Raw genomic sequence first — 288,358 nt, 5'->3', positions numbered from 1 at the left:
GCATCCCGTGATAGGAGCACCAAAAACTGCCACTCGCGGCATCGCTCCACCGATGGGAATGGCTGGGCCGAGTGTGGACCATGCCACGACGGGGGTCGCTCCGGCCGAACTGTTGATGGGCCGTCAACTGCGAACACATTTAAGTTTAGTCCTCCATTGACATTGGCGGGAAAGTCTGCCGGTGCCAGGATCGAGTTGAGACTTGCACTGGATGGCATTCACCCTTACCCGCCTTCATAGTGGGAGACTCAGTGTACATCTGGAATTTTGGAGAAGGGGCCTCGTGTACACCAGGCATTATGTTGGCCCAGACGCACCAGTTTCATATCGAGTGCGGGCACATGGATGCGAACTGGCATCTGGACCACCTCCGAGGTCGGATCCAAGAGACGCCAGATCCCATTCCGGAGATTTCGGACCAGAACCGCCCCCATCTTGAACCGAACCTCCATCCCAATCGCCGCCATTAGTTCCGGATGCATCTACCATAGAGAAGCCAGTCTTGAATGTAGAGGACGCCAAAATTCCGAAAGAGTACCCACTGAACACTGATCCTGAGGCCAACATGGACATATTGCCACCACCCAAGCCAGCAGTGTCTATCACGCTGGCTGCCGCAGTGCCTACATCCCCTGAGATGTTCCACGCAAAGGTGACGCTCCCCAGTCCAGTACACGCCACCGGCTGGTTCTCAATCGATTCTCGACGGCCGTTCCCGGGTTAGGACTCCTAAATAGCCAGTATTCCCAGTCACAGACATGGACATATCTCCAGACTTGGGAAGTGATGTTATAACCCTCAGGGAGGTCACAAGATAAAGACAATTAGATTCCAGCTGACCTCCTCTGAATATGAGTTCCTTGGTAATGAGGGGCGGGGATTCCCCCTTAACTGAGAGTTCAGCTCTCTAGTGTAAAATCCCCGGCCCGGGAGCAGGTTGGGAAGGAGGCCCTTCAGGGAGTAGAGAGTGTGACATTGTGAATGACTAGAACCTTTGTTTTCTACCTGGCTGATCCATGTGTGCTGCTTCAGTGGATTCTACACCAGCAAGGACAGCATTTAATGCCTATTCTTAGTTACTCTTGGGAACGTGATGATGGGCTTCCTATTGAATTGCTGCAGTCCAAGTTGCGAAGGTACTCCCACAGTAGTAGGTGGGAAGTAGCTGGATCTTGACCCAGTGATGATGAAGGAAAATGTAGCCTCAATGATGATCGATAGAAAGTTAGAATCACTCTTTTTGATATAGAACCATGGACGTAAATTGATTCATATCAGACAAATCTCGGATTTGGATGTACATTCCCATAATTTATCTTTGGTGTGTGGTCTATTTACTTCCTACGTACTATTTATTTACTACTTACCTAGTCTATATTGCCAGTTTGGTCTAATTACCATTCTGCTAAAACAAACTGAGGCTGTTGTCCCCTAACATTGATTCCAGAATCTTCTGACAAACTTTAAATGTGTTTACTTCAGCTTTATTTGCGTATTCAATGTTCTTTGGAAGGGCATGCTAAGATGCAGGATACAAATGGCTCAGCAATCAAATAATGCAAAGAATACTTCCCATTTCTTTCCCAAAAAAACAGCACAAGGATCACTACTTCTGTGCACAGAGACCTGAATCATCTAACCATTCCTAAAATCTAATGGCGTTTGTTCAGCATATTGTGGTACAGTAGGAGGCATGTTTTTGAAGTGAAAGTGCAAGCGATTTTACATTAAAAATCCATTTACCATGAAGGTTGTACTCCCACTTAATGGCCTCCATTTGAAATGTCTTCAAATGATTGAAAATGTATTCTAGTTGTGGCTCATGGAATACATCATAATGAGAGCTTCTCAAAATTGTTCTTCATGTTCACTGAAAATCTGAATATTTATTGTATATTTTGCATATGATCCCAGTACCCTCAGGCAAATCTTATGATGTATAGGGTGGCAATCAGAAATGCAATCTCATCACTTCTCCGAAGAGCGGATGTCATTTTTAATGGAGCAATTTCCACTCTGCATTTTTATTGAAGATAGTTTTGTTTAGATGAATGCATAATTAAAAGGTGAACATCTATTTTGAATACATGGCGGCACATTTTGCTCTATTCACTAATTGCAGGAAAAGGATGTGAAACGCTGCTTTGTTCACAAGTCTTCTTAAAAAAATAAAATTACTGAATAGGGGCACGCAAACCTTGCTGGGATGGATAACTTAGGATCCATGAATAAAGTTCAAAAACGGTTTAATAAGTTTATGTGTTTCTCAAGCTGCTGATGCTGACTAATCTTGATCCCCGATTTAGGATTTATGCACCAGTAGGGCAACAGGATTAAGAACCGGCTTTTAAAATTTAACTGACAAATTTGAAACGGGATAAACCAATGAATGAAAGAAAGAAATAAAGGTATAAGTTAAAAACCTTGGCCATATACAGCATACAGGCTGTACTTTAGGTTCTCATGTTTCCAATTATTAGAAAGTTGTCACATATGTTGTTCATCTATAGTGCGTCTTATATTAACTGGTTCCATACTAAGAATACTTTTGGGCCTCTATTTAATTATAACATTGAAGCTAATTAGGAATCATGGCAGTGATTTACAATTCTGATGGGATTCATATTTGGGGTTGCAGTGAACACTCTCAAATGTTGTTCAACACTGAAGCTTTAGATGAAACTATGACAGTAGAGTAAAAGTAACCAAACCCACTCAGATTCAAACACAAGTCCTGATGTGCTGTTATGTCACAATACTAAAGAGACAAAGTCAGGAACAACAGTTGCCAATGCCAGCCCATGAAAGTTTCACAGAATGCTGTTTCAGCAGAGGTTCCAATCTATTTCAGTTAACAAATTAGCACCTACATTACATCACAGAAACTGCCCATTTAGCACAAGCAGTAACAATAGTTGATCCATGGGAAGTCATTCCATGAAACAAAGGGTCTGAGCAGGTTCTGTGGCTGCTACCAAAATAGAGGGCTTTCAACATGATGATCCCACACCAACTGCACAGTGACAGAATAAAAGTCCATTACATTTGGGAAAGCACACTACATTGATATAGGGGATGCCCTCAGATTCATACACATAGTCAATGGTACCTACCCCAATGGAATCCCACTATCCTGTCAAAGCCACATGCTCTGTCATCCTGCTTATCCCTGCTGTGGGAGGAAATTATGTATTCAGCCCTCCTGACACAGATGGCCTCCAGGCCTCACGGTGCCGACGTCCCAGGTTCGATCCCGGCTCTGGGTCACTGTCCGTGTGGAGTTTGCACATTCTCCCCGTGTTTGCGTGGGTTTCGTCCCCACAACCCAAAGATGAGCAGGGTAGGTGGATTGGCCATGCTAAATTGCCCCTTAATTGAAAAAAAAAAATTAAGGTGCATCAATGGTCACTTGCATGGGAGATGTTGAAAATGTTCCATGTCCCTGCCCAGAAAGATCTGGACACAGAAATGGCCAACACCAATGTGATCTTTATGCCCATTGGCAAAGCCATCCATGACCAGGCGAGAGTGTCCAGTGCAGGTTGAAGAAGGTGTGACCACCTTCTTGTTAAACCTGTCGGCTCCGGCATTACTCTTGGGTGAGGTGGAAGTAGAAGTGCTATCTGAAAACCCAGTGCTGGTTAGGACCTTCTGTGGAGAGCTTCCCTTCCCCTTCTCGGCTCTCTGAAGCCTTCATTCAATTTGCTAGTTAGTTTTGTAGATTGAGAGACATAACAGCAGTCTGCAGACCTGGCATAGATTGGGACACCAAACTGTATTGCCTCCTTGAATGCTTGCAGTAACTCTACAAAGGAACTCCAAACACAATCCTAAGTGCTTCAACAAATTTTATCTAAACAGAAGTTGGTTGCTGGTCCTCAAAGTCAGGTTACTGCTTTGTGCTGATTTTTTAATAAATCAGTAACAGGATGCGGGTGTCAATGGCTAGGCCAACATTTATTGCCCATCCCTAATTGCCATTGAGATAGTGGTGGTAAGTTACCTTCTTGAACCACTGGAGTCCACCTGGTGGAGGTAAACCCACAGTAAGGAGTTTCTGGATTTTGACCCAGCGACAGTGAAGGAATGATGATATAGTTCCAAGTCAGGGTAATGTGTGGCTTGTAGGGGAAGTTCCAGATGGTGTGTTCCCTTGTATCTGCTGTTCTAGTCTACCTTTGCTGTGGAGGTCCTGGTTTTGGTAGGTGCTTGGTGAGTTGCTGCAATGCATATTGTAGATGGTAATCACTCCTACCACTATGTCAGTGGTGGAGGGAGAAATTCACATGAAAAGACCGAGATGAATCATCACCTGCCACTTTGCCTTGTTTCTTTGCTGTGATGTGCTGGGATTTCTATCTTTGAGGATGGAGATATTTGTGGAGCTTCCTTCTCCTGTTCACCTTGGCCATCTCCTGAAGTCCCCATTATCACAGGTACGAGTTTTCAGCCAATATGATTCACTCTAAATGATATCAGGGAACAGCTGAAGACACTGGATACTGCAAAGTCTATGGGCCCTGACAACATTCCGACAATAGTACTGACGACCTGTGCTCCAGAATTAGTCACAGGCCTCGCCAAGTGTACAGCTACAACACTGGAAATGTGGAAAATTTACAAGATATGTCCTGTTCACAAAACCAGGACAAATGCAACTTGGTCAAATACTACCCTGTTAACCTACTCTTGATCTTCAGCAAAGTGATGGAAGGTGTCATCTGTCATTTTTTCTTAATGATATAAAGGCATCAAAAACTCATAAGGGATTATATAAACATGGTGTGGGTTTATTTATTAAGACTAGGCACATGGGAACATCACACAAAGATAAAACACCTGAAGATAGCAACACAGCTGTGTACGCTGTGCTCTGCTCAAAAGCCAAAGTCAAACTGAGGCTAGATCACATGACACATTTCCTTTCCAGTGATGGCATGCTCCTATCCCTGAAAGCACATTAAAACATTGTCAACAATGCTATCAAGCGGCATTTATTCAGCGATAACCTGTACTCAGTCGGGTTCTGCAAGGGTCATTTAACACCTAACCTCATCTGTATAAATGATCTGCCAGCAGGCATAGAGTATAACATAGCAAAATTTGGGGATTATACTAAAATAGGTGGGGAAACAGGCAGTGAAGAGGAGATACAGATTTTACAGATGGATATAGTTAGGCTAGGAGAATGGGCCAAAATTTGGCAGATAGAGTTTAATATGGATAAGTGTGAGGTTATCCATTTTGGCTGAAAAATAGAAAGCAAATTATTATCTAAATGGGAAGCAGATTCAAAATGCGTATGAGCAAAGGGATCTGATGTCTTTGTTCGTGAATTGCAGAAAATTGTTGTGTAGCTACAAAATGTAATAAAAAAGGCAAATGGAATTTTAGTGTTTATTTCATAAGGGCTGGAGTATAAAAGTAGATAAGTGTTGTTGCAATTATATAGGGTGCTGGTGAGACCACATCTGGAGTATTGAGTCTGGTTTTGGTCTCCTTATTCGAGGAAGAATGTAATGGCATTGAAGACAGTTCAGAGGATGTTCACCCGACTAATTCCAGGAATGAAAGGGTGGATGCAGGAGGAGAGATTAAACAGTTTGGGCTTATAATCATTTGGGGTTTAGAAGAATGAGAGGGATCTGATCAAATATATAAAATACTAAAAGGGACTGATAAAGTAGGCCAAATGTTCCCTCTTGTGGGTCAATCTAGAATGAGAGGTCACAGATATAGGTTGAGAGGTGGTAGATTTAGAACTGAGAGGAGGAGAAACTACTTCTCGCAGAGTGGTGAATTTGTGGAACTCGCTGCCCCACAGTGCGGTGGAGTCTGAATCATTAAATGGTTTAAAGAAGGAGACAGATATATTCCTGATTTTAAAAAAGGTTAAAGGGATACGGGGAATAGATAGGGAGATGGTTTTATGACGAGGAAGAGATCAGCCATGATATGAGTAAATGGCGAAGCCGGTTCGAAGGGCTAAATTGCCTACTCTGCTCCTAATTCCTATGTTCTTATGTTGATCATTACAGCCTGGTGCAAACATGGACAAAAGAGCTGAACTCTAGATAAGAGGTGAGAGTAACTACTCTTGACATCAAGGCAGCATTTGACGGAGCGTGGCATCAAGTAAACCTAGCAAAGCTGAAGTTAATGAGAAACTGGAAGAAAACTTTCAATCAGTTGGATAAAGGAAAATAGCTGTGGTTGTTGGCAGTCAATCATCTCAGTTCCAGGACTTTTCTTCAGGAGATCCATAAGGTAGTGTCTTATGCCCAAAGATCTTTGGCTGCTTTATCAATGTCTTTCCTTTTGTCATGAGGCCTGAAGCAGTCTATGTCCATATGCAACAAGACGTGGACAATATCCAGGCTTGGGGTGAAAAGTGGCAAGTTGCATTTGCACCATAGAAATGCCAGGCAATGAGCATCTTCAACAAGAGAGAGAATTTAACCACCACCCCTTGACAATGGCATTACCATCACTTAATCCACTTGTATTAACAACCTGGGGATTACCATTGAACAGAAGCTGAATGGACCAGCTATATACATATTGTGCCAGTAAGAGCAGATTAGAGGCTCGGAATTCTATTTTTCAACACGTGTTAGCTGTACGCAAGGTCTATCATCAATGTGAGATCACAATTAACGCTCATGCACTTTCAGGTTCTGTTAATAGCTCCTTGCTTATTGAAGATGATCAGCATGCGTATTCTAACCCTAAAAGTCTTACCTGCTCTTAACTCTGTAATTCGAGCATGTTTATATACACAAGAAAATGATGATTTGTGAGCATTGCCCGTACATTTTAACCTCAAGCCTTTTATATTCTTATTCTGATATGAAATAATGTTGAATGTTAAGAAAGTTTTACACATGTGATGAGCTGTTTTAGCAAATTTTATATTCTGACAGTGAAATATGGGAAGATTAATGGAGCTCCCAGCAGTACATCTGGCGATGATCACAAATGATTGAATTCTATTATCTATATTCAGCTTTTATCCACCAACTTAGTCAAACATTACAAAGGACAAAAGTTCTGCCTGATTACAGGAGATACGATCCATTTATTTGCTGTGAATTATCATAGAAAGGAAAACAAGGGACAGTATGCTTTACTTCTGATTTTCTAATCCATAACTGCGACCATCTTGGCCCCGATCCAGCAGCAGCATCCTGAAAGATTACCCTTAATGCCTCATCTACCTCAAATTAATTGATACATTGGTCCACATTTTGTTCCAAAGATAATAGCACATTTAATTACACCTGTCATAATCATAAGTAAATTATCCAGAAACTGGTGGTGAGTGTTAGATACCCAGTGAACCTAGGCGATTTGCTTTGCTCCAATGCTAGGGAGGCACGGTAGCACAGTAACGCAGTAGCACTGTTGCTTCACAGCGGCAGGGTTCCGGATTTGATTCCCGGCTCGGGTCACTGTCTGTGCAGAGTCTGCACATTTTACCAGTGTCTGCGTGGGTTTCCTCCAAGGTGCTCCAGTTTCCCACCACAAGTACCGAAAGACGTGCTTGTTTGGAGAATTGGACATTCTGAATTCTCCCTCAGTGTACCCGAACAGAAGCCAGAGTGTGACGACGAGGGGATTTTCACAGTAATTTCATTGCAGTGGCAATAATAAAGATTATTATTATTAGCCTCATGAACAAAATGAACCTCCCTTCGAGTTCCTTAGAAAGTTGGGGCTGCTATTTAACAGGGAAAGGAGCTTTAAAATGGCTGGATTTACACCACTGTGACGTTACCCAACAGCTCCAGCACATCAAGTGAACAATTGAAACAATGCAGTCTCATTGCAAATTCTTCCGGTTTTTTAAAAATCAAACATTTTAATTTTTTTCCCCTCATTTTCCACCCTGTCCCTATTTTTCTCTTTCTTGATTTTACCTTTATTCCCCTCTCTTCTGTTTCTCTTCCTGCACTTGAACTGACTCGAATTCCCCCAGTTTCTTGTTGGCCATTCCCTTGTTCCTTTTTTAACCCTCAACCCCATTCTTTAAGGGGATAGTGTGCTGCCAGTGACCCACCGGGATACTCTGGTGCATCTGCTCACGTTTCCAGCAATCTGCAGTGCAAATCATTTTTGAACAGACGCACAACGGGAAAGGATTAACCAATGGGGTCTGGGGTGACACACTAGACACATCCGGGTCACTATTTAGCGAAAATAAAAGCAAATGCATTGCACAAAATCTGTGGAGGAAAACAGAGCGGAATGTTTCCGACGGCAGAGGTGGCTCATCATTGGCCACCGGCGGAATCTTCAGGTTCCTCCGACGTCTATGGTGTTTCATGTAGCTCGCTCATCCTGTTGTGTTATATTACAACTCCTGGTGGCATTTTATATTACTTGAAGTAATATGTGTTACTCATTTTTTTATGCCAAGATGTTCTTAACTTTGATGATGATGAATATTCAAAGTCGTCCAGTGATAACAAATAATTCATTGAGTAACTATCAATTAACTTGTGAGTTTGATTTTCAATACTTTTACTGGTAGTTAAATTAAACAAGATAGAATTAGATTAACTATGAGTATTATACTTGCACTGTGAGCTAACTATACACTTCTGTTCTCTAGCCACAACACATCCGAAGATAGTGGGAAAACAGATTGAGCTTGTATTTATACCCCTGTTAGTGTTGCCCTCTAGTGATCCTCTGACTGTACTAACTACACATTAACCCATTATGTATATGCATATACAGGAATCACTACACATTCCCACCGCCAGGGAACCCACCATGGGTTCAGCAGGACCTGGAGTTCCCGCCAGTTGGAAGAACCGGAAAATCCTGCCCAGGGTTAACATTTCAGGTCCATAAGACCATAAGACCATAAGGCATAGGAGTGGAAGTAAGGCCATTCGGCCGATCGAGTCCACTCCACCATCCAATCATGGCTGATTTCAACTCCATTTTACCCGCTCTCTCTCCATAGCCCTTAATTCCTCGAGAAATCAAGAATTTATCAACTTTTGACTTAAAGACACAACGATCCGGCCTCCACTGCCCTCTGTGGCAAAGAATTCCACAGACCCACCACTCTCTGGCTGAAGAAATTTCTCCTCATCTCTGTTCGAAAGTGACTCCCTTTTATTCTAAGGCTATGCCCCCGGGTCCTAGTCTCCCCTGCTAATGGAAACAACTTCCCTACGTCCACCCTATCTAGGCCATTCATTATCTTGTAAGTTTCTATTAGATCTCCCCTCAACCTCCTAAACTCCAATGAACATAATCCCAGGATCCTCAGATGTTCATCGTATGTTAGGCCTACCATTCCTGAGATCATCCGTGTGAATCTCCGCTGGACCCGCTCCAGTGCCAGTATGTCCTTCCTGAGGTGTGGGGCCCAAAATTGCTCACAGTATTCTAAATGGGGCCTAACTAGTGCTTTATAAAGCTTCAGAAGTACATCCCTGCTTTTATATTCCAAGCCTCTTGAGATAAATGACAACATTGCATTTGCTTTCTTAATTACGACCAATGATGTATCATTGGAGTTCTGCAAAAAGATTATTGAAAAATGACTGACATGAAATTTTGACTCTGTTTTTCTCTCTCTTCAGATGCTGCCTGCTCTGCGAAGTATTTCTCGAATTCTCTGTTTTTATTTCAGATTCCCAGTATCCATGGTGTTCGATTTTTCATTATTTAGCTTTCTGTCTATTATAGATTACTTATTTTGAATTCTACCTATGTGGTAGTATGTATTGGGGGTCATGTGGGACTGGAAGCCCTAATGTCATTGGCTGACAGATCCCGGGTCCTGGTTGGCCATTGACCTCTAGCTCCGCCCTGAAGGCGGAGTATAAGAAGCCGGAGTCCTCCCCCGCAGGCCATTCTACTATCGAGCTGCGGGGGAACAGATACGCTTAATAAAGCCTCATCGACTTCACTCTATTCGTCTCACGGAGTCTTTATGCGCTACAATTTATTAAGAGTGCCTAAAAAGGACTATGGAGCTCAGGATCATTCCGGAATGCCTGAGGATCACCCCCCACGCAGTGAACGCGGCAGCAGCCTTCGAGCACTGGCAGACTTGTTTCGAGGCCTACCTCAGAACGGCCACCGGCCGGGTCACAGAAGACCAAAAACTACAGGTCCTGCACTCGAGGGTGAGCACGGAGATTTTCTCCCTCATCGAAGACGCGGAGGATTTCCAGACGGCGTTCGCAGCACTGAAAAGTCTCTATGTCCGCCCAGTTAACCAAATCTACGCTCGTTACCAGCTCGTGACGAGACAGCAAGGTCCAGGAGAATCGATGGACGAATTCTACGCCGCGCTGCTGATTTTGGGACGAGCCTGCAGCTGCCCTTCGGTGAACGCAAATGAACACACGGACATGTTAATGCGCGATGCTTTTGTGGCAGGTATGAATTCCTCCCAAATCCGCCAAAGACTTCTAGAAAGAGAGTCGCTAGGACTCTCAGAGGCCCGGGCCCTAGCAGCCTCCCTAGACGTGGCCGCGCGTAATACCCGCGCCTACGGCCCCGACCGCGCGGCAGCCCATTGGGCTCCGTACGTACCCGTCGCGACAAACCCCCCCCCCCCCCCCCCCCCCCCGGACACCCCACAGGCTTGCAGGGTTTGTGCGCTACAACCTATTTTTGCCCATCAAAAATAATAGACAATAACAATTCGAATTTTAATATCACTTTTAACAAAGAAAAACATCTTAGCCAGAATGCTCCAGCTGTTGGGATTCTCTTTTCCCACCGGCAGCGAAACCCCACCCATGAGACTTTCCTTCTCCTTGGCGATCCCGGAGGCCTGGGTGGCTTCAATGGGAAATTTCATTGACAAGAAGCAGGAGTAGAGAATTGGGCTGCCAGCAAACGGCGCGCCGGGAGAAACACTTGTCTGGAGGGCCGGAGAATCCAGCCCGTTACCTTACTTCATGGACACCTAATAGAAATATCAATGCAAAGTCGGAGAAGTGTCTCCTGGGAGTGGCCAAAAACTTGATGAAGAGATATATTTTAAGAGGTTCTTCAAGGAGGAGACATGTGCTCATACTTTTTTGTAATAACCTTTGATGTGGCACCTCATCAAATACCTTCTGGAAATCAAAGTATGCCACACTCATCAGTTCTCCTTTATCGATAGGGCAAACATAAATGCACAATGTAAATACATAGACACAGGCATCGGGTGAAGGATGAATGGGTTTCCTCCGGGTGCTCCGATTTCCTCCCGCAGTCCAAAGGTGTGCAGGTTAGGTGGATCGGCCATGATAAAATTGACCTGTAAGTTACGTGAGGTTACAGGGATACGGTGGGAGAATGGGCCTAGGTAGAGTGCTCTTTTAGAGGGCCGGTAAAGACCTGATGGGCCGAATGGCCTCCTTCTGCACTGTAGGTATTATTTCGTTCTGTGGTTAACTTGGATTTAGCAGCTCCCATGTATTTTTAGCTGCCAGGTTTCTTGAACCCACAACCATTAAATCAAAATGACTGCTAAAATCTGAGGTACTCAGCCTCAATATCATATTAATTAGGTATATTTGTGGTGGGTTGGGTCAGTTTTCCCATTTTTAACATTTTAAATCTCCCACCCCTTTCCCACCTTAGGGTTTAAATTTCTGCCCTCATATTTCCTGAGGCAAAATGAACATTTCCAATCTGAGAACCAAGGCAGAAAGTGATTAATGACTTTACTTCCAGGCCTGACATAGAGAGGCTCTTGTGCACGATAGAGGTAATCCTTATCCAGCCTTGTTCTGCATTCATATGTAACTCATCAACATGAGCATGTGATGCTCTCCCTTGATAATACCAGAATAGCACGAGAGAATTACTTAATTAATGGTGTTTATTTAACTCCAATGTGCACTGCCTATGTGATATGAATGTCACTGTCCTTTGAACAGATTGTATGTGGAGAACTGTGATGTGTGAAAAATCACACTTGTGAGAAAATGTATTTGTAATCAAAACAAAATGATATTTGTATAACTATATTTAAACACACCCAGAGCTACTTCTCAAAACTATCAAGCTGTGAGGTATGGTCCCTTTAGGTGCATTAAAACCCAGTAGGAATTTCACTTCTGAGTCCTCACAAGGTTGTAAGGACAAATCACTTATGAATTTGAGCAAATAAGCGACAGTCAATATTGCTGTAACATGCCGTGGGAATGCTTCCCTGACAGAGGAGCCATCCTTCAAATGGGATGGTAATATGTTATGTAGAGATGGATGTTGAAGGCCTTATGCTCCTCTTTCAAAAAGGACAAGGAAAATCTTTAGTGATGCTCAGGGCTGGAGTCCTAATTTCACAGTTCCCTTTCCCCTTTCTGTTCCTTTTTTCCTGAGACTGCTTCCCAAGTTTATTGGGTAGGAAGATGTTCTCTCCTTCTCCTTCAACACCGTCATTCCATTCTGGGACTTTCCTTCTCCACTTGATCCAGGCAATTCCTCCTAATACCCCATTTCATGTCCGTGCTCATACTGGACTTGCCCACTACCCTCATTTGAACCTGGCATTTGTCCTCTCGAACCCAGTTCTCTTTATCCGTCTTCTTGAGTGACTATCCTTTCCTATTTCCATTCCAACAAGCATCCACCTGCCCCGCCACTACTGCTCCACCCAATTGAAACTAGATTTCTCTCCCCCTCCCCCCCCCTCCTCCCTTGCTTGCTTTAACCAGCTCTTCTACATATCCTCTGCAGTCATGACCGGTGCATGGTGGCACAGTGTTAGCACTACTGCCTCACAGCCTCAGGGACCCAGGTTCAATTCCATCCTTGGGTGACTGTCTGTGTGGAGTTTGTACATTCTCCCAGTGTCTGTGTGGGTTTCCTCCACATGTTCCGGTTTCCTCCCACAGTACAAAGATGTGCTGGTTAGGTGAATTGACCATGCTGAATTGTCCCTTAGCATCCAGGGACGTGCAGGTTAGGTTACGGGGATAGGGCAGGGTGGGTGGGGAGTGGACATGCGTCAGGCACTCTTTCAGAGAGTCGGTGCAGACTCGATGGGCCGAATGGCCTCCTTCTGCACTGTAGAGTCATCGAGTCAAAGAGGTCTACAGCATAGGAAAGACTCTTCAGCCCATCATGTCTTCATCAGTCTAAAACTACACCTCACTATTCTAATCCCATTTCTAACACTTGGCCCACAGCCTTGTATGCCTTAGCATCACAAGTGCACATCTAAATGTGTCTTAAATATTATGAGGGTCTCTGCCTCCCCCAGCCTTTCAGGCAGTGAGTTCCAGACTCCCACCACCCTCTGGGTAAAAATGTTTTCCTCACAGCCCCTCTGAACTTCCTGCCGCTTACCTCTATGGCCCCTGGACATTGATCCCTCTACCAAGGGGAAAAGTTTCTTCCTCATAATTTTATACATCCCAATCATGTCCCCCCTCAGTCTCCTCGGCTCCAAGGAAAACAATCCAAGTTTATCCTATCCAATCTCGCTTCATAACTAAAACTCTCCAGCATGTGCAACATCCTGGTAAACCTCCTCTGCACCCTTTCCATTTAAGTTTATCGGCAGGAAGTCCAATTCACTCTACTCTTGGGATGCTCCAACAACCCCCCCCCCCCTTCCTCCCGCCTCCCTCCTCACCTCAGCCCGGGATCATGCTGGTGTGAATTGGTGCAAGTCCTGACAACCAGGGACCTGGTGCCTTGCACTCCCGGGGGCGGTGGTAAGTGAGTGGATAAACTTGCCACACTTGCCTCCAGGGGGCCGAGAGAGGTCCTTCAGGGGAGTTGAGGGTTAGGGGAGCTTCAGCTGGGCTGGAGGAGCTCAGGCCTGGGTTCTTTACCCAGGTGGGATATGTTTGGCTGGTCTTCTCATTTGTAGCTTGAAAATTATTAAATTGCTTTTCAGCATGTCAAGTTTCAGTTTCAAGTCTTCTCTCTGGTGTGTTGGAATCACCCAATATCAATTGTCTGTAAGAAGAAAGTGGCCTGGAGAAAATGGAAGTTACACAGTGGTTAGCACTGCTGCCTCATAGTGCAGGGCCGGCCTTGGTGTGACTGTGTGGAGTTTGTATGTCTCAGAGTGTCTGCGTGGATTTCCTCCCACAGTCTAAGGATATGCAGAGTAGGTGGATTGACCATGCTAAGTTGCCCCTGAGTGTCCAGTGTTTTAGAGGTTATGTTCTGGGGAGTCGGCCTCGGTAGACCCTCTTTCAGAATGTCAGTGAAGATCAATGGTTTCTTTCTGCACTAAGGAATTCTATGGTTATATTCTATGGTTCAAGGAAGCCCATGCAGACATGGGGAGAATACGCAAACACCACACAGTTGCCTAAGGTCCTGGCATTGTAAAGCAGCAGTGCAAACTAGTGTGCCAATGAGTTACCTGTTTCTGTCTTGTTTACTTCAATTATCTTATTAATTTATAATTATCTCATAATTAAATGTTATGTTCTGAGGCAGTCACACCCCATAGATTAAGTACTTCAAATTCTGCAAATTGTCAGGGACAGCAGGGTATGACTCCAAGTGAGGCAGGTAGAGGGATCCTGAATTCAGAAATAGAGGAGCCTCAGCTCTTGACCTTGTCCAACAAGTATGAAGAACTTGCTCACTGTGTGGATGAGGAAAAGGGCGAGAGGGAGGATGATAGCCGACTACTGCACTGTGGTACAGAAGGCCATTCAAGCAGGGGGGAGCAAAAAGACAAGTGGTAGATGTAGCGGATTCTATAATCAGCGGGATTCATAGCATCCTTTGTAAGCAGGATCAAGAGTACCACATGGTATGTTACCTGGCCGGTGCTAGGCTGAGGGACATCTCTGACCAGTTGGAAAGGATATTGGAGTGGGAGGGGCCGGATCCAGTTGTTGTGGTCCACGGCAGGACAAACAACATAGGCAAGACTAGGAAAGAGGAGCTGTTGGGGGATTATCAGGCACTAGAAAAGGAATTAAAGAACAGGTCCTATAGGGTTATAATCTCTGGATTACTGCCCAAACCAAGTGCGAATTGGCATGGGGGGGGGGGGGGGGGGGGGGGGGCGGCTATGGGAAGGGTAAAACTATGGGAAGTGTAATGGTTACCAGGGAGCAAAGCAGCAGGTTAGCACGTGGAACTGTGGGTTCTACGTGGAAAATTATGAATAATGTTAAAGGGAAGAAGAGCTCAGGAGATGTTATTAATGAAGATGTTAAGATTCACAAAAAGGTACAAAAACTAGCATGAGGGCACTGTACCTGAATACTAGTAGCATTCAAAACAAGGTAAATGAGTTGACGGCACAAATCATAGTGAATGAGTATGATTTAGTGGCCATTACAGAGACATGGTTATAGGGTGGTCATGACTGGGAGTTAAATATCCAAGGGTACCAGACTATTTGGAAGGACAGGCAGGAAGGTAAGGGTGGTGGTGTAGCTGTGATATTTAAGGATGCAATCAGGTGGTAGTGAGAGGTGATACAGGTTCTATGGACAAAAAGGTTGAATCCATTTGGGTGGAAATTAGAAATAGTAAGGAGAAAAGGTCACTGATAGGCGTTGTCTGCAGGCCACCAAATAATAACATCACGGTCAGGCGGGCAATAAACAAAGAAATAACTGATGCATGTAAAAATGGTATGGCAATTATCATGGAGGATTTTAATCTACTTGTTGATTGGTCAAACCTGTTCGGTCAAGGCAGCCTTGAGAAGGAGTTCATAGAATGTATCCGCGATAGTTTCCTCGAACAGTATTTTAATGGAACCTACGAGGGAACAAGCTATCGTAGATCTTGTCCTGCATAATGAGATAGGAATAATTAATGATCTCCTAGTCAGGGATCCTCTCGGAAGGAGCGATCACAGTATGGTTGAATTTAAAATACAGATGGAGGGTGAGAAGGGAAAATCCAATACCAGTGTCCTGTGTTTACACAAAGGAGACTACAATGGGATGAGGGAGGAGCTAGCTAAGATAGACTGGGAGCAAAGACTTTATGGTGGGACAGTTAGAACATAGAACATAGAACGATACAGCGCAGTACAGGCCCTTCGGCCCACGATATTGCACCAAAACAAAAGCCATCTAACCTACACTATGCCATTATCATCCATATGCTTATCCAATAAACTTTTAAATGCCCTCAATGTTGGCGAGTTCACTACTGTTGCAGGTAGGGCATTCCACGGCCTCACCACTCTTTGCATAAAGAACCTACCTCTGACCTCTGTCCTATATCTATTACCCCTCAGTTTAAAGCTATGTCCCCTCGTGCCAGCCATTTCCATCCGCGAGAGAAGGCTCTCACTGTCCTCCCTATCTAACCCCCTGATCATTTTGTATGCCTCTATTAAGTCTCCTCTTAACCTTCTTCTCTCCAACGAAAACAACCTCAAGTCCATCAGCCTTTCCTCATAGGATTTTCCCTCCATACCAGGCAACATCCTGGTAAATCTCCTCTGCACCCGCTCCAAAGCCTCCACGTCCTTCCTATAATGCGGTGACCAGAACTGTACGCAATACTCCAAATGCGGCCGTACCAGAGTTTTGTACAGCTGCAACATGACCTCCTGACTCCGGAACTCAATCCCTCTACCAATAAAGGCCAACACTCCATAGGCCTTCTTCACAACCCTATCAACCTGGGTGGCAACTTTCAGGGATCTATGTACATGGACACCTAGATCCCTCTGCTCATCCACACTGCCAAGAACTTTACCATTAGCCAAATATTCCGCATTCCTGTTATTCCTTCCAAAGTGAATCACCTCACACTTCTCTACATTAAACTCCATTTGCCACCTCTCAGCCCAGCTCTGCAGCTTATCTATGTCCCTCTGTAACCTGCTACATCCTTCCACACTGTTGAAAACACCACCGACTTTAGTGTCGTCTGCAAATTTACTCACCCACCCTTCTGCGCCCTCCTCTAGGTCATTGATAAAAATGACAAACAGCAACGGCCCCAGAACAGACCCTTGTGGTACGCCACTTGTAACTGAACTCCATTCTGAACATTTCCCATCAACCACCACCCTCTGTCTTCTTTCAGCTAGCCAATTTCTGATCCACATCTCTAAATCACCCTCAATCCCCAGCCTCCGTATTTTCTGCAATGGCCTACCGTGGGGAACCTTATCAAATGCTTTACTGAAATCCATATACACCACATCAACTGCTCTACCCTCGGCTACCTGTTCAGTCACCTTCTCAAAGAACTCGATAAGGTTTGTGAGGCATGGCCTACCCTTCACAAAGCCATGCTGACTATCCCTGATCATATTATTCCTATCTAGATGATTATAAATCTTGTCTCTTATAATCCCCTCCAAGACTTTACCCACTACAGACGTGAGGCTCACCGGTCTATAGTTGCCGGGGTTGTCTCTACTCCCCTTTTTGAACAAAGGGACCACATTTGCTATCCTCCAGTCCTCTGGCACTATTCCTGTAGCCAATGATGGCATAAAAATCAAAGCCAAAGGTCCAGCAATCTCTTCCCTGGCCTCCCAGAGAATCCTAGGATAAATCCCATCAGGTCCCGGGGACTTATCTATTTTAAGCCTGTCCAGAATTGCCAACAGCTCTTCCCTACGTACCTCAATGCCATCTATTCTAATAGCCTGGGTCTCAGCATTCTCCTCCACAACATTATCTTTTTCCTGAGTGAATACTGATGAAAAATATTCATTTAGTATCTCGCCTATCTCTTCAGACTCCACACACAACTTCCCATCCCTGTCCTTGACTGGCCCTACTCTTACCCTAGTCATTCGCTTATTCCTGACATACCTATAGAAAGCTTTTGGGTTTTCCTTGATCCTACCTGCCAAATACTTCTCATGTCCCCTCCTTGCTCATCTTAGCTCTCTCTTTAGATCCTTCCTCGCTACCTTGTAACTATCCATCGCCCCAACTGAAACTTCACACCTCATCTTCACATAGGCCTCCTTCTTCCTCTTAACAAGAGATTCCACTTCTTTGGTAAACCACGGTTCCCTCGCTCTACGCCTTCCTCCCTGCCTGACCGGTACGTACTTATCAAGAACACGCAGTAGCTGTTCCTTGAACAAGCTCCACTTATCCAGTGTGCCCAACACTTGCAGCCTACTTCTCCAACCTATCCCCCCAAGTCATGTCTAATGGCATCATAATTGCCCTTCCCCCAGCTATAAGTCTTGCCCTGCGGCGTATACTTATCCCTTTCCACCATTAACGTAAACGTCACCGAATTGTGGTCACTGTCCCCAAAGTGCTCTCCTACCTCCAAATCTAACACCTGGCCTGGTTCATTACCCAAAACCAAATCCAACGTGGCCTCGCCTCTTGTTGGCCTGTCAACATATTGTGTCAGGAAACCCTCCTGCACACATTGTACAAAAAATGACCCATCTAATGTACTCGAACTATATCTTTTCCAGTCAATATTTGGAAAGTTAAAGTCTCCCATAATAACAGTAGAGGACTTTGAAAGAGATTTTTCACAGTGCTGAGCAAAAATATGTACCAGTGAATAGGAAGGACAGTCGGAAAAAGGATAACCCGCCATGGATATCTAAAGAAATAAAGGAGGGTATCAAGTTGAAAGGAAATGTATACAAAGTGTGGAACTAGAGGATTGGGAAATCTTTAAAAGTCAACAGAAAACCTCGAAAAAGCTACAAGGAAAAGTAAGGTAGATTATGAGAGTAAACTAGCACAGAATACAAAAACAGATAGAAAATGTTTCTACAAATATATTAAATGAGAAAGGGTGGTTAAGGTCAACTTTGGTTGTTTAGGAGATGAGAAGGGGGATTTAATAATGGGAAATGAGGAAATGGCTGAGGCATTGAACAGGTATTTTGTGTCGGTTTTCACAGTAGAAGACACAAACATGCTAATAATTGATGGCAAGGAAGCTATGGCAGGCGAGGACCCGGAAATAATAATTATCACTAAGGAGGTAGTGCTGGGCAACCTAATGAGGCTAAAGGTAGACAAGTCTCCTGGCCCTGATGGAATGCACCCCAGGGTCTAAAAGAAATGGCAGGGAAATAGCAAATGCGTTTGTGGTAATTTATCAAAATTTGCTGGATCTGGGGCGGTTCCGGCAGATATGAAAACTGGAAATGTGACGCCACTGTTTAAAAAAAGAGGTAGGCAAAAGGTGTGTAACTATAGGCCAGTTAGCCTAACATCTGTAGCGGGGGAAATGCTTGGATCCATCATCAAGGAAGAAATAGTGAAATATCTGGATAGAAATTGTCCCATTGGGCAGATGCAGCATGGGTTCATGAAAGGCAGGTCCTGTTTAACTAATTTACTGGCATTCTTTGAGGACATTACAGACGCGGTGGACAATCGGGAACAGTGGATGTGGTGTATCTGGATTTCGATAAGGCATTTGAGTTGGGGACCAATCATAACGTGTCAAAGTTCACAGATGACACTAAGATGAGTGGTGGAGCAAAGTGTGCAGCAGACACTGAAAGTCTGCAGAGGGATAAAGATAATTTAAGTGAGTGGGCCAGGGTTTGGCAGATGGAGTACAATGTTGGTAAATGACAGGTCATCTGTTTTGGTAGGAAAAACAGCAAAATTAACTGTTATTTAAATGGTGCAAAATTGCCGCATGCTGCTGTGCAGAGAGACCTGGGTGTCCTTGTGCATGAATTGCAAAAAATTGGTTTGCAGGTGTAACAGATAATTAAGAAGGCAAATGGAATGTTGTCCTTCATTGGTACAGGGATGGAGTTTAAAAAAAGGGAGGTTATGTTGCAGCTGTATAGGGTGCGTGTAAGGCCATGCCTGGAGTACTGTGTACACAGGTTTGGTCTCCTTACTTGAGAAAGGATGAACTGGCACTGGAGGGGTGCAGAGGAGATTCATTTGGTTGATCGCGGAGTTGAGAGGATTGACTTATGAGGAGACACTGAGTAGACTGGGACTAATATACTCATTGGAATTCAGAAGAATGAGCGGGATCTTATAGAAACTAAAATTATGAAGGGAATAGATAAGATAGAAGCAGGGAGGCTGTTTCCACCGGTGGGCGAAACAAGAACTAGGGGGCATAGCCTCAAAATAAGGGGAAGCAGATTTATGACTGAGTTGAGGAGGAACTTCTTCACCCAAAGGGTTGTGAATTTGTGGAATTCCCTGCCCAGTGAAGCAGTTGAGGCTGACTCTTTGAATGTTTTGAAGGCAAAGATAGATAGATTTTTGAACAGTAAAGGAATTAAGGATTATGGTGAGTGGGCGGATAATTGGAGCTGAGTGTATAAAACAATCAGCAATGATCTTATTGAATGGCGAAGTAGGCTCGAGGGGCCAGATGGCCTATTCCTGCTCCTAGTTTTTATGAACATCAAGTCCCGTGAAGAGGCTCAAACCCGAAGCTTCTGGCTCAGAGGCAGGGATGCTAGCCACTGTGCTCAAGACCTCCTACATCTATTATCCAAGTGCAGTATGTAAGTGGAGTCGCAATGACAGGAGAAATACCCGAGTGGGTTAAGCTTTATTTCTAGAACATGCAGCTAGGAATAAGATAATCCTTTCTGTTATGATTAAAGAGGGAGTCAATAGAAAATGTAAATGTCTCCAGAGCAATTTATTGAGAAAAATTACATTCCATGGGTCCATTGGCTGGTGGTCCTAATTCAAATTTTATCTGGTAATATTTTGAAGCAGTTATTATAAATGTCCAAACACAAAACTTATAATTATGCAAAATCATATAAAAATCTGTAACTTAAATTAAAATCCTTCTAACTCAATTAAATATGGACATTGAAACTTTCCAGGCAAACTATTTAATTCTGACGACCTTTCATGTTACATGATTTTTTTTTACCTTACTTGCACATTCCTCCTTTGAAGATAAAATGTGCAGTAACAGATATGATAACACTAGAAGTATCATTACATACTGTACTTTTGCTTTATTTTATTAATTTCACACATGGTTATCTTCCAGCTATATTCTGGTGGCTGCACAGTTTTAGATTATGGAAATACCAGATTGTATATGTGCCCTGATTAGAGGAGACATGATGACTGACTATGCAAACTCTTTTGGCACAGTATCAGTACATTTAAAAGGGTACATTCACCCAATTTGTATGACAAACATCTTTTCAAACTATGCTGCAGCCTGTCCACGATGAAGAGTTCAATCGCAAATATTCACCTGACTCTATCATTTAAAGAGTCATCTGTGTGCACTTTCAGTGCTTTCTGGGTTTAATTCATTTTTCCAACATTCACCACATACACTTCATTTATGGACATTTAACTCTCATAACATAAATGTCATCCAGCATTTTAAGTGTACATGTGCAGCTTCCATCCATGTTGGCACACTCCTTTCCTCAATAAAGTGACACTGACTTTCAGTGACCTACGTTCATGTCATCTGAACTGAAGTGTATTCTAATCTATTCTATTTATTAAGTTCAATTTTATTCATTCAGATTTTCTTACATAAATCACTTCTGAAAGATTAATTTTGAATAATTGACATGATATGTTCTAATGAAATAGCATAAACGTTACTGTTATTGGCAACTAATCTCAGTAATGGAGGTATCCAATAATCTCCCTCATGCTTTACTTAAAGCGGGTGAACCCCGCTGTACTAAATATTTAAGATGCTGAAGAAATAAAGAAGCAGTCAAGATTGGATCTGAAACTGAAAAGCTATTCTGGCCCATGATTAGCACAAGATACCAAACTGTGGAAGGAGTTGGAGTCAGCAGAAGAAATGGTTACCTTTTTGAACAAACTAATTGAAACTAGAAATGCTTGCTATCATGTGGGGAGCACGGTAGCACAGTGGCTAGCACATTTGCTTCACAGCTCCAGGGTCCCAGGTTCGATTCCCGGCTTGGGTCACTGTCTGTGCGGAGTCTGCACGTTCTCCCCGTGTGTGCGCCAGTTTCCTCCGGGTGCTCCAGTCTCCTCCCACAGTCCAAAGATGTGCAGGGGTAGGTGGATTGGCTATGCTAAATTGCCCTTAGTGTCCAAAAAAGGTAAGCTAAGGTGGGGTTACGGGGATAGGGTGGAAGTGTGGGGATAGGGTGGAGGTGTGGGCTTAGGTAGGGTGGTCTTTCCAAGGGCTGGTGCACTTGATGGGCCGAATGGCCTCCTTCTGCTCTGTAAATTCTGTGATTTTTAAAAGTTGTATAAACGCCTGGCACTTTATCTGATGCCTTCACCCAACAGTATGCAGCTGCCTGTCAGTAAACGCAGTATCGATGTTGATTTCAAGCACAGATCACCACTTAAAGGCATGTTTCCCATTTCATGGTTATTACTAATGGAGCTGTGAGGAGGATCTCTGAAACGCATTTGGAACACACGAGAGACCATTTATTCAAGAAAATCTCTGAACTCTTCGCATAAAAGTGTAAGTTCTGTGCCACTCCATATTACAGAATTTTTGATCTGGACAAGGTCATTTAAGGCCTGGCAGAGCAGAATCATCTGCTGTTGCAGGAGAGAGACAGAGAGATAGAAAGGTCAAAAGTGGGAGGTGGCATCTATTCCGGCTGCAGGTACTGAACACCCCTTCTCTTTTTGACCACCTTCACTATTCAGTGCCATATGTAAGAACCTGTGCAGTAATCCCGCTGTTCCTGAACCATCCTGCAATCTGCTGCTGTGTGCCATGCGAAAGCATTCCACAGGCCCAGGGAAGTGGGTGTGAGATCTTGCCTCCAATGCTCCGCAAAGTTGTGTCCAATCAGCATTTGAGTGCTAAACCTGCAGGTGTCTGTTCAGCATATCCAGTAAAGTTAACTCTATGGTAATCAGTAATTAGAGCTGAAATTGTGTGCAAAATGCAGACTTTAGAACACAAGTGTCTTATTGGCACTATAATATTTAGCACCTGTTATCGCCCTTTAGCAAAAATAATTCCCTGGCCACCTCCTCATCCAAACCCCTGAGCAACATTTCCAGAAGGTTATTACCCCAGAACAAAGAAAAATTGCTCCAGATGTTCTAATTTCAATAACTTCCCCCTAGTCATTTCCAAGACTGGTTGATGTGTTTGACCTTGCTGCCAAACACCACTTTGTGTGTGAATTTATTTAGCTCTGCAGAGTAACTGGCATATTGTTGCACCAAATGTACTTGCATCTGGTCTTTGTGTTATAGTAATGACAGCCATTGTGATTATGGGCGTTTTATGACTTAGTTTCATCTCACAAGACTTTCATCTTTCAGTCTCGATACTATTTACAACGTGACTCAAGATGAGGTTAATCTACAGAGGCCCATAATTTGTGAGGCGCTGAATGAATTCAAGCAAACATTATGGCAAATTAAATAGGAATGAAAGTTAGAAAAGAGATGAAGAACCATGAAGAATAAATGTGGTCAACTAACACATTGACATTGGAAAAGTCAAGCAATTTTATATTTATATATTTTGTCTTTAGTATTACACTATTGTAACCCCGAGACTCTGAGGTCATAGAATAATGTGTGAACTATAAAATGCATAACCGAAAGATAACGAAAGGAGTTACATGGCAACTGCCTGTAGCACACCCAATTGATGTCAGACAGAAACAGAAAACCCAAATTAGAGAAGCATATTTATGTTTCTTTGACAAAGTGGAAGAGACTAATATCCAAAATACCAAAATGGCCTTTCAGTTTACCAAGTTTTGTTGCATTTATTGGTTGATATGATTATTAATTATTGAGTTGTGGAAAATTTTGTGCACTTTTTCTAGTTATTCTACAAATGTGAATAACTCAAGATATGTAAAGTTTCAGATTATTCTGTTAAATAAATCAATACCCTAAAAATGGCTTGTTGTTGCACCAGTTTTCAGGACTAACATCACAGTGCTATGCCCAGTGTCTCAAAAATGCCTGACAAAAGTTCAATACTTTCAGACTTTGGATGATTGTTAAGCATCCAGGGCAGCCATCTAAAGCTTGTGCCTGTGAAAAAGAAACATCCCCATTAATTTTTACAACATTACATTTAAGAGCATGTATTTTACATTTTTTTTTCTCTATTTATTACCAGTTTTATACATGATTATCTAAAATATATAAAAAATCTTATCATTTCGATGTACTCTGGTGATTATTCTTTTTGTCTACTATGTATGTATCGTGTATGTCCCCTTGGCCGCAGAAAAATACTTTTCACTGTACTTCGGTACATGTGACGATAAATCAAATCAAATTAAATCAAATCGAGTCAACTTTTCCCATTATAAATTCTTATAAATTCTTATATTCAATTCTTATATTCAAACCATAATGGAGATTGCCTATTTAAATTCATCATGCAGTAATTATATCTTCTTGATAGAGGTGATACAGTGATGCCTTTGAACTCTGGAACCCAAGTTCATAACCAGCCCAGACTGAGTAAACACTGCTATCCAGCAATCCCATTGAGGTAACTTAGAGGATGGTTTTTGTGAGAAATACCAATGGGTGTCCTTTTGAGGTTGATCCTAAGGTACATTGTAAAGATAAATAAAGTGAGAAAACCCTGGTTTTGACTGACATTTGGCTTGTATGGTAACATGGGCTCTGGTCTGACCTTCTTTATCTGTGTTTTGACCTTACCTCTGTCCTACCTTATCCACCCTAAACACATTAAAGAAGCCATTCCCTATGGACAAGCTCTCCGTATACACAAGATCTGCTCAGACGAGGAGGAGTGTAACAGACATCTACAGACGTTGAAAGATTCCCTCGTATGAACGGGATATGGCGCTTGTCTCATCGATCGACAGTTCCAACGCGCCACAGAAACAAAACGCACCGACCTCCTCAGAAGACAAACATGGGACACAACCGACAGAATACCCTTTGTCGTCCAGTACTTTCCCGGAGCGGAGAAAATACAGCATCTTCTTCACAGCCTTCAACACGTCATCGATGAAGATGAACATCTTGCCAAGGTCATCCCCACCCCCCCACACTACTTGCCTTCAAACAACCGCGCAACCTCAAACAAACCATTGTTTGCAGCAAACTACCCAGCCTTCAGAACAGTGACCACAACACCACACAACCCTGCCATGGCAATCTCTGCAAGACGTGAGAGATCATTGACATGGATACCACCATTATACGTGAGAACACCACCCATCAGGTACGCGGTACATACTCGTGCGACTCGGCCAACGTTGTCTACCTCATACGCTGCAGGAAAGGATGTCCCAAAACGTGGTACATTGGCGAGACCATGCAGACGCTGCGACAACGAATGAATGGACATCGCGCGACAATCACCAGGCAGGAATGTTCCCTTCCAGTCGGGGAACACTTCAGCAGTCAAGGGCATTCAGCCTCTGATCTCCGGGTAAGTATTCTCCAAGGCGGCCTTCAGGACGCGCGACAACGCAGAATCGCCGAACAGAAGCTTATAGCCAAGTTCCGCACTCATGAGTGCGGCCTCAACCGGGACCTGGGATTCATGTGGCTTTACATTCATCCGCCACCATCTGGCCTGCGAAGTTCTACCAACTGTCCTGGCTTCACACAATTCACACCTCTTTAACCTGGGGTTACCCCATCTCTGGATCTGTAAAGATTTAATCACCTGCTAATGCTCGCATTCCAAGCATTGTCTGGCATCTTTGAATCTGTCTATATATATGTTTCTGGAACATACCTCTTCATTCACCTGAGGAAGGAGCAGCGCTCCGAAAGCTAGTGACATCGAAACAAACCTGTTGGACTTTAACCTGGTGTTGTAAGACTCCTTGCTGTGCTCACCCCAGTCCAACGCCGGCATCTCCACATCATGGCTACCTTTCTAAAGGACCGTTGCTGTTATGTACTGTGATGAGTTTTTTCTGGGAAACGTATTAGCTGTCTGGGTTTAAATAAGGATGTATGGTGTGTAAAGTTAGGCTGAAAGAAGAGCTAGCTGTTTATTTCCTTTCTCTTCTGTTCTGCTGAGTATTTGAAGATCTTCCAATAAATGTTCCTTTTCTTGTTTTTGGACAACCATGTGAGCTATTGAACTGCATTAACTCCACCCTGCCTATAACATCACACCAGTTTCAACATCCTTACTACATTTTGTCAAAATATGCACCCATGCACATCATGAGGTAAAAACAGGCAGTGACACACACCCAGGTTAGCCAATCAACATACAGGACAGAACACAACTAATCACCAGACAGACCACAAGAGGTGGGCTTCCAACTATAAAACACACAAGGCATCAGCACTCCACCTCTTTCCACTGGTGACAACTGTAGTGACAGTCAGGGTGTATATATCAATCAGCACCTTCTACACGTGGATCAGAGGTAGCCTGGTCTAGTAAGCTACAATTAGTACACTTACAGTAGCAGAGTGTCAACCCACAGCCAGCTGTGTGTATTGTTACAGAAGTTCAGTAAATCGCATTGAACCAACGCCTACGTTTGGTGTATGTTTTACAGTTCATCTGCATCCTGTTGCAGTCCGTGTTACCCCATGGTGAATAACACAACATGGTACCAGGAGTCTAATTCATCTGAGTAATTTACCTTGTATAATTCAGTGACGACCAGCAAGTACCTTCCAGCGGCATGGAGAAGATCCAGGCCCCTTCACAGCTCCGGATCTCCGGAAATCTCGGCGCCAACTGGCGGGTCTTCAAGCAGAAATTCAGTCGATTCATTGAGGCCTCGGGCCTCGAGGGTGCGTCCGATGCCAGAAAAATCATGCTGCTCCTATCAACTGCGGGGGACCAGGCCATCCAAATCTTCAATTCGCTCACTTTTGCTGACGGCGAGGACAACACCAAGTTCCAGACCGTGATAGCCAAATTCGACAGTCACTGTGAAGTCGAAACGAACGAGAGCTTTGAGCGCTATGTCGTCCAGCAAAGCCTTCAGGGTAAGGATGAGCCTTTCCAATCCTTTCTTTTTTTTTAATGAACAATTTTATTGAGGTATTTTTTGGCATTGTAAACAGTTACAGATTACAGAAATATGCAAACATCAACATAAAACCAACATTTCAACCAACCCATAATGCACATACCCGCTCCTCTCCCACCTACACGCCCCGCCTGTTTATCCCTCCTACTCTACCCTAATCTGCACCCCCCCCGTCCCGCTAATGCTCACTCTCCCGCGAAGAAGTTGATGAATAGTTGCCACCAATACAGATCCCCTCAAGGCGAACTTGGTTTTTCCATACCCAGAAAACTTGACACGTCTGAAAGCCATAGTCCGGTCTTCGTGGGTTTTGAGTCCCTCCATGCCAGCAGTATTCGCCGCCGGGCTATCAGGGAAGCAAAGGCCAGAACATCGGCCTCTTTCTCCCCCTGGATTCCCGGGTCCACCGAAACCCCGAACATTGCCACCTCTGGACTCATCACCACCCTTGTTCTCAGCACCCGGGACATGACATCCGCAAATCCCTCCCAGTACCCCCTAAGCTTAGGGCATGCCCAAAACATGTGGACGTGGTTCGCTGGTCCTCCCGCACATCTAGCGCACTTGTCTTCTACCCCAAAGAATTTGCTCATCCGAGCCACCATCATGTGGGCCCGGTGAATGACCTTAAACTGAATCAGGCCGAGCCTGGCACACGTTGCGGTTGAGTTTACCGTACTCAGGGCTTCCGCCCATACCCCATCCTCCATCTCCCCGCCGAGTTCCTCCTCCCATTTGAGTTTCAGCTCCTCTGTCTGTGACTCTTCCCCCTTCATGAGCACCTTGTAAATATCCGAGACTCTACCCTCTCTACCCTTATCACAAATTGGAGCCCAGACCGACACCCCCACCTCCCCTGCATGCTTTCTCCACTGGCCCCAAATCCGCAGGGCTGCCCCCACTACCGGGCTGGTGGAGTACCTGGCCGGCACAAGCAGTAGGGGAACCGTGACCAGGGCTGCCAAACTGGTGCCCCTGCACGAAGTTGCCTCCACCCACTCCCAGATAGACCCCGTACCCACCATCCACTTCCTTATCATGGCGATGTTAGCCGCCCAGTAGTAGTTGATCAGGCTTGAGGGGGTCGCTGCGGCTCCTTTCAAGCATTGCCTTCCTCACCCGCGGGGATTTTCCCGCCCAGACAAAGCTCATGATGATTTTGCCGGTTCTTTTGAAGAAAGATCGTGGGATAAAGATCGGGAGGCACTGGAAGATGAACAGGGATCGAGGGAGGATTGTTATCTTTACCGTCTGCACCCTCCCCCAAGTGACAGTGGGAGTGCATCCCATCTCCGAAACTCCCTCTTCATTTGTTCCACCACTCTAGTCAAATTTAACTTATGTAACCTGCCCCAGTCTCGTGCCACCTGTATCCCCAAGTACCGAAAACTTTCCCCAACCAGCCTAAATGGTAGCTCCTTCAGTTTATTCTCCTGGCCCCTTGCCTGCACTACAAACATCTCACTCTTGGCCATATTTAATTTGTACCCTGAGAACTGGCCGAACTTCCTCAATATTTCCAGTATATTTTCCATCCCGGCCAGTGTGTCTGACACATACAGGAGCAGGTCATCCGCATAGAGAGAGACCCTGTGCTCCACCAACCCTCCCCCCCCCTACTCATTCCCTCCCACCCCTTTGCAGCTCTCAGCGCAATCGCTAACGGTTCTATGGCCAGCGCGAACAGCAACGGGGAGAGTGGGCATCATTGTCTGGTCCCGTGATGTAGCCTGAAATAATCTGACATTCTCCTGTTCGTCCTTACACTAGCTTTTGGGGCCTGGTACATCCCCCCAACCGGTAACTCTCGGACTCTAGCTTGCGTCCGTGGGTCCTTTTTTCGGAACCAGCCCCTGATCCCTCGCGAAGTCCATCGCTTCTTCGGGCTCGGAGAAGTAGTGGTGTTGATGCGTGACCCAAAGACGAGCCGGGAAGAGCAGACCAAACTTCACGTGCTTTTTAAATAGCACCTCCTTAACTTGTTTAAAGGCTGCTCGACGCCTGGCCACCTCCTGGCTTAGGTCCTGATAAATGCGAAGAACACTGTTATTCCACGTGCTGCTGTTAGCACTCTTTGCCCACTGCAGCACCCGTTCCTTCTCCACAAACTTGTGGAACCTGAACGACGACCCCGGATGCATCTGCCTCGCCTGTACTCTATGTGCCTCGCCTGTACTCTATGTGCCTCGCCTGTACTCTATGTGCCCCCTCCAGCTCCGGCGGTGGCGGAAAGGCGTCAGCCCCCATCAGCTGCATCAACAGGTCAGCCACAAACGCTGTGACATCTGCTCCCTCAGCCCCCTCCGGGAGGCCAATGATCCTCAGATTTTGTCTGCGGGCTCTATTTTCCAGCTCCTCCACTCTGTCCAGCAGTCTTCACTGTCTCTCCTTCAGCCCATCGACTTCTAGCGCAGCAATCGTCTGCCTGCTCCTCCACCGCCTCTCCCAGCTCCTTAACTTTTTCGTCCTGGGCATCCCATCTCTGGTTCAACTGATCCACTGCCTTCTGAAGTGGGTCCAAGTTATCCTGCTTCAACAACTCAAAACTGCTTTTTATCACCTGCAGCATGTTTTCCAGTGCTTGCTGGATCGCCGGGTCCGAGGTCCGTAGGTCCGCCATCTTTGCTCCCGGGTCAGCTTCCCCTGCACCTTGCCTTTGTCCCTTCCTCTCCCGTTTTCACTGCTTTCTGCTCTCCCCGCGGTTCCATGCAGCTCTGCCCGTTCCTCAGCACCTCCGTGGCCATCTTTCCAGCGCTCCGCAGTCCCGCAAAACTGGGGAACCAGGTCCTCAAATCCCGCTGGAGTGAGAGCCACCGAATGTGTGGCTCACTCACTCATTGCCGCCACCGGACGTCCTCCTTTCCAATCCTTTCTAACTCATCTCCGCATATTAGCGCAATCCTGTAACTACGGTGACACCGCTGATTCCCTCATCAGGGATCAGATCGTGTTTGGGGTCCACACCGACGCCCTGCGGGAGCAGCTCCTAAAAATAAAAAACATGACCCTGCCAGTGGCCATTGAGACGTGTAAAGTGCATGAACAGGCGAAAAGTCACTACTCCCGCCTTAAATCGGCAGAACAGGACCAACTTGCCTCCCACGAGGCAGAGAGTGTACAGGCCATTGCCAGAATGCGGCGCCTTAGCATCAATGAAGGCGGCCATTTTGCGCACTTTTCCCGGGGTCCCACGCATGCGCACCACGGATGGGAGAACGAAGCGGCCGAAGACCACACTGCGCAGGTGCGAGCGGCAGCTGACCGCACTGCGCATGTGCGACGATGCACGGCGCATTATGACGTCAACTTCATGATGTGCCCGAACTGCGGCACCGTCCACTTAAAGTGGCAATGCCCTGCAAGAGGCAGGCGACGTTTAAATTGTGGGAAGCATGGCCATTATGCAGCCTTGTGCAGGTCTGCACCTCCGATTGTGGGCCAGCGATCCCAGTTCCAACGCAAATGCGTTCTAAGTGTGCAGCAAGGGCCCTGGATTCAGAACCTGGTAACACCACGGATCCAGAGGACAACTGTTCCAGCCATTCATTTGCCTGACCTGGATCACCTCCCAGTGCTGTAAAAGGTGCAGCAACTCAGAAACCGGCAAAAGCTGACATACGATGCTCGTGCTACTGATTTGCCTGTGTTCTCTCCGAAGGATGCTGTTCTCGTCAAGTTGCCTGGTGGAGGCTGGTCAGCTCCAGCTGTTGTTCGACAGGCTACTCCCAGGTCGTTCGTGGTTCGCATGGCTGATGGATCCATTGTCAGGCGCAACAGAAGGAACTTACGCAAACTTGCCTGCCCACCACTGGGTCTCACGTTCCCAGCTGTCGTTATGCCTTTTCTGGACACCTCGCTCCACGAGGCCACCAATCTGGCTGCAATCCCGCCTGTCAAGGCGCCGTCGGCCCCACCTCCACCCCTCAGGTGGTCGACAAGGATCCGACACCAGCCCCAGAGATTGGACTTATAAATATTTTGTTTGTACATATTGTTCTTTATCCGCACGCTAGACATCTTACATATATATATGCATTCACTCGCCCTTTGCTGTAAATAGTTATATCTGTAAATATGTTGTACATGCTCCAAGCAACCGACAATTTTTTTTTTAAATTGGGGGGATGTCATAATATGCACCCATGCACATCATGAGGTAAAAACAGGCAGTGACAGACACCCAGGTTAGCCAATCAACATACAGGAAAGAACACAACCAATCACCAGACAGAACACGAGAGGGGGCCTTCCAAAACACACGAGGCATCAGCACTCCGCCTCTTTCCACTGGTGACAACTGTAGTGACAGTCAGGGTGTATATATCAGTCAGCACCTTCTACACGTGGATCAGAGCTAACCTGGTCTAGTAAGTTAGAGTTAGTACACTTAGAGTAGTAGAGTGTCAACCCATTGCCAGCTGTGTGCATTGTTACACAAGTTCAAGAAATCATTTTGAACCAACGCCTACGATTGGTGTAAGCTTTACAGTTCATCTGCATCCTGTTGCAGTCCGTGTTACCCCAGGGTGAATAACACAAAACATTTTACTCAGTCCTGGCAGCTTCAGCTTTTCATAGTAATCCGGCAACTCATTTGCCCTGCCTGCTTCCACGTCCTCACTTCCTCCTACATTCTGTCTGCTAAGGATGAACCTAAACTGGTGCAGACACCTTCCTGATTTGTTTAAAGTATCTGACCCTCTCCTCAATCCAGAATTGAACTAAGATGAGGATCTCTTCACATGAAATTGCCTCAATGTTCCTGCTGAACCACAACCTGAGATCAGGTTAACAGTATTCACAGGCAATTATAAGTGTAAGATTGTGCATATTTATCAGCAACTTTCATTTCTATAGAATCATTGGACACACCAGCCAGCAGCATTTCATACTGAAATGGGGTGCAGGCAGGCTACGACCATGAGAAATAGGAACAGGAGTGGGCTATTCAACCCTTCGAGTCGTATCCGCCACTCACAAAATCCACTTTCCTCCCTTCTCTCTGTAACCCTGCTGGTTAAAAACCTATCGATCTCAGCCTTCAAAATATTCAAGGACTCGGCCTCGAGAATCTCCTGGGGTAAAGAATTCCAAAGCTCACCACTCTTCGAAAGAAGAAATTCTTCCTCAACTCCATCGTAAATGACTATACCCACTGATCCTACACTCTCCCATGAGTGGAAACATCCTCCCAACATTTACCCTGTCTAATCCTTAAGAGTTTCAAACAGATCACCTATCATTCTTCTAAACCAAGGAGTATAGACCCAACCTGTCCAATCTTTCCTCATATGGCAGTGCAGTCCCTCCATACCCGGGATCATCCTAGTAAACCTCCTCTGCACTGCCCCCAATGATAATATATCCTTAAATAAGGGGACCAAAACTGCACTTGCTGTGGAGATAGAAAGAGGCTATCTTGGTGATGGATATCTTGTGCTTTTTCATGGTCTGCTTCAGCCTGGGAACGCAGCACTGGACAGTCTGTGGCAAAGGAGTGGATCTTATGGCGGGAATAGAAAATGGTGGCTTTGTGCTTTTTGATATTTGACTGGAGGCAGTTTTGATTCATATATGACTGACAGCAACAGAGGTAATCTTGCAGTTTAGAGCAGTTGCCTGGGCCGATGTGACCAGTGTACAAGGGAATGCTATTCAAAAGAGAAAAGCACTATTGCACCCTTGCAACATAATTTATAAAATAATCAAACAGAAACAAGTGTTTATCCAACAATTGATGATTAACCACAACAAGTTGTGTTTTAAGAATCTGAGAACAAGAACCATTCAAAAGACATATAAAATCAGATAAGGAAAACAGACGAGATCAACACTTCCTTGCAGATGAAGATTCTTGGCAAACGATATCCTCTTCTCATTGATGAAACAAATAGTGAGATAACGATAATCAGCTGAAAAAAAATGCTGGAAGAAAAAGCAAGTTAAATTAAAAACAAGGTAGCATTTAGAGATATTTTAAAAATCCCCATATTGCGAGGTGTCTTTAACAGAGCCATATCGTTCCCAGATGTAGAAAAAATGGTAATAAAAACAGAACATGCTGGAAAAAGCCCAAGAGGACTGGCAGCATCTGTGGAGAGAGAAACGGGGGTGGGGGGGAATGCAATTTAGCATGGCCAATCCATCTAACCAGCACATCTTTGGATTGTGGGGGTGAAACCCACGCAGACACAGGGAGAATGTGCAAACTTGCAAACTCCACACGGACAGTTACCCAGGGCCGGGATTCGAACCCGGGTCCTCAGCGCTGTAGTCCCAGTGCTAACCACTGTGCCACCATGCTGCCCTGACGCAGTGTGTTTCTTGGCGGCCCAGCATTGGCCAGCCGCGGAAACTTCTTGTCCCACCGCTGTCAATGGGATTTCCCATTGAATCCATCCCCAATTCTGGTGAACCCCCGCTGCTGAGAAATCCAAGGGACCAAAAGGTCCTGCTGGTGAGAATGGCCTGAACCCCCCCCCCCCCCCCCCCCCCACCAGAGTTAACCCTTCAAGTCCATATAACCCTTCTTCTGAAAAATGATTCTATCCTGCTCAACATCATGTCAGGCACCCTTCACTCTTTGAGCAAAGAAGAAGACTTGGAGCTGAGGTGAAGTAAGACAAATAATTTTACATTCCTCTTTTCCATTGGGTCTGCTGAGAAAGTGGGAACGCTCATTTGGAAGCCAGTCTCCTCTTGATGAGTTTGTTTTAAAGTATATTTTCGAAGCGTTTTTCAGATGCCTATTTAATAAGTCTAATTTTGGAACCGGCGAAGGTATTCAGACAACAGTAATGCTGATCAATATGTTGAAAATTTGATTGCACTTCTTTTATCTTTTTTTGTTACAGGGCTATTTATAATAATACACTGCAACATACTGATCATTAATCTACCTTCTTCATTAAAATACATTCTCTATCTAAAATTGCTAACGGCAAATCGATTTATCTTTTTCAAAGCTTATGTATTCCAGTTCCCAGAATTCCACCCTCGATCACAAATGTCTCAGGTTATTCAAAGGAACAGGTAGGATTAACCAATAATATTATGAACTGGTCAGACTGAACATTTGATTTTTTTTGTCTTTGCAGAACTATGTTGCAGGGTATCATTTACCAATTGCCTTTGGTTGTCGCTGCTTTTGTATTATAAGAGTTACAGTGAATTCCATGATTTGCAAACAAAAAATGCATCAAAATATATTCAGCTTGCATCTCCAAAGACGCCCAGCTTGTCTCAGTGGAAACATTTACCAGTTCTCATCATCTGCACACCTGCAAGACAGTATTCTTTGAGGTTTCCCCAAGCATCTGCCTTCTCATCAGGCAGGTATGAATTTTCTCCTGAAATCTCGGAATCGGAATTATTTTATTCCAATTCCTTTGTGAAAGAAGAACACTACTGTAGATGCCAACCTAATCTGCTATATATTCCCGTGTTTTCCAATTTATTGAATATTGAATGCCATGGCTGGAATTCTCCGTCGGCGGGATGCTCCGCTTCGTCGACAGTGCACTCACACTCACAAATTTCCCGATGGCCCAATGGAAACCCCATTGGCCGACTGCCGAGACAGAGGATTCCGCAGCCGGCGGGGGCGCACCATGCCAGAAAGCGGATCTGGCGGGACGAAGAATCCCTCCCCATATATTTTTCAAGAGTGGTCTGATGTATCAATGAACCATCAATTTAAAGATTCACGGGCATGAATCCTTGATAAACTGCTGTGAGGTCAAAAAGTGACAAGTTTTTCACAGTTTCTCATTCATTTACCAGGCTGAAATGTTAGTGTTGAAATCATAAAGATGCTTTCATGAGGCCAAATCATGTATACAGGAACCAGACTGATGCAAGTGTAGAGTTTATGGAATAGCGACATTAATAATCTTATCACCTTGAGCTGAATAGAAACCTATCATTAAATCAAATGCAAGTCACTAATTGATTGGCAGCTGATGTTTCAATGTGATGGATAGTTCTCCCAGTAGTTACAGCACTGCAGAAAATGCAAGGATTATGAGATTTGTGATGCTGCATAACTAATCAAATGCTACAGACATTTAGGTATTGCTTCTGTAATTTATCTTATGCAAAATAATATGTTTTACTGAACTTGCAGGACTCTTGATATTCAATCCTCTTCACTTGGATGGAAGAAGACACTGTTATGATCAGGTGAGGAGGGGTGAATTGGCTCCCTTCTTGTCTAACTCCTCGATGGACAGTATCAGGGTTTTTTGTGAAAGGATATACTTGCCAATTCAGTAAGTGTTTAATTGTTCATGCACTGATCATTAAAGAAACAATCAGACAGGTTTTCTCGAGTTTAATAAAGTTTCAGATTAGTTTTATTGTGCTGAACCCTGTTTGAATAACATTGTGCACAATACATACACACACTCTCCTTTATCAGGTGTAAAACAATAGTTTTAATTTGAACTCATAGCACGTGATTCTTCCAAAAGGGAACAATGTCTCCTCGTGGGCGCGTTTAGCCACGTGTTTCCCGGCGCTCTCACTGCCGAGAAGCATATGGCTATTCAACACGACTCGAGTTGAATAAGAGGCCGGAATAGGGAATGCGCAGCCGAGGCCGCACATAACCCAACTTTACCCAGTGGGGAGCTCCGCTCGGCGGATCTCTGAGGCCCACCGTACAATCCCCAACTTCCCTCCCACCCCCCAGGCTGAATGCAGGATAGGCGGGTCCCCACGTCCCTGCACCGTCCCAACACCCACGCTGGGAAACCTCAGCCCGATCCCGTGCGTGCACAAAATGCCAGCTTAGCATCTTGGTACTGCCAACCTAGCACCCTGGCATTGCCCCTTTCAGCTAGAAGTGCCACCTGTGAATCTTGAAAGTGCCAGGTTGACACCTAGGTGGCACTGCCAGGGTACTAGGCTGGTACTGCCATGATGCCATCTGGTACTACCATGGTGCCTTGGTGGCATCAGCACTGCCAGAGTACCAACTGCCCAAAGGGCCTGCAGTTGGTGGCCTCCGATTCCCTGGGAGACCACCACGAGTGCGATTCCATCTGGTCCTGTTTGTGGGTGCCAGTGCTGAATGGCGCTCGCACGAGGTCTCTGAGGCAAAGGAGTTGAAAACCAAAAACTTCAGGTACCAAAGGAATCTGCACATTAGAATGAGGCTTACTGCCTCGCTCTACTATGCAGATTTGCTACAAAGTGGTCACACCTATTGGGACGGGATTCACATTGTAACGTTTCGCGAGATTGCGTTGAATCTTGTGAGGCTTTGTGAGTTGGCTGGATCCCAGGAGCGGGATCTCCCAGCTTTCAACAGCCACACCATGCCACAGTGAGCTGCTTTTCTGGCGCAGCATGGCCATTGGATCACGCCCATAGTATCTTTAACATATTTCTGTGGATAGGTAAAGGGAGGTGGAAATATGTGTTCTGGGTTTGGACCAGAACTCCAATTTTGTTAAGATCTCGAAATAGAACCCAACTATTTGCATTTGGTAAAACTGTGTGTAAATGTTACTGCACCAGAGGAATGATACCACTGACCAGTAGACAGCTTTTATATTAAAACAAACTTTAATTTGAATACAAATATAAGCACATTTGCAACAAAGAAATAGCCTTACAGTTAATTGGTACAGCATCTTAACTTGCTTCCTGAAACCTGCCTCTACATTCCAATTAAACAACCCATATATTTCAAATACCCTGTATGTACAAAGTTAACAACCAGAGTTTTACTTGCTTATCTTGGTGCAGTGTCCTTGGAGAGAGAAACCTATTTTTTAGGACCAAGCTGAAAACCAGCTCAGCCTGAAGCCCTGGAAGCAACTCTTTTGTCCAGACAGACTTGGCCCCACCCAGACAGACTTGGCTACACTAGCCGCACTCAAAGCAGACAGCATGCCTTTGTCTCTTGTTACAAGATATGCCTTAATTTGTTTAGCCAGGCTCTAAATGTTAGAACATTATGTTAGCTGTCTATCTGCAAACAGATAAAATGGCATTTAATATCTATTAGCAAAGCACTTTCTCTGTAAAATAACTGATTACCTCACTTTTATTCATGGCTCTAGCTGACATGCTGGCTGTATGCATTCTAATCTAGGTTTAATGATATTACTGAAAAAATACAAACCATGAAGTATGACAATTTTCTTATATTCACCATATATGTCATTGTGCGCTGCTAGTATTGCTTAAAGTGAAATCCCGTAACTTGACTAACAATTCATTGATAACTTATTTAGATGAATTTACTGACAAATTCTAGGTTCAAGGTTCCAGGCAATGGCAGGAGGTGCCTGGGAAGTGCCAAGGATTGGCCAGGCAGTGCCTTGGTGTGTCTGGGCAGTGAATGAGCAGTAGCTGGGCATGTTCTTCTCCCCCTGAGCGCTAAACTCATCTAAGCGCCCCGGGAGTTCTGTTCGTCTCATGAATACCTTCGGAGAGCAGTTAGGCTTCATGCCGTGGATGGACTTTTTAAGGGCGGGGATGATTCTGGTGTACAGGCTTGATAATTACACGTTAATATATTCAAACGAGGTTGCCGACCTTGAACATTGGGAAATGCGCCCATGACTGAAGGAGGTTGGGGGTGGGGTGGGGGGGGGGGGGGGGGGGAGGAGTCAATCCTGCATTCATTTACGCAGACATAAAATGCGATTTTGCACTTCCCAGCCATGATTTTTCAATTTTAAATTGGCTGAAAATTTTGCAATTTGAGCTGGGATACAGGGTGGAGATTTGCAGCCCCTCCCACTGCTGCGATCTTTCGTCCCACTAAAGTCAATGGACTTTTAAACAGCTCACCACATTTTACAGCCCTGCCCCTGCTGTAAATGGGGCATAATATTACACCCAGAGAAAATGGCTTAAATATCCAAGGCCACATGCAAAGGTGAAGAACAATAACAAACAAACACGCCCTTCAGCCTTCCAAGCCTACGGTGAACACATGTCCTATCTAGACCAACCGTCTGTATCCTTCTATATCCCGTCTGTTCATGTGCCTATCCAGATAAGTCTTAAAGGTTGCTAACGTATCTGGCTCAATCACCTCACTTGACAATGCATTCCAGGCCACCACCACCCTCTGCGTAAAAAACTTCCCCTGCACATCTCCACTCAACCTGTCCCCCCTCACCTTGAACTTGTGCCCCTTGTAATTTTCATTTCTGCCCTGGGAAAAAGCCTCCAACTGTTCACCCTATCTATACCCCTAATAATATTATAAACTTCTATCAGGCCACCCTTCAGCCTTCGTCTCTCTAGGGAGAACAATCCCAGTTTATTCAATCTCTCCTCATAGCTAATACCCTCCATACCAGGCAACATTCTGGTAAACCTTTTCTGTACTCTCTCCAAAGCCTCCACGTCCTTCTGGTAGTGTGGTGACCAGAATTGGACATAGTGGGCGAGATTCTCCAACCCCCCGCCGGGTCGGAGAATCGCCGGGGGCTGGCGTGAATCCCGCCCCCGCCAGTTGCCGAGGTCTCCGGCACCGGATATTCGGCGGGGGCGGAAATCGCGCCGCGCCGGTTGGCGGGCCCCCCGCGCGATTCTCCGGCCCGGATGGGCCGAAGTCCCGCCGCTAAAATGCCTGTCCCGCCGGCGTAAATTAAACCACCTACCTTACCGGCGGGACAAGGCGGCGTGGGCGGGCTCCGGGGTCCTGGGGGGGGCGCGGGGCGATCTGGCCCCGGGGGGTGCCCCCACGGTGGCCTGGCCCGCGATCGGGGCCCACCGATCCGCGGGCGGGCCTGTGCCGTGGGGGCACTCTTTCCCTTCCGCCTTTGCCACGGTCTCCACCATGGCGGAGGCGAAAGAGACTCCTTCCACTGCGCATGCGCGGGGATGCTGTCAGCGGCCGCTGACGCTCCCGCGCATGCGCCGCCCGGAGATGTCATTTCCGCGCCAGCTGGCGGGGCACCAAAGGCCTTTTCTGCCAGCTGGCGGGGCGGAAATTCGTCCGGCGCCGACCTAGCCCCTCAATGTTGGGGCTCGGCCCCCAAAGATGCGGACCATTCCGCACCTTTGGGGCGGCACGATGCCCCTCTGATTTGCGCCGTCTTGGGCGCCAGTCGGTGGACATGTCGCCGTTTCCGGAGAATTTCGCCCAGTATTCCAAATGTGGCCTAACCAACGTTCTATATAATTATAACATAATTTTCGAGTTCTTTTACTCGATACCGTGTCCTATGAAGGCAAGCATGCCATATGCTTCCTTTATCACCATTTCCACCTATGCTGCCACTTTTAAGGATCTACACCTCGAGAACAATCAAAGGACATTTTGCCATGGATTCTTTCATTGGACTCCAACTATCCTTATTTCTGATGCAGATACGTTTGTACATATATATGTGTGCACATGTGTGAGTGTGAAAGTGTGTTTGTTTGCATGATGGCCAAATGTTTGACATTTAGTTTTTATAATTTCTAACATTTCATTGTTAATTGTAAAAGAGGCAACAAAATTATGAGAAGGTTCAGGGACAGAATTATTGACTTGAAGAAGATTCTGCGTAAAGTTGGAGGATTCTTACTTCATTATCGCTTTCACACAGGTCATTGCTGCTCCGAAGCCCACTGTCTTGTTGAGAATGAGAAGTTGTCTGTGTTGGCATGGAAGACTGAACACATCACACAGAACAATGAAGATAGAATTTCACAATAAGTAGCAAATACGAACAGAGGGAAATCATACAGATTGTTTAAATGTCCCTGGTGCATTCACCTTAAATAACATTAAAAACCGGACCACACCTTTTTCGATGCAGATAAAAATGAATGTCTGTGACAAAACTCTAATCAGCAGTTTCGCAGGTAGTACATGAGATGGGAAAACCACAGGATAACTAACCGCCAAAAAAAACTCAGAAGGTTGATGAAACAGTTACTTTCTCTTTTTTGTCAGCAGCTTCATTTCTGTTCTCGGAACAATGCCTTAAACCCCACATCAACTCCGGCGTCAAATAAATAGAACTGACATGGCCTGAATTGTACTATTTTCAGTTTAGTTGTGAATGGTTAACAGAGCCCAGTTCAAGCCACTGAATATTTAGATGTGTCAGGAGCTCAGAAATGCCTCTCATGCACAATTTGTGGATGCAAGGCACCATTCCATTGTTGAGCACTCGTTCAATGTCATTAAATGTGCATGCTGGACCGTCAACTCTTAATGGAGTCAAAGCAACAAAAGCAGGGTGACTTTTCTTCATTTAGACTTAGTAGTTTAGTGAAGCTTCTATATGGGAGATATATATGATTATTAATGGTGTAGGCTCATCACCATTTTTATCTGTATCCAGGATGGACTAAGCCACATGAACACCCACATTTCAAGATTTTAGAAATCTGCTTTTGGCAGAAAGAAACTCTGGCTTATGATAAAGTGTTGCTAGCAGCAAACTCACATGTTCACTCCCAGGACAGTTTTGGAGGGCTGCCTCCTCCTTTACATCATGGTAACACTGGCCTGCATGGGTTTTACATTGCTGGCTGTGTGACTTTCTCGGCCACAATATTAATTTGAGGAGTCCTCAATCATTCTTGCCAATAGCTAGCATTATTCAATGACAGAATTACTCCAATTATCTACAAAAAGCTAATGCAAACTTTGGAAATAATTTAAATGTTGTAAGATGTTGTAAGCAGGTTTATGTTAACAGACATTCTCACTTTTGGTCAGTGAATATTCTGCAAGGACCAATATCTCTCCAGCAATTTAAATATAATGTTCAGAAACACAAACTACGGGCCACTGGGTATGCTTGAAATTTTGACAATTTTGTCTTAAAATGGAAAGCAATTTCTCAACACTCAGAGATCTGGATACTTATATATTTTTTAAATACTTGAATAAACATCCTATTAAAAATAGTTAAAAGCAACTATAGAACTGACTGGAGTAACAAAATATTATGGGCTGAGTCTCTTTAATTTTAAAAACTGAAGTCTGATAGGTGACCTAATAGAGGTCCTCAGAGTTCTGAGAGGGTTTGATAGAATTGACCAACTGAGAATATTTCTCCTTGTGGGGAAGGGAAAAACTAGAGGCCATGGCTAGATAGTCAACAGTGAATCAAATAAGAAATTCAGAAGTAGCTTTACCCTGAGAGAGGTAAGAGTGTTAATCTCGCTACCAGAGAGAGTGGTTGAGATGAATACGATAGCTGCATTTAAGCAGAAATCAGATAAAACTATGAGCGAGAAGTCAATTGAGGAACATTAATGGTGTCATATACTGGCTGGGCCAAATTATCTTTCTTTCTGCTGCATATTCTACGTAATCCAGGCAGAATCGTGCACAATATGGTAGCGTAAAGAAAATATCGGCCAGGGTTTTTCAGATGATGGAGTTTTCCTTCCTGCCATCCAAGGAGTTGGCAATGAACATATTTCTGCTGATACTCGCTGCCCCTCCAGTTGTTTATTGCATTGCAAGCATCTCAATGCTGCTATGGAAACTCAGATGGAAGACCCATACTTGCTGCCGTGCTGGCTCAGGCTGCTGCCACCATTGCTGCAGATCCCAGTGTTCAAGTTCTCACAGCAGTCCAGCAACCTGTGCTCTAGTGGCAGATTACCAGGATTGCTGCAGTTCCACCCCAGGGAGGTGGCAATGACATTCTGGAGCACAAAACCTCTGTCCTCTCTCAAAGTCCTTGCTATTGTCTCTCAACCAGCTAGCCAATCATGCTGCCACCCATGCTGATATGGGCACAATCTGAAATTAGTTTCTCAAAGCCCAGGGCTGTTTGAAGGATTTCCGCAAGGATAACTGCAATCTCCCTTGTGAAAATCAACAGTGAAAATCAACAGCCTTCCCACTGCAGCTACTGGAGCAGCACTGCATAAGAGCACCAAGACAGGCAAGGGAACTCACAGGACAGACACTATGGGAATGCACAAGGGTGAATCATTCATTTTTACTTGTATCATTGGCTTTGTTGTTTAATGAATAAGAATTCTGCCGGTGACTTTTATTGAAGGATTCTGGTCAAGGGGACGCTGTGATGGAATATTACCAATAAATAGGAAGGTAAATTATGGTGGTGAAAGGGAGCTTTCCAAAGAGAACCAGAGTCTGAATAAGCATTCACGGTTGTCCATCTGTAGTGAACCATTCCAAATGCCTCCACTCTATCTCCTGTTCCCTTGTACAGATCGTCCTCTCTTTGTAGCACCTACTCCTTCTCCTTGTTGTTCTGCAGACCCGGAAGCACTGTAACTTCAGCCTTGTGCCTAGTGCAGGCTTTGCAAGGACAGATCATCTAAGCCTCCGCTCCTTTGAGGATGCAGGCACGCACCTTGTCAAATCCAGTGAGACCACTAAAAACACTTCACAGCACTTCCACAAATGTTGCAATAACTGAGGTTAGTATAAATCACCTTATCTGCAAGTTGAATGGCTGGCCCTTTAAATAACATTACATGGTGAGAAAGGTCCAGGGGAGGGGGGTAAGGGGGAGGGAGGTTGCCCCAATTCCAGCTGATTTTGTGTTCTATGCTGAGTGAAAAGTGAATGCATTCAGTGGACCTATGGAGCCCAGGCTGGGAAGGTGCGAGCCAAGTCAGCCATTACTAATGTTTGACATCACAACCTGGCCTTTTAGGAAGCTTCCAGCAGATCTTCAGCATGTCTACTCGAGTGATCATTCCAGCATTGTGTATCACAGGAGTCATAGGTATTGATATTGGTCCTGAACCCAAGCCCATGCGACTTCAGCTGAAACAGCTGCTCACCTAAATGTTCTTCCTCCTAGCCTTGAGGCAACACACAAAATTCAGAGAGGCATGACTAACTCTTCTTTATTTATACAGCTTTATACAGCCCTGGTAATACATCTATTTTTGATCCAATGTTCAAACCCTGCAGATTTTCTCTTCATGGCACAGAGGCTTTGGCTTTGTTTGCTTGAAGACTATCTATTCATCAAGACAAGAGGAACATTTATTGAATGGCTGTGATAGATGCTTGATGACAGTGAGGATATTTGGTTCAAATGCCACCACCCCCAGGAGATATTCCCCAATGGCCATAAAGTTGTCGGCTCCTCACCCTCTTAGACTTTCCAACTTCCATTGACCCAGAAATAACTGCAGTTGAGATAATGGTTGAAGCTTGAAGTTAAGTCTAGAAGCTCAGCACAGGAAACTGTGAGAATGAACAAACCTTTTCTGGTATGTTTTATTTTTAATCTACATTTGAAACAGAGTTAACCTTCAACCAGTTGTTTATTTATCTGGAGCTTGCAGTTTTAAAATGATTCAAATCACGTGTCCGAGGGAACCATAACTTTAATTTCTTTATAGGCTACGATTTTATTATCCTCAAGAAATTGCTTGCTAAATGTTGCTGTTAATATTTATGCAATATATTTTTCTAGCCAAATATTGGCAAGATTTTGGCTCCTTGCAAGATTAAAATGTAAACAGCCCCTGATCTTTCTCTCCCTACCCCCTCATGCTTTCTCCATCGAATGTTAATGCGACCCACCTTCCGTTCCGTTGACTGCCATTCTCGCTATGTAGCCTGCATACTAGCTGAGATTTGGTTCCTCAGGTTTTGTATCCGTCGTAAGCATATTGACCATGATCATTTCTCTCATCCTTAAAAAAGTACACCTTTGACTCCTCTGTCCTTGTGCATTGCACTCCATCTCCAGCCTTCTTTACTTTCCAGTTTCCCTGTTCATAATGACACCTCCCAAATCTGTACCCATCAATCCTGAAGCTTCCTCGTTTGAATCTCTCCTGCTCCTCCAAAGTCTGCATTCAGGTAGCTTTAAAGGATGACATGTTAGGCAAACTGTAGGTAGGCCTAGTTTTCCTGAATGCAGGCACTGATTGCTTTAGGACAAACTAATAACTCAGAGGACACCCCTACCAGGCATTTGAAAAGGTTCCTTACTTTTCATCTGAAAATGCCAGTTTGGAGCATGTGCCTGGGCGTATCACTATTTTTAAACCTCTACTAATATGGAGGGCAATAAACCTCTAGCTATTAATGGAGGATGCACTTCCTGCTTGCCATATTAGAGGCTAAGATGCCCATTTAATAAACATAAGAAATAAAGGGTGGAATTATCTGTCCCCGGACACCCGGATTGTGTTCCACGATGAGATGGAGACTCGAGCGTCGGGGCAAAATTGGGGTCGCGCCGGGTGCCAACCCAATCGCGATGCTCCGCCACCCTGCTGGTGGTGGGAATCTGGGGCGAAATTCTCCGTTATCAGCGGAAAGTCCGCCGATCGGCGCAAAAAACGGCGCAAATCCGACTTGCGTCACGTCGGAAAAATGGGTCGAATGTCTCCGGCCCGAAATGGGCTAGCAGCGACGTAACGGGATCCGCGCTTGCACAGTGGTTCACGCCGTGCAGCGTCATATGCGCCGCACGGCGTGACGGCTCATAAGGCCGCGCTGCTCCCCCCCACCCGACCGGAACACCCGACCGCAACACCCGACTGGATGGCTGGCCGCCGCTCAGCCCCGAGGTTCGAGTCACGGGATGTGGAGGCGCTCCTGGACGCGGTGGAGCAGAGGAGGGACACCCAGTATCCCGGGCACGGCCGCAGAGTTGCCCCACGCCACAGCCGGTGTCTGTGGAGGGAAGTGGCAGAGGCTGTCACCGCTGCGGCCCTGACACCACGGACAGGCACCCAGTGCCACAAGAAGGTGAACAACCTCGTCAGAGCATGCAGGGTGAGCCTCCCCCATATCCCCCCCATCCCCATATCCCCCATATCCCCATCCCCCATATCCCCCTCCCCCATATCCCCCCATATCCCCCATAATCCCCCACCCATATCCCCCCCATATTCCCCATAATCCCCCCTCCCTCATATCCCCCATATCCCCCCTCCCCCATATCCCCCTCCCCCATATCCCCCTCCCCCATATCCCCCTCCCCATATCCCCCCATAGCCCCCTTCTCCCATATCCCCCCTCCCCATATCCCCCATAATCCCCCCTCCCCCATATCCCCCCTCCCCATATCCCCCTCCCCCATATACCCCCTCCCCCATATACCCCCTCCCCATATACCCCCTCCCTCATATCCCCCATATCCCCCCTCCCCCATATCCCCCTCCCCCATATCCCCCTCCCCCATATCCCCCTCCCCCATATCCCCCCATAGCCCCCTTCTCACATATCCCCCCTCCCCCATATCCCCCATAATCCCCCCTCCCCCATATCCCCCCTCCCCATATCCCCCTCCCCCATATACCCCCTCCCCCATATACCCCCTCCCCATATACCCCCTCCCCCATATCCCCCATATCCCCCCTCCCCCATATCCCCCCTCCCCCATATCCCCCCTCCCCATATCCCCCCTCCCCATATCCCCCTCCCCCATATCCCCCTACCCCATATCCCCCCTCCCCCATATCCCCTCCCCATATCCCCCCTCCCCATATCCCCCATATCCCCCCATATCCCCCATAATCCCCCCTCCCCATATCTCCCATATCCCCCCATCCCAATATCCCCCCTCCACCATATCCCCCCTCCCCCATATCCCCCCTCCCCCGTATCCCCCATATCCCCCCTCCCCCATAATCCCCCCCTCCCCCATATCCCCCATATCCCCCCACCCCCATATCCCCCTCCCCCATATCCCCCCTCCCCATATTCCCCCCTCCCCCATATCCCCCGTATCCCCCCTCCCCATATGCCCCCTCCCCCATATCCCCCTCCCCCATATCCCCCCATATCCCCCATAATACCCCACCCATATCCGCCCATATCCCCCATAATCCCCCCTCCCTCATATCCCCCATATCCCCCCTCCCCCATATCCCCCTCCCCCATATCCCCCCTCCACCATATCCCCCTCCCCCATATCCCCCCCATAGCCCCCCTCTCCCATATCCCCCCTCCCCCATATCCCCCATAATCCCCCTCCCCCATATCCCCTCCCCATATCCCCCTCCCCCATATACCCCCTCCCCCATATACCCCCTCCCCATATACCCCCTCCCCCATATCCCCCTCCCCCATATCCCCCCTCCCCCATATCCCCCTCCCCATATCCCCCCTCCCCATATCCCCCTCCCCCATATCCCCATATCCCCCCTCCCCCATATCCCCTCCCCATATCCCCCATATCCCCCATAATCCCCCCTCCCCCATATCTCCCATATCCCCCATCCCAATATCCCCCCTCCACCATATCCCCCCTCCCCATATCCCCCCTCCCCCATATCCCCCCTCCCCCGTATCCCCCATATCCCCCTCCCCATAATCTCCCCTCCCCCATATCCCCCATATCCCCCCTCCCCCATATCCCCCTCCCCCATATCCCCCCTCCCCATATCCCCCCTCCCCCATATCCCCCATATCCCCCTCCCCCATATCCCCCTCCCCATATCCCCCTCCCCCATATCCCACTCCCCCATATCCCCCCTCCCCATATACCCCATATCCCCACTCCCCCATATCCCCCCTCCCCCATATCCCCCCTCCCCCATATCCCCCCTCCCCATATCCCCCCTCCCCTATATCCCCCATATCCCCCCTCCCCCATATCCCCCCTCCCCCATATCCCCCCATATCCCCCCTCCCCCATATCCCCCATATCCCCAAGTGAATCCAGGCCTAACCTTAACCTCAGCAATGCACGCGCAACCGATGGCGTGCATTCATATACCTGCCTAACAGTGTTGCCTTTTACCCCTGCCACCCCCCCCCCACAGGATAAGCGCGCACACAACAATAGGGAGCATGTGAGGACTGGAGGAGGCCCCGCTGATGAGAGGCCACTGACCGAACACGAGGAAAGGGCCCTGGAACTGGCTGGCGGACCTGACGACCGGGAGGTTGCTGATGCAGAGGTCGGGGGCAGACTAGCAAGTGAGCCACCAACAGCCTGTCCCCATATCCCCCCTCCCCTATATCCCCCTCCCCCATATCAACTGATCACTGCCTGATGTCTAACCATGCATGCTTCATTGTGTATCGCAGGACCAAACGTCCAGGCACCCATCCCCGCAGATGGAGACCGCCCGCAGGATGCCCCTCGGAGGCCATGGGAGACGGAGAGACCCGGATCCTCCAGCATGCGACGCCCGCAGGATGCCCCTCGGAGGCCACGGGAGACGGAGAGACCGCACCCTCCAGCATGCGACGCCCGCAGGATGCCCCTCGCACACCACGGGAGACGGAGAGACCGCACCCTCCAGCATGCGACGCCCGCAGGATGCCCCTCGCACACCACGGGAGACGGAGAGACCCGCACCCTCCAGCATGCGACGCCCGCAGGATGCCCCTCGCACACCACGGGAGACGGAGAGACCTGGAGCAACAGGGAGACGACACCCCCGTCACGTGCGGGAGCGACCACCCAGCAGCGAGGGGGGCAGCCACAGGCCCCCGTCACATCCGAGCCAGGACACCACTACCCAGGACACCACTACCCAGGACACCACTACCCAGGACACCACTACCCGGGACACCACTACCCGGGACAGCACTGCCCAGGACACCCCTACCCGGGACACCACTACCCGGGACACCACTACCCGGGACAGCACTGCCCAGGACACCCCTACCCGGGACACCACTACCCGGGACACCACTACCCGGGACAGCACTGCCCAGGACACCCCTACCCGGGACACCACTACCCAGGAAGACGAAATACCGGACAGTGACTCAGAGTGGATGTGTGGAGACGATCCCCCACCCCAAAGTGCCATGGACTCAGAGTGGGACGAAGAGCACGACACAACGCCACTGCTGTCACCAACACCCTCCACCATCGCAGAAACACTCACCTCGGTTGGGCACTTTAGTGATGAGGCGTCTGGTACACTCACTGGTGCGCACAACACAGCCGTCCCGGTACAGCAGGTGGAGGTAGGAGCAGCAGAGGGGCCGGGCGGTCGGAGGGCAGCCCAGCCCAAGCGAACATCTGCCGCCCAGATGGATCCCGGGTTCCTGGAGTTACCACACCCACACATAGATCCGATGCAACCACCGACCCGGAGACGAGCGAAGAGGGTGACGGGCGGCTTGCGGCAGCTGCAGTCGCAGGTGGAGGAGTCCACCCGCGTCCAGGAGCTGGGAGTGGTGCCGGTCATGCGTGCCACCCAAGCTGACACCGCACGGGTGGCGTCCGCGGTGGAGGCAATGGGTGCGACGGTGTCAGACATGGGGAACGGTTTGCGAGGCCTGGGGATTTCCGTGCAGGCGGCGTCTGTGGCCCAGAAAATGGCTGCCCTCTCACAGGAGGCGATGAGCCAGTGCCAGCGCCAGATGGCAGAGGCGCTCAACGCCATAGCCCAGTCTCTGCAGGCCATGGCCCAGTCTCAGCAGGCCATGGCCCAGCCTCAGAAGGCCATGGCCCAGTCTCTGCAGGCCATTGCTGAGGGCATCGGCGCCAGTGGCCATGTGCGAGCCGGCGTCGCACTGTCACAGACAGGGTTTGCCAACCCCCTGGGCTCCATGTCTGCTAACCTGCAGACCCCTGTCGATACCAGCACGGGCCTCCGAAGCAGCGCCAGATGTCGGGGGGGCGTCGGATGGCCAGTCCGTCCGCATCCGCCACCCATGTAGAGGCCTGGGGGCCATCGGGCACCCCGAGGGAGGAGGAGGTGGTGTGGTCCCTCCCGGGTCCCCCTGTAGGGGAGGTCCCGGAACACCGCGACACCTCGGACTCCCCCCCTTCCGTCCCAGGTGCATCGGGTGGGAAACGGGCAGGACAGGCTGTCAGCTCGCCATCCCAGTCGCCCGGGCCGCAGCCTGGCCCATCTAGGCAAGGACGCCCCAGGAAACGGCCGCCAAAGGGATCCAGTGTCAGAGGGCAGGAATCACAGGAGTCCACCTCCAGTTCTGCTGTACCGTCTGGGGAACCAGGTAGACGTCGTCAAAGGGCCCGTAAGGCCAAACAATTAGACACTGAGTAAGTTGGCACGGGTGAAGGGCACAGATGAGTTTTAGGGGCTAGGGCACGTGCATGAACTCGTTTGGTTATTAAAATCAATGTTACACCTACAGAAGCTGCCTTTGTGCTCTGTCCAAAGCGTGCGGGGGTGTCATGTAGGTTGAGCGCAAGTGTGTGTGTGAGGGGTGGTCTTACCTCAGCCCCAGGTGAGTCTACCCCCTTCCCCCTGGGCCGCCATCAACATCCCCCGGGCAGAGGACGGGACCGTGCGCTGCAGTGTCACAGCCGCATGCAGGGATGGTCCGGGTGGATGGTGGTACTGTGGCCATGGGTCAGACATAGTCCAACGATGTAGAGCCAGGAGCTCACCGCAGGGCGGGTTGTCATCATCCTCCATGGCCTGCAATAGACACGCGTCCACCCGCAACTGTGTGAGCCCGGCCCATTGTGCTGCAGGTGGATCGGCAATGGGGGGGTGTGGTGTGCATGCGGGTGGGGTGGGTGGGGTTGGGGAGGGGGGATGAGGGTGCTGGGTGGGTTGATGGGTGGGGGTTGTGGGTGGTCGGCTGTTGCCATGGTGTGCGGTCTGTGGCCATACTACCCGATTCCCACGCCCATCTAGTTAGTGAAGCGGGCGGCTATCAGTCTGTCCCGTGCCCGCTGGGCCAGCCGGTAACGGTGGACAGCCACCCGCCTGTGTCTACCCCGTCTGCCCTGAACATTACCCCCATCCCCCTCATCTGGGGAGGACTGCGCCTCTTCCTGCTGCTCCTCCATTCCGCCCTCCTCTGCCTGCGGCACATCGCCCCTCTGCTGGGCTATGTTGTGCAGGACGCAGCACACCACAATGATGCGGCCGACCCTATCTGACCGATACTGGAGGGCGCCCCCAGAGAGGTCCAGGCACCTGAAATGCATCTTCAGCACGCCAAAGCACCTCTCTATCACTCCCCTTGTCGCTACATGGGCATCATTGCAGCGGTTCTCCGCCTCATTGCGTGGCCTCTGTATAGGCGTCATCAGCCACGATCGCAATGGGTAGCCCCTGTCGCCCAGCAACCAGCCCCTCAGCCGGGGATGCGTCCCTCGTACATGCCGGGGATGGATGACCGCGACAACACGTATGAGTCATGCAGGATCATCATGCGGTGGTCGCAGACCACCTGTATGTTCATCGAATAGGTCCCCTTCCTATTGGTGAACACGGCCCTGTTATCTGCAGGTGGCCGCACGGCGACGTGCATCCCATCGATCGCGCCCTGGACCATGGGGAACCGGCCACGGCAGAGAAGCCCACGGCCCGGGCATCTTGGCTGGCCCGGTCCACGGGGAAGCGGATGTGGCGGTGCGCCATGGCATATAGGGCATCTGTCACTGCCCGGATGCACCGATGCACCGATGTCTGCGATATGCCGGACAGGTCCCCACTCGGTGCCTGGAATGACCCCGTTGCATAAAGGTTCAGGGCCACCGTAACCTTGACGGACACGGGGAGAGGGTGTCCCCCGCCAGTGCCACGCGGTGACAGGTGTGCCAGCAGGTGGCAGATGTGTGCCACGGTGTCCCGCCTCATCCGGAGTCTCCTCCTGCATTCCCGGTCCGTGAGGTCCTGGTATGACTGCCGGGGCCGGTACACACGGGGCGCCCTCGGGTGCCTCCATTGCCATGGGGCCGCGACGTCCTCCTCCCCCTCCTCGTCCTGTCGGTCAGGTGTCCCTCCAGCCTGGGCGGCTGCCACCTGTCCCTCTGCGGCAGCCTGCGCCGCCTCTCTGGCACGCTCCTCCTCCTCCTCCTCCTCATCCAGGGCAACATAGACATGAGCGGCTGCCGCCACGGCGGCCAACATCGCTGGATGATCGGAAAACATGACGGCCTGGTGGGGGGGAGGGAAACGACGACATGTCATCATTGCCCATATCCCCTCCTCCCCCCAGCCAGGTGGCATGGACCGCATGGGTCCAACTGTTGGAGGCTGGCACCTGGCCAGGTGGACCAACACACTTGCCCTCGCATCCCCCTCCCCAGCACGGACCCCCCCCCCCCAACCTCCACCCCGGCACGGAACCTCCCCCCAACCTCCACCCCGGCACGGACCTATCCCCCCAACCTCCACCCCGGCACGGACCCCCCCCCAACCTCCACCCCGGCACGGACCCCCCCCCCCAACCTCCACCCCGGCACGGACCCCCTGCCCAACCTCCACCCCGGCACGGACCCACCCCCCCATCTCCACCCCGGCACGGACCCCACCCCAACCTCCACCCCGGCACGGACCCCCCCCCAACCTCCACCCCGGCACGGACCCCCCCCCAACCTCCACCCCGGCACGGACCCCCCATCCCCCTCCCCGGCACGGACCCCCCCCTCCATCTCCACCCCGGCACGGACCCCCCCCCCAACCTCCACCCCGGCACGGCCCCCCCCCCCCAACCTCCACCCCGGCACGGACCCCCCATCCCCCTCCCCGGCACGGACCCCCCCCCCATCCCCCACCCCAGCATGGACCCCCTCCCGGCACTCCCCCGGAGCCCAGCCTACTCTAACCAGCCCCCCCCCCCCCCGCCGCACACACACACACAGAACCCGAGACACACCTCTCCTCCCGCATTCAGACTGCGGCCACGCCATCGCCTGCCCAGAGCCAACCCCCCAGGCCGTGACTCACCTCCACGCTGGTCGGCGTGAACCTGGAGCACAGGGTCACGCAGATGAAAAGGAGGTTTAATTTACGTCGACGTGAACGGTCATCACGTCGGCGGGACTTCGGCTTGTGGTTTCTACCGGTGTGGCCCAGATGTGAGGACCGGGCGTGTAGACAGTTCCATCCTTGGCTGTATCCTAGATCTGCATCAGTTTCGGGACAACCTGGTCCAGGGACTCGGCATCTAAATGATCTCCGACTGATGTCTCCCCTCTGCCTGAAGAGCATCAGCAACTGTGTGGTGCTCACCAGATTGTGCCCCAGAAGCTTGTCCACTACTTTCACCCACCGAGGTTTGTGTCTCTGCGCTGATGGAGGGTGGGATGACAGCTATGCTGCCTCAATGGTGGCATTCTCGGAGCTCTCCTCTGAGGTGTTCTCTTGGGTAGCAGGTGAATGCCCACCCCTGGATGGGCAGGCACCATCGGATGGAGATCCTGCGGGAGAATGGATATGTGGTTAGTGGGAGGGAAGGGTCATTATGTCCGACATGAACAACACACATGTAACAGGTTATCTGAGTGGAGGTGGTGGATACTCACCTCTGTGGTGCTGGCCAAGCTTGGCATCGCCTGTGTAGCGAGTGAGGTCTCTGATAGCGTCATAGAATCCCCACAGTACAGGAGGAGGCAATTCGGCCCATCGATTCTGATGTGTTGGGTGTTCTGGATCTGTGGAACACATAGAGGACACCAACACTTGAAATAGTGCAACACTATTTTATTGAATCATTAACTGTTTAACATACTCAGACAGTGGGTTTACACGATACTAGCTTTAACTAAAGACCTTTGCCTTGTCCTAACCAGTCGATGCACTCAGCACATGGTGAATGTCTGTGTTACAGGCTGTAAGCTCTATCCTCCTAGCTAGCTGCAACTCGAATGAGTGGGAACTCTGATGCCCCCGTATACCGGGTCTTTATACAAACCACGTAAATGATTAAACGGAAGAACAGAACAAATCAGAAAGTCCATAAGTCCACAAAGTTCACAAATTAAGTCTCTGAGGTGGGCAACGAATTCTGGTTGACCGTCAGGATGGCACACCACTCATCGTCTGGATCGATGCTGTATACCGACAGCGGCTGTTGTCTTTGCTTCGGGGACAGCCTGTTTTGTCACGACACCAACTAAAAAAGGACCAATCGGGTCCTCTGTGTCACTGCTGTGCGGGAGGTCCGCATCGGACTCGGTGACCGTGGGTTGAATTGCCCAGACATTCCTGCGAGGCTGACTGAAGCGATATGAATTGGCAGGCTGAGCTGCTCGGCAGACGGCAGCATAGTGGCCAAGTCTGCCACATCGTAGGCATTGTCGAGATCTGGCAGGGCATTGCTGTTTTAAATGGGCGGAGCCACAGTTGCCGCACGTCGTAGCGTCAGCACGTTCCCTGCGCCACCGCGCATGCGCAGTGCGATCGTGCGTGGTGCGCGCCTGTGCATTGCGTTCTTCGATGTCGCCGTCCCCTCGTTTGGTGTGCACGAGCGCAGGAGTCCACGAAAAGCGCGCAAAATGGCTGCCCTCATCCAGGCTGAGGCCCTGGAGGTGCTCAATCACTTGGTCGCCAACACTTGAAATAGTGCAAAACTATTTTATTGAATCATTAACTGTTTAACATACTCAGACTGTGGGTTTACACGATACTAGCTTTAACTAAAGACCTTTGCCTTGTCCTAACCAGTCGATGCACTCAGCACATGGTGAATGTCTGTGTTACAGGCTGTGAGCTCTGCCCTCCTAGCTAGCTGCAACTCGAATGAGTGGGAACTCTGATGCTCCCGTATACCGGGTCTTTATTATGTGTGTGGTCTAACTGGTGATTGGCTGCGGTGTTGTGTGTGTTGATTGGTCCCACTGTGTGTCGATCAGTGTGTGTCTGCACTGTGTATATTATGACAGAGTATATTATCAGTGTGTATATTATGACAGAGTCTGCACTGACTCTTGGAAAGAGCAACCTACCTAGTCCCACACCCCCATCCTATCCTCATAATCCAGTAACCACACCTAACCCGTTGGACAATAAGGGCCAATTCAGCATGGCCAATCCACCTAACCTGCATATCTTTGGATTGTGTGAGGGAACTGGAGCACCCGGAAGAAATCCATGCAGACACGGGAAGAAAGTGCAAATTTCACACCGACAATCACCCGAGGCCAGAATTGAACCTGGAGCTGTGAGGCAACAGTGCTAACCATTGTGCCACCGTGCCGCCCGTCTGGACCCTTTCCTGTCTATTACATAGAAAGATACATAGAAAATAGAAGCAGGAGGAGGCAATTCTGTCCTTTGAATCTGCACTGCCATTTATCATGCTCCTGGATTATCATCAAGTTCAATACCCTGATCCAGTCTTCCCTTGATCCCTTTAGCCCCAAGAGCTATACCAAATTCCTTCTTGAAATTATGTAATGTTTTGCCCTCAACTACTTTCTGAAGTAGTGAATTCCAGAGATTCACCACTCTCTGGGTGAAGACACTCAGCCCATCTAGTCCACGCCAGCCCGAGGACACTCAGGTGTCCTTTCTAGTCCCACCTTCCTGCACACAGTCCATAGCCGTGTAGCTTAGAGCACTTAAGGTGCAGATCCAGGTATCTTTTAAAAGAGTTCAGGGTCTCTGCCTCCACCGTCAGCTCGGACAGCAAATTTCAGGCTCCCACCACCCTCTGCGTCAAAAGTTATTTCTCATGTCCCCTTCTGCCACTTCTCTTAAATCTACATCCCCTGGTTCTAAAATACCAGGTCGTTTAGCTTCTTATGGCACTGGGTGGCGGTCCTCCTGATTACACTCCCCGAGGTGACGGCCTCTGCCACTGCCTCCCAGGCTGCACTGGGGACCCTGTGACTGACCTCCTACCTCCTCGGGGGAATAGGGTATCCCGTCTGGATTCCACCGCAGCCAACAGTCAGGCCAGGTCGGCATCACCAAAACGTAGGGCTGGTCTGGGGTTTACTCTGCGGGATCGGTTTAAGTGCTGCTCCCCCTCGATAGTGGGGAACTGCTGAGTGCCGTCCAGACGAATCAGCTGGCAGGACAGTCATTTCAGGCGTGAAGCCAATGGGACATCATTAAGCACCCGAATCAACTTTAGATCCCACTGCTGGCCTCGCCGGGTCAGCCATCGGGAAATACCCAGCAGTTCCCACATGCTACCACACTTGGAAACTTTGCCATTAGATCGTGCCCTATATATATTGTTTGTTGTTGTTTCACTTCCCACACCTAATAGTGTACAAGCCAGACTTAAGTTTGTTTCTATAACAAATTGTCCCTGGAACAGGTCACTAGCCTGTCGCCAGAGGCTTACTGCTCGAGGGACACCACTCTGCATCAAGCATGATTGACCAGGAATCTCTCTCACTCTTATCACCTGGCATTGGTGTGTTAGAATGATGGCCCCGTTACGAACACATGTCCCTTGGTCATCATGTCCTGGGGTGGGACTCAAACCCAGGGCTACTGGCTCAGAGGCAGGGAAGCTACTAACTCCACCACAAGACCTCCTACTATATATATATAGTTAGAAACTATGGGTGGGATTCTCCGGCCTCCCTGTCACGTGTATTTCGGCAGGAGGTGGTGTGCCGTTCACTGGCAGTGGGATTCTCTGCTCCCACTGTTGTCAATGGGAATTCCCATTGAAGCCACCCCAAAACTGCCGGGAAACCCGAGGGAGGGCGTGCACTGCCGACAGGGCCAGAGAACCTTGCAGGTGTGAATAGTTGGAGAATTCCAGCCCATATGGAGATTTCGATAGGTATGTATGTAGACAATACACAAAATAGGAAAAATATGGACACGACAATATAATCGTCTGAAAATATATGCATCTAGTATATAGTATGGATATCTGGAGACAATTAACATGCTTAAAAATTCCTGCTTATGCAGTTTATTTTGACCTTTATGAATGGCATAGTTAATAAGAGCAGAATTTTCAGTAATATTTCAAGCTTGTTAGCATTGTGGTTTCATTTATTTTTTTGATGAGGGTTATGTAAAAATGACATGAGATACTGGTGCACATCCACTGGTTATGTTCTGCCAGATTTCCTCAGATTTTCTCACATCGACTGTTTCCAGCTGACAGGATACTCTTACGAGATGGGTGATGTTTAATAAGCTTGCTCAAAAAATAAATCTCGATTACAAAATAAATTCCTAATTTCTTGGTTGCTCTTAAATTTTCACAATGAAGAGAAGGTAAAATATTGGTCTGTAGATAGAATTGGTTATGAATGACAAAGTGCCTTTTGTAAAACAATGGCTTACTTCCTGTCAAAGTTGTAACTGGCTATTTTGTAAATCTATGCCAGAATGGGCAGAAATCGCCCAGACAATGGTTTACATGGATCGAAGAAGTCAAATTCTGGGATTTTAACTGATGTTTTGGAAACAGGGCGACATTCTCCGACCCCCCGCCGGGTTGGAGAATCGCCGGGGGCTGGCGTGAATCCCGCCCCCGCCGGTTGCCGAAGTCTCCGGCACCGGAGATTGGGCGGGGGCGGGAATCGCGCCGCAACGGTTGGCGGGCCCCCCCGCTCGATTCCCCGGCCCGGATGGGCCGAAGTCCCGCCGATAAATTGCCTGTCCCGCCGGCGTAAATTAAATCACCTACCTTACCGGCGGGAAAACTGGCGCGGGCGGGCTCCAGGGTCCTGGGGGGGGGCGGGGCAATCTGGCCCCAGGGGGTGCCCCCACGGTGGCCTGGCCCGCGATCGGGGCCCACCGATCCGCGGGCAGGCCTGTGCCGTGTGGGCACTCTTTCCCTTCCGCCTCCGCCACGGTCTCCACCATGGCGGAGGTGGAAGAGACTCCCTCCACTGCGCATGCGTGGGAAGCTGTCAGCGGCCGCTGACACTCCCGCGCATGCGCCGCCCCGAGATGTCATTTCCGCGTCAGCTGGCGGGGCACCAAAGGCCGTTTCCACCAGCTGGCGGGGTGGGAATTCCTCCAGCGTCGCCTAGCCCCTCAATGTTGGGGCTCGGCCCCCAAAGATGCGGAGCATTCCGCACCTTTGGGGCGGCGCGATGCCCGTCTGATTGGCGCCGTTTTGGGCGCCAGTCGGCGGACATCGCGCCGTTTCCGGGGAATTTCGCCCAGGTTTTGTGATTCCATCCATTTTTTCTGTAAAAAGCACAAATCAATGACCTTGCTTATAATTTAAATTAAAGTTACCATGATAACTAGAGTATTAACTGTAAATTGGAACCACAGCCTTGCAAAACTCTAATTCTATAATAATGAGAATCGGCTGCAAAGATGCCATGAGAAATTCACTTGAAAAAGTGAATACACATACACGTCATTATATTTTCAGAAATATCCCAAAGTACTTTCTACGGTCCATTCTGCATAAATTGAAATGTAGTCACTGTTTTGCAGATACCAAAGTCACAGGATTAACAGAAAAATGAGCGATCTGTTAAATAATTCTTGGCATCTTTAATCGTTGGATTATAGGATAGTTACAGCACAGAAGGAGGCCATTTGTTCCACCATATCTATGCTGGCTTTCTGCGGGACCATTTAAAAAAAATTCCTTTACAGGATGTGGGGATCGCAGGTTAGGCCAGCATTTATTGCTCCTCCCTAGTTGCCCTTTAAAAAGTGGTGGTGAGTTGCCTTCTTGAACCGCTGAAGTCCCTGAGGTATAGGTACACCCTCTGTGGTGTTAAGCAGGGAGTTCCAGGATTTTGACCCAGCGACAGTGAAGGAACGGCGATATATTTCCAAGTCAGGTGGTGAGTGCCTTGGAGGGGAACCTCCAGGTGGTGGTGTTCCCAGGTATCTGCTGCTTTTGTCCTTCTAGATGGTAGTGGTCGTGAGTTTGTCTAAGGAACCTGGGCGAGTTACTGCAGTGCATCTTGTAGATGGTACACACATCTAGCACTGTTCGTCGGTGCTGGAGGGTTTGAATATTTATGGAAGGGGGTACAATCAAGCAGGTTGCTTTGTCCTGGAACGTGTTGAGCTTCTGGAGTGTTGTTGGAGCTGCACTTGTCCAGGAGGTGGAGAGTATTCCATTACGCCTGACTTGTGCCTTGTATATAGTGAACAGGCTTTGGGGGTTCAGGAGGTGAGTTACTCAGCACAGGATTCCTAGCCTTTGACCTGCCCTGGTAGCAGTATTAATAATTTTTAAAAATAATCTTTATTGTCACAAGTAGGCTTACATTAACATTGCAATGAAGTTACTGTGACAAGCCCCTAGTCACCACATTCTGGCACCTGTTCGGGTACACAGAGGGAGAATTCAGAATGTCCAATTCACCTAAAAACACATCTTTCAGAACTTGTGGGCGGAAACCAGAGCACCCGGAAGAAACCCACGGAGACACAGGGGGAACGGGCAGACTCTGCACAGACAATGACCCTAGCTGGGAATCAAACCTGCTAACCACTGTGCTACCGTGCCGCCTGGACTATGGCTATTCCAGTCAGTTTCTGATCAAAGGTAACCTCCAGGATGTTGATTGTGGGGGTTGCAGCAATGGTAATGCCATTGAATGTCAAAGAGCAATGGTTAGATCCTCTCTTGTAGGAGATGGTTATTGCCTGCCACTTGTGTGGCGCTAATGTAATTTGCCACTTGTCAGCCCAAGCCTGGATGTTGTCTGGTTCTTGCTGAATTTTGACATGGACTGCTTCATTATCTGAATAGTCATGAATGGTGTGGCTACCAGAGCAGGTCTAAGCAGTGTTCTGGAGTGAGTAACTCACTTCCTGACTCCCCAAAGCCTGTGCACAATCTGCAAGGCACAAGTCAGAAGTGTGATGGAATATTCTCCACTTAGATTAGTGCATCTCCAACAACATTCAAGAATCTTGATACCATCCAGGACAAAGCAGCCCGTTTGATTGGCACCTTAGCCACCATCTTCAACATTCACTCCCTCCACCAACATTGCACAGTGGGAATAGTGTGCACCTTTCACAAGATGCACTGCAGCAACTCACCTTCGACGGTAACCTCCAAACCCACAACCTCTGCCACCAAAAGGAACAAGGGCAGCAGATGTATGTGAACAACACCAAATGCATATTGTACCCCAAGTCACACCACCCTAAGTTGGAACTATATCGTCGTTCCTTCATTGTGGCTGGATCAAAATCCTGGAGCTCCAATCCTAACAGCCCTGTGGGTGTACCTAAACCATATGAATTGCAGCAGTTCAAGAAGGCAGCTCACTACCTCAGTCTCAAGGTGATTAGGCATGGGTGGTCAATGCTGGCCTAGCCAGTGTGCCCACATACTGTGAGCGAATAAAATCAAAAATTCACCTACAGCCATTCCCAAACCTTCTCTCAGTTACACTGCATATTGTTCCTTTTCAGAACATTTCCCATTGAATGCTTTCATTGACTCTATTGATCAAAAAAACTCATTGCCTAAAAAGATTTTTCCAAATGTTGCTATTGCTTCTTTTGCCAATTACATTAAATCTGTGCCCTCTAGTTCTTGCTCCTATTAGGTACAGTTTCTCTCTATTTACTCTGTCCAATCCCCTTGTGATTTTGAAACTTCAATCAAATCTCTTTTCCACCTTCTCTACTCTGAGGAGAACAGCCCCAACTTCACCAATCTATCTTGTTCTTTATCCCTGGAATCTTTTCTGCAGCCTCTCGAATATTTCATCAAGTGTGGTGTACATAACTGTATGCAATACTCCAGTTGTTGCTGAACCAGTGTTTTATGAAGGTTTAATGTACATCTTAGAACCAAGAACAGGCAGAAGACGGCTGGATCCTCCGTTTCGCCTGCAGCGCACTCACCCCGCGGATTTCCCGATGGCGTGGGGGTGCCCACAACGGGAAACCCGTTTGTCCGGCTGCCGGGTTGGAGAATCCCGCTGTCGGTGGGGGCGTGCCACACCAGAAAACCGGAGCACTGGGATGGAGGACATTGCCCCCACAGTTTCAGCTCAGCGATGATTTTAAAGCAAATAATAATTTTTTGGTCATGTCTGAAATCAATCATATGAGTGACATTTTATGTAAGTAAGTGAAATAGTTTCCAACCTTTCAATAGTTATTTAGCAAAGTATCTGTTCCGTAATATAACTGCTGAGGAATTGCTATTTAAAAAAAAACTTTTGACACAATAATTAATGGTACATGAGATTGCAGCCAAAAGGGTGACTTTTTGAAGCCCCCTCCAATGAAGGTGGGAACGGAGGTAGCGGGTTTCCGAAAATACTGTGCTAGTTGATGTGTCAACTTCAAACGCCTATATGGGTAACAGTAATCATCACCAGGGTGGGGGAAGGACAGGACAGGAATCACACTCCCCTCCCAATTGAGGCCAGTTAATGCTGAATTGAGAGCTAGTCAAGGATTGAAGTTTATTTTTTAAAGGGGTGAACAGGTCACCCTCACCTTCTGAGTCTCACCATCTGAAGGGAGGTTGCTAAAGAATACTGAGCTAATCATGGCTGCCTCAGGCTATCACCTTGGCACCCTAAGGGGGTTAGAGGGGAATCGGGGACTCAGCATTTTCAAAGAAGGTGTTCTCGACACAGCATAGCAGGCAGGGGGAGTGGGTATTTGTGCTCATGGTTTGAATAGGGGCAGCAACCTCCTAACATTGTGGCAGAAGAGCAAGAATTAAAGTTTCCAAGGAAAATCGGGCAACCGCCTGCGCAGAAGCAAGGCTCCAGCTGGCAATTGAGCATGCCTGTCAGGTTCTGAGCCCAGGGACAACACTTACTGCAGGAACCCCAGGCATTAGGAGGGTATGGGAGAGGGGGAAAGGGCAGCAAAGCAAAAGATGTCAAACTCTCAACACAGGATCGATAGCAAAAAGACAGAGTTATCTGGAGATGACCATGACTGAATGCCCAGGAGACTCCAAGCAGATGGTCACAGAGGTCTGTGCCCTTATCACTGAAGAATTCTCACCTCACAACACTGGTCATTAAGCTCTGCCAATGGTTGTCAAAGACACTGTGGCCTTGAACCTCTTCAATTCTGGCTCCTTCCGAGAATCAGTTGCAGGTCTTAGTGGCATCTCAGGAATAACTGCACACCATTATTAGAATACTTAAGTGGATACTTGTGACCAGCACAGATGTAATGGGCTGAAGGACCTTTTCTGTGCAGTGGAACTATATGACTCGATGACCACTGCATCATGCTGGTCACTGATGCCCTATTTGACAGAGATAAACTGCAAATGCATTTAGTGAAAGACACAGCCTCAATGGGACAGAGGGCATTTGGCTTCATCCATCCTTGGGTTTCCCCATAAGCAAGGCATCATTGATTGCACCTGTGTCATAGAATCACCCAGTGACCTGTCAGTGAGTTCCATCAATGGGAAGGGCCTCCACTCCCTCAACTGGTCTGTGACCACAAAAAAGTGCATCCATCATATGTGTGTTCAATTTCCTGGAACCTACCATGATTCTTTCAGCCTCCACCAGTCCAAGCTGCTTCAGATCTTCACTCCAACCTCCAATGTTTGTGGATAGATACTTGGGGATGAGGAATTAACCTTTATGGGATGGTCACTGAATCATCTCGGGGACCCCCTGACAGAGGCATAGAGGAGATAAAACTAATTTTAGTGGGCAGCATAGTGGTTAGTGCAATTGCTTCACAGCTCCAGGGTCCAGGTTTGATTCCTGGCTTGGGTCACTGTCTGTGCGGAGTCTAACATTCTCCCCATGTCTGTGAGGTTTCCTCCGGGTGCTCCGGAAGTCCAAAGATTTCTTTTAAAATAAATAAATTTTAGAGTACCCAAATCATTTTCTCCATTTAAGAGTCAATTGAGCATGGACAATCTACCGAGCCTGCACATCTTTGAGTTGTGGGAACGAAACCCACGCAAGCACGGGGAGAATGTGCAAACTCCACACGGACAGTGACGCAGAGCCAGGAACAAACCTGGGACTTCGGCGCCGCGAAGCAGCAATGCTAACCACTGCACCACCGTGCTGCCCCCCACAGTCTAAAGATGTGCAGGTTAGGTGGATTGGCCATGATAAATTGCCCTTAGTGTCCAAAAAGGTGAGGTGGGGTTATGGGATAGGGTGGAGGCGTGAACTTAAGTGGGACGCTCATTCCAAGAGCCAATGCAGATTCGATGGGCCGAGTTGCCTCCTTCTGCACTGCAAATTCTATGAGAAAATAATTTCACCAACTCATTCATTTGAACAGGACATTGGGATTCTGAAGGTGTGATTCCAGTGCCTGGACCAGTTGGTTGGTACTCTCCAATACTCTCCTGCAAGGGTGTCAATCATTGCGATGGTCTGCTGCATCCTATACCACAGTCCTCCAGAGATGTGTGTACATCAAATACAATGAGGATCGGGAAGGAACCAACGGGAGGAACAGGAGAAGGTGGTGAGCCTGTCAGAGAAAGAGGATACAGCAGGAGATGATACTGAACAGAGAGGTGCCTCTGCTGCAAGAAAAGGTGGCTTCCTTCTACCACACTCTGAGAAAAAGATCTCCCGCATCTACCTCATGATCTCCAGTATTAAAATCAAGTTAGTAATGTCCCGACAACGGATCATAGTCCCAAATAACTTATGAACATATTGAACTTTTAATTGAGACATGTGCACTTACAAGCAAACCTGTCATGGACAAGCTAAAGACTGATTTGTATATCTAATTTAACTTTGATTTTTGGATTCACTTCTTATTTCTAAGCTGTGCGTGTGTGTTGCGTGTTTTTCTTCTGTTTTAGTAACTAATAAATTCAGTCTAACTCAAGAAAGCGTGGTTAAATTTGTTTAGTTTAAAACATAAATACATTTGGACTGGGAAAAGGTATCCACGAGGGCATGGATCCTTTTTAAATTGATCTTAATGTGACCAACCAAGGACTTTGAATAAAGAAGAGGAGCTAGTTTATCCCTCCTCACCCGGGAGCATAACAATTTGGGAGTATCCCGTCCGGAACCATACCAATTTGCAGGACCTGGGGACCAGTGGTAACAGTAAAAAGGAAGAATGGGGCTGCCTGTCCAGCCCACATGCCAGATATCGATTTACCCTGTGCCATTTCACTTCCCTCTGGTGCAGTGCAAGGTTTCAGCACAACCAGCAGTCTCAGTGATGGCTGCAGTGGGAGTCGTTCACTTTATCTGATCCACTTCTGGGGCGTCATTCTCCGCCGGCGGGAGTCTCCGTTTTGCCGGCGCCCGGGGGTTTCCCGACGGCGTGGGGCTGCCCCACAATGGGAAACCCCATTGACCGGCCGGTGTTACGGAGACTCCCGCCGGCCGGTCGGGGCAGAAATGTGGTGGGGCGGGTAGGAGAATTTCGCCCCTGTTCTCCCCCTTCTGGCTTGCCTCAAGTAGACAGGCAATGGGTGGGATTCTCCGACCCCCCGCCAGTTCGGAGAATCCCCGGGGGAGGCGCGAATCCTGCCCCGCCGCCGGCTGCCGTATTCTCCGGCGCCGTTTTACTGGCGGGGGCGGGAACGCTGCCACGCCGGTTGGGGGCCGTTGACAGCGCCCCCCCCCCCCCCGGCGATTCTCCAGGCCCCGAAGGGCCGAGTGGCTGTCAATTTTTGGCCAGTCCCACCGGCATAGGTTACGTATGATCTCACGCGGCAGGACCTGGCAGGTAAGTCGGCGGGGGTGGTCCTCAGGGGTGAGAGGGGGATCCGACCCTAGAGGGGGCCCCATGGTGGCCTGGCCCGCGAACGGAGCCCACCGATCTGCGGGTGGGCTTGTTCCGTGGGGGCAATTCTTCCTTCCACGGGGGCCGGCGCGGAGAAGAGAACCCCCCATGCATGCGTGAGAATACGCCGGCCGGTCCGCGCATGCGTGGAATCACGCCGGTGTTTCCACGCATGCGCGAACTTGAGGCGGCCCTTAGCCGCCGGCTTGAGCGGTGCCAACCCCACTGACATGCACCTGTCCCCCTAGAAAAGTGAGAATTCCTCACCTTGGGGGGCCGTTGACACCGCAGTCGTTGCCGCCGGTTTTCCGCCGGCGTGGGGACTTAGTCCTCAGAAGGGAGGATTCCGGCCAATGTGTCTCAATACCAATAACGGGCTTGTTTACCGGCGTGGCATGCCCAAGCCGGCAGTGGGATCCTCCGTTCCAGCAGCTGGGAAATGGAATTTCCCATTGTGGCCATCGCACGCTGTCGGGAACCCCACGAGTGTGGGTGCGCTGCTGGCGAAGCAGAGGATCCTGCCGGCGGAGAGTCCCGCTGCTTAACCTTTATCACTTTCTCACCAAAGGTGATTTTCTGACCTGAAAAAACTCCCAGCTCATTTTTCTGTCTCCGTGGCAGAATGTCAGCCCATCGTCACAAACAGAAGAATCACAAATTTGTTATTGAGCAGTTATTGCTTTAAAGCAGCGTCGAGAGACTTACAGCCTGTCTCTTTGCAGGTTATCATTTTAATATTTGGTTGGTTTTGATTCTTTTTTGAAAGATAAACTGGCTTTGTGTCACATCTAGCAGTGAATTTGAATGTCTAATGTACAGGAAAGCAAGGAAATCTCCATTTCAATATGGGTTTAATGAACAGTGTTTATTGCAATGTTTTGGAATCCAGACATTAGTATTCCATTTACAGTAGCAAGATTGTAATTCTCTAGTTAATAAAGCACAGGAGTAAATAAACAATGGGCTATAATTTGCTGACTCTGGGAATTTAACAGCATACGTTGGTGAGTCTCGCCTTGTGCATTCACCTTGTTTGTACGCCAAGTGGGAATTGATACAGGCACAGAAAGGGAAACAGGGCATCAGGGGCCTGAGTGAGCAAGTTAACAGATCAGGGTCAAGAAATAAAACAATAAGGGCGGCACGGTGGCGCAGTAGTTAGCACAGCTGCCTCACAGCGCCGAGGACCCGGGTTCGATCCCAGCCCTGGGTCACTGTCCATGTGGAGTTTGCACATTCTCCCTGTGTCTGAGTGGGTCTCACCCACACAACTCAAAAGGAAGCGCAGTGGCGATGAATTGGCCAAGCTAAATTGCCCCTTAATTAGAAAAATAAAGAATTGGGGACTCTAAATTTTTTTTTTTTAAAGAAATAAAACAATTATTGCAAGGGTTGAGAATGAAATGCGAATTAGAATGCTGCAATACATGTCAACTCAGGGACAGAGAAGAAAAGTAAGGAAAGGGAGATAAAACTTGGATTAAGAGATAGTAGATGAAGACAGAAATGAAAAGTTTTTTTTACATTTATAATTTTGCGTTTTATAACCTCCAAGAAGAATTGAGTGGGAGGCCACGTGCAATTGAGCATTTGCAGTGCTGGAGAAAGTGATCGACAGTTATTCACATTTAATACATTGTACATGGTGAAAATGGTATTTAAGATTGAATTGGACATGACTTGATTTTCTGTGGTGAGTTCAGTCATATCTAAATAGCAAGTAGAGGAACATCACAGCGCTAAATGCTTTTCCATGCGAGTGGCTGTTTTTGTGAAGCTATGGGTGGAGCAGTGCACCTTGGACAGAAACTTTGGGATTTCCATGTTGAAGTGCACATCTGGGACGAAATTCTCCGTTATCGGCGGAAAGTCCGCCGATCGGCGCAAACAATGGCGAAATCCGACTTGCGTCACGTCGCAATAATGGGTCGATAGTCTCCGGCCCGAAATGGGCTAGCAGCGACGTAACGGGATCCGCGCTTGCGCAGTGGTTCACGCCGTGCAGCGTCATACGCGCCGCACGGCGTGGCGGCTCATAAGGCCGCGCTGCTCCCCCCCACCACACCGGAACACCCGACCGCAACACCCGACTGGATGGCTGGCCGCCGCTCAGCCCCGAGGTTCGAGTCACGCGATGTGGAGGCGCTCCTGGACGCGGTGGAGCAGAGGAGGGACGCCCTGTATCCCGGGCACGGCCGCAGAGTTGCCCCACGCCACAGCCGGCATCTGTGGAGGGAAGTGGCAGAGGCCGTCACCGCTGTGGCCCTGACACCACGGACAGGCACCCAGTGCCACAAGAAGGTGAACGACCTCGTCAGAGCAGGCAGGGTGAGCCTCCCCATATCCCCCCCCCCATATCCCCCCCTCCCCCATATCCCCCTCCCCATATCCCTCCCTCCCCCATATCCCCCCTCCCCCATATCCCCCCTCCCCCATATCCCCCTCCCCCATATCCCCATATCCCCCCTCCCCATATCCCCCCTCCCCCATATCCCCCCTCCCCATATCGCCCCCTCCCCATATCCTCCCCTCCCCATATCCTCCCCTCCCCATATCCCCCCTCCCCATATCCCCCCTCCCCCATATCCCCCTTCCCCCATACCCCCCTCCCCATATCCCCCCTACCCCATATCCCCCCTCCCCCATCCCCCCTCCCCCATATCCCCCCTCCCCATATCCCCCATATCCCCCCTCCCCATGTCCCCCCCTCCCCATATCCCCCCTCCCCCATATCCCCCCTCCCCCATATCCCCCCTCCCCCATATCCCCCCTCCCCCATATCCCCCCTCCCCCATATCCCCCCTCCCCCATATCCTCATGTGAATCCAGCACTAACCTTAACCTCTGCAATGCACGCGCAACCGATGGCGTGCATTCATATACCTGCCTAACAGTGTTGCCTTTTACCCCTGCCACCGCCCCCCCCCCCCCACAGGAGAAGCGCGCACACAACAATAGGGAGCATGTGAGGACTGGAGGAGGCCCCGCTGATGAGAGGCCACTGACCGAACACCAGGAAAGGGACCTGGAACTGGCTGGTGGACCTGAGGACCGGGAGGTTGCTGATGCAGAGGTCGGGGGCGTAGTAGCATGTGAGCCACCGACAGCCCGTCCCCATATACCCCCTCCCCTATATCCCCCTCCCCCGTATCACCTGATCACTGCCTGATGTCTAACCATGCATGCTTCATTGTGTATCGCAGGACCAAACGTCCAGGCACCCATCCCCGCAGATGCAGACCGCCCGCAGGATGCCCATCGGAGGCCACGGGAGACGGAGGGACCCGGACCCTCCGGCATGCGACGCCCGCAGGATGCCCCTCGGAGACCACGGGAGACGGAGAGACCCGCACCCTCCAGCATGCGACGCCCGCAGGATGCCGCTCGGAGACCACGGGAGACGGAGAGACCCGCACCCTCCAGCATGCGACGCCCGCAGGATGCCCCTCGCACACCACGGGAGACGGAGAGACCTGGAGCAACAGGGAGACGACACCCCCGTCACGTGCGGGAGCGACCACCCAGCGATGAGGGGGGCAGCCACAGGCCCCCGTCACATCCGAGCCAGGACACCACTACCCAGGACACCACTATCCAGGACACCCCTACCCGGTTCACCACTACCCGGGACACCACTACCCAGGACACCCCTACCCGGGACACCACTACCCGGGACACCACTACCTGGGACAGCAGTACCCGGGACAGCACTACCCAGGAAGACGAAAGTGACTCAGAGTGGATGGGTGGAGACGAACCCCCACCCAAAGTGCCATGGACTCAGAGTGGGACGAAGAGCACGACACAACGCCACTGCTGTCACCAACACCCTCCACCATCGCAGAAACACTCACCTCGGTTGGGCACTTTAGTGATGAGGCGTCTGCTACACTCACTGGTGCGCACAACACAGCTGTCCCGGTACAGCAGGTGGAGGTAGGAGCAGCAGAGGGGCCGGGCGGTCGGAGGGCAGCCCAGCCCAAGCGAACATCTGGGGATGGATCCCGGGTTCCTGGAGTTACCACACCCACACATAGATCCGATGCAACCACCGACCCGGAGACGAGCGAAGAGGGTGACGGGCGGCTTGCAGCGGCTGCGGTCGCAGGTGGAGGAGTCCACCTGCGTCCAGGAGCTGGGAGTGGTGCCGGTCATGCGTGCCACCCAGGCCGACACCGCACGGGTGGCGTCCGCGGTGGAGGCAATGGGTGCGACGGTGTCAGACATGGGGAACGGTTTGCGAGGCCTGGGGCTTTCCGTGCAGGCGGCGTCTGTGGCCCAGGAAATGGCCGCCCTCTCACAGGAGGCCATGAGCCAGTGCCAGCGCCAGATGGCAGAGGTGCTCAACGCCATAGCCCAGTCTCAGCAGGCCATGGCCCAGTCTCTGCAGGCCATGGCCCAGTCTCAGCAGGCCATCGCTGAGGGCATCGGCGCCATTGGCCATGTGCGAGCCGGCGTCGCACAGTCACAGACAGGGTTTGCCAACTCCCGGAGCTCCATGGCTGCAAACCTGCAGACCCCTGTCGATACCAGCACGGGCCTCCAGGACTGGCAGCGCCAGATGTCGGGGGGGCATCGGATGGCCAGTCTGTTCGCATCCCCCACCCAAGTAGAGGCCTGGGGGCTATCGGGCACCCCGAGGGAGGAGGAGGTGGTGTGGTCCGTCCCGGCACCCTCTGTAGGGGAGGTCCCGGAACACCGCGACACCTCGGACTCCCCCCCTTCCGTCTCAGGTGCATCGGGTGGGCAACGGGCAGGACAGGCTGGCAGCTCACCATCCCAGTCGCCCAGGCCGCAGCCTGGCCCATCTAGGCCAGGACGCCCCAGGAAACGGCCGCCAAAGGGATCCAGTGTCAGAGGGCAGGAATCACAGGAGTCCACCTCCAGTTCTGCTGTACCGTCTGGGGAACCAGGTAGACGTAGTTACACAATTAGACACTGAGTAAGTTGGCACGGTTGCAGGGCACAGTTGAGTTTTAGGGGCTAGGGCACGTGCATGAACTCCTTTGGTTATTAAAGTCAATGTTACACCTACAGAAGCTGCCTTTGTGCTCTGTCCAAAGTGTGCGGGGGTGTCATGTACGTTGAGCGCAAGTGTGTGTGTGAGGGGTGGTCTTACTTCAGCCCCAGGTGAGTCTGCCCCCTTCCCCCTGGGCCGCCATCAACATCCCCCGGGCAGAGGACGGGACCGTGCGCTGCAGTGTCACAGCCGCATGCAGGGATGGTCCGGGTGGATGGTGGTACTGTGGCCATGGGTCAGACATAGTCCAACGATGTAGAGCCTGGAGCTCGCCGAAGGGCGGGTTGTCATCATCCTCCATGGCCTGCGATAGACACGCGTACACCCGCAACTGTGTGAGCCCGGCCCGTTGTGCCGCAGGTGGATCGGCAATGGGGGGGGGTGGTGTGCATGCGGGTGGGGTGGGTGGGGTTGGGGAGGGCGGTGAGGGTGCTGGGTGGGTGGATGGGTGGGGGGTGTGGGTGGTCGGCTGTTGCCATGGTGTGCGGTCTGTGGCCATACTACCCGATTCCCACGCCCACCTAGTCAGTGAAGCGGGCGCCTATCAGTCTGTCCCGTGCCCGCTGGGCCAGCCGGTAACGGTGGACAGCCACACGCCTGTGTCTACCCCGTCTGCCCTGACCATTACCTCCATCCCCCTCATCTGGGGAGGACTGCGCCTCTTCCTGCTGCTCCTCCACCCCGCCCTCCTCTGCCTGCGGCACATCGCCCCTCTGCTGGGCTATGTTGTGCAGGACGCAGCACACCACAATGATGCGGCCGACCCTATCTGACCGATACTGGAGGGCGCCCCCAGAGAGGTCCAGGCACCTGAAACGCATCTTCAGCACGCCAAAGCACCTCTCTATCACTCCCCTTGTCGCTACATGGGCATCATTGTAGCGGTTCTCCGCCTCATTGCGTGGCCTCCGTATAGGCGTCCTCAGCCACGATCGCAATGGGTAGCCCCTGTCGCACAGCAACCAGCCCCTCAGCCGGAGATGGCGTCCCTCGTACATGCCGGGGATGGATGACCGCGACAACACGAATGAGTCGTGTACACTGCCTGGGTGACGGGCGCAGACGTGCAGGATCATCATCCGGTGGTCGCAGACCACCTGTACGTTCATTGAATAGGTCCCCTTCCTATTAGTGAACACGGCCCTGTTATCTGCAGGTGGCCGCACGGCGACGTGCATCCCATCGATCATGCCCTGGACCATGGGGAACCCGGCCACGGCAGAGAAGCCCACGGCCCGGGCATCTTGGCTGGCCCGGTCCACGGGGAAGCAGATGTAGCGGTGCGCCATGGCATATAGGGCACCTGTCACTGCCCGGATGCACCGGTGCACCGATGTCTGCGATATGCTGGACAAGTCCCCACTCGGTGCCTGGAATGACCCCGTTGCATAAAAGTTCAGGGCCACCGTAACCTTGACGGACACGGGAAGCGGGTGTCCCCCGTCAGTGCCACGCGGTGACAGGTGTGCCAGCAGGTGGCAGATGTGTGTCACGGTGTCCCGGCTCATCCGAAGTCTCCTCCTGCATTCCCGGTCCGTGAGGTCCTCGTATGACTGCCTGGGCCGGTACACACGGGGCGCTCTCGGGTGCCTCCGTTGCCGTGGGGCCGCGACGTCCTCCTCCCCCTCCTCGCCCTGTCGGTCGGGTGTCCCTCCAGCCTGGGCGGCTGCCGCCTGCCCCTTTGCAGCAGCCTGCACCGCCTCTCTGGCACACTCCTCCTCCTCCTCCTCCTCCTCCTCATCCAGGGCAACATAGACATGAGCGGCTACCGCCACGGCGGCCAACATCGCTGGATGATCTGAAAACATGACGGCCTGGTGGGAGATGGGGAACGACGACATGTCATCATTGCCCATATCCCCTCCTCCCCCCAGCAAGGTGGCATGGACCGCATGGGTCCAACTGTTGGAGGCTGGCACCTGGCCAGGTGGACCAACTCACTTGCCCTCCCATCCCCCACCCCAGCAGGGACCCCCCCCCCCCCCCCCCCGGCACGGACCCTCCACCCCGGCACGGACCCCCCAACCTCTACCCCGGCACGGACCCCCCATCCCCCTCCTCCACCACAGCACGGACCCCCCCATCCCCCTCCCGGCACGGACCCCCCATCCCCCTCCTCCACCCCGGCACGGACCCCCCCATCCCCCTCCCCGGCACGGACCCCCCCAACCTCCACCCCAGCACGAACCCCCCCATCCCCCTCCCCGGCACGGACCCTCCCATCCCCCTCCCCGGCACGGAACCCACCCCGGCACGGACCCCCCCATCCCCCTCCCCGGCACGGACCCCCCCATCCCCCTCCCCGGCACGGACCCCCCCCAACCTCCACCCCGGCACGGACCCCCCCCAACCTCCACCCCGTCACGGACCCCCCCATCCCCCTCCCCGGCACGGACCCCCCACCCAACCTCCACCCCGGCATGGACCCCCCCATCCCGCTCCCCGGCACGGACCCCCCCATCCCCCTCCCCGGCACGGACCCCCCCCCCAAACCTCCACCCCGGCACGGACCCCCCCATCCCTCTCCCCGGCACGGACCCCCCCATCCCCCTCCCCGGCACGGACCCCCCCCCCAACCTCCACCCCGGCACGGACCCCCCATCCCCCTCCTCCACCCCGGCACGGACCCCCCCCCCAACCTCCACCCCGGCACGGACCCCCCAATCTCCACCCCGGCATGGACCCCCCATCCCCCTCCTCCACCCCGGCACGGACCCCCCCCATTCCCCTCCCCGGCACGAACCCCCCCCCCATCCCCCTCCCCGGCACGGACCCCCTCCCGGCACTCCCCCGGAGCCCAGCCTACTCTAACCACCCCCCCACACCCCCGCCGCACACACACACACACAACCCGAGACACACCTCTCCTCACGCATTCAGACTGCGGCCACGCCATCGCCTGCCCAGAGCCAACCCCCCAGGCCGTCACTCACCTCCACGCTGGTCGGCGTGAGCCTGGAGCACAGGGTCACGCCGATGAAAAGGAGGTTTAATTTACGTCGACGTGAACGGTCATCACGTCGACGGGACTTTGGCCCATCCGGAAGGGAGAATATTGGCAGGCCGAAAATCGGCTGCCGTGCGCAGACCCGTGCCATTCTCTGCGGCAGCGGCGACATGAACGCCCCGCCGACTTTTCTCCCTTCGGAGACTTCGGCAACCGGCGGGAGCGGGATTCACGGCGGCCAACGGCCATTCTCCGACCCCCTGGGGGGTCGGAGAATGACGCCCCTGCTCTCTCATGAAGTTTGCTGCAGCATTTGTGCATAAATAATAAGTGAGTGCTATTACCATTACTGTTATTTTGTCAGCTAATGTTGGGAGACTGATCCTCTTAAATGGAATTTCTGTCTATGTGAATATGGATGCCAGTCCTGGCTCAATGGTATTAACCAGTCTCATTCTGCAGGCTTGAGCACATAATTTAAACTGATACTTCACTGCTATACTGAGAAACTGCTGCACTGCCAGTGGTGTCAAAAATTTGAATGTGACATTAAATTGAGGCACTGCCTGCTTTCCCAGGCCGATATAAAAGATCCTATGGCTCTATTTAAGGGGCAGGTCAGTTCCCCCCTGTGTCCTGGCTAACATTTATCCCTAAAACAAAGCCTAAAACAGATTATCTGATATTTTATTTCATTGGGGAGGTGGTGGCATAGTGGAATTGTTGCTGGACTAGTAATCTAGGAAAATGATCTGGGGACCTGGGTTCGACTCCCACCACGGCAGATGATGGCATTTAAACTCAATAAAATATCTGGAATTAGGGCAGCACAGTGGCACAGTGATTAGTAGCACTGCTGTCTCACGGCACCGAGGTCCCAGGTTCGATTGCGGCTCTGGGTCACTGTCTGTGTGGAGTTTGCACATTCTCTCCGTGGGTTTGCGTGGGTTTCGCCTCCACAACACAAAGATGTGCAGGCTAGGTGAATTGGCCACGCTAAATTGACCCTTAATTGGAAAAAATGAATTGGGTACTCTAAAATTTATATAAATAAAATAAAATATCTGGAATTAAAGGTTTAATTATGACCATGAAACCATTGTCATAAAAACTCATCTGGGGAGGAAATCTGCCATCCTTACCTGGTCTGGCCTACATGTGACTCCAGACCCACAGCCATGTGGTTGACTCTTAACTGCCCCCTCAACGGCAATTAGGAATGGTCAATAAATGCTGGCACATGTCCCATGAACGAATAAAAACAAAATTGCTATTTGTGGGGTAGTGCTAAGCACCAATCAGCTGCTGTCTTTTCAATGTTCCAACAGTGGTATACTTCCAAGCTACACTTCCAAACTGTATTGCAATGTCCTGAGATAAAGGGCGTGATCTACCGGCTGCTCACACCGGCGAGATATTCTGGTCCTACGCCGGTGCATGGGTTTCCGGGCGACGAGGGGTGCAATCACCGAGATATCCCATTGACAACGGCTGGCTGGGTAACTCCTGCTGGTGGGCCTCCTCCGTTGCCGAAAAACATGCGGTGGGTTGGTTTGTAAATCCAATCCAGTGAAATGTATTGTATGAATGCAAGTCTTATAGTTTCTATTTTTAATAGTCTTTTAATAATCAGACTAAACAGCTTTGATCTTCCCCATCTCTGGACGGTCAGATACCAGGCATATCCCAGAATATGCATTACAAGACCCCTCACAAATCCCAATGTAAGGACTCCATGGGAATTGCTCGGGAAGATTGAACTTCCACTGGGCAATTCCCCAGATTCCCAGGACCCTCCGATAACATCTTGAACTGAGCTAGAGTCGGATTCTTTGGACAGTACTGACTTACGTACCTATATATTTACCCAAGATATGTTAGAAAAATAATCTAGTCTAGACTTCTGAATAACTATATGACTGATCTTCCTGACTCCCCTGACTAGCAACACCAACCCCTGACACCCTGACTTCCTTCCGACATAACCTAGCTAGCCCCGACTCGAGAAGCCCACACCACTCAACTACCATCCTGATCCAACTTGACCATGCACTACTACTCGACTGCCCCCCATCTCCCCTGATTGCGCTACCTGGCTAGGTTCACCCCCCCCCCCCCCCCACAGCCCATCCTAACCCCCCAACTCCCCCTGGCCCTGACCTGACTAGCCCACAAAACACAACTACGGCCCCTCCCTCCCCAGCACCTACCAATCCCTCTGACCCAACGTCGTTTAGCCCACAGCACAAAACTCCACCACCATACCCCCACGCCAACCTAACCTCACCCGACCCCACCACCCTACTCCCTCACTGACCTCATCCAAGCTGACATAACTAGCCCCCAAACCGATCAGACAAGCCTACAACCCATTTTCCACTTCTGGTCAACCCTGACTAGCCCCTGACCTGACAGTCCCTCCTGAAACAACCACCTCCGAAATTGGAAATACAAGTTTCAACTCTGAACAGAAGATTCAGTATTATCTGTTATGTTCTGTGTTGTGGCCATGGTAAAGATGCACATAGAACATCTAGTTCTTTGACTAGTAAGACAGTTTATTAATAAAATGAAGACATGGAAAGATAACTAATGAACTATAATACAAACGGTAACAAATAATCGAATTTTCCTGGAACAACTGCGAATGCGACTGTCCTTTAGTACAACCTACTACCAACTGCTGGTTTGTGGAGTCACATGATGGATCTCTGCCCCACCTGCTGGCCAGAGGTCATACATCCAACTATATACATTGCTACACATATGCATATCACCACATTATGTGTTTTAAAAATCAGTGAAGGCTAACATTTCTTATTGATCAGCAAGAATAGTTTTGTTAAGTTTCATTTTGCCAAGGCTTTCTGCTCTGTGAGTTTTCTCACTGGGGGCATGCAGAGTATCAACGCAATCCTGTAACTTATGTGTACTTTTCTGGAATGCGGCCACTCTGGTGTGAACGAGGCTGAATAACAGCATCCTTTCCTCTGTATCAGAAGAGGTTGTGGGCTTAAGTATCCTTCAAGCACTTGAACAGAAGATTAATGCTGACACTCCAGTGCAATACTGAGAGTGTACTACACTGTCAAAGGTGCCACCTTTTGAATGAGATGTTAAAGTAAGGTTCAGGCTGCTCACTTAGGTGGACGTTAAAGTTCCGACAGCACTATTCAAAAGAAGGCTGGATTCTCCGTGGTGTCCAGGCAAACATTTATCCCTCAACCAAAGTCACTAGAATCAGATTATTTGGTCATTATCATATTGCTGTTTGTGGCAGCTTGCTGTGCGTTAATTGGCACTTCAAAAAGTACTTCAAAAGCTGTCAATTGTTTTGGAATGTGCTGAGGTTGGGAAAGGTGCTCTATAAAGTACAGTACTTTCTTACTTTCTCCTTGTTGGTCAGTCTTGTCAAGTTACAGCCACAGGACCAAATCAAACGTTTTTTTAGAACTATATTGTGGCATACTCTCAAAATGACTACAGAGGAGAACACCATTCAGCCCATCTTAACGTATCCATCTATAGAGAGCCTATCCTCCCACATTATGCCATCCATTTGTCCCTGAAATGATTGGAGACATTGATCACAGCTTTGAATGAAGATGATTATTTCCCAAAAAGAAAGAACGCTGAATTTACATTTTTACTCATTTAACTCCATTTATTGCCAGGTACACCTGCAAAGAATCAGACAGTCTCAGACACCTGGAAAGGCCAAATGCACTACTATAGGACTCTTCTGGGGAATATTTATTTTGTACACAAATGTAAGTTATGAATTCAATTTCACTTCTGTTCCGCAAACTCCGTGGAAGGATTTGTATATTGTATGCTCGCTGTTTATTCCTGGGGGAAAAAAAATAAAGGAACTTGCTTAATTAGTCAAAAAGGTGTAACATGGTTACTAAGTACAAAAGTTCAATTCCGAATCACAGAATTCTCAGCAGATAACTGGAATGAGCCAGTGACCATTGCTGTCACGGAATAATGCAGCAATAAGATACTCAACATTTAGATCTGCACACAATTCCGCAAATGTTGGTTATGAACAGTCTGTTTCTCCAGGAATAATTAACTATGGCTTTGACTGGCAGCATCTGCTATGCTTGTGCATGTTCTCAATGCATCTCTGGTCTAGGCTGCCCCACCTCCTGCACTTGTAAGCAGTGAAACATGGCTTGAGCTCATTTTGGTGTTCATTTTGTACTGCTGTGCAGTAAAATCAACCTTCGACCAGCATCATTTACTTAAGTAATTTGTTGCTATGAAAAAGGAAGATCTAATGACTGAAACACGTCAGTCTCATCCTTTATTGTTGCATCTGGAAGTAAAAATTGAACTCAATGCAGAAATATTTTCCTTTGATCGAGTCAAAAATAGAAAATAAAGCACAGCTTTGAATCTTGTGCGAACCAGATTTGCAGCCGTAAATTTATACAAGATAAGGATTGGCTCGTATAAAATGATTTTCTGCTTTTGTTGCAAAAGCAAAAACAAAAATCCCTTGGTATTCTAGTTTTTTGTTGTTGTAGAAATTGAATATGAAAATTACAAATAGAGTAAATGAATAATGTGACTCTGTTTTCAAAATTCCAGGCACTACTAAGCTTAAGATATTTTTTATGCTTACTTACTGACTATGCAGCAGTCTGCAGTACGAAGAACAACATTCAGCTGCTTGCATTGGTAAATCTTTTCAGGTTGCTTACAGGGAGGGAACAGATTAACCCTGTGATCACTATAACCAGAGTTGGGGGTAATTTGCAACATGCTGTTCATATGAAGAAAAGCTTTAATAGGACAAAGTATCGTGTAAGTTGTGAAGGCACTAATTAAGCTTGTTTTTAAACTGTATTACCTGTATAGTCTCTTGACTCGTACCGCAAGAAGAGCGTTTTTTTCATTAAAATGGCCGGAATTGGTCTTTAAGAATTTAGCGTGATCCCTGTTAATGGCTGTACATCAATTTGAATGCTGACGCTAAATTTTCCTGAACCAATTCTTGATAGTTGAAGTTGGCCGGTTTAGCTCAGTTGGCTGGACAGCTGGTTTGTGATGCAGAGCACTGCAAACAGCGTGGGCTCAAGTCCCGTACTGGTTCAGGTTATTCATGAAGGCCCTGCCTTCTCAACCTTGCCCCTCGCCTAAGGTGTGGTGATCTTCAGGTTAAATCAACACCAGTCACCTCTCCTCATCAAAGGGGAAGGCAGCCTGTGATCATCTGGGTTTATGTTGACTTTACTTTAATCGAAGGAAATTCAGGAGACTGGAATTTTTCAGGTTTTGTATGCTGCACCTTGAAAGAGAACAAACCTGGGCAACTAACCTCAGTTTGTAATCTGGTCAACATTAAAACGAACTGTTCCTGGTGAACCCAGGAGATGTGGAGATGCTCCTGGTCTCACTGAGACTACTGAAAAAGCAATTATACTAAAAACAAAGCTTGAGTAAAAATGGTGCAGAGGAAACTTATTTTCCAGTTGCGAATAAATTTGGTTTCCACTAGACAAAAATTAGAGTTTTGCCAGAATGGTCCTCATACAAAAAACTTATTTACTCAAACCAGGGGGACGATTTTGAGTCCACATGAGCCGTCAGTGAGGAATGCGGCATGGGCTGAAAATCTGAAGAGAATCGAAAAATGCAATTCTCTCTGGCGTGATTGGGATTTGTGATTTTCACCCCTACCCTCCTTACCAGTGGAGTCGTGCGAATCACGCAGCAGGAACCTGGGATCTTTATTTTAATACATTAGCATGTCATTAGCGAGCACTCACTCCAGGCCTTCCCCCCCCTCACTGAATATTCAGCAAGCGCCAGTGTGACATAATAATAATAATCTTTATTAGTGTCACAAGTAGGCTTACAATTAACATTGCAATAAAGTTACTGTGAAAATCCACCAGTCGCTATACTCCAGTGCCTGTTCAGATACACTGAGGGAGAATTAAAAATGTCCAATTCACCTAACACGCAGGTCTTTCGGGAGGAAACCAGAGCAGCCAGAGGACACCCACGCAGACACGGGGAGAACGTGCAGACATTGACTCAAGCTGGGAATCGAACCCGGGTCCCTGGCTCTGTGAAGCAATAGTGCTAACCACTGTGTGACATCACGCCAGCGCCATTTACAGCAGGTTTATATAAACTTCAGCTGGTGGCCTAACCTCTGAGGGAAACATCAGAGGTGAGCGCTCAGGCAGCCATGAATATTCAGGGTTTCTTTTTTTAAAAATATATTTTATTCAAATTTTTCGGCCAAACTAAACAATACAAAGGTTTTCCCTTTTTACAACAATAAAACAATATAAATAACAGTGACCGTTTTAACAAGTAAATAAATAATATATAAACTAAATGGCAACTATAACAAAAATAATAACTCTGCAGATAATAAAATCAATCCAATATACAGAACCAAGTACAAATATCTATACAAAAACCACCCCTGAGGACCCACCCGAGCCCCCCCCTCCCCTGGGTTGCTGCTGTCACCTTCCCATTTCCTTTATCGTTCTGCGAGGTAGTCAATGAACGGTTGCCACCGCCCGGTGAACCCTTGAGCCGAACCCCGTAGCGCGAACTTTATCCGTTCTAGTTTTATAAACCCTGCCATGTCATTTATCCAGGTCTCCACGCCCGGGGGTTTGGCTTCCTTCCACATAAGCAATATCCTTCGCCGGGCTACTAGGGACGCAAAGGCCAAAACATCTGCCTCTCTCGCCTCCTGCACTCCCGGCTCTTCTGCAACCCTAAATACAGCCTGGCTCGACCCGGACCCCCACCACCTTCGAAAGCACCTTTGCCACCCCCACCCAGAACCCCTGCAGTGCCGGGCATGACCAAAACATGTGGGTGTGGTTTGCTGGGCTTCTCGAGCATCTCCCACACCTATCCTCTACCCCGAAAAACTTACTGAGCCTTGCTCCAGTCATATGTGCCCTGTGCAAAACCTTGAATTGTATCAGGCTTAGCCTGGTGCACGAGGACGACGAGTTTACCCTATGTAGGGCATCAGCCCACAGCCCCTCCTCAATCTCTTCCCCTAGCTCTTCTTCCCATTTTCCCTTCAGCCCATCCACCATGATCTCCCCCTCGTCCCTCATTTCCCTGTATATATCCGACACCCTACCATCCCCCACCCATGTCCCTGAGATCACTCTATCTTGAATCTCCTGCGTCGGGAGCTGCGGGAATTCCCTCACCTTTTGCCTCGCAAAAGCCCTCAGTTGCAGGTACCGAAATGCATTCCCTTGGGGCAACCCATATTTTTCCTTCAGCGCTCCCAGACTCGCAAACGTCCCGTCTATGAACAGATCCCTCAGTTGCACAACCCCAGCTCTCTGCCATGCTCCAAATCCCCCATCCATTCTCCCCGGGACAAACCTATGATTATTTCTTATCGGGGACCGCATCGAGGCTCCCATCCTTCCCCTATGCCGTCTCCACTTCCCCCAAATTTTCAGTGTTGCCACCACCACTGGACTTGTGGTGTATTTCTTTGGGGAGAACGGCAACGGCGCCGTCGCCAGTGCTTGTAGGCTGGTTCCTTTGCAGGACGCCATCTCCAATCTCTTCCACGCCGCTCCCTCCCCTTCTCCCATCCACTTAAACACCATTGAGATATTGGCGGCCCAGTAGTATTCCCCCCCTATCCCTGCTACGCTGAAAGAACCCCCTCCTCACTCTCGGGGTCTTCCCAGCCCACACAAAACTCATGACACTTTTCTCGATTTTCTTGTAAAAAGCCTTCGTGACCATCACCGGAAGGCACTGAAACACAAAAAGGAATCTCGGGAGGACTACCATTTTGACCGCCTGCACCCTACCCACCAGTGACAGGGGCACCATGTCCCATCTCTTAAAATCCTCCTCCATCTGTTCCACCAATCATGTTAAATTAAGCCTATGTAAGATTCCCCAACTCCTGGCTATCTGAATCCCTAAGTACCGGAAATCTCTTGTTACCTTCCTCAGCGGTAAATCATCTATTCCCCTGCTCTGCTCCCCCGGATGCACCACAAACAACTCACTCTTCCCCATATTTAACTTGTACCCCGAGAATTCCCCAAACTCCCTGAGTGTCTGCATTATCTCAGGCACCCCCTCCACTGGGTCCGCAACATACAGCAATAAATCGTCTGCATACAATGATACCCGGTGTTCTTCTCCTCCCCTGAGTACTCCCCTCCACTTCCTGGAGCCCCTCAGTGCTATGGCCAGGGGCTCAATCGCCAATGCAAACAGTAGCGGAGACAGGGGACACCCCTGCCTCGTCCCTCTATAAAGACGGAAGTAGTCAGACCTCTGCCTGTTCGTGACCACACTCGCCACCGGGGCCCTATACAGCAGCTGTACCCATCCAATAAACCCTTCTCCAAACCAAATCTCCTCAGCACTTCCCACAGATAGTCCCACTCCACTCTGTCGAATGCTTTCTCGGCATCCATCGCCACCACTATCTCCGCCTCCCCCTCTGGTGGGGGCATTATCATCATCCCTAGCAGCCTCCGTATGTTCGTGTTCAGCTGTCTCCCCTTAACGAACCCAGTTTGATCCTCGTGGACCACACCCGGGACACAGTCCTCTATCCTCGTCGCCATCACCTTGGCCAGGAGCTTAGCATCTACGTTTAAAAGGGAAATGGGCCTGTAGGACCCACACTGCAGTGGGTCTTTTTCCTTCTTCAAAAGGAGCGATATCGTCGCCTCCGACATAGTCGGGGGCAACCTCCCCCTTTCCCTGGCCTCATTAAAGGTTCTCGTCAAAAGCGGGGCCAGTAGGTCCATATATTTCCTATAAAATTCCACTGGGAATCCGTCCGGTTCCGGGGCCTTCCCCGCCTGCATGCTCCCAATCCCTTTTACCACCTCCTCCATCTCAATCTGTGCTCCCAGTCCCGCTCTCTCCTGCTCCTCCACCTTCGGGAATTCCAACTGATCCAGGAAACACATCATTCCCTCCTTCCCTTCCGAGGGCTGAGCCTTATATAACCTCTCATAGAATGCCTTGAACACCCCGTTCACTCTCTCCGCTCCCCATTCCATCTCTCCCTCCTCATCTCTCACCCCACCTATCTCCCTCGCTGCTCCCCTCTTCCTCAATTGGTGGGCCAATAGCCGACTCGCCTTCTCTCCATACTCATACTGTACAGCCTGTGCCCTCCTCCACTGTGCCTCTGCCTTACCCGTGGTCAGCAGGTCAAATTCCACATGTAACCTTTGTCTTTCCCTGTACAGTCCCTCCTCCGGTGCCTCTGCATATTGCCTGTCCACCCTCAGAAGTTCTTTCAACAATCGCTCCCTTTTTTTACCCTCTTGCTTCCCTTTATGTGCCCTTATGGATATCAGTTCCCCTCTGACCACCGCCTTCAACGCCTCCCAGACCACTCCCACCTGAACCTCTCCATTGTCATTAAGCTCCAAGTACCTTTCGATACACCCCCTCACCCTTAGACATACCCCCTCATCCGCCAATAAGCCCATATCCATTCTCCAGAGTGGGTGCTGTTCTTTTTCCTCTCCTACCTCCAGGTCTACCCAATGTGGAGCGTGGTCCGAAATGGCTATGGCCGTATACTCCGTCCCTGTCACCTTCGGAATCAGTGCCCTTCCCAAGACAAAAAAGTCTATCCGTGAGTATACTTTGTGAACATGGGAGAAAAATGAGAACTCCTTACTCCTAGGCCGACTAAATCTCCAGGGATCTACTCCTCCCATCTGCTCCATAAAGTCCTTGAGCACCCTGGCCGCTGCCGGCCTGCTCCCGGTCCTGGACCTCGACCGGTCCAGCCCTGGATCAAGCACCGTATTAAAGTCTCCCCCCATTACCAACTTTCCCGCCTTCAGGTCCGGGATACGTCCCACCATACGCCTCATAAAATTTGCATCATCCCAGTTCGGGGCGTATATCGACGCCAGATGCCAGACTTAAGGGGCGTCATTCTCCGATCCCCCGCCGGGTCGGAGAATGGCCGTTGGCCGCCGTGAATCCCGCCCCCGCCGAAGTTTCCGGTATCGGAGATTGGGCGGGGGTGGGAATCGGGCCGCGCTGGTTGGCGGGACCCCCCGCTCAATTCTCCGGCCCGGACGGGCTGAAGTCCCGCCCAGAAATTGCCTTTCCCGCCGGCGTAATTCAAAGCTGGTATTTACCGGCGGGACCAGGCGGCGTGGGCGGGCTCCGGGGTCGTGGGGGGGGCGCGGGGCGATCTGGCCCCGGGGGGTGCCCCCACGGTGGCCTGGCCCGCGATCAGGGCCCACCGATCCGCGGGCGGGCCTGTGCCGTGGGGGCACTCTTTCCCTTCTGCCTCCGCCACGGCCTCCACCATGGTGGAGGCGGAAGAGACTCTCCCCACTGCACATGCGCGGGAAACTGTCGGGGGGCCGCTGACGCTCCCGTGTATGCGCGCATTTCCGCGCCAGCTGGCGGGGCAACAAACGCCATCTCCGCCAGCTGGCGGGGCAACAAACGCCATTTCCGCCAGCTGGCGGGGCGGAAATCCCTCCGCCGCCGGCCTAGCCCCTCAATGTTGGGGCTCGGCCCCCAAAGATGCGGAGCATTCCGCACCTTTGGGCGGCGCGATGCCCGTCTGGCGCCGTTTTTGCCGCCAGTCGGCGGACATCGCGCCGTTGGGGGAGAATTTCGCCCCTGGTCTGTATTTCCCCATTTTCTGTCTATCTCCCTTTTTTAAATAGTGGAGTTACATTAGCTACCCTCCATTCTGTAGAAATTCCAGAGTCTATAGAATCCTGGAAGATGACCACCAATGCATCCATTATTTCTAGGGCCACTTCCTTAAGTACTCCGGGATGTAGATTATCAGGCCCTGGAGATTTATCAGCCTTCATTTCCCCAAAACGATTTCTCTACTAATATTGATCTCCTTCAGTTCCTCCCTCTCACTAAACCCTGCATTCCCCAACATTTCTGGTAACTGATTTGTGTCCTCATTTGTGAAGACAGAACCAAAGCATGTATTCGATTGCTCAGCATTTCTTTGTCCTGATTATAAATTCCCCAGTTTCTGATTGTAAGGTTTGTCTTCACCAATCTATTTTTCTTCATGTACCTATCAGACGATAAGGCATAGGAGCAGAATTAGGCCACTCGGCCCATCGAGTCTGCTCCGCCATTCAATCATGGCTTTTACAGTCAGTTTTTATGTTCCCTGCAAGTTTACTCTTGTACTCTATTTTTCCCTTCTTAATCAATCCCTTGGTCCACCTTTGCTGAATTCTAAACTGCTCCCAATACTCAGACCTGTTGTTTCTCTTGGCCAATTTGTATGCTTCTTTCTTGGATCGAATACTCAATCTCAAATTTCCCTTGTGAGCCATGGATTGGCCACCTTTCCTATTTTACTTATGCGCCAGACAGGAATAAACAATTCTTGCAGTTCCTCCATACGCTCCTTGAATGTTTGCCATTGCTTATCCACTGACTTCCCTTTAAGTAAACTTTCCGAATTGATGGTAGCCAACTTGCGCTTCATATCATCGTAGTTTCCTTTATTAAAATTCAGGACCCTTGTCTCAGAATCAATTACTTCACTCTCCATTTTGATGACAAATTCTACCATATTATGGTCGCTGATCCCCAAGGGGTCTCGCACAACTAGATTGCCAAATATTCCATTCTCATTACACAGTACCCAGTCTGGAATGGTCGGTTCTCTGGTTGGTTCCTCAATGTATTGGTCCAGAAAACTATCCCGTATACACTCCAGGAATTCTTAAACCAAAAGAGAAAATACTGGAAAATCTCAGCATCTGTAAGGAGATAAAAGATAAAACGGCAACTGGCTGCTGCCCAGAAGAAATCTACCCAGATCCAGGCGTGTTATCGCTGTACAAAAACAAGCCATTAACAAGCAGATTGCTGGAGCAAGGACAGCCAGTGGAAACATCGTGGCAAAATTGTCCACACAACAAAAGCTTGCTGGAGTAAAATAACTTCTCCAGAGAAGAATGCTCAAAGGAAAACACAAAGCCCATTTAAAGGAAGAAACAAAACAAATTCAACTAAGAAAATCCACAATGTGGAAGAAAAGAACAACACAGTGAAACGGAAGCAGTTCATTCTGATGAAAAATTTATGTTGAGTGTGCTCTCAGTCCAGGTGACTCACACCATTTTTAGGTTGTGCCAAAACTGAATGGACAACCTATTAAAATGGAGATCAGCATGGGGGCTGCCCTCTCCCTAATTCATGAGGCTATCTATGACCTGAAACTTAATCACCTGTCTTTGAAACCAGCAGATGTGATCTTGAGGACCTATACTGATAGTGCCACTGAGAGGCTATATCACAGTAAAGGTTGAGCTGAGTGAACAAACCGCTGAGTTACCACTCCAGGTGGTGCGAGAACATTCTCCAGTTCTCTTGGGCTGTTCTTGGCTGGAGAGGATTAAACTGAATTAGAGCACAGTCAACAGCTTAGTTGATTCAATGTCGGACATACAGATCATCATGGAAAAATACAGCAGTCTTTTTGTGGAGCCCATGAACGGTGTACAAGTTGTCCCTGAAGATGAAGTGAAGTAGCCAGCCAAAATGTCTCTAGACTGGAGCCTTACCCTATGCTGTGTGTTCTAAAGTCAAAGCGAAACTACCGAGACTTGTGGAAACAGGAGCCTTAGAACCTATCACTAACAGTGACTGAGCAACCCCTATTGTTCCTGTCATGAAACAGGATGGTATAGTTTGTATATGGTGAGATTGTAAGACAACAATCAATCCAGTTCTATATGCAGATCAATATCCTTTACCTTTGATTACAAAGTTGTTCTCAGGCCTAACAGGAGGACAGAAGTTCATCAAGATTGACCGATTGCAGGTCTCCCTGTAAATGAGTGTGGCAGCTGAATCTCAACACCTGCTCATGACTCACAAAGGCCTATTCCACGACAAGAGGTTTTCTTTTGGAGTAATGTCAACAGCAGCTTTATTACAACGCGCAATCGGCCAGATTATTAGTGGCTTACAAGGAGTGTTACCTCGATGATATATTGATAACTGGCACAATTGAGGTAGAACATTTGCAAAACTTAGAAGCTACACTGAAATGACTTTAAATGCATGAGCTTTGTGTCAGGAAAGATAAATGCAATTTCTTCCTCACATCCATACAACATCTTGAACATGTAATTGAAAGTAAGGATCTACATATAGCACCGGGAAAAAAGGAAGCCATTATGGAGGGTACATGACCAATGAATGTCACTCAATTTCGGTCATTCCGAGGGTTAGCCAACTACCATAGAAAATTCATCCTGAATCTGGCAACCCGAATGAAACCACCACATGCAAAACAGGCTTGGCAATGGACACCAGAATGTGAAAAAGCATATCAATCAGCAAAAGATTTACTGAAAAAGTCAGGAGTGTTGGTTCATTTCAACCCAAAGTTACTATTTCAACTTGCCTGTGATGCTTCACCATACGGTGTTGGAGCAGTGGTGTCACATATATTACCTTCGGAGGAAGAAGGACCAATAACTTTTGCATGCCGTACATTAACAGGTGCAGAATCTAACTATGCTCAGTTGGAGAAAGAGGCACTGAATATTATATTTGGTGTATGGAAATTTCACCAATACTTGTATTTCTGGACCACACAGGTTGGCTGCAAGTAGGCTCCAACATTAATCATTAATACTATTTGCACATTCCTACAAGATCAAATACCATCAATCCGAAAATCATACAAATGTAGATGCATTATCACACTTACATTTAGGAGCTGGTCAAATAGCACCGAGCCATGATAATATATTTTTTCCTGTTCACAAATTGAGAATGTTTCAATGACTGCACTCACGGCCAAAAACATACCACAAACGATCCTGTGATGTGGAAAGTACTAGAAATGGTATTAAAGGGGAGGATAGCAGGAAAACATCCTGAATGAAACCGTACATTTCCAAGAGACTCAAATTAACAGCAAAGAGCAGGGGCGAAATTCTCCCCCAACGGCGGGATGCCCGCCGACTGGCGCCAAAGCCGGTGCAAATCAGACGGGCATCGCGCCGGCAAAAAGGTGCGGAAGTCTCCACATCTTTGGCGGCCTAGCCCCAACATTGAGGGGCTAGGCCGACGCCGGAGGGATTTCCGCCCCGCCAGCTGGCGGAAATGGCGTTTGTTGCCCCGCCAGCTGGCGCGGAAATGCGGCGCATGCGCGGGAGCGTCAGCGGCCGCTGTCAGTTTCCCAGCGCATGCGCGGGAGCGTCAGCGGCCGCTGTCAGTTTCCCGCGCATGCGCAGTGGGGATAGTCACTTCCGCCTCCGCCATGGTGGAGACCGTGGCGGAGGCGGAAGGGAAAGTGTGCCCCCACGGCACAGGCCCGCCCGCGGATCGGTGGGCCCCGATCGCGGGCCAGGCCACCGTGGGGGCACCCCCCGAGGTCAGATCGCCCCGCGCCCCCCCCCAGGACCCCGGAGCCCGCCCACGCCGCCTGGTCCCGCCGGTAAATACCAGGTTTGATTTACGTCGGCGGGACAGGCAATTCCTGGGCGGGACTTCGGCCCATCCGGGCCGGAGAATCCAGCGGGGGGTCCCGCCAACTGGCGCGGCCGGATTCCCGCCCCCGCCCAATCTCCGGGAGCGGAGACTTCGGCGGGGGCGGGATTCACGGCGGCCAACGGCCATTCTCCGACCCGGCGGGGGGTCGGAGAATGACGCCCCAGTTGTCTGTTATGGGGATGAGAGGAATTATTCCACTAAATTTACGTCAAATAGTTTTGGAGCAGTTACACCCTGCATTGTCAAACACGGGAGCGCGACCCATGGGTGGGTCGCGGGCGGGTGTCGGGAGGAACGCGGAGCAGTCCTTCGCGGCGCTCCCGATCGCGCAAATTGGCGTGAAACAGCCCCAGCAGCCGGCTGTTAATAACGCCGGCTGCAAGCGGCCTCCAAAATGGCTGTGAACATGTAAAACAATATGTGGCCACACTGAGCATGCGTGCCAGATCATTGGTGCGTGATAGTAATCAGCTATTTTCTGATAGGTAAAAAGGCAATTTTAATGTAAATATTAAAGCCCGGTTTTAATACCCATTTTAAAATAAGGATTTCAGTACTCATAACCTCAGGCCATGACAGAACACATAACTTCAAAAGAAGCACAAAAGCCTGACACTTGCATAAACTAATTGTAGATTAAAACAACATTTTAGAACAAGCTATTGTTCTAATAAACAGATTTTCAAAGTCAGTTTGACATTAAGAAATAAGCTGTACCAGTAATCAAGATCAAGGTCGAAGTACGCACCATAGTAATATGAAGGCACCATTGTCCAGAATATGGATAAAGCAAAGTCAGCAGAAAACCAGTGAAAACCAGTTTTGATAATAGCACAAAATCGCATTCCATAGCATACACAAATATTCAAACATGAAACATTCAGAACTTATGTTGCACATTGAGGATTGACAGTTAACCATCAAATCAAATGTATTTGATTCTCACCTAAACTAATTAGGACAACATAGAGGTGTAGACAGACGGCTTCATACTGATAAAATTCCCTTTAAACATGAAGGTCCTCACAGCCATTTTTATTCCGGAATCACTCTATACCTAGACCTAACTATTCGCTATCTCTATTTTCATATTTTCACTTTTCCAATCTAACTTTTGAAGTTCATGCAAGCTGGTTTGCCGTAAACAAGAAACCATTTCTGTATTATTTTGAAAGTTAATTTGTTTTATAAATTACTTCTCTTTAAGTCCTTTGCTAGCCGGACTTTATTGAGAATAGATTTAAGTTTCTCTCAATTGTAATCAAGTCGCGGCAATAAAAGATTCTTATTTGCATCCGAGAAGTTTTACTCAAATTTCTACTGAGTTTTAGTGTTGCGAGACGTCACTAGTTCTGCATGGTAGATCTCTACAATTGGCGCAGTTGGCAAAAGGGGAGGAGTGCAGAGTCGGAGGAAAGCGGAAGACCGAAGAAAGACCAAAAGGACGGAAGACCCAAAGACATCTATCCGAAAAACGGCTAAGACTGGGGTAAGAAGATATCTATTTCACCCATTAAAAGTCTTAAAGTTGCATTAAATAGTGCTTCGACCCCTCAGAAAGGACCTTTTTCAGAAGGTGCTATTCAATCGGGTGCCGGTCGTAGAAACTAAAATAAAACAGGACTGAAATCAAAGATTGCACAAAAACATAGTTGACAACCATAAAATTGGACGTACGGCTGAGTTTATGGTGGACATGAATCCTAAATAGACTCAGAACCTTCAAAAGGTAGAGAACAACTTCCAGTACGGTAGCATAGTGGTTAGTACAATTACTTCACAGCTCCAGGTCCCCGGTTCGATTCCCGGCTTGGGTCACTGTCTGTGCGGAGTCTGCACGTTCTCCCCGTGTGTGCATGGATTTCCTCTGGGTGCTCCGGTTTCCTCCCACAGTCCAAAGATGTGCAGGTTAGGTGAATTGGCAATGATAAATTGCCCTTAATGTCCAAAATTGCCCTTAATGTTGGGTGGGGTTACTGGGTTAGGGGGATAGGGTGGAGGTGTGGGCTAGGATAGGGTGTTGTTTCCAAGAGCCGGTGCAGACACGATGGGCCAAATGGCCTCCTTCTGCACTGTAAATTCTATGATTCTAACTTCAAGGGGAGGTCGCTCTGTACCAGATGTCTCTGTTGACGATATATTGGGAGATCTTAGATCTTTGATTTATAGACATTTTGGACTGTCTAAAGTATCTACAAAAATTGAATCAAAATATGACACCCCTAAAGGACAGTGGTCCCTTGGCAACATCAAAACAGTTTTGGAAAAAACCACATGATTGACCAAAGATAAACCTATGAAATGGTCTTTTGCAGTAATGGCAGAACTCCATAAGCAGCAAGAAACAGTCACAAACAAAAAACACAATTGTGAACTTAAAACTGCCAAAGAAAAATTAGTGGCAGTCATTGACCAATTGCGAGCTGGAAAATGTAAGCTCAAGAAATCTGATCAAACTGAAACACTATTGGCAGACTCAAAATGCATCAAATGATGATCTTAAAAGTCAAAATTGCCAGTTACTTGAGGAAAAATGTATTTTGGAAAGTGACATGGACACCATGAAATGTCATAACAAATTACTGACAGACAAATTAACAGCGCCACCAACGGGAAGAGTTGAAATGATTTTAACTAAGGCCCAAGATGTACCAGCGGTAACTAGATCAGATCCTGCATTATTGAAAGCTGCTACTGACATGAAAACAATGAATACACTGATCGAAGTTCCACGGGGGAGTCTGGCCGAATGGACTATCTGTCTGTTCTGGGTTCAAGGACCCTTTTATCCCAGAACAAACCGGTATCTTACTCTGAAACCAACCAAGAAATGCTGCTGGCCCCGATCCAAATGCCTCTCATGGCAGCTTTAATAGACTGTGAGATTTTTAAACAAGAAAAGCCTATTCGGTTAAGCAACGAGCCAAGTGGCAAACGAAGTGTAGTACAGCTTGGCCCATTGAGCACCAAACAGCTTGGAGTTGAAGTGATGGAGACAACAGCCTGGGTTTTAAACCATTTAAAAGATCTATCACCTAAAATCCATTTTGTCACTGGTTTAAGACCAGAACTGTCTGCAGCTTTAAACTTGATCCTATCCAGACCTCAGTCCCAGTCCGAAACAGCAACTGCTAAAAATCATAGATCATAGAATTTACAGTGCAGAAAGAGGCCATTTGGCCCATCGAGTCTGCACCGGCTCTTGGAAAGAGCACCCTACCCAAGGTCAACACCTACACCCTATCCCCATAACCCAGTAACCCCACCCAACACTAAGGGCAATTTTGGACACTAAGAGCAATTTATCATGGCCAATCCACCTAACATGCACATCTTTGGACTGTGGGAGGAAACCGGAGCACCCGGAGGAAACCCATGCACACGGGGGGGAGGATGTGCAGACTCCGCACAGACAGTGACCCAAGCCGGAATCGAACCTGGGACCCTGGAGCTGTGAAGCAATTGTGCTATCCACGATGCTACCATGCACATAATAGCACATCAATCATTGTTTCTCCTCCTCCGTTAACGACAAATCGACCCCTGTATTCACTTCGAAAAAGAATTCCAGAAAAGATATGAAATTCCTTTCTCGTGTTGAAGACGGCCATTTTGCGAATTTCAGATTTCATGATTACAAACTGGACTCCTACGATGAAGGCCTGCCTTCTGGCTACAGGGATACGCCCCAAGTCATGTATCGCCAAAAAGTTGCCAAGAACTGTTAACTTGAGAAAACTGTCATTATTTTGAATGTTGCTTCATTAATTTTAAGAAATTAACAAATCTTGTTAGCTGTGCTTTCTTTAACAGAGCCGACAAAATCATCTACAGGAAACCAACTTTATTCAGCACAAGATTGGTTCAGTCATATATTCAATAAGTTATTGTGTTTGATATTTTAAAATAAATGTTTAAAATAAGCTTAGAAATTAAAACATCAGACAATGTGTAAGCTGTCTTTAAGAGAAAAGAAACTCTGAGTAAAAGCAAGAACACACCGTGATAAGCAGTAATTTAGCAATAATCCAACTTTTACTCCCAGCCCATTTGAGTGACATATATATAAAAAGAAGTTTGAGAAAGATGCGAATGGCATCATTCCAAGCTGTACGCCCCTTTTTGTTTCTGCAGGGAAATTAACTCTTTCAACAGGCTTTTGTGTATAATCCAGAAGATGTCAAAGGCTTGGAAATTCACATCCAATACAAAGTGAAAAAAAAACATGACCAACCCTTTGATTACACTCTTTGGGGTTGGCTTTCCAATTGATTGGATGGCACAGGAATTAACATCATTCAGGGACTTTTCCTATTTTGCATATTTGGACTTATCATTTACGTACTAATATTGCTGATCAGATACTTTGGCTAATGCATGCCTACCCATAGTGCCCCACCAATCCACATGGTTCATATTAATTCATATGCACCACTAACCAATAACATCAAAATGGAAAGTTTCTGTTCAACTATTATTTACTGCATTATTATTCATTTATTAGTGAATTATTATTAATAATTTTATTACTGAATTCCATAATCAATTTTGATAATCATTTTACCAATTATTACTAAATCATATACTCAACTTCAGTTATTTTGCTGTATAATCATTTTATTTGTATACATGGAATTATTATTATTAATTGTTTTTTACTGAATTATGTAATCATGATATCAATTTTTAATCAGTATATCAATGTTTTAAGCAATACTAAGGAAAGAAAAGTTGGATCCACACATCACATGTGAAGCGGGCGTATAAGTATTAAGATCTGTAAAAATATTTGCTGTAATATTCATTTTCAGTTATATAATTGGCCTTGTAAATGTTGTCCCAGTACTGAATGAGAACACATTCCTTTACACATCTAAGACATATGCCTAAAATTTCAACATTTCCAATTGTTCGGTATGCATTGCAACCCCTACTAACTCAGGAGAAGGTATTCCCTTCTTAACTATCCCCTTTAATGATTCAGAAACAGCAGAATGGTACATCTATCAGAGTGTCTCTCGCTCTGTAGTGGTCCGTTCTGGAGCATATTCATGTGAAAAAGGAAGGTACAAGATTTATCTAAAGAAATTTATTAACTTATGGAAATCTGCAGGCTATCCACTAAACACCTTTTCAGAATGGCACCAACTTAAATATAACCCTAACAAAAATCCTAAATATATTAGCCTTCCAAGTACTATTAACCAAGAAAGATCAATATGCCTCACTAGTAATCACTCTAAAGGGATGAAAATGGGCAATAGTGTTTGTACTAATTATTTGAATGTTAATATAGCTTATAAATGTACGCAAAATGTACTACAAAGAACTGAACGGTCCTCAACAATAACAGGCATACATACCATCACAAATAATAAAATATTCTCAGATCATTTGTACTTAAATATTTCTTTATTCTCCTCTTTCGCATTTTCTCCCAAATTTATACCCACCAACAATAAACAATAATCAGAAATAAACAATGATCAGTAACAAATATGTCAATCCCCATATCGATAACAACGATCCCACCCTCCCACCAAACCCAAAACATTCGCCCACATGTTCACATCAACAACTGACAAAAAGGAATCAGGAATCACCCATGGCCACCATTAACAACCATCGCCCCCCCCCCCCCCCCCCACCAACCCTCCCACCCACCCACCCCCAACTAATGTCCGATGTTATCCAGTTCTTGAAAGTGCATAATGAATAATGCCCATGAATTGTAGAACCCCTCCATCCTTCCCCTCAGTTCAAACTTATCCTTCTCAAGAGTCAAGAATTCCAACAGGTCCCCCCCGCCACGCCAGGGCACAGGGTGGAGAGATTGCCCTCCATCCCAGCAGGATCCGCCTTCGGGCGATCAATGAGGCGAAGGCTACAACATCTGCCTCCGCACTCGGTTCCAACCCTGGCTGGTCCGACACCCCGAATATGGCCTCCCGGGGGCTCGGGTCCAGTTTCACGTGCACCACTTTAGAAATTATCCTAAAAACTTCCCTCCAGTAATCCTCTAGCACATCTTCTACTCCTTCAAAGAATTGGCTCATCCTCGCGCTAATGAGGTGTGCTCTGTATACCACCTTCAGCTGTATCAGCCCCAACCTCGCGCACGAGGTGGAGGCATTCACTCTCCGGAGCACCTCACACCAGAACCCCTCCTTCATATCCTCTCCCAACTCTTCCTCCCAATTTGCTTTGATCCCTTCCAGTGGTGCCTTCTCCTCTTCCAAAATAGCTCCGTAGACCACGACACTACCCCCTTCTCCAGTCCCCCTGTCGTCAGCACCTCCTCCAGCAATGTGGAGGCCGGCTCCTCCGGGAAGTTCTGTATCTCCTTTCTAGCAAAATCTCGAACCTGCATGTATCTAAACATTTCTCCTTGCTCCAGCCCATACTTCACTTCCAGCTCCTTCAGTCCTGCAAATCGACCCCTAAGAAACAAATCTTTTAGTGTCTTAATCCCCTTCTCCTCCCATTTCCGAAAATTTCCATCCCACCTCCCTGGCTCAAATCTGTGGTTCCCCCCAATCGGCATATCCTTTGACCCTGCCCCCAACCCGGTGTTGCCGAAACTGTCTCCAAATTCTCAATGAAGCTATTATTACCGGACTCCCTGAGTACTTCCCCGGGGCTATCGGGAGCGGCGCTGTTGCTAGTGCTTTCAATCCCGAACCCCTGCACAAACTCTCCTCCATTGTGACCCACTGGGAATCAACCCCTCTTACCCAGCTCCGCACCTTCGCCACATTCGCCACCCAGTAGTAATACATCAGGTTTGGAAGACCCAAACCCCCTGCCTGCCTTCCTCTCTATAGTAGCACCTTTCTAACCCTGGCTGCCTTCCCTCCCCATATGAACGACGTAATCCTTCCCTTATTCTCTCTGAAAAACGTCTTTGGCAGGAAAATCGGCAGGCATTGAAAAATAAACAGAAATCGTGGCAATACGTTCATTCCAATCGCCTGTACCCAACCCGCCAATGACTGAGGGAGACCATCCCACCTTGCCAGAACAGCTTTCACTCTCCCCACCAAACTAGAAATTTTGTACTTGCGAAGCCCCTCCCCCCCCACTCCCGGGCAACCTGCACCCCCAAGTACCTAAAGTGAGCCCCTGCCCTACGGAATGGCAGCCCCCCCCCCACCCCTGCCCCCACACCCGGCCGAGATACCACAAAATATTGACTCTTGTCATGATTCAGCTTGTACCCCGAGAAAGACCCAAACACTCGAAGCAGCTCCAGTATTCCCCCTATCGACACACTCGGTTCCGACACGTACAGCAGCAAGTCCTCGGCATATAAGGACACGCTATGCTCTATCAGCCCCCCGCACTATTCCTTTCCATACCCCCAAACTTCTTAATGCGATGGCCAACGGCTCAATTGCGAGTGCAAACAGCAGGGGGGACATAGGACATCCCTGCCTAGTCCCACGGTGGAGAGAACAGTATCTCGAGCTGATGTTGTTTGTGCGGACACTCGCCCTCGGCTCCTTATATAGTAGCTTTACCCAATTCACAAATCTTGGTCCAATTCCAACCCACTCCAGCACTGCCATCAAGTACCTCCATTCTACCCGGTCAAACGCCTTCTCAGCGTCCAAGCCACAACCACCTGTTTCAGTCCCCTCTGCCGGTGCCATAACGACGTTCGATACCCTTCTAATGTTTGAAAAGAGCTGCCTCCCTCTCACGAACCCCGTCTGAACTTCACCTATCACCTTCGGGAGGCACTCCTCCAGCCTACCCGCCAGTACCTTCACCAATACTTTTGCGTCCACATTCAGAAGTGATATGGGCCTACACGACCCACACTCCGTCGGATCCTTATCTTTATTTAAGCAACAGGGAAATCGATGCCTGCCCCAAGGTTTGTGGCAACATCCCCTTCCCTATCGCCTCTTCAAACATCCCTGTGGTGATATACATCACTGTAAGTAAACAAAGGGTTAATGTACATACACTACACCTAGCTAAACACTAGAGGGAACACCAGAGACATGACACACAGGCAGTCAACCAATAGGTCAGTAAGATAGGACATGACCAATGGGTAGTCACGATACACACAGAGGTGACACTACCACAGGAGGGCATTATACCAACCCATATAAAAGGACACATCACACATGCTCAGTCTCTTTCCAGTGGAGACTCTCAGTGAGTACAGACACAGGGTTGATTGAACATCACTCCCACCACGTGGATTGTAGCAGACTGGTTCGTCAGTCTGAGTAGCTATAGCAGGATTAACAGTAGCGTTGAATCCAAGAAGGAGAATTGTTAATAGTTTAATAAACGTGTTGAAGCTATCTCTCCAAGTCTGAACCTTCCTTTGTCAGAGTGCACATCAAGGAAGCAGCTTATGCTACGTCAAGAGCATAACAAAACAATCCCCACCATCAGGGGTGCCAGCTTATCCTTGAATTTTTTATAATATTCCACCGGAAACCCATTTGGCACTGCTACCTTCCCCGACTGCATCCTCCCAATCGCATCCTTTATCTCCTGCTCCACTATCGCTCCTTCTAATGTAGCCCTGTCCCACTCCCCTAACCTCGGGTACTCCAACCCATCTAGAAATTCCTGCATCTCACGATCTCCCCCGGGTGGCTCTGCCCTGTACAACCTCTCATAAAATTCCTCAAAAACCTTGTTAATCAGATCCGGCGCCACCACCAACTTCTCTGCCCTATCCCTCACCTGCACAATTTCCCTTGCCGCTGATTCCCTCCTGAGCTGACCTGCTAACAAACGCCCCACCTTATCTCGTAAACTGCCCCCCTTGCTCGTCTCAGTTGGCGCACCGCCTCCCTGGTAGATAGTCGGTCAAAGCTCGCCTGTAGTTCCTTCCTCTTTTCCAGCTTTGCCGGGTCCCCATCCTCTGCATAACTCCTGTCTATCTCCAACATCTCATCTATTACACACTGCCACTCCAACCTCTCATCTTTGTTCACCCTGGCCTTAAATGAGATCATTCCCCCCTCACCACCGCCTTTAGAGTCTCCCAGATGACTGCCTTCACCTCACCTGTACAGTTGAAACCTACATATTCCTTAATTACCTTTTCAATTTTGTCACTGAACATTTGGTCCCCCAAAAGTCCCACATCTAACTTCCACCTACCCCCTTCTCCAGCACCATATACACCCAATGCGTAGCATGGTCTGACACTGCAATTGGCGAGTATTCCAACCCCTTAACCCCAGCCAACAAAGCCTTCCCCACCACAAAAAAGTCAATCCTCGAATATACCTTATGGACTGCTGAGAAAAACGAGTACTCCCACTCCCTCGGACGCAGAAACCTCCAAGGGTCCACCCCCCCATTTCCACCATTAGCCTAGCTAACGCCTCCGCCCCCCCCCCCCCCCCTGTTGGGACCAGTGAGCGCGGCTGTGACCTGTCCCACCTTGGCTCCTGCACCAAGTTCTAGTCTCCCCCCACTATCAGTTCGTGTGTGTCCAAGTCGGGAATGGCCCCAAACACCTTCTTTGCGAATCCCACATCGCCCCGATTGGGCCCATATACACTTAACAGCGCCACTAACCTCCCTTCTAGCGCCCCTGTCACAATCACATATCTACCCCCCTGATCCGCCACCACCTTCTCCATCTAGAAGCGTACTCTTTTGCTGACCATTACCGCTACCCCTCGAGCCCTTCCGTCAAGTCCAGAGTGTAACACCTGACTAACCCAGCCCTTTTTAAGTCTCACCTGGTCCTTCATCCTCAAGTAAGTCTCCTGCAGCATTGCTACATCTGCTTTCAAGATTTTAAGATGCACAAGCACCCTTGACCTCTTGACCGGACCTCCTAACCCCCTCACGTTCCAAGTGACTATCCTAACTAGGGGTCTCCATACCAAATTGCACCCCCTTCTTGTACAGTGCCGCCTTCACTCGCCCAAACGCCGCTCGTCTTTTTGCGAACTCCACCATCAAGTCCTGGCAGATCCGAACTCCGGCACCATCCCACTGCACCTCGCGCTTCTGCTTCGCCCAGCTTAACACCTTCTCCTTCGTGCAGTACTTATGGAAACAGATGATTACTGCTCTTGGCAGCTCATTCACTTTGGGCTTCGGCCTTAACGACCGATGAGCTCGGTCCAGTTCCTACTGAGAGGGGTTCTCACCCTCCCCCATCAGCTCCACCAACCTCTTAGCGAAGTACTCTGCTGGCCTTGGACCCTCTATCCCTTCGGGCAAGCCCGCAATTCTTAGATTGTGCCGCCTCGAGCGTTTCTCCAAGTCCTCAAGCTTTGCTCGGAGCCCTCTGTTGACCTCCACCGCTCTCCGCAGCTCGTCCCCCATCGAGGTGAGCTGTTTGCTGTGTTGCGACGCGGCCTCCTCCACTTCCTTCATCTTGTTGCCCAGCTCTCTCACCTCGGCCGATGTCTTTGCCACAGCTACTCTCACCGGGGCGATTGCCTCCTCCACCAATCACTTCAATGTGACCGGCATCTCCTTCCTCAAAGCCTCCATGTGCCTCGCACACTGCTTTTCTAGCACCACCGCCATCACCTCGGTCATCTTCTCCACTGTAAGTAGTGCGGCCCCACCATGCGGTCCGGCCTCCGCCATCTTGTCAGCCCTTTTGCTCGTCTTCTCATTCAATGGCGAGCCCGCGTTTCCTCCCTTCCTCGACGCTGCTTTTCGCATACTTTAACGGCTTATTATTTTTCCTTTTTCTCACTCTTCCTTCCTTCTTCAATCTCAAATTTCTTTAAAACTTCTTTCGCTTCTTTTTTTTTTGTATATCTCCAGAATTTCCCTGGGACCGGGCTCCAGTCTTCTTACCACATTCTAGGTGTGAGTCATCCGATGTGGGACATCTCACCTACATCTACATCGCGCCCTGGCTTCGGGCCTGCCGCCTCGGCCTCCGCTTGGCTCCGCCCCCGCCGCTTCCTTCAGGTTTTCAGGGGAGAGTAAAAACAGAAAGAAATCTTTCTCTTTTCTACTCGTGGTCTTTGAGGCCTTCGGCTTTCAGGATTCTCCTTGGGGAATAAGTCGTGATCCCCGCTCCTCCTCCACGTGCAGCTGCCCCGCCGAACCCACCGGGACCAGTCTCCCCCCTCCCGCCCTCTCAACTCTCCCGCTCCATGAAACGGAGCTTTGATCCTATCACCGGGCGAGGGAGGCAGGGCCGACCCCGGAGAGGTTTATTCTTTGCCAAAAGATTTGCGGGGAACCCCTGAAAAAGACTGTGATATCGCGGACCGGCGGGAGCTTCTTCTGAGTGCGGCCGCTCCGCTCGCAGACGCCACCAGATGTCCGATCATCGGTACCGAGAAGATATTTACTTATACTCTGCTTATAATGGGACTTATTTTATTTGTAAGCATATGCCTAGCTCCCAAAATACTGGTCAGGATCTTGCTATTTAGGATACATAGTACCTGCCATCCGTCATCTCCTTGATCTCCCTTATGTTTAAGGACCAACCACCCGAATAAATAAACGTACTAAAACCTTACGAGGCGCAATTTATGCTAAACTTATTCCTTTTTATTGGGAGACAAGGGTTGCCAATGAATTAAATAAAATAACAACCATCATACAAAACGTAGCTGATTACACCGCCACTGCCCTAGATAAAATTTCTGACGACATGCGAGCAATTCGAACCGTGGCATTACAAAGTCAAATGGCACTTGACTTATGTACGAGCCGAAAAAGGTGGCACCTGTGCCCAGATTGGTGCGGAGGATGCACTTTTATTCCAGATAACTCAAAGGAAGTTAAAGATCTGGCAGCACGCCTTCAAAAGGAAGTCAAGATCTCTGCAGTGCGCATGCGCAAAACTATGCGCATGCGCACCGATGATCGGGCACGCATGCGCAGTGCTGCTGCTGTTTTTGTAAACAGTCGCAGCTTTTTTTTTTACAAGTTCAAGGGGGTTTTATTCAGTTTATTTTATTCATTTTATTTTTATTTTTTTCATTTATTTTATTCATTTTTTTTTGCAAGTTCAGGGGGGGTTTTATTTGTTAAAACTTTACTGAAAAAAAATGCAGAACTTTAGACAGATTGAGACTCCATACTTTCCGACACTGGGAGGCTACACCTTCATCCAACTGGTTCCATCAGAGGAGCGTGTACGAGGGCCAAAGGACCTCAAAACCATTTCATCCAGCAGCAAACAAGGTAAGAGAAAATGGTGGGTCGCGCAGGTCAGCCGACATAGGCCGCGAAGGTTGGCTGGCATGGGTCGCAAAGGTGGGCCGGCGTGAGTCGTGAAGGCCGGCCTTCGTGGGTCGCAAAGGTCGGTCGGCGTAGGTCGCGAAGGTCGGCCGGGTTCGGTCCTGAAGGTTAGCCGGTTGGTAAAAATGGGTCCCCGGAAAAAAAGTTTAAAAAACACTGGGTTACACGATGGACACACGGGTATAGTTTGAATGAAGGAATTTGCAAGACATTACTTTTGGAGGCCAGGAATTAATTCCCAAATAGAAGAATAAGCAGGATTGTGCTTGCCATGTGCGCAGGTAAGGAACCCAGGAACCCACCACTGTTCTCCCTACTGCACCCATGGGAGTGGTCTAAAATGTCGTGGCAACATCTGCACGTTAACTTTGATCACAAGTTCATGGTCATTGCAGACGTACACGCAAAGTGGTCGAAGGTGATCTTAATGAAGAACAACCATTGAGAAACTCATCAAGATCTTTGCGATATTCGGGAAACCAGAATAGAATAGATCATGAGCGTCAATGGGCCGCTGTTTACAGAATTTGAAGACTACTTAAAGATGTGTGGCGTTCAACATATTAAGCGAGCACCTTTGCATCCATCCACGAATAGTTTAGCCAAAATGTTAGTCCAGTCCTTGAAGCATACACTGAAAGCCTCTAAGGACCAAGGTTCACTTCATCACAGTGTGAACAAGTTCTTAGCAACATAGCGAAATATAACACATGCAACTACACAAAGTTCACCAGCTTTGCTATTGATGAAAAGGAAGCTGAGGACTACCTATGACTTACTCTTACCAGAGGAGACATCTGACATAATAGAGTGAAACCAACAGTCACTGATCTTGAGATGAGAAAGTGATTTAAGGAAACAGTTGGTTCAACAAAGAGAACAAATTTTAGCGTGCAGCTACACCACGTGTAAGAAATGGCACCCTGCAACGGTATTGACTCAGATGTGTTCAATATCCTACATGGTCCAAACGACAGATGAACTCATGTGAAGACACTATGTGTATCAATTATTGTCAACACGTGTGTGTATGTACCTGTGCCAGAACTACCTTAAGAGGTAATGGTCTCCATTCCGTCTGTCTGTGTAAGTTCTCATTCATCTACAGAAGAAGAGATTGTGTATCTGCTACAACTAGTTTTCACTCAGAAAAAGACTGTAATGACTTCTAGGGTAGAGATATCAACTGGAGAAACTGAAAATACATCTAAGGTCGAGAATGGCAAAGTTCTGGAAGTGCGCAGGCAACCAGCAAGAAATAGACACCAGCTGATAGTCTATCTTATTGACAGTGTTATTTTGCTGTAATAATAAGATGCAAATGACTATTTTAAAATGCTAGTTATTAGTTGCATTGGAAGTAACAGGGGAGGGATGTTATATATGTGGCTTATTGTAGTTGTGTGCAATGCCTCTTTAAGAACCGAGTCACATGGGGGGGCAGGGTGCCACAGTGGTTAGCATTGCTGTCTCATGGCGCCAAGGACCCGGGTTCGATCCCAGCCCCGAGTCACGTCCATGTGGAGTTTGCGCATTCTCCCTGTGTCTGTGTGGGTCTCACATCCACAACCCGAAGATGTGCAGGGTAGGTGGATTGACCATGCTAAATTGCCCATTAATTGGAAAAAAATTTGAAAAAGAACCGAGTCACGTGACATGTGTGACATCATCAGCTACTTTGCGGTCTTTTGGGGAGTCTCGTGCCAAACATTCTGCAATGAAGACCTATTCACTAAACTTCTGTTGATCTTGCATTAAACTGACCTGTTTCAGCAATTTATTTATTTTGTACTGTTGGTCTAAAGATACAACAATGAGGAGGAATTTTGTCTCTGAGATGGTGGTGTATCTATGGCATTCTTTACTGAAGAGGCTGGGTCATGTTCAAGGCTGAGACGGACAGATTCTTAATCAGTAAGGGAATCAAGGGTTACAGGGATAAGACGGGAAAGTGGAGTTGAGGATTATATCAGAATGAATGGTGGAGAAGACTCGATGGGGCGAATGGCCTACTTCTGCTCCTACAAGGTCTTATGATCTAATAAGTGGTAGAACAAACATTTATTCGATAGTTCTTGGCATGAGAGGGTTGTCCTGTGAAGCGATGCTGAGTAAATTGGACCTATATACTCTCTGAAGTTTAATAAAATGAGAAGTAAACATAGAAGATTCTGATTGTCCTTGATAGGGTAGACAGAGAGATTTGTTCCCCTTTCTGTGGAACCTAGTTTATAGAGACAGAGTCTCAGTACAGGGGGTTGATCATTTAGGCCCAAGATTAAGATAAAATTCTTCACCCAAAGGATTATGAATCCTTAAAACTCTCTACTCAAGATGATTGTGGATGCTCCATCGTTGAGTATATTTAAGGCTCAGAAATCAACGGATATATAAAAACATGCTCCTCATCATCTCTCTGCTTCTTTTGTCAATTGCCTTAAATATATGTCGTTCTGGTTACCAATCTTTCTGCCAAAGGAAAGAGTTTTCCATTATTAGCCTATGAAAACCCTATATAATTTTATTAGTAATTGCTTTAATCTTCTCTTCCCTAAGGAAAAATATCCCAGTTTCTCTAATCCACATCACAAAATCCCTCAAATCCTGGTATAATTCAATAATATTCAATACTCCTTCAATACTGTTTGGATGCCCTGTCAAAGGAAGCTGTCTTGCTGTCAAATCATTTAAAAGTCCTGCCCTTTTACTCTTTGAAAAAACTGTCTAGCATGTTCAACAAAATGATAGTTTACTCTTTCACTCCATCTGTTGACAGAAGCCTTCGGGCTACCATTTTTCTGGATCAATGCTGCATGCATCATCTGACAAGCTCCAAGCCATCATCGACTCCTTCATCGAGGCATACAAGAGCATGGGTCTTACACTAAACACCTGTCAGACAAAGGTCCTCTGCCAACCTGCCCCTGCCACACAGCATGCTCCCCGGTTATCAAAATCCACAATGAGGCCTTGGACAACATGAATCTCTTTCCATACCTTGGAATCCTGCTGTCAACAAAGACAGGCATTGAGGCCTTCAGTATGTTAGCACAGTCTTTCATCACCTGAGAAAGAGAATGTTTGAAGACCAGCACCTCAGACACAGCATCAAGCTCAGGTAGTAATGGTACCTCAAAACCCAGAAGAAGTACCACCAGTGCTGCCTCTGAAAGATCCTGAAAATCCATTGACAGAATCAGGCCATGCAGGGAGGGGGTGGTGTAGTGGTATTGTCACTGGACTAGTAAACCACAGACCCAGAGTAACGCTCTGGGGTCCAGGTTCAAATCCCACCACTGCCTGTGGTGAAATTTGTATTCAAGAAAAATCTGGAATTAAAGGTCTAATGATAACCATGAAACCATGTTGATTGTCATAGAAAACCACCTGGTTCACGAATGGGAAAGGAAGGGAAATTTGCTGTCCTTACTTGGTCTGGCCTACATGTGACTCCAGACCCACAGCAATTTTAACTTCCCCATCAAGGGTAATTTGGGGTGGGTAATAAATGCCGGTGCAACACTCATGTCTCGTGAACAAATTTTAAAAAACATTCCCAGCATCAAAGAATTGACCACACTAGATTAGCTCCACTGGGCGAGCCACATCGTCCACATTCCTGACAAGAGACTTGCAAAACCAGCACTCTACTCGGAGTCCCATGAGGGTGGAGAAGGTGCTTCAAGGACGCCCTCAAAGCCTCCTTGAAAATGTGCAACATCGCCACTGACATCTGGGACTCCCTGGTCCAAAGTGAAGAAAAAGCATCTGGGAAGGAGTTGAATACGTCAAGTTTCATCACCAAGACCAAGCTGAAGCCAAGTATCGATAAAAGGAGAATGTGGCAACCTGGGCATCCCAGCCACTCGCTCCTCCAGCCACCATCTGACCCACTTGTGACAGACGTCATGCTTTGGAGTCTTCAGTCACCTAAGATCTCATTTTTAGTGTGGAAATAAGTCATCCCCAAATCTGAAGAAGAGTGCTGTGTGATTGATTTCACAACTGTTCATTATCACGGTGGGGTGCTTACCATTTCACAGTTTGCTTGTCACCTCCAAGTGTTTATGGGCTCTTTGAAATGGGACTATGAATTCCAATGTCTGTTGTAATAAGGGATATTGCGACTGAATAAAATATTTGTTGCCATAAGGAATAATGTAGATTTGCCATATGGAATAATGTTAGTGCAAAGGGTGGTGGGTAGACGGCATGTATTGCCACTCAATTTGCACGGGGACTTATAAAGGGTCATGGGATTTCACAGAACATATATTGGCATGGAGGGTATGGGATCATGGGGATGGGAAGGAGGCATGAGGAAGCGTGGTTAACATGGTTGTGGCATAGAGTTTGTGTGGGATGTAGGGCTATTTTTTATCCTTTTATTTATATCTTAATAATTTGATACAGAGCTGGTCCAGCAAGGCAGGCCTTCCATCCACACTTCACCCTTATTTCAGGTTTTCCCAAGGAATCCTACCACCTCAGAACGCAAATCCAACCTTATGTGGCACTTTTGCCTGGGTCGGGGTTTGCGGAACCAGGACCAGGTGATGTGTCTTTGCTGTCCTGACCAGGGAAGGAAAATCCCGGAGACTCTCTCACTCCACACAAAACGCTTTCATTTTTAACACGACCATGTCTCTGACACTACAGCATACGCCAAATGAAGTTGTGAAAAATCCATATCGTGTGTATCAAATCACAAAATTATATAACTGTGGGTAACATTTCGGACTGCTAAAGCAAAGATTGAGATGTTTTGATCGTTCTGTGCTGCACATTGATCCCTTGCTGCACAACCACATTAAATACTTGTGCAACATTTATCCAGGCAGTCTAATCATCAACTTCCGAGCACAGAGAAGAAAGTGTGCTCAAAATATTTCACACACTGTTCTGGGAATATTTACAGAGCAGGATCGTAAACCCGGACACAGGAGGCAGCGACCATTGTCCATTATTTTAACTTGCGAATTAAATCCCGTGGAACTGGTGTCTCCAGTGACTGATGGTTAGACACCTTCATCACAGCTTCTCGTTTGTATTGGCAGCTGAGACTCGGAATTTTACTAATTGGGAAAAAAATAATTTTAATGATTGTTTCTCATTCATTACTAACGGAGGCCTGAGAAGCAAGCCAGCTGATAGTTAATTTTTTAAAAATAAACTGCTTCTAATTTGGCAGCAATTGTAAATCTCATTCAGAGAGACCGCCTTTTGTTGGAAATTGACAACTTACTTTGGTACAGTGGTATATGCTCCTTTGATCCATCATTAAGGCATTTTATTAATCCAGCTTCAATCTGAATCTAATACAGAAATACTGGACCTGAGAATACTCATACTGGATGCAATATGAAAGTGTCTCGTTGACACCACTGGCATCCTTATCCCCACCCCACCTCCAGAAAAGAAACCATGAAAGCAAAATGAAAACAGAAAATGCTGGAAATACTCAGCAGGTCTGGCAGGCGTGAGCTTCAAGGCGCTTGGCCCAGCGAGGCTGGCAATGCAATTCAACGTTAATTGGCCCACTTAACGAGGCCTCACGGGCTTCTTGTTGCAAATGAAGGCTCGCCTGCCCCCTGTGAACAAGGTCAAGCAGCACTTAAGCTGCACTTGCTCAGCCAACCCCAGCCAGCACGCAACAATGGCGCCGAGGAGACTCGCCCCACGATTCGGCGGTGCTGAGCTGGGGAGGCTGCTAAATGCTGTGGAGGCCAGGAGGGATGTCCTGTTCCCCAGAGGTTCCAGGAGGGTGAGCCACAAGGCAGCCAGTGCCACCTGGGGCGAGGTGGCGGTGGCAGTGAGCTCGGGGAGTGTGACCAGGAGGACTAGCCTCCAGTGCAGGAAGAAGTTTGATGACCTACACAGGGCAGCATGAATGAGTAGACACCAATGCCTTCACCTCCCCCGGAAAAGTTTTTGCCCCATGGGAGCATCCACCCCCCAACTCTACATGCAACCCCAAACGTCCCTCCACACCCTTTCCCCTTTCAACACTTCCTTCACCCCCTCCCCTGTCAACCCCCACCAACCCTCCCTTCACACCCCTCCTCCCACCACTGTGGACTATGCATGTGGCTAATGATGCCCTCTCTGTGTCTCGTCAGAAAAGCTCTCCCACAATCACCAGGAGAGGGTCCAGACTGGCGGAGGCATGTCAGATATCAGAATCCTCCCACCTTAGAAGACCGTGCCCTGGAGGTGACCGGTGTGGCCAAGAACAGGCAGTCACCACGCAGAGGCTGGCGGACGCCGCAGAGGGGAGGAATCACTGGGCTCCACCTGAAGGACCTGTCAAACATGGGCTGTTATTACTTACTGATTGACCCATCCCTCCCACTGGCCACATGTCGATTCTCCCGCAGATCCTCCAGCCGACAGTGCAGGTCCATCCTGGATGGCACCCTCTCCAGCCTCCCAGGAGACTACCTTGGAGGAGAGCTCTGAGGATGCCACCGTAATAGTTGCATCACAGCTGTTATCTCCACCCTCCACTAGCGCAGATAGAGAAATGTTAGTGGTCAGGCTTCTGGGGCACAACCTGGTGAGCACCACACGGCTGATGATGCACATCAGGTGGAGGCAGGAACTCCTGCAGGTGAGACAGCAGTTGATGGTCTACTGGATCCCAGGACCGAACTGGGTTCCAGCCTGATGCTCAGCCTGTGGAAGAGGTTTTCCCGGAGCTCATGGAAACGTTATGGAGCGGCCGGAACATTAAGAGGGAGATGTCAGCAACAATCCAACAGATCCATAGCCGCTTGGAGGGGTCCCAGAGGCTACGGGTGCTGGAGATGTCGTCAGCAATGCGTGGCACTGAGGCCAACAGAGCTAGGATGGCGACCGCAGTGGAGAGTCTGGGGCACAATGTCAGCTTCATTAGAGAAGGTATCCAAGGCATCGCTGTCATGTGAGAGTAGCTTTAGGAAATGGGTGTTTATAAATGGGTGTGTATATAAATATCTGTAGTGAGAGTAACTTTAAGAAATGGGTGTTTACTACTGCAGTGATGTCAGAGAGTGGGTGGAGCTGGGCTGTCTGTCAGCTTTTTACTTTCATTTTTGAGCAGGCTGCAGGGTGTGTTTTAGTTTTGTTTTCAGTGTTGGAGCTGAAGCCAGACAGAGCGGGTGTACTGTTGATCTCTTTGCCGTCAAAAGACTGTCTCTTGATCATTTGGTGAATTCAGAATCATAAATGTTTTCAGTAGTGACTTTAACCTGATGTGCTTCCGATAAAGGTTTTGTTTTTAAGTCGTATGGATGTTAAAAAGGAAAGCTTAAAGGTTTACTTAGTGTTGTAGTCTTTGGGGGTTGTATTTGAATTAATGATTGCTAAGATGTTCACTGTATGTTTTTAAAAGGTTAACTTGAGTTCATAGAATAAACATTGTTTTGCTTTAAAAATTACTTTTCCATTTCTGCTGTACCACACCTGTAGAGTGGGCCGTGTGCTCCCCATACCACATTCTATTAAAAGTTGTGGGTCAGGTGAACTCCATGATACACTTTGGGGTTCGCTAAACCCTGGCCCATAACATCGCACAGTCAGTGACGGCCATGGCTGAGGGTCTGTGACCCAGTACCAGGCTGACCTTCATGAGGTTCTGCGGGACATGTTCTACTCTCAGTTAGGCATGGCTGAGACACTGCAGAGCATGTCCCAGTCACTGAGGAGCATCACCGAAGGTGTCGACACGATGGTGCGGACCATGGGAAACCTCCAGGGCTGGCAGAGACAGATGATGCAGGGGGAGCTGGGCTCAAACTTGTTGCCCCTCCATCCCAAGGTGAAGCCCAGGGTCATATGGGCACTGACTGGGAGGAAGGGGCGCTGGGTGCCAAGCGGGACCCATCCCATGGAATGGGGATTGTGGCCATCAGCTCCCCCATGTTCCGCCCCTCCGAAGGCTACGTCTGGTAGCCAGCACACGGGACAGGTCAGCATGACTGTTCGTGTGACGTCGACAAGTGAGCTGCAGCCCTCTGGCTCCAGAGACCGCAGAAGACCTCCGCCAGGCATAGATTGAGGAATACCTCCGCTCAGCTCTCTGCGGGTTATCATCACCCACCTGTCCTCAACAGTGACCCGCTGATTGTGCCAACAAAGTCCAGCACCCTGGAGTGATGTGACACATATCCTGGGAGGGTGGGAAATGGGAATGCGGGGCGCCGGACCAGGCCACATCCTGGTTGAATCGGATAAGTATGAAGGCCTCCCTGGACCTCCAGGCTTGCTAGAATCTCCGACTGCTGCTTTTCCTGCAGCCTACGGCTGGTCCTCAGTGTAATGTTCTTGTCGGATGGCCTGATTTATATTACAAGAACACTTGTAGCAAAAGCTATAAATAATTTATTAATACTAACTGTGGGTCAACTATTTACAATTCAACAGATGAATAACAGTATGATCATGCACAAGCAACCTCTCTCTTCCAGCTATCCAGTCAGTCTGAGGTCCCCTAACATTCACTTATATACTAATAAGACAACTAGTGGTCAGTCAACACAACCATGATATCGCTATATCCCCATTCCTTTGAAGGAATAAATTAATACATTATCATCAGTATATTTACCTGTGATATCATTAGCCTGTGAGTCTAACAATATTAATTTTTTCTTAAAAAATTTTAAACCAATTTCACAAATATATAGACAAGAACAACAAGCATAGTATGTACAAATAGTCCAAATTTCCTCTGACTCTGGTTGATCTTCTGAAAGTTTGACCTTGCTGCTCAGAACTGGTAGATTCAATCTTTTCCATGACATACTCATACTTAGAAACTGCGAAACTATCTAACACTGCAGCTGATGTTGATTCTGATGTAGATTCATCATCCATCACGTTATTGAGAAAGTCTTCTCTGCTTTACTAGAGTGCACAACGATTTCTTCTTAAAACCAACCCATCCTCTGTCTGTACATTGTAGGAACGAGGTGCTACTTCTTCAAGTACAATGGCTTTTCTCAACCAATTGCCTACATCTTCTACTCTCACAATGTCATCACTACTCAGAGATGGTAAAATCCTAGACTCTATCATAGAACTGCTTTTGGTTTGCTTTAATGTTTTGTATTTCCTGCAGTACCACTGCATTTTCCTCCTTCTTTGCCACGTTGAAGTGTGGGGCGTCATTCTCCGACCCCTCGGCGGGGCGTTAATGGCGCCGCAGACGTCGGAGAATGTCACGGGTGTGCGCAAGGCAGCCGATTTTGGGCCTGCCGATATTCTCCCTTCCGGATGGGCCGAAGTCCCGGCGACGTGATGACGGGTCACGTCGACGTAAATTAAACCTCCTTTTCATCGGCGTGAACCTGTGCTCCAGGTTCACGCCGACCAGCGTGGAGGTGAGTGACGGCCTGGGGGGTTGGCCGCTGGGCAGGCGATGGCGTGGCCGCAGTCTGAATGTGTGGGGAGAGGTGTGTCTCGGGTTGCGTGTGTGTGTGTGTGCGGCGGGGGGGGTGGTTAGAGAGGGCTGGGCTCCGGAGGAGTGCCGGGAGGGGAGGTCAGTGCCGGGGAGGGCCGGGGAGGAGGATGGGGGGTCCGTGCCGGGGAGGAGGATGGGGGGTCCGTGCCGGGGAGCAGGATGGGGGGTCCGTGCCGGGGAGGGGGATGGGGGGTCCGTGCCGGGGAGGGGGGTGGGGGATCCGTGCCGGGGAGGGGGATGGGGGGTCCGTGCCGGGGAGGGGGATGGAGGGTCCATGCCGGGGAGGGGGATGGGGGGTCCGTGCCGGGGAGGGGGATGGGGGGTCTGTGCCGGGGAGGAGGATGGGGGGTCCGTGCCGGGGAGGAGGATGGGGGGGGGGGGGTCCGTGCCGGGGAGGGGGATGGGGGGTCCGTGCCGGGGAGGGGGATGGGGGGGCAAGTGAGTTGGTCCACCTGGCCAGGTGCCAGCCTCCAAGAGTTGGACCCATGCGGTCCATGCCACCTGGCTGGGGGGAGGAGGGGATATGGGCAATGATGACATGTCGTCGTTCCCACCCCCCCCCCCCCCCCCACCAGGCCGTCATGTTTTCAGATCAGCCAGCGATGTTGGCCGCCGTGGCGGCAGCCGCTAATGTCTATGTTGCCCTGGATGAGGAGGAGGAGGAGGAGCGTGTCAGAGAGGCGGCGCAGGCTGCTGCAGAGCGGCAGGCGGCAGCCGCCCAGGCTGGAGGGACACCTGACCGACAAGACGAGGAGGAGGAGGAGGATGTCGCCGCCCCACGGCAACGGAGGCACCCGAGGGCGCCCCGCGTGTACCGGCCCCGGCAGTCATACCAGGACCTCACGGACCGAGAATGCAGGAGGAGACTCCGGATGAGACGGGAAACCGTGGCACACATCTGCCACCTGCTGGCACACCTGTCACCGCGTGGCACTGGCGGGGGACACCCTCTCCCCGTGTCCGTCAAGGTTACGGTGGCCCTGAACTTTTATGCAACGGGGTCATTCCAGGCACCGAGTGGGGACCTGTCCGGCATTTCGCAGACATCGGTGCATCGGTGCATCCGGGCAGTGACAGATGCCCTATATGCCATGGCGCACCGCTACATCCGCTTCCCTGTGGACCGGGCCAGCCAAGATGCCTGGGCCGTGTCCTTCTCTGCCGTGGCCGGGTTCCCCTTGGTCCAGGGTGCGATTGATGGGATGCACGTCGCCGTGCGGCCACCTGCAGATAACAGGGCCGTGTTCACCAATAGGAAGGGGACCTATTCAATGAACATATAGGTGGTCTGCGACCACCGCATGATGATCCTGCACGTCTGCGCCCGTTACCCAGGCAGTGTACACGACTCATACGTGTTGTCGCGGTCATCCATCCCCGGCATGTACGAGGGACGCCATCCCTGGCTGAGAGGCTGGTTGCTGGGCGGCAGGGGCTACCCATTGCGATCGTGGCTGATGACGCCTATACGGAGGCCACGCAATGAGGCGGAGAACCGCTACAATGATGCCCATGTAGCGACAAGGGGAGTGATAGAGAGGTGCTTTGGCGTGCTGAAGATGCGTTTCAGGTGCCTGGACCTCTCTGGGGGGCGCCCTCCAGTATCGGTCAGATAGGGTCGGCCGCATCATTGTGGTGTGCTGCGTCCTGCACAACATAGCCCAGCAGAGGGGCGATGTGCCGCAGGCAGAGGAGGGCGGAGTGGAGGAGCAGCAGGAAGAGGCCCAGTCCTCCCCAGATGAGGGGGATGGGGGTAATGGTCAGGGCAGACGGGCTAGACACAGGCGGGTGGCTGTCCACCATTACCGGCTGGCCCAGCGGGCACGGGACAGGCTGATAGCCGCCCGTTTCACTGACGAGATGGGCGTGGGAATCGGGTAGTATGGCCACAGACTGCACACCATGGCAACAGCCGACCACCCACACCCCCCCACCCATCCACCCACCCAGCACCCTCAACCCCCTCCCCAACCCCACCCACCCCACCCGCATGCACACCACACCCCCCATTGCCGATCCACCTGCGGCACAACGGCCGGGCTCACACAGTTGCGGGTGGACGCGTGTCTATTGCAGGCCATGGAGGATGATGACAACCCGCCCTGCGGTGAGCTCCTGGCTCCACATCGTTGGACTATGTCTGACCCATGGCCACAGTACCACCATCCACCCGGACCATCCCTGCATGCGGCTGTGACACTGCAGCGCACGGTCCCGTCCTCTGCCCGGGAGGATGTTGCTGGCGGCCCAGGGGGAAGGGGGCAGACTCACCTGGGGCTGAGGTAAGACCACCCCTCACACACACACTTGCGCTCAACGTACATGACACCCCAGCACGCTTTGGACAGAGCACAAAGGCAGCTTCTGTAGGTGTAACATTGACTTTAATAACCAAAGGAGTTCATGCACGTGCCCTAGCCCCTAAAACTCATCTATGCCCTGCACCCGTGCCAACTTACTCAGTGTCTCATTGTTTGGCCTTCCGGACCCTTTGACTACGTCTACGTGGTTCCCCAGACGGTACAGCAGAACTGGAGGTGGACTCCTGTGATTCCTGCCCTCTGACACTGGATCCCTTTGGCGGCCGTTTCCTGGGGCGTCCTGGCCTAGATGGGCCAGGCTGCGGCCCGGGCGACTGGGATGGCGAGCTGCCAGCCTGTCCTGCCCGTTGCCCACCCGATGCACCTGGGACGGAAGGGGGGGGAATCCGAGGTGTCACGGTGTTCCCGGACCTCCCCTACAGGGGGACCCGGGACGGACCACACCACCTCCTCCTCCCTCGGGGTGCCCGATGGCCCCCAGGCCTCTACATGGGTGGGGGATGCGAACGGACTGGCCATCTGATGCCACCCCGACATCTGGCGCTGCCAGTCCTGGAGGCCCGTGCTGGTATCGACAGGGGTCTGCAGGTTTGCAGCCATGGAGCCCAGGGGGTTGGCAAACCCTGTCTGTGACAGTGCGACGCCGGCTCGCACATGGCCACTGGCGCCGATGCTCTCAGCGATGGCCTGCAGAGACTGGGCCATGGTCTGCTGAGACTGGGCTATGGCCTGCTGAGACTGGGCTATGGCCTGCAGAGACTGGGCCATGGCCTGCAGAGACTGGGCTATGGCCTGCAGAGACTGGGCTATGGCCTGCTGAGACTGGGCTATGGCGTTGAGCGCCTCTGCCATCTGGCGCTGTCACTGGCTCATGGCCTCCTGTGAGAGGGCAGCCATGTCCTGGGCCACAGACGCCGCCTGCACGGAAAGCCCCAGGCCTCACAAACTGTTCGCCATGTCTGACACCGTCGCACCCATTGCCTCCATCGCGGACGCCACCCATGCGGTGTCGGCCTGGGTGGCACGCATGACCGGCACTACTCCCAGCTCCTGGACACGGGTGGACTCCTCCACCTGCAACTGCAGCCGCCGCAAGCCGGCCGTCACCCTCTTCGCTCGTCTCTGGGTCGGTGGTTGCATCGGATCTATGGGTGGGTGTGGTAACTCCAGGAACCCGGGATCCATCTGGGCGGCAGATGTTCGCTTGGGCTGGGCTGCCCTCCGACCGCCCGGCCCCTCTGCTGCTCCTACCTCCACCTGCTGTACCGGGACGGCTGTGTTGTGCGCACCAGTGAGTGTACCAGACGGCTCATCACTAAAGTGCCCAACCGAGGTGAGTGTTTCTGTGATGGTGGAGGGTGTTGGTGACAGCAGTGGCGCTGTGTCGTGCTCTTCGTCCCACTCTGAGTTTGGGGTGGGGGTTCTTCTCCACCCATCCACTCTGAGTCACTGTCCGGTATTTTGTCTTCCTGGGTAGTGCTGTCCCGGGTAGAGGTGTCCTGGGTAGTGGTGTCCTGGGTAGTGGTGTCCTGGGTAGTGGTGTCCTGGGTAGTGGTGACCTGGGTAGTGGTGTCCTGGCTCGGCTGTGACGGGGCCTGTGGTTGCCCCCCTCGTCACTGGGTGGCACACGCCTGCGTCGTCGCACCAGCACGTTACGGGGGCGTCGTCTCCCTGTTGCTCCAGATCTCTCCGTCTCCCGTGGTCTCCAAGGGACATCCTGTGGGCGTCGCATGCCGGAGGGTCCGGGTCTCTCCGTCTCCCGTGGTGTGCGAGGGGCACCCTGCGGGGCCTCCTCCAGTCCTCACATGGTCCCTATTGTTGTGTGCGCGCTTCTCCTGTGGCGGGCGTGGTGGGGGTGGTGGCAGGGGTAAAAGGCAACAGTGTTAGGCAGGTATATGAATGCACGCCATCGGTTGCGCGCGTCTTGCAGAGGTTAAGGTTAGGGCTGGGTTCACTTGGGGATATGGGGGATATGGGGGAGGGGGGATATGGGGGATGGGGGATATGGGGGATATGGGGGATGGGGGATATGGGGGATGGGGGATATGGGGGAGGGGGATATGGGGAGGGGGGATATGGGGGAGGGGGGTATGGGGGATATGGGGGAGGGGGCATATGGGGGAGGGGGGATCACCCTGCCTGCTCTGACGAGGTCGTTCACCTTCTTGTGGCACTGGGTGCCTGTCCGTGGTGTCAGGGCCGCAGCGGTGACTGCCTCTGCCACCTCCCTCCACAGACGCCGGCTGTGGCGTGGGGCAACTCTGCGACCATGCCCGGGATACAGGGCCTCCCTCCTCTGCTCCACTGCGTCCAGGAGCGCCTCCACATCCCGTGACTGGAACCTCGGTGCTGAGCGGCGGCCAGCCATCCAGTCGGGTGTTCCGGTCGGGTGGGGGGAGCAGCGTGTCCTTATGAGCCGTCACGCCGTGCGGCGTGTATGACGCCGCACGGCGTGAACCACGTGCGCAAGCGCGGATCCCGTCACGTCGCTGCTAGCCCATTTCGGGCCGGAGACTTTTGAACCATTTTTCCGGCCTGACGCAAGTCAGATTTGCGCCGATTTTTGCGCCGATCGGTGGACTTTGCGCCGATAACGGAGAATTTCGCCCGTGGTATCTTCTATTCATGAGTAACACTGCTGGCGATCTACCATGTGACAATTGTGACTCTCTGTAGATCATATTGGCTAACCATTGCCTTATTCAACAATTGCTTGACAATATGTACACCGTTCTTGGCTTTTCCATTGGCTTCTGGTACAATGGACTTGACATGACATGATTTAAATCATACGTGACTGCAAAGACGTAACTTTACAGCTAAAACATGAACCGTTGTCACTCACGACGACTTGAGGAATTCCGTGTCTAGCAAAAATTGACTTGGATGCAGTATTACACTGCTTACCATTATACTTGACAGTGGAACAATTTCAGGATAGTTTGAAAAATTGTTTATGATAATTAAATAATCGTTCACTCGTAGATGAAAGAAATCCATAGCTACTTTCTGCCATGTTGCCACAGGTAAATCAGATATTTGCAGAGGTTCCCTTGTTTGCTTGCAACGATGCATCTGGCATGTGTCACAACAACTGACCATCATGTCAATATCCTGGTTTATATCTGGCCAGTAAACAGAGTCATGAGTTCCCGTTTACACTTCTCAATCCCGAGATGTCCTTCATGTATCCTCATAAGTACATACTTGCGAAGAGATTGAGGTATAACTATAGTGTTAAAATGAAATACCACTTCATTAATGATACTGAGTTCAGATCTTATATTGTCAAACTCCATACATTGACCTCTGGGCCAGTACGAGTTGATGTTCCTCATCACCTCTTGAAGCGTTTTATCCTTCCTGGTCTCTTCTTGGATCTCACATAGTTTTGTATCTGATACTGGGAGTATTGTGGAAATCAGATTGACATGCAGATCTATTTCTTCAGCAATGTCACTAATAATATTTTGTATCAGCACCCTCGATGATGCATCTGCTAAGAACAAATATTTGCCTGACATGTAGATGAGATTGAATTCATAGCACTGCAGCTCATCATCAACCTCGGAAACATTTGGTTGAGATTGTTCTTGATGATGTTAACAAAAGGATGATGATCGATCTCAACTGTGAAAGTTGGAAGTCCATACGCGTTGCCATGGAATTTCTCCAAGCCTACAACTAAACCCAGGAATTCTTTATCGATTTGAGCTCTGTTGTCATCATGAATTGTGATGCATATCCGACTGCAGAAGAACTGCTCCAAGACCATCTTTCAACACATCTGTTAACACTTTAATCTGCTTAGATGGGTCAAAAAATGTGAGAACTGGCCTGGTGGTTCGTGAAGTCTTGAGCTTCTTCCACTCTTGCTCATGTTGCTCAGTCCAAGTGAAATCCGTTGTCTTGTTTAGGAGATGGCGTAGATGTGTTGTTTTTGCTGACAGGTTTGGAAAGAATTTCCCTATAAAATTGATCATATCCATCACTCTTAAGATGGCTTTCTTGTTGCGTGGTTTTGGCATGTTGAGAATTGCTTGGATTTTGTCCTTGTCAGGTTCAGTGCCATGCGATGAGAGCTTGTCACCTCGGGATGTGACCTCAGTTACTCCAAATTGGCACTTTTGCTTGGTGAGCTTCAGCCCATTTCTCCTGATGCTCGTTAGAACTTTAAGCAACCTTGTATTGTGCTCTTCTATGGTGGAGCCCCAAATGTTGATATCATCCACGTACACACATACACCTTTGATGCCTTCGATTATGTGCTCCATGGCACAGTGAAAAATCTCTGGTGCCGAAATTATGCCAAACATCATTCTCAGAAAGCAATACAGTCCAAATGGCATATTAAAAGTGAAGTACTTTGTTCCTCTAGCTTTAGCTGTCAGAAACCTTGAGATGTATCAGGTTTTGTAAAGAATTGTGCACCAGCTATCTCAGATGTGATTTCCCCACACTTTGCTATTTGGTAATGTTCTCTTTTGATATTCTTATTAAGATCTTTGGGATCCATGCATATGCGAATATCGCCATTCTTTTTCTTCACACACCATGGAATTTACTTAGGTTCTTCTATCTTTTTGATTTCTTTTAATTTTGTCATTCTGTTGAACTCCTTTTTGAGGCAATCCCGAAGAGGTGCAGGTACTCTTCTGGGTGCCTGTATCACAGGTTTTGCATCCCCTTTGAGTTGTATCTTGTAGGTGAATGGTAGTGCACCAAAATCTGTGAACCGATCGCTGAGTTTGCTAATAATGTTCTCAGAATCATTGGAGTGTTGATCCGATCCTTTGTAGATGCTATATACCAACTGCACTTGACCTAATTCTTCACAGGACTGATCACCTAATAATGAATCCAAGCCCTTGGATACAATGCAGAATGGGAACTGTGCTATTCGCCAACATACTCAGGTCACAAGCACCATAATATGTAATGCTTGAACCATTATAATCCCTCAGAGATATTTTATGATTTCTTCTAATGGGCTGAATTTTTAGATATTTTCTATCAGTCACGCTGATTAAATTGGCTTTGGCACCAGAATCTAACTTTAATTGGGCCACTGTACCATTCACTTCAAGTGGTAGCAACCATTTGACCTCATCAGCTGCATTTATATTAAATGGACCATCTGTTTGCGTTTTCTAAGTGCTGGAGAATTTTTTGATGTCTCCAAAAAAATATTCTTCTCTGTTATTACTCCTGGGCAGCACGGTAGCACAAGTGGATAGCACTGTGGCTTCACAGCGCCAGGGTCCCAGGTTTGATTCCCCGCGGGGTCACTGTCTGTGCGGAGTCTGCACGTTCTCCCCGTGTCTGCGTGGATTTCCTCCGGGTGCTCCGATTTCCTCCCACAGTCCAAAGACGTGTAGGTTAGGTGGATTGGCCATGATAAATTGCCCTTAGTGAGCAAAAAGGTTAGGAGGGGTTATTGGGTTACGGGGGATGGGGTGGAAGTGAGGGCTTAAGTGGGTCGGTGCAGACTCAATGGGCCGAATGGCCTCCTTCTGCACTGTATGTTCTATGTTCTATAATGTTTCATCACTGGAAACTGTGTCTTCCATTGTGCTGACTGATCTGGGGTTGAGCTTTGGTAACAATTCTGAGCAAGTGATTTTTTTTTTCCTTTGCATCTGCAACAAAACTTGCCAAACGCTGGACACTGCCTTAATTTGTGCCTTTGATTACATCTTTTACACAGAAATATTTGATTTTCATCTTTAACCTGTTTGATGATGTGCGAGGAGCTGCAGGCACTTTCCCGTCTTTTTTTGGAAATTTCTCGCCTTTTTGGAAAAAGGGCGGCAACCAGAGTGTTTTCCTCCAAGAAGACGCGGCCATTACGAAGAAACATTTTAGAATGCTGTGCTGCTAGCTCGTGAGCCTGACAAATCTTAACTGCTTGTTCGAAAGACAGCTCTGATTCCCTCAGCAACAATTCCCTTAGCTTATTTTCATTCACACCAAACACAATTTTGTCCCGAATCATGGAAGATTCTACCACAGAAAAATTACATGTTTTGGCCTTTAGCTTTAAATCAGTGATGAAATGATCTAAGGACTCTTCTGTCTTCTGTAAACATTTTTTTTAAAATTAAGAGTACTGAATTATTTGAATTTTTTTCCAATTAAGGCGCAATTTAGCGTGGCCAATCCACCTAACACCCACACATCTTTTGGGTTGTGGGGGTGAAACCCACGCAGACATGGGGAGAATGTGCAAACTCCACATGGACAGTGACCCAGGGCCGGGATTTGAGCTCGGGTCCGCGGCGCCGCTGTCCCAGTGCTAACTACTGCGCCACATGCTGCCCTTGTCTTCTGTAAACATGATCTAAATACATAGCGCTCATAAATGTCATTCTTTCTGGGGGTGCAATGTGTATCAAATCTTCAAATTACTTTGTTAACATTTTTACTATCTTCATAGTTTGCCAACTTAAATGTATTAAATGCCACTCTTAGGAGCATTGCTACGTTATTCAAATCTGATTGATCTCCGAAATTTACTGCAGTAAGAAACAGATTAAATTGCTGTTTAAACACATGGCAGTTGCTGTTCACATTACCATGAAATCTGAGACTCAATGGTGGCTTCAACGACTCCATGTTGTTAATTCTGGCAGTCTGCAAAATCTTCAAATCTCTGTGGACCTCGTGGCAGGCTTGTTTTTTTTTCTCACTGTTTAATACCATCCAGCCATGGTGCCATGTAATGTTCTTGTCGGATGGCCTGATTTATATTACAAGAACACTTGTAGCTAAAGCTATATATGATTTATTAACATTAACTGTGGGTCAACTATATACTAAACAACAGACGAATAACATTATGAACAAGCACGAGCACCCTCTCTCTTCCAACTCTCCAGTCAGTCTAAGGTCACCTGACTTGAACATTCACTTATACTAATGAGATTCCGAGTGGTCAATCGGTGAATTACAACACAACCATGATATCACGACACTCAGGTTTCTTCCCAGTCTCGTCCTGCAGCCCCTGCTGGTCTGGCACCACCTCATCATCCTCATCTTCGTACTCCTCCTCCTCGGAGATGGCCCCATGTTCCTCATCACCAACGTCCAGCTCGTCTCCTTGCTGCTGTGCGAAGTTGTGGAGGAAACAGCACTCCTCCATTAAGTGGGCGACCTTCCGGGCGGTGTAAAGGAGTGCATCACTGGAGCGGTCGAGGTGTCGGAACCACATCTTGAGGAGTCCAATGCATTGCTCAATCACAGCCCGGGTGGCTTCATGGGCCTCGTTGTATTGGGTCTCTGCTTCAATCACTGACCTCTGTACTGGCCTCATTAGCCAAGTCCTCAGCGGGTACCCATTATCCCCCAAGAGCCAGCCATCCATCCTGTGGTGCACCTCGAAGAAGCCAGGGATGACCGACTGCCCCAGGTTGTACCTGTCATGGACACACCCTGGGAGACGTGCCTACATGTGAATTATCTTCATCTGGTGGTCGCACATGACCTGCATGTTCAAATTGGGCACCCCAGAATGTCCAGCGAGCTCAGGGCGACATTCGTGGCATCTATTACCCCCTGGACCTGATGCATCCCGGTGATGGCGGAGAAACCTGTTACCCCGGCATGTTGCTGGGCTTGGTCCATATCAAATGTGATGTAGTGTTCCACCCGGGCATACATGGCATCCATGACCTATTGGATGCACCAGTGCGCTGTGGTCTCTGAGATACCACACGGGTTCCCGCTTGAACTCTGGAATGATCTCGAGGCGTAAAATTTCAAAGCTGCAGTGACCTTGACGGCCATCATCTGGTGGCAAGTCCACGAGGACATGGCACGGGCGTCGCATTGTCTCCTTGTTGAGGCGGAGCCTCGTGCAGCACGCGCTGTCCGTCATCTGTTCAAATGACCTGCGACACCTGTACACCCTGGGCCTTTGTGGGACTCCCCCTCTGGGTCCCTCCCAGGCCTGATGGATAGCTGGGTCCTCAGGGTGTGGGGCAGGATCCGGCAGATAGGCCGCTGCCTCGAGCATCTGCAGACGCTGCTGCCGCCTTCTCCGGCATCTGTCCGTCCGCATTACCAGCAGCACCACTAGGGCAAGCTCTGCATCCAATATCCCTGCCATAGCTTTCAAAACCTTAAACGAATTGGGAGAGGGTGTTAGATTGACAAACAGTGGTGGATCCCACCCCGGGACCCTACATTCCCCACTGATACCCCACCACCATCCTACCAGGAATGCCTTGCCCACAGACGTCAGGCCACAGCAGGCCTCCCTCACTGGACCCTGTACCCGGCACCCGCTCACAATGTCACCTGAACTTGGCACTGGTCCCCTCACCGTGGCACTCGCCCATCCTCCGGATGTGGACATGTCCCCGGAGCTGTACTCCATCCCCTAGGTGTTCGGATGTTGGTTGCTGCATGTGTGGTGTTGGCTCCCGCAGTGTTCAGGCACAGTGTACAGGCTTTGCAGTCTGATTGGGATGCTAAGCAATACCCCCCACATGCTCCATGGCCTGCCCATCCACGGGAATCCACTTGGGTTGTTTGAAGTTCTCACTTAACTATGATTGCAATAGCCAGAAGCCTCGGTAGTCGGTAAGGGTTATGGATGGTCAGTGGGCCAGACGGGCAGGATCAAGAGTTGCCCCGGAATGGGAAAACACAATCCAGGGGTTGGCATGCTGGTGCAGTGAGCGGTTGCCCCCCCAGCGCCTCCCCACTTCCCATGGCGGCCCATTCCTGCGGATGGTCCCCCATCCCCCGCCGGGCACTAGGGTGGCAAGCCCCGCTCCCGGGCTCTTTGCCTGTGAGCCTCCTCGGCTCCCCACAGAAGCCCTTCCACTTGGTTCACGTTTTTCAAAAGTAATATACACCAGTATATTATGGTGCAGACACACACTGATGGACATGCAGTGGGACCAATCAGCATACACAACACCGCAGCCAATCACCAGTGAGAGCACACGCACTACAAAGACAGGGGACAGGAGAGTTCTCGCTCATTCTAGTATCAGCCAGCTCGGAGCACAGAGCTCACAGCCTGCAACACAGACATTCATCATGTGCTGAGTGCATCACCTGGTTAGGACTAGGCAAGGGTCAACAGTTAAAGCTGGTATTGCATTTACCCACAGTTCAAGTATGTTAATATAGTTAACCTTATAATAAAATAGAGTTGCACCACTTCCAGTGTTGGTTACCTGTTTGTGATCCAGAACACCCAACACATCAGGAGTACTAATTGGCGTCAGCGTGACCACTTGCTGGGGAGGCTGCTAAATGACGGGAGGCTGTGAGATAAGGGGTGGCTCTCATTAATTGTATGGAAATAGGGCTTAAGTGGTGGTAATTGGTTTCTCACCACGCTACGGCGAGATCTCGATTTCACCCACAGAAGCGGACCAGTTGCATCTCAAATTGTTTGGCACCTGGTGCGGTTCTCGTTTTCTGCCTCTCCTGCTATTCACCAGTTTCATTTCACTCACCTGGCCCGCTGTTTCACTTTCTACAGGTGCTGCCAAATCCGCTCAGAATTTCCAGTAGTTTTTATTTTAAATTTTTATTGGATATTATATTCAGTTAAAGTTCCTGGGTTTCATGATAAAAGACCACAGAAGTTAATATGGTCTACATTAATAGGCCATGCTGAGGTAAACAACTTCAATCTTACTCCAAACATAGCAGCATCTAATTAAATTTAACTCTGGTATCTGATTTGTAAAGTCAACATAGCTCTATCAGTAAAGTTGAGTCAAGTTAATATTTTGGCATGATAATATGCTGCAAAACACAGAATAAACAGTAATTCTAATAATAGATTAGCTATAAACTACGATTTATTGAAAAATCAAGTTTTGAAGTGAATCACTCATAAAATCCGGGCAGGTCTGTGGCTCAGGAAGTACTTAATTGAAGCACCACATTATTCCACTCACACACTGTATCCCCAGGCCTATTCCACTCACACGCTGTATACCCAGATCTATTCCACTCACACACTGAAGATCCAGGCTTTTTCGACTCACACATTATATAACAAGGCCTATTCCACTCACACACTGTATAACCAGGCCTATTCCACTCACACTGTATGCCCAGGCCTATTCCACTCTACACTGTATGCCGAGGCCTATTCCACTCACACACTGTATAACCAGGCCTATTCCACTCACACTGTATGCCCAGGCCTCTTCCACTCACACACTGTATCCCCAGGCCTATTCCACTCACACACTGTATACCCAAGCCTCTTCCACTCACACACTGTATCCCCAGGCCTATTCCACTCACACACTGTATACGCAGGCCTATTCCACTCACACACTGTATACCCAGGCCTATTCCACTCAAACACTGTATCCACAGGCCAATTCCACTCACACATTGTATACCCAGGCCTATTACACTCGCACATTATATTCCCAGGCCTATTCCACTCACACACTGTATACCCAGGCCTATTCCAGTCACACACTGTATACCCAGGCCAATTCCACTCACACATTATATAACCAGGCCTATTCCACTCACACACTGTATACCCAGGCCTATTCCGCTCACACACTGTATACCCAGGCCTATTCCACTCACACACAGTATCCCTAGGCCTATTCCACTCTCACACTGTATACTCAGGCCTATTCCACTCACACACTGTATACCCAGGCCTATTACACTCACACATTATATTCCCAGGCTTATTCCACTCACACACTGTATACCCAGGCCTATTCCACTCACACTGTATACCCAGGCCTATTCTACTCACACACTGTATTCCCGGGCCTATTCCACTCACACACTATATACCCAGACCTATTCCACTCACACACTGTATACCCAGGCCCATTCCACTCACATACTGTATAACCAGGCCTATTCCACTCTCACACTGAAGATCCAGGCCTATTCCACTCACACACTGTATAACCAGGCCTATTCCACTCCCACTTTATGCCCAGGCCTATTCCACTCACACACTATATACCCAGACATATTTCACTCACATACTGTATGCCCAGGCATATTCCACTCACACACTGTATACCTAGGCCAATTCCACTCGCACACTATATACCCAAACCTATTCCGCTCACACAGTGTATATCCAGGCCTATTCCACTCACACACTATATACGCAGACCTATTCCACTCACACACTGTATCCCTAGGCCTATTCCACTCACACACTGTATACTCAGGCCTATTCCACTCACACACTGTATACCCAGGCCTATTCTACTCACACACTGTATACCCGGGCCTATTCCACTCACACACTATATACCCAGACCTATTCCACTCACACACTGTATAACCAAGCCTATTCCACTCACACTGTATGCCCAGGCCTATTCCACTCACACACTGTATATCCAGGCCTATTCCACTCACACGCTGTATACCCAGGTCTATTCCACTCACACACTGAAGTTCCAGGCTTATTCCACTCACACACTATATAACCAGGCCTATTCCACTCACTCACTGTTTAACCTGGCTTATTCCACTCACACTGTATGCCCAGGCCTATTCCACTCACACACTGTATACCCAGGCCTATTCCACTCACACACTTGATACCCAGACCTATTCCGCTCACACACTGTATATCCAGGCCTATTCCACTCACACACTGAATGCCCAGGCCTATTCCACTCACACACTGGACCCAGGCCTATTCCACTCACACACTGTATACCCAGGCCTATTCCACTCACACACTATATACCCAGGCCTTTCCACTCACACACTGTATACCCAGGCCTATTCCACTCACACACTGTATACGCAGACCGATTCCACTTACACACTGTATACCTAGGCCTATTCCACTCAAACACTGTATCCCCAGGCCTATTCCACTCACACACTGTATACCCAGGCCTATTCCACTGACACACTGTATGCCCAGGCCTATTCCGCTCATACACTGTATGCCCAGGTCTATTCCACTCACACACTGTATCCCCAGACCTATTCCACTCACACACTATATACCCAGGTCTATTCCACTCACACACTGTATCCCCAGTCCCATTCCACTCACACACTGTATGCCCAGGCCTATTCCACTCATACACTGAAGATCCAGGCATATTCCACTCACACACTTTATAACCAGGCCTATTCCACGCACACACTGTATACCCAGGCATATTCCACTGACACACTGTATGCCCAGGCCTATTCCGCTCATACACTGTATCCCCAGGCCTATTCCACTCACACACTGTATGCCCAGGCCTATTCCACTCACACACTGTATACCCAGGCCTCTTCCACTCACGCAGTGTATACCCAGGCCTATTCCACTCACACACTGTATACGCAGGCCGATTCCACTCACACACTGTATACCCAGGCCTATTCTACTCACACACTGTATACCCAGGTCTATTCCACTCAAACACTGTATCCCCAGGCCTATTCCACTCACACACTGTATACCCAGGCCTATGCCACTCACACATTGTATACCCAGGCCAATTACACTCGCACATTATATTCCCAGGCCAATTCCACTCACACACTGTATACCCAGGCCTATTCCACTCACACTGGATACCCAGGCCTATACTACTCACACACTGTATACCCAGTCCTATTCCACTCACACACTATATACCCAGACCTATTCCACTCACACACTGTATACCCAGGCTCATTCCACTCACACACTATATAACCAGGCCTATTCCACTCACACACTGTATAACCAAGCCTATTCCACTCACACTGTATGCCCAGGCCTATTCCACTCACACTGTATGCCGAGGCCTATTCCACTCACACACTGTATACCCAGGTCTATTCCACTCTCACACTGAAGTTCCAGGCTTATTCCACTCACACACTATATAATCAGGCCTATTCCACTCACACACTGTATAACCAAGCCTATTCCACTCACACTGTATGCCCAGGCCTATTCCACTCACATACTGTATACCCAGGCCTATTCCACTCACACACTATATACCCAGACCTATTCCACTCACACACTGTATATACAGGCCTATTCCACTCACACACTATATACCTAGGCTTATTCCACTCACACACTGGACCCAGGCCTATTCCACTCACACACTATATACCCAGGCCTTTCCACTCACACACTGTATACCCAGGCCTATTCCACTCACACATTATATACAAAGACCTATTCCACTCACACACTGTATACCCAGGCCTATTCTACTCACACACTGTATCCCCAGTCCTATTCCACTCACAGACTGTATACCCAGGCCTATTCCACTCACACACTATATACCCAGACTTATTCCACTCACACACTGTATACCCAGGCCTATTCCACTCACACACTATATACCCAGACGTATTCCACTCACACACTGTATACCCAGGCCTATTCCACTCACACACAATATACCCAGACCTATTCCACTCACACACTGTATACCCAGGCCTATTCCAATCACACACTGTATACCCAGACCTATTCCACTCACACTGTATCCCCAGGCCTATTCCACTCACACGCTATATACCCAGAACTATTCCACTCACACACTGTATGCCCAGGCCAATTCCACTCATACACTGTACACCCAGGCATATTCCACTCACACACTGTATCCCCTGGCCTATTCCACTGACACACTGTATGCCCAGGCCTATTCCGCTCATACACTGTATACCCAGGTCTATTCCACTCACACACTGTATCCCCAGGCCTATTCCACTCACACTCTGTATGCCCAGGCCTATTCCACACATTCACTGAAGATCCAGGCTTAATCCACTCACACACTATATAGCCAGGCCTATTCCACTCACACACTGTATACACAGGCCTATTCCACTCACACACTGTATAACCAGGCCTATTCCACTCACACTGTATGCCCAGGCCTCTTCCACTCACACACTGTATACCCAGGCCTATTCCACTCACACACTGTATACCCAAGCCTCTTCCACTCACACACTGTATCCCCAGGCCTATTCCACTCACACACTGTATACGCAGGCCTATTCCACTCACACACTGTATACCCAGGCCTATTCCACTCAAACACTGTATCCACAGGCCAATTCCACTCACACATTGTATACCCAGGCCTATTACACTCGCACATTATATTCCCAGGCCTATTCCACTCACACACTGTATACCCAGGCCTATTCCAGTCACACACTGTATACCCAGGCCAATTCCACTCACACATTATATAACCAGGCCTATTCCACTCACACACTGTATACCCAGGCCTATTCCGCTCACACACTGTATACCCAGGCCTATTCCACTCACACACAGTATCCCTAGGCCTATTCCACTCTCACACTGTATACTCAGGCCTATTCCACTCACACACTGTATACCCAGGCCTATTACACTCACACATTATATTCCCAGGCTTATTCCACTCACACACTGTATACCCAGGCCTATTCCACTCACACTGTATACCCAGGCCTATTCTACTCACACACTGTATTCCCGGGCCTATTCCACTCACACACTATATACCCAGACCTATTCCACTCACACACTGTATACCCAGGCCCATTCCACTCACATACTGTATAACCAGGCCTATTCCACTCTCACACTGAAGATCCAGGCCTATTCCACTCACACACTGTATAACCAGGCCTATTCCACTCCCACTTTATGCCCAGGCCTATTCCACTCACACACTATATACCCAGACATATTTCACTCACATACTGTATGCCCAGGCATATTCCACTCACACACTGTATACCTAGGCCAATTCCACTCGCACACTATATACCCAAACCTATTCCGCTCACACAGTGTATATCCAGGCCTATTCCACTCACACACTATATACGCAGACCTATTCCACTCACACACTGTATCCCTAGGCCTATTCCACTCACACACTGTATACTCAGGCCTATTCCACTCACACACTGTATACCCAGGCCTATTCTACTCACACACTGTATACCCGGGCCTATTCCACTCACACACTATATACCCAGACCTATTCCACTCACACACTGTATAACCAAGCCTATTCCACTCACACTGTATGCCCAGGCCTATTCCACTCACACACTGTATATCCAGGCCTATTCCACTCACACGCTGTATACCCAGGTCTATTCCACTCACACACTGAAGTTCCAGGCTTATTCCACTCACACACTATATAACCAGGCCTATTCCACTCACACACTGTTTAACCAGGCTTATTCCACTCACACTGTATGCCCAGGCCTATTCCACTCACACACTGTATACCCAGGCCTATTCCACTCACACACTTGATACCCAGACCTATTCCGCTCACACACTGTATATCCAGGCCTATTCCACTCACACACTGAATGCCCAGGCCTATTCCACTCACACACTGGACCCAGGCCTATTCCACTCACACACTGTATACCCAGGCCTATTCCACTCACACACTATATACCCAGGCCTTTCCACTCACACACTGTATACCCAGGCCTATTCCACTCACACACTGTATACGCAGACCGATTCCACTTACACACTGTATACCTAGGCCTATTCCACTCAAACACTGTATCCCCAGGCCTATTCCACTCACACACTGTATACCCAGGCCTATTCCACTGACACACTGTATGCCCAGGCCTATTCCGCTCATACACTGTATGCCCAGGTCTATTCCACTCACACACTGTATCCCCAGACCTATTCCACTCACACACTATATACCCAGGTCTATTCCACTCACACACTGTATCCCCAGTCCCATTCCACTCACACACTGTATGCCCAGGCCTATTCCACTCATACACTGAAGATCCAGGCATATTCCACTCACACACTTTATAACCAGGCCTATTCCACGCACACACTGTATACCCAGGCATATTCCACTGACACACTGTATGCCCAGGCCTATTCCGCTCATACACTGTATCCCCAGGCCTATTCCACTCACACACTGTATGCCCAGGCCTATTCCACTCACACACTGTATACCCAGGCCTCTTCCACTCACGCAGTGTATACCCAGGCCTATTCCACTCACACACTGTATACGCAGGCCGATTCCACTCACACACTGTATACCCAGGCCTATTCTACTCACACACTGTATACCCAGGTCTATTCCACTCAAACACTGTATCCCCAGGCCTATTCCACTCACACACTATATACCCAGGCCTATGCCACTCACACACTGTATCCCCAGTCCCATTCCACTCACACACTGTATGCCCAGGCCTATTCCACTCATACACTGAAGATCCAGGCATATTCCACTCACACACTTTATAACCAGGCCTATTCCACGCACACACTGTATCCCCAGTCCCATTCCACTCACACACTGTATGCCCAGGCCTATTCCACTCATACACTGAAGATCCAGGCATATTCCACTCACACACTTTATAACCAGGCCTATTCCACGCACACACTGTATACCCAGGCATATTCCACTGACACACTGTATACCCAGGCCTATTCCACTCACACTGGATACCCAGGCCTATACTACTCACACACTGTATACCCAGTCCTATTCCACTCACACACTATATACCCAGACCTATTCCACTCACACACTGTATACCCAGGCTCATTCCACTCACACACTATATAACCAGGCCTATTCCACTCACACACTGTATAACCAAGCCTATTCCACTCACACTGTATGCCCAGGCCTATTCCACTCACACTGTATGCCGAGGCCTATTCCACTCACACACTGTATACCCAGGTCTATTCCACTCACACACTGAAGTTCCAGGCTTATTCCACTCACACACTATATAACCAGGCCTATTCCACTCACACACTGTATAACCAAGCCTATTCCACTCACACTGTATGCCCAGGCCTATTCCACTCACATACTGTATACCCAGGCCTATTCCACTCACACACTATATACCCAGACCTATTCCACTCACACACTGTATATACAGGCCTATTCCACTCACACACTATATACCTAGGCTTATTCCACTCACACACTGGACCCAGGCCTATTCCACTCACACACTATATACCCAGGCCTTTCCACTCACACACTGTATACCCAGGCCTATTCCACTCACACATTATATACAAAGACCTATTCCACTCACACACTGTATACCCAGGCCTATTCTACTCACACACTGTATCCCCAGTCCTATTCCACTCACAGACTGTATACCCAGGCCTATTCCACTCACACACTATATACCCAGACTTATTCCACTCACACACTGTATACCCAGGCCTATTCCACTCACACACTATATACCCAGACGTATTCCACTCACACACTGTATACCCAGGCCTATTCCACTCACACACAATATACCCAGACCTATTCCACTCACACACTGTATACCCAGGCCTATTCCAATCACACACTGTATACCCAGACCTATTCCACTCACACTGTATCCCCAGGCCTATTCCACTCACACGCTATATACCCAGAACTATTCCACTCACACACTGTATGCCCAGGCCAATTCCACTCATACACTGTACACCCAGGCATATTCCACTCACACACTGTATCCCCTGGCCTATTCCACTGACACACTGTATGCCCAGGCCTATTCCGCTCATACACTGTATACCCAGGTCTATTCCACTCACACACTGTATCCCCAGGCCTATTCCACTCACACTCTGTATGCCCAGGCCTATTCCACACATTCACTGAAGATCCAGGCTTAATCCACTCACACACTATATAGCCAGGCCTATTCCACTCACACACTGTATACACAGGCCTATTCCACTCACACACTGTATACCCAGGGCTCTTCCACTCACACACTGTATCCCCAGGCATATTCCACTCACACACTGTATCCCCTGGCCTATTCCACTGACACACTGTATGCCCAGGCCTATTCCGCTCATACACTGTATCCCCAGGCCTATTCCACTCACACTCTGTATGCCCAGGCCTATTCCACACATTCACTGAAGATCCAGGCTTATTCCACTCACACACTATATAGCCAGGCCTATTCCACTCACACACTGTATACACAGGCCTATTCCACTCACACACTGTATACCCAGGGCTCTTCCACTCACACACTGTATCCCCAGGCCTATTCCACTCACACACTGTATCCCCAGGCCTATTCCACTCACACACTGTATACCCAGGCCTCTTCCACTCACACACTGTATCCCCAGGCCTATTCCACTCACACACTGTATACCCAGGCCTCTTCCACTCACACATTGTATACGCAGGCCGATTCCACTCACACACTGTATACCCAGGCCTATTCCACTCAAATACTGTATCCCCAGGCCTATTGGGGCAGCACGGTAGCATAGTGGTTAGCATAATTGCTTCACAGCTCCATGGTCCCAGGTTCGATTCCCGGCTTGGATCACTGTCTGTGCGGAGTCTGCACGTTCTCCCCGTGTGTGCGTGGATTTCCTCCGGGTGTTGCGGTTTCCTCCCACAGTCCAAAGATGTGCAGGTTAGGTGGATTGGCCATGTTAAATTGCCCTTAGTATCCAAAATTGGCCTTAGGGTTGGTAGAATGGGGTTACTGGGTTATGGGGATTGGGTGGTGTGGGCCTCAGTAGGGTGCTCTTTCCAATAGCTGGTGCAGACTTGATGGGCCGAATGGCCTCCTTCTGCACTGTAAATTCTATGAAATTCCACTCACACACTGTATACCCAGGCCTATTCCACTCACAGACTGTATACCCAGGCCTATTACACTCGCACATTATATTCCCAGGCCTATTCCACTCACACACTGTATACCCAGGCCTTTTCCACTCACACACTATATACCCAGACCTATTCCACTCACACACTGTATATCCAGGCCTATTCCACTCACACACTATATACCCAGACCTATTCCACTCACACACTGTATATCCAGGCCTATTCCACTCACACACTGTATGCCCAGGCCTATTCCACTCAACCACTGTATACCTAGACCTATTCCACTCACACACTGTATACCCAGGCCTATTCCACTCACACACTATATTCCCAAACCTATTCCACTCACTCACTGTATACCCAGGCCTATTCCACTCACACTGTATAGCCAGGCCTATTCCACTCACACTGTATACCCAGGCCTATTCCACTCACACACTGTATACCCAGAGTTATTCCACTCACTCACTGTATACCCAGGCCTATTACACTCGCACATTATATACCCAGGCCTAATCTACTCACACACTGCATTCCCAGGCCTATTCCACTCACACAATGTATACTCAGGCCTAATTTTGCAAAGAGATTATTTCAATGGTTAAAAAAGGCAGGGGGAATTGTTTGCTCTTTCATTCTGTTAAATCTATCTCTCCTTTAATTTTAATGTTCTCTGATGCATTCAGTCTCTCCCTGTGCATCATGCATTTACACTTCGCTGATCAAAGATTGAACCTCATTTCAAAAGGCAGAGTATTGTGGATGCTGGCAATCTGAAATATTGAGATCATGGCCTGGATTTTCACTGAATCGAGATGACTCAGAAGCTCTTTAGAAATGGCAGGCAGGTCCCAATTCTGGAATTCCTGACCCCATTCCTGGGATGTCTGATTTTCGGGGGTGACTTTAAAGGGTGGGACTGTCTCCTGTCAAAAAGCCCACATCTGGCAGTCCTGACTTGGCTGGTTCCATTCTGCAAATAGGCATGCCCTGCCCCATTGCAATTGTCATGGTCTCGGACTAGGCTTTTAAAAGTTCTGGTTCATGGCCCCTCACAGGAATTGTGAACTCGAGCCTGCATGAGGGAAGGGAAGTTCGAAAGGCCCTGCTCAAGTTCCTCCATGCCAAATTATACCTTTTCACCCACTCCATATGGCTCCATATGCCTCCATGACTGTGAATGATTTAGGATTTCTGACCTGGATGATTAATCTTAACAGTCTGTTTAGGACTAAGCCACCGAAAGACAGAAAGCTATCTTCCCAGAGGGAAAAATGAGCAGCTCACATGATGGGGAGATAACCTTCAGAGCCCCGAATCGTCAAACAACGATCAGTTACATTCTAATGGGGATTTTCCAGGTAAGTTGCTCAAACTGGATTGTTACTTTTTCAGGGTGAGTCCTTGCCTCATCTAGGAACTTAAGCTTACTCAATGTATCGCATACACAATTACATTTTTACTGGGGTTTTATTATAAACATTTTAAAGTATAAAACAGATTTACAGAATTTACAGAATGTAAGTCTGTCAGCAGATTGTCATTATTAAAAGTGAAATATACTGATCATGGATATCCAAAGGCTATCAACAAAGCCGTAAAATAATAAGAAAGCCATCGAAGACCAATTGACTTGTTTGATGAACAGGGAGAAACAGAAACTTTGACTTTTCTCTCTCACTTGCTCTCTCTCTCTTGAACGGTTTGAATGCCAAAATGTTTTAATGTATGGTCGAACAGATGGTTACTTGTAAAGTGGTTATAAACTGTTATCTTTGTAACCTTATAATTTTGCTGCTGAAGTTTCTTAATTCAAAGTTATTTATGTTTATCAATCCAAGTTCCTATAATTTCTTCCCTTCATATTACATTGATTATCTGAGGCAGTTTAACTTATCTAAGTCTGATTTATAATTTATGTTTGGTACTTTTTTTTTCAATGTGTGTTATGGATCCTGAATGACAAATGTATGATATTGGTTTTACTTGTACTGTTCAGCTATCTGGAAACTGCCGATGTGAGTGTCCTAATGCATGGTTACACATGCTGTGCGCCGGTTTCAACTCTTGGCCATGAGTTTGATTCTTACAAAAGCTTTTACTTCATCTGATTCTATGGTCAGTATGATATTCATCACATGGCATTTTAGGAATTCACGCACCCGTCATGGCCCTCATGCTCCCTATACCAAGCTCTGACATTGCAGCCACCTCCTTATGTCCCCCTATTGCCAAGTTATGGCATTCCTTACTCATGACTCATTATATACTGTCTAGAAACCAATCAATCCTTCAGAAGCTGTAGAAACCCATTCACAGTGTGTCAACAAACATTGTGAAATTGACAGCAAAAATCAGAGAGCCTGAGTTGTTAATCACACAATGTTTTTTTCTGAGGCACAGCTGTTTAAACAAGCAGAATGGTTGTCTAGATTCTTAGCCAAACTTTAATATGTGTGAGGTGCATTCAGGTGATAAGTGGAGAAAACTGGAAAGAGAAATCAAGGTGCTTAGAAATGACATGTTCACTGGCCTGGCCTCAAGGCAGGTAGGATGAGTGAGGAAAATCAACCTTGGGGAAACTTCATTGCAGTGTTAATGTAAGTCTACTTGTGACACTAATAAAGATTATTGTTATTAAGTATCCGCAGAGGCAGGTTCTTCCTTTCCAATGAGTGGGTGTGGGCTGGAGTTGGGCCAGCCAACCCGGGAAAAGGTTTTGAGGCAGCCACAGGGGATGTTGGTTGCAGAGCCAGACTGTTTAAAAGCTCCGCCTCATTGCTCTGGGGCAAAAAACACAGTGACCCTTCATCCTTCAACCCTCACAGCCCCTCACCATGCAAACACTCCCCATTTCCCATCCATACCATCTTATGCCGCGTTGCATTCCGAACACCTGACCATAGACCCTCAACACCCCCCCCTCCCCCGCACTGTCAAGCTCTGACCTTCTATCTACCCCCTATGGCTCCTCATGGCTGGGGTATTGTTCCACAAGGTAGCTACTTCCTTAGTAACAGAACCTATGGCCGGAATTTTCCGACCATTCCCACTGGCGAGATCTTCTGGTCTCACCAATACTGAACCTTTGTCGTTGGTTCATCAGCAGTGGGGGGTGCATTCAAGAAGATCATGCCATAGGCCGCTGTGAAACATGCTGCAAGGGGTGGGTGGGGTGGAAAATCCTGCCCATTATTTTGGTGTGAGGCCATTAGTTATTCAGTACAGCGCCATGCTGGTCAGGTCCAATCTCTCAGTCAATAACCTCAGTTTGCTAAGATTGGTAAAACTGGACTATGTTCACCTGTTGTCCTGCTGGTAATATTAGATAAGACTCAAACACAATGGACAGAATTTCGTAATCTCTCACCGGCTGGTTTGTCAGCAGAGAGGCTGGTACATTTGTTCATTGGGAGGAATTGGTACTTGGGGAGGAGAGGTGGAAGCAAGGCAGGAAACCAGCTTGGGCAGCAGGGAGAATTATGATCCTCTTTTCCTCTGGCAGGGCTGGAATGTGGGTGGGAAGGATCAGTAGCCCAACCTTCAGAATGCTTAGCTCATCTTATGACAGACCAAGATTGTTTTAATGGGAAAGCTGGGCTCGGAGCGGTAATGGTGGTGGATGAAGAACATGGAACAGTACCAGCAGGGACTTCCAACGTGGATCCTCCAGTTGGGGAGTTGGTTCACAGTCACCTCTGTTCATAGGCCTGAGTAGCACGGGTCGGGCATCAGATCAGGGCAAGTGATTAGTGAGCTAGATTGTTGATTGGAAAGCAAATTCCTGATCCAAAATTCGAATAAACTGTTTCTCCGTCAGATTCAACTGGATTTCAATTTTTTCACATTTGATCAGAAAACCAGGAAAAGACTAAATGACAGCAAAGGTTTAGTCATGCTGGAGGTGGATTGGTGCAAGGCTCCTGCTGGCCTCAGTGCCTTTATGTAGAAAATTAATGCAGAATAAAATCATTATTGCCTGTATGTGTTATTTTGAAAGTGGTTGCATTACATTACGTTCTCCATTGAAAATCCCCCTCCTAGTACATAAACAAGTATTGCATCAAATTTGGTAACATAATTGTGCATTTCAATCCAAAATTGGTTGATTCCATTGCAAACATGGAATCATGGCCAAGTGCAGCATTCGGATTGAACAAGATTATATTTAGGGTGACCTAGCCAAGGGGGAATGCAAGCAGCGAGTGATGTTGGAGGATCTTGCAATGTAGTTGGATTGAGATGAGCTGGTCGATTAAATGTGTGCCTTTCGTCGTGGCCAAGCATGTTGTTTGCCAAACCGGTTTCCCTTGTGCAAACTACATCACGAGGGAGGTTGCTGCTCTTTAGTCCTAATAAGTCCAATTGGTAGCGTTAAAAGATACTCTTAATTTTAAGGCACCTTTCTTGTTCAATAAATCAATTTGAAGTCAGCACAGTGGTTACCACTGTTGCTTCACAGCCCAAGGTCCCAGGTTTGGGTCACTGTCTGTGTGGACTCTGCACGTTCTTCCCGTGTCTGCATGGTTTTCCTCCGGGTGCTCCGGTTTCCTCCCACAAGTCCCGAAAGACGTGCTTGTTAGGTGAAGTGGACATTCTGAATTTGCCCTAAGTGTATCCGAACAGGTGCCGTAGTGTGGCGAAGAGGGGATTTTCACATTAACTTAATTGCAGTGTTAAGTAAGCCTACTTGTGACAAGAATAAAGGTTATTATTATTATTATGTCCCCAGGTGGCTTTGCTGTCATCCTCTTGCCCTGCCAGCAATTTTATTGGGGTGCAGGTGAGGCCTAGGGCAGGTTTGCCCCAATTGAAGCCCCTAAGTGGTCAAGGGCAGGAAACCCCATCATCCCAATAATCCTGTCCAATGACTTCAGTCCTATCAATGTTCAATGAAGAAAATACTTGCTCATTCAGGACATCTCTGGCAAGATACCACATTCCCAGAGTAGCGGAAGTTAGGGAGTGAATTCCAGAGTATAATGTTTCGCCAATTAGTCAATTGAAGTAATGGAGATCAATGGTGGGGCAAAAAGCTGAGGGGATGTATAAGAGACCATAGAGTTGCAAAGAGTTTTCAATGTTTATATATCTGGACGAAATTACAGAGATAGGAAGAAGAGCACAATCTTAGGATCTAAGGATCACAAAATGGTACAACACAGATCATTCATCTGAATAAATCTGCACTGGTTCTTTAGAAGAGCAATCCCAGTTATAATGAAATGAAATGAAAATCGCTTATTGTCACGAGTAGGCTCCAATGAAGTTACTGTGAAAATCCCCTAATCGCCACATTCCGGCGCCTGTTCATGGAGGCTGGTACGGGAATTGAACCGTGCTGCTGACCTGCCTTGGTCTGCTTTAAAAGCCAGCGATTTAGCCCCTAGTCCAACTCTCTGGCTTTTTGTCCAGATCCCTGCAGTTTCTTTCTCCTTTGTGTATTTATCCAGTTCTTCATTGAAAGCTTCGACTGACTCTGCTTCCACCACCCAATCATATAGTGGGCCCCAGATACTCACCGCTTGGCACATTTAAAAAAAGATTGTCATTCACAGTTTATGGATTTTAAATTTGAGATGTTGGGGGAATGCGAGTCAAGGCACCTCAGCAAGCGGAGGGGCAATTGGTGAATGGGACTGGGTGCAAGACAGGATACATATAGAGCTGCTTGGAATCATTTAGTACAGCAGTTATTGCATCAGCAATGAGGTTTTCTATCAGCTTGAAACTTTTGTTAATGAAATAGTGAAAAAGACATGTCTCATTAACAGTTAGAATGGTTGTCAGGTGCATTATAAAGCACATTCCTGCAGATGAGAAAATACATTGGGATTTATATCTATTTCCTATTTAACTTTAACATGTAATGCTATGATCCTGAGTGGTTTCCACACTGAAAACATGGCTGACCATCTTGCAGTTGTTTTGCATTTTACTGTACTGTGCCGTTTTGAAAGTTTAAGTGCATAACCAGTGAAAAGATTAATCTAAAACACAAGGGTAGAAATCTGAGATAATTAATAATACTGATATAATAATCAGTGGAGGTAATTTTGACTGTTTTATCATGCAAAATTAGCCTTTCGTGAATCGGCAACCAGCTTTATATCTGTCAATTTTTCTTTCCATTGAAATCAATGGAAGTACAAACCAGGAGAGACATAAAACAGGCCGCTGATTCGCAATCACTCGTTTTACAGTACCCTTTACACAGCAGCAATTCATGTGAAAGAGACCGATGCTTAAACTTTACAAAAGAAAAATCAGCTCGCAAAGATTTAGTAAATCAAAAAAACCTCCCATCACATAAAATGACAAAATAGGACAGGAAAATAGTTATTAACTGTTCCACAGCACTAGGTAGGGAATAATGGGATTAAATCAGTGCTCCCAAAAGAGTAGTAGTGATGGTGACTGATTTGAAAGAATAATTGAATTGTGGATCTTATAGGAGGCATTGTGAAAAGGACAATTACCAAAAGGTCAGCTTCTCACATTATTTGAGTTGGCCTGTGATTTTAATCGCCACTCGCAGTAGAAGAATATTGCAAACAAACTGATTAAAAGGAGCACCATGTTTTTCTGGTATCTGGTTCAAAATATTAGTAGCTGTAGCACTGAAATTCCACTGGAAATTTGTAATGCTGGCAGAAGTCTGATGGAACTGCAAACGGATAGCCATTTTTGCTGTTTCTCTCGGGGTTTCTGCTGACTTCCCTGGAGAATCTAAGAGCCAATAACCTGGGATGGGTTCTCCGCAGTCCAATGCCGGAATCATGTTCGGCGATCAGGCGGAATATGGATTTTCGCGCTGAAATCGAGGCCGGCACTGGTTTGACGTGGGTCCACCATACTCCGCTCCCTCCAAACTGGCATCATCATGACACGAGCCGTTTCAATAGCGTTGGCGAGTCATCGGCCGGTCCACCGACGATGCTCTGCCCCCTATGGGCCGAGTTCCTGATGGCGCGGGTCACGTGTGGGCCCCAGCTGTCGGGAACCTGGCGTGATGGCTGTGGACTGTGTCCAGCGGCGCCACACTCCGCCGGGATCCAAGCCGCTGGGCGGGAGGCTTCCACTAGGGCTGGGGGGACTGGTGGGGGTGGCAAGGGGGTGGGTTGCGGGATCGCGGATGGCAGGTTGGGTTCACGCGCAGCCGTGCCATGATGTACAACTCGACCGCTGTAGGTCATCCGCCGTGCGCATGCATGGCCTGGAACCCGGCCATTCTCCATCCATTTTTGAGGCGGGAGTTTCAGTCGGCACCGGTGCTAGCCCCTCACTGGTACTGGAATCGGTGAGGGTTCCACGCCAAAATTCTGGCCGTAAAGACCACACATGCTCCGCTGGCATCAGCCCTTAGTCTCCCAAACAGAGAATCCAGCCCTGAAGTTTTAGCTTGGTGGGAAGTAAAATGTTGCTACGGTCCCAGAGGCTGCCTTCCTCGCTTTGAAAGAGAGCTGACTGGTGGTGATTTAACCTGATTATTACCACAACTAATCAAGGGGCGGGATTGAGAAGGCAGGGCCTTCATGAATAATCTCAGCCAGTAGGGCAATTGAACCAACACCTTTGGCATTTCTCCACATCATAAGCCAACTCTCTAGCCAACTGAGATCACCTAACATCTGAGTCCAGGGCTATGCAGTTAATTAGGTTATATAGAACAGACATCAGAGAAACAGGCCATTTGCTTCAACCAGTCTGTGCTAGTGTTAGCAAAATCTACAAAAGTCTCGATCCATTCCAGCTACCTATTCTCCTTTCCCTTGTGCACTATTCTAGCTTTCACTTGAAGCTCCCACTTCTTTGAGTATCCTCATTTTGACCCTACAGGAGAAGAAATTAAACACATTTTATAACGCATCTGCAAATTGCAAGACAACAACAAAAATATGAATTAATAGAGTACTTTTAATGAAATAAAACATCCCAACCTGTTTCACAGGAGTATTATCAAATAGAATTTGACAACAAAGCACATAAAGTGATGTTAGGACAGAAAGGCTGTGTCAAAGAGATAGCTTTTAAAGGATGAGAGAAAAGCAGAGAGGTGGAGATGTTTAGGGAGGGAATTCCAGAGTTCAGGCCAGCTGGGCAGCTGAAGGCACAGGCATCAATGATGGAGAAATTAAACTAGTGGGTGCGCAAAAAGCTGGAATTGGGAGAGCACAGGTATCGTGGAGAGTTGTAGAGCTGGAGATGGTTAACAAGATGAGGCCATGAAAGCTATTTGAAAAGAAGGATGGGAATTTTTGAAATTGAGGTATTGCTCGATCAGAATCCAATGTAGGATCAGCAAAACAGGGGCAATCGATGAGTACTGGAGGAGCCCAAGTTTATAGAGAGTAGACATCAACAAGAAGAGTATTGTAATTGTCAAGACTGGAGGTAAGATCGTTCAGTAAATTAGTAACAATGATCCTGTTGCTTCCAAAGTAGAATGCCAATATCCTCGAACTGGAGGAAGTAGAGACCTTTTGATAGACAATGGCACAGTTACGGCAAAATTGGCATTGCCCTCTACGGATTCTGCTCGTATAGAGTGAGTGCCATCTCATCAAAGGTTTTGGCGATAAAGGTTCTTTTCTTAATCTCTCTCAATAGTTTTAGGTAGCTGTGATCCATAAGCAGAGCTGAAATAACTCCCCATCCTAATCCTGGTGGTTAAAATATATCTATTCTGTGGTATTTTGTGAACTATTTTCTTCCCTTGACCGATCATGAGTTTTGCTATCTTTTGGAGGATGCAGTTTATGGACACGTTGGCATCATGCCTTGTATAAGGAACAGTAGGAATGCCTGCAAAGCTGCTTATACTACATTATCCTTTACACTTTTGATGCCACTGAGCTTCTACCTCACCTGTTCCCAGATTCTTTGAATTGGAACAACTGTACTAAATTATTCCATGTTGTTGGTGTTGTCTTATCTCGCACACTTTCCTTGGGGGATAATGAAAGGGTGTAGTCTGACAGGCAGCCACAACAATCTTTGTACCAGCCTTTAAGATAGCTAGTCTTGTGTAGCTGGAAAGTTTCATGGGCTCGCACAACCCAGAAGATGGTGGGGGTGGGCAGCCCAGTCGACACGCCCTGATTCTCAACCTAGACGCTACGACATCCTCTCACCAGGCCTGTGCTGAGCAGGCCTTAATCAGTTACTATCTGACCAAGATTGCTATCAATCAGTCGAAGATTATATGAAATCCTCCCAGGAAGAGAGTGATAGTGATATCATGATTGTGTTGTGACTCACCATCTGACCACTGGGAGTCTCACGAGTTTATGAGTGAATATCAGGGTCAGGTGACCTCAGACTGGCTGGAGGAAGCTGGAGAGAGGTTGCTTGTGCCTGATCTTACTGTTATTCATCTATTGTTTTGTTTTTAGTTTACCCACAGTTAATGTTAATAAATCATTTATAGCTTTAGCTACAAGTGTTCTTGTAATATAATTCAGGCCATCCGACAAGAACATGGCAGTGTGGGCCTCAGATTTCAGAATGGGAATAATCTTCAGCTCAAAATAGGGTCACCATCTTTTGTAATAACTCCTGCAAGATATCCGAGACCTGGAATCTTCCCGAGACCATGCAGACTCCTCTACTTTGTTTTAAACGGGAGCCCCGGCCCTTTAAGAGCAGCAGGTTGGTTCAATTTTCAATCAACCAGCTTCAAGATCAGACTCCTGTCCATTCAGATTAAGGGGAGGTGCCCAGGCCTGTTGCACCCCCGAGCCAGGCCACAACTGTAATAAGCTCAACAACTTTCACCAGGATACAGAAAAATAAGACTTATAGTCAAACCAGTTTGAATACTTTCTCTCTAAGTGTCAAAACTGAGAAGTAATTCATTTTTCCATCAGTCTTGAGTTTTTCAAATCTTTAATTCAGGCATATTTTGCTGGTTTATATTTCAAAATAAGGTGGATGATTTTGTATTATAGCCTTGTGTTCGTCATTTTCACTTTCTGGAATCTGCCACACAAGCTTCTGCTACATATCCTCGGATTTTTTCAATACATTTAAGGAGACAGTGGTTCACCTGGTGTCAATTAATTTCCTTTAAATAATTGGACTGTGTGAAATCTGGAAAAAATATCAGACTGCAATTGTTCTTTTAAATCAAGTACACCATTTAGTCAAAGACAAATTGTAATTTTAAGATCAGCCATTCATTAAAGTAAGTCTAATGCATTAGATATTGCATTCTTGTGAAAGATAATGAAGCTTTATAATTGAATGGCTCAGAGCAGATTCACATTTAAAGTGAAAATAATATGCTCAAGCTAACAAAGAGAATGTCTTCAATCAGGATTAGGATGTAGTTAAACCTTTGCAGTTCACATTCAACTAAGACTTTTCAAGTGAGACCACATTTGACCACAGGAAAGATCATTTAATAGACTAGCTGCTGTTCACCTCAAGAGTGCTTTGTTGTGTTAATTTCGGAGTCACTGTGCTCTATCTGTGTCACAATGCTCCAGGCCAAGAAAACAAATGTTTACATCTTGACTATGGCCGGCAAAATGCTGGGAAAACTCAGCAGGTCTGGCAGCATCTGAGGAGAGAGAACGTAGAGTTAACTTTTCGAGTCTGTGTGACTCTTCTTCAGAGTTAAAGAGAGGAAGAATAATGATGTAATATATACTGCTTAAGATGGGGTGGAGCAACTGGAGTAGAGTGGAAGGTCAGTGATTGGTAGGAGCTAGGAGAGATTGCAACAAAGGTGTATAGGCCACAAGACAGAGGGAGCGTTAATGGCGGGAGAAGGTGCCAGCAGTTGCATAAAGGTAAGGGGCGGGATTCTCCGACCCCCCGCCGGGTCGGAGAATCGCCGGGGGCTGGTGTGAATCCCGCCCCCGCCGGTTGCAGAATTCTCCGGCACCGGATATTCGGCGGGGGCGGGAATCGCGCCGGTCGGCGAGCCCCCCCGGTGATTCTCCAGCCCACGATGGGCCGAAGTCCCGCTGCTGGAATGCCTGTCCCGCCGGCGAGGATAAAACCACCTCTCTTCCCGGCGGGACTAGGCGGCGCGGGTGGGCTCCGGGGTCTTGGGGGGGCGCGGGGCGATCTGGCCCTGGGGGGTGTCCCCACGGTGGCCTGGCCCGCGGTCAGTGCCCACCGATCCGCGGGGGGGCCTGTGCCGTGGGGGCACTCTTTTACTGCGTGTCGGCCGTGTAGGTCTCCGCGATGGGCGACGCATAGGTGACCCACCCCTGCGCATGCGCGGGGATGACGTCAGCAGCCACTGACGTTCCTGCACACGAGCAGATTTTTGCCGCCCGGCGAAGTCCTTTCGGCCCTGACTGGCGTGGCGCCGTAGGCCTTTCCCGCCGGTCGGTGGCGCGCAAACCACACTGGCGTGGGGCTAGCCCCTCAAGGTGAGGGCTTGGCCCCTAAAGGTGCGGAGAAATCCACATCTTAGGGGTGGCCCGACGCCAGAGTGGTTCACCCCACTCCACCCCACCGAGACCCCCCGCCCCGCCGGGTAGGGGAGAATTCCGGGAAAGATATCAGAATGTTTTAATGGGAGAACAGAGATCAGTGCTCAGTGAAAGCAAAACTTAAGAACATGTGACAGATGGGGGGGGGGGGGGAAGGTTTGCAGTGGGACAAAAAACGTTTTGGAGATTAAAAATGAAGGTTTGAGATGGAGCAGAAAGGTCGCAGCCTGAAGCTTTCCTTGAATGTGTTTACTGTTTCTGAAGCACTCTAAACATATATTTATGTACCAAGAAAAGTGACCCAGTGTTCATAACCTGCTGAGGGAAGAGAGTTCCAGGTTTCCACAGCCCTCCATTTGAGAAATTGCTTCCTCCTCACATTCCTAAATGGCTCAGCTCTCAGAGTAAGATCATGAAGTTTTTTTCTGGGTTTATCCACCAAAGGATTTCTGTACATCTTACAGTAGTTTTAAAGATAGGAAAATGGAAAAGGTAAATTCAGAATACTGCTTTAAGCTAAACAGCGAGTAGGACATAAAGCTGTCAGACCTGCTCAGATTGCCCAGTATTTTCTGTTTTTGTCTCAGATTCCAGCATCCGCAGTACTTTGCTTTAATCAGTATGTTTACAATCCCTGGTCGGGCTCTCATGAATAAATGTCCATCTCTTGGGTCAGATACCAAACGAAAGCCACCATGTGAAACTGTGTCTCAGCAAGAATCACTGCCCTCAGGTGAATTGTACTAAAATGAGAAAGATGCGAGGGAAATTTTGAAAAACATTGCTGTGGCATGGGAACATTGGAATGTGCAGGACTGGAAAAGACCACTATGGTCCACCTGGCTGGTCCCTGTGTCTAGGAAATGTCATATTCCTCGATACTCCTCAAACATATCTTCCTTCAAATGTTTGTCCAAGTACTTCCAGATCTTCATTCAGTCAGAGCATCTAGGTAAATGGAGCTAAGGTACTGATCAACCTTGATCTGATTGACAGCAGAGCTGGCTTCGCCAGCTCGATTTCTGCTCCTATCTTTATTTTGAATTCACAGATTGCAGGCCGCTCCCAGTGCCAGCCTTGACATTCTATTCCACATATTCATCAGCTTCTGCATAGGTTAATTTAATCAAAATCTTTTTTCGCTCTCCCTCTTTTACATCTGAGGGCACGGCCTCCTCTAGTTTTATGTAAATTTTATGAATTAAGCAAAACTTCTGACTCGGCTTTGAAAGTACAGGATCATTACGCATCATATAATTCCCAAAACTATGAACCTGTCGTAACTTAAGAGTCGCTCATGGATTTTGAAGAGAGATTTTTTGAACTTGGATGTCAGTGTAAATACATAAAGTTCCTAAAAAATATCCATTGTCTTTGTTCTGGCTTTGATTAGTAATTTTGAGTTGACCTTAATAGCTGCCTTGAATGCAGTGTGAAACAGATTGTTACATATATAGAGACTCCCGTAATGGCAAGAATTTGAGTTGCCCAGGGAATGAGTAATTCAAGCTATAGAGAGACGATTCCACAGTTCATAATGTATATTCATAATTAAATGTTTTAAAAAATAATTTTCTTGGCATTTATAAAGCTATGATGCATGTCAAACCTGACATCACGTTACATTTTGATGGAGCTCTTATATGCATATAAGAACCTCGGATCTCCAAGGTGGCATTTTAATGAATCATTGTTGATAGGCCATCAAATTATTAAAAGACTGAGAAGAATTACTCATTGTTAATGATACAGCTGTATCTCTGTCTACTCTTGGTAAATTATTAAAGCTTACTTTAAGTTGAAGATTAATCCGCTATTCAGTAAAAAATAGGGCACATGAAATACCTTTCTAAATGGAAAGAAATAGACTGGCAACAAAAGCAAAATTACTGGATGTACTGGTTGCAATCTTTGAGATTTCCCTAGATTCTTGAAAGGTCCCAGCAGACTGGAAAATTGCAAATCTAACTTCTATTTAGGAACGGAGGGAAGCAGAAAGTAAGGGAACAATAGACCAGTTAACCTAACGCCTGTCTTTGCCCAAATGCTGGATGCACTATTAAGGACATTGTAGTAGGTTACAGGATCTGCACGTGTTGTTTTATTTCCCTCTCAGCTTCTCATAGGCATAGAGTTTCAAAGCATAGAGCGAGGCCCTTCGGCCCATCATGTCTTCGCCGGCCATCAAACACCTATCTATTCTAATCCCATTTTCCAGCACTTGGCCCATAGCCTTGTATTCAATGGCATTTCAAGTGCTCCTCTAAATGCTTCTTAAGTGGTGTGAGGGTTCCTGAGCCTACCACCTTTTCAGACAATGAGTTCCAGATTCCCACCAGCATCTGGGTGAAAACGTTTATTCTCAAATCCCCTTCAAATGACCTGCTCCTGAACTTAAATCGGTGCCCCCTGGTTGTTGACCCGTCTGTTAAGGGGAAAAGTTTCTTCATTTCTACCCTATCTATATCGTTCATAATTTTGTACACCTTGATGTGGTCCCCCCTCAGCCTTCTCTGCTCTAAGGAGATTAAACCATGCCTATCCAGCCTCTTTTCACAGCTGAAACACCCACCACAGGTAACATCCTCTGCACACAGTACTCTAGATGTGGCCTAACTCGCATTTTGCACAGCTCCATCATAACCTCCCTGCTCTTATATTCTGTTCCTCAGCTAATAAAGACATGTATCTCATATGCCTTCTTGACCACTTTATCTACCTGTTTTGCTGCCTTTGCGGACCTATGAACATTTAGCCCAAAGTCCTTCCAATCCTTTGCACTTTCTAGTGTCCCATCGTGCGTTGTGTATTCCCTTGCCTTGTTAGTCCCCCAAAAGGCATCACCTCACACTTTTCAGGGTTAAATTCCATTTGCCACAGTTCTACCCATCTGACCAGCTGTCTATATTCTCTTGTAATCTAAGGTTTTCCTCCTTGCTATTTACCACATCACCAACTTTTGTGTCATCTGCAAACTTACTGATCATACTCTTCGAATTCACATCTAGATCTTAATGTACACTGCAAACAGCAAGAGGTCCAGTACCAATCCCTGTCGCACACAACTGGACACGGGCTTCCAGTCACAAAAATAACCTTCGACCATTACCCTCTTCTCCCTGCCACTCAGCTCATTTTGGATCCAATTTGCCAAATTGCCTGGATGCCATGTGCTCTTGCTTTCTAGATCAGTCTCCCATATGAGACCTTGACAAAAATCTTGCTGAAATCCATGTAGATTACATCAACTGCACTGCCCTCATCGACACACCTGGAGCAAGATTGTGCGGCTGTTCACTCTGGTGGGAACTTCCAGTTCCACCAACGGCGCACACAGCCATGGGTTTCCCGGTAGCGTGGGGTGGATTCAATGGAAAATCCCATTGACAGCAGCAGGACCAGAGATCCGACCATTGGCTAACGGCAGGCCATCTCCTGCTGGCGAGAAACAGTTTGCGAGGAGACAAGATAATCTCACCCCTAGCCACCTCTTGAAAAATTCAATGAAAATTGTTAGACAAGATCGCCCTCTGACAAAGCCATGCTGACTATCCTTGATTAATCCTTGCCTCTCCAAGTGACAATTAATTCTGTCCTCAGATATATTTCAAATAATTTCCTTACCACTAATGTTAGGTTCACCGGCCTGTAATTACCTGTTTTTTTCCTACTTCCCTGCTTGAATAATGGCACCACATTAGCTATCCCCTGGTACCTCACCTGTGACCAATGAGGATTCACTCCCGCAGCAGCCGAGGCTACATCTCATCTGGGCCTGGGGGTTTATTCATCTTTAATCTCGCTAAAACCAATAACATCCCCTCCCATTTAATGCAAATCTGCTCAATTATATCACAGTCCCCCTCCCTGCTTCCAGTACCTACATTGTCCTTCACTATTGTGAACACAGAAGCATAATACTCATTTAATACCTCACAGTGGCACAGTAGTTAGCACTGATGCCTCACAGCTCCAGAGTCCCGGGTTCAATTCCGGCTCGGGTGACTGCCTGGGTTTCCTCCAGGCACTCTGGTTTCCTCCCACAGTCCAAAGATGTGCAGGTTAGATGGATTGGTCATGCTAAATTGCCCCTTAGTGCCCAAAAGGTTAGGTGGGGGTCACTGGGTTACGGAGATGGGGTGGAGGTATGGGCTTAAGTGGGGTGCTCTTTCCAAGGGCTGATGCAGATTTGATGGGCCGAATGGCCTCCTTCTGCACTGTAAATTCTATGATTCTATGATTCTACATCATGGGCAGGATTCTCTGATCCCCGGGAGGGAGGCGCGGATCCCGCCCTGACACCTGCTGCCGTGTTCACCGGCGTCTTTTTTTAGGCAGCAACGGGATTCCCGCCACGCTGGACGTGGGCCATTGACAGCGCCGCCCCCCTCTGCCCCGATGAGCCAAGTGGCCGTCCAGTTTTGGCCAGTCACCTCACACACGGCGGGACCTGGCAGATGAATATGGGGGGTGGTTCTCGGGGGCGCGCGGGTGGATCCGACCCAGGGGGGGTCCCCCACGCTGGCCAGGCCCACAATCGGGGCCCACCGATCTGCGGACGGGTGTGTTCCGTGGGGGCACTTCTTTCTTCTGCGCCGGGGCCCTGTAGGGCTCCGGAGAAGAGAACCCACCGCACATGCGCGAAAATATGCCGGCCGGTCTGCACATGCGCGGAATCATGCCGGCCGTTCCGCGCATGTGTGAACTCGCGTCGGCCCATTGGCGCCGGCTGGAGCGGCGCCAACCCCTCCGGCGTCCACCTCGCCCCCGAAAATGCAGAGAATTCCGCACTTTCAGGGGCTGCTGACACCGGGGTGGTTGGCGCCAGTTTTCCCATCGGCGTGGGGACTTAGTCCCCAGAAGGAAGAATCCCGGCCATTTAGTGTCCTCACACAGGTTGCCACTTTGGTTCCTATTGGGCCCTACTCTTTCCCTGGTTATTCTTGTGCCAGTAATGTACTTATAAAGGACCTTGGGTTTTCATTTATTTTGCTTGCCAATGGTTTTTTCATGTTCACCTAATTTAATTTTTATTTACTCCTCTGCAGTTTTTATTCTCCTCAAGGGCATCCACTGTTTGAACCCCCTGTATCTACCATTAACCTCCCTTTTTGCCCTTATCCATGTATCCCTTGACATCCAGGGTTCTCTGGACTTGTTGGTCCACCATTTTCATTTATGGGAAAATTCCGGCATTGTACTCTCTCTATTTCCTTTCTGAATGACTCCCACTGCTCTGATGGGATCTTCCTGCAAGTATCTGCTGCCTGTCCACTTTGGCCAAATTTTGTCTCATCCTATTAAATTCAGCCTTCCGCAATTCAGAAACCTTGACCGGGAGGTGAGAATCCCACCCTATTCTCCTGCGCCGTTTTTCGGGGGCCGGCGGGATTCCCGTCAGGCCGTTCGGGGGACGCTGACAGCAAACCCCCCCCCCCCCCCACCCCCGGTTATTCTCCAGGCCCTGATGGTCTGAGTGGCCATCCAGTTTTGCCCAATCCTGCCGGCGTGAATTACTCACCTCACGCACGGCGGGACCTGGCAGGTAAGTCCTGGGGGGGGGGGGGAGAGCGGGGGAATCCGACCCCGGGGGGGGGGGCTCCCACGGTGGCCTGGCCCGCGATCGGGCCCTACCGATCTGCGGGCAGGCTGGTTCCATAGGGGGGGGGGGCTTCTTTCCTCCGCGCCGGGCCCCTGCAGAGCTCCACCATATTGCCCAGGGGCCGGCGCGGAGAAGGGAACCCCCGCGCATGCGCGGCAATATGCCAGCCGGTCTGCAACTGGGCGGAAATACGCCCGCCAGTCCGCGCATGAGCGAGCTCACGCTGGCTGTTCCGCGCATGAGCAAACCTGTGCAGACCCTTCGGCACCAACGACTCCGCCGTCAACCTAGCCCCCAAGAAATTGGAGAATTCCTGACTTTCAGGGGCTGTTGACGCCGGAGTGGTTGGCGACAGTTTTCCTGCCGGCATGGGGACATAGTCGCATTTTCAGAGAATGCCGCCCCTTATTTCCAGCACATCTTTGTTCTTTTCCATTGCTGAGTTGTGGTCACTATCACCAAAATGGTACCCCACTAATATCCCTAATACATGCTCATCTTAATTCGCTAAAATTAGGTCATGGTGGCACAGCAGTAAGCACTGGTGCCACACAGCATCAGAGACTCAGGTTTGATTGAAAAGGGAGGGAGGCAAAATGTTGGAAATTACAGGCCAGTTAATTTAACATCTGTGTTGGGAAATTGTTGGAATCAATTATCAAGGAAGTGATATCAGGACATTTGGAAAGTCAAAACGCTGTCCATCAGAGTCAGCATGGTTTTACGAAGGGCTAATCATGGTTGACTAATTTGCTAAAGTTCTTCGAAGATGTAACAAGCAAAATGGATAAGGGTATTCTGTAGATGTAGTATATCTGGACTTCCAGAAGGCGTTTGATAAGGTGCCGCACAGAAGGTTAGAACACATGGGATTAGGGGTAATTTATTAGCTTGGATAGAAGACTGGCGATGGACAGGAGACAGAGTCGGTACAAATGGGTCTTTCTCTAGATGGCAAAATGTAACTAGTGGGGTGCCACAGGGTTCGGTCCTTGGGCCCTAACTATTTACAATCTATATTAACGACTTTGATACAGGGATAAAAGGTTCAAGAGCAAAATTTGCATGCAACACAAAAAAAAGGTGGGACAGTAAGTTACAATGAGGAAATAAGAACCTTACAAATGGATATAGATAGTTAGGAGAGTGGGCCAAAATGTGGGAGATGGAGTTTAACATGGATAAGTGTAAGGTCGAAAAACTGGAAAGGCAACTTATTATCTAAATGGGGAGAGACTTCAGGGAGCTCTGATGCAGAGTGTCCTCGTGCTTGAGTCACAGAAAGCGAGCATGCAGGTGCAGCAGATAATAAAGACAGTGAATGGAATGTTGGCATTTATAGCTAAAGGAATTGAATATAAAGGTAAGGAAGTGTTGTTGCAACTATATAAGGAGACCGCACCTGGAGTATTTTGCACAGTTTTGGTCCGCTTATTTGAGGCAAGGTGTAGTGGCATTGGAGGCAGTCCAGAGGAGGTACACTAGGTTGATTCCAGAGATGAGGGTTTTGTCGTACAAAGAGAGATTGAACAGTTTAGGCCTATACCAGAGTTTAGAAGAACGAGGGGAGATCAAATTGAGGTATACAAGATGGTAAAAGGTATCGATAAAGTAGACATGGAGTGGATGCTTCCTCTTGTGGTGCATTCTCGAATTATCTCAGAGTCTTAGCATTAGAGGTAACAAATTTAAAACAGAGATGAGGAGAAACTACTTCTCTCAAAGGGTTGTGAATCTGTGGAAATTGCTCGCCCAGAGTGCGGTGGATGCAAGAACAGTGAGTAAATTTAAGGAGGCGTTAGACAGATTTTGAATTGGTAATGGGTTGAAGGGTTAAGGAGAACGGTCAGGGCGGTGGCGTGAAGGCCAGGATGAGTTCAGCCACGATCAAATGGCGAAGCAGATTCATTGGGTCAAATGGCCTAATTCTGCTCCTATACCTGATGAACTTAGGAACTTGGGTGTCTGTGTGGAGTCTGCATGTTCTCCCGCTGTCTGCGTGGGCTTCCTTCGGGTACTCTCCCACAGTCCAAAGATGTGCAGATTAGGTGCATTGGCGATACATTGGTCTCACCAATACCTTACATAGTTGCAGCACAATAGCACAGTGCGTAGCACTGTAGCTTCACAGCTCCAGGGTCCCAGCCCAGGTTCGATTCCAGGCTTGGGTCACTGTCTGTGTGGAGTAGGCATGTTCTCCCCGTGTCTGCGTGTGTTTCCTCCGGGTGCACCGGTTACCTCCCACAAGTCCCGAAAGACGTGCTTGTTACGTGAATTGGACATTCTGAATTCTCCTCTGTGTACTCAAACAGGTGCCGGCATGTGGCGACGAGGGGATTTTCACAGTAACTTCATTGCAGTGTTAATGTAAGCCTACTTGGGACAAGAATAAAGATTATTATTATTATCTATTATTATTAATAATAATAGCCGTGGACACCAGTGTTGGCCTGGGTAGCACACATGGTTGGCACTACCTCCTGAAGTCCTCCAACTGCACCTGGTTGCTGACACCCCCTCATGTAGTCCCTGGCTCTCTGTCTGCATCACCAGCATCGATTAGATCGCCCTTTCCAGAAGCTGAGACCCGTCTGGCCAGCAGCTAGTCCCGGGGGTCAGGCCGCCCTCCAACTATCCGCCCCCTCAGGGGTTCTTACCTCCACCTGATGTACTGCTGCACATGAGTGATGTGCACCAGATAGTGCCCCAGGAGCCTCTTCATTATAATGACCCAACCAAGGTGAGTGTCTCTGGAATGGTGGAAGGTGTTGGAGACAGCTGTGATGGAGAGTCGATCTCGTCCCTGGACTGTTGCTCTGGGTGTCGATGGCTGGCATTGGGGGCTTGCGTCGCTGTCCTGTCCAGCCTTGTCAGTCGATGTGTCCTGGGGTTGCGTGGGGGGGGGGCAGAAGAAGGGCCTGCCTTGTTGCCAGGTGATCCTGCAAGACACAAAGATATGACACATGGCTGGATCACAAGTGGAGATGGTGGTGATGATGGAGTGCTGGTGCAGGAAGGTGGAGGGGTGGTGGGATCCTGGGGGGGGTAATGTAGGGGTGCTGGGGTGGGGGGGTAAGTGGTATGGGGTATGCAGTGGTGTGGGGCTGGTACCACGCTTGCCATAGGGACACCACAACTCAGCAGGGGCTCACTTGGTTCCCCGATGCCAATCTCCGCCTTGATGATTGCACGTTCTCCGGGCCCACCGACCAGGTTCCATGATGACGGTCCACGGCGGTGAGGGGCCATAGGTCCATCGGGCCCCTCCAGTCTGCTCTTTCTCCCTGCAGTTATGCGCCACCTTCTCCTTGAGGGGGGGGGGGAAAGGGGGGGGGAGTGTCAAAAAATGCACGGTGTGAGGCAGAGCATCCGGCCATGGTGGGTGATATGGGTGTTGGCATGTGATGCAGTGTGGGATGTGAGCAGAGTGCCGGTGGGTGGGGTTCGGTCACCCTCTGGGTTGGGGCGTAGCCAATTAATGGATCGTGAATTGCTCCGAGACCGGCGCCGGTTTCGGGGTCGTAAAACACCACCGATTCAGTCCCGGCGTCAGCACTTAGGGCGGGATTCTCTGATTGCCGATGCCAAAATCGTGCTCGGTGATCGGCCGGAGAATCCATTTTTACGCTGGAATCGGGGGCGACGCCCTTTTCCCGATGCTCCGCCCCCTAAAAAATGGCGTACTCAAGGCGTACACCGCACGCCGTCTCTGAAACAGAGAATCCGGCCCATTGTGTCTGGACAACTGTGAGTTGTTGAACTGAGAGAACTCCACCCCACTTATCGCAATTCCTGACGACATCACACTTATAAGATTTGGAGCTTGACAGGATGGATGCTGAGAGGATATTTCCGCACATGGCAGAATCTTGAACATGGGGGCACGGTTTGAAAATAGGTGGTCTTCCATTTATGACTGAGATAAGGAGCAGGAATAACTTCTGTCAGATGGTCATTAATCTTTGGAATTCCCTGCTCCAGGTGGAAGTGCAGGCTGGATCAGTGAATATATGCAAGGCTTAGTTGACAGCTTTTTGGTCCTCAAGGGTTAAGGGGGGAAACAACCAGATGAGCCATGATTTTACTGAACGGTGAAGCAGGCACGGGGATCCAACTCCCATCCCTATTTATTACATTCTTATATTTAGAACTTAAAGAACTGGAGAAAAAATAACAACACCAAGAGCAAAATTTATAACTGGTCACGCCAAATTATTTTAAATGCAGTGAAAACTTTGGACACGTTATTGATACGCATAATTATACAAGATGGATCAGCTGCCGTGACAACTTCTAACTGCAAAGTTCAATAAAATATCACATTTGACCCCAAGATATTAAATATACTTTTAAAAGCCTGAGAAGAAAATCTGTACAGTTAAAAATGATCCCTCCCATGCAAACCTACCTGAAATTTCATTTCATAAACTAACTTTAGCACGTTTTCTGAAGGAGAAAAGAACACCATTGTGCATCCTATTATAATTAAAGAGATAAAAAATCTCTCCTTTCACAAAATGCCTTATTCATCAAATTTATACAAAATATTCTGCAATAAGCTTCCAGCTTTATTGTTATAGATGTACAATAAAGCCCTTATGGCTTGGAATGTACATTGGAACACTCTGCCTGGATTAATTTCATATATTTAAGAGTACAGTCAGGTTCATTTCCAAAATAAGCCTGGAGTGTAAAATCTTACCTCGATTTTAGTGATTAGATTTGAAAGAAATCTTTCATTATTAACTGGCATCAAGTGGGAATGATCTATCATTGAAATTCTTAAAACATTATTTAATACCCGTTCTGCTCACATAGATTCTGAAGTTGCTATCTGCTGTGATGCAGAGAAAGCATTTAAAATTGATAAGTGACCCTATTTATTCTTTAATACTTGAGTACCTTTGAGTTGAGAGGCTCGACTTCATTATCCTCAGGCAAATATGAAGCTTTCGTTATCTTTTAATGGAATAGAAGTTACTCACAAATAACAAATCCCCACGCTCCCATCTGTGATCTCTTGCACCTTCCGAATCTAAGTTGGGTAGATGTAGGGCTAAAACCTCTAAAAAGACGATTGGGAGGGTGGAGGAGGGGGGGGGGGGGGTGGCAGGGGGGTGACGCAGGGGAGGAGGGGTGGGGGGGTCAAAGTGATGCATGCAAACTTTCTGCTGTCTGCTCACCAAAATGATTCTGGAGTGCAGCTCAGTGCTAACCCTGCTGCTGACTGACTCAGCAATGGGTCCAGCATGTAAGCCCAGCATGAATGACTGCTAGCCTGCACTTTATAAAAGGTAACCTTGAGCTCTTAAAGGGGATGAACATTCACGCTGCCACAGCATCTGACACCATCTCTATAAGCGTTTCAGGAAAGGAATCGAAATATCAATGGAGCATTTGGCTGGACAAAGGGCTGTCAGGTTCTCTGAAGTAAGCACAGTGCCAATATCTGAGCAGGTGGTGGCACTGCAGGCCTTGGCCCAGGTGGTGGAAAGCAGGGGAGAGCTTATGTTTCCACAGGGGGAGCACAAGGCTCTCCAGGCAGACACTGTGAAGCGAATGGTAGCCACGGAGATCAATACATTGAGCTGCAGAGATGGAAGAAGTTCTGTCACCTCACATAATTGATCGAGGGTAAGGAATGCAGTTTGAAACGCCATCTCCAGCCCACTTCACAAGCACCAACCTCACATACTGCTCAATGCACAAAAGCCCCCACTCCCCCATCAGTAATCTCTACCAATCAAAACTCAAGTCTATTAATCAGATGCGCCACATCTCCCTCACATACTTATGACTGCTACAAGCCTCACACTCCCAACTAAAAACTTACACGTACACCCACTGTTGACAAGCACATAACGCAAGCACCTTGCAACACACCCTTCCCTCTCTATTGCCGGGCAGGTTAGCCTATAACAGGAGACAGCTGTACAGAAGTGGCAGGAGACAGATATGCCTGTAACTCCTGTACTCTTTGGAATAGGTGATTCAGGAAATTATTGGACCAGCAGCCACTGAGTACCTTGTCACCAGTACCGTTATAACCATCAAAGATAACTCCAGTGCGTTCCTGCCTTATGACCCTTCTCAAATCTAATTCCACAAACATCCTACCATTTGGCATAAAGTACAAACTGCAGCTAGAGTAGGCAAGGATCCCGTTCTCTCCACCCACCCCCTTCTCACACCCCAGCCCCACCATCCCCTGCTCCCCCATCTTTCCACTTTCAGATACCCACAAAAGTGAGAAGTCGGTCAAACAAGTCCAAAGACCCCTGGATGACAAGAGATAGAGATTAAGATGAAGAAAGTGTACTTATGACAGATGGAAAATACAATGGAGAACTAGACTGAATATAAAAGCTTGTGAGAGGAAATGAAAAAGTAAATAAGAGAGAGTACAAAAAGAGACTTGCACCTAACATAAACAGGAATCCTCAAATCCTCTATCGCCGTATAGTGGGAGAGCAACGGAGGTTCACCAGACTAATCTCTGAGTTTGCAGGATACCGTGACACCTCCGCCCCCCCTCCCCCCTACCAACCTCAGCAGGTGAATCAATACTCCTCCATGTTGAATATCACCTGGAGGAAGCACTGAGGGCGGCAAAGGTGCATAATGTAGTCTGGGTGGGGAATTCAATGTCCATCACCAAGATTGGCTGTGTCCGAAAGAATATAGCTGCTAGACTGGTTCTGTGGTAGTTGGTGAAGGAACCAACATCCTCACGAACTCCCTGCCGCAGATGCATCTGTCTGTGACAGTAATAGTAAGATTAAACACCACACAGTTCTTGTAAAGCCGAAGTTCTGTTTTCACATTGAGGATACCCTCCCACCATGTTCTGTGCCATAACTAGCTTGCTAAATGGGATAGATTTTGAACATATCTAGCAACTCAGGACTGGGAAACCATGGGTATTCCGGAACAGCAGCATTTCTCTCATTCTACCACTACCACCGTACTAGGGGATCAACCCTGATTCAATGAAGAGGGCAGGAGGCAGTACCAGGTGTCCGAGCAGCAGCAGGCATACATAAAAAGGTGTCAACCTGATTAAACCACAACACAGAACTACTTGCATGCCAAACAGCATAAGCAGCAAGTGATAGAGCTGAGCAATTCCACAGTCAATTGACCAGAACTAGACTTTGCTATCATGCTACAACCAGCGTGAATGGTTTTGGACAATTAATCAACTCACTGCAGGAGGAGGCTCCACAATAATCCCCATCCTCAATGATGGAAGATCCCAGCGCGTTAGTGCAAAAGGCCTCCTCTGGATGTCCCCAACATCACAGAGGCCAGTCTTCAGCCAATTCGAGTCACTCCATGTGATATCAAGAGACAACTGTAGGCACTGAATACGGCAAAGGCTATGGCTCTGATAATATTCCTGCAATTGTCCTGAAACCCTGTGTTCCAGAGCTTGCCACGCCCCCAACTACATTGTTCCAGTACAATTGCAACACTGGCATCTATCCAGCAATGTGGAAAATTACCCAGGTCTGCCCTGGACAAAAACAGCAGGGCAAATCCAACTTAGCCAATTATTGCCACATCAGTCTACTCTCAATCATCAATAAAGTGATGGAAGGGATCATCAATAGTGCTATCAAGAAGCACTTACTCAGCAATACCCTGCTCACTGATACTCAGTTTGAGTTCTGCCAGGGTCACTCAGTTCCTGACCTCACTACAGGCTTGGTTCAAACATGGGTAAAAGAGCTGAACTCCAGAGTTGATGTTTAAGTCTCTGCCCTCCATTGACAACAAGGCAGTATTCGCCAGAGTGTGGCATCAAGGAGCCCTTGCAAAACTGAATTTGATGAGAATCAGTGGAAAAATCTCCACGAGATGGAGCTGTACCTAGCACAATGGTCGATGGCTGTGATTGTTGGAGGTCAATCATCTCTGTTCCAGGCCATCACTTCACGAGTTCCTCAGGAGAATGCCCTGAGCCATGCGACTTTTAGCTGCTTCATCAATCACCTCCCTTCCATCATAAGGTCAGAATTAACAATGTGCAATGAACAATGATCAGCATCATTCACAACTCCTCAGATACTGAAGACGCCCATGTCCAAATACGGCAAGACAAGGATAATATCCAGGCTTGAGGCTGCACTGTGGTGCGGTGGTTAGCACTGCAGCCTCATGGTGCTGAGGACTCAGGTTCGATCCCGGCTCTGGGTCACTGTCCGTATGGAGTTTGCACATTCTCCCCGTGTCTGCGTGGGTATCACCCCCACAGCCCAAAGATGTGCAAGGTAGGTAGATTGGCCAAGCTAAATTGCCCCTTAATCGGAAAAAAAAAGAATTGGGCACCTTAAATCTAAAAAAAAAATCAGGGCTTGTGCTGGCAAGTGACGAGTAACATTTGTGTCATGCCAAGCGCCAGGCAATGGCCACCTCCAACAAGATAGAATCTAACCATTACCCCTTCGCATTTAATGGCATTACCATCACTGAATCCCCCACTATCAATATCCTGGGGGTTACCATTGCTCCAAAACTGAACTGGACTAGCCATATTAATACTGTGGCTACCAGGGAAGGTCAAACTTTAGGAATCCTAAGGCGAGTAACTCACTTCCCAACTCGCCAAAGCCTGTCCACCATCTGAAAGGCACAAGTCAGGAGTGTGATGGAATACTCTCCACTTGCCTGGATGAGTGCAGCTCCAACAAGAGGCTTGACACCAGCCAAGATAAAGCAGTCTGCTTAACTGGCATCCCATCCTCATTCACCCCCTCCACTGCCAACACACAGTGGCAACAGTGTGTAACCATCCACAAGATGCACTACAGGAACTCACCAAGCCTAGTTTAGACAGCACCTTCCAAACCCAAACCACTTCCACCTAGAAGGACAAGAGCAACAGACACATGGGAACAATCACAACCTGAAGGTTCCCCACCAAGTCAGTCACCATCCTGACTTGGAAATAAAACACCGTTCCTTCACTGTCATTGGGTCAAAATCCTGGGAGTTCCTCCCTGACAGCACTGTGGATGTACTTACACTGCATGGACTACAATGATGTGGAGATGCCGGCGTTGGACTGGGGTGAGCACAGTAAGAGGTCTTACAACACCAGGTTAACACAAGGTACGCCCAGCTTTTGTCGCGACACGACGGACTTCCTACAGAAACTTAGCACCCATGGACCAGTTGAACCAGGAACATTCCTCGTCACAATGGACGTCACGGCACTCTACACCAGCATCCCCTGTGACGACGACATTGCTGCAACAGCCTCAGTACTCAACACCAACAACTGCCAATCTCCAGATGCAATTCTGGATCACAACGTCTTCACCTTCGACAACAAGTTCTTCATCCAGACGCACGGAACAGCCATGGGGACCAAATTCGCACCCCAATACGCCAACATCTTCATGCACAAGTTTGAACAAGACCTATTCACCGCACAGGACCTTCAACCGACGTTATACACCAGATACATCGATGACATTTTATTCCTTTGGACCCACGGCGAAGAATCACTGAAACGACTACACGATGACATCAATAAGTTCCATCCAACCATCAGACTCACCATGGACTACTCTCCAAAATCAGTTGCATTCTTGGACACACTCGTCTCCATCAAGATGGTCACCTCAGCATTTTGCTTTACCGCAAACCCACGGATAACCTCACGATGCTCCACTTCTCCAGCTTCCACCCTAAACACATTAAAGAAGCCATCCCCTATGGACAAGCTCTCCGTATACACAGGATCTGCTCAGACGAGGAGGAGCGTAACAGACATCTACAGACATTGAAGGATGCCCTCGGATGAACGGGATATGGCGCTCGACTCATCGATTGACAGTTCCAACGCGCCACAGCAAAAAACCGCACCGGCCTCAGAAGACAAACATGGGACACAACAGAATACCCTTCATCGTCCAGTACTTTCCCGGAGCGGAGAAACTACGACATCTTCCTCACAGCCTTCAACACGTCATCGATGAAGATGAACATCTTGCCAAGGTCATCCCCATACCCCCACTACTTGCCTTCAAACAACCGCGCAACCTCAAACAAACCATTGTTTGCAGCAAACTACCCAGCTTTCGGAACAGTGACCACGACACCACACAACCCTGTCATGGAAATCTCTGCAAGACGTGCCAGATCATTGACATGGATACCACCATTACACATGAGAACACCACCCACCAGGTACGCGGTACATACTCGTGCGACTCGGCCAACGTTGTCTACCTCATACGCTGCAGAAAAGGATGTCCTGAAGCGTGGTACATTGGCGAGACCATGCAGACGCAGCGACAACGAATGAACGGACATCGCGCGACAATCACCAGGCAGGAATGTTCCCTTCCAGTCGGGGAACACTTCAGCAGTCAAGGGCATTCAGCCTCTGATCTACGGGTAAGCGTTCTCCAAGGTGGCCTTCAGGACGCGCGACAATGCAGAATCGCCGAGCAGAAACTTCTAGCCAAGTTCCGCACACATGAGTGCGGCCTCAACCGGGACCTGGGATTCATGTCGCATTACATTCATCCCCCAGACCAGCGGCCTGCGAAATCCTACCAACTGTCCTGGCTTGACACAATTCACACCTCTTTAACCTGGGGTTACCCCATCTCTGGATCTGTAAAGATTTAATCACCTGCTAATGGTCGCATTCCAAGCATTGTCTGGCATCTTTGAATCTGTCGATATGTATGTTTCTGGAACATACCTCTTCATTCACCTGAGGAAGGAGCAGCGCTCCGAAAGCTACTGACATCGAAAATAATTATGAGGAGTGATTGGGGAAACTGGGCCTGTATCCGCTAAATTTTAAATAATGAGAGGTTTTCCAATTGAACCGAACAAAATTCTTACAGGGTGTGACAGGAGATATGTCGATAGGCCACAGAATCCTCCGTCGGCGGGATTCTCCGGTCCGCCGGCAGTGCACCCATGCTCCCGTATTTCCCAACGGCGTGAGGTATCCACAATGGGAAACCCCATTGGTCGGCTGCAGAAACGGAGAATCCCACTGCCAGCGGGGATGTGCCGTGTTGGAAAATGCAGTTGCCATACCGGAGAATCCCGCCCAGTATGTTTCCCCTGGCTGGTGAGTCTAGAACCAGGAGACACAGTCTCAGATTAAGGGGCTAGCCATTTAATAGTGAGGTGAGAGGAATTTCTTCATTCTCAAGAGCAGTGAATCTTTGGAATTCTCTATCCCAGAGGGTTGTGGAAGCTCAATCAATAGAAATGGATAGATAATGACATCAAGGGATATGGGGAAAATAAATGGCACGGAGGTAAATGAGCATCCAGGATCTGTTTAAATGGTGGAGCTGTCTCGATGGGCCAAATGGCATACTCCTGCTCCTAAGTTCCTATATTTTGTATGTTTCTAAAAGGGTGGAAAAAGGAGTCGTGGCGTGGTTGCGGCGATATTCCGGCCCGGCGTGGGGCTCGGATAATCGCCCCCCCATGTTTAACTAACTTGCTGGAATTTGTTGAAGAGATGACAGAAAGGTCACACCTGAGGTCTGTTGCAAAGGACTCAGATGAACAGTCTGAAAAGGCAAGGTATGCTGTTGGGCATGAATACACAGACATATTTGGTGCACTGATACACTCCCACAGAGCCTCTTTTCACAGTTAAGGAGCATAAGCAGTGCATAACAGAAAGGGATAGAGTGCATAAACCTAAGTTTGCACCAGAAAATAAGGCTAGAGGTTACATAAGCAGTACAAAGACTAAAGGCTCAGTATCATAATGCACGGATCATTCCTAACAAATAAACAGCACAAATAGAAATAAATATGTATGATCTGATTGCAATTACAGAGACATGGCTGCAAGATGACAAAGACTGGTACCTGAATATTCAAGGATACCTCTGTTAATTAAGGATGACATTGGTACAATAGAGAGAGATGGCCTTAGTTCTAGAGATCAAAATGTAGAGTCAATTTGGGTAGAGATGAAAAATAGTAAAGGTAAGATGTAATTTGTGGCAGTGGTTTATAGGTCCCATAACAGTACCCGCACTGTAGGATGGGATATACAGGAAAAAACAATGGGGGCTTCTGAGAAAGTTGATAATCATAGGCATTTTCAATTTACATATAGATTAGGCAAATTAAATTAGCAAAGGTTAGCTGCACAATGAGTTCATAGAGTGTTTTCAGGCCAGCTTCTTAGGGCAGCATATTTTAGCACCAACCAGAGGAAGGGCTATGCTAAAATTAGTATTGCGCAATGAGACAGATTTAATTAATGTCGTCATGCTGAAGGCACCCCAATGTAGCAGTGATAATTATATGATTGAATGTCACATTCAGTTTGAGTGAGAGAGGAGTGGATTTAAAACTAGTATTTTAAATGTAAATAAGGACAATTATGAGGGCATGAAGACAGTTGGCTAAAAGGTGAATTGGGAAATAAGGTTAAGAGATAGGTCAATAGAGATTCATTGGCAGACATTTAAGGAGATGTTTCAGAATACTCAGATAAGATACATTCCAGTGAGAAAGAATGACAATAAGGCAGTGTTTTTCAAACTTTCTTTCCTGGGACCCACTTTTACAAAAAGGCTAACCTTCAGGACCGATACCAGCTGACCTTCATGACTGATGCTGGCCGTTCTTTGCAACCCACACCGGCCTATCTTCATGACCCACGCCGGCCGACCTCCACGACGCACCATTTTCGCTTACCTTTAATGCGACAGGTGAGCTTGCTTGGTTCTAACAATCTCACTTGCTTTCTCATTCAACGTTACATTTCTGCTGAGGACGAGCTGAATATTTAAGACCCCAATAAAGACCCCCTAACTAAAAGGACCTTACACAGGGACCCAACTTAAGGGAACCCCAAAATGATCCCCTGACTTAAGGGACAACCCCAAAAGAACTCCCCTCCATATACAGACCCTCCAGCCCCAAGAAAAGAGAAACCTGCCTGGAAGCTAGAGAGCAGTCCAGACCGGGGCAGTAACACTTACCTGGAAGCTCCATGTGTCCATCCCCGATGGAGAACAGTTGTGATCTATGTTTCAACCCCTCAGCTCCATTAGCTGCAAGCTATTCATTGCTTTCTAGTCGTGGGCTAGGAATGACAGCTGCCAAAAACAGCTGCAGCCTTGGTTCATTCATCTCCCTTCTTGGATGAGTGACAAATCCCCAATGTTTACAAACATCAACCACATCAAAGAGTGGTAAGTGCATTCCAATCACGAAAGGCATTCCAAGCACTCAAGAATGTCCAGTGTTTCTTTTTATTCTGGAGAAACTGGGTGGGCTTCTCCGTCCCGCCACACCCGTTTTCTGATGCGGCCGCCACCGCCAGCAGCGGGATCCTCCGATCTGGCAGCTGGCCAATGGGATTTCGCAAACGCCGTCAGGAAATCCGTGGGCGTGAGCGCACTGCCAGCGAAGCGGAGGATCCTGCTGACAGAGAATCCAGCTCCCTGTCTTTAATTCACTCAGCAACAACTTGTAAGAATTTAATATTCTGAGGGAGTCTGGTTGTCAAAATATCTTGGGGATCCTGAAGTGTTTGTGAGCAAGGAAGAGTTTGTGTTGATAATGATCTAAAGACACTTGCACCCAAAATGAATGCAAAATTACTGAACATAGTTTAAAACAGATACACATCAGGGCGGATTCTCCAATATTGAAACATTTCAGGTCGAGATGACCTCTTATCGGAATGGGTGGAAAGGTCATCTCAAGCTGAAACATTTGGCAAGATTCTCCGGTCCGCCGGCCACGTGTCTCTCGGACGGGCGACATTCTCTGATGATGGATTCTATCTTCTTGCCGATTGGCAATGGGATTTCCCATTATAACCACCTCGTGCAGCAGCAAAATCTGCTGGCGGGGCTGAGCTGCCAGCGGGAAAACTGAAACGCAATGACCTAAGAATTGTGGCCATTACCTCTGTTTCTCTCCAGAGATATGCCTGACCTACTGAAGATTTTCGTTTTTTTATTTCAGATTTCCAGTGAGTGTTTTGTTTTTAAACTAGTTTATCTAATATCGCGTTGGAACAAGGATCAGAAGTCTCATTAACAATTGTAACTCTCAAGATAGATTTTGATACAGCTGTGTGGAGCGTGAGTGAAACGTCCTGCCATCCTTGGAAAGAAATGTATAACAATAATTATAAAGAGTGATTTGGGGCTCTCGCTGGACTATTTGGTCAGTTGCTCAAGAATATAATCGGCAAGAGGCTGACTGCTCACTGGAGATCAAGTTAACAGGGGTCTCAGACTTTGTTCCACTCCTGAGTTGGTTATAACAGAGTTTGGATTCAAAAAGGAGGTGAAAATGCCAATTATTCAGATAGATATAATCAACTCTTTACCTGTTCACTTAAGCAATCAAACTGGCTTATTTCTTGCTAGTGTATTATTTAACATGTATAGCTTGGTGCAAGAAATAAGCCAGTCAGGTTCTTGAACAAGAGCTAGTTTTATTGCTCGAACTCACTCAGAAAAGGAAGCAGCAATTATCAACAAAAGCGGCGGTGCGTTTGGCACGGCGTTGGTCGCCGATTCTCCGGCCCTAATGGGCCGAGCGGCCGCTCCGATACGACAGAGTCCCGCCGGCGCCGTTCACCCCTGGTCGCTGCCAGTGGGAACTCTGCAGGAACGGTCGGGGGGGGGGGGCGGCCTGTGGGACGGGGAGGGGGCGTCATTCACCGGGAGCTGGGGGGAGCTCCGATGGTGTCTGGCCCGCGATCGGGGCCCACCAATCAGCGGGCCGGCCTCTCCCCCCCGGGCCTACTTCCTGAACACCGACCCCAGGTTGATCGGGGCCGGCGTGCAAAAAAAGTGCGGCCCAACTGCGCATGCGCGAGTTGGCGTGGAACCCATTTGGCACCGCGTAAGGAGGCTGCAGTGCCGGGTGCTCTACGCTGTCGGCATGCTAGCCCCCAGCCAAACGGAGAATCGGTGGCTGTTTTACGCCATTCCATTCCCATGCCGGCGTGGGGACATAGCCCCAGAATCGGGGAATCCAATCTTCTGGGATTTCTTTTCCAAATCCCAGTAGGGAAATAGAGTTAAGACCAGTATTCTTATTTCCCCATTTTGCTGTTTTTTCCTTCTGAGATTGCAGAAAGCTCAGCTTTGATCAGAAGAGAGATGGGTAAGGCTATTGCCCAGCCTTTTTCTGACTATATCCAAAATTCTGTGTGTTACATCCACGGGCTGGATCACGTGACCTCTCCCCAGGAGCTCCCACGTCTCGGTATATCCATAAAGACAGCTTGTGCCCTTTGAAAATGCAACATTGTAGCCACTGCAAGACAGTGTCCTTTGCCCAGGAAAAGTGTAATTTTCAATAAATTTCAAAATGTATGTCCAGCCGATGACATTCTAGATTAATATTTTAGTGCCACATCGCAAACAAATGAAGAGAATACTTCCTCGAAATCATTTCTTCAGTTTCAGCAAAAGGTCAAGAGCAGAATTTTCTGTTAACTGACACCGAAATCGGGAAACGCGATTGGACGGAGAATACGTTCCGATGCCAAAATCGCAGCGGGAGCCGATTTGACACCAAATCGCAATTCTCCGTCATCTCAACAGCGGCGTCAATGCGTTCCGGAACGCACGTACAGCAGGCACCATTTGTACATTATTAGCAGGCTTGACCCGGTATTCTTCAGGGCCTCTGCGATTCTCCCCTTCCAGTGGGTCGAGTTCCTGATGGCGCGCAGTTCACTTGTGCTTTTAAAAATCGTGTCACCGGTGTCGTGACTGATGAGGGAGAGAGAGGAGGTAAGACACAGAGAGGCTGCTGGGCCAGACAGTGGCCGGGCTGGCTAGGGCGGGGAGGGCCTGCCAGGTCCGGGGCGGAGGGGGGGGGGGGGGAACGGGCCGAGTGGCTAGGGTGACTCCCCACGGGACTGGGACGGTGTCCAATCATAGACTGCCATTGCTGCGGCCTTCAAGGCAGCCATCTTGCTGCACACCCCACTGACCACTCACCTTGGCCCCTAGTACTGCAGAGTGACACCGGCCGAATGGGTGCTCCCAACTCCCGTTGCTAACTTTTGCCTTAGTTTAATTGCTCTGTTTTATCACCTTTGCTCTTGAGTCGCCAGGTATCTTTATGATACCGCCACGTGGTTCAAGTCCGAGTAATGATGAATAATCCAATACACCGCTTAGTAAGATTTAAATCAAAGCACATCTATTATACACAGTAATCACTACTCATGTACAAATTCTACGTCGAAGCTACTTCTACAACTAACAGGCCAATACTTAACTTGGAACTGGCCCACCAGGTCAGGGAAACGAATGGCCTTTCGTTCGGGTTCTGAGCCTGCGGGATTCGAAGTTGGTACAGATTGGTAGCTAGGAGCGCCTATCTCGTAGCGAGCATTGAAGTAAGACTTACTAGATATCAGTGGTGGCTGGACCGGTCACTGTCAAGTGTTGGTTCGCGTTGCTGAGTGACCCGGTCAAGAAGAGAAGAGAAGGGCGATTTGAACTTGGGCTTGATTCTTATAGTCCCCAGGGGCTTCCCGCCTTTTGGGGCGGACCCTGTACCTGGTTCCAAGTGATTGGACTTTGTCCCAATCACTTGGTTCGATTTTCTCCAATGCTAGAGTGGTTCCCTGATCGATAGGCAGTCTTGAGGTGGTCGTTCACCTCCCATTGTGTAGGCGTCTGCTGGCGCCAAAGAGTCTGGTTTTGCTTTATGTGCTAAATGTTGCTTATTGCTCCTGGAGATTGCTCATTAATATGCAGATGGCTGGTGTTTTGTTATGCTGATGGTTGCCGGTATCGATCTTGTCTGGCCTTTCCAGAGGTAAATACACACTCAACCTGCAGCTGCTCGTTAGTGCCCTGTTGGCTGACTTTCCCATCAGCCTTTCCCGTTCGCCATTTTAAATCTGGAGTTAGCCATTTTAAATCGGGAGTTAGCCGTTTTACCTGGCTACACCCCCTACCCCCGTGATGCGACCATCAATTCACACGAGACAGAGAGTTGAAGTGAGCAATGGCTTTAATCAACGAGAACAGTGCCTGCCTGCGACTGCTCTGCACTGAGAGCCGCCTACAGGGCAGCTGCGTAATATACCTCCCCTCAAGGGGCCGGATCCAAGGGCGGAGCCCACAAGGACACCAACATGATACAAGCAGTGTAATACAATACAATGGTCCATAGGTGGCGCCCACAAGGGCAACAACATAGTACAATGCAATACAGTGGTGAATGGTTGCCATAATACGTTCACCACATTCACCCCCTGTTAAAAAATTGAAGTCCAGCGAGGGTGAAGGGCTCACAAGTTGAGTCTGTCCGGCGCCCTGATCGTGCGCTGCGATCGCCTGAGCTCTAGTTTCACAGCGGGCACGGGTGTTAAACTCGCCGGTGCGGGCATGGGTGTTGAACTCGTCGATGAGGGAATGGGTGTGGACCCCGGGAGCGTGTCTTCTGAAGCTTCATCCCTGTAGGCCGGCAATGGGGGGAGGGGGTATAGGAGGGTGTGTGGAGGCCATGTAGGGGCAGGGGCGCTGTTCGTTGTAGGTTGGTGGGGGTAGGGGATGGTCTTAGGGGATCCTGTGGGTGCCAGGTCCCAGAGGGAGACAGTATTTTGTCGGCCGTCGGGGTGCGCCACGTATGTATATTAGGGGTTGGCGTGAAGGAGCTGGACCCTCTCGACCAGGGGGTCGGACTTATGGCTCCTCACGTGTTTCCGGAGGAGTACGGGCCCTGGTGTCTTCAGCCAGGCTGGAAGCGAGACCCCGGAGGTGGATTTCCTGGGGAAAACAAATAGGCGGGCATGAGGGGTCTCGTTCGTGGCTGTGCAAAGGAGTGACCTAATGGAGTGGAGCGCGTCGGGGAGGACCTCCTGCCAGTGGGGAACTGGGTGATTCCTAGACCGCAGGGCCAGGATGACGGCCTTCCATACCGTCGCGTTCTCCCTCTCCACCTGTCCGTTTCCCCGGGGGTTGTAACTGGTAGTCCTGCTTGAGGCGATGCCCTTACCGAGCAGATACTGACATAGTTCGTCGCTCATATACGAGGAGCCCCTGTGGACGTAAGTGGGGAAACCGAACAAGATGAAGACACTACGTAGGGTGTTATGGGTCAGAGGTTAGAGAATCCTAAAGTAGCAAGGAGTTCAACTGACCCACAACCTTTAATAGATTGTGGTGTGGGGAGCACACGGCGCACTCTACAGGTATGGTACAGCATAAACGGACAAGTGTTTTTTAAAACAAAACAATGTTTATTTTGTCAACTCAAGTTAACCTTTTTAAAACAACCATTGAATATCTTAACACCCATTAATTCAAAGATAACCCCCAAAGACTAAGTAATCTTTTCAGCTGTCCTTTTAACATCCAAAAGACTTAACCAACCTTCAAAGAGGAGCACGTTAGGCTACATTCAATATATATAGTGAGAAAAGGTTCAACCGTGCTGCTGCTTTTGGTTACTTCTGCTACAGTCTCTTTGTTTTCTTCATGCAGCTCACTGGAAACACACAGATACACCCAAGCTCCTCTCTCAAACTGAAACTCAAAAAGCAGAAGTGAGCTCAGCTCCCCCCACCCTCTGACATCACTTCAGTAATATGATCCGCTCCATTTCTTAAAGGTACATTGCTGAAACATCCATTTGTTAAAGTTACTCTCACATGACATCTCCTCCCCCCCCCCCCCCAAAAAAAAAACCCATCAACTTCAAGATTTTCACCTTTGCACCATCAATTAAGAAATGCACACATAAAAATACTTTATCGGTTCAAAAAAAGCAATACACACAAACAGGTATGATAATATAGTTTTTTTTCCATTCTTCTTCCTCCAACGGAAATCCTTCTCGATTGACAGTCTCTTTGAACAAGGAAGTCTCTGCACAATCCATCCATTCCTCTACGCCTCGGCACTTCTCTTTAAAGTTAGATAATTCAGTTCAATCTGATCACAGAGTCTCTTGCAATTCTCCAATACAGGAGCATCGGTTACCACAGCTTTCAGGCAGTCAAATGCCTGTTGAAAGTCCGCTGTCCATTGAAATTTTTGACATTTCATCAGCAAGTCCATCAGTGGAGCAACCACGCACCAAATCTTTTGCACAAAGGTTCGATCAAATCCATTCATGCCAAGAAATCGCATTATTTCCCTTCATCTTGAGGATATCGGAAACTCCTCAAGGAAAGTGATTTGGGCTTTCACAAATTCACTTCTGGCTAGGTTTATCACCAAACCCACCTCCTGAAGTCGATCGAATAACTCCATCAGATGTTGTAAATATTCCTTCCATGTCTGGCTGAAAATTACCAGATCGTCGATGTATACCGCACAATTGGGTAATCCTGAAATGACTGTATTAGTTACCCGCTGAAATGTGGCTGGGGCGTATTCCATGCCAAATGGCATAACTTTGAATTGGTATATGCCATCTGGAGTCACAAAAGCTGAAATCTCTTTCGCCCTTTTGGATAAAGGTACCTGCCAGTAACCTTTAAGCAAATCCAATTTGGAAATAAAAGCAGATTGTCCCACTTTATCAATGCAATCCTCCAAATGTGGGATAGGATAAGAGTCCATTCTTGAAACTGCATTAATCTTTCTATAGTCCACACACCACTGTTGGGTACTGTCTGGTTTAGGTACCATCACTCTGGGTGAGCTCCATTGGCTGCAACCCACTTCAATTATGCCATTTTTAAGCATACTCTCAATCTCTTTGTTAACCTGTGCCAATTTTAAAGGATCAAGTCGATATGGATGTTTTTTGATAGGAACAGCATTTCCCACATCTACATCATGTATAGCCATTTTAGTACTTCCCAATTTATCTCTACAAACTTGCCCATGTGATATCAATAACTCTTTCAGGTCAGTTTGCTTTTCCTCTGGAAGGTAACTTAACAATTTATCCCAATTTTTAAGAACATCCTCATTTTCCAATTTCATTTGAGGTATGTCAAATTCACAGTCATCTGGATTTGGTTTGTCACTTTGAGTTAGAATCATTAAAACCTCCTTTTTCTCTCCTTCCCTTTCAAAGTACCTTTTAAGCATATTCGCATGACACACTCAGTGAGTCTTCCTTCTATCTGGTGTTTTTACCACATAATTCACCTCACTTAATTTCCTTTCAATCTGATACGGTCCACAAAACCTAGCTTTTAAAGGCTCACCTACCACTGGTAACAACACTAAAACTTTATCTCCACTGGCAAAACTACGAACTTTGGAAGATCTTGTCCGCTACCGGTTTCATCACATTTTGTGCAACTTTCAAATGTCCAATTCACCTACTCTATTTAATCGTTCCCTAAAATTTGACACGTAATCCAATAATGTAATTTACGATTTCTCACCCACCAATTTTTCCTGAATCAATTTAAGTGGTCCTCTTACCTTATGACCAAAAATTAGTTCAAAAGTTCTAAATTTGGTTGATTCATTAGGTGCATCCCTAATTGCAAACAGTACGAATGGAATTCCTTTATCCCAATCCTCTGGATAATCTTGACAATAAGCCCTTAACATTGTCTTTAATGTCTGATGCCACCTTTCTAATGCTCCCTGCGATTCTGGATGGTACGCAGTTGATTTAAATTGTTTTATTCCTAAGCTATTCATAACTTCTTTGAAGAACTTTGAGGTAAAATTTGATCCTTGATCCGATTGTATTTCTGTTGGTAATCCATACCGAGTAAAGGAATTAAGTAAGTCCTCCACAATCTTTTTAGCTGTAATATCACGTACTGGAATGGTCTCTGGAAACCTAGTAGACACATCCATTATAGTCAAAAGATATTGATTCCCACTTTTTGTTTTAGGAAGCGGTCCTACACAATCAATTAGGACCCTTGTAAAAGGTTCCTCAAATGCTGGAATGGGTATTAAGGGCGCTGGTTTTATCACTGCTTGAGGTTTCCCTATCACTTGACATGATTGACAAAATTTAACTACATCTTTATGTAGTCCAGGCCAACAAAAATGTTTCTGGATTTTAGCTTGTGTTTTCCTTATATCCAAATGACCTCCCACTGGTACCTCATGTGCAACTCGCAACACCTCTTTTCTATACCCTATTGGCAATACTACTTGATGAACTTCTGCCCACTTTTCATCCGCCTGCATATGTACAGGTCTCTGTTTTCTCATCAAGACATCACTTTTACGGTAATAACACTCTGGTATACACTCAGATTCCTCTTCCGTATATGCTTTCTGATACATCCGTTTTATTTCTACATCTTTCTGTTGTAACTCCGCCAATTTTCCTGAACTAAAATTATCCACCTCAAATTCCACCTGTTCTTGTTCTTTTTCAACCGTCTGATCAAAAATCGTTTCTGATAATTGCACTTCAACTTCATCTTTACTCTTTGATTTCTCCTCTTGTCTTAACCTGTGACTTTGCGACCTTGTTACTACACAATCCAGAAAAATCCCAGGATATTCGTCCTTCAACACTTCAGTTGTCTGATTTTCCACTGGTTTATCAACCACAGGAGGCATCACTCCCACTTGCAATCCAGCTATATCATTACCCAAGATAAACTGTATTCCTGGACAAGATAGTTTCTCTATTACTCCTACTACCACTTCACCACTCTTCACTGGACTTTCCAACCTCACCTTATATAATGGAACACTGCTCCTCTCACCCTGAATTCCACATATTACCACCTTTTCTGGCAACATTCTTCCCAAACTACATAATTCCTCATCTCTTACCATTAAAGATTGACTAGCTCCCGTATCTCTTAAAATTGTGACTTATTTACCAGCTCCTCCTGATACACGAGTAAACTTTACCCACACAAGTAAATTCTTTAAAGAGATCTGGCACCTTCTTATCAATCACCTCTTAATCAGGCTGTACAATCTTTTACACCTCCTTCGCTTCCCAGTGAACAGTGGCTTTAATCAACCAGAACAGTGCCTGCCTGCGACTGCTCTGCAATGAGAGACGCCTACAGGGCAGCTGCGTAATATACCTCGCCTCAAGGGGGCGGAGCCAGGGGCAGAGCCCACAAGGGCACCAACATGATACAAGCGGTGTAATACAATACAATGGTCCATAGGTGGAGCCCACAAGGGCAACAACATAGTACAATGCAATACAGTGGTGAATGGTTGCCATAATACGTTCACCACACCCCGCACTCCACCCTCCGCCTTATCCCCCCTCCCAGCTGCTACCCATCACATGGGCACCAGGCGGCCCACCTAGGGCAACATCTACTATAGCCCCTAAAAGGGGGCCGGGCAGGGGCCGCAGAGCAAAGTCTGGCAAGAGCAGTGCCAGTCAATGGTGCCCGTTCCTGCTGCCAGGTTACATGTGGGGGCAGAGCCGCAGTTCCAACCGGGGCCACCATGTAGCTCGTTGGACCTGGTTGGGCATGGGGTACGCACCACACTAACATGTTGGCTATTCATCCCCTGCAGACAATGGATATTGGAATTCAACCAGCAATGGTGGTCTTCCTGCTGGTCGCCACAGCCCTGGGGTATGCCCTGCGGCTGTACGTGCTGGCAGTGGAGTAGGTAGCAGCAGAGCCTACCCAGAGAAACAGGAGGCAGCCACCCAGGATGGAGAGCTGGCCACTCGACAGGCCGAGGAGGAGGAGGTGCCAAGGTGGTACCGCATGGTACCAAGGTGTACCGGCACCGCCTGTCATTCGAAGACCTGCCGGACCTAGCATGCCGTCAAAGACTCCAGCTGAGCAGGAAAACTGTGCAACATATCTACCAAATCATGGCACACCTGGTACCACTGGGGTAATGGTGAGGACACCAGTTCCCGGGGGCCGTCAAGGATCCTTCCATGCATCGAGTGGGGACCTGTCTAAAATCTCACAGACCTCAGTGCACAGGTGCATCCATGCCTTTACAGACACCCTATGTGCCCACTCGGCACAATACATCCACCCCAATGTGGGCCGAGCTCACCAAGATGGCTGGGCAGCGGGGTTGGCCGACATGCCCCGGATCCAGGGGGTGATCAACGGGATGCATGTCCCCTACGGCCAGCTGCAGTTGATAGGCCGCTCTACACCTAGCAAAAGGGGTTCCACTTGATGAATGTGTTGATATGTGACCATCAGATGCGCATCATGCACATCTGCGCTCAATACCCGGGCAGTGTGCATGACTCCTTCATCCTGGCACACACGATAATTCCTGACATGTTTGAAATGCTCCCTCGGCTGGTGGGTTGGCTCTTGGGTGACAGGGGTTATCCACTGCGGTCGTGGCTGATGATGCCTATCCGAAGGCCACAGACCCGCTACAACGATGCCCATGCAGCAACCAGGAGATCGATCGAGCAGTGCTTCGGCATCCTGAAGATGCGGTTCAAGTGCCTGGACCGCTCTGGGGTGAGCCCTCAGTATGATGCTGAGGGGGCTGCCCGCATTGTGGCGGTCTGCTGCATCCTCCACAACATCGCGCAGCAGAGGGGCGACGTGCTGGAGGAGGAGAATGAAGCCTCGGAAGAGGATGATGCGGGGGAGGGGGAAGATGAGCAGGACATGGGGAGATCTGATACATATCTGTCGCACTACAGGGTGCGGGCCCTGGGTTGGCAGTAACAGTGGGTCTGGTCAATGGGATGGAGGATGATGACAACCCGCTCTGCGATGAGCTCTGGTGCTCTGCGTTATTTGACAATGTCTGACTCCTGCCCACAGTAGCACTTTCCATCGACCACCTTGTCGATCCATGCATGCAAGCTGGCTATTCCATTACCCAGTCGCATAGAATTGCTGGGGTGACGGTGGTGGGGACAGTCGGGGGGTGCGGCAAGGTTGGGAGTCCAGCCCACCCACAATGACTGCCCATTTCCCCCACGTATCCATCTCTGGCTAGCCTAGACCAGCCCACCCCTCACACCTATCTGACAGAACACCGAGGCAGGTTGTAACAGCGTGTACAGGTATTTAATGTCACAAAGTATATACAGCTTTGTGCCCTGGCCCCGATCACATAACTGTGTCTTGCACCTCTGCCAACTTAACTGGTGTCTAACTTTCTGGCTTTACGGACCCTGATGCCACATCTGGGTGGATCCCCAGATGGTACAGCAGGAGTGGAGGTGGCCTGCTGTGATCCCTGCCCTGCGACCTGGGTCCCGGTTGGCGCGCGTCATCGGGGATGACTAGGCCTGGAGGGGCCCGGCTGCTGCTCGGGTGTCCCAGGAGGCGTGGTGCCACCCTGTTACGCCGGCAGCCCAAAAGATGCGCTCGGGCCAGGAGGGAGAGGGAGTCCGAGGTGCCGCCGTGTTCCGGGACCTCCCCTGTGGGAGTCACCGTCATAGGTCCCATAACCTCCTCCTCCCTTGTGGTTCCCTGTGGCCTCTGGGCTACTCTATGGGACGGGAATGCTAGTGGAGCTAAACGCTGAGGCTTCTCCGCCACCTGGTGCTGCCTGTCCTGGAGGACCCTCTCGACCAGGGTCTGCATGCTTGCAGCCATGGAGCACAGGGGGTGGACCATCTCTGTCTGGGACTGCACCACATCACCCATTGACTTTTGCATCACCTTGTGGGTCTGTGTCCCATCAGCCAGTGATTGTGCCATCTCTCTCTGGGACTGGGCCACCTCTCTCTCTGTCTGTGACACGTCGGCCAGTGCCTTGGTAATGCCGCCGGTGTTCCCAGCCATGGCCTGCTGTGACTGGGCCACTCTCAGAAGTGCCGCTGCAATGCCTATCTGGCTCTGGCACAACATTGCCTGTGAGGTGGCTACCCTCACAGTGGCAGAGGAAGCAGCACCTGTCAATTACTGGAAAGAGGAAAGGTCAGCTGGGTTTAAAACCCCTTAGACCCTTGATCTGCAATCCTATCATTCATACCACTGTGAAATTGCTTTTACTGGGCTGTGATTGATACTTCCACACACACACACACACACACAACTGCCTGCATTGTTTAAATCATCTCCCTTCCCACTTGAGTGGCTTTCAAGTACCTAGCTGTGAAATTAACAATGTTTATAAACATATATCTATGATTGACAGTTCCAGGATCACATCAAAGACAGTTAAGTGTTTTCTGCAGAGAAAAAGAGGAAGTGAGAGCACTTAAAACACCCAACTGGTTAGTTTCACAGCTCACTATTTGATAGTCACTCAAGCATGAGCTGAATTAAAGAGGCTCTCTAGCCTCCAGGCAGGGGTCTCTCTTATGGGGGCTCTCTCGTGCGGGTCTCTAATTGAGGATCTCAGTGGGGGTCTCTGTAATGGTGGTCTCTGGTGGGAGAATCTGTAATTGGGGGCTTTCAGAAATGGGGGTCGCTTGTGAGGTCTCTATAATTGGGGGGTCTCTGGTGGGGTGGGTAGATCTTGTATTGTGGGAAAGGAGGGAGAGTGGCCCTCTGATGGACTTTGGAGCAACTCCCTTTAGGAGTTACCTCCTTGGCCCAACGAGCGGTCTACCACATTAGGGCCACGTTTGTAAATACCGGCATCCATTCTTGCCCAAGTGAGGATTGTAAAATTCCACGGACTTGGAGAATTTGATGTCCGACCTATTAATAGGATGCAAATGGGTCTTAACTACCCATTTGCATCTTCTCACTGATGGGTGCAACCTCAATGCCACTACCAGCGGGGGACCAGAGCACCGAAACACCACCGATCCCGTTTTTTGCCTGACGTTGGATTCTCCGCCTGACCGGAAATCGCCCTTCCAGCATTGTGATACGGAGAATCCAACCCATTGACTCTCCATGGTCTCCCTCTCAAAATGCATCACCTCACTCACTTCTGCAATGAACTTCATAGAATCATGGAATCCCTACAGTGCAAAAGGAGGCATTCGGCCCATCGAGTCTGCACCGGCCTTTGGAAAGAGAACCCTACTTAGGCCCACGTCTCCACCCAGTAACCCTAACTAACCTTTGGACACTAAGGGGCAATTTAGCATGGTCAATCCACCTAACCTCCACATCTTTGGACCGTGGGAGGAAACTGGAGAACCCAGAGGAAATCCACACAGACACGGGGAGAAAGTGTAAACTCCACACAATCTCCCGAGGTCGGAATTGAATCCAGGTCCCTTGAGCTGTGAGGCAGCAGTGTTAAGTACTGTGCCACCGTGCCGCCCATTCATCTTCATTGAGCTTCATCAGTCCACTCCAACACCTTGTTTACGTCCTTTTAAAAGTCTTACATTGTCCTCTTCATAATTTATAATACTTCCAAGTTTTGTATCATCTGCAAACTTTGAAATTGTCCCCTATACACCAAGATCTAAATCACTAATACGGATACGAAAAAGCAAGGGTCCCAATACCAACCACTGGATAGAAACAAATTACTGCGGATGCTGGAATCTGAAACCAAAAGTAAAATGCTGGAAAATCTCAGCAGGTCTGGCAGCATCTGTAGGGAGAGAAAAGAGCTAAAGTTTTGAGTCCAGGTGACCATTTGTCAAAACTTTGGATGGGTATAATAATAATCTTTATTGTCACAAGTAGGCTTACATTAACACTGCAATGAAGTTACTGTGAAAAGCCCCTAGTTGCCACACTCTGGCACCTGTTCGGGTACACAGAGGGAGAATTCAGAATGTCCACTTCACCTAACAGCACGTCTTTCGGGACTTATGGGAGGAAACCGGAGCACCCGGAGGAAACCCACACAGACACGGGGAGAACATGCAGACTCCACAGAGACAGTGACCCAAGCCAGGAATCGAACCTGGACCCTGGCGCTGTGAAGCAACTGTGCTAACCACTGTGCTACCGGACTAGTGCTTTCATCATATGGATGAATAAAAAGAATCTCCTATAAGAGAGGATCCCACTATCGGCAATTGACATTTAATGGCATTACCATCACTGAATCCCCCCCAATCAACATCCTGGGGGTTACCATTGATCAGAAACTGAACTGGACTAGCATATTAATACTGTGGCTACCAGGGCAGGTCAAAGGCTAGGAATCCTATGGTGAGTAACTCACCTCTTGAGCCCAAAGCCTGTCCACCATCTACAAGGCACAAGAATACTCTCCACTTGCCTGGATGAGTGCAGCTCCAACAACACTCAAGAAGCTCGACACCATCCAGAATAAAGCAACCTGTTTGATTGCTCCCCCTTCCACAAACATTCAATCCCTCCACCACCTACGAACAATGGCAGCCATGTATACCATTTACAAGATGCACTGGTAACTCACCAAGGTTCCAAACCCCTGACCACTACCATCTAGAAGGACAAATACCTGGAAACCCCAACACCTGGAGGTTCCCCTCCACGTCACTCACCAACCCAAAATATATCGCCGTTCCTTCACTGTCGCTGGGTCAAAATCCTGGAACTCCCTCCCTAACAGCACAGTGGGTGTACGTACACCGCAGGGACTGCAGCGGTTCAAGAAGGCAACTCGCCACCATCTTCTGAAGGGCAACTAGGGGTGGGCAATAAATGTTGGCCCAACCAGCGACACTGTAAATTAATTTTTAAAAATATGAATAGTAACCTTGATTTAGACGCCATTACTTTCTCCCTTACTCCGACTTCACCTATTAACTTACTATTCTCTATTCTAGTACTTTCTGCCTCTCCCAATATTTTGTGTATCCTGGTATTCCTCTCTAATATTTCCTTGTGGTTCCCACAACCCTGCTAAGTTAGTTTTGAACCCTCCCAACAGCACTAGCAAAATGCCCCACAAGGAACACAATCCCAGTTCTGTTTAGGTACAACCCATCTGGCTTGGACAGGTGTCATCTCCCCTGAGCCAGTCCCAATGTCCCAGGAAGCCTCCCAACCTGCACCAGCTTTCCAACCATTATTCATCTGCCTTATCCTCCTATTTCTGTACTTGCTTCATGTGGCACAGAGACCAATCCAGAGATTACTACAGCATCAGTTATTCAAGGATCCCCAAGGCTCCTGAGGCTTGAAAGGATCATTGAACATAGAACATACAGTGCAGAAGGAGGCCATTCGGCCCATCGAGTCTGCACCGACCCGCTTAAGCCTTCATTCACTTCCACCCGATCCCCATAACCCAATAACCCCTCCTCACCTTCTTGTACACTAAGGGCAATTTATCATGGCCAATCCACATAACCTGCACGTCTTTGGACTGTGGGAGGAAACAGGAGCACCCAGAGGAAACCCACGCAGACACGGGGAGAACGTGCAGACTCCGCACAGACAGTGACCCAGCGGGGAATCGAACTTGGGACCCTTGTGCTGTGAAGCCACAGTGCTAACCACGGAAGAGAGGAAAAAGGAAAATAGCACGGATCAATAACCAGAAAACAAGAAACGGAAATGGAGAGAATCAGACGGAAGAGAATAAAAGAGGGACAGATTCTGTGCTCAATTTCTGAAATACATTGAACCCATTAGCACCTAATTCAGAGGCAAGAGTGTTATCACCGAAGCAAGCGAGCAGCATAAAGTACAATCCTGTCATAAACACTCTGTATGAATCGTGTTCAATGTGTCTAATTTCAGAGATTGTGTATTTCAGCAGAATATTAATTGGAAAGTTGCACATGACCATTATTCTTTGAAAGCCTGAATTCTTAAAGTGATTCATTTACACATTTTGTTTATTTATTAGCCAGCCCGATAACGAGGAACAGACAGGCAGCACATTATTCAGCATGAAATTGATCCAAATTAATGCTACGATGGAATCACTGTTCTGGTTATTATGTGCAGTGAAATCATAATTATGTTCTTTTTGAGTGCATTTATGATGTTGATATAGTAACCAGAGGAAATGTTATCCCTGACGCACAGAGATGATCCTGTGCCATTGACACAACGCAATTGAATTTTGTGGGGTAACAATCATTCCAAATCGTAAGAATAGTAGTACTAATCAGGCCTATGAAACGGAGCAGTGTCAGCCTCGTTCATTCCCATTGCACTTTAAATGTTAAATGGGCACAAGGCTGGGCACACCAATGTTTTCCTTCCCACATGCCTGGCATATAACATGCACAGGAGTGAAAGTTCAGCAAAGTTAAATAGTTATTAAGTAATTGAGATGCCATAAACCAGGAACATCCAAGGACAACTGTAATTTTATCGGTCAGAGATGTTTTCTCAACCAAACTGAATAGATATTTCAGTTCTGTTTCACCCTCTCGGTCAGCGGAGGTGGTTGAAATCTTATCCTGAATGGTTGCAGGAGGCCATTCTTTTTTACATCTCAATTAATGCTGCTGCCAATGGTGGACATTATGCAACATTGGGAATACCAGAAATAATGTGATCACAGCAGGCAGTCTGGGCACCAAATCTTCATCCAAGAACATTGGCCTATGTTACTTTGAATGGCTAGTGTACCTGCTTCCAACTGACATTCCTGAGTACAGCAATGGAGTTGTAAACTCGTTGAACCTAGTTTTCAGTAAGCCATCCTGTCCAAACAAACCTGAAACAAGTGAAAGGCTGAGGGTGACAAGATACTGGTTGTGGCTCAGCGGGAACATTTCTAAGTGTCATTTTGGGCGGGTTTGGCAGGGTGTTTTGCGACGGCTGCATTGGCGAGATGTGGCCAGTATTCAACCGCACTTAGTCCCAAAAATGAGCTCCCACGTGAATTTTGACTGGCTTCCTTCGTACCTGATCCGCCCGACTCGCACCTCAGCTGCTCACTGCTAACAAGGGGGAGCTGCTTTTAAACGTTCCCTCATCACTCACTACCAGTCAACACATGAGGATGGCAGCGTGCAGACCTGCTCCTCGCTTTGCAATGCAGACCTGGCCAGGCTTCTCGGCGCCATCTGAGAGGCATCCCTCGAGGGGCAGGGTCAGCAATGCCGCCTGGGGAGCAGTGGCAGAGGCTGTTAGTGCGGGCAGCATGACCAAAAGAACCTCCGCCCAATGTCGAAGAAGGCAAACAGCCTCCAACGAGCTGCAAGGGTAAGCTGCCACCACTCTTCTCCTGGCATCAGTTCCGCCTGCCACCCTTCAATTTCCCTTGTCCCCCCTTCCTCCACCCCCCAATCCACTGGCTGACACCTTGCACCCTCCCAACATCCGATCTTCAAGCTTGTTTCTCAGAGCCCCCTGTCAGCCACCACGGCAACCCCTTCATGTCCAGGTGCGGTGCCCACGCATGCCACTTGCTATAGACCCCCTGACCCATCAATTATGCTGTTCACAATGGCCTCTCTTTGTCCCCTCAGGAGAAAATAGCCCATAATCAGAGGGATAGGGTGAAGATGGATGGAGGACACCCAGAGAACCGAGTCCTCACCCCCTATGAGGAACAGGCCATGTAGATCATGGTTCCCCGAGGAGAGAGCAGTGACCAACAGTATGGTTGGCCTGCACCAGAGAGGTGAGGATTCACTGCCCCTTCACCCAGATGACCTGTCCAGTGAGATGTTAATGTCTCACAAAATTGTAGGATCACCATCTGATGAGGCCGGGCCATCTGGAGTTGTGCCGTCCCTGCCAAGCAAGAGACCTTCTCAGAGGAGAGCTCTCAGGAGAACACCGGCAACGCGTCCCAGCTATATCTCCCACTTTCCACCAGTGCAGAGGCACACACATCGGTGGGTAACATGAGCGGGCAGGCTTCCGGGGCACTATCAGGTGAGCACCTCGCAGTTACTAATGCACATCAGGTGGAGGTCGGAATATCCGAGGGAGTTAGCAGTCGAAGATCTGCTGGATCCCAGGACACAGCTGGGCCCCATCCAGATGCCAAGCCTCTGGAAAGGTTCTCCTAGAGCTGTTGCAGATTCAAGGGGGGCGGGGGGCATCAGCAACATTCCAGCAACAGCAAGGTTGTTTGGAGGAGTCCCAAAGCCTTTAGTTGCAGCAGATGGTGCCGGCGTAAAATGTCACCCAGGCCAACCCTGCTAGGATGGCGACTGCAGTGGAAAACCTGGAGCACGACATCCCCGCCCCCTTGAGTGGTGGTGTCCAAGGCACGGCTCAGTCTGTGTCGATCATGCCCGAGAGCCTCGGCATCATGTCCCCGTCAATGAGGGTCCACACAGGTGGGCATTTTCAAGGCACTGCAGAATGTGGCCCAGTCACTGAGGAGCATCGCTGAGGGCGTTGACACCATGGTGGAGACAATGGGGAGCCTCCAGGACTGGCAGAGCCAGATGTGTCAGAGGCTGCTGGAGCTCATCAGACATCCTCAGGGAGGAGGAAGCGCCGGGCCCCAACCCGTGACCTGCCACCAAATAGACTACGGCTGTCTCGAGTTCTGCCACTGCCCTTCCTGATACTGGTGCATTTCAAGGGCAGTGGGCAGAACCGGGTGGCATGGCTGTGACACCTGACACTGCTAATTCGGCCGGGACAATCTGGTGCCAGGCTCTCCAGTGGATGTCTGCCAAGTGCATCAAAGGCCACTGGCATGGAAAGCAGAAGGCTGCCTTTACCTCTGATGTGCATCTAGGGCCACACCTAAATATAGCAGTAGACCACAGAAGATAAAGAAGAGTGAGGAGCACTGAGTGGGCACAGTTAAGGTCACTGTCATTAGCTAGGTGGAATGGAAATCTGTCACATCAAAATGGTTATCATTAAAATATTTCACATCCGATTCATGTGAAGCTTCTCTCACTATTAATCTTCACAGCAGGCCTGCCTGCACCCCCACTCCCTGTTCACCCCACCCCCACTCCAGGCACAGTGGTCTAAGGTCAGAAGCCCCAATTGCAGACTGATCATAGGGATGGGTGTGAGCGTGCTGTCAGCGGAAAGACATGAGTCAGACTTTATCAGACCCTGAGGAGCACCAGAACGTTCCTCACAGCGAGTGGTCATCTCTCTCCTGCCTTGTAGAGTGAGCGGCTGGCAGTGCCAGCACAGGCCCATCGCCCTGCAGTGATGTTACACAGACCTTTGGAGGGGGAACAAGGTGCTGGGGGAGGGGGTGGTGTGATTGGGTGGGAGGGGTTTAGGGGGGAATGGGAGGGGAATGGGGTGGGGAAATGGGAGGAATGTGAGTAGAAATAAGGGGGGAATGGGGAAGGAATGCGAATGAGGATGTGTTGAGCTGATGGACACAGCCTTGTCTGAGGATTATTTGGATATCATGAGGGCCTTCCTGGTCCTCCTGGAATGTCAGACCTTCTCTGCAGCCTATCCTCTGGCTCCTCCATGGGCTCCTCCTTCAGCACTTCCTAGTCCGCCTCCTTCTCCTCCTCCTCCTCCAGAATGTCGACCCTCTGCTGTGCCTGATTGTGGAGGGAGGCACAGCGGGAGACACTCTGTGATGCGTACCATAGGGCACAGCAAGAGTGGTCCAGGCATCAGAACAGCATTTTTCGCAGTCCATTGCACCTCTCGATGACAGCACGGCTGGCCACATGGGCTTCATTGTATCAGGTCTCCCCTTCAGTCTCAGGCCTCCGCACCATGTCCTCAGCAGGTATCACTTGTCCCCTACGAGCCAACCCATCATCCTGACGTAGTCCTTGAATACACTGGTGATTTCCAAGTCCCCAGGATGTAGCTGCCATGCACGCTCCCAGGTTGCAGGCACAGATGAGCACGATCCGGTGGTGGTGGTTGCACAGATCTGGACATTCAGTGAGTGCAACTCCTTCCTGTTAATATAGGGCACTCCCTGAAGCCCTGATGCTCACAGGGAAACATGCATGCCATCGATCATCCCCTGGACCTGGGGCATCCTGTCAATGGCAGCAAATCCTGCAGCCCAGGCATCTTGGTGGGGCTGGTTCAGGTCGAAGGTGAAATAGTCAGATACCTGGGCATACAGAGCATTCGCCACCTCTTGGATACACCTGTGGGCAGAAGATTGGGATGTGCCACATTGGTCTCCACTCAAGGCCTGGAATGACCCAGTGGCATTGACGTTTAAAACCTCAATGACATTCAAGGCTAACAGGAACAGGTGTCCTCCTCTACAGGGTGTCATGTCGGTGAAGACATGGTACAGGCACCGCAGTGTTTCTTTGCTGATATGGAGCCTCCTGCAGCATATGCTGTCCATAAGCTAATGGAAGGACCAACGACGCTTGTACATATTGGGCTGTCGCTGGCCTCTCCTTCTGGCTACCTCCTCAGCCTAATGGGTGGCTGGACCTACAGGGTGTGCCACGGCCCCCTGTACATGATGTGCCGCTTCCAGCCTACATTAGCGTTGCTCCTATCTTCGTCGTTGGGCATGGTCGACACAGACTGAGCTTAACTGCCACAAGCAAAGTGGGGGCAGCCTCTGTGGGATACACACCAGCACACATTTGTGTTCCTGGAAGGAATTGGAGAAGGAGAGAGAGAGACTGACAATAAGTTAGAGCTTCCATCCTGAGACCCTCAAATCCCCCAGGCCTCCCCACCCTTACTGTTACTGTACCGCCTTGTCTCAGAGTGCCAACCAGCGAGCCCCCGCTCCGCCCATCCACAAACGTACCCTTTGGCCGCAGGAGGATCCTCAGTGGTGTTTGATTGTTGGTAGTTGCCTCTGTGGTGCTGACGCTCCTGGAGTTCAGGCACACAGTTCAAAGCTTGCTGGATATGCAGTGCATGAATCATCTGCTGAGATGTGGCATCTATGCCTTTGAGGAGTCACATGAAAGTTTAGGAGCATGAAATTCTATCACAACTCACAATGTTAATTCCTTATTTGTAATTTCTTTCAGCTACGAAGCTGGAGGCTGCTCACAGTCAAAGGGGGTGAAATTGACTTTCTTCAGATAAGCCTCGGCAGGGTTCTTTGCTGGAAGAGTTTGGTAGGACAGAGAGGCTGCAACTGCGGTTGCCTCTGCTTTAGGTCACCACACTATTTACAGATGGCTTGAAGGCCTCACAGGTGCAAAGCCCCTCACCCCCACCCCACTCGGTAGCCATTGCACCAGCTTCAGGTTTTAGCCCTGCGTGGCTTCTCGCTGGGGTGTTGGGTAACTCCTGGGAGGCCGCTGCATGTGACTTCAATTTCACTCGCCAGTCGATTTGCGATCCAACAGGCCCACTCCTGTTGGCAGCTTTTGGTTCCTGCCTGGACATGGCAAGGAATCAATTATCACCAATTAAGGGCAATCTCCATCTCATTAACGAGGTGGATGCCCTATCTAATCACAGGATCTAACCGGCTCCCCAGCGGGAGGTCATGCGGGCACCCTTTAGCACACCTATTTGGAAACAGGAAGCTAGCACAGTGGTTGCTATGGGAATTGGAGGAGGTTAGCAGCCATTTTCAATATCAGGCATGCAGCCCAGTGATCAGGGGGTGAGCCTTATCAGGGGATGGGTGTCATAGGTCAGGGGTCGACCCTGGATTAGGGGGGAGGGGCTCAGCACCTGCGGGTCCTACACCCCCAGGATTGTGTGTACCCATAACAGGGGCAACTACAGTTGCTGCCTATCTGTCCCACCAAACATCTCCAGGACAGAGCCCTGTTCATAGTAATCGGGTGAAGGTCACTTTAAATCCCTGTGACTGTGAGTAGCCTCTGGCTGCACAGCTGAAGGTTATTGCTAATAAGGAATTGGAATTGTTAGTTATGTAAGCACTTCACAGCTCTCAAGTAGTGCTGTAGGTTGTATTCTCCCTGCTTCTGGCTGCAATGCCTGAAGGACTAGTGTTTGTTTGCTGCTGCATCATCTGCTTCAGTGGCCTGGGATAAGGCACAGGGAGAATGTAAGTAGTGTACTACCAGTTTGAAGAGGGTGAAGGGGTGCTCTTTCACTCTTCTGCTGTGCTCTATGTTAGTGTGACTTTCTGGTATGATTACTCCTGCCTTTGAGAGCTGGCTGCTGGTAGTTGCCAGAGGTGGAGTGACCCGAATGCTGTTGCAGCTGCCTGGAGGTGTGTTTGCTTGCTGCTGCCTCTTTTACTTCTGTGCCCTGGAGCAAGGAAAGGGAGGAAGTCAGATGACCTGCTGCTGAAGGAGGGGAAGGGTGATGGCCCCATTCAACTGAACAGCTTGCTGAAAGTCTTGAAGAAATGCTTTTGCTTATTGCTGGTGACTTTTAAAGCAGACCAAGGCAGGCCAGCAGCACGGTTCAATTCCCGTACCAGCCTCCCTGAACAGGCGCCGGAATATGGCGACGACGGACTTTTCACAGTAACTTCATTTGAAGCCTTTTTGTCACAAAGCGATTTTCATTTCATTTCATTTTTTTTATTGTAACATAGAACATAGAAAAATACAGCACAGAACAGGCCCTTCGGCCCACGATGTTGTGCCGAACCTTTGTCCTAGATTAATCATAGATTATCATAGAATTTACAGTACAGAAGGAGGCCATTCAGCCCATTGAGTCTGCACCGGCTCTTGGAAAGAGCACCCCACCCAAGGTCAACACCTCCACCCAACACTAAGGGCAATTTTGGACTCTAAGGGCAATTTATCATGGCCAATCCACCTAACCTGCACATCTTTGGACTGTGGGAGAAAACCGGAGCACCCGGAGGAAACCCACGCAGACACGGGGAGGATGTGCAGACTCCGCACAGACAGTGACCCAAGCCGGAATCAAACCTGGGACCCTGGAACTGTGAAGCAATTGTGCCACCTCGGGAAAAGGTCTTTGACTGTCTATTCTATCTATTCCCCTAATCCACTTATAAATCTCTATCAAGTCGACCCTCATCCTTCTCCGTTCTAATGAGAAAAGGCCTAGCACCCTCAACCTTTCCTCGTAAGACCTACTCTCCATTCCAGGCAACATCCTGGTAAATCTCCTTTGCACCTTTTCCAAAACTTCCACATCCTTCCTAAAATGTGCCGACCAGAACTGTACACAGTACTCCAAATGTGGCCTTACCAAAGTTTTGTACAGCTGCATCATCACCTCACGGCTCTTAAATTCAATCCCTCTGTTAATGAACGCTAGCACACCATAGGCCTTCTTCACAGCTCTATCCACTTGAGTGGCAACTTTCAAAGATGTATGAACATAGACCCCAAGATCTCTCTGCTCCTCCACATTGCCAAGAACTCTACCGTTAACCCTGTATTCCGCATTCATATTTGTCCTTCCAAAATGGACAACCTCACACTTTTCAGGGTTAAACTCCATCTGCCACTTCTCAGCCCAGCTCTGCATCCTATCTATGCCTCTTTGCAGCTGACAACAGCCCTCCTCATTATCCACAACTCCACCAATCTTCGTATCGTCTGCAAATTTACTGACCCACCCTTCAACTCCCTCATCCAAGTAATTAATGAAAATCACAAACAGCAGAGGACCCAGAACTGACCCCTGCGGTACACCACTGGTAACTGGGCTCCAGGCTGAATATTTGCCATCCACCACCACTCTCTGACTTCTATCGGTTAGCCAGTTCATTATCCAACTGGCCAAATTTCCCACTATCCCATGCCTCCTTACTTTCTGCATAAGCCTACAATGGGGAACCTTATCAAATGCCTTTCTAAAATCCATGTACACTACATCCACTGCTTTACCTTCATCCACATCCTTGGTCACCTCCTCAAAGAATTCAATAAGACTTGTAAGGCAAGACCTACCCCTCACAAATCCGTGCTGACTATCCCTAATCAAGCAGTGTCTTTCCAGATGCTCAGAAATCCTATCCTTCAGTACCCTTTCCATTACTTTGCCTACCACCGAAGTAAGACTAACTGGCCTGTAATTCCCAGGGTTATCCCTAGTCCCTTTTTTGAACAGGGGCACGACATTTGCCACTCTCCAATCCCCTGGTACCACCCCTGTTGACAGTGAGGACGAAAAGATCATTGCCAACGGCTCTGCAATTTCATCTCTTGCTTCCCATAGAATCCTTGGTTATATCCCGTCAGGCCCGGGGACTTGTCTATCCTCAAGTTTTTCAAAATGCCCAACATATCTTCCTTCCTAACAAGTATTTCCTCGAGCTTACCAGTCTGTTTCACACTGTCCTCTCCAACAATATGGCCCCTCTCATTTTGTAAATACAGAAGAAAAGTACTCATTCAAGACCTCTCCTCTCTCTTCAGACTGTTCCCAAATTATGCACTTCAATTCTTGTGTGACAACATCGTATTTACCCTTTCCCCCAATTGTAAACCTTGCCCTGTTGCAAACACCTATCCCTCTCCATTACTAAAGTGAAAGTCACAGAATTGTGGTCACTATCTCCAAAATGCTCCCCCACTAACAAATCTATCACTTGCCCTGGTTCATTACCAAATCCATTATTGCCTCCCCTCTGGTCGGACAATCTACATACTGTGTTAGAAAAGCTTCCTGGACACACTGCACAAACATCACCCCATCCAAACTATTTGATCTAAAGAGTTTCCACTCAATGTTTGGGAAGTTGAAGTCACCCATGTCTACTACCCTGTGACTTCTGCACCTTTCCAAAATCTGTTTCCCAATCTGTTCCTCCACATCTCTGCTACTATTGGGGGGCCTGTAGAAAACTCCTAACAAGGTGACTGCTCCTTTCCTATTTCTGACTTCAACCCATACTACCTCAGTAGGCAGATACTCCTCAAACTGCCTTTCTGCAGCTATTATACTATCTCTAATTAACAATGACACCCCCCACCTCTTTTACCACCCTCCCTAATCTTATTGAAACATGTATAACCAGGGACCTCCAACAACCGTTTCTGCCCCTCTTCTATCCAAGTTTCCGTGATGGCCACCACATCGTAGTCCCAAGTACCGATCCATGCCTTTAGGTTCACCCACCTTATTCCTGATGCTTCTTGCGTTGAAGTATACACACTTCAACCCATCTCCGTGCCTGCAAGTACTCTCCTTTGTCAGTGTTCCCTTCCCCACTGCCTCACTACATGCTTTGGCGTCCTGAATATCGGCTACCTTAGTTGCTGGACTACAAATCCGGTTCCCATTCCCCTGCCAAATTAGTTTAAACCCTCCCTAAGAGTACTAGAAAACATTCCTCCCAGGATATTGGTGCCCCGCTGGTTCAGATGCAACCCGTCCTGCTTGTACAGGTCCCACCTTCCCCAGAATGCGCTCCAATTATCCAAATACCTGAAGCCCTCCCTCCTACACCATTCCTGCAGCCACGTGTTCAGCTGCATTCTCTCCCTATTCCTAGCCTCGCTATCACGTGGCACCGGCAACAAACCAGAGATGACAACTCCATCTGTCCTGGCTTTTAACTTCCAGCCTAACTCCCTAAACTTGTTTATTACCTCCACACCCCTTTTCCTACCTACGTCGTTGGTACCAATGTGCACCTCTGCTTCTGGCTGCTCCCCCTCCCCCTTAAGGATCCTGAAGACACCATCCGAGACATCCCTGGCCCTGGCATCCGGGAAGCAACATACCTTCCGGGATTCTCGCTCGCGACCACAGAATCTCCTAAATATTCCCCTAACCATTGAATCTCCTACTATTGCTTTTCTATTCTCCCCCCTTCCCTTCTGAGTCCTAGAGCCAGACTCAGTGCCAGAGACCTGGCCGCTAGAGCCTTCCCCCGGTAGGTCAATCCCCCCCCCCACCCCCCCCCCCCCCCCCAACAGCATCCAAAATGGTATACTTGTTTTGAAGGGGAACGGCCACGAGGGATCCCTGCCCTGTCTGCCTGTTTGTTTTCTTTCCCCTGACTGTAACCCAGCTACTCTTGTCCAGTACCTTGGGTGTGGTTACCTCCCTGTAACTCTTCTCTATCACCCCCTCTGTCTCCCGGATGATCCGAAGTTCATCCAGCTTCAGCTCCAGTTCCCTAGCACGGTCTTTGAGGAGCTGGAGTTGGGTGCACTTCCCGCAGGTATAGTCACCGGTGGTATCCCTCACCACCCACATCCAACAGGAGGAGCATGCAACTGGCCTAGCCTCCATCCCCTCTTACCTTACAGAATATAGCTGCCCTGTGGACCAACTGGACCTCCGCCCTCCGACTCTGCACCCAGTCAGCTGCACTCTCTGTAAACTCCTGGCTCCCTTCTTGCTCTTTGCGGAAATGTAGGAAACAAAATGAAAGGAGCGCCTTACTCCCTCCTCACCTAACTCCCTCAGTCACCAAACTCTCACTATAGCATTCAAATGCACCAAATTCAGCACTCCCTCAGTCACCAAACTCTCACTATCGCACTCAAATGCACCAAATTCAGCACTCCCTCAGTCACCAAACTCTCACTATTGCATTCAAATGCACCAAATTCAGCACTCCCTCAGTCATCAAACTCTCACTATAGCACTAAAATGCACCAAATTCAGCACTCAGTGCAAACAAAGTCTGCACTGTAGGGGATCACTTTTATACTGTGAATCTAGCCTCTGAAAACTGGCCTAATCCAATTAACTAATGAACCAGCTCCAACTGCAAGTACCTACAAGTAGATCCTTTGTTTAAAGCTGATTGAAAATTCACCTTCTTCTAAACCAAACAGCAACTTTTAAGTTAATGAACTAAATAAAAGAAAGACTAGACTTTAGATAACAATGAAGCCTTATACTCCCTCATTCACCAAACTCTCACTATAGCACTCAAATGCACCAAATTCAGCACTCAGTGCAAAACAAACCGTTTACTGGTTAAAGGCTGAATGCTGTGCAGATTACTGTTTATTTTATTGTACTGTTGACTGTTTGTGGTTAAATGTGCAGAAGCCATGTGTTTTCCATTACATTGTTACTGTTTAATGTCTGGAAGCCATTTTTGCATGGGTTGCCTCCGGATGCTGCGGTTTCCTCCCACAGTCCAAAGATGTGCAGTTAGGTGCATTGGTCATGCTAAATTGACCTTTAGTGTCCAAAAAGGTAGGGTGGGTTACTGGGTTACGGGGACGTATAGGCTTGGGTATGGTGCTCTTTCCAAGGGCCGATGCAGACTCGATGGGCCAAATGGCCTCCTTCTGCACTGTAAATTCTATGAAAAAAATGTAATTTGGTTTTCTTTGTATTAATACGCTGTTGCAGCTTTGTGTTTGTACTGATACTCTGTAGAGAAAAGGTGCCTGTGTGCTGCCCCCGAGCACTTCTCACTGATGTGAGTCTACTGCTGGGAGCTACGGGAGGGAGAGAGTTATTGTATTGTTGATTGTTTAATGCTTGAAGGCCATGTGTTTGTCTGCTGTAGCCCCTTTTGCTTCTCTGCCCTGGAGAAAGGAACCTACTGCCAGTGTTGGAGAGGAAGAAGGAGTGCTCTTTCGCTCTTCTGCTATGCTCTGCATTGGTGTGACTTTCCGGTGTATTGTTACACTACCCCCGAGTGACTTTCCACTGATGTGAGTCTACTGCTGGGAACTATGGGAGGGGGAGAGAGTGGCTGGTTCAGTCAGGTGTCGGTGTGTCGGTGACTTCATTGCACTGCTGTTCGTTTAATGTTTAATGTGCACTTGGTTTACTTTGCATAAATGCACTGTTGTAGTTTGTGTTTGCACCGATATTCTGTAGCAAAACGATACTTGTCTGTGTATAGCATGGTGCTTTTTCTTTGTTGGCTAATGCTCAATGTGATATATGGATTGTTAAGTGGTTTGTTTTTATCTTCATGTATAAAGTTATTGGATTTTTTAATAAATTGAGTACCCAATTCATTTTTTCCAATTAAGGGGCAATTTAGCGAAGCCAATCCACCTACCCTGCACATCTTTGGGTTGTGGGGGCGAAACCCACGCAGACACGGGGAGAATTTGCAAACCCCATACGGACAGTGACCCAGGGCCGGGATTCAAACCCGGCTCCTCAGCGCCGTAGGCAGCAGTGCTAACCACTGTGCCACATGCCGCTCTGTATAAAGATATTGTTGACTGTTTAACAAAGAAAACATTCTCGTGGGTACACGTGCCACGTCTCAGATGAGTTTTATTGCCTAGCATTCCAATCAAACGGTGAGGCATGGACATTTTCATAGAATTTACAGTGCAGAAGGAGGCCATTCGGCCCATCGAGTCTGCACCGGCTCTTGGAAAGAGAACCCTACCCAAGGTCAACACTTACACCCTATCCCCATAACCCAGTAACCCCACCCAACACTAAGGGCAATTTTGGACACTAAGGGCAATTTATCATGGCCAATCCACCTAACCTGCACATCTTTGGACTGTGGGAGGAAACCGGAGCACCCGGAGGAAACCCACGCACACACGGGGAGGATGTGCAGACTCCGCACAGACAGTGACCCAAGCCGGAATCGAACCTGGGACCCTGGAGCTGTGAAGCAATTGTGCTATCCACAATGCTACTGTGCTGCCCCTGTCATCACCGCAGAGGCAACAGCCAACAATCATACGCTCTAGTCCTGGTTTTCAGCATTCGAGTACCCTTGCGACCAGAGGGTGAGTGTGTGGAGCAGAGGAAGGTACCTCAGCTCGGTTCCCCCTGATGTTCCCAACAGGGATCTGGGGTCTAGGGGCCCCTGCTGTGGCCGGGGGTGCATGTGCTGGGTGGGGCCTCCCAGCACAAGAGGCTCGCCGGATGGCACACTGAGAGAAGACGGGACAGGTAAGGGTGGGGAGGCTTGGGGGATTTGACGGTCCCAGGGTGGAAGCCATCTCTCCAATTCCTTACAGATATAACAATATGGATGGAGTTGGCGACCCCGCAGAAGCTGCCCTCACGGTGCTGGTGGCAGCCCAGGCAGCCAGACGCTGGAGGAGGCGGCAGCAGCAGCATCAATGCAGGCTCAAGGCGGCACACCCTGAAGACCCGGCCACCCAGCAGGCTGTGGAGAGACCCAACAGGGGAGGCCAGCAACAGCCCAAGGTGTACATGCGTGCCACCCTATTCTGCCAGCTAACATCGAGACGCACCGAGGTAAGAAGGGATAGACTCGGAAGAACTGGAGACCGATGTTGCCGAAATGCTCCGGGTCGGCCTCTGGCACTCCTGAGGGGGGCGGGGGGGGTCCTGGGTGACTCCATGGTGACTCCATGGGAGCGAGTTCCAGAGGCCCCTGCACCTTCCGGCTCTGCTGGCTCCCCATTGTCTGCACCATGGTGTTGTGCCCTAAGCAATGCTGCTCAGTGACGGGGTGACGCTCTGCAGCGTCCCGCCAATATCCAACTGTGACATGCTCTGCAATGCCTCAGAAATGTCAACCTGCATCTGGGTCACATCCCCCATGACTGGTACATGCTGCCAAGGCCCTCAGCCATGCTCGGCACTGACTGATTCACACCTTGGACACCGCCACTCATGGCACTGACATCGTGCTCCAGGCTCTCCCCGCGGTCACCACCGTAGCAGTGTTGGCCTCGATGCCACGCATTGTTGGAGCCATCTCCTGTGCCCATAGCCTTTGGACTCCTCCAATTGGCTGTGCACTCGCCGGAGTGTCGCTGATATCCTTCCTGAATCTCAGGGCTGTGTCCGAGCATCTCCATCAGCTCGGTGATAACCTTGTCCAGAGGCTCGGCATCTGACCAGGACTCAGCCGAGTCTTGGGATCCAGCAGACCTCCGATTGCTGACTCACTTCCTGCCTCCACCTGATGTGCTTCAGCAACTGTGTGGCACTCACCAGATTGTACCCCTGAAGCCTGTCCACTAATTTTGCCCACCAAGGTGTACATCTCGACACTGGTAGAGAGTGGGGGGTGACAGCTGTGATGCATCGATGGTGGCATCCTCTGAGCTCTCCTCCAAGGTGTTCTCTTGGAAGGCAGGGGTGGGGGCGACCCCAGACGGCACGGACCCATCGATGGAGATCCCGCGAGAGAATGGACATGTGATCAGTGAGAGGGAAGGATCATTTTTGTCTGACATGAACTTGAGACTGGGTAAAGGGGCAATGGATCCTCACCTCTGCATTGCAGGCCAACCTCGCTGTTGGTGACTGCTCTATCCTTGGTCAGCCCCGCGATCTCCAGGGCCCGTTCCCTATAGGGAGTGAGGACTCTGATGTCCGGCACCCTGCTGCCTATCTGGGCCCTTTCCCGTCTATTATGTGCTAACTTCTCCTGCGGGAACAAAGAGAGGGCATTGTGAGCAGCATGCTTGATGCATCGGAGGAGAGTCTATGACAGGTGAACATGTGTGGGCATCACTGCTGGGCATGGGTGGATTGTCCTGGTGGGTGCCAGGGTGTGCTGGTGCACAGGTGTGGCTGTAGTCTTTGGGGGGGGGGGGGAGCGTGATGTGAGGTGCCAACTATTGACTCATTGGGTGGAGCGGTAGGGGATGTTAGGGGGTGGCAGTCTGAACCGATGCCAGGGAGCCAGTTTCAACCTTCCCGTGCAGCCAGGTGGAGGTCATTGGTCTTTTTCCTGAGGTCCTCCTGGTCACACTGCCCGAACTGACGGCCACTGGCAGCCTCCCAGGCGGCATTGGTGGCTCTGCGGCTGATCCTCCAACTCCCTTTGTGAACAGGGTGTCCACTCTCATCTCCATGGTGTCCAGCAGCCTGGCCAGATCAGCATCCCCGAACTGTGGAGCAGGTCTCACCTGTGTGCTGTCTGGAGTTTGCTCGGAGGGAGTTTATAAGCTGCTCTCCCTTGTTAGCAAGGAGCTGCCAGGCACAGTCCAGGCACTTCCACCGTGAAGCACACGGGGCACCATTTCTGGCACTAATTGCCGTTAGATACCGGCCGCAGTCTTGCCGGGTTAGCCTTCGGGAATCACCCAGGAAGTCTCACCTGCTGCGGTAATTAGTGCTTCTCCCATTAGACCAATGTTTTTCAAACTTTTTTGCCTGCGACCCATTTTTAACCAACTGATCATCCTTCGTGACCCACGCTGACCAAACTTTGCGACTCATTTTTTTGCTTACCTTGAATGCGACAGGTGAGCCTGCTTGGTTCACACAATCTCAGGGCTTCAGATGATTATTTAATTTCCCACTGAATCCTTTGAAAAAATTAAGAGGTTTGTCCTCGAACTCGCTATGTTTAGTCTTCAAATGCTTTTCCAGTTTTGAGGGTTTAATCTTTCATTTGCCAGTACTTCCCTGCACATAACATGGGCTTTGCATTCTGATTTGCATTGCCACAAGTAATAAAGCCATACCTGAAGAAATCCTCTTTATACTGCTTTGTTTCCGATTTCAGCTTCTCAATGGGTTGTTCATCAGAGGCCCTGGACCTCGCGCACCAGCACTGCTTGGTCCTGCCGTGGAGTCTCCTGCGAAGCTCTCGCCAGAAGATTCAGTTGTCAAATTCTAGCCTCTTTGGGTTTCTGGCCCTCTCTTCCTTATTACAAACTGACCCATCTTCGGCCCTTCACACACTCCTGATGCTTGCTAACACCTACAAAGTGGAGGAATCTCTCCTTCAGGATTTTGCGGCCAAAGCACGGATTGCATGACATCACTGTTCATGCCAGGCGAGTGGCCTGCTCTTTCTCACCACTTCAGGTGCAAAGACGCTGCCGTTTTTAATAAGAAATTTGGTCCTGGCACAGAACGCTGACATCAGGAGGAGGCGGTACTGGGACAGTGCGCTGACATTAGGACGAGATGGTACTGAGATAGTTTGCTGATGTCAGGAGGTGACATTCTGGGCACCGGGCTGATGTACTGCCAGATCTGCCTTTGTGGGCATGCATGTGGCTGGTATTCTTGTTTTTAATCAACATATGGTGCCCCATGAGCTGTATTTCTGAAGACTGATAACTTATAAGACCCCATTATAGTGACACAATTGCAGAGGTTACAAACATTCACACAGATTTAACATGCTGGTGCTTAAATTCCACTTGCCCTGCCCCAGAGGCAAACTACACATAATTTATTTTCCGTGATTGCTGCTGGTGCCTTCTTCTGCTAGACCGATTACTGCTAGACAGATTCAATATTACTTTATTACTAGTTCTCAGTCAGTAGTGTGTGCGAGCTTCATTTAATTAATCATTATCCAATAAATTAGTTTTGATTCAATCTAAAGATTGGTAGTTTCTTTGTCATCAACTCATCGGACCATTCGGGATCAAAAGGCAAAGAACAATGACATGTTACCACCAAGGGTAATAGTTGCGGTAACTGACAGTCCCTTTAAAATTAACCCCCAGTTTCTGTCTTTAACTACAAAGAAAGTTCAACCCTCTGTAATGAGACTCCTTGGGAAGATCTACATGGAACATTCCAATTCCCATTACGCCTCTATCTGTAAAAGCCTTCTCTTCAGTTTCCTTTGTTGTATTGCTCACTTCATCTTTCTTCCCATTCCTCATCCAAAAGCCCTGTGGCTCTTGAAATCAGGACAGAAGCCAGCCTATCAGACCTAACCTGAGACTATCTATTCTGTTCACATTGATCAGGGCTGGTCTGAATGCGACACATTGTCCGAGTAAATTTTCTTCCAATCCTATTTGGAATATGCAGCATGTTCTAAACTAAGTTAGGTACCACCCTCACCACACCAACTAAATGGACTCAGTACGTGCTTTTCATTTGGTAACATGAACCACTTAGCAATGTGCTAAATCAACACCCAAAGTTTGCCAACTCATAACAATACTACTCAAACTACTCTAGTGTTAAGCTGCTAAATGGTAAAATTATTGATAGTCCAAAATGAGTTTGAAGGTAACCTTTTAGAAGTGATTGTGATTACTATCGGGAGACGAGGTTAATGAAAAAGTCAGGGGCAGAAATTGTTTCCCCAGGAAATTGGCAACTGCTCTTGGAATAAAATGAGGGATCGAAGCAAACTACTGTGGCTCAGTAAAGCATGTAATTATCTTTTCAACAAGTAGATTATGATAAACAACATAAGTAGCAAACTTCCTCTAATATTGTTGTAGTTTCTTATGAAAGTGTAACAAATTGCTACCAGCACGCTGCTGTATCCAGATAAATCTATTTTATGAATCTCAGGAGATTGTAACAAAATGCAAGTGCCAAGAAAGTATTTAGAGTTTTTCAGATATGCAATACCTGACAGCAGCTAAATAAGTGAGTAGCAAGGGCTTTGTTAATTTGAAATGCAGGCGAAGCAACTACTGTAATTATATGGCTATATGGCAGTGTATGAGAGTGATTAGAGAAGAATTTGTAGTATGCAAATGCTAGGGGAAAATCTTTTCCAGAAAAGAAATGAAATATCCGTGATTGCATCATTTTTGCAAATTCAGAATGCAGAACACTGGAGGAAATATTACACAGAAACGTAAACTTGAAAAATCACGGGAGGGATTCTCCTTTGGCTGACGGCGGAATCGGGAAATGCAGAGAATCGGTTCCGATGCCGAAATCATGGTGGGCGTGGTTCCACACCAAATTGCAATTCCCAGTCGCCTTGACAGTGGCATCAATGCATTCCACTCCACAGATACAGTAAACGCCATTGGGATATCATTAGCGGGCCTGACCTGGTATAGGGGCCGCACGCTAGCACAGTGGTTAGCACAATTGCTTCACAGCTCCAGGATCCCAGGTTCGATTCCCGGCTGTCTGTGCGGAGTCTGCACGTTCTCCCCGTGTCTGCGTGGGTTTCCTCCGCATGCTCCGGTTTCCTCCCACAGTCCAAAGATGTGCAGGTTAGGTGGATTGGCCATGCTAAATTGCCCTTAGTGTTAAAAAAAAAACGGTTAGCTGGGGCCACTGGGTTACGGGGATAGGGTCTAGTGTGGGCACCATAACAACACCACCACAGCCTGCACCCCATACCCTGCCAACCAGCCATCACCCACCGATGGCGCATTAGACAGGCCACCCAATGACCACTGTAGCCCCTACAGGGGAGGCTCCAGATTTGGGCCGCAGAGCATAACATTGGCACGGTACCCCTGGCAGTGGGAAAGTGCCAGGGCCAGAGGCCCCCACGGTTCCGACCTCCAACGGGGTCAGGGGTGCGGGGTTGGGGGGAGGGGTTATGTGGGAGCAGGGTCACATGTGAATGGAGGGCACCATGTAGCCCGTTGGACCTGGCTGTCATTCGTAGACCACTAGACCAGGCATACCGTCGAAGACTCCAGCTGAGCAGGGGAATAGTGAGACATATCTGCCAGATCAAAGCGCACCTGGCACCGACGGGGGTATGGGGGAGGATATCCACTCCTGGTGGCTGTCAAAGTGACAGTCAATCTCAACTTCAACTGGGCTCTTCCAGGTGCTGAGTGGGGACCTGTCCGGGATCTCACAGAGCTTGGTGCACAGGTGCATCCGCGTCGCCATGGAAGCCCTGTATGCTCAGTTGGCACAATACATCCATTTCAATGTGGATCAAGCCCAGCAGGATTCCCGGGCAGCTGATATGTAACCATCAGCTCCACATCATTCACCTCTGCGCCAGATATCCAGGCAGTGTGTATGAAGCCTTCATCCTGACACACTCGACAATTCCTTATGCCCACTCCGGCTGGTGGGTTTGCTCCTGGTTGATAGAGGCTACCCACTGTGGTCCTGGCTGATGCCACCTATCCAGAGACCAGAGACTGACGTTAGTGACGCCCGTGCAGTGACCAGGTGCGTGATCGAGTGGTGCTTTGGCATCCTGAAGATACGTTGCAGGTGCCTAGACCACTCTGGAGGGCACCTCTAGAATGGCGCTGAGAGCTGCCCGCATCGTGGTGGCCTGCTGCGTCCACCTCAACATTGCGCAGCAGAGGGGTGAAGTGCTGAAGGAGGAGGACCAACAACAGTCCTCCTCCTCTGAGGATGTGGGGGAGGACGCAGATGGGCAGAACATGGGGTCCGGGCAGGCAAAGGAGGCCACACGATATGTGCGCCAAGGCCAACCCACACGCGACGCTCTGATCGCCTCCAGTTTCACCGACTAGGGGAGAGAACTGGCCAGAAGTACGGAAATCGCAAACCACCCCCACAACCTCCCACCCACCTGCAACCTCCTTCGTGATACATACCTGCCACACTACGGGATGTGGGCCCTGGGTTAGCAGTAGCAGCGGGTCTGGTCCATGGGTTGGAGGATGATGATGACAACCCGCCCTGCGATGAGCTCTGGTGCTCCCCATCCTTTGAAAATGACTGACTCCTTCCCATAGTAGCACTTTCCACCGTCCACCTGGATGATCCTTGCATGCAAGCTGGCCATTCCATCACACCGTCCGAATGGATCCCTGGGCTGGCGGAGGTGTGTGTGTATGGGGGGGGAACCTGGGTCCCCATTGGCGACCCGGCCTGGATGCTTCTCGGGTGTCCAAGGTGGCGCGGTGCTGCCCTGTTCTGTCTGCACCCCAACAGATATGCCAGGGTCAGGAGTGGGAGGGCAGGGGAGGGGGGTCCGAGGTGTTGCGGCGTTTCATCACCTCCCTTGCAGGAGTCACCAGCATGGGCCCCATCACCACCTCCTCCCTCGGGGTGGGCGATGACCCCAGGCTACTCCAAAGGATGGTAATGCGAGCGGAACTATCCCCTGAGGCTCCACCTCCACCTGGCACTGCCAGTCCTGGATGCCCACTCTAGTCTCATCCAGGGTCTGCACGCTCGCGGCCATGGAGCACAGGGAGAGGACCATCTCTCTCTGGGTTTGGCCACCTCCTTCTGCATTTGCACCTGGGCAATGCCGCCGACATTCCCACCCATGGCCCGCTGTGACTGGGCCACGCTCAGGAGCATCACTGAAATATCCACGTGGCTCTGGTACATGGCTGTCTGTGAAAGGGCAGACCTGTCCTGGGCCTCAGCCAGCAACTGCACAGCAGACTCCAGGCCTCGGACATGTTGACCCACAGGCAAAATCCACACCCCCAAGGCTTCCACCGTGGACGCCACCAATGCGATGTTGGCCGAGGTGGCATGCATGGTCAACACCACCTCCTGCTCCTGCACATGGTTGGACTCCTCCAACTGCACCTGCAGCTGCTGGATGTTCGCCGACAGCCCCTCATGCCATCCCTGGCTCTGCGACTGCATCTCCACAATCGATGGGACTGTCCGTTCCAGAAGCCCAAAACCCATCTGGACGGCAGCTCGTCCCTGGGGTCAGCCTACCTTCCGACCGTCTGCCCCCTCGGAGGTTGCTACCTCCACCTGATGTACCGGAGCAGCTGTATGGTGGGACCTGAGAGTATCCCAGGAGCCTCCTCACTAAAGTTCCCAAGCGAGGTGAGTGTCTCTGGGATGGTGGAGGGTGTTGGAGACAGCTGTGACGGGAAATCAGTGTCATGCTCGGCCTCGAGCTCCGGAGTGTCCTGGGTGTCAGGAATATGGCTCCCCTCCGTGTCAGTGTCAGCATTGCTGCTCAGCACACGGCGAGGGGCTCATTTTGTGGCACTGGCTGTGGCTAGGGACGGGGGACATCAGTTGAAGCCGACCCATCACCAACTCCTGCAAGACACCAGACCGGATTCATGATTAGACCGCACGCCGGGGGAGAGTGGGGGTGAGTGTGGTGTGTGGGTGGTGTGAGTATAGTGTACGTGCGGGGGTGGAAGTGATGGTGGGTGTGTGGGGGTGAGGGTGGTGTGTGGGTGGTATGAGTATAGTGTACGTGTGGGGGTGGAAGTGATGGTGGGTGTGTGGGGGTGAGGGTGGTGTTGGAGGGGGGGGGCCGGGGAAGTGTGGGCGTGAGGGTGGTGTTGGAGGGGGGGGGCCGGGGAAGTGTGGGGGTGAGGGTGGTGTTGGGGTGGTGTTGGAGGGGGGGGGGGGGGCGGGGAAGTGTGGGGGTGAGGGTGGTGTTGGGGTGGGTGTTGACGCACGTGTCACGGGGAACCGCATCTAAGTGGGGTCTCACTTCCTCCCGCGGCCGATCTCCACCCCGCCAACTTCCCTATCCTTAGAACCGCCAACTACGTCTAGTGCCCACTGCTCTGCCACTGTGATGTTCCCCTCCAGGTTTCTCCTGTTCCGGTTGTTATGGGTGGCCTTCTCACATTTGGGGGAGATGGGGGTGGGCGGGACAGAAAACGATAGTGTTCAATAATCCTACTCGTGCAGCCCGCGGGTGGGTGTCCTCAGTGGCCAGGGCACCCGGCCATGGCGGCCTGTATGGGTGCCGACATGTGATGCTGGCAGGGTTCGGTTGCCCACCGGGTGGAGGGAGGGGTAGAGTTTTACGTGTGTGGGATAGGGGTTGGTGCTAGGGGCACAGTTCTGCCTACTCATCCTGGCCGGCCTGAGGAGGACATGTAGTTTTTTACAGCACTGCTGGCTGGTCTGGACGGATTTACTGTTGGTGCTCACCGCCTCTGCCAGCTGCGGCAGCTGGTAGCCTCCTTCCCGGGCTGGGGTCGAGGGTGGGTGGCCTCTCCTCCATGGCGTCCAGGAGGTCCCGAGCTCGAGTCCGATGGGCTGCGCATCTTGCTGCCATCTTGTTGGCTGGGACGGTGTGTGTGGGGAGTGAAGTGTGTATGTGCAGTTGCATCTTGTCAGCCTCCTGAGTGTCAATCGCAAAACCGGCGAATCCAGCACCGTTACTCATTGGAATTGATTGTGTTCCATGTGGTGCCAGTGGTAGCCCCTTGCCAGTCACTGAATTGGTCCAGGTGCGGTGCCAGTTTTGCTGTTGTGGAACTCCACAAATCCTGCCCCAGCGTCAACACTTAAGTCACAGGAACGGAGAATCCGGCCGATTGCTTTTCGAAAGACTGCTGGATTCTGACAGTGAAGTGATTTGTCTCACACCCAACATCGGACTTTGCTTGCTTTCTTCCCTCCAATTTTAACCACGCATAGCTTACTCTATACTCTTCCACATCAACTTAAACTTTCAAATGAAAATGAGTCAGGTTCACACTGATACTGCTAATGGTGTTAGATTTTACTCTGTCCTGAATATGGGTTGGAATCATCGAAATGAAGGAGGTCATTCAGCCTGTCATGTCAGTGTTGGCTCTTAAAGAAGAGCATTACTACTCTTTTTGTCCTTAACCCTGCAATTTTCGCAGCCTGAATGACCTGTCCAACCCTCTTTTAAAAGCATCGGTGGAATCATCTTCCACTTCCAGCTTGAGGTGGAGCATTCCAGATCCAACCCACTGAATAAAATAAAATGTTTCTTATCTCTATCTAGATCTTTTGCCAATGACTCTCTATGACCTCTGCTTATTGACTCACTCTTTCTAGATGGAAATTTTTTACTTCTATTTACTTTATCAAAACCTCTCTTCATTTTGAAAACCTCTCTTCGGTCACCTTTTCGCCTTATCTGTTCCAAGCAGAACAGTTTGACCTTTTCCAACTTCTCATAACTGAACTGCCTTCTTCCTGACAACATCCTGGAAAACCTCCTCTGTACCCATTCTAAGGAATCGATGGTCTATAACTTCTGGCTGGCGGGGGGAAGCCACAGGTTGCCGATTCTAAAAGGGAAAAATGCACACTTACCTGCGCTCAGATATCGCGATGAACCTTCCTTTCCATTCCGCAGCCTGGGGCCTTCAGTGGGACTGTCTGTGCAGGCTCCAACACGGCGTAGGAGGAGTGCAACGCCACCCCCTTATGATGGGGCTAGGTTCAGGGCCGGCATTTAAACTGTAGACTTGTATTGAAAACAACTTTTTAACAAGTGTTTTAAATGTATGTAGAAGTTTTTCAACAGTTTTTTTTACTCATTCTTTCAGACAGGCATTGATGTTGTTATTGGTTCTTTTCATGTAATTTTAAAAAAATTGTGATTAAAGGTGATTATTTATAAGTCAATATAGGTCTGGTTCTATGTTTTAAATCTGTGAAACTATTTAAATCTGCACTATATTTATTATATAACTTTACATGTGGCATACTTAAAAGTGTTTGTATGTTTTAGTTTAGATTATGGTCATAAGATTTTAAAAGTGCCCCAGGGCTACTTGCTGTCCTTGTAACATCTGATTTTGTGTTTACAGAATCACAGAATCACTGCAATGCAGAAGAAAGTCATTCGGCCCATAGAGTCTGCAGCGACTCTCCAAAGGAGCACCCTACCCAGGCCCATGTCTGATGTGTTATATGAATTGGTTTAACACTGACTGTAACTGGATGCAGTAAGACGAGAAACAGGCTTCTGACACAGGAGATGGTTCAACACTGTTTTATTGAACCTGTTGATTGCTGTACATAATCTGCTGTGGGTTGACACTCTAATAATGTAAACTGATAACCTCTGTTTGGCTTGACCAGACTGGCCCTCTGTCACACGGAGACGGTGCTCACTGCACTGTGCACCCTGACTATCTCTGTAGCTGTATCCAGTGAGAAGAGGCAGAGTCTTGATGCCTCGTGTGTTTTATAGTGGTGGTGTCCCCTGCAGTGTCCTGTCTGGTGATCGGTTGTTCTGTGTGTTTATTGGTTATTCTGTGTGTCAGTCACTGCCTGTCTGTATCTTATTATATACATGAGTGGATATTATGACAATGCCCTCTCACTACTCCGTAACCCCACACAACCTTTGCACACTAAGGGATAATTTAGCATGGCCAATCCACCTAACTTACATATCTTTGGACTGTGGAGGGAAACCAAAGCACCCAGAGGAATGAGCACTGGCATGGTGGCACAGTGGGTAGAACTGCTGCCTCAAAGTGCCAGGGACCCGGGTTCAATTCCGGCCTTGGGTGACTTGGTACGTTCTCCCCCCTGTCTGCGTGGGTTTCCTTCGGGTGCTCTGGTTTCCTTCCACAGTCCAAAGATGTGCAGGTTAGGTGGATTGGCCATGCTAAGCTGCTCCTGAGTGTCTCGGGATGTACAGGTTAGGCTCCGGGGGTAGGGTGGGGGAGTGGGTTGAGGTAGGGTGCTCTTTCAGAAGGTCAGTGCAGACTCGGTGGGCCGAATGGCCTCCTTCTGCACTATAGGAATTCTATGGTTCTAGGAAACCCATGCAGATACGGGGAGAATGTGCAAACACCACACAGTCAGCCAAGGTCCGAAGTGAACATGGGTCCCTGGTGTTGTGAGTCAGCAATGCAAACTAGTGTCCTACTGTGTTACCTGTGTTATTATGTTTCTGCCATGTTTACTTCAAGTAACTTATTCATTTATAATTATCTCCTAATTAAATGTTGTATTCTCATGTTTCAGTGAGATATTTGTAGAAGCTTGGAAAGTTTAATGGAAAACATTTATTAACAAAAATAATTTTATGAATACAAAACTTTGAAACAAGTTAACATTAAATGTTATCAGCTGTACAATGACAGAAAATTACCTCAACTTTGACATATTTCTTGCATTAACATATATTTTATCACTTAAACACAGCAATCAATAAAATGTATTCTTCCACAAACACAACAGTTCTGTCTATTTGTAAAGGGGAAGGAAGTGATGGGAGAGGGAAGGGAAGTTCGTTGTCGCAGCGTCTGCATGGTCTCGCCAATGTACCACGCTTCGGGACATCCTTTCCTGCAGCGTACGAGGTAGACAACGTTGGCCGAGTCGCACGAGTACCTGGTGGGTGGTGTTCTCATGTGTAATAGTGGTATCCATGTCGATGATCTGGCACGTCTTGCAGAGATTGCCATGGCAGGGTTGTGTGGCGTCGTGGTCACTGTTCTGAAGACTGGGTAGTTTGCTGCAAACAATGGTTTGTTTGAGGTTGCGCGGTTGTTTGAAGGCAAGTAGTGGGGGTGTGGGGATGACCTTGGCAAGATGTTCATCGTCATCAATGACGTGTTGAAGGCTGTGAACTAGATGACGTAGTTTCTCCGCTCCGGGGAAGTACTGGATGACGAAGGGTATTCCGTCGGTTGCGTCCCATGTTTGTCTTCTGAGGAGGTCGGTGCGGTTTTTCGCTGTGGCGCGTTGGAACTGTCGATCGATGAGTCGAGTGCCATATCCCGTTCGTACGAGGGCATCTTTCAACGTCTGTAGATGTCTGTTACGCTCCTCCTCATCTGAGCAGATCCTGTGTATACGGAGAGCTTGTCCATAGGGGATGGCTTCTTTAATGTGTTTAGGGTGGAAGCTGGAGAAGTGGAGCATCATGAGGCATCCATGGCGGAGGCGGAAGAGACTCTCCCCACTGCGCATGCGCGGGAAACTGACAGCGGCCGCTGACGCTCCCGCGCATGCGCCGCATTTCCGCGCCAGCTGGCGGGGCAACAAACGCCATTTCCGCCAGCTGGCGGGGCAGAAATCCCTCCGGCGTCGGCCTAGCCCCTCAATGTTGGGGCTAGGCCGCCAAAGATGCGGAGACTTCCGCACCTTTGGGCCGGCGCGATGCCCGTCTGATTGGCGCCGGCTTTGGCGCCAGTCGGCGGGCATCCCGCCGTTGGGGGAGAATTTCGCCCCTTATCTCGAAATGGAACATAGTCATCAATGCTCAGAAGAGACCTACTTGGAGGAATCTCCTGATACTGCACTAACTTGGTCACAATTCTTCCAGAGCTTCCAACGGCAGAATGGGGCTTGGAAAGGAGCCTGAGAAAGGAATATGTGTAACCTAGATTCCAAGGACCGATCCCACCTTTTGGAAACTCCTGCCAAGTGAGTGATTGAAGAGGCGGCTCTAGGATCTGAAGAGGCGACTCTAGGATCGGGCTCATCAGCCACGCAAGGACCCACAGAACCCGTGACCAGTAACATGGAGTACCTTCGGTGGACAATCAGACCCGTCAGACCCGTTAGAGAGTGTTTACTCTATTCTATCCATTATAGTTCCTTTAATGGAATAGCATCCTCTTGATAAATCAAAGTTCAAGATCATTCATTTGCTTTCTGTGACACGAAACTCACTTTATACATTAAAGTACCCTTTTAATGGAATTAACAGCCTCATGACAATTCAAAATTAAAAAATTTTTTATCTTCCTTTAACATCGGGACAAATCGACCAAGTTAGTGCAGTACCTGGATTTTTCATTCAGCAGGTCCAGCTCGGGAATTACAGCTTTCCAGGAGTTTGAACACTGCACGTTTTCAGCGAGCATGCCCATGCACCCAAACGTTCGGATCGTCTCACCGCGGCTATGCGGTGGTCCATTGTTAAGTTGTGAAATGTACAGGAAGTTACAGACCTATATCTTTCCTGATAAGTGCAGTGGCCAGATCTGTCCACAATACTCCAGCTCAGGCTGAATTTCTTTGCTTTTTATACTTGATTCCTCTACTTTAGACCCATCCAAATGGTTTCATTTAACCACCTTAGCAACTTGCCCTGCTGCCTTTAAGGAATTTTGTGTGCAGACACCAAGATCTCCGCTCATTTACATGATTCGAATTGTGCCATTTTTACAATGTTTCTCGAAACATATTGTCCGCAAGTTAACACATTTAGCAATCTATAAACAATTCAGAGTAGGTTTAATTTATACAAATCAGGTTGCCATTTTCCAATCCCTCCAAAATTTTTTTTTTAATTTGTCATTTCCTGAAATCAGATAATTTGTCAGTTGCAACATCACTGGAGTATCACATGTTAAGTTGGTGTCCTGGCTGGGTAAATAAATTAAACGTTAATTTTTAATTGGAGAAAGGCAGCATTAATTGGCACTCCTACTCGCAAAGAACGCTAGCTGGGGTGGAAAATGTAATAAAAGCACCAAAGGGTGCTCTTTGACATTGGGGCTTCACCTAATAATGCTGCATTTAAAACTGGGTTGATTTGATGCTGACACTGGAAGATTAAAAGGCGTGCTTTATTTTGCAGCATTAACATCACTTAGCTTTCAGCTAATGAAAGAAAAATAAATTTCAATATTTTCCAAGCAGACATGTTGTTCATGATTTGCAGAAACCCCCCGCTGTAGTATAGAACCATGTTTCACCACATACCTTTAATTTTGTTAAAATTACATTGTAATATCCCAGCTTGTGGGTAACACAATGCTAGATATTATAGATTCTTGTGCACAATAACTGAATTATTACCAGCAATAGCAAACCATTAAGAAACTGGAGTTATTCCAAATGTGTGTCCTCAATCAATAAGAGTCAATTCAATTATTTATCCGAATAGGCTTAGGATAGAAGTGAAGACTGTTGACTCAGAATTTGGAAAACAATTCCAAAAATTGAAAGTTGTTTGGTACAACATCAGTGCCATTAACACCAGAGGGGTGAATAGAGATGTTGAAATCCCATGGGCAAAAGCAAATATGTTTTCCAAAATGTCTCGAACACGACCAAACTGAGTGAAAGAAATAAAGAGCTGGCAGTGTGGAATGCAATAAACAAAAAACATTCAGCACATTGCAAATGACCTGAGCTGTTGAAAATAATTTTACCAAGGCTGAATACATGAATGCCAAGCTGCTAGTCAACACCACAAGAAAGAAAGTAACCTCCCCAGACTCCCAGCACTCTGATAAGCATAGAACATACATTGTTCATTAAAAAAAATCCCCTCTATCATTCAAATATTTTGAAAGCCGCATTCAATCAAAAGCACTGTGACAATATGTTTTGATATTTAATTTATCTGTAATATTTTACTAGTCCTTAATGTGGAAGGAGTTTTATTATAACATTTCTGCCTCTAGTATCTTCCAATTCCTTTCATATGTAGATAGCAATCCTTCTGCATGCTGCCCATTCATTCTCTGGAGTGTAAGTACAACAGTATCTGGAATCTTCAGGCACACCAATCAGTCTTTTATTCTTTCGGCTGTTTCATGTAGATGGTGCTTAGAATTTTGCCAGTCGCAGTGGAGAAATTACTTCAACATTCAGACGTTGCATTGGCATCCAATGTCCAATGGATAGATGTATTCATAAGATAAACCAATTTAATGCCTTATATGCACACATACACTGAAATGCCAGTGTATGTGGAAGCCATCAGTATTAGCTAATGATGAATAATATTTTAGAATAGAATAAGCCATTGTTTTAACCAGCACATGCTGGAAATATTCTTTTTAATGAATAATAAAATTGATGAAGGCACAGTCCTACCGTGTAATTTTGACTTTGTGATAGTATAAAATGAGTGCTAACAAATTGGTTCTTGAAGTCAATGGAAATAAAAAGTGGAAGAGATGTAAAAAAGATTGCAATTTACTATCACTCATGTTACGCTATCACACAAAAAATTACCTCCCCCCCCCCCCCCCCCCCCCCGCCCCGCCCGCCCCACAAGTGTGACTCATAAATCTACCAGACAATTTGCAAAATTACAGATGTTAATTGGATCCATTTGCCATGTTCTCCGTCACCCAATAATTTACTAAATGGACAATTTTAATCCTTAGCATAAAAGATTTAATACCACATTAAGTCTATTTGTCATCTAATTTAAATACCACTGCCATTCATTCACTCAAACTTTTGTATAGTTAAATCAAGAGGGAAATTTTAACTCCCAAGAATGGGTACAGGTAGGATATTAAAAATGCAAAATTTCTTAAACATGATCCACTTATGATTTTAACGGGGGTGGGTCAGAATAGTGGGAGGAGGAGGAGGGAAGGAAGGGCAACCAACCTGGTGACAAAGGATCACTGCGTTATTTGAAAGAGGCCTCTAAATTGACTGATTTTTAAATTTGTAAGCACACAAGAGGTGGGATTCCGAGTCGTGAGGATTAGTACAAAAAAAAGCAGGAATGGCTGAATCAATAGGTAAATGACTTTACTGCACTGTTTGCAGATCAGGAAGAGCAAGAGTGCTTCCCCAGGACCTGGAATTTCATCACCATATAAAATGTAACTCCATAATTAGCCAAGACTTCATGATATCTATCTCTCCAGTGATGTACAATGCCTTCCCACGAGGACCAACCCTACTACATCCTCTCCCAGCCAGAGTGATATCCAACTCTCCCATCCGGGAACTTCTAATCCCACCTCCAGAATGTTTGAACTTCCAGGAATTCCAGAATTCTCCCACAATATCTGGTCCCTCAGTTATGTCTGACACCCACACGCCGACAATGTCATATCCTCCCAGTGACATCTGGGGCATCATTCTCCGACCCCCCAGCGGGTCGGAGAATGGCCGATGGCCGCCGTGAATCCCGCCCCTGCCGGTTGCCGAAGTCTCCGAAGGGAGAAAAGTCGGCGGGGCGTTAATGGCGCCGCTGACGTCGGAGAATGGCACGGGTGGGCGCAAGGCAGCCAATTTTGGGCCTGCCGATATTCTCCCGTCCGGATGGGCCGAAGTCCCGTCGACGTGATGACGGGTCATGTCGACTTAAATCAAACCTCCTTTTAATCGGCGTCAACCTGTGCTCCAGGTTTACGCCGACCAGCGTGGAGGTGGGTGACGGCCTGGGGGGTGGTTAGAGTGGGCAGGGCTCCGGGGGAGTGCGGGGAGGAAGGGTCCGTGCCGGGGAGGAGGATGGGGGGGTCCGTGCCGGGGAGAGGGATGGGGGGGGTCCGTGCCGGGGAGGGGGATGGGGGGGGGGGGGGGGGTCCATGCCGGGGAGGAGGATGGGGGGGGTCCGTGGCGGGGAGGGGGATGGGGGGGGGTTCCGTGGCGATGAGGGGGATGGGGGGGATGGGGGGGGGTTCCGTGCCGGGGAGGAGGATGAGGGGGTCCGTGCCGGGGAGGAGGATGGGGGGCCCGTGCCGGGGAGGAGGATGGGGGCGGTCCGTGCCGGGGAGGAGGATGGGGGGCCCGTGCCGGGGAGGAGGATGGGGTCTGTGCCGGGGAGGAGGATGGGGGGCCCGTGCCGCGGAGGAGGATGGGGGGGTCCGTGCCGGGGAGGGCCGGGGAGGACGATGGGGGGCGGTCCGTGCTGGGGAGGAGGATGGGGGTGTCCGTGCCGGGGAGGGCCGGGGAGGAGAATGGGGGTGTTCGTGCCGGGGAGGGGGGATGGGGGTGTCCGTGCCGGGGATGGGGGGGTCCGTGTCGGGGAGGGGGGGTGCAAGGGCAAGTGAGTTGGTCCACCTGGCCAGGTGCCAGCCTCCAACAGTTGGACCCATGCGGTCCATGCCACCTGGATGGGGGGAGGAGGGGGTATGGGCAATGATGACATGTCGTCGTTTCCCCCCACCCCCCCACCCCCCCAACCAGGCTGTCATGTTTTCCGATCATCCAGCGATGTTGGCCGCCGTGGCGGCAGCTGCTAATGTCTATGTTGCCCTGGATGAGGAGGAGGAGCGTGCCAGAGAGGCGGCGCAGGCTGCCGCAGAGGGGCAGGCGGCAGCCGCCCAGGCTGGAGGGACACCTGACCGACAGGACGAGGAGGGGGAGGAGGACGTCGCGGCCCCACGGCAACGGAGGCACCCGAGGGCGCCCCGTGTGTACCGGCCCCGGCAGTCATACCAGGACCTCACGGACCGGGAATGCAGGAGGAGACTCCGGATGAGGCGGGAAACCGTGGCACAAATCTGCCATCTGCTGGCACACCTGTCACCACGTGGCACTGGCGGGGGACACCCTCTCCCCTTGTCCGTCAAGGTTACGGTGGCCCTGAACTTTTATGCAACGGGGTCATTCCAGGCACCGAGTGGGGACCTGTCAGGCATATCGCAGACATCGGTGCACCGGTGCATCCGGGCAGTGACAGATGCCCTATATGCCATGGCGCACCGCTACATCCGCTTCCCTGTGGACCGGGCCAGCCAAGATGCCCGGGCCGTGGGCTTCTCTGCCGTGGCCGGGTTCCCCATGGTCCAGGGCGCGATTGATGGGATGCACGTCGCCGTGCGGCCACCTGCAGATAACAGGGCCGTGTTCACCAATAGGAAGGGGACCTATTCGATGAACACACAGGTGGTCTGCGACCACCGCATGAGAATCCTGCACGTCTGCGCCCGTAACCCGGGCAGTGTACATGACTCATACGTGTTGTCGCGGTCATCCATCACCGGCATGTACGAGGGACGCCATCACCGGCTGAGGGGCTGGTTGCTGGGCGACAGGGGCTACCCATTGCGATCGTGGCTGATGACACCTATACGGAGGCCACGCAATGAGGCGGAGAACCGCTACAATGATGCCCATGTAACGACGAGGGGAGTGATAGAGAGGTGCTTTGGCGTGCTGAAGATGCGTTTCAGGTGCCTGGACCTCTCTGGGGGCGCCCTCCAGTATCGGTCAGATAGGGTCGGCCGCATCATTGTGGTGTGCTGCGTCCTGCACAACATAGCCCAGCAGAGGGGTGATGTGCCGCAGGCAGAGGAGGGCGGAGTGGAGGAGCAGCAGGAAGAGGCGCAGTCCTCCCCAGATGAGGGGGATGGGGGCAATGGTCAGGGCAGACGGGCTAGACACAGGTGGGTGGCTGTCCACCGTTACCGGCTGGCCCAGCGGGCACGGGACAGGCTGATAGCCGCCCGCTTCACTGACTAGATGGGCGTGGGAATCGGGTAGTACGGCCACAGACCGCACACCATGGCAAAGCCGACCACCCACACCCCCCACCCACCCACCCCACCCGCATGCAAACCACCACCCCCATTGCCGATCCACCTGCGGCACAACGGCCGGGCTCACACAGTTGCGGGTGGACGCGTGTCTATTGCAGGCCATGGAGGATGATGACAACCCGCCCTGCGATGAGCTCCTGGCTCCACATCGTTGGACTATGTCTGACCCATGGCCACAGTACCACCATCCACCCGGACCATCCCTGCATGCGGCTGTGACACTGCAGCACAAGGTCCCGTCCTCTGCCCGGGGGGATGTTGATGGCGGCCCAGGGGGAAGGGGCAGATTCACCTGGGGCTGAGGTAAGACCACCCCTCACACACACACACTTGCGCTCAACGTACATAACACCCCCGCATGCTTTGGACAGAGCACAAAGGCAGCTTCTGTAGGTGTAACATTGACTTTAATAACCAAAGGAGTTCATGCATGTGCCCTAGCCCCTAAAACTCATCTGTGCTCTGCACCCATGCCAACTTACTCAGTGTCTAATTGTTTGGCCTTACGGGCCCTTTGACTACGTCTACGTGGTTCCCCAGACGGTACAGCAGAACTGGTGGTGGACTCCTTTGATTCCTGCCCTCTGACACGGGATCCCTTTGGCGGCCGTTTCCTGGGGTGTCCTGGCCTAGATGGGCCAGGCTGTGGCCCGGGCGACTGGGATGGCGAGCTGCCAGCCTGTCCTGCCCGTTGACCACCTGATGCACCTGGGACGGAAGGGGGAGTCTGAGGTGTCGCGGTGTTCCGGGACCTCCCCTACAGGGGGACCCGGGACGGACCACACCTCCTCCTCCCTCGGGGTGCCCGATGGCCCCCAGGCCTCTACATGGGTGGGGGATGCGAACGGACAGGCCAACCGACGCCCCCCGACATCTGGCGCTGCCAGTCCTGGAGGCCCGTGCTGGTATCGACAGGGGTCTGCAGGTTTGCAGCCATGGAGCTCAGGGGATTGGCAATCCCTGTCTGTGACTGTGCGACGCCGGCTCGCACATGGCCAATGGCGCCGATGCCCTCAGCGATGGCCTGCAGAGACTGGGCTATGGCCTGCAGAGACTGGGCTATGGCCTGCTGAGACTGGGCTATGGCCTGCTGAGACTGGGCTATGGCCTGCTGAGTCTGGGCCATGGCCTGCAGAGACTGGGCTATGGCCTGCTGAGACTGGGCCATGGCCTGCAGAGACTGGGCCATGGCGTTGAGCGCCTCTGCCATCTGGCGCTGGCACTGGCTCATGGCCTCCTGTGAGAGGGCAGCCATGTCCTGGGCCACAGACGCCGCCTGCACGGAAGGCCCCAGGCCTCGCAAACCGTTCCCCATGTCTGACACTGTCGCACCCATTGCTTCCACCGCGGACGCCACCCGTGCGGTGTCGGCCTGGGTGGCACGTATGACCAGCACCACTCCCAGCTCCTGGACGCGGGTGGACTCCTCCACTTGCGACTGCAGCCGCCGCAAGCCGGCTGTCACCCTCTTCGCTCGTCTCCGGGTCGGTGGTTGCATCGGATCTATGGGTGGTTGTGGTAACTCCAGGAACCCGGGATCATCTGGGCGGCAGATGTTCGCTTGGGCTGGGCTGCCCTCAGACCGCCCGGCCCCTCTGCTGCTCCTACCTCCACCTGCTGTACCGGGACGGCTGTGTTGTGCGCACCAGTGAGTGTACCAGACGCCTCATCACTAAAGTGCCCAACCGAGGTGAGTGTTTCTGCGATGGTGGAGGGTGTTGGTGACAGCAGTGGCGTTGTGTCGTGCTCTTCGTCGCACTCTGAGTCCATGGCACATTGGGGTGGGGGTTCGTCTCCACCCATCCACTCTGTGTCACTGTCCGGTATTTTGTCTTCCTGGTAGTGCTGTCCCGGGTAGGGGTGTCCCGGGTAGGGGTGTCCTGGGTAGTGGTGTCCTGGGTAGTGGTGTCCTGGCTCGGCTGTGACGGGGGCCTGTGGCTGCCCCTCACGTCGTTGGGTGGCACACGCCTGCGTCGTTGCACCCGCACGTGACGGGGGCGTCGTCTCCCTGTTGCTCCAGGTCTCTCTGTCTCCCGTGGTCTCCAAGGGACATCCTGCTGGCGTCGCATGCCGGAGGGTCCGGGTCTCTCCGTCTCCCGTGGTGTGCGAGGGGCATCCTGCGGGCGTCGCATGCCGGAGGGTCCGGATCTCTCCGTCTCCCGTGGTATGCGAGTGGCATCCTGCGGGCGTCGCATGCCTGAGGGTCCGGGTCTCTCCGTCACCCGTGGCCTCCGAGGGGCATCCTGCGGGTGGTCTGCATCTGCGGGTATGGGTGCCTCGACGTTTGCTCCTGCGATACACAATGAAGCATGCATGGTTAGACACGCAGGCAGTGATCAGGTGATATGGGGGAGGGGGATATGGGGGAGGGGGGATATGGGGACGGGCTGTCGGTGACTCACTTGCTAGTACGCCCTCTACCTCTGCATCAGCAACCTCCCGGTCCTCAGGTCCGCCAGCCAGTTCCAGGGCCCTTTCCTCGATTTCGGTCAGTGGCCTCTCATCAGCGGGGCCTCCTCCAGTCCTCACATGCTCCCTATTTTTGTGTGGGTGCTTCTCCTGTGGGGGGTGGTGGCAGGGGTAAAAGGCAACAGTGTTAGACAGGTATATGAATGCACGCCATCGGTTGCGCGTGTATTGCAGAGGTTAAGGTTAGGGCTGGATTCACTTGAGGATATGGGGAAGGGGGGATATGGGGAAATATGGGGGGATATGGGGATTATGGGGGAGGGGGGGATATGGGGGAGGGGGGGATATGGGGGATATGGGGAGGGGGGAGGGGGGATATGGGGGATATGGGGGCGGGGGGATATGGGGGAGGGGGGATATGGTGGAGGGGGAAATGGGGGATATGGGGGAGGGGGATATGGGGGAGCGGGGGATATGGGGGATATGGATATCAGGCGGGGGGGGGAGGCTCACCCTGCCTGCTCTGACGAGGTCGTTCACCTTCTTGTGGCACTGGGTGCCTGTCCGTGGTGTCAGGGCCGCAGCGGTGACGGCCTCTGCCACTTCCCTCCACAGACCCCGGCTGTGGTGTGGGGCAACTCTGCAGCCGTGCCCGGGATACAGGGCCTCCCTCCCCTGCTCCACTGCATCCAGGAGCGCCTCCACATCGCGTGACTCGAACCTTGGGGCTGAGCGGCGGCCAGCCATCCAGTCGGGTGTTCCGGTCGGGTGGGGGGGAGCAGAGCGTCCTTATGAGCTGTCACGCCGTGCGGCGTGTATGACACTGCACGGCGTGAACCACGTGAGCAAGCGCGGATCCCGTCACGTCGCTGCTAGCCCATTTTGGGCTGGAGACTTCGCGACGATTTTTGCGGCGTGACGCAAGTCGGATTTGCGCCGTTTTTTGTGCCGATCGGCGGACTTTGCACCGATAACGGAGAATTTCACCCCTGGGATTCCCTCCATTTGACCTCTCCCAAGAAGCCCAACTACCCATCAATGTCAGACGTTCCTTATATCCTCTCCCCAGCTGCTTTCTCACCAAAACACACTCATGGGGCGTGATTCTCCCAGCCCCGCGCCGGGCCGGAGAATCGGCGCCGCCACGCTGCCCCGAAGCTGGCACGCAATTCTCCAAGGTGCGGAGAATCGGCGCCATTTGCGCCGGCGGGTTTGGCGCAGCGCCCGTCGTGGGCCACTGGATGAGGCCGGGCCGCTGATTCTCTGGCCTGGATGGGCTGAGCGGCCGCGCGGCAAAAGGAGATTCCCGCCGGCACCATTCACACCTGGTTGCTGCCGGCGGGAACTCTGCGCGAAGGGTCGGGGGGGGGGGAGGGGGGCTCCGTCCCCAGGGGGGGCCTCCGATGGGGTCTGTCCCGCGATCTGGCCCACCAATCGGTGGGCTGGCCTCTTCACCCCCCCCCCAAGGCCTACTGTGTTGCGCGGTCGGCCCCAGAACCCCCGTGCCATGTTGCGCGGGGCCAGCGCGTTCCGTATAGCCACCGCACATGCGCGGGTTGGCGCCGCATCCTGGCGCCAAGAAGTGAGGCTGGAGCAGCGTGAACCACTCCAGTGCCGTGCTGGCCCCTTGTGGGGGACAGCATTACTAGTGCCCGCGCCCGTTTCGCGCCGTCGTGAAATGCAACGGCGTACACGACGGTGCGTACACTCTGTCCCGCGATCGGAGAATCGCGCCTGTCTTTTCTCTCGGGCAAGGGTTCCAAAACTGGAATCCGTGGAATTTCAGGTTCCAAGACCGACTCCGAATTGTTCCCTGGGAGGCCTGGCAGATCTTTGCAGTTTGAGTTTCGTTCTGCTTTCAACTCATCCAATCAGCACGGTAGCACAAGTGGATAGCATTGTGGCTTCACAGCGCCAGGGTCCCAGGTTTGATTCCCCACTGGGTCACTGTCTGTGCGGAGTCTGCACGTTCTCCCCGAGTCTGCGTGGGTTTCTTCCGGGGGCTCCGGTTTCCTCCCATGGTCCAAATATGTGCAGGTTAGTTGGATTGGCCATGATAAATTGCTCTTAGTGAACAAAAAGGTTTGGAGGGGTTATTGGGTTACGGGGATAGGGTGGTAGTGAGGGCTTAAGTGGGTTGGTGCAGACTCGATGGGCCGAATGGCCTCCTTCTGCACTGTATGTTCTGTGTAATCAGAAGCTGGATTTTCCAATTTCCAGCCTCTGGATTGGACAAGCTGAAAACAGCCCAAAACTCAAATTGTACAGATCAGAGCTAGCAGGGACAGCGGATCAGGGAAGAGCGGTCAGGCCCAGGGAAGGGGAAGAGCGCTCCGATCCCGGGAAGGGGAAGAGCGCTCAGATCCCAGGAAGGGGAAAAGCGCTCAGATCCCGGGAAGGGGAACAGCGGTCAGATCCCGGGAAGGGTAAGAGCGGTCAGATCCCGGGAAGCGGAAGAGCGGTCAGATCCCAGGAATGGGAAGAGCACTCAGATCCCGGGAAGGGCAAGAGCGCTCAGATCCTGGGAATGTCAAGACTGCTCAGATCCCGGGAAGGGGAAGAGCGGTCAGATCCCGGGAAGCGGAAGAGCGCTCAGATCCCGGCAAGGGGAAGAGCGGTCAGATCCCTGGAATGGGAAGAGTGCTCAGTTCCTGGGAAGGGCAAGAGCGCTCAGATCCCGGGAAGGGGAAGAGCGGTCAGATCCCGGGTAGGGGAAAAGCGCTCAGATCCCGGGAAGGGGAAGAGCGCTCAGATCCCAGGAAGGGGAAGAGCGGTCAGTATCCGGGAAAAAAAAGCAAGCTCAAATCCCGGGAAGGGGAAGAGCGGTCAGATCCCGGGAAGGGCAAGAGCGCTCAGATCCCGGGAAGGGCAAGTGCGCTCAGTTCCCAGGCCAGGAACGAAGCGGTCGGGCTTCCGAGAGAGGTGAGGAGGAGAGGAGAGACTGAGAGAGGAGAGACTGAGAGAGGAGAGACTGCGAGAGGAGAGACTGCGAGAGGAGAGACTGCCAGAATGTGAGATGACAGTTTGTGTGAGCGCATGTGCAATGGGAAAGTGTGTGAGAGAGATGGATGTCTGTGTGTGGATGTGCGTGTTCGTTCATGCGTGCGCGTGTGTGCGTATGAGAGACTGAGGGCTGGATTCTCTGATTTTGAGACTAAGTGCCAACATGGAATCCGTGGCGTTTTACAACAGAAAAAACGGCGCAACAGCAGCACCGATTCAGCTGCTTTAAATGGGCTCCGTCGCCACGTGGGACATAACCAATTCCATGAAAAATGGTGCCGGATTCGTTGGGTCCGTGATTGGCCCTCATGAGGCTCACATCCGCAGCCTCACTTAAACGGTCCTTCCCCCCACACACCGTCTCAGCCAACAAGATGGCTGGAAGGAGAGCAACGCCATGATTCAGGGACGATGAATTGGACATCTTCCTGGACGCCATGGATGAGAGAAGGATGATCCTGTACCCCAGCCCGGGAGGCAGGCTGCCAGGCGCCACTGTTTGCCATACCTGGACGCAGGTGGCAGAGATGGTCAGCGCCATGGACAACATCGTCCGGATTGGCATGCAGTGCCGGGAGAAACGCAACAACCTCCACAGGGCGGCCACGGTGAATTGGCTGCTCCATGCACCTGGCACTAATCAGGCCCCCCCCCTCTCCAGGTGATGGCCGAACATCCTGCCTCACATGCCAGCACCCATGCCATCTGCCATGGCCGGGTACCCTGACACCACCATCTACTCAACCCCTGGGCTGTATGCGTCGGAACATCTAACGCTGTCATTGCGGGAGAAGAACGGAGGGGGCCCACCAGATCTGCGGCCCCTCACCGTGCCCGAGCAGAGGGCACTGGATGTGGTCAGCGGCACAGAGGAAAGTGAGGTCACCGAAGAGAGTTCGGCGGCGGGCAAGGAAGTGAGACCTTGCTTAGTTGCGGATCCCCATGACACATGTGTGGGCACCCAACACCCCTCTCACCACACCCCCATACCCCCATACCTCCATCCCTCTCCCTCTTGCACCCCTTATCCCCCCCCCCCCAACCCCCCACCGAAGCACCCCCAATGTCGTCTCGTGTCTTACAGGACCTGTCGGAGATGGAGCTGGTCCATCCAGAGCCCCCCCCCCCCGTCCCAAGCCAGTGCCAGAGCCGGTGCCCCCCAGACAGCCGAGCACTGACAGCCGAGCACTGACTGGAAGAGCAGCCCGAGCACCAGCCCTCCGCCCGAGCCTCTTGACACGCCAGAGGATGACACTGACTTTCCGTTACAGATGTCTCCTGCAACCTCCACCATCCCAGAGATTATCACCTCGGTTGGACACAACTTGTTTCTGGGACACTATCTGGTGTACACCACGCCGCCTCTGGTACAGCAGGTGGAGATAGGAGCAGCCAAGGGGCCGGACGGTCGGAGGGCAGGCTGGCCCCATGAATCAGCTGTCGCTGAGATGGGTCCCGGGCTTCTGAAACACCCAGTGCCACCCACGGTGCAGATGCAGTCAGAGAACCAGAGACCACAAGAGGAGATGACAGAGAGCATCTAACACCTTCAGGCGCAGGTGGAGGAGTCCTTCCGCGTGCTGGTACAGGGGGTGGTGCCGGTCAAGCGTGCCACCCAGCCGACACCACATGGGTGGCGTCCACGGTTGAGGCATTGGGGGTGATGGTTTCGGCTATGGGTCAGCGTGTCTCAGGCCTGGGGCATTCAGTGTAGCGAGGCCCAGGACAGGGCTGCCCTTTCCACCTGGACATTGCAGTGGCGCTCCTCAGCATGGCCCAGTCACAGCAGGCCATGAGAAGTCTAGACATCATGCCAGTAGTAGCACCAGTAGACAATATAGTGAAGATCTAATGAAGAATACTCTGTCCATTGTATGTTTCACAAAAGAAGTAGTATACTAAAGACAGACCCAAACAATTCTACAGCCAATGTATTAGATGCCAATCATCAGCCAATTCAGTTTATTCCACATGTCATCAATAGATGGCTGAGAGCACTGAGCACAGCAAAGGCTACAGGGACTGATAGCATCATGGTTGTTGAGCTGAATCTCTGCACTTTGTAAGAAACTTGATAAATCGTTGTCTGTCCCGTGTTTTTTTTTATCCTGCAACATTACACATTGCACATTTTGCTTTAAACTGCAGACTATCGTCGAACTAAAAAATACCTGATTTAATGTACTGGCCCAGATCTCCCCTTGATGCTCTGTGGAATCACCCGTGATGTCATTTTGATGGACTTGGCAAACAACTAATAGATACCTCTGAAATTGTGAGACACCTTCTGTTCTTGTTTGGGATTGGTCAAGCTTGTCAGAGAGCTGGTGTAAGGTTCTGTAGACCAGGCCAGTTCCATTTTGTTCTCAGCTGGGTGCAGACTTGGAAAGCTGCACACAGCAAGACACTCTCTCTCTATCTATCAGCTTTCGGCCTGGAAATTTGGATGCTTCCAGCCAGCCTGGGAAAGTCACTTGTGTTGGAAATTTCTCCAACCACGTTTAGTGAAAGTGTAAAACTTTGTTTGAAAGGCCTGGCTATTTAACCACTTCCAGCCAGTCTGTGAAAGTGACCTATGAGAGGAGTTGTAGGCAAGTAGACATTTCTATCCTTATTAAGAACTGTGAAGTCAGTGCTCCAAATTCTTTCTTCCCTGTTGGATTTTTCCTGAGGGTTCAGAGCAATGAGAGGGTCGGTCTAAAAGCCCACTTCAAACCCTCATGCTGAGAGAACTGTAGTTTCACTCAGTGCGGCTGATAGTCCATCTGGTGGATGCAAGATAGAATTGCACAGACCTCAGAGGGGGAATTGCCAGTGTGAAGAACCCAATTGTTATAAGTTAAAGTGACTTACCAGCGAGAGCATTCTACAGCCTGCAGGTTTGTGTTGACGACCACCGTTAGAAGATCGTTGGCCACAAAGGCCACTACCTTGGTAGCAAAGAATCATCTCACGCCTTTTAATCCCTGTTATTTCCAATCCATTCCCTACCCCCACCGTATGATGGCCCTGTGCCTGGGTGGAGGGTTGGATGGAGTTTTGGGAATAATTAGATTAGCAGACCATTGTTCCATTCTGACCATTATATGTTAATCTTTTACTCTTGTTGTTAATAAATAGTTTTATTAATATTTTGCTTGCAACTCTGGTGCCTGTAACTCATTGGAGCAGTCAAGGGTCAAAGATCTCAAGAAAATACACAAATTATTCATTAATTCACTTGTGTTGGGACGCGTGGGGCTGACATTGACTGCACACTCACCCAGGGTGTCACAACAACTTGTAAACTAGCATGCTCTTTGTCAAACTGTATTGATATAACTTAATTTTGGCATCTACCCAGAAATATAGAAAAATCAGTCACATATGATTTATCCATGAAACTCAGGACAAATCCAACTTCACTAATGACTGCTCCACCAGCCCACTATTAATCATTGGCAGAGTAATGGAAGGCAGCTGTGCTCCCAAGTGAACATTGGAACAAGTGTAGGTCATTTCAACAAAAGCAGGCATTTAACTCACATCAGAACAGCTTACATTATTATACCTTTGGTCCAAATATGGAATTCCAGAGTTGAAATAAGGTTTGCTGGATATCAAGGCATCATTTGATTCAGTTTGGTATCAAGGAGCCCTAGCACAATTAAAGTCAAAAGGAATCAGTGGAAAAAAAATTCCCAAGTGGTTGTTATACCTCAGGCTGGATTCTCCACACCCCAATGCCAAAATCGCGGGCGGCACCGGGGTAGAGAATCAAGTTTAACGCGGAAATCGGGACCGGCGCCGGTTCGCCGATTCTCTGGGCACTGAAAGGCCGCATCACCGGTGAGCATGCCCTGCCACCTGGGGCCATTGCCAGAGGCCCGCGCAGCAATCCTCTGCCCCAACCACCTGAAGTCCCGACTGCGTGGAATTAACCTGGTCCAGCTGGTAGGGATACTCGTGTGGCGGCTGCGGACTCAGTCGGTGGCCGCCCTGGTGGGGGCGGGCAGATCGGAGGCCAAGGCGGGCCTTATAGGCAGCTGGGGAATGTTTGTGCGGGTGTTGAGGGTCAGGGGCCCGGCCGATCGGTGGTTCTCCTTTGTCGGATTAGCTCCGCGGTCCGAGTCCGCTATGGAGCACGGCGCGGCCGCTGTAGGCCGCCGCTGTACGCATGTGCAGCCTCCGACCTGGAAGTGCGGGGCCCGTATCTGTAGCAAAAGCTGCGAGATATACTCCGTGTCCCCGCTAGCCCCGTGCAGGGCTGGGAATTCATGTCCCTTTGATCCAGGATTTTCAGGAGTAAAACTCCACTGCTTTGACGCCGGCGTGAGGACATAGTCCCAAAAACGGAGAATCCAGCCCCTCATTCCTGTAATACCTGCTGGTGGTTCTGTTAGGTGGTTCTGGGGGCCGGCTTAGCTCAGTTAGCTGGACAGCTGGATTGTGTTGCCGAGCAAGGCCAACAGCTCAGGTTCAATTCCTGAACAGGCTGGAGTTATTCATGAAGGCCTGCCTCCTCAGCCTTGCCTGAAGTGTGGTGATCCTCCAGTTAAATCACCACCAGTCAGCTCGTCCCCTCAAAGAGGAAAGCAGCCAATGGTCAACAGGGACTATGGCAACTTTACTTTCACTTCTAGTTGTTAGAGGCCAATCACCTGAGCAAAGAACATTACTACGTGCATCTATCTTCAGAAAATCAATAACCTTCACTCCATTCCAAGATCAGACATGGAGTTGTTCACTAATGATCGTTAAAGTCCATTTTCAATTCCTCAGATAATCCATGCCCACTTGCAACACGTCCTAGACAAGTTTGAGCTGATAAGTGACAAATAGCATTTGCACTGTGCAAGTGTCAGATAATGATATTACACAAGATAAAGCATAACCTGCCCTTCTTGACAAAAATGACAATAACGTTGCTGATTCCCCCAGCATCAACATCTGAGAAGGTAGTCATTGAATGAAACTTCACCTGGAGCAGCTACATAAAAGACCTAGCAACTAGAGTAGGTGAGGTGCTGGGGCGACTCCCAAGAGCCTCTCCAGCATAAATAAGGCACAACTCAGGTTGGAAGTATAAGTTATGGCGTTAACGTAAGTATTACAGAAAGCAGGAATTTAAACTACTTTTGTGAGAGTGCAATAAAAAATTAAAATATGCAACAAGATATCCAGGAGATAGAGCTAAGAGTTAATGTCATATTTTATTTGTTCCAACAAAATACATAGAACAACACACTGTACCATTTTTTTGAAACCTAAACAAATAGAATAGTCAAAAGCTCTCATTGTCACTATTTAGCTATTTAATAACAGAATGAACAACCATCTCCTTTTCAACAGTTTACTTATTTCAAACAGTGATAGATTTAACTCTGGCAACATTTAATTTCATGCCATTAATCTGATAGATCAAAAATGCAAAACTATGAATACATTAGTTACAGATTATTAAAATTCAGTGTGATGAACGGCTCACAGAGGTAGCTGTGAATAATCGCAGATAAAACAAATCATAAATCTTTAATGAATTTCTCTTGGAGGCTTTGCTGTATAATTTGAGGTGCAAAGGCTACAAAATGCATTAGTATATTGGTTTAAAGTATTTTGCACACATTATCTACCAGTCATAAAGCTGCATGATTAGTTAGGCATCATTATACTAGACACAGCAGATTTCCTATTTAAAATATTACACTCAACAGGTTGTTTGTAAAAACTTTTCTACTTTCTTACTCCAGTATTGATTTTGCCCAGTTTATTTTTATATCATTGACAGGTGTAATGAGTTTAAAAGAGGTTGAAAATGATGATGCCATGCAATTCACTGCTCTACCTTGATGCCAATGCATTTGCTACAGTCGTAACTATTATTACTATGGTTTTGATGCAGTTCGGTAGAGACTAATAACTTTTAGAAAAACATAAAAATCCCAGCAGTTGTTAAAGGAACCAGAGGACAGGATTTCATGTTTTAAGACTTTCACTGCAACAAACAAAACAAAATCAATTTAAATCAACATTAATTAACAGGCAATTAAACTAAAGAAAAAGGTAAGTTTTGCATTAACGAACTAACATAACCCTAGTAGGTCTTTCAAAAACCTTTTGCTGTGTGTTGTGTTTCAGGTAGATATGTAGCATTACAAGAACAGTCTCCCAGTCACTCTCGGCGCTTTGGCAGATTAATTTCTCCCCATCACACAAGAAACTTCTCTTATCCTTTGACAATTATTCCACTCAGTCCGGGATTTCCCAGATACGATAACACCAATCAGGTACACCTTGGTGACAGTCTATTTCTTAGACCTAAAAGAGCCCCATATGTTGTGCTCCATTTTTTTAAAAACCAAACTCCCTCCATCATTCTGCTTGATTGGTAACACTGAACTTTGCATCTGCTTCCTCACAGCAGTAGTGTTTTTAAAAGTTATTATGAAAGGGGTGTTAAAATTGGCACCTGAAGCCTCAATGGATTTCGGTTTGAATTTCTCTCCCCCTGGCAACCTGATCATATGGGAATATCTCTGAGTGAAGATTTTTAAAGATAAGCTTTCAACTTTACATTTTACAAACTTCGGACTCTATATACTGGAGTTCAATTATTTTTTGCTCCATTTTGTCTTGTTTATTTTATTTTTTTAATTGTTCCTTTTGTTGCTATCCAGTTCATCTCACACCATTTGGCCACAGTTTTTGTTTTTTTTACTTCACCAATTATCAAAAAATATTTTTCATTTAATCTTTCTTGCCCTTCACCCTATCACAGACCCTCCTTTTTATTCTCCTCTGCTCTTTCACTTGTTATTAACTATTATCATCCTCCCAAAACATCATCCATGCCCCATCCATGCTAACTCATGCTGACCTATGCCCTACCATACCCCATGATCTACCATACCTTATGATCTCTCCCCGCTTCAACTCTCCCCTTCAATGGCAATCTATGCCCCACTACCTATCTTTCATGGCCACATATAGCCCCTATGTAAACCCATCACCCCAACTCAACCCCATGATCCCTTATAGCCCTTATGACAAATAGGTGCTAAACCATGCACCCACCCACCATTCTTTGCCCTTAAAGTCTCCATGGCAACTCATCCAGTAACTACCATGGGCAGACACCAGGAGCGATGCTGAGATAAAATAAAATGCATTTCCAAGTATCTATTACTGATTTCACATATTATATATAAGCCCACTCAATACATCTAAATGCCGTCAAGTACTTAATACCTTGCAAAAACAAACATTTGTATTCTCATTCCCACATAAACTAATCCCTTTATAACCATTTGGAGCTGTCAATCAAACTGGGAACTTACAGTTCCCCACCACCCCACCCCATTATGATAGTGATGAGTGTGGAAGCAGTCAAGCATTACTAATACTATAATGATGGCCTTTAGTCATATATCAACAAAGAGAAACACAGAACCATTCAATTGCAAGCATTTTTCTTTTTCAACTGAGGGCGCAGCAGGCTTTCTAAAGAACAGGGGATTGAAATAACTTACCAGCTCAACAGTTCCACAGAACTTGCCCCCCGTTTAGTGCACATTCACATATACTCTTAAAAAGGTTCCAAAAGGTGCCTGACCTCTCTAACAAGGCACTTAACTTCACCAAAGAACTTTGGTAGGTTCCGACCTTAAGCCCAAATTTGTAAAGTCTGCAAATCATGTTTCAGAAAAACAGCTGCATTTTAAAGTCTGTTACTGCCTCTGTGAACTTTGCATGCATGAAATATGTCCTGGACCCATTCCCCCCGCCCCCCCCCCACAATGAAAATGCTGATAGTGCGATACAGGGATGGGGTTTCTGGATTCAGGCCTCCCGCACCATTTTGGCTAAAGCAAAAGCTTACCATCTTGTTGAAAATACAAGGGCTTTGGATGAAGGTGGGAGAACAAATGGCTACACTGATGTAAAGAAAAAACAGTTGAAAAACATACATATCTGATATGAGGTTCAATGTTCAGAAACTTTTGAATGATTTTAGCGATTTAAGGAGATCCACAGGAAATAAAGATTGTTTCAGAGCTGTTGAGATCATAGAAATTGCAAGCAAGCCCATTCATAATGCTTTATGCTCCAAAGATAAAAGAGCTTTCCTTGATTTGCTATTATGGTATGGGAAGCAACTTTGCTGAAGAGTATCACATGGAAGTCCATTTGGGATTGCTATCCCGAGACCTGGATAATGGTATAAATATTTTTAGAGATTGCATTCAAAAGATGAATATTGCCTTCCTGGACACTCCTTCCACTGAATGGATTCAGGACATTTCTTCGGTATTTAATGAATGGAGGTCCTCTTGGACATGATTAACTTGCGTTATGGTGTACCACTGCTAAACATGTTAAATTACTACTGATGGAAATGAATCCAAATAAACAGGAAAATCATGTAGGTATGAACATTGGTGAAGGCAATTCAGTGGTGAATGTAAATAACTGGTGACATTGTTGTCTAATGCTTTTATATTGAGCCAAGGTATTGAAGTAATGAAATCAAATGAGCTTGCCTATAATCTTTATTCGCTAATATATTAATCGCTTGCAACAGATTCAAAATGCATGAAATTAAAATATGATTTGTCTCAATGTAAACATTGCAGATCAGATTAAACGGCAATAATAATATGTTCATCATGATTTGTTTGTTCCTTAACTTGATTTATCTCATGCGTGAAGTGTTTGAGCTGACTGTGAGTGGTGCTATCATTTGAGAGAACGTGCATAAAGGTCAGTGTGTAAATGCTGCAAAGTTAATTTGTTGTGCATCAAAATAAAGTCAGGTCAGATTTCACACCTAATTGACTGTGATAGACAAATATAGCTCTTTAATAAATATACAGAGGTATTATCTGTAAGCATGAGGCAGTATTGATGAAAATTCTGTCATCTGAGAGCTGCTGCTTCCATTCGAAATGCAGGAGTTTTATTTTCTTTTGAATTGTGTTGGAATCTTTGATTAGTCATTCAGATGTGAAACTGGTTGTGCACAATTTACTTTGCGACTAGATTTTGAGACTAAGGCTTCCTGCTGATACATCAAAAAAGCTGAAATCAAATAGGCTTCTGAAACTACTGCCACGTTTCTACAGAAAGTTGCCTCTTATTTTAATAATGTGCTACAACTGACAGCAGTAGTATAAAGAACATCTTGTTTGTAATTTTGCCACAAATAGCAGAGAAAAGTTTACCTTCAGCACTATTTCTCCCTATTTGAATTTCAGGGTGCAACTGCAGAAGGCTAGCAGAGAAAACTGCAACAACAGCATTTGTCTCAAAAGGACATGGAGGTGGACACATTGGATTACAAACAGACAACACAATTTCCCCATTTTTTCAATACATAATCAGCTCGTGCTGCAGGGTTAACACTGCACTTTAATTTATATTCACAGCTGCCCTGAAGATAAGGAATAAATGTTCCAGCCATTAGCATATCACGAATGTAGACTTAATTCAGTCCATTAAATCATCAACTTGGGGTTCACACAGTGCTTGCTGAAATTGGTTTCAGTTTCCTGGGTTGGGAGGTGAAATCAGCCAGAGTTCCTTGTTCTAATTATTGACTAATGACAACGAAAGTAAAGTGTACTTGTCAGATTTTAGGTGAGAACAACATTGGAATTTGAGATGATGCCCAACACAGCCAAATGTCACATCAATACATACTGCATGAAGTATCGCCACTGGGGTCTTGTCGTTAAAAACCTGCAGGTGACCGTGGAAGAAATGCAAATTAATTTGCAGCTTGAACGATGTTCCCCTAAGGAATAGTCTGTTGTCAATCATCGTCAAGGTTCACAGAGTCAGAGTGGCTCCATTGGTAGCAGGCCCACTTCTGAACAGGAAGGCCCTCCATTTACATTTTACTCCAGGACCTGTTGGCCACAGAAGGAGCACTCGCATAGCTCAAAGTTAATAATAATAATTGTCACAAGTAGGCTTGCGTTAACACTGCAGTGAATTACTGTGAAAAGCCCCTAGTTGCCACATTCCGGCGCCTTAGCTGTTTGTTTGAATTTTACCAAATATGCACAAAAGTCTACAAGGCCATCAGAGCCCAAGCAATTAAATGAAGGTGGAAAGAAGCAGGAGGATGATGGCTAGCTTCACTTGATGGCCATCAAATATGCCAGCATGCCTTGGGAACAGGGAGTGGGAGTAGAGCAGTGAGGGGATCAGATATTGCACGTCAGGAATGGGGGGTCAAGGAGCGAAACCTCGCAGAGAAGATTGGACGGCCGACCAGAGACGGAACAAAGCAATGTGCGAGACCCACCTTCACGGACGAAGGCCCTGAGGAATCGAGACTCAAAGAATCGACTCGCAGCTGGACTGAGTCCATCGGCTCAGGTAGTCTTAAGAATCTTGGGATCATTTAGTATCATTTTGGAATAGTCTAAGAAGGGTAACTGTTTGACAAATAAAATTGGTCGAATCCAGAAAGAAGGAATGGGGTTTGGAAATGGGGGTTAAGATGCCGAATCAGTGGGAGGTGCTGCCAGAGCCCCACCTGGGAACTTGTGTGGCTCAAATGCGGAGGAGGAAGAGGGAATGCCATGGAGTGTGTGACGTGAGAGTGTTAGCTCCGAAACAGGCCTTGTCAACTCGGGAGTGCCTACCTGCTATTGGCATTGTGCCTTCAAGAGGCAGAACAGTCACTTAGGTGAGCAGCAGAGAGGGAGAGAGCTGCAGCCACAGCAGTAACCTTAAGACCAACATGAGCACAAACCTCCTGGGTTTGGAGGAAGGAGATTGGTTCATAAAGGCCTGCGAGCAGCCTCTTGCATGCAGAAGAAGGTACCCTTGAGACCAAATCTGCCATCAGAGGATGAGGCACCTTCAGGTGTCCAAGCAGCAGTGTCGTCTAAGACTGTGCCTCTCCATGGAGGCCATCACAGATTGGTGAACCATGATGGCAAAGGAGGTGAGCACCTATGGTATTGGTGGTCACGCAGTGCCTGTAAAGGTCACTGTAGCACTAAACCTCTAATCTTCTGGTCCTGTTCAGGAACTTAATAGAATCATCTGTGGAATCTCCCAATCTGCAGTAGATCAGTATATCGACGTTGTGACTGATGCCAATTAAAGGAGTGCCGGTCTATATGTGCATTTTCATACCGATCTATTCAGTCAAGCAGAGGGAGCCATTGGGTGGTGCATGAGGTGTCAACCAAGCAGGCTACTTTATCCTAGATGGTGTCAAGATTCTTAAGTCTTGTTGGAGCTGCACTCATCATGGCAAGTGAAGAATATTTCATCACACTGATAGATGGTTCTTGACTAACAAGGGGATCATGGGTTCTGGGAAGAAGGCAGGAGAATGGGGATAAGAAACTTATCAGTCATGATCGAATGGCAGAGCAGACCCGATGGAGCAAAGGGCTAATTCTGCTCCTGTATCTTATCCCTTGAATATGATAGACGGGCTTTGAGAAGTCAAAAACTGAGTTACTTGCTGCAGATGTCCAAGCCTCTGACCTGCTCATGGAGCCACAATATTTATATGGCTAGTCCAGTTGAGTTTCAGGTCGTGCTCTTGTTTATTCAAGACAGCCACAATGTCCGGACAAATTCCTTTAGCCTGCAGAGGACAGGGATGAATCCATGTAGCTTCTAGCAAACATGAGTGATCCAAATTGTGAGCCTGGCAAATAATCTTTAATTGATTGTTAATCTAATCCTGAGGATAAGATCACTCAGGATAAGAACGTAAGAACTAGGACCAGGTGACCAGGAGTAGGCAATTCAACAAATGTTGTCTAACTTGTAGGGCGTCGCCAGTTTTCGGATGCTCCGCACCCTCCAGAACAGTGTCATCGAGGAGTACGCCGAACGCCATCAGGACGGCCTCAGGAGGTCACCTGAAGACCTTCCCCCGACGCTCCGCCCCTGATGGGTTGAGGTCATGACTGCGTGGATCATTTGTGCTCTCAGTTTTATCAAACTCGCGTGATGGCTGCAGATTCTGTCCAGCGCCGCCACAGTCGAGGGACACCATGGCACTGGTCATGGGAGCTTCCGGGTGGGCTCGGGGGACTGGTGGGAGGTGGTCCAGTGTGGCGTGCGAAGGTTCAGCGAGGCACTATCTGGCAGGTCGGGTCCACGTGCGGTCAGCGCCATGTTGTACAGTGCGACCTCTGCAGGTCATCGCCTTGCACATGGACGGCCACGGACCCGGCCATCCTCCAGCTGTTTTTGGCATGGGAGCTAGGAGTTTTACCCTGCGCCGCTGCTAACCCCTCACCGGTCCCAGAATCGGCAAAGGTCCAGCGCCGATTTTGACGTTGTAAAACGCCACTGTTTCCACGCCGGCGTTGGTACTTAGCCGCAAAATCCAGCCCATAATGTCAGAGTCTGGATGGGATTCTTCATTCCTGAAACTAAGCGTTGACGCTGCCGCAGGATTCGTGGACGATTTACGGACGTCGAGCTGAATACCCTGCTGGGTGCGGCAGGCAACCTTGTCCCCCCGGCCCGGGAAGGAGGCTGCCAGCTTCCGCCATTCACTGTGCATGGGTGCAGGTGGCAGAGGCGGTCAGCGCCTCCAGCAACACTGTCTGGACTGGCGAGCAGTGCTGGAAAAAACTGCACAACCTACTCAGGGTGAGTGGACCCTAGCACTAATCCCCATCTACACACCCTTAATCCTACCATCCGCACCCCCCACCCAGAGGGTGGGCAAATCCCCACCCTACATCACATGTCGGCAACCATACCTGCCGGCTGGGCTTGGTACCCTGGCCACTGAGGCCACCAGCTACCTATCCCCCGGGCTGCACGCGTCGTCAGACTGTCTAACACTGTTGCTTTCTGTTCCCCACCCCCCATCCCCAGGAGAAGCCCACCCATAATCGCCGGGAGCAGGGGAAAACTGGAGGGGGACTGCTGTCCTGCGGTCTCTCGCCATGGCAAAGCAGAAGGCCCTGAACATGGTCGGCAGCCCAGAGGAATGGGAGGTTGCTGGGGTGGAGACCAGCCGTGGGGAGAAAGTGAGACCTCCCCTGAGTTGCGGTTCCCTGTGACACGTGGGCCAGCCCAGTCCCATGAGGGGGGGTCACCCCAGCCCCAAGGCCATGCCCCTCCTATCACAAACCTCCCCCACCCTCCCTGATTCATGCAGGACTAAGCAGGACACTTTTGGATTGCTGCAATCGTATTTGTATCTCTCACCATGTAACAACCTCACACATCATTTGCATACTCTAGGGCTGGAGGAAGAAACGTTTGAAAAGCTAAAAATCTGATACCTAAAATTCCTCAGAGTTTGCTTTGGATGTTATCTGATTAATGTGGAATCCCTATTGAAGACTATTTTTATGATGAACTCCCAGATATGTTTGTATCATAGATTCATAGAATCCCTGCAATGCAGAAGGAGGCCACTCGGCCCATCGAATCTGCACTGACCCTCCAAAAAAGCACACTACCTAGACCCACTCCCCTGCCCTAGCCCCAAACCCTGTAACCCAACCTATTCTGCATACCTTTGGTATGTGGGAGGAAACTGGTGCACCCGGTGGAAATCCACGCTGACACGGGGAGAACGTGAAAACTCAATACAGACAGTCACCCAAGGTCGAAATTGAACCTGGTACTGTGAAGTAGCAGTGCTAACCACTGTACCACCGTGGCATCCCTACTGGCCAATTTATCTCACTTGCTTAGACAGCTGGTTCATAATGCAGAGCAACGCCAGAAGCGCCGGTTCAATTCCTCTACCGGCTGAGGTTATTCACGAAGGCCCCGCCTTCTCAACCTTGCCCCTCACCTGAGGTGTAGTGATCCGCAGGTTAAATCACCACCAGTCAGCTCTCCCCCTGAAAGGGGAAAGCAGCCTATGGTCATATGGGACTATGGCGTCTTTATCTTACCTTACTTGTCGGAGAATTTGATTTCAGAACTTAAAGCTATCTGTTGGTGGATCCTTTTTCTTGGTGATGCACATGATAACATATCATTTATGGCATGGAATGTCATCTTTAATTGGTCGTGTCATTCCTGCAATTCCAGAAGATAATCTTCCAATGAATTAAAATGAGCTTGAGTTTTCTCTGATGTGTAAACCAAATGATCAGCTGCAAATAGTCACATCCTGTTTTTGAATTTGTTGCGACGGTCACTTCTCTATGTCAAGAAGAGTAAAGGTCCCAAATAGTTCCCTGGGAATACTCTGAAGTGGACATCTCGAGGAGAGGATGATTCTCCATCACAGACCACTCTCTGTCTTCTGTTGCTGAGAAAGTTTGAGCAAGGCTTACAGTAAGGAGGCCTTATATGTGCTTTTTACCTTTGCGATACCTTGCATGAGGTACTTCAGGGTCTCTTCATCAAAAAGAGCAATTGTGCTCTTTTATAGTTCCCTCCAGCCTTACATCTTAAACCAAATGTTGCCTCTGGCAAGAAACTAAGGTTTCCCTTTGCAGACAAACATCTTTCCTCAGTTTGGCTCCTTTGCAGCTGTCAGCTAGACACTTCTAGGTTTAACTTCCTGTACACATTTTCCATGCACATAGTGCCTGTAGCTTGTGAGGAGCACATCCTCCTATATTGGTGCTTATAGTCATGTGAGCCCCACAATTTGCTGAGACAATAAAATTATGACTTAAGAGACACCAAATATGATGGAGGTTGCATAATATCTTAAAATAAGTTTACAGAATATGTAACGTTACAAAATATTAAACAAATCAGCAAACAATTGTGAGAAAATGGAAAAGTAGACCCCAAAGGATTTGGAGAAAATGCTGCTTTTTAAAAATAAGAATGCCAAAATATGTAAAGCATGAAAGAATAGGCACCTGCCTTCAATTACTGAAATAGTGGGGATAAGGATAATGATACGGCATTGAACAGATTTCATTGTACAATAGGTTAATAAAATATTCTCACCCACTCATTGTAGAAGTGAGAATGATTTCCAAATTATTTGAGAAGCTAGCGCAGTAAAGCAAACAGCAATTCCCAGTTTGAAGCACTGCAGTCAGCTTTAACAAGCTGGTCCCTCCACTAACCATCCAATAATTTCACAATGCTCAAAGGAATGTGGCTGTTAAGAGAAATTTCCTTCCAGGTTTCCCTTCAAATGATCACCTCGAGAGTCTGATGTTGATATGAGTGATTAGTCTTTAATCAAGCATATACAGGGAGAGTCACCCTTGTTAATGGAAGCTGCCACTCTGCTGATAGGACATGGAACAGACAATTTATGCTGTTACTAAGATTGAGCCGGTATGTCACACTTTCACATGTTCACTTAACCAGCTATTTCTCGTAACACTCGCCCCCTTTATTATTACATATCAGTTCACCCTACTCTTCCAACCGTCCCAGGACCATCTTTTGGTGATTGATCGTCTGCTTTTCTTTTTCTCCTTTCTCTCTGTTCCTTCCCCTAACCTCGTCTTCTCTTAATTATATCTTTTTTACTTGACTCACTGTTTCACAGATGGTTTGCAAGGATAAGCACTTCGCAAGTCTCAAGCTAAGTATCCCATGATTCCCCTACGTGAGTCCCCCCTTTTGGTCCTCATAGGACACCTTCTGGCCACAACAACTCCTGGAACCCAATTAGGTCCGTTGCCAAAATTCTTCGCAAACGCTGGATCTTCTATCTCAAATGCTTTTGCATTTTTAAACGAATGGTGGTTCCACTTCTGATTCCTCTGGTTTGTCTCCACCTTGTCCATTAAGTTTGATAACACGAGGCTTAACCTCATCTTCAACCAACGACCCATCAGCAGTTCAGCTGGAGAAACTCCAGTAGTCGTATGCAGGGTGATCCTATATGATAATAGAAACCTAGTTAACTTGATGCATAAAGATGCGGGTGCTTACTTCTTCAAGCCAGTCTTGAAAGTCTGCACTGCTCATTCAGCCAGTCCATTGGACAAAAGATGGCACGGTGCCCTTCTGATGTGTTTTAATACCATTAAAAGTCATAAACTTCTGAAACTCGGCACCAGTGAAAGCCATTCCTTTATCCGAATCGAGAACTTCCATCCCCAGTGGATTGTGTAACAGTGGCACAGCCTCTCAACTGTGACACAAGCAGTTGTGGATCTCATCACAAATGCCACTTTGAATGGCACTAATAACAAAAATATTGTGTCTATAAACGGTTCCACACGATCGACGTGGACTCTAACCCATGGTCGACCTGGCCATTCCCATGGATGTCACCGAGTTACGGCAGACAACGTCTGCTGAAATTGGCACTGATCACAGTACTTTACCACTTTTTCAAATGCAGCATTATTGCCAGGCCATCACACGTAGCTTCTTACCAGCATCTTCTGACAATCAATAATGGTTTTATGGTCACCATTCGACTTTTTTATTCCAGATATTTTATCAGTTCAAATTCCATCACCTGCCATGTGGGATTCGAACCTGGGTCCCCAGATCATTATTCTGAGTCTCAGGATTATTAGTCCAGCGATAATACCACTATGCTACAACCTCCCCAATGTGGGCTAACTAGCAGATCATTGTGATTTTAAGGGGAAATTAGTGGAAGTTAATCTAATAGAGGCCAGTCATCCTGTTTCCTCAGGACAACTGGAGTTCCCTCCTTATGCATATTTCGTAGGCAGAGATTAAAATCTGTCTGTGCCAAAATAGTAACAGAAATAAAAGGACTTATGTGTTATAGCTTCACAATTTAAAATCCTTCTATCCACAAGCCACAATCTATACATTCAACTCGACCTATTTTCAAAATCGAAGTGGGGCACTTTACTTCAATAACAAGGTTTTCGGCAGTGTGAATGTCAACATAAATTTGACATCAGCCATCCTCAACTTAAGCATCAAATGTGCCTGACTGCTGCTACAATATGTTAACATTCTCTCCTGAAGTGTAATCTCTGTCATTAACATTGTCGGCAAGGTGGCAGCTGTTCCTCAATTTGAAGATGATGTCAACTCAGTATTAGGATTTTCTACCATGGATCTTCATGTGACTGAACAGGCAAAATTCTCAACCCACAGATCTTTGGATACTTTGGGCAGGACGTCCCACAAGATGGTGGGACCTGGAGCGCAGGATTTGCTTCCACTTCTTTTCTTCTCTGTCACTGCTCTGTCTCATTGCAAAGTCATTAAGACTCGAAGCTTGATGGACAAGCTGTCCCCATTTTGAATGTTTGTCAGCAAGCTCCTTGTAGTTATTAATATAGAGCTTGCAAGTGTCTTTGAAGCATTTTCTTTGTCTTTCCCTGGAACGTTGCCCATTTAAGAGTTGAGAAAACAGGACGCGTTGGGAGAAATGTTTTTCAGTCATCCGAAGACAGTGTCTGGTCCATTATAGTTAATCTTAATGCAGCTGTCCCATTGATGGTGGTTGACCCACACAATCTACTGCATGATAGAGGGGAATGGCCTGGATCGCACCAGCTGCCACTGTGGATTCAGAGTTGACAAGCTGTTAAAAATGCCCTTTCAAGCATTGATGGGTGGCATTGTCATCCTTTAGAAGAGAAACACCATTCTGTGAGCGAAGGGGATTTTGCATGTTTTACTTTGGTCTATTGATGATGACTTAAAAACAGCTTTCATGTCATGGTGGTCAGCGTATTGTTGGATCTCTGGGGCTTTCGCTTACCATCATTTGTCCTTTATCTTCCAGGGAGCACTCCCAATGAGCCAGAGAAGACACAGCCAGGGTGAGACACACAACCAAGGTGAGACACACAGCCAGCTTGAGACACACAGCCAGGGTGAGACACACAGCCAGCGTGAGACACACAGTCAGTATGAGACACGTGAAGAGTGAGTTTGGGAGCTGGGAATTTGAAGCTTGATGGGAATTGAATTGGTAAGACTGTTCATTTTTAGTTTTCCTTTTTAGATTTCAGGAGGGTGAGTCTTCTCATCTCAAACCTATTTAAAAGAGTGATTTGAAAATCACTCCCAGTGAGCGCTGCCAGCGAGCCAGAGAACACACAGCCAGAGTGAGACACATCAAAGAGTGAGTTTGGGAATTTGAAGTTGGGTGGGAAGGAGGTGCCTTTTATCCCTTGATTTGTTACACTCAAATTTCCAGAGAGTGTCCTTGCCCTGCTGCAGGTGACTACAAGGGAGAGAGATGATTGGTGACTCGCAGGTAAGCCTTTCATATCGGGAGCAGAGCTGAACAGGAGAAATCTGGGGCGTGATCCTTGATCCTCCGACCCCCCCACCGGGTCGGAGAATTGCCGGGGGCCGGCGTGAATCTCGCCCCCGCCGTGTCGCGAATTCTCCGCCACCGGAGATTCGGCGAGGGCGGGAAATCGCATTGCGCCGGTCGGCGGGAATCCCCCGGCGATTCTCCGGTCCACGATGGGCCGAAGTCCCGCCGCTGTCAACCCACGCCAGCCGGCGTGGATTGAACCACCTTTGGGACGGCGGGACACAGCGGCGCGGGCGGGCTCCGTGGTCCTGGGGGGGGGGCGCAGGGCGATCTGGCCCCGGGGGGTGTCCCCATGGTGGCCTGGCCCGCGATCGGGGCCCACCGATCCGTGGGCGGGCCTGAGCTGTGGGGGCACTTTTTTCCTTCCGCCTTTGCCATGGTCTCCACTATGGCAGAGGCGGAAGAGACCCCCTCCACTGCACATGCGCGGGGATGCCGTGAGCGGCCGCTGACGCTCCCAGGCATGCACCGCCCGGCAAAGTCATTTCCGCGCCAGCTGGCGGGCACCAAAGGCCTTTCCCGCCAGCTGGCGGGGCGGAAATTAGTCCGGCGCAGGCCTAGCCCCTCAAGGTGAGGGCTCGGCCCCTCAAGATGCGGAGACTTCCGCACCTTTGGGGAGGCGCGATGCCGGACTGATTCGCGCCGTTTTGGCACCGGTCGGCGGACATCGCGCCAATATCGGAGAATCCCGCCCCTGGAGTGCAATCTGAGAAGGTAAGTGGTTCTCCATAAAACAGATTACTCGTATCCTTGCCCCTTTCATTCCTAGGCTCATTGGAGTAGGTTATGAGCATCTCAGCAGAGTAGATTCTGAGATTCCTTTCGTAAGGTAAGAGTTTTGTTTTGTGTTTTTTTTTCTTCTCACACTTACTAGAGGGTATCAAGCTAGACTCAGTCTCCTCGACCAGCAGGTAAGTCATTGGCTGGTGACTGGTCAGCTTTTCTTTTAATGTTTCTCTTTTTCTCTTGTAATTGTTGTTCTAAGTTAACTTAAGGGTTTAGACATGGCAGGAGATCCTAGACCCGTGTCATGCTCCTTTTATGCGATATGGGTGTTCAGGGACGTGTTCACTGTCCCTGGCTCCTTCACGTGCAAGAAGTGTGTCCAGCTCCAGCTCCTGTTAGACCGCTTGACGGCTCTGGAGCCGAGGATGGACTCACTTTGGAGCATCCATAATGCTGAGGGAGTCGTGTATAGCATGTTTAGCGAGTTGGTCACACCGCAGATAATGAGTACTGAGGGAGATAGGAAATGGGTGACCACCAGACAGAGGAAGAGTAGGAAGGCAGAGTAGAGATCCCCTGTGGTCATCTCCCTCCAAAACAGATATGCCGTTTTGGATACTGTTGAGGGAGGTGGCTCACCAGGGGAAGGCAGCAATCGCCAGGTTCATGGCACCGTGGCTGGCTCTGCTGCGCAGAAGGGCAGGAAAAAGAGTGGTAGAGCTATAGTGATAGGGGAATCAATAGTAAGGGGAGTAGACGGGTGTTTCTGCAGACGCAAACGAGACTCCAGGAAGGTATGTTGCCTTCCGGGTGCAAGGGTCCTGGATGTCTCAGAGCGGCTGCAGGACATTCTAAAGGGGGATGGTGAACAGCCAGATGTTGTGGTGTATATAGGCACCACTGATATAGGTACAAAACGGGATGAGGTCCTACATGCTGAATTTAAGGAGTTAGGAGGTAAACTAAAATGTAGGACCTCAAAGGTAGTAATCCCGGGATTGCTACCAGTGCCACGTGTTAGTCAGAGTAGGAATGACAGGATAGACAGGATGAATGCGTGGCTTGAGAGATGGTGCAGGGGGGAGGGATTCAGATTTTTGGGACATTGGAACCAGTTCTGGGAGAGGGAAAAAAGTGGAAGGAAGAGAAACAGATCGAACTGCCTAGTATAGCAGGGGGGGTGGGAACCAGAGCAGTAGGTCAGCGGGATAAATAACTGAGGGAGAGCTACAGACTAAGGTCAGTAAGATTAAGAGGAAGAGCAGGCAGGGAGTGGTTGGTCATTGCAGCGTGGCCGGTGGGCTGCAGTGCATTACTTTCAATGCGAGGAGTATTTCAGGTAAGGCAGATGAACTTAGAGCTTGGATTAGTATGTGAAATTATGATGTTGTTACTATTACAGAAACCTTGTTGAAAGAGGGACAGGACTCGCAGCTAAACATCCCGGGATTTAGATGCTTCAGGCATGATAGAGGGATGCAAAAGGCTGGGGGAGTGGCATTAAGGTGAATATCACAGCTGTGCTGAGGGAGGACACCTTGGAGGGTTCAGGCAGCGAGGCAATCTGGGTAGAGTTCAGGAATAGGAAGGGTGCTGTCACTACAGACCTCCTAACAGTCAGCAGGAGATAGAGAAGCAGATATGCAGACAGATATTGGAAAGATGCATAAACAATAGGGTTGTTGTGGTGGGTGATTGTAACTTTCCCCATATTGACTGGGACACACTTACTGCTCGAGGCATGGATTGAGCAGAATTTGTAAGGAGCGTCCTGGAGGGTTTCTTGAAATAATATGTAAATAGCCCAACTCGGGAAGGGGCCATATTAGACCTGGTGCTGGGAAATTAGCCTGGCCAGGTGACTGAAGTTTCAGTAGGAGATCATTTCAGGAAGAGTGATCATAATTCTGTACGTTTTTAGTTGCTTACAGAAAAGGACAAGAGTGGTCCTCGGTTAAGGTGTTAGACTGTGGAAAGACTAATTACAACAGCATTAGGCAGGATCTGGAGAGTGTTGACTGGGCGAGGCTGTTTGAGGGAAAATCAACATCTGGCATGTGGGAGGCTTTCAAATATCAGTTGATTAGAATTCAGGACCGGCATGCACCTGTGAGGATGGAAGGTAAGGGTGGCAAGTATAGGAAACTCTGGATAACGAGGGATTTTATGAACATTGTCAAAAAGAAAAAGGAAGCATTCGTAAGGCCTAAAAGGCCTGGGACAGATGAAGCCCTTGAAGAATATAAAGCAAGCATGAAGGAACTTAATGTAGGAGTTAGGAAGGCTAAAAGAGGTCATGAAATGCCATTGGCAAACAGGATTAAGGAAAATCCCAAGGCATTTTATACATATGTAAAGAGCAAGAGGATAGCCAGAGAAAGGGTTGGCCCATTGAAGAATATTGGAGGGAATCTATGTATGGAACCAGAGGAAATGGCAGAGATACTAAATGAATACTTTGCCTCAGTATTCACCAAAGAGATGGACTTAGTGGATGAGGAGTATCAGGTAGAGTGTGTAGATATTCTGAGTCATGTTGATATTAATAAAGAGGAGGTGTTGGGCATCTTAAAAAGCATTAAAGTAGATAAGTACCCAGGGCCTGATGGGATCTACCCCAGAATACTGAAGGAGGCAAGGGAGGAAATTGCTGGGGCCTTGACAGTAATCTTTGTATCCTCATTGGCTACAGGTGAAATTCCAGAGGACTGGAGAGTAACCAATGTTGTTCCATTGTTTAAGAAGGGCAGCCTCAAGGAGTCCGGTAATAATAGCTTCATTGAGAATTTGAAGGCAGTTTCGCCAACAGTTCGGGTTGGGAGCAGGGTCAAGGGAAATGCCGATTCGGGGGAACCACAGATTTGAGCCATGGAGGTGGGATGGAAATTTTCAGAAATGGGAGGAGAAGGGGATTAAGACACTAAAAGATTTGTTTCTTAGGGGTCGATTTGCAGGACTGAAGGAGCTGGAAGCGAAGTATGGGCTGGAGCAGGGGGAAATGTTTAGATACATGCAGGTTCGAGATTTTGCCAGAAAGGAGATACAGAGCTTCCCGGGGGAGCCGGCCTCCACATTGCTGGAGGAGGTGCTGACGACAGGGGGACTGGAGAAAGGGATAGTGTCAGCGGTTTACGGAGCTATTTTGGAAGAGGAGAAGGCACCACAGGCAGGGATCAAAGCAAAGTGGGAGGAAGAGCTGGGAGAGGATATGGAGGAGGGGTTCTGGTGTGAGGTGCTCCGGAGAGTGAATGCCTCCACCTTGTGCGCGAGGTTGGGGCTGATAAAGCTGAAGGTGGTATACAGAGCACACCTCACGAGGGCGAGGATGAGCCGATTCTTTGAGGGAGTGGAAGATGTGTGTGAATGTTGCGGGGCAGCCCCCGCTAATCATGTTCATATGTTTTGGTCCTGTCCAAAGCTAGAGGATTACTGGAAGGAGGTTTTTTGGGGTAATTTCTAAAGCGGAGCACGTGAAACTGGACCCAGGTCCTTGGGAGGCCGTATTCGGGGTGTCGGACCAGCCAGGGTTGGAAACGGGTGCGGAAGCAGATGTTGTAGCCTTCGCCTCGTTAGTCGCCCGAAGGCGGATCCTGATGGGTTGGAGAGCAACCTCTCCACCCTGTGCCCTGGCGTGGCAGGGGGACCTGTTGGAATTCTTGACTCTTGAGAAGGTTAAGTTTGAACTGAGGGGAAGGATGGAGGGGTTCTACAATTCATGGGCATTATTCATTATGCACTTTCAAGAACTGAATAACATCGAACATTAGTTGGGGGGAATGGGTGGGAGGGTTGGGGAGAGGGGTTAATGTGTGTGTTAATGGTGACTATGGGTGATTCCTGATTCCTTTTTGTCATTTGTTTATGTGAATGCGGGCTAATGTTTGGAGTTTGGTGGGAGGATGGGATCTTGTTATTGATATGGGGATTGACATATTTGTTCCTGATTATGGTTTATTGTTGGTGGGTGTAAATTTGGGAGAAAATGTGAAAAAGGAGAAAAAAAAAAAACATTTTTAAATAAGAAGGGCAGCAGGGATAATCCAGGAAATTATAGGCTGGTGAGCCTTACCTCAGCGGTAGGGAAACTATTGGAAAAGATTCTCAGAGATAGGATTTACTTACATTTGGAAACAAAATGACTTATTAGTGATGGACAGCATGGTTTTGTGAAGGGGGGGTCATGTCTCACTAATTTGATCGAGTTTTTAGAGGAAGTGACAGCGTTGATAGATGAGGGAAAGCAGTAGATGTTGTATGCATGGACTTCAGTAAAACCTTCGACAAGATACCTCATGGTAGACTGGTACAAAAGGTGAAGTCACATGGGATCAGTGGAGAGCTGGCAAGTTGGATACAGAACTGGCTTGGGCACAGAAGACAGAGGGTAGCAATAGAAGTGTGCTTTTCTGAATGGAGGGCTGTGACTAGCGGCCTCCCACAGGGATCAGTTCTGGGGCCTTTGTTGTTTGTGGTGTATATAAGTGATTTGGGAGAAAATGTAGCTGGTCTGAATAGTAAGTTCGCAGATGACACAAAAATTGGTGAAGTTGCGGTTAGTGAAGAGAATTGTCAGCGAATACAGCAGGATATAAACTGGTTGGAGTTCAGTGTGGATGACTTTATTTTGATCCCACGGTTCTGGAATTGAGTTGAACATGTGAATATTTTCCCGATATGTTGTGAGCTGCACTTGGAATTCCTCTCTTTGTATGAGCTGCTTTAGGGCTGAGGCATTGATGTTCTTCCTCTTGGACATTTGGGTCTGGAATGTATTGGTATAGGGTGGATATTCATCACTGATCAACAGCTCTCTGATCTGCCCAACAAGTATCAGTCTTCCTTATGGATTATGTGACACAGTATCAGTTAGATCTTTGACTTGAACAATGACATAATCCAGGAGTCACCAGTGCTTTGTTATAGGACACCCCCATGTAGTTTTGCATTTGTTCCTCTTGCGGAAGAAGTGCTTATTATGATGAGGCCATAGAGCACATTTTGTCAGCCGGAGGACACCATTTGCATTGGTTTTTCCCAATGGTTCCCACTCCAGACATCAGAGTCCTGGCCAATCCTGGATTTAAAGTCACCCAGAAGGGTGATCTTTTCTTCTTCTTGGATGGCGATGAGGACTTCATCAAGATCAGAATAGAACTATTCTTTAAAGTGCTCATCAAAGCCAAGGGTTGGGGCACAAGCGCTGGTGATGGTGGCATATTGGTTACGGCTGAGCTGTGTATAAGTGTGATGAGTCTTCAATTTATACAATGATGGAGTTCTGAAAGTCCACCCAAAATCCTATTCCAGGTTGTAAAATCAACTCCAAGAACTTGAGGGTCGCTTTCAGCCTTTCTATTCCAGGATTCCCCACATCTCCCAGCTCATTCCTTCAGCTGCAGAAAGATGAGTCTCAGAGAGGGAAGCAATGTCAATTTGGAGTCTTTATAACTCACGTGATACGATCGCAGTTCTTCTTTCCTGACAGTCACCTTTGAGACTATCCATGAGCATTCTAACATCCCAAGTTGTAAAATTGAAAGATTTGTTTCTTCAGCCATGAAGATGGTGATTCCACAGACTGTGGCTCCCCAGTCAGGAGAAAATGGGACAGCCTAGTTTTGGGGGCACATTTTCTCGCCGCCCCTTAAGAGGATCAATAAGTCGTTAATGCTGCTGACAAGGATATCTCTGCCTCAACACAGGTGTCCACCAACCTTCATCCATTTGTTGTCTGTGTGCAGATTGTTGCCTGGGAACTCTTAGATTAACAGCCCTGTCCCCACTTCTCAATTGTCACAGGACTTGGCATAAGAACCCTGCTAGAAGCGTGTGCATTTACTTGGGCACCATCATTGTCCTCACCATCTTAATGGGTTGGTGGTCAGATTTCAGTGATGTTTCAAGCCACAATGACCAGGACCAACTTACAGCTGCATCCTTCTTCTACCGATGGGTTGCATAGTCACTCTTTGCCTGTTCGGTCATTTGAGGACGATTTGGACCCCGTTTTGTCTGGCACGTCCCCCCGAACATACCGCCATGGATAGTTCTACCAGGATCAAGGAGTTCTCGATGACATCGCTCACAGGATTTCCATCATGTTAAGGTAGTGATGGAGGTTCTGTCATTTAACCAACAAGTCTAACTAATTATTCTGCATTGGATGCATTACACTGCAGAATATTTTAGTCACAACAGTCAAAGTTATGGAAGGATGAGAGGCAATTTTCTTTTTTTAGAGTGAAAGTTATTTTTCTCATTTGACCTTAGTGCAATTTTTTGGTTACTCCTCAAGAAATTGTTTTGAATTTGTTAGTTCAACTAAAAATTGACATAGTGTTGAAAAATGAAAATTGTTGATAAATCGAAAAATGAATGGCTGGAGCTCGACAGGATTGTCTTCGCAGTCCTCCATTTTTTATCTGGACAATGAAAACTCTACCAACTTTCTGCTGATACTAAGCTATGAGGTCAGTATTACTGTGATCAATGGCAATCAAAGCAATCTATTTCAATTAAGAATATAGATTGAAGAATTCAAAATGGAAGTTAAACCTTCATGAATATGAAGTAATGAGTTTTGGAAAAGGAAACATGGAATGCATACAGAACGAAGGTGTTAGAACATAGAACATACAGTGCAGAAGAAGGCCACTCGGCCCATTGAGTCTGCACCGACCAACTTAAACCCTCACTTCCACCCTATCCCCGTAACCCAATAACCCCTCCTAACCATTTGGACACGAAGGGGCAATTTATCATGGCCAATCCACCTGACCTTTGGACAGTGGGAGGAAACCGGAGCACCCAGAGGAAACCCACGCAGACATGGGGAGAACGTTCAGACTCCGCACAGACAGTGACCCAGTGGGGAATCGAACCTGGGACCCTGGCGCTGTGAAGCCACAGTGCTATCCACTTGCGTTACCATGCTATCGTGTTATGAGATGAAAGGTTCCTACGTTGTGACTGAGCAAAAACCAATCTCATTGTAGCATTTCACTGAGTACCCTATCTTGAAATAGGCTGGTTAAATGGTGAGATTGTGCTAAATCGTAGAGATATTAAAATGTGCAAGTTGGGTGGATTGACCATGCTAAATTGCCACTTAGTGTCTAAGAATGTGCAGGGTAGGTGGATTGACCATGATGAATGTGTGGGGTTGTGGGGATGGGGCAAGTGATTGGGCCAAGGTAGAGTGCTTTTTTGCAGGGTTGGTGCAGACTCGATGGGCTGAATGGCCGCCTTCTGTGCTGTAGGGATTCTCTGGATTCTATATTGGAGTGGAACTTCCTGTAGCAATGATCCGTTCCCACCATGAATTTATTCAAGATTGCATTCTTGGATTATTGGCCCGCATTATTGGCCTGCCGCGGAAAGCGACGGGCCCAGACGGAGTCCCTGGGCGAGCACTCAGAGCCTGCGCAGACCAGCTGCCGATGGTATTCGTAGATATTTCAACACCTCACTCCTCCGCTCTGAGGTCCCCACTTCCTTCAAGAAGACCACCATAATACCAGTACCAAAGAAGAACAAGGTAGCGTGCCTCAACGACTAATGACCAGTGGCTCCAACGTCTGTTATCATGAAATACTTCGAGTGGCTAGTCATGAGACCGATCAACGCCAGCCTCCCAGACGGTCTCGATCCACTGCAGTTTGCCTATCACCGCAACCGGTCCACAACAGATGCTATCTCCCTGGCTCTTCAATCAACACTCGAACACCTCGACAACAAGGACACCTACGTAAAACTGCTGTTCATAGACTACAGCTCCGCCTTCAACACCATTATCCCGACTATAACCAAACTCTGCAATCTTGGACTTGACCCCTCCCTGTGCAGTTGGATCCTTGACTACCTCACCAACAGACCGCAATCTGTCAGGATAGGCAACAGCACCTCCTCCACAATAGTCCTCAACACCGGGGCCCCAAAAGGATGTGTGCTCAGTCCTCTACTGTACTCCCTATACACACATGACTGTGTGGCAAGATTTAACTCCAACTCAGTCTATAAATTTGCGGATGATACGACTGTGGTGGGCCTATAGAAGCTAGGTATTTCTAATACAATTAATATAGATAAAAGATAGCTGTTTAAGCATAAATAGTAAGCCCCAGTTTTAAATTAAGGATTAAAAACACATATCCTGCCGACTACGCCAAGTTTAATCCTTAATTTAAAACTGGGGCTTAATATTTACGCTGAAACAGCTATCTTTTACCTATGTTAGTTGTATTAGAAATACCTGGCTTCTACAGGGCCCTGTCTCAAATAACGGTGAATCAGACTACAGAAGGGAGCTAAATAACTTGGTTGCATGGAGTACCGAAAACAACTTCTCTCGAAAATGTCGGATAGACCAAGGAACTGATCATCGACTTCAGAAAGCGCAGCACAACACACACTCCCGTCTGCATCAATGGCTCCGAAGTGGAGATGAAAATGAAAATGAAATGAAAATCGCTTATTGTCACAAGTAGGCTTCAAATGAATTTACTGTGAAAAGCCCCTAGTCGCCACATTCCGGTGCCTGTTCTGGGAGGCTGGTATGGGAATTGAACCGTGCTGCTGGCCTGCTTGATCTGCTTTCCAAGCCAGTGATTTAGCCCTGTGCTAAACAGCCCCTGAGATGGTCGCTAGCTTTAAGTTCCGGGGGGTCACCATCACTGACAGTCTGTCTTGGTCCACTCAAATTGATGCAACAGTCAATAAAGCCCAACAATGTCTCTAATTCCTATGGAAGCTAAAGAAATTTGGCATGTCTGCATCGACTCTCATAAACGTCTACAGATGAGCGGTAGAGTCTATCCCTCCTTTCCTCCCTCTGACCGTCCTTCTGTCCGTCTGTCCGTGCGTCCATCTATCCACCCATCCATTGCCTATTTGAGGTCTCTGTGACCCTTGAATCTTACATCTTGCAAGAGGTGCCCAACTCCATGACAACGTATGCTTGTGGGATTTCTTGCGATTTCAGACAGCTGCCCCCTCCACCCCCCTAACAACCCCCCATCCCACCTCTCCATACATACAGACTTATACACAGTCATACTTCCTAAAATGGCAAGCTGAAAGGATTAGAAATTCTATATCACTCAACCCAAATATTGATTTCTCTTCAAAGATTGGGTATTTGCTTGGGATATCTTTATTTTCTATTTTTTCAGAGGATGTGCACATTGCTAGAAAACCCACCATTTACATCCCAATCTTAATTACGCTTTAGAAGCTGGTGGTGAAGGGCAGCACGGTGGCACAGTGATCAGCACTGCTTCCTATGACGCTGAGGACCCGGGTTCGATACCAGCCCCGGGTCACTGTCAGTGTGGAATTTGCACATTCTCCCTGTGTCTGCATGGGTTTTACTCCCACAACCAAAAGATGTGCAGGGTAGGTGGATTGGCCATGCTATATTGCCCCTTAATTGGCACATAATGGGTGAGTACTCTTAATGTTTTTAAAAAAGAAGCTGGTGGTATACTGACTTGGTGACTTGTTGGAATATTTCAGAGGGCAGTTCAGAGTTAGCCATGCTGTTGTGCAATGCGGGGTCACATATAGGCCAGACTGAATAAGGGCAACAGATTTCCTTCCTTAAAGGAAGTTAAAAACCTATCTGATTTACTAAACCTCAATCCAATAGCTTCATTATTACTGCTGCTAGCTTTTTTAATGTTTTATTATATTTAGTTAACTGAATTCAATTCATAAACTGTCATGGTTGATCTGAGCTCATATCACTGGATTATTAGCCCAGTAACATAACTATTATGCCAACATATCACATATCCAATTTACCATAAGCTAAATTCAGTGAATAGAAGCAGTTCATAATTTTTTGACGCCCTCATAATGAGCTTGCTTTGCGGTTCCTAATTTGAGACAATCGCAAGCCAAAGATTCTCTTTTCTATCGTTTAATCACTCTTCAAGCACTGTTTTTCCAGATAAAATGGGTCAGTCAAGTTAAATATTTTTTTCTTTATTCCTTTTTATGCTATAAGTTTCTATCATGGTTTGCACTGTCCCAGCCAGGAGATAGGAAAGAAGTATATATATATATCTCCATCAACCTGGCTACTTTATGTATTTTGTTCACGTTTTTAAAATTGACAATTGTTGGGATGATAAAACGAAGCCAGCTGATCACATTCTGGCTTCTGGAAGTTCCTGAGAAGTTTGAATGTGAACAAAGGCTAATACATCACACCCCCTGGAATGTAACACTGCTTGCATCATATAAACATTCCAGCCAAGAAGCGGAACAGATTAGCAAACAAAGAGGTCTTCTTCAGCCATCTATGGACAAAGGCTGTTTGTGACTCCTAATCTCGAATGTGGTTCTCATGACCTTACCGTTCATTACCTGCTCCAAAACAGAATGTGTTTCAACCACGAGCCTCTTTGGCCGAAGAGAACAAAGAACAATACAGCACAGGAACAGGCCCTTCGGCCCTCCAAGCCTGTACCGGTCATGGTACTAACCTTTGCCAAAACCCTCAACACTTCCTTCAGCCGTATCCCTCTATATCCACCCTATCCATGTGTTTGTCAAGATGCCGTTTGAACGCCGTTAATGTATCTGCTTCCACAACCTCCCCTGGCAACGCTTTTCAGTCACTCACCACCCTCTGCGTAAAAAACCTGCCTCGCACATCTCCTCTAAACTTTGCCCCAAGCACCTTAAACCTATGGTCCCTGGTGACTGACCCCTCCACCCTGGGAAAGAGTGCCTGCCCATCCACTCTATCCTTGCCCTTCATAATCTTGTAGACGTCTATCAGGTCACCCCTCAACCTCCGTCTTTCTAATGAAAACAGTCCGAGTCTCAGCCTCGCCACATAGCTAACACCCTCCAGACCAGGCAACATCCTGGTAAACCTACTCTGCACCCTCTCCAAAGCCTTCACATCCTTCTGTAGTGTGGCGAACAGAATTGTGCCCAATATTCCAAGTGCGGCCTTACCAAGATTCTATTCAACTGTAGCATGACTTGCTAGTTTTTATACTCTATGTCCACTCCAATGAAGGCAAGCATTCCATATGCTTTCTTGACTACCTTGTCCACTTGTGTTGCCACCTTCAAAGATCTGTGGACCTGCACTCCCAGATCTCTCTGACTTTCAATATTCCTTAGAGTTTTACCCTATTCAATATATTTCCTCTCTCTGTCAGACCTACCAAAATGCATTACCTCACATTTGTTCGGATTAAACTCCATTTGCCATTTCTCTGCCCAAGTCTCCAACCTATGTATGACCTGCTGTATTTCTGACAATCCTCAACACTACCTGCCACTCTACCAACCTTGGTGTTATCCTCGAACTTACTAATCAGACGGTTACATTTTCCTCCAAATCGTTTATGTACACCACAAACAACAGAGGCCCCAGCACCGATCCCTGTGGAACACCACTAGTTACAACCTTCCATTCAGAAAAACACCCTTCTACTGCTACCCTCTGCCTTCTGTGACCGAGCCAGTTCTGTGTCCATCTTACCACCTCACCCCTGATCCCGTGTGACTTCACCTTTTGTACCAGTCTGCCATGAGGCACCTTGTCAAAGTCTTTACTGAATACCATGTAAACAACATTCACCGCCCTCCCCTCATCAATCATCTTTGTCACCTCCTCAAAAATTCAATCAGGTTAGTGAGGCACGTCCTCCCTTTCACAAAACCATGCTGTCTATCGCTTATGAGTCCATTTGTTTTCAAATGGGTAGAAATCCTGTCCCTGAGAATTCTCTCCAATAATTTACCTACTACCGACATGAGGTTCACTAGCCTATAGTTTCCAGGATTATCCCTGCTACCGTTCTGTGATGAATGATATCTGTATACACATGTACCTTGAATGCGTAGGCCCCTTTAAAATTGGGCTTGGAACCCTGGGGGACTCCGCCCCCATGAAACTGTATACAAGGTTACGTTCAGTAGGCAGCGTGCAGTGAGCACACTTCTCGGCAGCTGTCTAGTTCTCTGGTAATTAAAGCCTTTGAATTATCAATCTCCTCTCCTGAGTCGTAATTGAGGGTATCTCACTTTCTTAAACAGCGGTACCACATCAGTCATTCTCCACTCCTCTGGGGTCTCACCTGTAGCCAATGACAATACAAAGATGTCAGTCAAAGCCCCAGCAATTTCCTCCCTTGCTTCCCTCAGAATTCTGGGATAAATCCCATCTGGCCCAGGAGAGTTATCAACCTTAATATATTTTAATAGACCCAATACCCACCTCCTCCACACACCCTACCCAAGAATCAATTTCCAGAAAATCCCTTTCTTTTGTGAACACTGATGCAAAGTCTTCATATAGTACCTCGCCCATTTCCTCTGGCTCAACACATAGATTTCCCCCACTGTCCTTAAGTGGTCCAATCCTTTCCTGGCCACCCTCTTGCTTTTTACATATGAATAAAAAGCTTTGGGAGTCACCCTAATCCTACTTGCCAAGGATTTTTCATGACCCCATCCCACTTTCCTAATTTCCTGCTTAAGTACCTTCCTACTTTCTTTATACTCCTCAAGGGTTTCGACAGTCCCACCCTTCTAGACCGTACAAAAGTCTCCTTTTTCTTTTTGACGAGGTTCATACTATCCCTCGTTATCCAAGGCTCCCTAAACTTCCCATACTTATCCTTCATTCTCTCAGGAACGTGACTTTACTGAATCCTAATCAACTGTCTCTTGAAAGACTCCTACATGTCCGATGTTGATTTATTATCCAACAGCCGCACCCAATCCAAATTCTTCAATTCTTGACAAAAATCTATCATAATTTGCCTTTCCCCAGTTTAGCATCTTAACGCGAGGGTTACCCTCATTCATGTTCAAAAGTACCCCAAAAAATACGGAATTCTACTGAAACCTCAACCACCTGTCCAGGCTCATTCCCCAACACCAGATCCAGTACTGCCCCTTCCCTAGTTGGACTATCTACATATTGCACCAAGAAGGCTTCCTGGATACACCTTGCAAGCTCTGCCCCATCCAAACCCCTAGCACTATGTGAGTCCCAGTCATGATGGGGGGAAATTAAAATCCCCAACCACAACAACCCTGGTACTTTTGCACCTATCCAAAATCTCTCTACCTATCTGCTCCTCTATCTCTCACTGGCAGTTGGGGGGCCTGTAATAAACCCACAACATTGTGATTGCCCCCTTCCTGTTCCTGATCTCTACCCAGATTGCCTCCTTGTATGAGTCCTCTGAGGTGTCCTCCTGCAGTACGACTATAATATTCTCCTTAACCAGTAATGCTACTCTTCCACCCCTTTTACAACCCCCTCTATCTCTTCTGAAGCATCTGTATCCTCCAACGTTCAGTTGCCAATCCTGTCCTTCCTTACATCGTAATCCCAAATACTTATAAGTGTTCTAAGTTCATCTGTCTTACCCGCTATACTGGAATAGCTCAACCTGAAACCATCCTGTTACATGACGAATACTTAAGTTGCCTGAACTTCTTTAATTATACAGAGCCTGATTCTTCAGCCTCCCCACAATGTGTTTCTTGGCAGTGGGAGGCAACATGGCTTTTGCTGGTGGTGGGATACTCTGCTCCCGCCGCCGTTCGTCAGATTTCCCATTGAATCCACCCCACACCGATGGGAAAACCACGGGAGGGAGCAGACTGCCAGTGGAACCAGAGAATCCCACTGGAGTGAACGGCCAGAGAATTCCAGTCACGCTTTTGAATTTAATTTTCAGTCATTTCTTGACATCTGGAAGGAAGCAGGACTCCAGGCAAGCAGCCTGTTTCAGTCTAACATTTTACATCGAGCAGCTAGCAGCAGAAAGAACTCTGTTCAGGTAAGTTGCCTGACCCTCATCTGTACTGTAAACTACTGGAACATTGGAATTTCTGCAAGTATGCCTTGGAGACTAATTCATCTCTACTTGCCTTCTCCCATTATGGAAACCCTCACTTCTGGAAAGACGGATTACCCAACAAAAGCGTGTTACCCGCTGAAGGTATAAACCATTGAACCACTAATTCTGGACTCTGGACTCACATGAAACCATAGCTCCTATTTTTATCGTAGTCTTGCCCTGTATCCTTTTCTTTCCCTCATCCTTCTTTTATTGTATAAGTGCAAAACCCCTTTCCCGTGTCTAAAATAAACCAGCCCTCTTATTTTACCTTCAGTTTTGCTGTTTGATTATTAATAGAGTATTTGATCACTCCAAGTTTAATGGCTGGAGAAACTCGACCACCATTTATAAAGGGGGAAATCAAAAATCAAAAACACCAGATAGGCCAGAGGAGAAATCAGGGCTGTTTAAATTAACCCCCCTCCTATTTGTGAGTTGAAAATACTTGCATTCAGAGGAATGTGGTCCAGCTTGATTTGATATACATTGGGCACAATTCTCTGGTTGGGAGACTATGTTCTCCCCTGAGAGGCGAATTGCAATTGAAGTTCAGGAAGCGATTCACTAATTCTTCGTGAAGCAAATTTTTGCATGCCGAGGATTACGAGCGATTCCCAAGGGAATCCCGCTATCGGTCTACCTGATAGTGAGCTCCCGAGGCTGACCATCTCCTCCCTCGCATGACAATCATCCCCCACTTTATGTTTGATTGATTTTGAAGTGCTCAGCTAGAAATTGATAGAAATAGAAATCCTCCTCAAGCTCGACCAGCACTTCAACGTTGAGGTCAATGAAAGCTTTGAGAGGTATATCTTTCAGCAGCACCTACAAGGTAAGGATGAGCTCTTTCAGTCCTTCCTGACGCACCTCCGCATACCCGCGCAGTCCTGCGGTTACGGCACCACCTCTGAGTCCATGATCCGGGACCAGATCGTTTTTGGCGTTGCCTCCAGTGGCCTACGCCAGCAGCTTCTAAAAATTAAAGGCCTGACCTTAGCATCTGCAGTTGAAGCCTGTGTCCTGCATGAAAATGCGACCAGCCGCTACGCCCAATTTCAGGCGACCAAATCGGCATGGAGGGCGTGCCAAGCGATCGAATCGGCAAGCCAGGCCGCCCACGAGGCCGAACGCATCCAGGCAATCGAGTTTCTCCCGGCCCGCGGCCCGGACGAGGGCGGCCGTTTCACTCGCTTTTTGAGGCCTCCCGCATTTGTGCGTGCCAAAACCTACGGCAACACTGAGGGACGTGTTGCGCAGGCGCCACCGACGCAAGACCGAACTGCGAATGCGCAGTGGCGCAACGAACGTCATGACGTCATGACGTGCGGCAACTGTGGAGCTGCACATTTAAAAGGGCAATGCCCTGCAAAAACCCGACAATGCCTACGCTGTGGCAAGATGGGCCACTACGCTGCCTACTGTCGAGCGGCTCAACCTGTGGATCTTCCACATCTCCGACAACCTCGCAGACACGTGCGGACCATCCAGCCTCCACATCACGACATCCAAACCGACGACATAGATGACCAAGACGCCTTCCGGGTTGCCGTCATTGATGTGAACCGGGTCAACACCATCAATCCGGGCGATGAATGGAGTGCCACCCTGACAGTCAACCGATCGCCAATCACTTTCCGCCTGGACACTGGTGCCTCCGCCAACCTCATAGCATGGTCAGCATTCTATGCCATGAAGGTCAGACCATCAATCCAGCCATCCCGGTGCAAGATGGTCGACTACAACGGGAACGTTATCCCGGCCATGGGATCCAGGTGACACACAAAACACACACGGCCACACTCTCGTTCGAGATAGTTGGCTCATCGAAGGACTCCCTGCTGGGCGCACAGGCATGTAAGGCTCTCCACCTTGTGCAACAAATTCTCTCTCTCTCTCCAGACGGCACGTCTGACTTCCCGGATGCAGAGTTCAACATCCAGCTCCAATCGCTCCTCGCCCACAACCAGGAGGCATTCGAAGGCATGGGAACACTGCCATACACCTACCGAATTCGCCTCAAACTGGACGCCATCCCGGTCGTTTAAGCACCTCGCGGGGTTCCTGCGCCACTTAAAGACGGCCTCAAGCTGCAGCTGCAGGATCTCCAGGACGAAGGGGTCCTATCCAGGGTTACGGAGCCCACGCCATGGGTCAGCTCCATGGTGTGTGTCAAGAAGCCCTCTGGCGAGCACCGCATCTGTATAGACCCCAAAGACCTCAATAATAACATTATGTGGGAACATTATCCCATACCCAAACGGGAGGAGATCACCAGTGAAATGGCCCAAGCGAAGATATTCACGAAACTGGATGCTTCTAAAGGATTTTGGCAGATCCAACTGGACCCGTCCAGCCGAAAGCTATGTACCTTCAACACCCCTTTCGGCAGATTCTGCTACAACCGGATGCCATTTGGCATCATCTCGGCATCCGAGGTCTTCCACAGAATCATGGAGCAGATGATGGAAGGCATCGAAGGGGTGCGCGTATCTGTGGACGATGTCATCATCTGGTCCACCACACCGCAGGAGCACATACATCGTCTCCAACGCATTTTTGCCCGCATACGGGAAAACGGCCTGCACCTCAACCGAGCCAAGTGCGCCTTTGGCCAGACCGAATTGAAGTTCCTGGGGGACCATATCTCCCGGTCAGGGGTCCGTCCGGATGCAGACAAGGTGAGCGCCATCACAGCCATGCCGCAGCCGGCCGACAAGTAGGCTTGGAATGGTCAACTTCCTCGGGAAAATAATTCCCAACCTTGCCTCCCACACAAAGACTCTGCGCCACCTCGTCAAAAAATCTACAGAGGTCCAGTGGCAACACACACACCAGCTGGAATGGGAGGAGCTCAAACGCAAACTCACCACGGCACCAGTGTTGGCGTTCTTCGACACATCTCGTCCCACCAAAATCTCAACTGATGCCAGCCAATCCGGCATTGGAGCAGTGCTCCTGCAGAGGGATGACCGTCGTCATGGGCCCCGGTTGCCTATGCATCACGTGCCATGACCCCCACAGAGCAGCGCTACGCGCAAATCGAAAAAGAATGCCTGGGCTTGCTAACCGGTTTAGACAAGTTCCACAATTACGTCTATGGTCTTCCACGGTTCACAGTCGAAACTGACCACCGCCCCCTGGTCAGCATAATAAACAAGGACCTGAACGAGATGACCCCTCGCCTCCAGCGCATCCTACTTAAACTCAGGAGGTACGACTTCCAACTGGTCTACACTCCAGGGAAGGACCTCATTGTGGCGGATGCCCTATCCAGAGCAGTGAGCACGCCGCCAGATGCGGAGGGGTTCGTATGTCAGGTCGAGGCACAGGTAGCCTTGACAGCGGCAAATCTGCCGGCTGACGACTCCAGTCTGGCCCGCATCCGCCGAGAGACAGCGGCCAACCCCTTTTACAGCGAGTGATGCGCCACATGACGGGAGGATGGCTCAAAGGGCAGTGCCCGCAGTTCTATAATGTACGAGACGACCTAGCCATCATTGATGGGATCCTTCTGAAGCTGGACCGGATTGTGATTCCGCACAGTATGCGCCAGCTGGTTCTCGATCAAATACACAAAGGCCACTTGGGGGTCGAGAAGTGCAGACGGAGGGCCCGAGAGGCGGTATACTGGCCGGGCATCAGTGACGATATTGCCAACATGGTGATCAACTGTACAACCTGCCAAAGGTTTCAGCCGGCGCAACCTCCTGAGACACTTCTGCCCCATGAGCTGGTGACGTCCCTCTGGGCGAAGGTGGGTGTCGACCTATTTCACGCGCTTGGCATGGACTATGTTATCATAGTGGACTACTTCTCCAATTACCCAGAAGTCATACGCCTGCACGATCTCACGTCATCTGCTGTCATCAGGGCCTGCAAAGACACCTTTGCTTTCCACGGCATTCCGATGACTGTCATGTCGGACAATGGGCCCTGTTTTGCCAGTCATGAATGGTCGTCCTTTGCGGCCTCGTATGGCTTCACACACGTGACGTCCAGCCCTCTGCATCCCCAGTCCAATGGAAAGGCGGAGAAGGGCGTTCACATTGCCAAGCGGCTCCTCTGCAAGGCTGCTGCTGCCGGATCGGACTTCTACCTCGCCCTGCTGGCCTATCGCTCAGCCCCACTAGCCACGGGTCTCTCACCAGTACAGCTTGCTGATGGGTCGCGCCCTCAGAACCACTGTGCCTTCCATCCTGACACCAACAATAGACCATGTACCGGAACTGCATAGGATGCAACTGCAGCGCGATCGTCAGAAGAGATCGTACGACACAAGGGCAACTGATCTTCCCTCCCTGGCCCCTGGAGATAACGTCCGCATTCACCTACCAGATAGTGGCTGGTCAGCACCTGCCGAAGTTCTCCGACGCGTGGCTCTCCGCTCGTTCCTGGTACGCATGCCGGATGGATCCGTGCGTAGGCACAATCGCCGAGCCCTTCGCCTACTTCCACGCTCACAACGGAACCATACACAGACGCCGTGTCCTCCACTGGTTCCTGATAGCGACTTTGTGGAGCTGCCATATACCATGCCCCTTCTGTCGCCGCCCGTGGCCAGGCTCGCACCTCAGCCGGTGGTTCTCGACCCACCCTTGAGGCGGTCAACCCGAATTTGTCGCCCACCTACTAGACTGGACTTCTGAGACTGTTCACACGTCAAACTTTAGCAACTACTATTTTGTAACATGTCACTGTTTTATCGTTCCAGGCCTCGTTTGATCAACGTTGTTCTTCTTTTGTTATGGTACAACCTCGTTAGCATGTCACACCTGACATCGCCCCTTGTATATAGTTACGCCACATGTACATGCTGTAAATATCATGCACACACACCTTTAGCTGCACTCTGGACACATTATTTATAACCACGTAGGCACATAATCTTGTAAAAAAGGGGGGATGTCATGATATTCAAACACACATCACAACACACACATCATGATGGACAGACCAACAGACCAATTAGCACACATAACACGACAGCCAATCACAGACAAGAGCAGACACAGTATAAGACAAGAAACACGACACCTGCTGGCCAGTCCATCTGGAGACAGGACAAGGCCAGGACCTCATTAACAAGACACTGACACAGTCACCACGTGCTGAGTACCAAGTCAGATGTGTAAATAACGAGTTGGAATAAAACTGCGTTGTACCAATCGCAACCGTGTTGGTTCGTCTGTACCTCAGAGCACCCAACACCACACTTAACACTCTTTGAAGTTGGTTGATTTTGTAAACATTGCGGTCAGAGTACTGAATCGTGAAGGAAAATTAATGAATCAAGGCTCACAGCTGTGTGTGTGTGAAAGCTATAAATCACAGACTACTAAGGGAAATTAATGAGTGGCTTGCAGCTCAAGGATCTGAGGAGTTTAAATATAGGTCACTGCTTTCTCTTTCCAGGAATTGACACCCGGTGCTTCCTGTGTCTGAGTCAGCAGGTCAATGCCCAGCCGAGTGTTGAAACAGTGAATTTTTTTTACTGCCCCTGTCTGGAGTGCGCGCTAGCTTTCTGACAGGGATCTCTTTTCTGGGGTCTTACTGAAGTTTGCTCTTTTTTGGGAGCTTCTTTACAGGTTTCTCTTTTCTTTTTTTAAAATAAATTTAGAGTACCCAATTCATTTTTTCCAATTAAGGGGCAATTCAGTGAGACCAATTCACCTACCACATCTTTGGGTTGTGGGGGCAAAACCCACGCAAACACGGGGAGAATGTGGAAACTCCACATGGACAGTGACCCAGAGCTGGGATCGAACCTGGGACCTCAGCGTTATCCACTGTGCCACCGTGTTGCACCACCGTGCTGCTCGAGGTTTCTCTCTTCTGGGCGGGGCTTCCTGACAGGTTGCTTTTTTCTGGGGGGCCTCCTATATAAAGGGGTCTCTGTGGGGGTCCCCCTATTTAGGGGTTCTCGGGGGGTCCCCCTATTTAGGGAGTCTCGGGGGTGTCTCTTTATTTAAACACAGTAAGAAATCTTACAATACCAGGTTAAAGTCCAACTGGTTTGTTTCGAATCACTAGCTTTCGGAGCACAGCTCCTTCCTCCGAAAGCCAGTGATTCAAAACAAACCTGTTGGACTTTAACCTGGTGTTGTAAGACTTCTTACTGTGCCCATCCCAGTCCAACACCAGCATCTCCACATCATGGCTTTATTTAAGGAGTCTCTGGGTTGTGTCCATGGATGGGGGGCAGGTCTAGCAATGTGGGGATGGAGGGTGGCCCTCAGATGAACTATAGGGGCAACTCTCTTCAGGGGTTGTCCCATTGGCCTACCATGCGACCCACCACATCAGGGCCAGGCTCGGAAATACCAGCAGTAATTTGCGGCCAGAGGATCAGAATATCATGAAGGCCTGAAAAATATGAGGCGGAATTCTCCGTCGGCCGATCTCAAAATCGGGAAAGGCGACTGGGCGGAGAATCTATTCCGATGCCGAAGTCGTAGCGGGTGCCTGATTCACGCCAAATCGCAATTCTCCATCGGCTTGAGAGTGGCGTCAATGTGTTCCACACCGCAAGTACACTGAATGCCGTTCGCATATCATTAGCGGGCCTGACCCGATATTCTCCGCACCTCCGCGATTCTCCACCTTCGCTGGGGGGAATAAAACATGAAGCGGACCCAAGGTCTGATGTGCTGTGTGCAGGTATCGGAAAAAAGCTCAAGAGGCTAGTTACCTGGTGTCTGAGCTTGTAGCAAAATCAAAGAAGCCCTCCCTGTACCATTGCCGAACTTTAATTATGCCTGCACGTAAAAAACAAATCACAGGTGTGATGGTAGGAGCTGATGATGCAAAAGAGATTGGCAAAATTCAACTCTCTGATAAAACAGCTAGACAGGGAATTGACGACATGTCAGCTGATATTGAGGAGGTGCTGCAATATAAGTTAGCGACTCGTGGGAAGATTGCTTTGCAGATTGATGAGTCCACCGATATAAACGGACACTGCCAGCTGCTGGCTAATGTTCGGTGTGTTGATGGGGACTCCATTCAGGAGAATCTTTTATTTTGTAAGGAGATATCGAGTCATGCAACTGGTGATGAAACATTTTTATTTGTAGGAAAACAAGCTTACCTGGGCCATGTGTTGCAGCATTTGCATTGACGGAACAGCCTCCATGAGGGGGAAAGTCAAGGGATTTGTCAGTAAAGTGAAAGAACAAAATCCTGACATTCATATCAACCATTGGATCCTCCACCGTGAAGCTCTTGTGGCCCAAACACTGTCACCAGAGTTAGTTGCAGTATTAGTGCAAGCTGTGAAAATCATGAATTGCACAAAAAGGCCATTGAAATCACGTTTCTTCACTATTTTGTGTGCAGGGATGGGGGCCGAGCATCCGGGTTTACTGTCACACACTGAGGTGCGATGGTTATCGAGGGGGGAAGGCTCTCTTCCGTGTTCATGAACTCCGGAGAAAACTGACAAAAGTTTTCAACAATTCATGAAGAGTTAATATCCGATAATTACTGGTGGGCTAAGCTTGCACGTCTCGCAGATATTTTCAGCCATCTGAATGAGCTGAATACTAAAATGCAGGGAAGAAGGAGACGATCCTGACCATCACAGAAAACCTTCAAGGTTCCAGGTCAAAACCGGGCCTTTGGCAAGAGACAGGAGGTTCACTTGAAATGTTTCCACTAACATAGTCAGCGGCAGATGCAGCTGTCAAGCCGCATTGTCTCATATTCCAACATCTCCAAAAGCTGCAAGAGAAAACACTACTTGCACTCTACAAATATGGAAGACTATCACTGGACATGTGATCCATTTCTTTCATTTTCTTTCAATTCATCACAAAAGTTGACATTAGCAAAAAAAGAGGAATGTGCAGAGCTACAGATGGATCACACAATGAAGCTGAGGTTTGGAGAGGTATCTCTGGATGTGTTTTGGTCGATACAAATATCCGACGATCTCTGACCATGCTATTGCTGTATTCTTCCCATTTCCGATAACATACCTCTGTGAGCTTGCAATTTCAACACTGGCACGCGTAAAAGACAACAAGATGAAGCTCTTGTCAGTTGAGCAAGAATTGCGGGTGGCCCTCTCATCAATTCCTCCCTGGATCAAAACGCTCTGTGCACGGCAGCAACCCCAGGTGTCCCATTAACCTTCTAAGTTGCTATTTACTCAGCTTTGCAGTTTGCTCTGATCCATTGAACTTCAATTGTTCATCAGTCCAATTATTTAATAAAAATTATACTTTTAAAATTGTCATGTGAGAGTACCTTGAAGAAATGGGTATTTAAGAAATGTACCTTTAAGAAATAGGTGTTTATCAGTGATGTCAGAGTGTGCGTGGAGCGGGGCTGTCTGTCAGCTTTTTACTTTCGTTTTTGGCTGTTTGCTGCAGGGTGAGTTTTAGTTTCGTTTTCAGTGTTGGAACTGAAGCCAGACAGAGCAGGTGTACTGTTGATCTCTCTGCCATGTAAAGACTATCTCTTGATCATTTTGTGAATTCAGAATTATAAATGTTCTCGGTAGTGAATGTAAACCTAATATGCTTCTGTTAAAATGTGTTTCTTTTGTCTTCTGGATGTTGTTGGGGAAGTTATTAAGGATTACTTAGGGTTGTATTTTTTTGGGGTTGTATTTGAATTGATGGTTGCTAAGATGTTCACTGTATATTTTAAAAAGGTCAACGTGAGTTCATAGAATAAACATTGTTTTGCTTTTAAAAATACTTTTGCATTTCTGCTCTACCACACCTGTAGAGTGGGCCGTGTGTTCCCCATACCACAATCTATTAAAGGTTGTGGGTCAGGTGAACTCCATGAGACACTTTGGGGTTCTCTAAACACTGGCCCATAACAAATTGGGAGCTCGAGGGGGATAAAAGTCGATCTATTGGATTGGCTTAGTGAACTTAAAGACAGTGAGGGGTGAGCATATTGTGGTTACTTTTCAGGTGTGGTATTTCAGTTTAAGTAGGGAGTGTATTGTGGACAATGGCTCTTTCAGAGGCTCAGAAGTTTTTGGGGGTGGAGACGGTCACACGCAGTACCTTACGGACAGAGACTAAAAACAGACTGTTAGATTTGGCAAAAGCATTGCAGTTAACATTACCTGACAAAGTGTGAAAAGATGAGGTAATTATGGGGGTGGCTGAGCATTTAAAGTTGCCTGAGATACAGTCTGACTCATTAGGAATGGCAAAGATCCAGTTGCAGATTAAGTAACTTGAACATGAGAAAGAATTAAAGCAGCTTGAAAAAGAGAGGAAAAAGAAAGAGAGAGCGGAAAGAGAAAGAGATAGAGAGGAAAAGAAAAGGAGACAGATGAAAGGAGAAAAGAAAAAATAGCCCGAGCAGAACAAAGAGAAAGAGAAAGGGAGATACAGATCAGGGAAAAAGATAAAGAGAGAGAGTTTCAACTTCAGAAACTGGCCAAGAAACATGACAGTCAGTTAAAATTGGCAGACGTAAAGGGAAATGTACAGTTGGATGGTACTGATGAGGATAGTGAGAAAGAGCATCATAGTCGAAGGCTTGGTGGGGATCTATTTAAATATGTCAAAGCATTGCCAAGGTTTGACGAGAAGGAGGTGGAAGCATTTTTCATTTCATTTGAGAAGGTAGCTAAACAAATGAAATGGTGACAGGACATGTGGGTATTACTGATTCAAACAAAGTTGATAGGTAGGCCTAGTGAAGTGTTTGCATCACTACCGGAGGAGGTATCTGGGACGAATGAAGAGGTGAAAAAATCCAGCTTCGGTCCATATGAACTAGTGCCTGAAGCTTACAGACAAAGGTTTAGAAATTTAAGGAAAGAATTTGGTCAAATATACAAAGGCTCAGAGTAATTTTGATAGGTGGATAAGGGCTTTGAAAATAGACCAAACGAATGAAACTCTCAGAGAAGTAACTTGAACATGAGAAAGAATTAAAGCAGCTTGAATAGAACTTTTGGAGGAGTTTAAAAATTCAATTCCTGATGTAGTGAGATCTCATGTGGAAGAGCAGAGGGTTAGAACTGTGAGATTAGCAGCAGAAATGGCAGATGATTATGAATTAGTTCATAAATCGAAGCTTGGTTTCCGACATCAGTTTCAGCCTGTGAGGGATAGAAACTGGGGAGATGAGAAATACTCAAATGGTAAAGGTAAAGGTGATCTGATGGGAGATAATAAGGAGAGTGTACCTCAGATTAAAAAAGAAATCCAGGAGGGTGGAAGAGAAATTAAAAGTTTCAAATGTTTTCACTGTAAAAAACTAGGCCATGTAAAGTCACAGTGTTGGTGGTTGAAGAAAAGCACTGGGAAGGCTGATGTGGTAAAACAGGATAAGACAGTGGGGTTTGTGAAAGTGGTAAAGGAAAGCCCAAGTGAAGCAAAGGAGGTGCAAAAGATTGTACAGCCTGATCGAGAGGTGATTGATAAGAAGTTTCCAGGTCTCATTCAATAATTTACTTGTGTGGGTAAAGTTTACTCATGTGTATCAGGAGGAGCAGGTAAAGAAGTCACAATTTTAAGAGAGACGGGAGCTAGTCAATCTTTAATGGGCTGTTTAGCACACTGGGCTAAATCGCTGGCTTTGAAAGCAGACCACGGCAGGCCAGCGGCAAGGTTCAATTCCCGTACCAGCCTCCCCGAACAGGCGCTGGAATGTGGCGACTAGGGGCTTTTCACAGTAACGTCATTTGAAGCCTACTTGTGACAATAAGCGATTTTCATTCATTTCATTCAAGAGATGAGGAGTTATGTAGTTTGGGAAGAATGTTGCCAGAAAAGGTGGTAATATGTGGAATTCAGGGTGAGAGGAGTAGTGTTCCATTATATAATGTAAGGTTGGAAAGTCCAGTGAAGAGTGGTGGAGTGGTAGTAGGAGTAATAGAGAAAGTATCTTATCCAGGAATACAGTTTATCTTGGGTAATGATACAGCTGGATCGCAGGTGGGAGTGATGCCTACTGTGATTAATAAGCCAGTGGAAAATCAGGCAACTGAAGTGCTGAAGGACGAATATCCTGGGATTTTTCTGGATTGTGTAGTAACAAGGTTGCAAAGTCACAGGTTAAGACAAGAGGAGAAATCAGAAAGTGAAGATAAAGGTGAAGAGCAATTATCAGAAAAGATTTTTGATCAGACGGTTGAAAAAGAACAAGAACAGGTGGAGGATGAGGCAGATATTTTTAGTTCAGGAAAATTGGCGGAGTTACAACAAAAAGATATAGAAATAAAATGGATGTATCCGAAAGCATACACAGAAGAGGAATCTGAGTGTATACCAGAGTGTTATTACCGTAAAAGTGATGTCTTGATGAGAAAATGGAGACCTTTACACATGCAGGCGGATGAAAAGTGGGCAGAAGTTCATCACGTAGTATTGCCGGTAGGGTATAGAAAGGAGGTGCTGTGAGTTGCACATGAGGTACCAGTGGAAGGTCATTTGGGAATAAGGAAAATTCAAGGTAAAATCCAGAAACATTTTTATTGGCCTGGACTGCATAAAGATGTAGTTAAATTTTGTCAATCATGTCACACATGTCAAGTGATAGGGAAACCTCAAGCAGTGATAAAACCAGCACCCTTAATACCCATTCCAGCATTTGAGGAACCTTTTACAAGGGTCCTAATTGATTGCGTAGGACCGCTTCTGAAAGCGAAAAGTGGGATCAATATCTTTTGTCTATAAGGGAGGTGTCTACTAGGTTTCCAGAGGCCATTCCAGTACGTAATATTACAGCTAAAAAGATTGTGAAGGAGTACTGAAATTCTTTACTCGATATGGACTACCCACAAAAATACAATCGGATCAAGGATCAAATTTTACCTCAAGGTTATTCAAAGAAGTTATGGATAGCTCAGGAATAAAACAATTTAAATCAACTGCGTACCATCCAGAATCGCAGGGAGTGTTAGGAAGGTGGCATCGAGATTGAATTTTACCTCAAGTTTATTCAAAGAAGTTATGGATAGCTTAGGAATAAAACAATTTAAATCAACTGCATACCATCCAGAATCGCAGGGAGCGTTAGAAAGGTGGCATCAGACATTAAAGACAATGTTGAGGGCATATTGTCAAGATTATCCAGAGGATTGGGATAAAGGAATTCCATTCGTACTGTTTGCAATTAGGGATGCACCTAATGAGTCAACCAAATTCAGTCCTTTTGAACTAATTTTTTGTCATGAGGTAAGAGGACCACTTGAATTGATTAAGGAAAAATTGGTGAGTGAGAAATCGAAAATTACATTATTGGATTACGTGTCAAATTTTAGGGAACGATTAAATAGAGCAGGTGAATTGGTTAGACAACATGTTAGACAATGCCCACCCACTCTCAGGGGGCTTGCATGAGTATAATGTGGAATACCCAACCACTCCCAGGGGGCTAGCATAGGTGTAATGTGGAATACCCAACCACTCCCAGTGAGCTAGCTTGGGTGTAATATGGAATGCTCAACCACTCGCAGGGGGCTAGCATGGGTGCAATGTGGAATGCCCAACCACTCGCAGGGGGCCAGCAAGAATGTAATATGGAATACACAACCACTCCCAGGGGGCTAGCATGAGTGTAATGTGGAATACCCGACCAGTCCAAGGGGGCTAGCTTGGGTGCAATGTGGAATGCCCAATCACTCCCAAGGGGTTAGCAAGGGCAGCACGGTAGCATAGTGGATAGCACAATTGCTTCACAGCTCCAGGGTCCCAGGTTCGATTCCGGCTTGGGTCACTGTCTGTGCGGAGTCTGCACGTCCTCCCCGTGTGTGCGTCGATTTTCTCCGGGTGCTCCGGTTTCCTCCCACAGTCCAAAGATGTGCAGGTTAGGTGGATTGGCCATGCTAAATTGCCCTTAGTGTTGGGTGGGGTTACTGGGTTATGGGGATAGGGTGGAGGTGTGAGCTTGGGTAGGGTGCTCTTTCCAAGAGCCGGTGCAGACTTGATGGGCCGAATGGCCTCCTTCTGCACTGTAAATTGTATGTATGTATGTAACATTTAAAAATTGCACAAAATGTGATGAAACAGGTAGCGGTCAAGAAATCCAAAGTTCGTAGTTTTGCCAGTGGAGGTAAAGCTTTAGTGTTGTTACCAGTGGTAGGTGAACCTTTAAAAGCTAGGTTTTGTGGACCGTATCAGATTGAAAGGAAATTAAGTGAGGTGAATTATGTGGTAAAAATCACCAGATAGAAGGAAAACTCACCGAGTGTGTCATGTGAATATGCTTAAAAGGTACTTTGAAAGGGAAGGAGAGAAAAAGGAGGTTTTAATGATTCTAACTCAAAGTGACGAACCAAATCCAGGTGACAGTGAATTTGACATACCTCAAATTATATTGGAAAATGAGTATGTTCTTAAAAATTGGGATAAATTGGTGAGTTACCTTCCAGAGGAAAAACGAACTGACCTGAAACAGTTATTGATATCACATGGGCATGTTTGTGGAGATAAATTGGGAAGTACTAAAATGGCTATACATGATGTAGATGTGGGAAATGCTGTTCCATTCAAACAACATCCATACAGACTTAACCCTTTAAAATTGGCACAGGTTAACAAAGAGATTGAGAGTATGCTTAAAAATGGCATAATTGAAGTGGGTTGCAGCCAATGGAGCTCACCCTCTTGATGGTACCAAAACCAGACGGTACCCAACGGTTGTGTGTGGACTATAGAAAGGTCAATGCAGTTACAAGAACGGACTCATCCTATCCCACTTTTGGAGGATTGCATTGAGAAAGTGGGACAATTAGTTTTTATTTCCAAACTGGATTTACTTAAAGGTTACTGGCAGGTACCTTTATCCAAAAGGGCGAAGGAGATTTCAGCTTTTGTGACTCCAGATGATATATACCAATTCAAAGTTATGCCATTTGGCATGGAAAAGGCACCAGCCACATTTCAACGGTTAACGAACAAAGGTGTTTCAGGACTACCCAATTGTGCAGTATACATCGATGATCTGGTCATTTTCAGCCAGACATGGAAACAACATTTAAAACATTTGATGGAGTTATTCGATCGACTTCAGGAGGCTGGTTTGGTGATAAACCTAGCCAAAAGTGAATTTGGAAAGGCCCAAGTCAATTTCCTTGGCCATACAATCAGACAGGGTTGAATGGTCCCAGGGGATGTGAAAACAAAAGTTCTTGGGGTGTTTCCGATACCCTCGACAATACGGGAAATATTGCGATTTCTTGGTATGAGTGGATTTTACCGGAAATTTGTACCCAATTTTAGCAGTGTAGTCGCTCCACTGACGGACTTACTCAAGAAGCATAACAAATTCCAGTGGACAGCATAGTGTCAACAGACATTTGACGGCCTGAAGGCTGTGTTAACCACTGCTCCTATGTTAGCCATCCCAAATTATATGAAACCATTCAAAGTGGCTGTTGATGCGAGTGATGTGGGCGTAGGTGCGGTGCTTCTACAAGACGACGACGAAGGGCTAGAGCGGCCTGTTGGTTATTCCACGATTAAGAAGGAAAGTTTGAGTTTGGTGTTGGCTTTGCAACATTTTCATATTTATGTGACCAGCAATCCGTCTGACACCGTTATGTATACTGATCATAATCCGTTGACGTTTTTGGAGCGATTCCGGAATAACAATGCAAAGCTGCTTCGCTGGAGTTTATTGTTACAGCCATTTAATTTAAAAATAGTACATGTGGCAGGACGAGAAAACGTGATAGCCGATGCTTTGTCACGAATGTGATGAACAGAAGCAGTTTCAGTTGAAGGAAGAACAACAAAAAAATGGACTATATTATTATACCCGTTTGCGTGTGTTGTTTTTTTTAAACAAAAAAGTACATTTACTGTGTAAATTTCTTAAAGGATAGTGAAAAAGTGTAAAATGAAACCATCTTGAAGTTGATGGTTTTTTTTTTGGGGGGGGGGAGATGTCATGTGAGAGTACCTTTAAGAAATTAGTGTTTAAGAAATGTACCCTTAAGAAATGGGTGTTTATAAATGGGTGTGTATATAAATATCTGTAGTGAGAGTACCTTTAAGAAATGTTTTTTTATTACTGCATTGATGTCAAAGAGTGGGTGGAGCTGGGCTGTCTGTCAGCTTTTTACTTTTGTTTTAGGCTGTTTGCTGCAGGGTGTGTTTTAGTTTCTTTTTCGGAGCTGGATAGCTGCAGTCGCAGCCCGAAGGTGTATGAATCTCTCTCTCTAATCTAAGGACTGTAAATTGATCCTGGTGATTTAAAACTAATATCAGTAGTGACTTTAACCTGATGTGCTTCTGGTAAAAGGTGTTTTAAGTCGTATGGATATTAAAAGGAAAGCTTAAAAGATTACTCAGTGTTGTAGTCTTTTGGGGGTTGTATTTGAATTAATGATCGCTAAGATGTTCATTGTATGTTCTAAAAAGGTTAACTTGAGTTCATAGAATAAACATAATTTTGCTTTAAAAAATACTTTTCCCTTTCTGCTCTACCACACCTGTAGGGTGGGCCGTGTGCTCCCCATACCACAATCTAGGAAAAGTTGTGGGTCAGGTGAACTCCATGATACACTTTGGGGTTCTCTAAACCCTGACCCATAACAGTATACTTGTACGCCCACACTTGCGGGTCCTCACACTGCACATGTGCGGCACACCAGAGACTTAAGTCGCAGACTGCAGACACAATTACGGGCCAGTGTATTTTCTGGAGTGTTTTTGAAACATGAATACATTTGATTCTTATTAAGATTTTTGTACACACTGTTGCAAAGGTGTCAAGACTGTGACCATAGTAAATGTAAATAAATGTGACATTTATGAACAATTGCTTCAGCTGAAAAAAAGTGGACATACCATGAAATTGTTTGTCTCATTGAAGTATTACTTGAAAAGTTGGAATACTGGGCTAAGTGTTTGATGCATGGACAGCACAGTCAGCCTCTTGCTGTAAATTGCTGCTCCTAAATGGTCCATACCTTAGCCGTCATCCCTGAAAGCCTATTTCCTCAACAAAATTAAGGGTTGTTAGAGATGGGGCCCGATTCTCAAGAAAGATTTCTAAGAGCTGGAACTGCCACGAGCTTCCCGTTGCTCGGCCTGGCGAGGCCGGCAACGCAATAAATACAACGTTAATTGGTCCACTTAACGAGACTCCACTGGCTTCACACCGCAAATGAAGGCTCGCCAGCCAATTCACCGGCACCGCACTCGCCAGGCCCCCCCCTCCCCATCCCCCCCTCCCGCCCCAAACAAGGTCGAGCGGCACTTAAACAGCACTTGCACAGCCAACCTCACTCAGCTAGCAGCTATGGCGCTGAGACACCTGGTTTCAAGTTTTCGAGACGCGGACCTGAAGATGCGGTCGAGGCCAAAAGGGATGTCTTGTTCCCCAAGGGTCCTTGAGGGTGAGCCACAGGGCAGCCAGTGCTGCCTGGGATGAAGTGGCAGCGGTCGTCAGCATGACCAGGAGGATGGCCTCCAGTGCCGCTAGGACAACGACCTACACCAGGCAGCACGGGCGAGTTGACAGCCCCCCCAATCATTCTACCCCCCAATGAGTAGCCCCCCAACTCTCCATGTGCCCCCCAATCCTCCGTTCACCCCCGCTCCCTTCAAATGCCCCCCAACACTTCCTTCACCACCACCATCCCCCAGCACAGAGACACACACTTCGGTAGGCAATGTTCGTGGACAGGTTTCTGGAGCACAATTTAGTGAGCACCACACAGTCGCTGATGCACAAAGTGGAGGCAGGAACCCCCAGGCGAGACAGCGGTCCGAGTTCTGCTGGGTCCCAGCCAGATGCTGCGCCTATGGACCAGGCTATCCCGGAGCTGATGGGGACGTTAGGGAGCTGATGCACGATCAATTAAACTCAAAGACGAGGTTGTAACATAACTGAAGGCTTTAATAGACTAGATCTGTTCCCCAGCAGCTTTGGTACGGAATGAAGGCTGCTGGGACGGCACCTGTTCTTATACCCCGCCTGTCAGGGTGGAGCCACATACCAAACAGCCAATGGTACGCTGCAAGGCTTACCCAATGATCTACAGCTTCTCGGGTACTGCAATACCTGATACTACCACATTCACCCCCTCTTAAAAAAGAGTCCGGCGGGGGTGGTGGCCAGTGGTTACAATTGCATTGTGAGGTACCGTGAGTATTTACAAGCGTGGAAGATATGTACAGTCAGTGTTCATTTACAGTTACAGTTACAGTGTAGCAATCAGTCGGTCGGGTGGCCTGGTCGTCCTCCTGGATCGTCTGAGCCTCGGTGGTGGTTCTGGTGGGGGTCCGGGCGTCTGCGACTCCGGGAGCATGGCTTCGTCGTCCATGGCAGCTTCGTCACCCCTAGACGGCGCTGGTGGGGCAAACGGTTGACACGAGAGGGGGGCGCCTGTAGGGAGCATCGGTGGGTGGGATGGCCTAGGTAGGAGCGGCGGGAGGACCGACCCCCCAGTGAGGTGCTGTGGGGGAGGAGGGGGTGGGGGTAATGGTTCGGGTGCGCGTGGGGTTCCGGCGGGTGCCAGGTCCCGGAGGGAGACTGTATCTTTCTGGCCGTCAGGGAACACCACGTAGGCATACTGGCGGTTAGCGTGCAGCAGGTGGATCCTCTCGACCAACAGGTCCGACTTGTGCGCCTGCACGTGCTTCCGAAGCAGGATGGGTCCAGGTGTCGCTAGCCAGGTCGGGAGCGAGGTCCCGGAGGAGGACTTCCTGGGGAAGACAAGGAGACATTCATGAGGTGTCTGATTGGTAGTTGTACAGAGGAGCGACCGAATGGCGTGGAGAGTCCGGGAGGACTTCCTGCCAGCGGGAGACGGGAGAGTCCTGGTCCGTAGGGCCAGTAGGACGGTCTTCCAGACCGTTCTGTTCTCCCTCTCTACCTGCCCGTTTCCCCGGGGGTTGTAACTGGTCGTCCTGCTTGAGGCGATGCCCTTGCTGAGCAGGAATTGACGCAGTTCGTCGCTCATAAAGGAGGACCCCGCTATCACTGTGTATGTACGCGGGGAACCCGAACAGTGCAAAGATACCCTGGAGGGCCCTGATGACAGTGGTTGTGGTCATGTCGGGGCAGGGGATGGCGAACGGGAACCGGGAGTACTAGTCAATCACGTTCGGGAAATATGTGTTGTGGTCGGTGGAGGGGAGGAGGCCTTTGAAGTCCATACTGAGGCGCTCAAAGGGACGGGAAGCCTTTATCAGGTGCGCCCTCTCTGACCGGTAGAAGTGCGGTTTGCACTCCGCGCAGATTTGGCAGTCCCTGGTGACTGTTCTGACGTCCTCGATGGAGTAGGGCAGGTTGCGGGCCTTAATGAAGTGGAAAAAGCGAGTGACCCCCGGGTGGCAGAGGTCCTCGTGGAGGACTTGGAGGCGGTCCACTTGTGCGGTGGCACACGTGCCGCGGGACAGGGCATCGGAAGGTTCGTTTAGCTTCCCAGGACGGTACAAGATCTCGTAGTTGTAGGTGGAGAGTTCTATCCTCCACCGCAAGATCTTGTCGTTCTTTATCTTGCCCCGCTGTGCATTATCAAACATGAACGCCACCGACCGTTGGTCCGTGAGGAGAGTGAATCTCCTGCCAGCCAGGTAGTGCCGCCAATGTCCCACAGCTTCTACTATGCCTTGTGCCTCTTTTTCGACCGAGGAATGGCAAATTTCTGAAGCATGGAGGGTACGGGAGAAGAAGGCCCCGGGTCTGCCTGCTTGGTTGAGGGTGGTGGTCAGAGCTACTTCGGACGCATCGCTCTCGACCTGGAAGGGGAGGGACTCGTCGATGGCGCGCATCGTGGCCTTTACAATGTCTGCTTTGATACGGCAGAAGGCCTGGCGGGCTTCCGTAGACAGGGGGAAGGTTGTGGACTGGATTAGGGGTCGGGCTTTGTCTGCGTAGTTGGGGACCCACTGTGCGTAATAACTGAAAAACCCGAGGCAGCGCTTCAGGGCGTTGGGGCAGTGAGGGAGGGGGAATTCCATAAGGGGCGCATACGTTCAGGGTCGGGGCCTCTAACTCCATTTCGTACTACGTAGCTGAGAATGGCTAGGCGGTCGGTGCTAAAGACGCATTTATCCTTATTGTACGTTAAGTTATGGATTTTCGCGGTCTGGAGAAATTTTCGGAGGTTGGTGTCGTGGTCCTGCTGGTCATGGCCGCAGATGGTGACGTTATCAAGATACGGGAACGTTGCGCGTAAGCCGTACCGGTCAACCATTCGGTCCATCTCGCGTTGGAAGACCGAGACCCCATCAGTGATACCAAAGGGAACCATTAAAAATTGGTAGAGCCGCCCATCTGCTTCGAAGGCAGTGTACTTGCGGTCACTAGTGCGGAGGGGTAGCTAATGGTAGGCGGACTTGAGATCCACCGTGGAGAAGACCTTGTATTGCGCGATCCTGTTCACCAGGTCAAATATGCTGGGGAGAGGGTACGCATCCAGCTGCGTAAACCTGTTGATGGTCTGACTGTAGTCGATGACCATTCTATGTTTCTCCCCGGTCTTTACTACCACTACTTGAGCTTGCCAGGGACTGTTGCTAGCTTCAATGACCCCTTCCCTCAGTAGCCTTTGGACCTCTGACCTGATGAAGGTCCGGTCCTGGGCACTGTACCGTCTGCTCCTGGTGGCGACGGGTTTGCAATCCGGGGTGAGGTTCGCAAACAGGGAAGGCGGGTCGACCTTAAGGGTCGCGAGGCCGCAGACAGTAAGGGGGGCTTTAGGGCCGCCGAATTTAAAGGTCAGGCTTTGCAAGTTACATTGGAAGTCCAACCCCAGGAGTGTAGCCGCGTAGAGGTGCGGAGGACATAAAGGCGGAAATTATTGAATTTCCTGCCTTGGACAGTGAGGTTTGCTAGGCAGAACCCCTTTATCTCCACTGAATGTGACCCGGAGGCCAGGGAGAGTCTTTGGTTTACAGGGTGGGTAACAAGTGAACAGCGCCATACCGTGTCGGGGTATATAAAGCTCTCCGTGCTCCCAGAGTCGATCAGGCAAGACGTCTCGTGGCCGTTGATGAACACCGTCATCATTGCAGTCGCGAGTGTCCAAGGCCGATTTTGGTCCAGCGTCACCGAGGCCAGATGGAGCAGTTGTGGGTTGTGATCGGGCAGCATGTAGTCGGCTGTGCTGGGGGCCTGGGGCCCCATCCAAGATGCCGTCTCCCATGGATCGCACATGGTGGTCGGGGATGTACAAAATGGTGGCGGGGATGGACAAAATGGCGGCGCCCATCCGTCCAGCGTGGCGTCCGAGGGGCAAGATGGCCGCGGCCGTGGGTTGGGCGTGGCCCTAGGATAGGGGGGTGGCGGTGAGTGCTGGCCGCCTGGGGCCCGAAGGGAAGGTTCCCGCGGCGGTCCGGAGTCAGTGGAGACCGCGGCCACGGCTCGTGCTTGGCAGACCCCCACAAAATGGCCCTTCTTGCCGCACTCTTTGCAGGTGGAGGTGCAGGCTGGGCAGCGCTGGCGGGGGTGCTTCGCCTGCCTGCAGAAGAAGCAACGGGGCCCAACGGAGCTAGCGGGCCGTCTGACAGCACAGGCCTGCGGGGACACGGGGAAGGTCAGTTGGGCTGCTGCTGCGGGATGCCACGCAGCCCAGGGGGCCGCTGCGCGGTTGGGCGCATAGGACTGCGCGTTTCTGGAGGCAACATCCATGGACCCTGCCAGGGCCCGTGCTTCTCTCAGTCCCAGGGTGTCCTTTTCTAAAAGTCTTTGGCGGATCTCTGAAGAGCTCATACCTGCTTCGAAGGCATCCCGGATTAGAAGTTCTGTGTGCTCGCTGCCTGAAACTTGCGGGCAGCCACAGTTTCTGCCCAGCACCAGTAGCGCACGGTAGAAGTCCTCCAGCGATTCCCCGGGGCTTTGCCGTCTAGTTGCAAGCAGGTGACGTGCGTAGACCTGGTTTACAGGGCGTATATAATGTCCCTTTAACAGTTCAATCGCATCATCATAGTCCTCCGCCTCCTCGATGAGGGTGAAGATTCCAGGGCTTACTCTCGAGTGCAGGAGATGCAGTTTCTATTCTCCTGAGGGGGTGCCTCTGGCCGTCTCGAGGTAGACTTTAAAACACCCCAGCCAGTGCTTAAAAATCGCAGCCGAGTTCTCCGCGTGGGGGCTGAGTTGTAGACACTCCGGCTTGATTCGGAGATCCATTCTTTAAGCTTAAGAGTAGTCTATTAAATTGATGCATGATCAATTAAACTCAAAGACGAGGTTGTATCATAACTGAAGGCTTTAATAGACTAGATCTGTTCCCCAGCAGCTTCGGTACAGAATGAGGGCTGCTGGGATGGCACCTGTTCTTATACCCCACCTGTCAGGGCGGAGCCACATACCAAACAGCCAATGGTAAGCTGCTAGGCTTACCCAATGGTCTACAGCCTCTCGGGTACTGCAATACCTGATACTACCACAGGAGCACTGTGATACTCAGAGGGAGATGTCAGCGACACTCCAGCAGGTACCTAATTGATTGGAGGAGGTTTAGAGGCTATGGGTGCAAGAGGTGGTGCCGGCAATGTGTGGCACCAAGGCCAACACTGCTAGGGTGGACACTTCAGTGGAGAACATGGTGCGTGACGCCAGCAGCATTAGTGGAGGTGTCCAAGGCGTGGCGCAGTCAGTGACGTTTATGGTTTAGGGTCATGGCAGAATGCCCGACCCGCTGGTGGATGTGACCCAGTCCCAGGCTGACCTTGATGAGGCGCTGAGGGATGTGTCGGTTTCAGGTGGAAATGGCTGAGGTACTGCAGAGTGTGGCACACTCACTGAATAGCATCGCTGAGGGCGTCGACACCGTGGTGCAGACATTGGGGAGCCGCCAGGGCTTGCAGAGCCAGTTGACACAGGTGCAGCCGGGGCTCGAACTAGCTGCTCCTCCGTCCCGAGATAGACCCCAGGGCCCTATGGGCACCGACTAAGAGGAGGGAGTGTTGAGTTCCAACCCGGATCCGTCCCATGGATGGTGACCTGCAGCTCCACGAGTTCCACCCCTCTGATGACACCATGTCTCGCAGTCACCACACGTCCAAGGTGGCACGGCTGTGCATGTGCCGCCAACAAATGCGCCAGGGCCCTCCAGCCCAGAGTTCCCAGAGGACGCCCGCCAGGGACATCGAAGGCCACGAGATGTGGTAAGCAGCCTCTGATGTGCATCTTGGGGACACATCTAGATGCAGCGGTAGAGCAAGGAATGCTAAGCATGTCTTTGACTTTGCAAATGTAATAATGAATTCTAACAATTTCCCAACAACAGATGTTAAACTAACTGGTCTGTAATTTTCTACGTTCTGCCTCACTCCCTTTTTAAATAAGAGCATTAGATTAGCATTTTCCAATCCACTGGAACCTTTCCCGTATCTAGGAACTTTTGGAATATTATAACCAATGGATTCACTATCTCCGCTGGCACTTCCTTTAACATCCTAAGATAGAACAAAGAACAATACGGCACAGAAACAGGCCCTTCGGCCCTCCAAGCCTGTACCGGTCATGATATCAACCTTTGCCAAAACCCTTGTGCCATATCCCTCTATACCCATCCTATCCATGTGTTTGTCAAGATGCCTTTTGAACTCTGTTAATGTATTTGCTTCCACAACCTCCCCTGGCACTGCGTTCCAGGCACTCACTACCCTCTGCGTAAAAAACCTGCCTTGCACATCTCCTCTAAACTTTGCCCCAAGGACCTTAAACCTATTCCCCCTGGTGACTGACCCCTCCACCCTGGGAAAGGGTGCCCGCCCAATCACTCTATGCACGTCCCTCATAATCTTGTAGACCTCTATCAGGTCATCCCTCAACCTCCGTATTTCTAATGAAAACAGTCCGTGTCTATTCAGACTCTCTGCATAACTAACACCCTCCAGACCAGGCAACTTCCTGGGAAATCTCCTCTGCATCCTCTCCAAAGCATCCACATCCTTCTGGTAGTATGGCAACCAGAATTGTGCCATCAGGCTCTGGGAACATATATGCCTTTAATCCCAATATTTTGCTGAGTACTGTTTCCCTATTGATGCTGATTGTTCTAAGTTCCACCTTTTCTATTGCCTCTGAATGACCTGATCTTAAAGGAATGGTACTTGTGTCCTTCACTGTGAAAACTGAGGGAAAGTATTGATTTAGCATCTCTGCCATTTCTGTGTTCCCCACTATTAACTCCCCGGTCTGATCCTCCAAGGGACCAACATTCACTTTAGCAACTCTCTTTCTTTTAATGTACTTATAGAAGCTTTTGCTGTCCTTTTTGATATTTGCATTAGCTTTTTTAAATAATTTACCATGGCTCTTTATATTACTTTTTTAGTAATCCTTTGTTTAAGTTTGAAAGTTTCCCAATCTTCCAGCCTGCCACTGGCCTTGGCAACATGGTCTACCTTAGTTTTTGTCTTTATACTGTCCTTAACCTCCTTGCTTAACCATGCGTTTCTTTTTAACCCCTTTCTTCTCCTCTGAAATATATTTTAGTTGTGAGGAATTGAGTATCTCTTGAAACAACTGCCATTGCTCATCAGCTGTCCTCCATTTTAGCCTTCCTGCCCAGTCTACTCAGGCCAAATCACCTGTTCTGTACTTCACCTTTACTTTCTGGTAACCATCGGCCACATCGATAACCTGCAATCCTACCTTATCTTTAATTTTACTTTTCTAATTTTCCCTGAAACTGAACCCTCCCACCCCCACATTCAGTTTAAAGCCCTATCGACAGTCCTAGTTATGCGATTCGCCAGGACTCTGGTCCCAGCATGATGCAGATGAAGATCGTCCCATCAGAGCAGGTATCTTTTTGCCAATACTGGTGCCGATGTCCTATGAATTCAACCCCATTCTCCCACACCAATCTTTCAGCCAGGCATTTACATCGCTAATCTTATTGACCCTTAGCTTGTGGCTCCGGTAGTAATCCATAGATTATTACCTTGTTGCTTCTTTTTAACGATGAGGCTGTTAAATCTCACCAGGGGCCTCTCGCGAAATTTGCGATGCTCCGAATGCTGGGCGATATCCAGATTTACATAATTAACCATTAGACTCTCTCCCGAGGCCCGGGAATGAACGCCCGCATCTGGGAGACCTCGCCATTGCACTATTCAGCACTGGTCCACACAAAAGTGGACCAGGCATTACGCACCTGGCAGGGGGTTCCCAGGCTATTGGAGGCCCTGGATGATCGGACTGTGGGCAGAATGGCACCCTGGCACTCCTGATGCCACCCAGGCACATTGGCACTGCCAGGCTGGAAGCTTGGTGCTGCCACCATGGCAGTGCCACCAGGGCCCTGCCAGGGTGCCCGAGTGGCATTGCCAAGCTGCAAGGATGCTGCCAGGGTGTCAGGCTGGTGGTGCCAAGGTGCCTGGGTGGCTCTGCCAGCTAGCAGTGCCACAGTACCCAGGTGTCAGGTTGCCAGTGCCAGGGATCGGGCCTGGGGGTGCCCTGCTCTTAAGAAGTGATGAGGGGAGGGCTCAGCGGTCTCCTAAGAGGTACTTAGGGCAGTCCAGAGGCCACAGTGGGGTATCCGAGGGGGATCAAGATATCAGGACGACATTTTCTCTTCCTGCACTGAGAAGACCATAAGCAGTAAGGGTAAACAACACCTTCTCCACGATAATCCTGATTACCGGGCCCCCACAAGGTTGCACACTTAGCCCCTACTATACTCCCTATACACACACGACTGCATGGCAAACTTTGGCACCAACTCCAGCTACAAGTTTGCTGACGTTCGGACCACGAACAATGATGAGTCAGGAGGGAGATAGAGAACCTAGTGGAGTGGTGTAATGACAACAATCTATCTCTCAATGTCAGCAAATCTAAAGAGCTGTTCATGCGGGCTGATTTAGCACAGGGCTAAATCGCTGGCTTTCAAGGCAGGCCAGCAGCACGGTTCAATTCCCGCACCAGCCTCCCCGAACAGGTGCCAGAATGTGGCGACTAGGGGCTTTTCACAGTAACTTTATTTGAATCCTACTTGTGACAATAAGCAATTTTCATTTCATTTTATTTTTCATTTTTTGACTTCAGGAAGCAAAGTATCGGACACACCCCTGTCTGCATCAATGATGCCAAGGTGGAGATGGTTGACAGCTTCAAATTCCCAGGTGTGTACATCACCAACAATCTGACCTGGTCCACCCACGTCAACGCTACGACCAAGAAAGCACAACAGTGCTTATACTTTCTCAGGAAACTAAGGAAGTTTGGCATGTCCACATTGACTCTTACCAATTTTTACAGATGCACCATAGGAAGCATCCTATTGGGCTGCATCACAGCCTGGTATGGCTCGTCCCCAGGCTATAAGAAACTACAGAGTGTGGTGAACACTGAACAATCCATCACATGAACCCACCTCCCATTCAATGACTCTGTCTATAACTCCCGCAGACTTGGGAAAGCGGCAAGGATATATAAAACTCTGAGAGCATGCATCAACAGGTTAAAAAATAGCTTCGTCCCTGCCATTACTAGACTCCTGACTGACTCCTTTATGGACTGATCTGATCTCTTCACACATCTTCTCTATTGAGTAATACTACACTCTGTATGCTCACCCGATGTCTATGTCTGTGTATTTACATTGTTTATTTATGTATGTCCTATGTTTTGTTTTCTCATGTACGGAGCGATCTGTCTGGACTGTGCGCAGAACAATACTTTTCACTGTACCTTGGTACACGTGACAATAAAACAAATCCAATCCAAAAGCTGAGCTTGTCAATGCAGGAATTGAGGTAAGTGTGACTTTGGCGGGCGTTCCTCAAGAAAAAAAAGAGTCCCTTTTGATAGCGGGTTCGTTCTTGGTTTTCACTCTGCATCACAGACCAGCTGTCCAGCCAACTGAGCTAACTGACAACCACCCCCTCCCATTTATTAACAGCACTATAAATGTGATAGTTGGAACGTCAGCATTGGATATAATCTTCCCAATCCCACTGAGGTTGATTTGAAGGCGAGAAAGGGAGCAAACCTGTAAAATAGGGAGTTGGTTCAATTACCCAAAGGACTCCCACATCCAAGCAATCTTACTAGAAGCAAGGGTCAGGCGAGCATCAGCTAGCCCCCCCCAACAGTGGTGGGTAATCAATTAGTGCTAATTAGGTGGCCACTTGGGGAAAGGTTGGGATTGCTGCCAGGATCTTACCTGTGGTCTTGCTGAAGCCTTAATTTGCCTTACTTTCTTCTTGGTCTTCTGGCTTCTCCCGCTTGGGTCACTGTCTGTGCGGAGTCTACATGTTCTCCCTGTGTCTGCCTGGGTTTCCTCCAGGTGCTCTGGTTTCCTCCCACAAGTCCCGAAAGACGTGTAGGTGAATTAGACATTCTGAATTCTCCCTGTGTACCCGAATGTGGCGAGTAGGGGATTTTCACAGTAACTTCATTGCAGTGTTAATTTAAGCCTACTTGTGACAATACGAAAAATAATTATGTAAACTGAACGATGATGAGTTTTTATTGCAGACCATTAGTGGTCTTTGCTCTGTGATATCTCCTCAATATCCTGTTTGTGCTTCTGCTGAAAATTTATATTTCTGAATATTCACAATCAAATTAACTAGTCATAAATGATAGAGATGGATTTACTGTGATTTGATTTCAGACTAAACTCTCCTGTTTCTACCCTTGGTTTTGTTTGAGTATAAGTAGTGGAACATTTGAATGAAACATTTGCTGGGTACCTAACAAGAATCATCTTCAGATTAAAACACTTTTGTGTCACTCAGCAGAAGTGACAATCATTCATTTTGGTTTAAAAACACGTTCTGTTCTTGATATATGCCAGTCAAATAAGCAGAGCTCCAGCTATTTTAATAGATTTGCAGGTTATGTCACTTTAATATTCATAATGTCACTCTTAATGTTCCCCTCATGTTGACAACTATGCATATGCCACAGAAAGGTAAGGGATTTGATAGCTCCTTACTCAGCAACTAGCTCAGGCAGTTTACCTTGGGCCACACATCAGTCTAAGGAGCAAATGAAAACTACACTTTTTTGAGACTTGCACTTGTCCAAAGACTTCCTATGGAATTTTGTGTAGCAAGTTCCTGTGAGCCAATAATCCAAATAGCATGGCACCATCTACATGACATCTGGGACCTGAGTGAGTAAGACAAGATGCTGTGTGTCTCTATATCAGATTAAACAACTGTGAATAGAAAGCACGGTCTCCGCAGGAGTAGCCCATCGAAGAACTCAGCTGTACAGAGTCAATTGAAGAAAGTTCACATGCACCTTCATCATTATGGTAACACGGTAGCATAGTGGTTAGCACTGTTCCTTCACTGTGCCAGGGGCCTGGGTTCAATCCCCGGCTTAGGTTACTGTCTGTGTGGAATCTGCACATTCTCCCCACGTCTGCGTGGGTTTCCTCCCACAAATCTCAAAAGACGTGCTGTCAGGTGATTTGGACAATCTTAATTCTCCCTCTGTGTACTCGAACAGGCACCGTAGTGTGGCGACGAGGGGATTTTCACAGTAACTTTGTTGCAGTGTTAATGTAAGCCTACTTTTGACACTAATAAAGATTATTATAATATTATTATTAGGTTTTTTAAACAAATTTAGAGTATGCAATTATTTTTTTCCAATTAAGGGGCAATTTAACGTGGCCAATCCACCTATCTGCACATCTTTGGGTTGTGGGGGTGAAACCCACACAAACACGGGGAGAATGTGCAAACTCCACACGGACAGTGACCCAGAGCCGGGATCGAACCTGGGACTCGGCACTGTGGAGGCAGCAATGCTAACCATTGCGCCACCGTGTTGCCCCTTTATATTCTTATTATCCTCGGCCTAACCATCTTTAGCTGTTTCATCAGTGAACTTCCCTCCATTATAGGCTCAGAAGCAGGGATATTCACTGATAATGTTCACCACCATTCACAAATTCTCAGATAATGAAGCAGTCTGTATCCAGATGCAGCCGGACCTGGACAACATTCAGGCTTCAGCTGATAGAGGGCAAATAACATTCATACCACAGTACCAGGCAGTGTCCTGATCCAACAAGAGAGAATCTAAACATGTCCCCTTAACTTTAATGGCATTACTGTCACTGAATCCACCACCCTATCAACATCCTGGAGGGTTTTCATTGACTGGAAACTGAGCTAGACCAGCAATAGTACTGAAGACTTGTGCTCCAGAACTTGCCGCACCCCTAGCCAAGCTGTTCCAGTACAGCTACAACTCTGGCATCCACCATGCAATGTGGAAAATGTCCCAGGTATGTCCTCTGCACAAAAATCAGGTCACATTCAATCCGACCAAGTACCTCCCCTGTCCACTTTCAATCATCAGCAAAGTGATGGAAGGGGCACAATTAGTGCTGCCAAGCAGCACTTACTGAGTGGCAACCTGCTTAGGGACGCTCACTTGGGCTCTGCCAGGGTCACTCAGCTCCTGACCTCCTTACAGCCTTAGACATCTCCAGAGTGACTGCCCTTGACATCAAGACAGCATTTGACTGAGTATGGCATCAAGGAGCCCTAGCTAAACTGAAGTCAATGGGAATCAGGGGGAAAGCTCCACAGATTGGTGTCATACCTGGCACAAACAAAGATGGTTGTGGTGGTTAGAGGTCAATCATCTGAGCTCCAGGACATCATTGCAGGATTTCCTCAGAGTAGTGACCCAGCCACCTTCAGCTGCTTCATCAATGACCTTCCTCCAAACATTAGGTCAGATGTGGGATGTTCGCTGATAATTGCACAATGTTCAGTACCATTCTCGACTCCTCAGACACTGAACCAATCAATGTACAAATGCAGCAAGACCTGGACAATATCCAGGCTTGGGCTGACAAGTGGCAAGTTACATTCGCCCCACACAAGTACCAGGCAATGACCATCTACAATAAGAGAGAATCAAACCATTGCCCCTTGACATTCAATGACATTACCATCGCTGAATCCTCCACTATCAACATCCTGAGGTCCCATTGATCAGAAACTGAACTGGACGAGCTATATTAATACTGTGGCTACAAGAGCCAGTCAGAGGCTATGAATCCTGTGGCAGGTAACTCACATCCTGACTCCCCAAGGCTTGTCAAGACACAAGTCAGGAGAATGATGGAATACTCCCACTTGCCTGGATGAGTGCAGCTCCAACAACACCCAAGAAGCTCGACACCATCCAAGACAAAGCAGCCCGCTTAATTGGCATCCCATCCACAAATATTCACTCCCTCCACCACCGATGCACAGTAGCAGCCTTGTGTACGATCTGCAAGATGCACTGTAGGAACTCACCACGGCGCCTTAGGCAGCAACTTCCAAACCCACGACCACTATCATCTCAAAGGACAGGAGCAGCAGATACTGGGAACACCACCACCTGGAAGTTCCCCTCCAAGTTACTCACCAACCTGACTTGGAAATATATTGCTGTTCCTTCACTGTTGCTGGGTCGAAATCCTGTAACTCCCTCCCTAATGGCACAATGGGTGTACTTACATCAACTGGAGTGAGGTGGTTCAAGAAGGCAGGGCACCATCACCTTCTCAAGGGCAATTAGAGATGGGTAATAAATGCTGGCATAGTCAGTGAAGACCACATCCCTTAAAAAATGAATGAAAAAATATATCTATAAATACTGTGGCTGCAATCAGATCAGAGGCTGGCAATTCTGACTCCCCAAAGCCTGTCTACCATCTACAAGACACAAGTCAGGAGTGTGATGGAATATTTCCCTAAATAAGTGCAGCTCCAACAACATTCAAGAAACTTACCCATTTGATTGGCACCCCATCCATCACTTTAAACATTCACTCTCTGCACCACTAACAACCAGTGGCAGCAATACCATCTACAAAATGCACTGCAGAAACTCACCAAGGCTCCTTCAACAGCACCTTCCGAGCCATCAAGCTCCACAACCTAGAAGTACAAGGGCAGCAGATACATGGGAACAACACTCTCCAAGTCATACACTATCCAGCCTTGGAACTATATCACTGTTCCTTCACTGCCACCTGATCAAAATCCTGGAACTCCGTTTCGAACAGCACTGTTGGTATACCTATACCAGATATACTGTAGCAATTCAAGAAGGCAGCTCACCACCACCTTTTCAAAGGCAATTCGGGATGGGCAACATGCAAGAATAAGAAAAGGGAACTAAGGGTGTGAGAGGCAAATGTGGAATTGGCAGCACCTTCAACACTATGCAGACAAATTTTAAATATGTTCTCAGAGGCATTCACCACAGGCAAATCAATGGCCTCCTCACTGTGAAGCAGATATATGCTGACAAACTTGTGTCCACTGAGGTGACTCTTAGAAGGAGCAGAAGATGAGGAAATAAACAGCATACCTTCCAAACGTTCATCAAGGTCAAGCAGTGGAGAAACAAACTTTAATAACTTGAGGAAACCAGTGGTAGTGGAAACAAAGATATAGTAGCTATATACAATATTTTCCTTATGGCAGTAAGTCACTCCCATTTCAGTCCTTGCTGGGAGAACTAACCACACCAGTGGCAGCAATACCATCTACAAAATGCACTGCAGAAACTCACCAAGGCTCCTTCAACAGCATCTTCCGAGCCCTCAAGCTCCACAACCTAGAAGTACAAGGCTTTGGGCCGGGTTGTATGTAAGTCTGTAAGAAGCTCCAGCTGGGTGGCCTCCGCTCCCTATCTGGGAAGCTCATACTCCACAAGTCCTACTGGGGGATCAACAATGGTTTCCCCATGATCCTTGTGGGAGTTAAAACACGACACACCCCGCCCAAGTCCACATGTTCCCCTTCAGCTGCCGATGGTGCGGCCTTCTGCGCCACTTCACCCAAGGCTGTGCTTTGGCTTGCGGCGGCTCTGGGTGGGGCAGGGTGGACCGGTTCATCAACCGCCATTTCCTGGCCGACCTCCAAAGTGTTGCTGGTGGGAACACGGTACCAGAAACAACGACATCCGTAGGCACTCACACTTCCAGTGTCTATTTCCAAGCCGGATTCATCCTCATCCTGCTGGACCGGCCGCTGGGATCTAGTTGGTTGGGTTCCCAGGCAGAAGGGTGGTTCCTGGCATGGAGGAAACGTCTGTGTGGCCAATTGGGCATCGTGAAGTGTGGGCTGCCGCTTCTTCAGGTGGTCCAAATGCTTCCGCTGAACATTCCCCAGAATCCAAACTTCATCTGAGCTGGTCTCGTTCTTTCCACCACGACACCTGGGAGCAAAGTGCCCTGTCTCCAAAGTTGCAGGCATCCCCTGAGTGAAATTGTCGGCAAGTCATGGTGCCGCTTCTGTGCCCCCTGCTGCTCAAAGATTTGAGACTTAACCATCTAAGCCCATCAACATTTCTGCAGGGGCGATTTCCATCATCACATGTAGTGGTGTGCGGTAGTTAAAAAAGAACTGTGCCAATCGCCTGTCCATGGAAGCCATGGTTTGTTTTTTTTATGCCCCTTTCGACAGTTTGGACCGCCCTTTCTGCCAGGCCATTGGCGGAAATATGACACCGTTCTCCACTCTGAGTTCAGAAAACATCTGGGCAAAGGGTCAGAGGGCCACAGGAAGGGTCCCCTGCGTTCCGCCGCTGAAAAGAATAAGGCAGAGCTTCACCAGTCCTGGTCCTGCTACGCCCAGGTGCACACCTGGGTAGCCGTCACCGGCAAGGTATCCATAATGTGAAAATTGCAACCATTTAATCCATTACTGGTGGGGCACTTACAGGCAATAGTAGACAACTGAGAGCGTCAGCATAGGCAATTTGAGTACCCATAGGTTGCTGAAACAAATATTCATACACGGCGAGTAGAAGTGCCCAATGCAGAATTCTAGCCGATGCAATGGGTGGGATCCCTTATTCTCACTAAAAAGGCCAAGCAAGGGGCTTGTGGCTTGTCACAATCGAGAAATGATTTCAAAAAATATATTAGTGGAATTTCTGAACTCCAAATATTACTGCCAAGCCCTCCTTCTTGATTTGAGTATAACGTCGGTCAGCATCCACCAGGGTCCGCAAAGCAAAAGCAATGGGGGGGTTCTGTGCCATTGTCTTATCCGTGGGCCGGCACCGCAATGCCATGGGGGAAGCATTGCGTATCAGGATTAACAGCCGAGCTGGATCATAGTGAGTGAGGAGCTGTGTGGACCGTCAGATGCTTTTTTACTCTGCCGAATGCATTGTCTTGTGAGGCATCCAGGAAACACTCCTGGTCCTTCTCAACAATATGTGGAGAGGAGCCAATAAGGTGCCCAGTTGGCGATGAACTTTCCATTGTCATTTTCCAGGCCTCGGAGCGACCTGAGCTCAGTGGCGTTCTTTAGGATCGGGCCCCCTTTTAAAGCCCAAATCTTGTCCTCCACTGGGTGTGGATAATCCCTGTCCATCCTGTATACTAAGTAAAGTCACCGTTGTGACGCAGAACACAAACTTGCTCCAATTTAGCCGGGTGCCTACTTGGGAAAACCGCTGGAGTACTTCTTGCAGGTTGTCCATCTGGTCCTTCACCGCGGTGCCCATGATGAGCATGTCATCCAGATAGATGGCCACCTTCTTCAGTCCTTCCAAAATATTTTCCATTACCTGCTGTAAGATCGCTGGGGCCAATGAAACCCCAAATTGGAGGAGGGTGTATTCAAATAACCGCCCATGGGTATTTATGGTCGCATCTTTCCTGGACTCTGAATCCAGCTCCACCTGTAAATAAGTGTGGTTCATGTCAAGCTTTGTAAAGAACATCCTCAAGCCAGTTTTGCATACAAATCCTCCACTCTAGGCATCAGCTACTGGTCCAGGCGTGAAGCTCTGTTCACTTTGAGCTTAAAATCCCCACAGAGTCGGACAAAGATGAATTCCCTTCTTTGCTTGGCAAGGGTAATCCGCTACCTCCAATCTCTCTCTGCACCCCCTCACACAACTCTCACTCCTCCAAGGTGATCTCTTACCTAGCCAACTCTCGGCTTGCCAACAACTGTCACGAGACCCTTCCCCCCACCTCTCCCTATCCCCATGTTCTCCCTCAGTATCTACTGTGCTCCTCACATTCCCGTTCCCACTCAAGTCCCACGCATGCCACACCTCATCGCCATCTGAACTGACAGGACTCACATCTACACTCTCCCCATCTGTCTCTTTGCAGGACAACCTCAAGCTCAACAGGCATGAGTGGGCACAGCCACCTGGAGTCATCCGCGAGCTCAGATGCCTCACGCCCTTCAAGGAAAGAGCCCTCGAGCTGGCTAGGGAGGAACAAGGCTGCCCTTGTGCAGAGGGCGAAGTGGGGGCAGCAGACAAAAGTGAGAGCTCTCACGATACACAGTCGTTCTTCAAGGCTCACATGAGTAAACGTTGTTCCATCATGGGCAGCACGGTAGCATAGTGGTTAGCACTGTTGCTTCACAGCTCCAGGGTCCCAGCTTCGAATCCCGGCTTGGGTCACTGTCTGTGCGGAGTCTGCACGTTCTCCCTGTGTCTGCGTGGGTGCTCCGGTTTCCTCCCACAAGTCCCGAAAGACGTGCTGTTAGGTGAATTGGACATTTTGAATTCTCCCTCAGTGTACCCTAACAGGCGCCGGAGTGTGGCGACGAGGGGATTTTCACAGTGACTTCATTGCAGTGTTAATGTAAGCCTACTTGTGACAATAATAAAGATTATTCTTATTTTCACTTATCCCCATGGCTAATGCAGGGCAAGCAGTCGACCAACCCGGACCATCCTTACGCCCTTGGAAATCACGGACACGAGCAACTCCGAGGGAGGTTTCTCAGATATCACTATTGAAGAGGTGTCACAGCTGCCACCCACACCCTCCACCAGTGCAGATACTCACACCTCAGTGGGATTAACTAGTAGGCAGGCTTCTGGGTCACTCACTGGTAATCATCTTACAACACCAGGCGGAACCAGGACTCTGCTGAGCCCCTGTCCGATGACGTGCCTCTAGGTCCAGTCGTCCCAGAGCTGCTGAACTGCAAATGCAGAATCACGAGCATCAGGAAGTGATGACAGCATCTCTGCTCGGAGTGCAAGCCCGCCTCTCTGAGCAAATGTGCTGTAACTCCGACTCAACAACACGGCGAGGGGTGGCATCCACAGTGGAGACCTTAGCGCAGGACATAGACTCCATAGCAGGGATATCCGCTCCATGGCTCAGCTCATGACCTCCATGGGCATGAGCTCCATGGTGCAGGGTTTCAATTTCATGGTACACACACTGGTGGGAATGCATGAATGTCTGCACCAGGGGTGGCACGGCTTCTGGATCTCACTCCAGCTGCCCCTCTATCCCATGGAGAAGCACAGGGGCCCCTAGGAACCCAAAGAGAAGAGGATCAGCAGGAGCCCGAGGGTGTCCAGCCCATCTGACACCTCCCTCCCTATGAACGACACATCTCCAGCTCAGTACACCGATGAGGGTAGCACTGCAACATCTGTGCTGCCTGAAAATAGGCCTGGACCCTCAAGGTTCAGGATCCCCAGTGGACATCCACCAAGGTCATCTCAGGCAACAGGGTGTGGAAGGCAGCAAGCCACCTCAACCTCGGCTGAGAATCCGGGGGTACATATAGATACATAAATATATATAGATATAGTATGAGGGTGAGAAGAGTAAGAATCATTTCGCATCTAGTGGGCATGGGTGAACTTAGGCACTAGTACAGAAGGTCAACATTGTAATATAGCTCTTATATTAAACATCATTTTGATCATTAGCCTGTCATTTCATGCCATCACGCTTCGCAAACACGCGTGCACACTGGCCACTTTATCCATGTCGAGTGTGACAGTGACAGCGCTATGCCTCTACAACCTCCCACACTGATGACTCAGTAAAGATGTGCTGCTGCACTGGTGTCATCCAGTGTCTCTGAACGCCATGATAAGCCTGCTCATTGTCAGGACATGTTCAGCTCTCAGTCAGGCTGGAGTCAGACATATCACTGAGGATGAGAGCAACATCACTCTGTCCTCAAGGTAAGTCATCATCATTCTCCCGCAGAGTCCGGCCCATGGCTTTAGCGCCCTGCCCATGAATTTGGGCACCATGGAGAGAGCCTACCGCTGACATCACAGGACTGATGTGATGTCACTTTCACTCCCTAGTCCCAGTCATCCCCAAAACGAGAAGCTATGAGGGCGCTCCTAGCTCATTCACGCATGAGGGCCCTAGGTATGGCCTAAGATCCTTCTTCCTCTTCCTCCACTGGTTTCCTCTTGCTGCTCTCCTCCTCATCCGAGGAGATGTGACGTTCCCCCATCTCCTCTGGGTCCAGCTGGTCTCCCCTCGGCAGCGTGAAGCATAGAGAGCGCAGCAGACCACAATTATACAGGGTACCCTCAGGGGGTTGTATTGGAGGGCATCACCCGACTGGTCCAGGCACCGGAACCATATCTTGAGCAGTCTAATAGACTGTTTGACCACCACACGGGTTGATGCAAGAACATCATTGTAACGAGTTTCCGCAGGTGTTTGGGGCCTCTGCACTGGGGTCATCAGTAACCTCATGAGTGGGTCCTCCCTGTACGCACCATCCCTCCAGCCGCTGCTCTCTCTCAAAATGTCTGGAATGTGAGAACGCCCCGAGATGTAACTGTCAAGGGCGGTCCCTGGGAAACATGCACACACCTGCATTCTGTGCATCGTGTGGTCACAAACGCGTTGGGGCTGGAATCCCTTGCGGTTCATGAATGGCAGAACATGACATCTTGGAGACCTCAGGGCCACTTGGGTTCAGTCTATCACACTCTGAACCTGGGGCATGGCAGCTAAATGGGCGAAGTCCATGGCCCTTGCATCCTGACTGGCCTGGTCCTGGCCCAAGTTTATATACATATGGGCCCTCGCATAAAGGGCATCTGTTATCTCCCTTATTCAGTTGTGTGTGGCTGACTGGGAGATGCCACACAAGTCATCGGTGCTGCCCTGGAACGAGTTACCTGCATAGAAGTTCAGAGCGGCGTATACATTAAGGGCCACAGGTAGTGGATGTCCATTTCATGTGGTGCAGGACCTGGAAAAGGTGGTCAATCGTCCCCCGGACAGGCGTAGCCCTCCCCGGCACTGAAGCTCTGACATCTGCAGTTAGGATGTCCAATATTGGAAACCCTTTACCGATAGTGTCTTCTAAGAGGCTCCACCATCTATGATGCTGCTCCCGGACCAGCTATGGGCCCAGCCTCCCCGTCCTCTGCAGGGCGCTGGCCCTGACCAGGTGTAGAGGCACATCGATGTCTCTGCTGCTGCTCAATCGCTGTGAGTAGAAAAGCCAACTCGACTGGCTCCATGATTCGCCAGAATCGCGCACTGAAAAGAAGCGAATCAATCATGAAAAGAAAAGGACACCAGAGTGAGCGGTGAGGATTCCTGACAGAGAGCGAACCTCCTCCCACACCTCTGGGACCTCCATCCATGAGCTTCCCCGTTCGTTAGTGATTCTCCACTAAGCCTCATACCCTCACTCTCACACTATAACCACTTCTCCACAGTTGTCCTGCTCAGCTCCACCTGGATGAAGTAGTGGTACCTTACCCTGACCGTTCCCCCAGCCATAGCGTCAGGTGGCAGGGCAGTTGATTGGATGCATGGGGCTAGCTTCCACATCCTCACCAGGGACCTCAAAGATACCCCCCATCATAACCTTGAACAGGGTGAATGACGCTAGACATCACCATCACACCTTGCATAGGGGTACACATCAGTGTAATGTTAATGTTAATGTCAGTGCTTCTCGGGGGTTAAGAACTTGGCTCTAACCAGTGGCAGTGATGTTTGGCTCTGCCAATTTAATTGGTGCAATTGACTCATCAAGGAAAGGTGAGGTAGCATTTCAGGTAAATGTGGCAGAAGAGGCCAACTTATTTGAGTGAAGCCCGACAAACACATCCCTAGAGAGCACCCTCATTCTCCAAGGTCACAAGAGTTACAGAGTTGACAAGCCTTCCATCAGTCACAGCCTCCCAACCCAATACTAATTCCTGACAGTCAGACTTACCTGACAAGTGGATTTTAACTTTCATGCAGTTTAATCCCTTTGTCCTCACAGTGCTGCCTGAGTGTGGGGTTCAATTCACACTGCAGTCATTCTCCCCCAATGAAAGGGTCTTTATGCCTCAATAGGCAGGAACACAACCCATTCCTGAGTCCCCCTCTGTCCTTATAGACTGGCATGGAGCCCCAGCCAGGTACCTCACCTGTGCTGACTCTCTTATTCACTTCCTCCCACCCACTTTCCATCTCCCACTAAGCAAGGGGACACCCTCAGCAGCAATTTGAACACAAGCCCAGTGAGGATATGGGAAGCAATGTCTGCATGTCAACCTTCACACCCCCTAAAAGCAAAGGGCGCCCCAACGTGAAGGGACGGTAAGGCCAGTGAGCGACTCCTCCCTCAGAGATTGAGAGACTGATCCCCACCCCCGGCCTTGAGTTGAACTTGTGTGTCTGCCACGTCCTCTCCACTGCACCCTGAGCATTTAACACCCTGGAGGGTGATGGTTGACTGAGAGCTCACCTCCGAAATCTCCTTCAGAGGTGAGGTCACTGTGGTAATCACCACGGTTGTATATATTAGGAGTTGTGTGGTAAGGCCCTGTACTACAGGAACGGGGGTAGTCCCTGCCTGCTGGCTCCGCCCAGTAGGCGGAGTATAAATATGTGAGCTCCCGATACAGCCTCAGTTATATTCATCTCTCATCTCTGTGCAATTGATCGTGCATCAATTTATTTCTCTAAGATTTTCAGAAGATGGACCTCCGCATCAAGCCGGATCGCCTGCAGCTGGATCCGCAATCAAGCGACGCCAAAAAGGACTTTCAACACTGGCTAGCTTGTTTCGAAGCTTACATCGGGTCTGCACCAGACCCAATCCCGGAAGCTCAGAAGATCCAGATTCTCTACTCGTGGCTTAGCTCCAACGTCTTTCCTCTTATCCAGGACGTGCCGAACTACACCAAAGCCATAGCGCTACTGAAAGATAATTACGCCCAGCAGACGAACACGCTCTTTGCCAGACAAGTACTCTCTACTTGCAGTCAACTCCCTGGTGAGTCCGTAGAAGATTTCTGGCGTGCTTTAATTCCTCTGGTCAGAGACTCTGACTGTCAGGCCGTCACGGCCATGGAACATTCGAACCTCCTCATGCGGGACGCCTTCGTTACAGGGATAGGGTCAGACATCATACGGCAGCGACTTTTAGAGGGGGCCACGCTCGACCTGGCAGCAACAAAGAAAATGGCGGTATCGATGATAGTCGCCTTGTGCAATATTCAGGCCTACACCCCCAGCCACGCGGCCCACCCCTCCTACACATCGTGGACTCCGAAGACGTCCGCCCCACCGGGGGCCTCACCCAGTCAATACGCCTGTGCCACGCGCCAGCCAGCCAACCCCGGGGGCCCCCAATGTTACATCTGCGGGCAACACAAACACCCCCGCCAGCGCTGCCCGGCCCGCACCGCCCTTTGCAAGGCCTGTGGCAAGAAGGGGCACTTCGATGCGGTATGCCAGGCCCACTCAGTTGCCGCTATTGCCCCGACCCCTCTCGAGTATGGACAATGGGCGCCGCCATCTTCTCCCCCTCAGACCACGCGCGGCCAGTGGGCGCCGCCATCTTCCCCTTCTCGGACCACGTGCGGCCCATGGGCGCCTCAATCTTTTTCAACCCCCGCCACGTGCAGCCCATGGGCGCCGCCATCTTGCCCACCCCAAGATCATCACATGCCGTCATCTTGTCTTCCTCACGGCACATGGGCACCACCATTGTTCCAGGGACTGTGCACCCCGGGCACCCCATCGTTCGACACCAGCGACGACCAGCCACGACTCATCTCAGTCACGATCGACCAGTCTCGCCCGCACAACCTAGCCACTGCCTCGAGAAGCGTGAAGATCGATGGGCACGAGACCTCTTGCCTGCTGGACTCCGTGCGCACCGAAAGCTTCATCCATCCAGATACGGTAAGGCGCTGCTCCCTCGCGGTACACCCCACCAATCAAAGAATCTCCCTGGCCTCCGGATCCCACTCCGTGGCGATCCGGGGGTACTGGATAGTCACACTCACGGTCCAGGGCGTAGGATTCAGCGGCTTCCGCCTCTATGTCCTCCCCAACCTCTGTGCTGCCCTGCTACTCGGCCTGGAATTCCAGTGTAACCTCCAGAGCCTAACCTTGAAATTCGGCGGGCCCCTACCACCCCTTCCTGTGTGCGGCCTCACGACCCTAAAGGTCGACCCTCCTTCCCTATTCGCAAACCTAACCCTGGATTGCAAACCTGTCGCCACCAGGAGCAGATGGTGCAGCACCCAGGACAGGACCTTCATCAGGTCTAAGGTCCAGCGGCTGCTTCAGGAAGGTATCATCAAGGCCAGCAGCAGTCCCTGGAAAGCCCAAGTGGTAGTGGTGAAAACTGGGGACAAACACAGAATGGTCGTGGACTACAGCCAGACCATCAATAGGTGCACGCAGCTCGACGCGTACCCCCTCCCATGCATATCTGATATGGTCAATCAGATTGCACAGTACCAGGTTTTCTTAACTGTAGACCTCAAATCCACCTACCACCAGCTCCCCATCCGTAAGGCGGACCACCCATACACTGCCTTCGAGGCAGATGGCCGCCTCTACTATTTTCTCAGGGCTCCCTTCGGAGTCTCCAACGGGGTCTCGGTCTTCCAAAGGGAGATGGACCGAATGGTAGGCCGGTATGGGTTGCGGGCCATCTTCGCGTATCTAGACAATGTCACCATCTGCGGCCACGATCAGCAGGACCACGATGCCAACCTTGCCAAATTTCTCCACACCGCCACTCTCCTAAATCTCACCTATAATAAGGAGAAGTGCATATTCAGCACGAACCGCTTAACCATCCTCGGCTATGTGGTCCAGAACGGAGTTCTGGGGCCCGAACCCGACCGCATGCGCCCCCTCATGGAGCTTCCCCTTCCCCACTGCCCCAAGGCCCTCAAACGCTGCCTGGGGTTCTTTTCATACTATGCCCAGTGGGTCCCAAACTACGCGGACATGGCCCGCCGACTCATGCAGTCCACCCTTTTCCCCCTGATGGCCGAGGCTCAACATGCCTTCAACCGTATTAGAGCCGATAGAGCCAAGGCCGGGATGCACGCAGTAGACGAGACGCTGCCCTTTCAAGTGGAGAGCGACGCATCAGACGTCGCCCTAGCCGCCACGCTCAATCAGGCAGGCAGGCCCGTGGCAGTTTTTCCCCGCACGCTTCATGCCTCCGAAATTCGGCACTACTCCGTCGAAAAAGAGGCCCAAGCCATCGTTGAAGCTGTGCGGCATTGGAAGCATTACCTGGCCGGCAGGAGATTCACTCTCCTCACTGACCAACGGTCGGTAGCCTTCATGTTCAATAACACACAACGGGGTAAGATCAAAAATGACAAAATCTTGAGGTGGAGGATCGAGCTCCCCACCGACAACTACGAGATTTTGTATTGCCCCGGCAAGCTCAACGAGCCCCCAGATGCCCTATCCCGAGGTACATGTGCCAGCGCACAGGTGGCCCGACTCCGGACCCTGCACGATAACCTTTGTCACCCGGGAGTCACACGGTTGTACCATTTCATAAAGGCCTGCAATCTGCGCTACTCCGTCGAGGAAGTCAGGGCTATCACCAGGGACTGCCAGGTCTGTGCGGAGTGCAAATCGCACTTCTACCAGCCGGACCGCACGCACCTGGTGAAGGCCTCCCGCCCCTTTGAACGCCTCAGCGTGGATTTCAAATGGCACCTCCCCTCCACCGACCGTAACACGTATTTCCTCAATGTGGTCGATGAATACTCCAGAATCCCCTTTGCCATCCCATGCCCCGATATGCCACCGTCATCAAAGCCCTCAACACAATCTTGGTGCTGTTCGGCTTCCCCGCCTACATCCACAGTGACAGGGGATCCTCAATCATGAGCGATGAGCTGCGTCAGTTCCTGCTCAGCAGGGGTATCGCCTCCAGCAGGCCGACCAGCTATAACCCCCGGGAAACGGGCAGGTAGGGAGGGAGAACGGGTCGCTCTGGAGGGCCGTCCAACTGGCCCTACGGTCCAGAAATCTCCCGGCCTCCCGCTGGCAGAAGGTGCTCCCTGATGCACTGCACTCCATTCGGTCACTACTATGCCACTAACGACATACCCCATGAACGCTTCTTTGCCTTCCCCAGGAAGTCCACATCCGGGGTGTCGCTCCCGACTTGGCTTGCAGCTCCAGGACCCGTACTCCAGGACCCGTACTCCTCCGTACGCACGTCCGACTCCACAAGACGGACCCGTTGGTTGAAAGGGTGCAGTTACTCCACGCTAACCCCCAGTATGCCTACGTAGCGTACCCCGATGGCCGCCAAGATACTGTCTCCCTCAGGGACCTGGCACCAGCAGGTTCCACTCACACACATCCCTCCGGCCCGGCTCCACCCCCCCTCCCCCGTCGCACCCAGCAGCAACCCCCCCAGGACCATCCGTCCTCCCCCTGCGCACGCCCAAGGGTGAAGAGGATTTCGGCACGCTCCCGGAGTCACCGAGGACCAGACCAACACCGGTATCGCCGCCACCACTGCGTCGCTCCAACGCCACATCAAGGCCCCGGACCGGCTAAATCTATAATTGGTTCGGGACTATCAAACCACCGTGTACTGGACTTCAGAAATAAAAAAAATGTTTTTGCTTATGTATATTAAACTTCCTCTGTATATAGTTCTCCACCACCCCCGCCGGACTCAATTTTAACAGGGTGTGAATGTGGTAATCACCACTGTTGTATATATTAGATGTGTGGTAAGGCCCTGTACTACAGGTATGGAGGTAGTCCCTGCCTGCTTGCTCCGCCCAGTAGGCAGAGTATAAATATATGTGCTCCCTATACAGCAGCCATTTCGCCAGCTGCTGTAGGAAGCCACACATCTTAGAGTAATAAAGCCTCAGTTGTATTCAACTCTCGTCTCTGTGCAATTGATCGTGCATCAGTCACCAGGTTCACCTTTATATAAACTTGTAAATGGTGCCTGTTGTAAATGGAGTCAGTGCTTGCTATTGACATGCTGATGTATTGAAATTAGATTCCTGGGCTCCCGTGGCGTGTTTCGTGTTATTCCATCAGCGAGGAGGGTTGAAAGTTGGAAATCGTATCTTGCCGTAGAGAATCGCATTTTCCGATTATCTCTGGATTTTATGCCTTATGCTGCTATTCTCACTGACGGCTAATGTGGGCTCAAAATCACCTCTACGTCTCCCACACCTTCAGCCATGCAAATTACTTGCTGTGGAACTATCTCATAAAAGGCATGTGTAAGAAAGTCAAATCCATTTTCTCATTGTAAAAAATTATTTTTGAAAATATTGATATATTGTAGCTATGACAATTATTTTGAAGGTTAGGAGGCTATGTGTATCTGTAACAGGATTTGGTATTGGATTTCATTTACTTCAAAGATCAATGTGTTTTATTTTGTTGATTTAATTAACATCGATGTTCATTAAATGGGAAAGAACGGTTTCTTTGATTGTCTTATTTGGGCGATTAATGTATAATGCCATTATCTTACTGGATTTGAACTGTCACGGTTGCGACAATGATGTCTCCATTTTTATTTGTAAATATGCATGGAGTATTCTTACATTTTTGAGAAGATCCCTATCAAATGGTTAACAGAAATAGCTGGTTTTGTTGCCTCAATATCTAAAAGCAGGCATTTGAAATAAAAATGGAATTCTTGCAGAATCATACAAGAGGACTTCATAACACCATTTGGAGGGTCAATGAAAATTAAGAGTCGATGATAAAAACAACCTGAGCTTGCAATCACAAGAAACCATTATTCATAAAAATTACCTCAATCTTATATTGAATCTGGAGCCCTAATATATGGTAACTTATAATTAGTTACTTTAGTCATCGAACCTTTGGTTTATATGATAATAGTCACCATTCCAAAGAGAATTTAATAGTGTAATGCATTGGTTAAATGCAGTCAATAAGTGGGCCAATTGTTTCTTTTCAAATGTACTCTTTAAGGACAGAAGGAAAATGACTGAAAATGGACCTAATGAAGCAAAAGTTTTGATACTAATTGCTGCCCTTGAATGGGGGGAGAGAGAGACGAGGGGGTTAAATCATCAAACTTCTGAAATGATCCTAGCCCATTGTTCCTGTGCCATTTCTGTTTTTATGAAGCCGGCTGGGGAATATGAATAACCAGCTCTGGAGAAGCGGGTTAATCATCATCAATGAGGGGCCTTTCATGATATTTTTAAATCCAGCAAGGGTTTCCCCAAGACTCACTTGGCAGTGAAACCAGAGTGAAATTGAGCAACAGTTTATCTCAAGGTGAGGATTCCCAAACTAAAGGTTCAGTGCACGTAGCTGCTCCGTGAGTTCCCTGTTTGGTGAGAGCACCTTGTTGTGAGCACATGTTACTTGTACAGTTTGGGGAGATCATCAGGATGGGTGGAATCATGGTTACATTTGATTAGACACCAGGGGTGGGATCCTCCCCTACCCGGCGGGACGGCTCGCACCAGCGGCAAGGAGTGGCGTGAACCATTCCGGCGTCGGGCCGCCAGGAAGGTGCGGAATCCTCCGCACCTTCAGGGGCCAGGCCGGCGCCGAAGGGCTTGGCGCCGCGCCAACTGGTGCCAAAGGGCCTTTGCTGGCCGGCGTGAGTTGGAGCATGTGCTGGCGCACCCCAGCGCATTTGCAGAGGGGTTCGTCTCCGCACCGGCCATGGCTGACCGTTACAGCGTCACAAGAGTGAAAGAGTGCCCCCACGGCACAGGCCCGCCCACGGATCAGTGAGCCCCGATCTCGGGCCAGGCCCCGCCGGTAAGAACCTGGTGTATTTCACACCGGCGGACCCGCCGAAAACGTGTGGCCACTCGGCCCATTGCGGGCCGGAGAATCGCCGGGGGGGGCCACTGCCAACGGCCCCCGACTGGCGCGATTTCTACCCCACCAAAAAACCGGCGCCGGGTAACCCGGCAGCCGGCGTCGGGGCGGGATTCACGCCGCCCCTCGGCGATTGTCCGATCCGTCAGGGTGTTAGAGAATCCTGCCCCAGGTGAGGAGGAGACTAAGCAGCAGCAGCAAGGGAGTGAAGTGAACTGCAGATGGCCAGCAGAGAGAGAGAAAGAGGGGTCGGGGGGGGGGGGTGGAGGTCAACAGAGGAGTCAGGTTCGTAGTAGGCACTACCCACCTAAAAAGGTTAATGGACAGATGTTCACTTTCCTGATGTGTCAGAGAACTGCTCATTCAAGGATTGATATTCTCATATCGCAGGAATCTGTAGCTTCCGAGAAGACCTGCTGCTTGCTGAAATTGATGGTCATCTGTTACCTATCATGGCCTGAATAGGGTGTGCATGAGAAAGTACAAGGGATATTTTATGGAGCTAGTGAGAGTGGGAAACATGGTGTGCAACGGTGATTTAGATGGGTGTTATGATATGCAGACATGCAGATAATGATAGACAGACAGGCAGCTAATGAACACAGAGAATAGGACATGACCAATGAGCAGGCAGGACACTCAGGGGTGGTATCTCACTATAAAAGGCACGAGCCACTCACACTCCACCTCTTTCCACTGATGAACATCTACAGAGTGAGTCAGGGTGTATGTACAGTATCACACCTCCAGCACGTGGCTAAGAGCTAGTCTGGTTCAGTCAGACAGAGTAACCACACTTAGGTTAGCAGAGAGTCGAACTCATAGAGAACTGTGCTAACTGTGCTACTGGTTCAATAAATCAGATTGAACTAACTTCAAGGTCTGGAGTATCTTTTGGTTAAAGCTGCATCCAGTTGCAGCCTGTGTTATCCCAGAGTACATATCATGACAGTGGGATGCAAAATTGTGATTTTCCCACCGTATGTTGAGATTAAGTCAGCGGCGTATTTGTGGCATGACGAGTCTCATGCCAGCACTCGGCAGTTTTGTATTTGTATTACTTTGCATGTCCTGAATTTGCTTTTGCTTAAAACTTTCTTTCATTACTTTCACCCTTCAAGATGGAGTCAGCGGCACACATGAATCTCATGGAACCCGGTACGCATTCATTTAGTTGCACAAGTCAGTTTTCAGCAGTTGGGTCAGGTCAGCT

General features: G+C 48.9%; 1 long non-coding RNA gene across 1 annotated transcript; it reads right to left on the bottom strand.

The window, feature by feature from the left end:
* Nucleotides 1-74,698: 74,698 nt before the first annotated feature.
* On the bottom strand, nucleotides 74,699-213,620 carry LOC140411644 (uncharacterized). Its single transcript, XR_011940920.1, has 3 exons — nucleotides 213,453-213,620; nucleotides 147,899-148,180; nucleotides 74,699-74,904 (listed from the first exon to the last, which is right to left on the bottom strand). It is a non-coding gene; the product is annotated as an uncharacterized lncRNA (long non-coding RNA).
* Between the last annotated feature and the right edge of the window lie 74,738 nt (nucleotides 213,621-288,358).

This window comes from Scyliorhinus torazame, chromosome 4 (genome assembly GCF_047496885.1).
Source record: "Scyliorhinus torazame isolate Kashiwa2021f chromosome 4, sScyTor2.1, whole genome shotgun sequence".
NCBI lineage: Eukaryota > Metazoa > Chordata > Chondrichthyes > Carcharhiniformes > Scyliorhinidae > Scyliorhinus > Scyliorhinus torazame.
This window is presented reverse-complemented; position numbering and strand designations above follow the sequence as displayed.